Below are 256,027 nucleotides of genomic sequence, written 5' to 3'. Positions count from 1 at the left end.
AAAGTTGATTAAGTAAAATTTTCTGGAGGTCAGTATGTGCCTGGATCACAAAAAATAGAAGTACAATCTTCTTTGGGGTTATCTGGTACTTCATGGTGAATCTTTCTGCTCTCACTGTTTCATGAGGTCGGTGAAGGATTTTCAGGCTGAAGTCTTCTACACTGCACCCTCACATGCTTTCCTGAAAATGGGCTACTGTTCATATTGTTCTGTTTACAAACATTAATTTTTTAGGAAAAGTAAATTAAAAAAAAAATGCAGAATACTGGGCTTCTTTAATATTTTATTAATATGTTCACCTTGCTTTAGTTTTACAGTACAGAGTAAAATAGAGATTAAAGCATTAGCTGTTTTAATGTAAAGCTGACAGGTTAATTTTTGACATTTTCTTTCTTTTGTATTCTACAGCACACTGCATAAACAAAACAACCATATTCATGGTCAGTGGCAGCTGGTGGGGGGAGCCCTCTTCCTTGGCTTACTTCCAACTTACGAGTACTGCAACAGCACTTGGGTGCCCCAGTCATGGGCCACATCATCACCCTGCTGGGCTTTCAGTAAAAAATATGGAATAAATGGTTTATGTTGACTCAGTAGGGCTTGAATCTAAGAATAACATAGGTGGAGGGCCTTGCTTGGCTGATCTCCGTTGGCTTGTGTATAATCAATCACAGGACGGAGAGAGCAAGGCCTCAGCCCCCCCCGCCCCCCTTTCTGGGGCAACTCAGGAGCCTGACACAGGTACGCCGAGTCGCCTGGTGGAGCAGCCTCTCTCCCCATATACTGCACGAGTCTGAAGAGACTAACCTCTGAGCCCATGCTGCCTGGTGTGGGCACCTCCTGCCGAGACAGTCAGATTTAGCACCGGTGTCAGTGAGGGTGGAGACATCAGCCCCTGGAGTGGAAAGCAGCATCCAGCCCCAAGGTGATGAGCCGTGCCTCCGTGGGATCTTTCTGACTTTCTGCATTGTGCCACCCATTGTGGCTGTGGTGGCCTTCCAAGGAGAGGGCTGGAAGCGGTGAGGGTGGCCAGCCAGGGGGGGATTGCAGGGCACTGGGCAAAAATGCAGGCTGGGTGACAAGGACCCAGGGACTGGTGACCAGAGAAGACGTGGCTGCCAAGAGAAAGGCATCTTCTGGTTTGTTTTACTGCCATTCCCATGCTGTTGAAGCAGGGGAGCAGCCTGAGGGACTGCGCAGAGGGCTGCCACTCTCTCCTGGAGTCACAAGCTCTCTGCCACAGTGCCCCACGGGGACATCCCTCCTAATGAAATCACCAGCCGGTCTCTGCTGCCTGGCTTCTGTATTAACAGAGTTTAAATTAGGCCATCACTCTGAAGAGCCAGCCTCTCTTTGCTAGTGACAGATGAGGAGATGCAAGTATAATCAAAGGAGTAAATTAATCCCATCTGATTCATCTAATCTTGGTTTAAATGAAATGCTCCAAGGAGGCAATGGGGACTTGCTCTTCAGCATGTGCTGGAGCTCAGGCTCTGGCTACAGAAGCGTTTCTGCGCCAGCCTTGGAGCAAGGCTGACCGAGGTTATCAGCAGGATCTAGGATGCAGACTGGCAGAGTAGCTGGGCCACGGGCCAAACAGGGTCACCACCTTGCAGGGACAGTATGTCCAATATGTTCCTGGGCTGGAGAGGGGTAAAGGATTGGGGAACAAGTGGTAAAAATCCCACTACAAAATGGGCAAGTTTTTATATTGACTTACTGGTTTTGTGGTGATGAGGCTCAGAACTAGTGCTGTGAGGGACCAGAGAAAGGGAAAACGGTTTGCATGTTTGATAGGATCTCCCATGATCTACCCCAATATATAGAGAGAAGGAGGCCAACTGAGCAAAGTGGCCTCTCTCACCTGCCATGGAGAGGGAACAATAACCCTTCTGGTTCCTCTCCTCCACTCCGTTAAATCAACCTAATACCTAGTTTTTGGCATTTACCTCAAATCATTATTTCATATTTAAACCTATATAAATGGAAATGAATATGTTCAACAGTTTCTTCTGGAAGGTACAGAAAACACTGTGTTTATGTAAGCAGTCATTCTTCAGCGTGCATTATGTACCTGCCTGGGTATCAGTGAAAAATCATTTGCAGAATGGGTGTATGCGTATTGTCTGTTGTTTAGAATGCCTATTTTTGTGAAAATGATGCTAGTCCAAATAATTAGGTGTAATGGAGAGGAAGTACATAGAAGCTACACAGTGCTACGAAAAGGCTGAATTTGCTCTGGAAGAAGACTTAAGATTTCATTACTTACTAAGAGCAAGGTAACCTGAAAAGGAAAGGGACTACTTTGACAAATCACTTTTATTTTGCTTCCTTCAATAGTTCACGGCCAAAAGACAAATTGGGTTTTCGATGCACTGTGTCAGATAATTCTTCTGACTCAGCCACCCTCCCCCAACCTTAACTTGACTGAAGTGGCAATTTGATTGTACATGTATACATCCTGCTATCTTTGTAAACGTGTGCCTCAAGGTTTACTACAGCACCATGGTCTATATTTTCCCTATGAAACGTAAAGGTCCCAAACAGTTCTGGGTGTACAGGAGGAGAGGTGGGATCAGGCAGGTGCCATTGCCTTTGCAACCAGCAGCAATCAGGCCATTGCCAGTGTCCCCTCATGATTCGATCTCGTGCCCTTAACTGGAGGAGGTGGGGAAGAAACCTGAGTAAGGTCTAATGAGTCTGGATGATTTTCTGAACAGTGGGGCATTTAGTCCAATACAGAAATGCACAATGCTGGCCAGGAGCTAAAGCCAGTCAGCCAGCTTGGAAGATAAATTCCCATTGTGAGGGACAGGATGACCCACAAATGGGGAGGAGCCCGAGGAAACGGTGAGGGTCCATGTTTCCTGAAATCTTCAAATAAGGTCATCGGGTTTTCTTAAAGATCTTTCTTGTAACATTAACCATCTGTTATGATATGATATGATATGATATAGCTTCAGTGTCACTGTGCTGTTTTGGGTCAAAAAGGAGTATGACTGAAACTTCCACAGTTTCTCAAAGTTAACTTTGAAGGTATAAATAAATAAATCCCAAAATACAGAGGAGACCATCACGACTGAGATAAAGAGGACTGAAGTAGTGAAAGTCCAGAACTGTTTCTCCAAAACACCAATGGAGCACAGAAGGAGTAGGAAGGTGGCAGAGCCCAGCTTCAGCCAACACAAAGGCAGCAAGGAAAAAACTGACTTTGCAGGGAAGGATTTGGAGAAGAAAACCCTGAGCAAAATATTGACTTCCAAACTTCCATCAAAATACGCCTTGAAATAGTAAATCCAGTGACTGAATTCCCATTACATTCAAAAGACTCTGAAACAAGCCTGTGAGACAAAAACCATTAGTAAGGTAAGAAGGAAATGTTTTCCTCCATAGAAAGTCAAATGTACTTTTTATTCCATAGAGACATGCATGTATTCAGGGCCAGCGCTATATGTGACCTCTGTCAGAAAGACATTCTTTCTCCATTCTGATCCATTTGCAAACTGAGTCAGTGAAGTACCAATTAACCTCAGGTCATTAATTTTAAATACACTAACAATTTTCTTTCTTTTTCTTTGCTTTCTCTTTTCTTAAACTTGTGTAATGGCCTGTGGGGAGGAAAAAAAAAAAAAGTTGCTTGGGTCCTTGGCTTTCAATAAATCTTTTCTTAATGCACCAATATCAGGGCTCAGATTACCACTATCCTTGGCCTTTGAGCTGCTGAAGACATTTCTATGCTTTTAGTTTTAGTCTCCATCCTCTACTTCCCCACCTGAGATGTTTTACTGAGGAGGGGGGGAATTAGTCTCAACTCTTATCATCGTTGAGAATGTGGGTCTGTGTTGGTTTTTTGGGAGAGGAAGAAAGAGCAAGAGTTCAGAATCTATAAAAACAAATTCCTGCTTTTGTTTCTTTAGTTTCATTATTTTATTTTTATTTTAATCATTTTAAAGATGTTTTCCGTATTTTTAGGTCTTATATTTCGTTTTTACTTTCAGAGGGTTTTTTAATTTTAATTGAAGGTTTAAAAGAATAGGATATTTGTTGGGTTTTATAATGTGCCAAGGGATCCTTTGCTATGAGCTTCTTAGGCACTTGGTAGTGTCTCTTGATCTACATATACCATTTGTTGTACACTATTTAGCTCCTCTTAGGGTTTTAATTTAATGGGGGCTACATTGAGAACAATCAGCTCAGTGGCCATCTCTGAGTTAAATCCTCCAGGAATTAATAGTGCTGAGTGGAACAGGGATCCCTCGTCAGCGCCTCCTTGTTTGGGCTCTAACCAGATTTTCTGGCATAGTGGGGAATGCCTGGAAGATTTGCCCATGGCTAAGTTTGCTCTAGGGGGGCTTCATGAGGTTGACCTAACTGTTCTACCTATTTTAAGCCATACTTCACAGTACTTTTAGTAGTGCTATATGGACTGCTGAGTATTATGGGAAACAACACAATTCCTTGATTAGTCAGGAGCTCTGGTTATTACCTTTAGGAGACCCATCCAGTGGCTTGCTAGCCGCTCAGCTCAGTTGCGTACCTGACTTATTCCATGAGGAGTTTCACTATGCAGCTCCTGAGGACAGTCAAACGTAGACTCTAATGACCTAAGAGCTGCCCTGGAATGGATTCTTCTGCTTGTGAAAGAAGAATAATAATGTGATGCCAGCTGATTTTACTCATTTTCTTATCAGCTATTTAAAAAACCCAAGTGTTTAAATCTTAAAAATTAACCACACCAAAAATCAGAAGAAAACTAAAAACCCAAAGCCCCCCCCCCCCCCCGAGATAAAATCCACAGTTTAATTCTGAAATTTCACCTGCATGCAATTTAGTAGAATAGATCATCAAGGAAATTACATCTCATTTCACCGACCAATGTTATGGGAGTCAAAACATGTTATATCTAGACAGGTGGGGGTTAAAGTGATTAAATATTTGAACAGAGAGAAAAAAAATGAAGCAATGGCGCTTTCTCTCAAACCAAACAGGGCCAGTGACTTGTTGAAATATGACAGTGAAACTCTGCAGAAGAGGTGTCTGGACATAAATTGACCATATGTATCTCATCTGCCCCTCAGGTTACATTCAACATGAACAGACACAGTATTTTCTGGCAAGAATATTGCAGCTCAGCGAATTGCAATACCTGCTTCATTGCAGTTCCTGGCTCCTAACAGTCCCCTGCTTCGGGCTCGCGGTTCAGACCGCAAGCTGCACGGCGGCATCTGGCTGCAGGGTGCACACTGAGGTCTCCTGTACTGCCAGGGGACAGAGGGAGGCAGGTCTGAAGCAGAAGTCAAGTTACCATGCCAGCAATCTAGCAAGTTGCCAGTCTTGTTTCTCCTTACAAAGTGACTACACCAAGCCTGAGTTGGAGGTCCCGAGTTTCTTGAAGGTGCTGGACTTTTAGCACGGACAAGATTTCTAATGTATACATGTCTCACTGGCAACCCTGTGTAAACCAAAATGACTCCCTGTGAGTTAAACTATATGTTAACCTTCAATGACTCTTCCATGACTGAAAGAGGGCTGGCTCAGGCCTGTCATCCTTGCACACATGTTTTCTGAAACCATCAGTAAAACTTCTGGATGACAAGAATGTGGAGTTGTTCCTAAATTGATTTATATTAGTTCAAAGAACATATGGAATGGAACTGCTGTTTGATTTAGGAGCTTGTAATGTTGTTTCTCAGAAACATGTCTTTCTTAGAACCTGTAATGTCTTTCTACCTGGCACGGGAAGGATTTCTACTTGCAATATTTCATGGAATTACAGTTTGTATAATTCCAAACTTACATTAGGAGCTGTAGCATGTTGTCTCTGTCAAAAAGTGTTAAAATAGTTCTGAATAAAATTAGTCTGTTTCAATAAAATGAGTCCATTTCAATACTTTGAAATAAACTATATTTAAAAATATTATGCGTATTTCTGTACTTCCTGTTTATAATCCAACCCCCTAACTTTTATGGCAGAGTTTTTGCATTTTTATTAATATTAATTAATATTATTTAGTTTCCAGTTGCTTGGTAACTGTTGACAGGCTTATGCTTGCCATATCCATAAAGAATGCAGGAGAACATATAACATAAGCATGAGTCAGTTGTACTGCTGTCTACTCAATATGTGCTATCCAGAGCAATTCTTCAGGCTGCTCTAGAGTTTACGTCTCTGTTTTGCTTTATCCTATGCCCTTTTCTGGAATCTACTTGCACGCTCCTGCTCCTCTCCTCTTTCTCCCTCGCTCTCCACTGCTTTCTTCACCAGGAAAAAAACCTCCTGAAATTGCCTATTGCACTCAGGTCCTATGTGCATAATGACTAATTCTTAACTCTGATCTTTATTGCAGTATGTCAAAAGCTCCACTTGCTCTGTGACTGCCAACGAGCACCTTTGGCTTTTCCTGAGACATTTGCTACGCACTGCAATGAATCATCTGCAATATGGTGGCATTTGAGAGCCTGAGACAACACAAAATTGATCCGATCTAATAATAGAGTAATTATTCATAAGAGATACCGTATATTTGATCTGGATGGGAGGTCAGCTGGGTAAGCAGCTGGGTGGCCGGGACGGAAACATTTAGGAGGACTTTACTCTTACACTCAAATTCTTTTTATGGGCAAAAGGGAGAACAGAACTTTATATGTAAAAACAAGAATTTGCTGTTGGTTTAATGAAAAGTTTTTAGAGTATAATGATAAGAGAGTTTATTCATCTAGTTACAATACTATATATTCATATTCCATATATTTAATTCAAACTAATACTGGAAATCCTGGATAACAGAGTTAAAAATGTTATAAAAGAAAATCTCCTTCCTAGTATATTTGTTATGCTCACCCTTGCAATGCTCCTCCGTGTGCCAGGCCAACAGTTTCAGTGTATGTGCCTGTGGAGGGGTTATGAGGAGCTGCCCGCGCCCTGCAGCACTCACTGGGGAAGAGAAGGGTGTTTGGTCTCCCTCCTCTTTGCCAGGCGAAATGTAGTGGTAAGCTTTCTTACTCCACTCTCTTGGGATCCGCTTGGGTTTATTTTGTTTGTTTTTTGTAGCACAATTTGTTTCTGTGCTCTGTTCACTGGTTCCCAGTTACTCAGTTTTTCTATTCTCTTTGTTACCACTAGAACTGGTTTTACCAGAGCAATGCAAGTTTGCACTCCTGTAGGGACTGCTGACTTGATCAGCATGATTTGTTTTAAAATCTGTGATCTCCAGTATCATCTTGCATCTGCCCTCTTCCACACCAATTTCATTCCAGGCAGTTCATAGGCACTTCGATCCACACGGCATAGCTACTCCTTAAACTATGAACTACAACTCAACCAAAACAAGCTCAGGCAACAGATACCAGATGTTAGACAGTTGCTGTCACAGTTGAACAGCTGAAATGAGTTCCGTCTGAGGCAACACCTCAGGTTATGCAATTTCAGGCCAATATAAAGCCTGTAAGTAGTAATGGCAAAAATCACATTTACTGGCCTATATTATCCGGACTCTGTTGTTCAGTCTTAGCGTAGTACCTTGGCTTTGTTGGAAGCTTTGTTGAAAGGCTTAGACAGATCCAACTATGACCTTCAGGCAGACCACAATAAACAGGCTGACTAGGTTTTATAGACGTCAAGGTTTTTTTTAGTTGTGCATGATATATATCCATGTACCAGTACTTAAAGGGTAGCTACAAAGAAGATGGAGACTCCCTTTTTACAAGGAGTCACATGGTGAGGACAAGGGGTAACGGGTACAAGTTACTCCCAGGGAGATTCCGATTGGACACAAGAGGTAAATTTTTCACAATGACAACAGTCAACCATTGGAATAATCTCCCCAGGGAAGTGGTTGACTCCGCTATGCTGAACACGTTTAAGACTCAGCTGGACATGGTGCTGGGCCATCTCATCTAGATTGTGCTAGAAAGGTTGGACCAGATGATCCTCGAGGTCCCTTCCAACCTGGTATTCTATTCTATAAAAATTACTGAAGGATAATTAGTAGTCAGATGGGTAAGAATGGCATGCTCTGGAGTCTCTGTGCAACCATCTCCATACTCACACATCAGACATGGCAAGCAGTCCCTTTTAGCAGAGAAAACAAATCAGTTCCAAGCACATGAATTCCAGATACTTGTGATTTTGCCTTTTACCTTCAAAATCTACCATACAAAATGGTGTTGCATATTGACTAGCTTTTACCAACATTTAGATGAAAGACATGCTCCATACATGTTTACTATCTCCAATGCTTTCTGAGAGAAATAGCAATGCTTTTGTATTTAGGACACTCTTCTCACAGTACCATCAAGTTTTAATAAAGAATGGGCTCTGAACGTTCAAGTGACTAGGGCTGGGTGAAGAAAGGGGTCTTGAAATATCCTAGTTTTTACATCTTGGTTGATTCCTCAGCATTGTTGGGAATTCGGACAAGGAGAAAATCTGTTGATGAGAAAATTTGTTGCCAGTGCCACTGGAAATTTGGACACTGCCATGGTAAGGTCATTAGGTTTCCATTTCGCTTCTAGCAGCAGGGGCCATTAAGGTTTGGAGTAGGTTGGTATGAAGCAATTTTCTAGAAGTGATCTTCATTATAGTGTGACCTCTGCACCTGGATGGTATTTGCCTGTTTCACGTGCAGATTTTTTTCCTCTTTCAGGCACAGGTTGACAGTATCCATCCTCTTGTAATTTAATTCCAAGTCAGTCTGAAATTTGAGAGTAAATTTGTATGTGTACAGTACAGATTGCATAAGTCTATGGGCTACCGTTGCATTTCTTTCAAAGATGATTATTTATGTGTGTAAGCTGAATGCCCACTATCTAAACGGGCCCAATCCAGTGAATACATAATATGATTAATTCTTTGTGTCTGTTGTGTTTTAGATAATCATTGCTGAGTGGTTGATCCAAAATACACTGAGTCGATGGAGAGATCCACATCAGGTCTTAAATCCTTAAATCCTCAAAGTCTTTGCCTTTGACCGTAGGAGCCAGGTTCTGCTCACTGTTTCACTAAGGGGGGTAACACGGAGAGTTCATACAATAGAAGAGCAATAGGCCCAGATCAAGCTCTTGTGAACACTGCTGTCTTACAACTGATTCCTATTTCCCTCTCTGCCATCCCAGTCGCTGCTGTGAAGCAGAGAGATTGGTTCATTTTCTGCGCGTAAAGGGATGCTTACCCTTTTGGTTCCATTTCCCTGAGAAGCTGTTTGGCTGTTCTGTGTATGTTCACGGAGAATAAACAAGTTGGGAGCAGACAGACCGTAGGATGTTTTATGTTTCTGCTAGTGATGCGACTCTTGTTGGTGTTCAGCCTGGAACCTCCCGTGGAACCCTGGAGAGAGAAAACAACCCTGGGAGCTCAGGCGTGGCAAAGGCATCAAAAAAACCCCAAAGCAGTGGATTTGTAGGAATATAAAGCCCCCCAAACCTTCCTTATATTAAAGTCAACATAGCTTCATACTGCTTATTTCTCAAATAAAAATATAGTTCCTTGTAAGACAAAAATTCAAAAGTATAAAATACTTCCACATTTTTTTTTATGCTTTGTGCAAAAGTACGCTCTGAGTACATACATTTGTATAAAATTTGAATATTTCATATCATACTGTTCCCCTCATTATGTTATTATAGGAGCAAATTTTCCCCCGTTTCCATTTTGTGAAAAAAAGCGTTTGATGTAAAAAGGAGTAGCTCCAATGTCCACTAGCAGAGAAGCAGCCCTTGTGAAATTCTGCACTTAACTGTAAAACACTGAAGTATATGCTTCAAATCTTTTGACTTTGTGCTGAAAGAAATGAGACCATTCAAGCAATTAACTTTAGGTGTTTGTTTAGGTACTTTCCTGAATCAGGGTATAGTTTAAGCAAGAAAATGTTATCTAATGATTGATCTTCAGAACGCTTCACTGCAAAATATGTTGACAGTATAAAGCACTACTATATTAAACACAGGTAAACCAGTGAACTAGCGTGAGTCAGGAGGCAAAACTGAGCAAGGGCAGAGGCAGTGGCCCAGATCTTAGGCACTGCTGGGCAGAGCGCCTTGCCTAGTCCTGTATTGTGGTTTTATCTGTATAATGCCATGTAGTGCATACAGGGTGCCTCAGAGCCCCACAAGCAGGAGTGAAATGTCCTGGAAGAGGGCTGGACTCAGATGGTAAACCCTGGGGCCAGCCTGTGCTGTCCTCCTCTTCTTATTGCTGTGGACCTCTCCTGGTGTTATGCACCTAATCCCAGTTTTCCCATTCATGAAGGACAAGTGCAAGAATGCATTGCATGTATTAAAGGACTCAAATATAAATATGCATTGTATACAGGAGCATACAGTCATTTATCAGAGACCACCCCTGCAGAACAGATAGCAGCTGCCCGGTCAGGTGAGAGCAAGTCCCCGTTCAACCTGCTTCAAACCAAGGACTCGAACTTGCACGAGCTGCTGCTGGCGCCTGGCTGTCAGGCAGGGTTCCTAATGCAGTAGTAGGAGGTAGAATACAGGGAAAGACCTGGCTGAAGTCATCGTGGGTAAATATTGGGTGTAGATAGATCCTATGAAGCCACAAACAGAGCAAGTAGCATCAGAGTCATCTAATAGTAGCTTCCATTAAAGTGCTTACCATGGGAAATGGACTCACAAGCTGCATTTTGATAACAATTTTCTAAGGTCATTTCCCAGATATAGAAATGTAACCTTTTTCAATTTAGCTGGGAGTTAGAGAGCTAATTTCTGCAAAACATGGCCATTTTTCACCTTACCCTGCATATCCAGTGCGTCCTTCCCCTTATGTTGCTTGTTGTCATTCACAGTCTGCCATTCATGGACGCTGTTAAAACCTTTTCATTTCACATGTGGAAGTTGAAGCTGTCTTAAAACTTTCCTCATCTATTCTATCAGTCAACAAGAAGAACAAGGCCCTGGGGCCTTGGGGTGTAATTATGGGTGAGATTAGCCCAGCAAATGAAACACCTGTGTGTGCCTTCTGTAAACATGTGCTGCTTTTCTGTGGCAACTTGGATCATAATTTCGATAATGAACCTCCTGTCGTCTAACTGAAGTTTGGTTTGCTGCGTGGTGCATCACATCTCTTTATTTTCAAGGAGATTTTGGAATGCTGATTTGTAGGTGTCTCTAATACCAGGTTGAACATTTTTCACTCAGTTTTGCTCAAATAGCAGCTGTCAAATTACAGACCAAACAAAGATACTTTAACTACATTTAACATAAAACATGTTAAAATAAAAAAACATGTTAAAATAAAAAAACATAAAAAATGACATCACTCTGAACAATCTAAATAATAGTAAAAAACATCTAGTTCTGAAGTACAAACTATAGGCTCAGCACAAAAGTAAAGTGAACTTGTCTAAAACAGTCAGACACAGTTAGCCCATAACCCATGTTCAGGAATTAGTGAAGGTGAATGAATAAGGACCAGGTCCAAAGCTTGAATAAGTCAACAGGAGTTTTTTCCTTTGGCTTTGACGGGCTTTGAGTCTGGAGTTCTTGGTTTGCTTCCGTCTCTGCTAAAATCATCATCAGAAACCCTACTGACGTCAGCGACACAGAAACTGGTGGCAGAGGTCCTGTTTCAAAATTAAACACAAAAATCTTGTCATTTCAATTGGAATAAAATATCCAGAGCTAGATGGACAATGAGGATGTAAGATCACGACCACAACCTTTAACTTTTAAAGGTCCTTCTGCCCCATGTAGTTCACAGCCCTGAAGTGTGGGGGAATTTTGCTGTTCTAGCTACAGGGTTACTGTGCACATAACTGCTTGAAGAAACTTAAGCTCTTAAAGTCATTTACTGCCAAAAATGTAGGATGCAATAATGACACATCTTCAAGACCAGGTGGCTTTTCAGATTCTGCACTTTGAACTTAGGTGCTTAAAGTGGAGCTCAAGGAACTGTACCATGTTTTATAATTGATGCTTTCTTTTCTTACTCATAAAAATAATATTAATATATTCTTTACATATTTCATATTTTATTATGCTTGAAGAAATGCTAATGTATTGTCATTTAAAGAATTACAGGATGTGTTTACTTAGAACACTACATTGCTCACAGTTTTGCAGATACTGAGATTCATATTGTAAATAGAAATTCTTCTGTCATTGTATCAAAACTATCAAATTTTAAACCTACTGCAATAAATATAATTGACAATTTTTATGAGTCGTAACATTCATAGTTGCTATAAATGTTAATGAAAAAATGGAATGAAGAAACTGCATGAGTGATGAAAGTCATAAATTATACCAGACTTAATTTGTGTATTCACTATAAACTCAGGCTTTTATGGATCCGCAGGTTTTGTCTGCTCTGTTCTGGCACGCTTTTTCAAGTGTTTGTTAGCAATATTGCAGCACTGCGGCTCCAAACACTACTACTGTCATTGTGGGACCATTCTCTGTTGACATAAATTATTTTGGGTCAGGCCTGAAGCCGTTAGCAACTGATTAACAAAACTAGAAATCTAAGGGCTCATGCTATGGGAGCTGAGGCTTTCCTTAGGATTAAAGCTGCACAGAAATTTGGTTTGCGTTTGCAGATTTGTGTGTCTTTGAAGACTGTCTCGTGCTATGATTATGAAACATGAACCAGTGAGGGCTGGAAGAAACATCTTAACAATGCAGCCAAATTTTTAATTAAATGACTGTCAAAAGCTCCTTGAGAGCACTGGCAGACTCGCATCTTTCTTGTCATGGAGCTGAGAAGGACAGAGAAAAAGAATGGGTCTTCTGGGAGTACTAACCAAAGGTGCGTCTGCTGTTTTCTGGGACACTTCCAGAGAAACACTGCAGTTGCTGCCCATGTCCAGGAGCTGTTAAAAGGAAAAATGTCTCCAGATCAAGAAAAAGTGTCACGGTGCCTGAAGTGCAATGGAAATATAGGCCTTGTATTCCTAATGTGGAATGAAGGGTATTTATGCAGACACATATGGTACAATTCACACATACCTTGTTTCTGAGAGGAGTGGGTGCCACATCCTCACATGGAGGAAGAGAAGTTTCCCTATGCGAATGTGAAGTAACATTCACAGATTTAGTTTTTCTTTGAAAATTACTTAACATTAACTACCGAAACTCTGATATTGTCTTATCTCTGTAAATGCACAATTATTTTTGTCTTTTTTTGCTAATTTTTGGCCTCGATATGGCAAGGATTCCCAAAGTTTTGATTAAATAAATGTGAAAAAGTAATCTTTTAAATGGGTTTGAATAATGCTTCCTTTTGATGGTCTTGCATCTTCAGAGAAGAATGGAAGTCCTGATTAAGTTTTTCTGTTGCTCAACATCTTAAATATTTTCGTCAGATTTCTTTTTAGTGATCCCCTTTCCAACATAAGCATTTCCACACTCTCTGTCTTTCTCAGGAGGGGGAATTCTTGTTCTCTCAATTCCAGTGAGAAAGCTCAGGTCTTTAGTGTATTTCTTGCAAAAGGCAAAGCCAGGCTCAACTTTAGGACAGCCAGCCTGCTCAGGCCAGGTCTGCCTTCAGAAGAGATCCCAAATGGGCAGCACCACATGGTGAAAGGGCTGAAGTGCCCACAAAGGGCGGTCACTCAGACACGACTGTGCCAAACAGTGCCTAGTACCCACGGTTACTTTCCTGTACACCCTTTTAGAGGCTTCTCCTTTCTCTGCTGGTGTTATGCATGCTTTGAATCACTTTGTAAGCACCATGTGCCTTCCTTTAAGACTAATGACACCTACATTTAGTGGCTAATGTGGGCATTTTAAGTATCTCTTGAATACTTTGGCTTCTTCAGAGTTCTTGGCAATGTACTAATCCCTCTGAGGAATATACGAAAGAGGAGGAGTAGACCCAGTAGAAATATGTTTCTGATATTGATAGAAAATCATCTTCCCTCTCAAAAGTATTCCCTGAAACCTCTCATTACCCCACAGACCAACAGATTCTTCCATCATTCTGCGTCCAGCAGATTTGCATCATTTCTTTGGTGTTCATACTTGCTGTTCTTTTCTCTGCGAAATCTATTTTAGCTCTTCCAATTTCCCTTTAAAATATTGCTTGTTAATATTTGTGTCTCTTTTTAGTAGAATTTGTATGCCTACTTGTTGACAGAGAAGTACAAGACCTCTGAGAGTCTGAGCTGTCAGAACATTAACGGATGTGCCACATTTTCCCAATGGAAGGCTCTATAGCAACATTGGTTGCCTTTCCCAAAACATGTTTATAGCTTTGTCCCAGAGTTTGTTGTCCTGAGGCAGCAAAAAATGAATCTAATTCTATGGTCTGTGTTTTGAAGAAAGCCTTATTTAAAAAAATCATAGTTACGCCCTTGACTCTAAAATGGAATTTCTGGTTGTATTAGGTTGTATTTGGTTGTATTTTGTGAACATCCTTCAAACACTCGCATTCAGTCCACAAACCTCATCTCTTATATCCCCAAAAAGCAACTACTAGCTTTTTCTATAATGGTACTTGGAGGTATTCTCCTAACTGGTTTCAGTGTGGTTTGCATGGTTTCTTACAGAGCCTGTTACCTACCTAATAACTCTTTTCTTTCAAGAAAAACCCAACCAACATCTTCTGCTTCTTTCTCTTTCTCCAACCAATACCAAAGCCATTTTACAAGGGCGATCTTTTTTGGCATGCACCAAGGAGTCCACCAGTGGATTAGAAGCACCAGCTCAAGGAAAGTGTGGAGCACTTCTCTTTACTAATTTGCCAGTCAAATGAAAATTTCATGTCAGACTTGTAACTTCAGAGGAAGGTCTAATATTTGCAATTTTAATTGCAGATGTTGTTCTTTCAACTTACAGGACTGCATGCTGAAAAGTAAGGCTGGTAAGGGACAGTCTGGGTTGAAAGTGAATCGCTCCTAGCTCAAAAATGGAATAATTTCTGGTTCAAATTCATTTGTATGTTTTATTGGTATAAACTGATGAGAGCAAAAGTGACTAGACATTATAGTTAACTGTTAAGTCATACCATGAGCTAAAGAATATCCAGGGTGTTGCATGTTAAAGTAAGCTTATTAGTAGCATTAAAAGCTACCAATTATACACTACTCTCACAAAACTGCCCTTGAGCTATTAGATTAAAAAGCCTAATAGGTATGTATTTAGCTACTCTAAGTGAAAATATCCAAAGAGGGGAAGTGCCTTTTCCAAGAGTTTTGAATGCTTTTGAAACCTCAGGGCTACCTTATGATTAAATATTGGGGAAAAATACTTTTAGAAAACTTCTAGGTAAATCAATGTGGTATGAAAGCTGGCAAGGACTGCTGGCTCTCAGGCGCTGTGTTAGCTTGTGGCTCCCCACCTTACCCACTGGATTCACTCCAGTTTTGCACAGTGTTTCTATAGGTTACTGCTGTGTTTCTCTGACAGTAAAGCGTCTCAGCAGTGAGCACGAACCTAGTGTGAAAACTAGCGCATGTAGATATGTCCAAGAGAATACTTATCACACCTTGCAGCCTACAACTGGGCTGCCAATGCAGTTTGTAACCATATTAACCTGTATCAAAACACATCATCAGCAGTGGTTTTTTTCATGAAATCTGTTTATCCTTTCAACAGAGTTCTCCAGGAAACTGTGTGCCTTGTCTGTTCTGTAAGCTGTGTCCTCGCTGCAGACTTCAGCCAGCGTAGCTATGTGAGTCAGGACAGGATATGTGCAAAGTGAGACCCACATAGCTCTCCTGGACAATACCTCTGCTAACAGCAGTTATATATGTCATAGGCTGCACGGAGAGTCTGCGTCCTTTACTGCTCCCCAGTCCTCTGTAACGTCAAATCTGAATTGTCTGTCTTTGCTTTGAGCCCAAGAAGTTCACCATGGCTTATACCCTGCCCACAATGCCAGCTGTCCTCCCCATATTGACCAATTTCCAAATGACCATCTTTGTGCATTCTCCTGTTCTGTGCCTCGTGTCTGGAGAAAAATGACTTACCAATAACACCCTCCTACTGACCCCACTGCTCTTCTGCAAATCACTCCTTAAAAGTCTTTCCTTTGCTTTGACATTTTTAAGACCTAAGGAACGATGAAGTTCCTTATGTGCCAAGACTAGCATCTGTCACAGTGTCCAGCACTATCTCGTGACACCTTGTGGTGGGTTGACCCTGGCTGGATGTCAGGTGCCCACCAAAGCTGCTCTATCACTCCCCCTCCTCAGCTGGACAGGGGAGAAAAAAAAAAAATGAAAAGCTTGTGGGTCGAGATAAGGACAGGGAGATCACTCACCAATTACCAGCACGGGCAAAACAGGCTCAGCTTGGGGAAACTAGTTTAATTTATTACCAATCAAATGTAGTAGGGTAATGAGAAATGAAACCAAATCTTAAAAACACCTTCCCCCCACCCCTCCCTTCTTCCCAGGCTCAACTTCACTCCTGATTTTCTCTACCTCCTCCCCACCAGCAGCACAGGGGGACAGGGAATGGGGGTTGTGGTCAATTCATCATACATTGTCTCTGCCACTCCTCCCTCCTCAGGGGAGGACTCCTCACACTCTTCCCCTGCTCCAGCGTGGAGTCCCTCCCACAGGAGTCAGTCCTCCATGAACTGCTCTATCGTGAGTCCTTTCTATGGGCTGCAGTTCTTCACAAACTGCTCCAGCGTGGGTCCCTTCCACGGGGTGCAGTCCTTCAGGAACAGACTGCTCCAGTGTGGGTCCCCTGCAGGGTCACAAGTCCTGCCAGCAAACCTGCTCCAGCGTGGGCTCCTCTCTCTCCATGGGTCCACAGGTCCTGCCCAGGAGCCTGCTCCAGCACAGCCTTCCCACACGGTCACAGCCTCCTTCGGGCATCCACCTGCTCTGGTGTGGGGTGCAGGTGGCTATCTGCTCCACTGTGGGGACAGCCTGCCTCACCATGGTCTTCACCATAGGCTGCAGGAGAACCTCTGCTCTGGCGCCTGGAGCACCTCCTCCCCCTCCTTCTTCTCTGGCCTTGGTGCCTGCAGAGTTGTTCCTCTCACATATTCTCACTCCTACCTCTGGCTGCAATTGCTGTTGCGCAGGTTTTTTTCCCTCCTTCTTAAACGTGTTACCCCAGAGGTGCTACCACCATTGGTGACGGACTCAGCCTTGGCCAGCAGTGGGTCCATCTTGGAGCCGGCTGGCACTGGCTCTGTTGGACAGAGGGGAAGCTTCTAGCAGCTTCCAACAGCAGCCACCCCTGTAGCCCCCTCGCTACCAAAACCTTGCCACACAAACCCAATACACACCTACACAACAGCATAACACAGAAACGATAACAACAGCTTTTATAAAATAATGGACCAGCAGTTAAAATAAAAGCATCTATAATTGTCATCTTTAAGATGTTCCCAGTTTAAGTGATGAAACCGATGAGAGGAAGGCAGATCTAATGGAAAATTACAAAGTGCATTAGTTGGCCTCGAGGTAGAGGGAACAGTGAAAGATTTCTTCTAACAAATTAGAACCACCTGAGATATCTTTTCCCCCTACATTTTAAAATAAATTATTCCTTCCAAGCCTTTCAAAGTATGGTGAGAAAATGAAATTAGTAAATATTGCTTTTTACATCAAATTTCAATCTTTCAACCTATTTTTATAAGAAAAATATTTGCCTGAGTAAGCAGTTCTGGAAGATTGCTGCATGATGTATCTTTCCTTATTGTTATATAGGTTTTCTGCTCTGCAGATATCAGATAGATGAAGTAAAATAGTCTCTCATTTCACCGAATAGCTTGTGACAGTAAGATGATGAAAAAAAAAAAAAAAGTCACAGAATTGAGATCCCTATAAAAAAGCTCCATATTTTTAACACAGTCCCTCAAGATTTCCCAGAGGAGTCTTTGGACAATTTCAGAGGTCTTTCCTCTGCCTGTTTATTAAGTCTTTTCTCTATCAACATGAGGGAAAATTTTGCGTGAACCATAAGGACTGCCCACGGCCAAAGCCCACAGAAGCCTACAACAGGTCAAACACTAAAAGTCCTGCTACGTGTGTCTTCAGTTTAATGTCACTGCTGAAGTCAGGAAGAACTTAGTCCCTCCTTGGACTAAGTAAAAGCTTCAGGACATGAACAAGGCCAGTTTCTTTCATTTGCTTCTCAGCAGGGAAAGTTAGTACATTTTACAGTACAACCACTGGATTTTGAAAAATAATAATTAGGGCCTCACTTCAGTGAAACACTTGGGAAAGTGTTTAGCTGCACTTTAAACAGGAAAAAAATAATTGAATGTTTAATGGCCACTACATTGTTTATCTGAACAAAACTATTTTATTTTAATTTCTTTTAAATGAGCACCTTCTTTCTATGGCCATATCAGTTTTCAAACGTGTGACTTAAGGCATATTGAACGAAGAACTGAATGGGGTGGGTGTTCAAAGGAGGAATTCAGGTTATTGGAGTCTTTTTCATCAGCTACCTTTTCTTTAGGTAAATAAAATATGTGTTATTTAGCTTAAAGATTGTGTCATTTTTCCTTACAGCGAGAGTCTTGCTGCACCAAGGGAAAAGCCTTCACAGGGTTTAAACAGCTCGGGAAGCTGGAAGGTGTCCACTTGTGCTGTTTGTTGCTAGAGCCATCAATCTCGATCAGAGCTGGCAAACAAACCAGGCCTTTGTACCACTGTCTGAAATAATATTCTTCACTGATTGAGTAACAGAGCCATTTGGGAAAATTCCTCAGAGACAAAATCAACAGCTTTTTCTCCTCGCCCCATTAATTAAAATTGCCACATTCTGCCTGTCAATATGTTCTTTGAAGGCAGTGGAAAAATGGAGAGCTGATTTTTGTCTAAGGACATATTAGATCCAAAAGCAATGTAGTTCTGCACTTGCAGAGTGTTTCAGTCCTAAGGGTCTGTCCACTTGGCTGACTGCGGAGTCAGAAAACCGAAACATTTTTCCTACACCTTGTCATCGAGTTTATCTATAAATGATCCAAAGACAGTAAACTTTCTCTATTCCCGGTAACTTTTGTGAAGCGTATCAAATTTGCAAAGCTTCAGGGAAAACCATAACTTGTCCTTAAAATGCCCTTCTGTTTTCATTTATCCTGTTGGTTACGGAATAGTTATTAAGGCTGTTTGTCCCGGCGTGGTGTGCTTCTCACATAGGCACCAGAAGATATGTTATCCTCTGGCATAAGCTATAAGAAAACAGGAAAGAAATGGGCCATTGAATATGAAGCTGAAGTAAAAAGGAATTTTATCCCCTTTGGCTGGGGTCCTTCACACTTGGTCCCTTTGTCCCACCCCACTCTGGTGCCCCTGCTCCCGCACCCCTTTTTCTTAAAGGTAAACCTGTGGTCCTGATTATAGCTGAGGCTGAAAATGGCCCTACTATCTGCAAGCAGATCACAGGTCAGAAGGAAACAGCAGGGACGCTGCCGCAGAAGCAGCCAGACCAGGGACCACACTGCTCATGTGAGCCTCGCGGTGTCTGGTGTTTTAGCTGCAGTCACCACTCTGAGAATGAAATGGCAAAGCAAGAGTTTCAGCATGCCAGTTAGAGAACTCCCATTATTGTTATTTTTACTAACACTAATATTTGGTGCTGAACCTAGTGGATTTTTGAACGCAAGGGTGTTGCAAGGAGAGGGGATAATTCTACTTCGTAAGACACCTGTGTTTGCATCACTCTTAAGCCCTCTCAGTGTCTGGCCAAATGAAACCTCCAAAAGTGTATGTTTCTCTTTGCTTAGCCATCCACTTTCATTCTGAAGGATTACTTGTTCATTTATCTTAAAGGCAGGGGAAAAATTGTCAAGATTTTCTTAAGAGTAATTGAGCTCTTGACGTAATGTTAAATAGCCTCAGAAGAAGACTTATGAGGAGTGGCTGAGGGAACTGGGGTTGTTTAGCCTGGAGAAAAGAAGGCTGAGGGGAGACCTTATTGCTCTCTACAACTACCTGAAAGAAGGTTGTAGAGAGGTGGGCGTTGGTCTCTTAGAATCGTTAAGGTTGGAAAAGACCCTTAAGATCATTGAGTCCAACTGTTAACCTATCACTGCCAAGTCCACCACTAAACCATGTCCTCAAGCACCACGTGTACCTGTCTTTTAAATACCTCCAGGGATGGAGACTCAACCACTTCCCTGGGCAGCCTGTTCCAGTGCCTGACTACCCTTTCGGTGAAGAAGTTTTTCCTAATATCCAACCTAAACCTCCCCTGGAGCAGCTTGAGGCCGTTTCCTCTCGTCCTGTCGCTTGTTACTAGGGAGAAGAGACCAACCTCCACCTCGCTACTGACCCCCAGCTCTTCTAGGTTAAAGATTGGACCTGATGACCTTAAAGGTCTTTCCCAACCCAAACGATTCTATGATTCTATGATTCTAAGATTTTTTACTGGTGCAAAGGTGTTGCTTCTCTTTGCTAAAAAGAAAATCAGACAATTATAAAAGCAGATTTAAACTTGTTCTGCTGAAGACAGGGTAGTGTATACTCTGTGGCAGCATCCACATGTGGGTGTTCTTGCCGTGTCTGAAGCAGAAACCTGCACTGACAATTTGACTATCTCATCCATCTGGTTTTCTACTCACACTGCGGCATCAAACGCCCTCTGTGTTGCTGGATCCAAAAACCCTGTCAGGTTTATGAGGAGTTATTTGTCCAAGGTGTATCCAAGAGATCTCTGGAGACTTCAAGTAAACCACTGGGATCCTGTGGGGACATTACACCTCATAGATGTCTCTTATCTGCTGTCAGACAACAGATGGTATGTGTTTCTCATATTAAATAAAGCTGCAAATAACTGCAACAGCAGGACGAGATTTGAAGTATTAAGTATTGTTTAGTTAATCCAGAAAGCCCATTACTTTTATTACTTACTCCTTGAAACCTTAGATTTAAGCACCTTTGCTCAGGTGGCACTACAGGCTTCTAAACCTCACTAACTCCCCAGCGGAGACCTTCTTGTTCCAGACAGCTTCCCAGCCCACGGGGTAAAAGACCAAATGGTTTCTTCCTCTTCTGTCAGCCTCATCTCTGAAGCAGGAGATATTGGGGCCGAGGGAGAAGGTGCCCGCCTCTATCTCCCTGCGCATCTCAGCAGCAGCTGCCAAATCTCTGTAGACTGCAGGTGAGCTGGAGCCAAGGGCTGGAGGCCACTGCTGGCTGGTTTATGTGCCTGTGTGGCACAGTGCGGCTCTACCACAGGAATCAGGGCTCTGAGTCTGAGCAAAGATAACTTACTTTGCTTTTCCTGTCCCTTCCTATCTGTCCCACTGATTTTTAGAGGGTCCCACTTTTGCCACAGGGACTAGCTGGCACTATACACCCGTGTATGGGTCAGTGAGGATGGGAACAACCACTATCATTCAAAGACAAGTGGTCTTGTTTGTGAATCACAACCTTAACTCTTGTTTGAGCTGATGTGAGTCATCTGTGTGACCAGAAAGCAGTTTTGATGAGTTGACAGGATGTGTTTCCAGCTCTGCACCCAGCTCTGACCTAGCTCCTGCCAGTTGTCTGCGCTGTACTGCTTTAGGCGGTGTACATCAGTCCAGCCACCTTCCAGCTGATGGTGCTCCCTGCTCTAATGTACGTTCTAATGAGTCAGGAATCTGCTCGCTCTGCTTCATTTTAATGAAGCTTTGAGTTCCTGTGAGACATGACTATCCAAGCTGCTATCCAAGCCTCTTTTTTCCCCTAACTGTACTTAACATGTTGAGTACAGCTGTAGAGCTTGGACCCTAATCTAACCACCTCCAGCATGTAGAATATGCACTTACTGTGTCCTTGGTCGGCTCATTGGGAACAGGAGTCCAGGAGAGGAAATTAATCTCCAAAGGCCCAGGTGGGTACCCACAAAGGGAAGGCAGCTTGGAAGTAACACTCCTCTTCATGTGTTTGAAGTGGATTTATTTTCTATGAGCAATTTATCCCAGATTGTTTTACAACACGTCTGCATCCTGTTCTGCCGACTCAACGCTTTGAGGCCGTGCCCATGAAATAAAAGACTTTAATTTTTATGTGTGTTTTTATTTCCTCACAAAAACTGCAATACAAATTTTTTCTCCCCTGGTTTCATTTGTATCACCAATGCTCTTCCCTGATGGCAACCAGAAGCCTTACGTAAAGCAGCAAAGCCCTCCAGGGTTCAGCAACCAAACAGAAGTGCTGGTGCCTATTCCCAGCTTCTTGGGAACAGCACAAAAATTGCTCACGGACGTGTTTGCCCCACATGTAGCAAAAAAAGTATTCAAGCGGTGAGCTGCTGTGAGCATTGCCAGCTTGCTGCTTGGGAAGCAGGGCTTGGGGGACCGTGGTTCTGCCCCATTTTGCCCAGTTTAAGAGCTCCTGGGCTTCTGATGGAAATCCTGATTCTCAACTAATTGCAGCCACAGTTCCTCTCTCTTCATAGCATGGCTGGTGAATTACTCTGCAGTTCTCTTCTTTACCTTACCCTAGCTCTCTCTTTAGGTATCTTTCTCTAAAGCAAAATTCTTGCTGGAATTTGATGGGTGTTGTTTCTACTCCATTTGCAAAACCTTTGGCCAAAATTATGTTGTATTATATTATATATTATTATAACATATGATAATGTATCAATATACAATATACTGATATATAACAATGTAATATTATAATATAATAATATATCAATATATAACATATTAATACCTACCTATTATAGCAATAGAATAGAATAGAATAGAATAGAATAGAATAGAATAGAATAGAATAGAACAGAATAATATTATAGATTATGGCTTCCTTGAGACACCCTTCAGAGCAGATGTACCCAACCCAGACTTTGTTGAGGACTTGACCTATGAAAACCATAACTCCTTTAAAGTAAATCCAAGTCTGGGAATCCTAATTGCATCCAAAGTAGCTAATAACTTCTGGGAAAAAAAAGCCCTCCTGTTCTTTCTTTTATAAGACCTACACAAATATCTTTTCTTTATTTACACAAGGCAATCATACAATAATTTTGATTTGTTTTTTATTTTCATGGTAAGTGCATTTTCACGGTGGATATTGTGTGTTTTGTAACCAGAGATAAAATACTGTTTATTGGCTTCCTTTATAAGATTTCTGAATAAAAGTAGTCGCTACTGTTTATTTTCATGAAATGACGAGATTTTTTTTTCCCATTGCAATTATAGAGATTTGAAGCATATAACCAAGATAATTATTGTATTAGCCTTCTGGCATTGGATTAACAGTGTTCCAGTTTAGGAAATTGACTGAAAATATGTTGACAGAATATGATTTTCTCTTACCATTTAAAATGTAATTTTATAGCAAAGTATAGTGACTTTTGCTTCTAAAATTATGTAATTTTTTCTATTTTATTGGTACATGTGGCAAAATGACTCAAGGAAAAGCACAAGTATACATAGCTTCAGTTTCCTTGAACCTCCTTTGATGGAAAATTCATAGAATACTCTTTTATCCGTACTATAACTTAAAACATTGACAGTCATCGTGGGGTCTGAAGGGTACTGTCCCTAAATCAGAGATAGCAAAAGTACTTGCAGCTTAGCCTAAGACCTGAAATTGATAGTGGTTTGATTTAATTCTGACCAGAAAAAGGATATATTTCTGTATCAGCTATGGGGGCAGTAACATCTGGCAGAAGGAGGGGTAAGCAACATGAGAATAATAATAATTGTTAGAGCCCTTCCAGCAATATCTCCTTGGTTTCAGTGCTTGGAGGCTGAACTAATTTTGGTCCTATCAGTCTGCTCTGAATCTTCAGTGAATTTATAATATAGCTGTTACAGGGAGACATGTTTCAGTTAACCTCAGAGTGGGCTTTGGATCTGCCTAGAATTTAATACCAAAACTCCTGAAAATGGAGACAGTAGCAAACTGCAGGCAGACAATTAATGAAGTAGATAATTAAGAGGGTCAGTCTATTAGACTGTCTCAGCCTTTCTCAGCTGATTATTTCAATCATCAGCTGCACTGATGTAAAATTCCAGTGCATCAGCATTATAGAAACCAATAGTTTTTCATTTGTGAGTCCTATTTTGCAGAGATTGGCAGTCATAGTTGTTTGGAACCATAGAGGTGAAAACAACCAAAAGATTTGTAATTAGAACAATTGCTGAATTTTCCATGTCATAATGAAATTCTGGAGACTGAGGCCCTTTGCAATAAGCTGGAGAATGGTTATGTTAGAAATCAATCTAGACAGTTTCCAGACTTCATGTTATTGGAAAATGGAGAATGAGTGGTTTTCTGGGGTCTTCAACTGGACCAAAAAAAAAAAAAAAGGGTTTTGAGAAATGACAGGAAGGTCATGTTTGATTTTCAGGGAGAAAAATGTGTCTCCAAGTCCTTCCTGCTATATTTCTAACTTCCAGATGATCATGTAACAGGTGTTCCCTTCCTCTTTGCTATATGGCTCTGCAGTGTTGAGAGACTATGAAACCCCCTTTCTCTGTGCAACCTGTATGATTAGGGTATAAAATACCTTCAAAAGCTGAGTTTGAGGATTAGAGTATTAAACACCAAACACCCCAACAGAACTAGAGGTTTCAATTTACCCTGCGCTTTTCTCCACGCTCATCTTCTGCCAGCTCATCTTGTCTTTCACAGGTGATATCCTTCTCTTGCTGCCATTTCCCTCAGTTTTACTGGTGTGAATTGTGTTTTTCTCTTCCAGAGCATAACTGAAGAGGGGTGTTCACCGGTTCAACCTTCAGGATAAAGGCAATTAAACCCAAGAAGTGGATCCATATTGCATTTTCTGTGGAAGCCAAGCCAGTGGAGGGTCTTCCTTTTCCCCCTCCTTTCCCACATTGCAGTTTACCATCTCCTCACTGTGCTGTCCTCAACCAAATCTATCAAATGGCTGAGACAGATGAAGGAAAAAATCTGAATGCTTTTGGAGTGTGCAATTTATCTATTTATTTATTTATTTATTTTTAGAGAAAAGAATCAAAATGCTACAATTCAACCTGGGCACATAGGAATGGCTGTTGAGTTGGGAGAGGCAAGAGTGGAAACACTTAAGGTATTTCCATAAATTACCATTAGTCTGGTTAGTAACAAATGCTGTTCTTCCTAGATAAGGAGTCTGACCTAAGAAGAGGGTGGAATAGATTAACACACATCAGAATTAAATAGCCAATATACCTGGAGCCCTAAGACAAAAATACGACGTTGTTTAACTCATTAAAGATTATACTCCCCTGGCTGAGGCACTGTGAAAAAAAATGACAGAGGAATTAATTAGGAAGTGAGAGACCTTAGGAAAAAAAAAATGTTTCCTTGAAGAAGAAGTGGAATTTGTTAATGAAGTGTTAAACTCTGCTGGCACTTTCATAAAACAAATCATGTCAGTTAGTTAGAAAAACACCGAGCTGCAGGGTGGGTTGGAGAGCGGCTGTGAGCAAGACTCTCCTTTCTGCTGCAGGGGCTGAGAGCTCCTTGAAGCCAAGGTGCAAGAGAATTAAGAATAGCCTAAACCAAACCAAACCAAAACAAAACAAAAGAAAACAAAATCTAAGATAGTTATTTTTGTGGAAAAGAGCTTCATTACATCAAAATATAATTTTAGTCAGCCCAAACCACTTCATTCATTCAGAGTGTACTTGGCTGCATAGCAGCTTAACTTGCCTCCTGGTTACGTTACCTGCTCCAAACAAGACAGGTCCCTGACATCCATTACCATTTAGGTGCATGTAGAGAATAACATACATGGGATCTCAATAAAATTTGTCCAAGTATTAAGAGACACACACGTCTACATGTAAATATACATGTATTTGTAAGACAACATATCCAATTTTTTGACTTGCATTGCTCCTGCACTTTGCAGACTGAATTCCCAGTGCTCCTTCCTCAAAGTATGAAGTGCTCTATGCTCAGGCATCAGCCCCTCACTCACCTGCCCTGTGTAATGTCAGCGTTGCTGTGTCGTGTGGTGAGTGAAAACAGTCTCTGGGGGCAGGCTCCTGAGCTCTTCATGGAGCAGGCTCTCCTCTTGGCTTTGACTTGCTGCGCCCAGGTAACAGCACTCCTAGCCATTGTGTAGGATCTCTTGGCAATGAAAACACTTAAATAAGAAATATTCACAATAGAGACTGTGATTGCCTCAATCATAGCTTAGATAGAACCTGAAGGATAGCTATGAGCAGTGAATGATGCTGTGTTCCTCGTATTTGGGAGGAGTACAGCAAATTTCATAATTTTCTATTCTTACTGGCCATCAGTAGAAAGACCAGAAACCAAGCAGTTAAGTTGAGAGGCAACATGAATAACTCTGCTAAAGAAGTTTGGATGCATAGAAATTTTTCCCACATTCTTTAGACATATTTCTAACTCTAAATAAAAACAGATCAACACAAGCTTTGTCAACACCATTTTCATGCAGCCAAATTGTCTCTGGACAGCAGCGATGCTAGTGGGATTTGAAAGTTCTCAAGCCTGGCTTTTTGAATAGGATACAGGCTCCATTTGGAGCCCACATGTTTTTAAAGGTAAATAAATTCAAAAGTCTTAACTCCTGTATGTCCAGTTGCAGTCGGATTGTCAGAAAAATTGTGACCTTCCAGATCCCTCTATATTTGACTAGCTCAGTGAGATTTTCTCAGCTTTAGGCAGATTGCTTATGACTTCTGCATGGGCTGTGCAGCACATAGTGTTGGTGCTCCATTTATGAGTCCCTGCTAAGCCTAAGAAAGAAAGTAACCTCATAACATACAGTATGCTGCCCCATGGCACACAGTTTGTAGCTAGAAAGGCTGGAAAAGTTGTTTGTAATAGAAAGTTTCTTTCTCATTTTGCAGTGCTGTAATTAGAGGAGCAAACACCATCTCCAGAGAGAAGTTGTGCTCATGTCACTCTCTCAGATCTGCAGTGCTAACCAGTGATAGAGAAAACTCCTCGTAGTTCATATGAACTTGACTTATGGCCCCAGCTTTTTCTTTTTGGTATAGTCACTCTAATTTGTAATGTTTGGTCTGTGAGGGAACTGTTTTGCCTTTCCCTTTTTGCCCCATGGCCATATAAGACCAGAACCATCATCAGGGAAGAAATAACAACCAAATCCCCCTACCCAACCCTCCTCTGAGGGCTGTGAGAACCTGAAACCAGAACCAAGTCAACAGGAAGACATAGTTCCTCCACTATCAATGCCTTCTTTCAATGTCAGAAAAAAAGTAAAGCTAATAAGAACATGTTACTGACAAGGAGCTCAAGAAGTGGGGTGACCCTACTTGTGTGTGTTCTCAGGAAATCCTGACACTTTGAAACCACGTTTTGACTGAGTCAGTTGTAGCAGAGAATTAGGAAGACAATGACAGTTTTCTGAAAGACAGAGATGAAGAAATGAAATATTATGCTGTACTAAAAGGTGTCCAAAGTCTGATTCTGTTATGAATTTTGCATTTTGGGTTCTGTGCAAAAATGCACCTAGAACACCTATATTCTACCACCATAGTGCACCATGGCTCCTCTTTAATCCAACTTTCTTCTTAGTACCAGTTGTAACATTGTATTTTGCTTATTGTAGTTTCCATCTTGGAAATTAGGGTTTAATATTTCAGCTGCTTCTAATTTGACTGCACTGAAACTTGGCTTTACTATTTACTCAGATACATTTCCCAAGGAATCCAATGAGCTGTGTTTTTTGAAGTGCAATAAAAATAGCAAACCTCTGTTGATTTCAGATGTATTTTCCAAGGTGTTATATCCAACACAGCCTGGTTCTGAGAAAATAGAAATGTGCAGAAAAATTGCTCTTGGTCCATGTCTATTCTGGATCACTCACAGCTAACACGCCAACAGTGGAGGTGTACTCCAAACCCAAAGAAATAGCTAGAGATTAGCTAGGACTTTTGCTGCTATTGCTCTTGCCAGTGAGAACAAAACAGCACTTTTAATGAGAAGTAGAATGTCCCCAGTTAAATCAGCCTGAGAAAGGCAAAAGGATGCAGTCTTTCCAGCACGAAGCAGTGGGAATTTTTCAAGGCTTTCATGACAGGGAAGAGTTTGGGCTTTGAGGAGAAATAAAACAGATATTTGGGGGCAGTGGGCAACGGCTGTAGTCACAATAGAGGTATGGATCTGTTATGAATCCATCCTGCTATGGCAGATTATTTGGGGGGATTATTTTAAGCTTAGACTTGCAGAAGTATTCATTGCTTTGTTCCTACACTGTGAAGGATCAGAGTCTTGCTTTGGTGATTATTACTCTGACATCATGTTGATAACTTCTTTCATGCTGTGCAACATGGTATTGTGAAAATGTGAGATATTTTTCAGGATGAATAAGAGTACAGATATTTGACCTACCAGAGCCAGTGGGACTATTTCTAAGCTTGACCCCATCCTCAAATGAATTTGGGAAATTCATGATACCAAAATACCTCTGAGGAGCCAGGCTTTCTCTGTTGCTATAACATGTAAAAGACTTCATGCCCATTCTACATGTCTCTGCACAGTCTGAACACAAACCACCCCTTACTTATGGTCTTGAAATCCATATGAGCAAAAATGTTTGGTGGGTTTTTTTTGTTTTCGCATTACAAAATTCATTCACGCTCAAGAGCCATCTGTGAAAGTCAGTAATGTCTCATAGTAGAGAAGAACCTCAGAGCAATATCTGAAAACAGTAGAGAAATGTACAAAATTTTGTGTGAAGCAGAGTGGTTTTAAATTTGGAAATGGAGCAATCATCTTTGGTTGTTGCTTTTAAACTGCATCTACACATGCAATTATTCTGTATTTCAAATCAGAGCTATTAGGAATATGACGGAAAAATACCAGTAGGGATGAAGTCTATTTTGATGGGCAATATTATGAACGCTTTTCTACCGGGAGAAATAAAAAGCAACCCTCCAAAAGTCGCGTAAGTGTTTGAGGCTTGGAAGGGAGTTCCCCTATTGAAAATGGGATATTGTTAACAAGCAATTATTTGTTATCACATATTATTCTATGATGGAGTCACTACATCACTGGACAAGGGAAGAGCAACAGATGTCATCTATCTGGACCGCCTTTGACATGGTCCCCCACCACATCCTTCTCTCTAAATTGGAGAGATATAGATTTGATGGATGGACTGTTTGGTGGATAAGAATTGGTTGGATGATCACATCCAGAGGGTAGTGGTCAATGGCTCAATGTCTAGACAGAGATGGGTGACAAGTGGTGTCCCTCAGGGGTCCCTACTGAGACCAGTACTGCTTAATATCTTCATCAGTGAAATAGACAGTGGGATTCAGTGCACCCTCAGCAAGTTTGCAGATGACACCAAGCTGGGTGGTGCAGTTGACATGCCTGAGGGACGGGATGCCATCCAGAGGGACCTGGACAAGTTCAAAAAATGGGCCCATGTGAATGTCATGAGGTTCAACAAGGCCAAGTGCAAGGTCCTGCACCTGGGTTGGAGCAACCCCTGGTATCAATACAGGCTGGGAGATGAAGGGATTGAGAGCAGCCCTGTGGAGAAGGATGTGGGGGTACTGGTGAATGAAAAGCTGGACATGACCCAGCAACATGCGCTCGCAGCCCAGAAAGCCAACCATATCCTGGGCTGCATCAAAAAAAGTGTGGCCAGCAGATCAAGGGAGGTGATTCTGCCCCTCTACTCTGGTGAGACTCCACCTGGGTCCATCTCTGGAGCCCTCAGCACAGGAAAGACATGGACCTGTTGGAGCGGGTCCAGAGGAGGGCTACAAAAATGATCAGAGAGATGGAACACACCTCTCCTGTGAGGAAAGGCTGAAAGAGAGGGGGTTGTTCAGCCTGGAGAAGAGAAGGCTCCGGGGAGACCTTACTGAGTCCTTTCAGTACTTAAAGGAGGCATATAAGAAAGATGAGGATAGTCTTTTTAGCAGGGCCTGTTGCAATAGGACAAGGGGTAATGGTTTTAAAGTAAAAGAGGGTAGATTTAGACTAGCTATAAGGAAGACATTTTTTATGATGAGGGTGGTGAAACACTGGAACAGCTTCCCCAGAGAGGTGGTAGATGGCCCACCCCTGGAAACATTCAAGGTTAGGTTGGACGGGGCTCTGAGCAACCTGATCTAGTTGAAGATGTCCCTGCTTATTGCAGGAGGGGTTGGACTAGATGACCTTTAAAGGTCCCCTCCAACCCAAACTCTCCTATGATTCTATCATGATCAAAGACAACAGTTAGGTCCATCTCTATCAGCTCTGAGTTTGTCTAATGTCCTTAAAATACCTCCCAAGACAGATACTCAGGACCCTCTAGGACCATCTGTCCCCCAAACGAGGAAAGACTTTCTAATTCTAAGACAGATAATGTGTAACTGCTAATTGAAGCCCATTAGTCTTGTCATTTGTCCAAAGAATATGAAAAAAAGGTTTTTCCCCTTTTTCTTTGCAGATACTGTTTAGGTGCAGAAGGCTTCATTAAATGACAGCAAGACATACTGGATGCCAAAAAATCATTGACCTGAGAGGTCCATTTGCTATCCCAAGGAACCTGATGGGTAGCAGTGCTCCAGCCTCTCCTGAGCAGCTTTATAATTCACTGAGCAGAATAGCAAACACAACTGTATTCAGGAGGTGCCACTGAAAGATTTTGTCCCTTGGCTGAATGAGAATATTCTTAGTCCACCACCGTGTCCCACGCTTTTCTAATTGCCTAATGTTATTTATGTATATTGCTCACTGGTGATGTTTCATCTAATGCAAAACATTTTTTAATAATATAAATTGTTCTGAGTCAGGATGTATTTTTCTCTTCCAACGTCTTCCTGTGCTAGCTGACTTCTGCAACTCAGCTGCATTGCTTCAGAAGCAGCTCTCTCTTGGCAGACTGACAAAACACCTCTGCCAAAATTATTTTCTGCTGAAGAGCTGGTATTTTTGAATGTTACAGAACCAATCTGGGAAAGGGCTTTCATGCTTTGTCTTTCTGAGGACTGCTGACATTCACAGACAATGTAGGGATGCTTTGCCTATGTCTATTTTGCCCTTGTGCCAACAGAGGTGTGTTCATCAGGTCATTGTGACACGAAGCAGATTTTAACTTTCTTGTTGACTTTGTCACTGGTAGCACCCACAGTGATTTTCAGTGTTGCCTTGTGGCCCAGAAAGAGGCAGTTTTATAGCAGAAGCTGAGAAAATGAACATCAAAAGGTTGCTAGCAAAGCATGCAAATAATACTGCATGTATTGCATGCATTTGATATGCTCATTGTTTTGGTGGTTTTTTTTTTAATATATGTAGATGGGCCTAATTCATGGAGAAGGGTTCAGCGCTCTCAGCTACATGAGGCATCTAAAAAATACGTGCAATTTAGTCAGGACTTTCTGCACACCAGCCCTGCCACAGCCTAGTAGCTGCCTTTTAGCAAACTAGTTGCTGGAGTGCTACATAAAGGACAGGAGCTGAATCCCCTCCCTGCGCAGCACAGCTTGAAATTGCATCACTTGCACCCCAATTGGATGACTGGGACTACAGGTGTAGAGTCTAGGTAGGTATTTTGTATTATATCTGTATGTTTAAATATATGCGTGTGTGTAGTCTCGGCATCACAGCACGCTAGAGGGTTCCCTAACCCATGGCTCTTTCAGAAACAACTGTTGAATATTTTTCCTTCTAATACTTCAGAATGTTTTAAATATTTTGAAAAATTCACTGACTAGAGGGAAGAAATTAATTAGCTCACGGCTGAGCACTGTTATGAAGAAAGAGATTTTGGTACCAAATTCCCATCAGAGAGTGGAAAGCTGGGCAGTCACTCAGGAACAGGTGGTTTGGGGGGAGGAAGGGACAGCTTTTCCCAACTGACTTTTGTGGGAACTTTGGTCAGGACTTAGAGACAGTTCTAGATGTGTCTAGAATAAAATGATCTGACAGGTTGGGAGTTTTTACCAATGAAAACATGCTTGGAGGAAAAAGTCTAAATTTTCAGTGTAGGAGCCTAAATCTGTTGGTGGTAGTTTCAATGGACTCAGTGAGGCTAGCACTTTGTTTGCAATCATTTATCTCAGGACCACACCGTAAGTCTGTGGCAGGGACATGACCCAAAAGTAGGTCTGCTGAGTCCATGCAGTCCAGTGTCTTAACCACAGGTTTTTACTTGATTTTAATAGATATTTCTGTGACCTTTAATGCTATTTTGTGCTACTAGCTCATACCTGAGTTTGTCAGAGACTTTAAGAAACTTCTTGATGGGGTGAGGGTTATTCAACTGTGCAAGAGCTAGTTGTTTGGTGTTCATTTATATCTGATTACCTTAAGAGAAGAAGACATTTCAATGCTTTTAAAATGAGTCTGACTTTTCTTTAATTGCAAAAATAGAAGCCAAAATTTTCTGAATGTTCAATTCTACACCAAAGAAATTGCATGTAAAACACTCCTGTGCAACACATAAAATAAACCAAGAAAGGGCAATTGACTGGCACCCAGCTCAGTGCAGACCCCACCAGGTATCACCTGATCCGAGGGCTAGAGCAGACCAGGTTTTCCAGGGTATATCTGAAACCCCTCTCCAGGGCTCAGTCCTCCTGTATCTGCTGTGATAGGAAATGTCAGAGCAAGGTTTAACTTCTGTGTTGTTTTCTCCAACGTTGCTCTCTAAGCAATCTCCCCAGTTCTTTGGGGGAATGACCTGAAGAGACAACAGCAGCCCCCACACATTTGCAGCCCCTGTGGGGGACATGAGTGTTGCAGGGACAGTACCAAGCATCCCCTCTCTGATCCACTTGTAGCCATTGAAGTTGATAAAAATGGGAGCTGTAAAGGGTGAAATCCTGGTTCCACAGAACTCAAGCAGCTGATGCTTTTCATTTCAGTAAGGTCGAGATTCACAAGGTTTTCTATGTGGTGAATTATTTACAGCAAGGTTCAGCTTATGTACAGCACACAATGCAACAGAACAATTGGTTTACAATCAGAAACATACATCTCCTGGTGTAGAAAATCATCAGGGTATTTTTATGGCATAAAAACACACTACACAGTACATGCTAAAGTAGACAATGAATTTCCTGGTTTATATAAAAACAAAGGGATAATTCAATTAGAACTGTATTTTCATTCATATCGGTCATAAACAATGAATTTGTGGCTTATAGGCTGTCCCTCAGATTTGCCAGCATGGGAAGTCTTGCTACATTTTCAAGCCTTTTCAATTTTGTGAACCATGCATTTCAAGCATAATCCAATAAAAACTGATTGCATAAAAATTTCCTGTCACGAACATACAGTAATATTTTATCTAGAGATGAATTAAAAAAAAAAAAAAGGAAAACTTCTTATATACACAGGGAATCATTTAAAATATGTCCAGATTTTACTGTATATGTTTGATTTCTGAAGTTCTATTGCTAATTGACAAAGATTGTATATGTTAACCATAAAATATATTTATCATGTTTCTTTGTCCTGAATGCATTCATTTCTGTTGCTGAAGTGCATTATTGGTAACTGGTGCACCATTCTGCACTCAAGAGTGTTAGTACCTGTGTAATGCAATACAAATGGCTGAAAAGCAGACACCTTTGTCCACGATATCCTGATCTGCAAGAAAAATTGTTACCAAGTTAATCCTACATGGACTATAGCTAGGAAGGAGAAACATGCTCTGGTCCTTTTTTTGGCATTTTCCCAAATTTGACAAGTCATGATGAACTGTTCATCGTGTATGTGGCAGTACTTGTGCAGGTGATAGCACATGTAGAGTGACCTGTTATCCTTCCGCATCCTTACTAACTGACTTCCTGAGGAGTCTCTCATCAAGGAGAAATTTTACAGCAGAGAAATAAAATGAAAAATCCTTGTGCTCCCTGCTTTCAAAAATGAAGGGTGCAGTACAGATTGTATCTACTTTGGGTTGGACATACTCGTACTATAATTCTTGTGAAGGCTCTGAATCACTGCCAGTTCAAAGCTACAGCCTCTGCCAGAGGGGCACCTCCCTTCGGTTGCTGGAGAGACAACTGTGAGCATGAGGGCTAAGTCCTTGGGAGTTAAATATTTGCTATATACTCAAAGACAATAAAAAAGCTCGTAAAATAAAAAAAGCCTGTAGTACAATACAATTCAATAAGCAAAACCTTTTCTTCAGCTAATTCCTGTTCATTTGTTGTGGGCCTGAACTCAGTGCATCTGCCCACACAATCTGCATCAAGCAGAATACAAGCTCTGATCATTTGTAGAGCAACACTCATTGTAGGCAGCTGTTCTATATAACTTTCATCCCTGTGGAAGCCAATACTGGTGATGATGTCTCTAAACCAGAGATATGGCCTCTTTCTTCATGGAAGTTATTTCACAGATTGTTTAAATTGTGCAGAACTCCCTCCCAGGTCCTTCTCAGAAGGGATGTTAATCGTGATGATATTTATCCATAAAGGGTTTATTCATTAAAAATGTGCACGTGCACATACACACACACACACACACTGGGAGAAGTTCATCCCCTGCAGCGGTTATTGGGAAGAGCCGTACATCTCCTTGCACATCGCCTCCCAGAAGCACCTATCCATACAACATACTGGTGATCAGCCTTGTGCTGCCATCTGCATTGAGATATGTTGTCCTTGCTTGTTCAAAACTAAAGAACTATTAGTGTATATGTAGCATAATACTGATGAATTGGGATCTTTCATGTTAAATATAAAGGTGAGACTATTTTACCAAGTGTTTTCAATGTTTGCTAGATATTTAGACAACCTTTAAAATCAGAGGGAGAAATCCTGCCCTTAGCCACACTGCTGAAGTCAGTGAGAATTACTGCTGTGTTACACAGGGTACAGTTAAATAAGATGTTTTCCATACCAAGGAGCTGTTTGGTCTCAGGTCAGTCTTCTCCACAATAGGGGGTCTTATGCTGGTGATATAAATGAGGTTACCTGTTGGAGAGCAGACATACAGCTGGGAAAGAGATTATTTCTGCTCACCTCCTGATCAGCCCCTTTCCTCAGCTCAGCGTTGTTTTAGCAAGCTGAGAAACGCAGCGTAGCCAATGTCTCTTGGCCCAGTCATTCCCATCATGAACCCATCTGGTGCAGGAGTGGGCAGATGGGTGACCCTGGTTACCTGTGCTCTATATGGGGTCCCCAGAAAGCATTACAGTAGTTAAGAGAGGCTACATATCTTCTCTGCCCCACAGTCTCTCCCACTCATGACTTATGCTTTGTGCATTTTGGGTGGACTAAGGGTCACTCTCTACCTGAACACAGTTCTTGTAAAAATTCATTGTATATATATTAATATATATAATTTATATATATATATATGTATGTATACTACCTAGAATTTCCAGATGTTTTCTTTTTTGTGCCTTTTATCTAACATTCAACTTCTCAAGAGCTTTTAGATGTTGCTTTTTTTTAAATGTCAGGATTACATTCTGTCAAAAAGAGAAATGTAATGTTATTCTGCTTCTAAAGATACTTGATCTGTGTGCTCAGACTTTTATTCCTAATTTAGTTTTAAATCTGCACCTACCATTTCCATAATTCCAGTGTTGTTTCTTTTTCAAAACAACGTGGGGCAAGCACCTGAATTCTATGAACTGGTTTGGAATAACATGGACACTTTCCAGTCTGACTTGTGGTGAGTACATCCTGGATCAACAGCAAGTCAACATAAGGTGCAAACTGTAAAGGAGAAACGTTCCTCCTGAGAACGTGCAGGATGCACAGATTGGGGAGTAAACACTTCTTGTGCTGGTGATACTGAGGTGGAGAGAAATGCGGAGCAGATAAGGAAAGGAGCTGTATCCCCTTAACCATATTTATGCAAACTAACAAACATCACCAGCACTTGGGAATGGAGGAGTCGCATCTAGTCACACTGCTGCACCTCAGACATTACACGAAGTAACCTGCTGTGGTCACTTCTCGAAGTTGCATTTGCTTGCAGTGAGAGAAAAGGAATCAGATTCTTAAAATCAGTGTAGACATCTGATGTCCTTTAAAAATTGACTGAAGATACTCGTTGTTTTTTTGTTTTTTTTTTTTTTCTTTTAAAGATAGGTTTATGATATCCTGAAATTGGATGACGAAGAAAATCTCAGATGGCATATAATGAGAGTTAAGTACCTTCCTGCCCCAGAAGAGCACAGTGCCCATCCCTGCTGCTGTGAAATAATACAAAATAAGTCTTGACAGCAGTTTGACAGGCCATCTAAATGGTCCCTCTGCCAAGGCAGGTGAACGAGGCCTAAATCCTCCCTAACACTGTCTGTGACAATTTGTGTTTCATGAAACTCACATACAACACCCTGCTTAGTCACCTTACTGTGACGCTTTCTTTTCCTGCAGCAGTGTCACATGCTTAGTAATGATAACCTTCTCACCACTTAATTTTACTGGTTAAAACAGCTGTCTTTCATTAGTCTGAGAGGAACATCCTGATCTATACTTGAGATGCTGAGAAATATTTTCTCAATGATATTCTAAGTACTCAATAAAGGGGTGCTTAGATATAGATCTGTGATTCATCTGGAAGTACCTGCAAAATTCGGTGCTGCACAGAAACATCTGCAGGTCCTGAAAAGGATACTTTGAAATTAAACCTTACAGGTACCTTAATTACTACAGCTGCCACAGAACTACAGGTGTCAAAGCAGAATAACTCTGGCACCATCCTAAATCTCAGGGCTGGCCAGGGACTTAAAGTTCACTAGATAGTTGACTAAGGAGCTGATCACGTTCTTCCTCCTGAGGTGGTATTTCAAGCTGGAGGTCTGACTTTCCCTCACTGCTGGCTGATGATGTTTGCTGTGTAGGACTCGCTTTCATTTTGCCAAGTCCCTCTGAAGCAGGTGTTCCTGGAGCAAGTACAATGATACATTGCAATGACCCAGCTGGCCCAGGAACTAAAAATTCCCAGTTTGGCACTAACATTAGCTGCAAAGTCTCCTTTTTTGTTTTGTTTTTTTTTCCCACGTGGCTAGCACTGGGTCCAGATTGCACCCGGTTTGGCTCAGGTCTTCTATGCTGCCAGAGGGCAAAGAGGGCATGCTTACACTCTGCAGAGTCTCATTGACTTGGGATCACCTACTGTTTCAATGCAAATATAACTTGTAGGTTTCAAGTGTTCCTGTTTTTGAGCAGTAATCAAATAACTGTGCATATTTAGCTTCATGAAGACACATCTGACTTTTAAAATTCCAAGCACTGGAAATGCAGATACCTTCACATTGTGTGTTTAGGATTTGCATCTTTGAAAAATTGCTCAGATTTTGTTTATTAAGATTGGCAAAGGACAGAGGAGAATTTGGGAAAAGAGGACAGAAATTCACCACATTTGCATGGTTGGTTTTATCCCAAAACAAAGTTATGTTGCTACGTTATAAACACATGTGCACTTTGTAATGGCAATACTGGCAGACTTTTAATTAAGGTAGCATTGTTGCTAAGAATTTTAATACAGACAAAATTGTCTGTTCTACCTTTGTTGCTGTTTTATTTCAGCTAAATCATATTTATTAAGTAAAGCAAATAAAAAAGAAGTCTTACTTTCAGCATCCCATGCCACAGTAAGTCTTTTAATTTGTGCTGCGTTTCTGTACCTAGTAAAGAATAACAACCAGCATCGTCCTGACAGATTTAGTTGCTCAAACAAAGCAACCACAGAAACCCTTCTGCCAGAGCAAAGGTTCACTAAACTGGGTTTTCATTTGTTGGGTGTGGTGTTTGAGAGCAAACAGATACTGCAGAGGTGATTAATGTAAGGTTGGTTTCCTCTTAAAATACACCTTGAATCCACTGATTCACGTGTCAGCTCCTTTCCTACTTTTTGATACACTGGTACATTAATTATGCATTTCTGCTGTTCCTGTGAAATGTTTTAGAGGCAAAACACTCTACTGCCAAGACATCGTAATTATTGAGGTCGTATCAGCATTCCCAATATTACTGTCACTAGTGTATGCTACTATTTTTAAAGCAGAGAAGTGAAATTTACCTTATGTGTGCAATGACAACATTTCAAACCATCTTGAGATGAAGAAAACTAGAATTTTCCATCGGAAAATATTTTGATTAGAAATTACTCAGTAAGTACCTCTAAAACACAGCCTTTCCTGCAAAGCCCAAGGGTGATGGCAACCCTAAACTCAGTATGTACATTAGACCAAATTTTTAGTGGCTGCAAATTGTCATCACTCCACTGAAACCAAAGCCGCCATAAAGACTGACATAACGCCACAGTGTTTCCACCACCTGAAGCTCAAACCGAGATCCTAAACCCCAGGTTCCAAATCTGGCTTTTCAGAACATTCTACTGAACAGAGGAAGAAAATATCATTACTGAAGAAAGAAAACAACCACTAGAATGGCAAAGCATTTCCATTTTGTACATCCACATGAACATAATAGACTGTGAAACAACTTTCACTTACATGTTGTAAACATGTACATTATTAAAACCAACATGTTCATTATTAAACTCTCCATATTATGCACACTTCTTTTACAATCAGTTCATTTGTGTCTTTAGAAACTAGGAATGCCTTCTGGAGCACTCCCAGGAAGTGCAGTGTGCCCCAAAGCTATTCAGAAATACAGCATTCATAGCAGAGCGACTTTATTGTCTTTAATGACTAAATCCGCCACTTCCCATTGTTCACTGGTAAAAGAAGAAATAGCAATACACGAAATATTGTTGTCTGAAAAAATAACCGCCTTCATATTCTTTGAAGTCTGAAAAATAGGTATGTGGCTTGAACAAATACACACAACTGTATTTTCTTGTAAATGTTCCACTGGATTAACCATGCGATGATCCGCACTGTTGGCAGACAGTTAGTTCTTGTTCCCCCGCTCCTTTCTCTTCTACGATCGCAGCGCCGGCAGCTCACTCCTCACATTGGGGAGGAAGCTTCAGTGGTGCACAGTGGCTGTGTGTGTGTGCTGGTGGCACAAAAGGAGCAAACTCCTTCCCTCCAAGGCATTGCCTCATGTATGGATAGTGGGAATTTGGTCCCCTCTCGTAGCACTGGATTCATGCCTATCCCTCACAAACTCATTCCTGGAAGGGACTTTTCCAATGAGACAGTAACTTGTGTAGGTAGACATGTACAGCGGCCTTCCATTTAAAATTTACAAATGAAGGGTAAAGCTTAGGGTCTATCTGTGTCAGTGAAGGAATAACTGAGCCTGGCTGAACAGAATATTTAAAAATGGTTTTAAATCTCTAAGGATGAAATTGTCTCCTGTTTTCAAGCTCTACGCCAAACTGTATTGCGTAAGTCATTCCTGAACATTGAAGAGAGTTGTTCACCGCTCATCTAAGTCAACAGGGATTTGTCTGCTATTTTCAATAGAATCTGAAATAGATTATCAAGGTTTATGGTAGGACTAGTTTATGATCTCCTTCTATGGGACTCTCTAAAGTGTGTTTTACCTTCTGACATACAGACTGTTCTGCGGTCCTTCCTCAACACACCTGCAGGGTTAGGGCCTCTGTCTGTAACCTCCGAAGTTCCCTCAAAAGAACTGACATTTAGCTCAAGTGCCTTATTTCAGTTTTTGTATTCTCCTTTACTATCTGTCAAGATCTGGATTTAAGACTATTCTAAGCCATGATATTTTAAGTACCTTATGCAATGCTAAGGAGAAAAATCATTATGGATGGAACCGCAGCAAGCAAATGAAGGAAAGGAAGAAATTTTACAGCAGCAGCAGAAGTCCCACATGAATGCAACTGCAGTATAAAGGATGCCATTCTGCCTCTCCCCATTCACCTAGGGCAGTATTTTTACAACTCCCAGGTCAGGGCTGGTATTTAGACACTGGAGATGAGCAAGTGTCACCACTGGCACTTGCAGCTGCCTCCTCCTCTGACCACGTCTTCCTGCTTGGGCTGGGGTTGAAGCGTCAGATGCAAGTGGAATAGCAGGGAAAACAAAGGGGGACTGATAACTTTCCAGCTTCCCTCAAAGTTAAAGACTGTGATGAATATCTTGAAGTTGTTAGCATTTGAAATATCCCATGCACTTCTTAGCCAAAGGTAAAGGAGTGGGAATCTGTAGGACAGTTTTTCACAGAGATGCAAGAAGGAATGACATTATATTCATTAGACATTTTATGCGTAAAACTCCATGGGAGTCACAGCCCTGCAAAACTTCCTTGGCACTGGCCTGGCTGCTTGCAGATTCTTTACAATTAGCTTCATGTGGGAGATTAATCTATTTTATTTCTTTTGTGATTTGGAGAACTTTTGCAGTGACAGTACTGTAACTTCTAACTGCAAATCAGCTTCTCCCTGACCTGATTTCTGCCTCAGTAATCACATAAAGACTCTAATGATGCTTTGAATGTGTGATAAAAGGTGCTTATTACTCACGAAACTGTACATTCATCATGTTTTTCTGATGACAGACTCACATATGAAATCACCGCCTTCAACAATTAGGAACTCAGAACAGCAACCAGATTCTAAAAATAGATGCTTCCTGTGCTAAGACGTTAGTTTCTCATTTCTTACCTGGGATCCTTTACTGCCGTGATTTTAATTTTATAACAGAGACAAGCATTCATCTAGCATTCATCTCAGAATGGCTTTCAAAGAAAATTATAATTTCAAAACAAATTTCACAGTTTATTCAGAGTGAAAGAATTGTGCCTTAATGATGAGTTTCTGGGCAGAGCAACAGGGTGACAACTTTTCCTATAAATAAATATTCTTGAACTACCAGTATTGTTAAACAAAAACTATTATAAGATGCCTTTAGGACTTGTTTGAGGCAGCCTAAAGAACTGATCTGTTTCTCTGAGGGTGTTTGAGATCTTGGTATGCAATGGCTATTCCAATCTTCATTTGTTTTTTGCACCTGTTAATGGGATGGCAATATTTTGGGGTATCCTTTGGGGATGGTAATGTTTTGGGGCATCCTTTGGAGATCATCAAGATTTGAATATTTTGGAGTGATTCTTTTTCTGTTCATCCATTTGATTTGTCTTAAAATGTGCAAAATCTTTTAAGAAGTCATCAAGCTCATTAAAAGGGGAAAAGTAAAGGATTTCAAGCCAGTCACATCTTGTGAAAGTTGATGGTTCAAAATCTAGTGTTAGAAAAGTACTGAAAGCAAAAAGTGCTGAAAGTTTCCAATTGCAATGTACTGGTTCTTTCTTTCCTATTCGCTATGGGCTACGTGGCACTGTTACTACTGTGGGATGGTAACTTCATACAGCCGGTATCAGGAGATGTGGAGATGACATACCCTGGTGGGCAGGTCCATGTTCACTCCCTGCTGCAATGCACAGGAAGAAATGCTGTTCCCAGCTCTGCATCAGACTCCCTCTACGCCATCACAGTCAGAGGCTGATGGGGTTTGAATATGATGTGTCCTTTCACCTGGTCTTGTTCTCTCCTGCAGTGGCTTGGATTTCCACATTCCCACCTTTGTCCCCACTTCGTTCACAATCAGAATGTGAAATGATGTGTTTGCCATGGCTGGTGCTGAGCTAGGCAGATGTCTCTCCAGATTTTAATGCAACGAGCTCCGAGTCCTCTGCATATCTTCCATTTAACTGTTCGTTGTTGGAATCATGATGGTACAGGTAAACGGGGACCTCTGTGATAGACGTTGCAGTGTAGGAGGTAGATCGTGTGGAACAGTGCTCTCGGCGCCTTTGGCCCCACTGGGTTTTGTACTGTGTCCATTGCCTCTTCAAAGCTCCTTGTACCTGTTAAAGAAAAACATGGTTAGAATGAGGCATAATCTAAACCCCTATAATTGTAGACATTTTTAAATATGCTGTGGGAAGAGGGAAGGGAAGGGAAGGGAAGGGAAGGGAAGGGAAGGGAAGGGAAGGGAAGGGAAGGGAAGGGAAGGGAAGGGAAGGGAAGGGAAGGGAAGGGAAGGGAAGGGAAGGGGAGGGGAGGGGAGGGGAGGGGAGGGGAGGGGAGGGGAGGGGAGGGGAGGGGAGGGGAGGGGAGGGGAGGGGAGGGGAGGGGAGGAGAGGAGAGGAGAGGAGAGGAGAGGAGAGGAGAGGAGAGGAGAGGAGAGGAGAGGAGAGGAGAGGAGAGGAGAGGAGAGGAGAGGAGAGGAGAGGAGAGGAGAGGAGAGGAGAGGAGAGGAGAGGAGAGGAGAGGAGAGGAGAGGAGAGGAGAGGAGAGGAGAGGAGAGGAGAGGAGAGGAGAAAAGAAAAGAAAAGAAAAGAAAAGAAAAGAAAAGAAAAGAAAAGAAAAGAAAAGAAAAGAAAAGAAAAGAAAAGAAAAGAAAAGAAAAGAAAAGAAAAGAAAAGAAAAGAAAAGAAAAGAAAAGAAAAGAAAAGAAAAGAAAAGAAAAGAAAAGAAAAGAAAAGAAAAGAAAAGAGAAAAAGCTCCAGGTCTAATTCCATCAGGTTCAGTCTGCCTCTCTCCTACACTCTGCTCCCAGCTCCAGAAGCAGAAGCTGTTGCTCAGCTCTCGGCCTTAACTCCCTCCCTGCCTACCCTACGGCAGCAATTAGAGTTTCTGCAGTTGTTGCTGCTTATGAGGAGCAGGTATGGGTTAGCTGTTCCCATAAGAGGTAAATGTGGAACAGATTGTTGCATGGGAACACAGTAGGATGCTGTGGTAGAAGAGGGAAGAGGAAGGAGGGATGGGGATTAAAACCCATCTGATGCTACAGCTGGATCTTTGCCCCTGGAATGGCTAATACATTGTGATCCCTGAAGAAACTTAACCTTGAGTAAAACTGGCCATGAATGGCAAAGTGTAAGTACATTTCAAGAGCTTGTCAGGGCTAATTTTGTAGAGAGAAAGAGTTAGAGGATTAGTACAGCTAAACAGAGATTTTGTTCCAGTAATTTAAGAAGAGGTTCTGTGCTGGCAAAAAACCAGCATTGGTCATAGCCCTCTGCGTAGCAGAGAATTTCAACATTTGGACATTCGTCTTCTAGGAATAAAATATTTTATTCAACATTTACATTAGGAGTGATGTTATATATGGAGCTAGGGTATGACTTAAACTATTGAGTCCTGCCAGGGAATAAGAAACCCTTCTCCAGCTGCACATTCAGGCATGCTGGCACTCACTAGCTCCTTCCCAAAGCAGGGAATGGGCAAACCCTGGCTCTGTTCCTCCAGCTCAGCTATTCCAGCGAGCAAAATGTGAGAACAGGAGCAGTTTGCTGTAATAATCTGCTGTAAATGACCATCCCTCCAGAGGAAGGCAGGCCCAGGTAAGGCACTGTGATGACAGGAGCGTCCTGGAGTTTCCGTGCTCCTGCTGAGGTGGACATTGTATGTCAGTCACTTTCACTCAGAGAGTAGTCTGAAGTCACCCTTTAGGCTCTGTGTAGAACAATATCTTGATTCATATAGATGAATCTGAATGACTTTAATATTTCCCAAGTCTCCACAATTCTAATCACTCTATTAATATGTAGATAGTAAAATGTCATCTACTCACCACCCACAGCTGCCTGCAAGAAAGCTGTTTCATGTCACATAAGGACAAGACTTCATAAGGAATTGTTATGAATCTGAGATGCTTACTGAGTGTACAGCACAACTATGCAGCATGCCAAGAGTGGCTATTTCAATTGCTTTGTTTTTTTATTTTTAATCCAAGACGCAAGCCAAGGTATGAGGACTGATGCTATAAATCCTTACTCATGCAAGTAGTTGCACTGACTTTGGTATGACTACTTTCTTGAGTAAACAAACGTTTGCTGGACTAGCCCTTTAAAACTAACTGAAAACTATATCCATGCCCAGTTTCCAACACTAGCTATTTTTTTGCTATTGTTTAGCTTAAGACAAAGTACTTAAGAGTTCTTTTAATCTGGAGAAATGTATTCCTATTAACCTTCTCCTAACACATAAAGAAAAGAAAATAAATAGCTGAGTGTAGGTTAATTAGATATCCATCACAGAAAAGGCATATGGTTACAATGGAACTTTAATTACAGGGGCTGTAAGCAAAGCTTACTATGCCAATATTGAGATTTAAAGTGAAATGGCTGCATACAGGGATGTTGCATATCACACCATTGCCAAAGTTAATTAGTGAGAAAGAATTACTGCATGCAACAGTAATGCAGTTGTAGCACATGATACAGAAATATTACATATGAGGTAAACCCTGTAAAGATTTTAGTCACTTTAAAATTGCCTTTTGATGTTATAGTATGAATACTGTAGCTTAGTCGTCCTAGAAGCTATGGGGAGGAACTGGAAGAAGAAATCTTCAGAAGGATTAAGTCAGTGACTTTCCCCAATATCACACTGGGGCAGTGGCTCCTGTAACCTACAGCTGGAGACACAATGAGGATAATGCAGAAATCTTGGATGTGCACAGCAGCTCTACCCGCCCACAGCCATCTCTCCACCACCACCACCACAGTCATTAGTGCCTGTAGCCACTGGGTACCCCTGGCCATCACCTCTTCCCCTAAGTATTGACTGTGTTTGCATTTCACAGCAGTTCATCCACTCAGATTAATCTCAGCGTCTTTAGTGAAGGTGGCAAGAACACGCTCTTACAGCCTTCCGTTTCCTCTCCTAGCCCCCCTTCCCCTGCCCCCTGCATACTCCTCAAGGCTTTGATCTCTCTTGCATGGGGTGAAGAGCTGCTGTGAAGGTGATGAGCTCCTGCTGAGCTCTCAAACTGCTCTCAGTTGAACTGGAGTCTGACAGCCAACCACAGGTCTGGAGATGATAACATGGTTAACTGAAGAGGGAAGAACAATGTCACTGAGTCTTACAAAGCCTGCCGTGAGGAGCTCATAGTTTTCTTCTCAGAAGGGAGTGACACTTAAATTGTATGTCTGGTTGGGGAGAGAACAGGTACATCCTTTCCAGTTCAGCCCATGATGAGAAGTGCCATTAGTCCAGTTTAAAAGTCTCCACGGAGCAGTGAGAGCATGAGGTCAAAGCAGCCGTGTTTTTATTCTCCACTGAACTGCTGGCCTGTGCAAGAATCTGGCCACAAACGGATAATGGATAGTACAAGCTGCTGTACTTGAGTAAAACAATGTGTTAATCTAGATTTCTGCCATCATTCCAAGGATCTCAGATGATCATAATTTAGTGCCAACTAAAACTGTTCATGCATGGATTTTAAATGTGTAAGCAGCATTACTGAAAATCACATGCACAGCCATAACATATTAACGACCAAGGAGGCTCCTGGAGTCTCCCAGGAGACTGGGAGAGGCAGGGCGATGCCTGCCATGCTTTCCGCTGTGATAGCAGATGGAAGAAAGTAAAGTCTAAAGAAATGAAGAGCCTGAGTTTATTTACTCTGCTCTTCAGAACTTAAAAGGTTTTTCTGTTCTCTATTAGCCATTCATGCCTCTTTGGCACACAAGATATATGGCTGTTTTTTTTCCAAACAGACTTTCCATTTTGTTGGCCAGCCTTGCAGTCTAGAAGCAATCTCAGGCCTGGAAATATGGTCTGGTGAGCAGACTATTGCAGAGACCTTGTATCATCTGTACAACACTGTTGTCGTTGGACAGAGAAACTACAGTGCTGCTGGACACTGAGATTTTATATGAAAATGCACAGGAAGGTCTCTCATTTTAAAAGTCCAAACCAAATCCATTGTTTATGTGTTCTTCCACATGAATGCAGGCATCAGTACAGCTTCTTATTACTATTTTTACATTTCTTTCTATAGATGGGCTTATGGTACTAAAGTGAGGTTGGTGAGATAGTAGGTGATGAATGCAATGTAAAACACTGTCAGGGGGTACTGAGTTTAGCATTGTTTGTCCTGGCTAAACTTCATGTATTTCAGCCTTGAAGTTAAATATTCCAGTAGGAAAAAGTAAATCCCAGAGTATCCAGGCTCCTGTGGTACTAAAATTAATCTCCTTGCTCCACACTGAATTTTCTCATGAGAAATAATTTTGAGCTCTATGGGAGCAGATGTATACAGCGGCTTGGAAACAATCTCCTACCATGTCTGAAGACCAGACTGTGGCTTTGGTCTGTCATACTGCACACAGCAAGACTGTTCCGCTTAGTTCTCCTGGGCAGTCAAACTCAGACCAGCACTCCCTTTGGAAGGACCTAATGCCATATTGGCATTAGTCTGTTGCTGTTCTTCTATAGGTGTTGTGCCTTATATATCTACACCTTGTGTAACTGCACGAATCAATAGACTTGGAGGAAAGGGGTCATAATCCTTTCATCCTCTCTTCTGGCGCAGCCCAGCACAGCTACTCCAGTACATAAACTTGGTTGATGTTTATTGGTATTGTGCTGATGCAAGTAGCACCGAACTGTCTTGAGTCTATATTAGAGAGGTGTCATCTTTGGCTCTCTGCCCACTTAATGGGAAATTCTAAAAAAACCTTCTGTTATTGTCCACTAAATAAAATTTCCTATAAGAAAATAATGAGAGGGTTTCTTAACATCCCTGCCATTGACCATGTTAGACAGTCTGCAAGTCTGCAGCAGATACAACAATTTTAAAAATGGGTGTAAAGGTGAAAAGTACCCAAACATCAACAAAAATCACACTCAACATGTCTGGGAAACGTGAATCCCAACAGCTGTTTGTTCTTACTGCCTGACACTGATGAATGTTTCTGATCAGCCACTCCATCAAGGAGTCATTAATCCTACACGCAGTCTGCAGCTGCTCTGAGGTAGTTAAGCCATCCATGTGATCACTTATGGGAGCAATAGACTACAAACCTGCAAGCCACATTTCAATATCAGATTCATTTTTATCTCGTTTTGGGCATCATCCTTTCCAAATATGTCCCCTTAGTGATGGGTCGCTGACAATTCAAGTATCAAAAGTGGATATCACTTTCACAAGGAAGAAGTTGTTTTGCTGTGGGCTGCCAGATGTGTCAAAAAGGCTGTCAGAGGCAACCAGGGGTTTGGTGACTATTGCTGTTATTCAGGATTTGTATCCAGACCATGCATCTTCAGTCACATAAGGAATGTCTGGCTGCTACTGCAGCTTCCTAACAGCAGCTCAGTCAGTGCAGCAGTCCACAAAGTGCGTGTCTCTGAGGCTGGACATCTGAATATCATGTATGAATATGGTGTATTTTCTTAATCCAAATATATTTATTCTGAATTCTAAATTAATGTAATACAATACTTAATGAACAAAAGAGAGCTGCATATTTATTTTAGACTAATTTTCACTCCTGGAATGTGGCTTTTGGTTTTCTGCCTAGCGCACTCTAGGTTAGTACATATGACAGGTAAATTCATTCGTACCCTGCCATCTAATTTTGAATTAAATGATACACGTGGTCTGCCATGATGTTGGCAAGCAGATGCTCCAGATCTATTCATCATTGGGTAACTTGAAAATTGTATTCCTGGAGTTGTAAAGGTGGATATGCTTCTCTGACATTGTGGCATTGCCAAAAGTACTTTGGAATTAGAGCTATCTGATGAAGCATACCTAAGAAGCAAACAGCCTTTAAGATACTTTATATTTTCAGTGCATTTTCTTGCTGCCTTGCCTCATTTTTAGCATTGCTACAGCCTTTCTAGGCACAAATCCATATGTTCTCATTAGGGTTGGAGAATTACAGAGTAATTGACCTTTTATTCTAAAGCTATAAAACTTAAAGCAAATTTGTTTTGCAAAATCTAATCTGAAAAAAATGGAAGATGACGTTGGGGAGAATGAATAAGGAAGAAGGCAATGTTCAAGACCAGGCTTTTGGGGTAACACATTGTTTGGAGGTGATGACACACTGGAGCACCGCCTGTCCAGGCATTCCTACAGGGAAAGGATATTTCAAAAATTGCCTGGCTGGTCTCTGCTTTCTCCATGCCAGGTCCTCCCTACCAGGGAGAATCAGAAGTCTTTCCTTGTTTCCAGGGCATGGAGACCGGACTGTGCGAGAAAGTGATGACAGTAAGGGAAAAGGAGAAAGGTGGTAGTAGCCTGCAGATCCTGCAGGGGACAGAAATGTGATATGAAAAAAATAGTTGTACGTCTCTCCAGCTTTTTTTAATTAGACCCATGAAACCATCAACTCCTGTAGCATGATTTTTACAGCTATCATTAAATGTTAGGTTCTGCTGTTATTAACTGCTTGCATTTTGCCATTCTCTTTCATTCTCCTGAGAAGCCATGCTACAGGATTACAGTGGGAAGCCTCTAATCTTTTCTACTGTTGCATTTCTCTGTACATTTACGCAGCAAGCCAGCCAGAAGCAAATGTCTAGTGATGTCGACGAGTGGTGGCAGAATTTAATACTCTCTGCCATCCCAAAAGTTAGCAAACCAGCCAGTAGCACCTTATTAATAGATAACTTGCTTCAAGTCGCTATCAAAACATCAGCATGGTCACATCATTACTGGGAATTTGCTGCTTTCTAATAATATACAGGGATAAACAGGAGCACAAATATCTTTTTAGGCTGGCATACTGAGTGGTAGCATCACAAAGCTTGCTCTGTACCTAATTCATCTGCTCTGGATTCAAAATTAACTCTTTAAAGGACTTTCTATCTTTCCTAAGGTATGCAGTGTTTTATTTTGCTACAGTTGAATGCTTTGATGTATTGGAAAAGCATTTTTCTGCTAACCATCTTTGGAAAATGGTTTACTGTAGGAATTTAAATGGTTCTTGACATATTTTAACCAGCTATTTTTTTGTAAAAAAAAAAAAAAATGTAGTGAAGTGGACATAAAACCAGCTGTAGGTATATAAAATATTGATCCAGCTGTAAGAGAACGGGAGACATCTTTGCCTCAAGGGCTTTTGTTGCTCAATTACTATGTGAGAAACACTGACCTTAAAAAGGCCAGTGCTAATCCTCAAAGGAGTGAAAGTAACCGCACTCCTCCAGGCTCCTCTGCTCTGACAGTGCTACGGGGACGGCATCTGCCACGGCTCTGGGGCTGAACGCAGCACACGGCTCTCCAGGACAGACCCCTGAGGATCCCCACTGCTTCTTATGGGGCATCGTGCTCCTTCCAGGCAATCCATCCCACTATTCTGGGGCAGGAAGAGAAGTACAGCATTTTTCTCCTTTACTTAGACCTCTGTCTCAAAATTGCAGATGGTAGGGGGAGGGTCTAATGCCTGTACCTCATTTGGTGCCATCTGCTTCGCAATGGTAACACTCCTGATTCATCTCTTCAGAGATATTCAAGTCACGCTCTGCACAGAGCTTTCAAAAACACACACTGCTGCTTGTATATAAAGAGTAAAAAGTGACTTTGTGTGGTTTCAAAGATTGTAGGGTGACATGCTTAATTTCTGCATTAATGAACAACAAAGTGACTATTTTTCAAGTTCTGTTCATTTGCTGTATTTCACGTGCTTACCTCGCCATTGAAGAAACAGAATATAGTTGCCACAAGTAAGCCCTAAGAGAAAGGAAAAGAAAAGAGTTTAGAGGTCAGAATATATATATTTTTTTTGCATTGTTTGGAAATTTAGACTTGAGGGATACAAGATAAAAACATTAGTCCACTTCCTCTGCATCGCAGACATTTCACCTAACCTTCTCCTCATTCATAGTTATGTTATTACACTGATTTTTGTCTTTTCAACATATTTTACCATTTTCTTCTATATTACTAGCATTTATAGATTATCTATTTTGGCTATGAAGTTATTTTTGTACCAGAAGCCTAGAGAAGGAAAATTAAATGGTATGTAAGGTAGATATCTTGCTTATGGGGGAGGACCACACTGGTACTGACTTTGCTGCAGAGATGGCAGAGGAATTGTGTCCTACAGGCTGCCACTCATTTGTCAGAGTGCAGTTACCCAGTTGAAAGTGTCAGCCAAGGAGAATCCAGCTGCCCCAGGAAGGCTTTCAATCGAACTGTATATCAGGATAAGTGAGCTTTTATGTGGGGCATCATGATGGATGGTGAGGATGTGAAAAGAGGTATAAATGGTCAGAAAAAGAAAAAAAAGCACAACAGGTGAGTTAGAAAGTAGTGGGCAGAGAAAAAAGAATAATAGATACTGCAGATCATAGCGTTCTAAATGGCTTAAAATTAATTTAATTGCCACAGTTGTCCAGATAATATTTCACTACTGCTACAAGATTAAACAGGGCCAAGCCAGGGACATGAGGTGAGAAAGTGTGAAATTAATAGGAGAGAAAATTCTCGCACACGGAGCCTGTCATTCAGAGTCATGTAGTTACACTGGTCCATGTTCTAAACTGCACTTGCTCTTATTAAAATAGCATTACATAGCATCAGTGGGAGCCAAATGCCTTCATTTTAAATTACTTAAAGCAGTTATTATAAACTAAACATATGGCAGTTTGTGAAATTGAGGGGAAAACTGCAATACTATAGCTTGTGTTCCCAAGGGCTACTTTGAAAAGCTTTACAGCTGTATCTTTTTTATAAGCCCTCATTTAACTGATTACCAGTTAAATTGTAGCTAATGCTTTTAAAAATGTCTTGGACTCTCAAGTGTATATTTTGGACCACAAACGCAGGGTAAACAACAACTGTTTCAACAAAATGCTTATATTTTAGAGATGTACAGGCTGGTTTGAAGAGGTGCTGACCACCTGAATTTTGGCAATTATTTTACTCCAATAAATTTTCTCTAATGCAGAATTTGTAATTTGACATGCCTTCAAATATGAACACAGAAAAGCATGTGCAAGGAGGAAGAAGGGCAGACATAGTGAGAAAAAGAAAGTTGCTTTTCATATTGTGGAAAAACTATGAGTATTCTCAAAAAACTCAAATCCCAGTATAAAATATGCAATGCACGATGGTTTGTCCATAAGGTCTGGTTTCAGAAACACCACAAAGTCAACCAAAATCTTACACCTCTAAAGCAGGACTTTGTCAGACCACAGATTCCTAAACAAAAAATTATGCAAGGGGAGCAAATGCATCACTTCCCGGTGCCCTATATGGATTTTTTGCTGCGCTGTGTGCGCTACATTAATTTGCACAGTCTTGCAAGACATCTGTTGTTGAACTGCATGGGACATGGTCTCAGTAGGGGTCTCACTATTTTGCTAAAGTGTGTTTATATTAACAGTAGTCAGCCAAGATGGGAAATGAGATGGATCTTAATCTCCTCTGGGAGTAGAGATGCTCAATGGACATCCCATGTGAGGCACAGCGGATACAAAAGACACCAGGAGGAGAGAAAGAACTGGAGACATTTTTCTAAGTCTGTTCTTCAGAGAGAGCTTTTAGAGGGAATTTGGGAACTGCAGTTCACCTAAAGGCAGAAATTGAACCTGAACTATTGAAGTAAAGCCATTTTCCATTTCAGTTCCTGTACGGTATTTGAATTCCTCTGTTACATCTTGCAGTTGCTCTACTTTTCTTCTGTTGGAGAGTGTAGTTCCCTTAACTAGTGTTTTCTCCAGACAACTTCTGCCAGAAAAGCTAAAGAGGAAGCTGTGGTGATGCCTCATATCCCTTCCGTTGCATTTCTGGTCTGGAGCGAGCTGAGAGCAGATCTGAGACCATGGATGTTGTACATCTCCTGGATGAAGAAATTATTTTGTGGGATGTGGGATATTATGTGGGATGTGTTTATCCCACATACATCTCACTGCTCTTCTTCTACCAGCAATGGTCCTCTGGGCTCTGCCACCTATTTCTCCTATTTCTAGCTCTATTTCTATTATTTCTATTTCTATTCTTATTTCTTCCAATTTATATGTCAAGTTTTGCCCATAATTCAGAGTACTATCATTATCTCCAGCTGTAAAGCTACAGAGATAACTATAGCACATACCACCTTTGTCTCTTCAGAGCCAGGAGGGCTTGGGATGATGGCAATTTTACAGTGGATCTATTAAAACATGTGGCAGACTGGATGTAGGCTAATTATTTCATGTAAGGCCCACAGGTTAATTCTCATATCTCTTTGACACGTCTTACATATTCTCTCAAACTGCTGCTGGTTTTTGCTCAGGGTGCAATTCTTGTTGAAGATGAGACCTCTAGGTCAATTATGTCTCTCTGCCACTGTGTGGAGTTGTTAAACTGACCTGTGATACATTGTCTGCTGACAGCAGGATAATGTTGGCTGTAGTATTGAAGGTACAGATGAAGAATACATTTAGAGATCAAGGCCTTTAATGACTGCTTCTGAAATTCTTTATTTCCAGAACCGTGTGAAGACCAGATGAATGTGGCTTTCAGCTGAATCATGCCTTAGGGATTGTCCACAGTCAGCAGCTCTCAGACCTTCATGTACCTTATTTATGCCATGGTGAGTTTTTCCCTGTGTTTAAGTGCCTATACTAGTCCAAGGACATTCTTTGCTTGACAGGTATTAAATTTCTATCTCACTCTCCTAGAGGACACGAGTGTCTACAAGAGAAGTTCCAGTAATTTGCTCAGGTTAAAAAAGAAACAAACAAAAAATACCTATGCAGATACTGAAAATTTACATGGGTTTCCACTACCGCCGTTATTTTTCTTCTAGCTTATGTCTCCATAAAACAAATAGAGCATATATAGATATGCTTATTTCTGTTATTCATGAGCATGTCCGTGGCCTTAGTCTCTGCCCTAATTACACACTGTCTTGCTGTTTAGGCTTTAGCAGGGTAATATATTCATTATTGATTGTAGATGATAATGGCACATGTAATTGTGCAGATCGCCATAATATAAAAAAATCAGTTTCTAATTCTCTGTGTGGGCTTTGGTCCATGTCCATTCACTTCTCACTTCTGCATCTGAATGGACAGAAAAAAAAAAAAAAGCATGGCCAAGATCCTTCATTGAAGTGCTTCCCATTCCCATCTCTCTCATTTCAGCAAAGATACAGAGCTTTGAGAAAAACAATACTGTGTTCCTCATCATCTTCATTCACAGCACATTCATACAGCATCTCTGAGGTAAATGACTGCATTGTAAAGTGTTCATCTATGTTAGTTTTAAAAAAAATAAGCAAAGCAAAGAATGTGTCTGTGCAGTTTCTGCTGCTACTGAGCTGGGGAGATTGTCACGAGAGGGCTGAAGTCGGCAGCCCACCTGCTGCAAAATGATGGAGACATCCCATCAGCCAAAGCTCACACTTTGCTGCTTCTCCCGCTCTCTTCTGGAGGTTTCATTACTGTCATTTTGTACATGAATTTTTCATACAAAAATGGCACTTTATAAGATCCAGATTTAAAAAAAAAACATTTTCCCTAACTTTTATAGGCTCAAAATATTAGCAAGTTTTGAAATTACTAATAATGCAAAGAAAAAAGGACCAAGAAATAAAAAAAACCCACTTGTTGTCAAAAGAATTCCTATGACCTTAACTTTGCATAGCAGGAAAAAATGTTTCCGGTTTGACGTCACAAAGGATATTTATTTCTCTTTAAATGGAGAAACAGATGGAATGAATACCTTTTAAAATGCACTGAAGTATCTTAGTACTTTTAAGAGGCTACTTTTAAATGGGTTAATTTTGTTCTGTGTAAAGCTGCATAGAGAGTTGAATTTACAACTCAGAGGCAGGGTGGATATATATGTGACCCAAAACCATGCCTAAAAAATACAAAATACCCTTTACACAAATGAGGCCCCTATGAGCTGGATCCTCCTGCCTGGCAGGGTGAGGGCTGCAGTCCTGAGGGTGCTGCTTGGAAGCTGCTGCGCGACACAGAAGTAATCTTACTTGCAGAGACAGAAAACTCTGATTATTCTCCATTTGATCAAAAAAACCTTTTTATTTGTCAATAAAAAAACCAAGGCCCTTATGATGAATAGCATTTTCATTTCTCATTAGAAACAGACTTGCACATTTAGGGCCGCAGTCAGCAAGGTATCGAGAAGAACAGTAACTTTAAGTGCTTGCATATTGCTGTTGATTCGGGGGCTATTTCTCCACTGCACTAAGCTGACCTCCATGGCTAAATCTTCTCTGGCATAGCAACAGTGCTGTGTTAGGTAACGTGACAACTTCTACAAACCCAGCTACAAGATGATGGAGAGAGAATTCGGTGAGAGGGGACAGTTGGTGGAAGGAACTTGCAAGCAGGAGTGTGCTAATCACAGGGCTTGTTTGAGGGCATCTGGTCGTGGGGGTCTATATGTGGGACTAACTGATGTATCATGGGGTTATTGAATTTTTCTACTCTTTCTTTTTTCTTGTGAGGCCTCTGCTATGGACCAATGCCAGAGATCAGAAGCTGGGATAATGGGATGTGCTCGCTGGTAGCAGACCCTCTGACAGGAGCTCAGCACCCTGATCTCTTTTCAGCCTGGGACCCCTCAAAAGATGCTCAGTGGCTCCCGGGGTGGGGGAAGTGGCAGGGGCAGCCCCGGGGCCCACAGAGGTGCAGGTGGCCCTGGCGGGTTGTGAGGCATGAGCCACGTCCCTCCCATCCTCTCTTGCTGCAGGGACCCGAGTGCAGTCACAGGCAGGAAACAGGGCTGCTGCTGCTTCACAGGAGGCACCCTCTTTGCCCAGGTGTACTATTTCATCTTTGCTGGGCAGCACGATGGGACTTTTCAGGCTTTTAAGTGACAGGTGTGTTTTCATGCGAGAGGTGTGCAAGGAGCCAGTGCATCCTGTACTGTAATGTTTTACACCCTGAGAAGACTGCATCTTTCATGTGCTTTCAGCATCATCTAACAGGCTTTTGAAAGTCAGGTTGTCTAGGAAAATCTGTAACTCACTGACTCTTCTGGAGTGCAAATGTTTGCTTTGTGGTGCCCACTTTAGGAGCTCTGTTTAATAAGCTAACTGAATGTTCAGCAATGCATCTACATCATCCATACTGTGCATAAGTTATGCCACTTAAGGGTTGAAATATCTTTCTTTTGCCTGGTGCAACCTTTATTTCAGCACAGTCTGGAGGCTGAAGAGCTGATATTGGTGATGGTGAGAGGAGATACTAGTATTTACTTTTACAGGATCCATGGGAGGCTGGCTGACTGTGCTGGAAAAGTATATGCATTCATATTTGCAGCACAAAAGCCAGTCTTAATGGTTTGGTTTTTTTTTAATCATTTATACATCTGCTCTACAGATCTGTTAAGAAGAATCTGGTCTATGTGATGAAATAGACACAAGCTGATACAGGGGAGGTAGACATATATTGTTTGTGAATTGCTCATATAGTCATATTTGAAAACCCACTTCTGTTTAAAATGGTGAGCATTGATAATATCACTGCAAAAAGAGCAGGACAATTCAAAACCAGGCTGGCATCTGTAATTCAAAAGTGACTTTAGCAGAGGAAACCTAGCACGTAACATCTCGATGTGTTGCTTTTCAACTGGGAAAAACATTCTCTGAAAGAAATACCATTACACAGTTTCTTGTGGGAACAAATTCTTTCTCATTCATCATCTTCAATCCTCTGATTTTTACAATAGACTGCAGTGCTTGTTTGCACCATTTCTGTGTACGTGGACGATGTAACTAATATATCAAACCACCGTGCTCACTTAAAGCAGTGATGTGCTGTTGAAAAACTGTCTCTCTTTCTGTTCTAGAAAAGGCATAAAAAATTAATCGTTTAACCAGTGCAGAAATGGAGAATGTATTATGTTTTCCACCAAAAAAAAAAATCATAATTGCACCCATGATGCCTGCTTGTATATGACTGACATGCCACAGGATGCAAAAACTAATAGACTGCTGCTAGTTTATGGAGAGGCAGGCTGCGTTGCCGTTTGTGAGAGCACAATAGCTAGCGGGGAAATATAGCTGTTAGCAAAGCTAATACAATATCTGCTAATTACATAATCAGTCCTAGAAGAAAATGAGCACCAGAGGAGTGATTATATAGCTGGCTATCTTAAATATGCATACAAGAAATGTTTCGGAAAGGATTAAGAAAATTTATTTTAGAATACAATTAAAAATCTGCTCGAAGTAGAAAAGGGAGCGTCACAGTAGCAGGACAACCGCACAGCCCTCCTGAAAGGCCAAATTTTACATGCTGGCGGGAAGCACACTGAGATTATACTGCAGAGGTGTCAAGAGCTCTTCTGTGAGGTCTGCAAATTGGCTGCCCTGGCTCGGGGACAGCCCTGGGTGGGCTCTCACCTCTTGGCATGCCTGGTGGCCTCTCTGGGCACAGCGGCAGTGGGGCATGGGCAGCCCCCACCATGTGCCCACACCAGTGTCCCCAGCACTGTCCCCACTGCTGAAACAGAGCAAAATGTATTGGCGGGGGCAATTGGGGTCAACAAGCCACAAAGAGACACCCATTCCCGGTGACTGGGACAAGGGCAGAAGGAACCCATTGGAGATGAAACTTTGCCTCCTTGGATCCCTCCCTCACCTAATCCCATCCATCAGTACAACAGTTTCATGATACTTTGGTTTTGTTTCTGGTTCCATTTTAACCTTGGTTTGGTGACTTTCTATTGTATAATGATCATAATTAGGATCATTAATTAAGATAATTAACATTCTTTTTGTAATTCTCTGACAACCTCACAGGATTTGAAAGATGTTTTAAGAGTAAAATGATTATTGTAACACTCTGTCTTATCCTAGCTTGCTAAAACTGTAAGCAACTTGTCACCAGAAAACTTATTTGGAGATATTCCTTTATAGCCCTTGAGACCGAAGAAGTGACAATACAGGTAACAACAGAAGAAACAGACTCTCATTCCTTTAAAGCAGAACTGTAATATAAGATGGCATACACTGCAAAAATAGACCTATAACTTCAGTTATTCTATGCATGCAGTATGATGCACATCCACAGTTTCGAAGGGATAAGAGAGAGAAGCAGAAAATGTAAGATGACAGGATGCATAGATTTTGGTAGCATTATTTATCACTTCATCTAAGGAAAAAGCATCACTGATTTTTTTAAAGCTGTTTTCTTACTACAACATTCAAATAATTTCTGCATTTAGCTTCCGTATGAAAGGAAACAAGAAGTGGGTCACTGTACTCACCCATGTTGACTACTATTCACAAATGCATTAGAAATCTGCCTTTCCTAGTCAATATAGGACTGGATATATTACAGTCAGTAAACCAGATATAACCACGCATTTAAAGTCATTTCTAAAAGAAAACAAGCCAGGCTTACTGAATGGTCTTGTATTTTCAAAGCAGTTATGGAATCAAAATGTCAGTCATATTTTAATTTAAACTGCCTAATAATGGAATTTTAACTCCTAAATGAAGCTTCATTGTCTCAGTCTTTTCTTCTGTGTGTCGGCATTCTGTCTGTACAAGAGTTTGCATACGCAGCTAATTTTAATATTAACCTCACAGCACCCGTTTCAGTTGAACGGAAATTGTGTTGGAACATAAAAGCCCGGTGTGATCTCAGTTTTCTCTCCTCAGTTTAGAAATAGTGCCATTTGATCATTTTTGCTACGTTTTTCATGGTTTCCCCTATCTTGTGGTTGTCCTTTATGCAGCGGTGCTATTTGTGCAAAGGCAGATAATCCAATAATGTGAAAGTGGTTGGAAAAGAACTGCAAAACCACGGTCGTGCTCAATTTTAGGGCAAAACAACTGGCAACAGCATCTTTGTCTAAATTAACTTAACATCAAGCACCTCACTTAAGCTGAAGTTGTTACTATATAACATACCTGGTAATGCATTAATATATGCATGATGTAATCGTATATTTCTCCAGCAAGTCGGTTTTCTGGTCTCCAGGGAATAATAACAAACTGAATTCCTAGTAAGGGCACCAGGATTAAAGTGGCTCTGACAGCTTTCATATACATGTTGGACTCCGCACGGTGGGTATCTCTTAGCTTTGTCACCAAAACTCGGACAATGTTAAGCAAAAAGAAAAAATTGACCTGCAAAAGCAAAGCCATAAGTGAAAGCATTCAAATTAAACAGACATTCAAAATAAAAATACAGAGCACATAAATGGCAGTAAACCCTAACTTTCTAGCTTAATTGTAGCTCATAATGGGCAGCTCCTTGGGAGTCAGGCCTTGGAAAGTACCTTGAATGTCTTCAGAAAAGAGATGTAAAGCTGCTCTACATGCTCCCCTTAGGAAGCCTGCATGGATATTTCAGGCAGGCAGGGATCAGTTCTAGGAAGCACTGGCTGTTTTGACACTGATGTGGGCAAATTTAGGATTTCCAGGGAACAATTAATCTCATTTTAATGTCTAAACTTTAAATGGGATGGACAAATTGTCCCCTAGGAGTAACCATGTCTCTCTTCTGAGTCTAAAGGTCACACTGAAGATGTCTGCAGCCGGGTGAGACAAACCCCAGCGTGTCCCTGGGCGTATGGGACCTATGGGGGCACACAATTTCTGAGGAATGTGCTCCAACTTACATGGGCCAATACTTCAGGCTTCTGTATGAGCAGGGGGGCAAGGCTGCTCTTGCGAAAAACCTAGGCTACCCCTTGCCTCCACCAGACTGCATGGAGCCCCGTGGTACACTACCCACAGGTAAAAGTTAACACTTACTGGCTCAGGGCAGAAATGACAGACACTTCAGAAAGTTTTGCCCCTGACCCTTATGGTCAGTGATGCCAAGTACCTCAGTGTCTCATCTCCTCAGTAATTTCTGGAAATCTGATTCTAGCTGTGGGTGCTCAGCATACGGAAACCTGCTCTTGACCCTGGCTTCACAAAGAGCTCCTTGCGGGATGTGCTGAGAGCCTGCGGAGGAAAAGGCAGGGCAGACCCAGGCTGATAATGAGCCCAGTGGGCACCCTGTGGACATCCTGGGTATCACAGACCTTCTCTCTCTCCAGTATAACCAGATCGCTGTTTTCCATTCTGTTACAGTAATATCAGGCACCTATGCTTCAGAACTTCAATAGACTTTTTTTCAGATTATTTTTTTAAAATAAGTATGTAAGCTGCATAACTTACATAGATATTTTAATAGCCCAAATCCCATAGATATATGAGAAATTTCAGCTGAATCTTTCACAACAATAGATCATGAATCAGTAAGCTTTGGTAAAGCATTTCATCACTTCTTAAATACTGCGAGACCTTTCAACTGTTTTACATTTGTGCTCTACTGGAAAAAAAGGAATAATAAATGACTTCTGAGGTCCCATTCAGCGTTAAATCTAAACCTTATTCTCCACCCTACTCTGACTTCACTCACTCTGCGTAACCTTCACTTTTACAATTTCTGGAAGTAACTGTGAAAAGTGGAAAAAAGACTTTACAAAGGTAAAAAACCTCAGCTCTTCTGAGTCAGTCTGTCACTATGGGATTTTTGTAGCAAATCGTGCAGTACATTCTGTAGACATTGACATCTTCGCAAAAAAAATAATGGAAATGGCATAAGCACAAGCCAGAAATTATAATGCCTTCTTTTGAAAACAGTTAAAGATTGCTCTTTTTCCATAAAAAACAGTCCCTCCTTTTTTCTTTGTAGCTAAGATGTACAGACTTGGAGCATGGCGATAAAAAGAAAGGTTGAATGGCCTCTCCTAGAAGCTAGTTGGCATTACAACAGCAGAAGCAATCAAGATTGAACCAGTAAACCCACAATGGATGTGATTCTATGGGAACAGCAGACTGTATATATAGCGGGGAGGAATGGGCTTCTTCACATTGCTGACGTGCAAGACTGCTTCTCAAGAAAGGGTAGAAAGTTTTTCAGTTTTTTCAGCTATTAGACACAAAGTTGTTTCTTTATTGAAAGGTGTTCCCAGTATTCACTGCCCTACTGTTTGATCTCCAAGGTAATTACTGCAGGTATGTCTATGCAGATGTTTGCAAGCAAAAGGTAGCTCAAAAGCTGAAAGTGCATCTTGGGTGACACACTGAGGTGAGCTTGGGGCTTTGGGTCGAATAAAACCCTTTCTGCACCTTTCAGGAAGGTCAGGGTTACTGTGCCAAACAGCACCACTGGCATACAAGATGCTATATATACATATACATACCTTGCCAAGCTGCACTTTGAATCTTGTCTTTCTACCCAGACAGCCCAGCCCAGTCTGTTCCCTGGGCTAGTTTAGCTCCCTACCTTTGGACCATACCAGTTCAGTGACCAGTAAAACTCGTACTGAGCAACCAGCCTGCACTCAGCTCACGCCAGCTAAGGCATAGCTAAATGCCTCATTGATGTCACATAAATGCAGTACATTGGTCACAAATAAGTCACGCTGGGAGAGAGTGACCACCCTGATTTTCAAAAGCAGTTAGTGATTCTGTTTGCCTCAAAATCTGATGCTTTACTGGGAGGTCCCTTTACAGGACTTGTTTTTGAAAAGTATTGAGACACTGTAACACTGAGTAGAGAAAACCCTAGCTACTTCTGAGTTTTGAATAAAATACTTAAAGTACAGAAAGTTTTATTCTGTACAGGTTAGCAGCATTTCTAAAATAATTATTAAACTACTGATAGCAAATAATAGTCTTACCAATAAAGCTGCCATTACAGGTCCATGAACAATATAGAGCAAGTGCGTGTCAACACTCATCCAGCAGCTGGAGGGGAAATACACCATTAAAATTTATTATTAACTCAAAATGTGTTACACAGTTAAATAATGCTAAGTTCCTTCAAAAACAGACATGCTACTCACTTGTCATTGAAGTATCTGGCTCTTGCAACAGCATGAATAGATGCTGGCACTAAAGGGAACCCTGAAATCATTAAAGTTATAGATCAGTCTTGGTATTTCTTTAGCTTGAATTTCATGTGTCACACACACTAATAAGCCTCTTGTCCACAAAACATACATATGTGAAATCACGGCTTTCAGGAAAGAACTGCAATCCTGTTGCACGCAGGGCCCTAGCATTACCTCGATGGCGAGACGCAAAAGGGAATAATGCTCAAGGAAGGCCAAAAGGAGAAGCAAATCACTAGATTTCATAAACAGTTTTAGAAGAGACAGAGAATCCTTAGCCAAATTCTGGGCAAGTGTCACCTCAGAGCACAGGCCAGCCAATGCTGGAGTGAGAATAAAGTCAAAGAAGTATGTAAGTAGGACACTCTGGTGTCTCCAGGTATCTTTAAGCAACAGCTACTTACTCTACTATCAAAAAAAGGTCTTACTGCAGTTTACCTTGGGAGGACATGCAGCTGTGGGAGAACAAACTGGATTGCGTTCTCCTTTATATATTGTTAGAAAATGATTACTTGGCCTCTGGCTGCAGAATACCTTTTCTGGGTGATGATGCACGGTAAAACAACAAAAAGCTCAGAAAAGAAAGAAAGGAGCTTCCAACCTCAGGGTGAGCTTATGGGATTGACAGTTTGAGAAAATTCTTTTTATTTGGAAATGGAGTAAGTCTGGGCCAGTTTTGTTGACAGACAGACTGAAGTGCAATTTTTAAGGGACCTTTCTGTAATAGAAAAAATCTTCAACTGAAAGCTCTGGCCTGGAGTATCACGAGTAGAGCGCTCCATATGATGCCAAGGGACCTTGTTTCTTCTGCTAAATGCATTAGCCTAGAATATTTGGCTCAACAAACTCACAAGCAAATCTTAAGAACGCAACGGAAAGTTTTCATTAGTCAGTTACAGGGTAAGAAGCTCATGACAGTCTATGGCTCAGATTTCCAGCTGCAGGCTGGATGGGCTCTTCTAGGGCTAGGTGTTGCTCTTTTCTTGCAAAGGGCCAAAAGGCAGAGAGTTAATGAGAACTGGAGCACCAAGGTCTGTTGGGTCTTGGTGGCACAACATGTGTCATTCCAGGGGTCCCATCAACACGTGGTAAGCAGTGAGTAACCTAAAAAAGGTCTTACCCCAGCCATCCCAGGAAAAGGTATGACATATCCCTTTAGGTCATGCCAGGTCCTTTATGGCACAAACTGGCAATTATGCTTAATTGTATTTCCAGTTGAATTTGAAAGGCACTCTGTTGCAGCACTGTCCAAATAAATGATTCGCTTTTCACTTTAACGTGGATGAAGCTGCCTGAAGCAGCCAGATAGAGTGGACTGTAGCTGGATGCACACATTTGATACTGTTTTCTTGCCCTGCATAAGCATGATTTCCTGACCCAGTGAAACAATAACAAATGAGAAATGATATCCCCAGCAGCAGTTCCCAGAGAAGGGGTCACCTGAAGGCACCAGCCTTGAAATACATCTGTCCATGTCAGATTCCATTCAATCATCTCAAACCTTTTGTAGAAGTGTTTTATATTTGCTCAGATTTTTATTTTTCTTATAAAGCTATTTTACAAATGTCATTAGTGATTTTTCCAAATAAAATAATCTAGATCTTCTTGCAGAGGAATTAGTTATAACAATCAATAATGAGTAACTTCATCTTTTTACCCTGTACATTTACCTTGATCTTTTGAATTGTAATTCAGAGCACAACCTGCTCTGGTTGCTCTGCATTGCCCTTTGGAGAAATGTATCTCTCTCCATTGATTAACATAGCTGGATGTTTAAAGTTAGACTGTGTGACTACTGCTTCTGGAATCAGTGGAATTACACTGATTTATGCAAATTTAAGGGGTGGCCAGATAGTTCTAATTAGATCATTTTGCTATTAATGATTTCTACCTTAGTTAGGAGGTGCTAATGATTACTTTTTTTTGTGGAAGTATTCATCTAGTTTCATTAAAAATGCTGCAGACTTCATAGTCAAGAGTTGTGTCCATTTTTATTAACCTTTTCTGCCTCAAGATATCATCATCCTATTATCACAGCCACCACCCTATTTATCTCTTGGGCAGTGCTGCAGATACTGATGAGTATCTTATCAGATAACTTCACTGAATTACCCACCATGACTGCTAGTGCTGTTCTCAGCAATATTACAGCTAGCTCATAAGCTTTCACTGCAGGCTAGGTGTCCCAGTTGCAATAAACTGCATTGCCTAAATTGAATATCAGCTGAAAAAAATACGTTTATGACAATTTTCCTCTTGCATAATTGGATATGGAATGACACTATTTTGGGAAGCCTTATGCTGCAAGACATGAAAATGGAAAAAGCTTTATCTGAAAGGAAACATTTAAAATGACTCTTCACATAGGGCTGCCATTTCAAAAGCAGAGTCCTATCAGACTTTGTATATTCAAATATTCTGAACTATGAAAACTTTGTGATAGCCCAGTTGCTTGCTCCACAAGGGCTCAGCTATTTGGATTGACAAAGTCCAGAAGCCTTGACTCAATTTAGGGTTCTTCAGGAAGGTTGTCTTCATTTAAGAGCTGAGGATCCACATACTTTTAATTCCAAGAGCATGACAGGTCCCTCTCTTCTCAGAAAAGATGCCATTCTCATAAGAAAAAAAAGGATGCATGATGGCATTCTCATTAAAACAAACAAACAAAAAACGAAGATGAGTTCTTACGTACCTGGAAACTGTTATCTGGCACTACAATCCATATAAACTAGAAAATCATGCTAATTTGCTAGGTATCTAAAGTAGGTATCCAGAGAGCACTAAGTCTTACACCATAAGAAGAAAGTAAGTTACCAGGTTCTTAAATGAAACTCCAAATAGGGGAAGAACAACTTTCCAATTTGCTGTTACTGCCTTTTTAGGACCTGATATTGGATGCCTAACTACTAGTTGAAGCAGAGTTTTAAAGTTCTTCAGAACATTTAGAACTGGGCCGTTTTTCTCTGGTCTAATTCATTCCTAATTTTTCTATGTTTAAGCAGTAGGGCTATTTTTTATTTTGCTGCTGTAAATGAAATCATGTTGAACAAGTATAACATCTCCAAAGAGGATGGAAAATACAGAGTAAATTCTATCTGCTTCAGACTGGGATTGCAAGAGATGAATACAAGTGAACATCCCTAAGTACAGCAGGACGATGGATAAAGGTCCGTCATTTGCTGCTTAGCTGCACCAGTGGTTTCAAGATATGGGGACTGGCTTGCCAGAAACTGGAACGAGGCCAGAGATTCATGGTTCCCAAAGTGGGCAAAAGCTCTTGATAATGATTTCCAGTCAACACTGATGTGGACTGGATTTACAATAGTCATTTAAATGTGAAAGAGACCGCACTGCACTGTAATGCATTGGTTGTATTTATATGGCCTTTTATTGGACCAGACAGTCCAAAGGATAAAAACTTGCTGTTGCTACTAATTAAAAGGCAAGGGATCCCTTAGTAAAAACAGAAGGGATCTGCATATTTGGAGATGAAGGACCAGACCTAGTCATGGTTCCTTGGGCAATATACATGCAACTACATACAGTTTGCATCCATAGTGTAAGGGTTTGTAACCTCTCTCACAGAATATCATTGAGATTTGCTTATTGACACCTGTGTGTTTCTCTGAAATACTTCAGAGATCACTGTTGTTGGACAAAATCAGCCCTGACAGCAGAGCCATTATCTACTCCTGTGGAGGTAAAATTGAATCTTGTCCTTTAAAACAACAGCTGCCAAAATATATCTGATACTGGATTCACTTCCAGAGAAATTCTGGTTCCTCTTTCTGCATGCTGTGTTTTTTCACTTTGGGAGACATAGATACTGATTTTTCCTCTTCTTCATTCCAGAAAAAATATACTTTTATAGGTACTGTCACAGATTAGTATTTTTGCATATAAAGTGACAAAAATAGACAACTTTTGTTCAGAAAAGAGATGTGTTTGGAGAGAAATCTATTTCTCTTCCAAAGCTTTGCTTAACAAAACTTAAGCATTTCTTTCAGCAAATCCCAAAATGCAGTAAATAATGGATACAGATACTGACTCCTGCTGATTTTTGTTAGTCTCTAGGCCCATCCAAATAAAGGCACTTATATTTAGGACCCAAGAACTCAATCTTAAGCTATGATCTGGTGGTATAAATACAACAATTCAGTTGTCGTGATAAGTGCTAGAAGAATTCAAACATCTGAAAGAATTGACCATCTTGCTACAAATTATAACATACATACCCCAGCCCAAGAGGTAATACCAGTGCAAGCGCTGCTCTTCAGCAAACACTGCTACCACAATCAACGTGTGAAGATAAATGCCTTCACAGAGCATCCAGAAGTAGTTGCAGCCCAACATGTACTGATGAAAGAACTGCAGCACCTTGCAGCTTACCTGTTAGACAAATGAGATAATGTCACACACCTGACCAGCATTTTGCATTTAAGCAGGCAAAGACAAACGTTACTGCTAGGCTATAAGAGAGCAAAGTGGAACAACAATCCCCAGCTTTTGCTGGGTTTGTTCAGCACCTGTCAGTCACAGGGATTTTAAACTTTCATAAACGAGATGAAGGGAACAAACAGACCCTCACAAAACAGAAAAAATGTATGATAACAGCACTCCAAAAACTACCACATAACAAAAAATCCCCTTCAAAATCTGATGTTTTTTTTAGAACTGAAACAAGCAACTTGCTTTAGATGTACAAGAAAGGCTGTGAAGAAGACAGTAACTTTAAGCTCCAGTTTGGGTGATTTCTTTTACTTTTGATCAAACTTTTATAACGTTTGTTCAGCTCTCTCATCTGAGCCAGAGTCACTCACTGTTTAAACTGCACCCAGTTCTGAACTCACTCCTTCCAAAAAGGCAAGTGCTGTTGTCAGTGGAGACTTTTCTTGGTAGGGTACCAGGAATACTGGCTCCGCCTCTTTGCAAGAAGACAGCTTTGCTTTATTTAGTCCAAATAACAAAGTGACACATGGAGCTAAACGGAGCCAGTGAAGCTGGGAAGTGGCTCCTGCCTGTGGTTCCGATGAGGTTGCATAGACCTTGACAAGAGACTGTGGCTTTGAGATGCTGGGAAGTGGTGGGCAGACGGTGGAGGGAAGTGTGTCCTGTCCACTACCAGAGAGCCAGCTGCTGCAGGACAATGCTGTTCCTCTTCTGAGAGGATCTCATGTCCGCCCGCCTCCTTGGAGAGGGCAGTGAGGTCCTCCACATGGGCTTCCATGCCACCAGCACCCAGGAGAAGGAGTGGGAGGGTGTTGCTGTGCTGGCAGAGACCCACTGCTCCTGGGGGAGCACCACGTGCTCCTTGGAAATCTGAGGTCACAGCAGCGATGGCAAAGTGACAGTTCTCATCTGCAGCCACAGGAAAATACTCCTTCCCCTTAACTTCTGCAGAAGTTTTCCAAGCTGACAACATGGGCTGTGAGATGTCTTTAGGATTTACTTGTCTCTTTAAAGAGACATTTGGGCAGTTCAGCAGGTAGAGGACTGCACGTTCTGCGTCCGTCTGGGGGGACTCAGACTGCCCCTGTGGACCAGAAAAGCTTGTTAGCCATCCAGCGCACCACCTTCTGCTGCTGAGAAACATTCCCAAAGCAATTGCCTGAACACATGCATTTAGTTTTATTTCAATATTTACAGTGCAGCTTGGTGCTCATGAAGATACAGGATTATTGATAGGTTAGGATACAGGATTCCGACAGGATTAACTTGAAGGACTGGGTTTTATTTTTGGTGATTCATTTTTTCTGCTCACTGCACAGGGCAGAGCAGACAGTCACATCTTTTTTTCCACACTGCGTCTGAACAGTTCTTACAAAGTATGTCAAAAAAGGATTGTACCGTGGTTTGAAAAAAGTTTAAAAAAAAAAAAGGAAGAAGTTATTTTCTCCTTTTTTTGTTGGCAAATGTGTTCATTAAGGTTCTTAAATCATCCTGGGACTGTTTTTCACAGGTCTGGGTCAATATGTTTCTTGCCTTTTTCCCTCGCCTGTTCTCAATGCAGCCTCCCAGCTGGCAGCTGGCCTTTCTCTGTTCTCCCCTTATCGATCCCCACAAGGGCTGCCTTGACTGACAGGCACTTCTCAAAGGCTGCACACACATTCAGGTGGCACCCTGACATCAGCCAGCTACCCGGGACCCTAAAAAGTCAGCAAACTTTCTCAGCCATTACAGCAGTTTTCCAGACAGGTTTGATGAAATCCGCTGTGTCCCAGGCTTGGGCTGGGCCAGCCCCATGCTCCGCTGTGGGGATCTCCTTGGAGGAGCTGCAGGTCAGGGGGCTGACCCAACAGCTCGAGGCATCGTTTCCCTGATGGCTCTGGTGGGAGTGACTTGGGGTGCCTGCACATTGCATGCAGGCTGGTCTTGCTCCTGCCAGTGCCAAAGTCACCCCAGGTTTCCATCCAGCCACCTGGGCCCTGGGAATGGTCTCGCGCTGCAGCTCAGCAGCTGGAGGGGAGCAGAGCATGGCCAGTGAGTTCTGCAACAAAATCCATGGTACATTCTCAAACCTGTCACTTTAACTTAATGCTTTCACCATTTCATATCACCAAACTGAAACGGAGACGACTACAGAGTATCCTTGCTTCTCTTTGCCAGTTGTTTGCACTGCTAACCGACCCTCTGAGCAGAGACTGACGGAACATACCTTCAATTTGAACCAAGTGAGTCTTTGCTGGAATGTTTATCTGTAGCTCAAACAAATGCACACATAGAAAGCACACTGCCTGAGAACTACATACCTAAACTTCATTTACTTGATTTCCTCAACATTTCTTTCTTCCCTGTACCCTCCATGTGAACTAGCACTTGTGGCTTTAAAAAGAAAATCATATACCTATCTTTTAGAGTAATGGCCATGCAGACAGCTCATGACTCTTTTGAGGAATTTAATCACTTCCTATGCAGTAAGTTAAAGAAGTAAGAATACCATTGGAAAAGCATGAAGGATGGGTCTGATTACTACTTAGATCCATATCACATTAATTTGAGAATGAATCTGAAAAAGTTAGCATAAAGAGTTTAAGCACAACAATGCATTGAGATGAATTATGTTAAATTCATATTAAACTACAGCAAAAATCAGTCTTTGCTTTGGATGAGCTAGAAAATGCAGCACGTTTCATCTGTGGCTAAGTGACACAGTGGAAATATTTTCCTACAACAAAAAGAGTGTTTTTCTTATGTCAGAGCAGGTAAAAGAGAAGAACTTGTTACTGATGAGAACCAGATTCATGCATAGCACAAATAAAACATGAAAAATGTAACCAACATCTCGGTGTACATTAGTGTTAGCCGGGAGCATTGCAGAACTAGTAAGTTTTATGAAATGTTTATTCTTACAGAAACAAGTAAAATAAAACTGCAAGATGATACAGAGGCAAATCTTCCACCACTTCCATGCTTGATAACTGACTGATGGTTAACTTTGCGATAAAAAACATGTCTAGGGGTTTTGTCTTCTGCTGAAGTCAAATATGTTTTGTTGCAAGTTCTTTGAGGCAGAGGCTCTGTCCTTGTTGTGTCTTGTACAATATGCAGCACAGTCAAATCCAGGACTCAAAGGATTATCACAGCACCTTCACACTATAAAGGAGAGTAAAATGTCATGAGCTGTCAGTCTATGGGTGTGTGGGCGACTGAATCTAGTGGGTTTTAATTCATGAGCAGGGCAGGCTGGTCCTTTCTAGTGCAGGTCAGGAACTGTTGCTCAGGCTGGTGTGCCTGTCTCCTAAACAAAGCAATAAACTAATGCTCCTCTTGTCGAGAGCCTGGAGACAGGCAGCATTGCACTGCAGAGGTTGGTGGCTATGTAGCAAGGGAAACTGTGATACAATTACCAGGAAAGCCCCCAAAGCCAGGTAACCACCTAAGAAAGCAGCTCCTTTGTGGCTCCAGGAGCATGGCCAAGAATGAACCCTTTTTTGGCAGACTACAGCCTGGCAAGGAACTTGATCTGCGAGCAAGGAGGCTGCCTCCTGCTACTTGTTCTCGCTGCACCAATGAACACAGAAGCTGAGGAAAGTTCTTTACAGATCTGCAGGAGAGCACCCAAGAAAAAAATCTCTTTTATTTTTAATTTTCCTTCCTCATGAAAGCAACCTGCAATGGCCTTAAATTCTGGCTAACTGCTCAGGGGCAAAAAGGTTCAAGAGGAATACAGTTAGTCATATTCTCCTCTCTTGCAAACCTTGCTAAGAGTCATGCAACTCTTGTGAACACCTGTGATATGTAATGAAAGCACTTCAAAAGGATGCTGGAACCATTTCACAGAGAATAAATAGAATAATTTATTCTCCTTTTACAAGAAGGAGCTAGAACTGGTGTCTACAATGTTTTGCAGGATATAGTGGCGTATTATAAGTACTGTTAATGTTCCAGTCCTGTCAAAGGAGTCCCAAAGGTCCATCTGCCTACGCAGGACCCTGCAATTGCACAGTAATGTAATTGGCATGCCACTCTCCTCGGCTAATCCAGCAGCCCCTCATCACATGTACCTGTCATTTCTCTGTTAACATTCTCCTTGATTATCAGTTAATAGCTTACAGACAGAAAGCTGCAGCATTAATTACCATCACTACCCATTAGGGCAAACCAAACCAAAGCACTCAGACTACATAAAACCCAGAATACTATCTTCAACAATAATAACAAAATGTAATGTGAAATAAACTGCTAATTGTTTTTGAGCAGGTCTTCCTAGTAATTCAGTCAAAGGACTGACTCAGTTTTGTCATAGGAAAGTTGTACAGATTTCTGCGTGTCCTCGTTCCCATGATGCTTTCCTGGGTGAAGGGACTCAGGTTGGCAAGTTCAAAGGTCTGTGTTTTATACCCATGCTTGACAACTCCAGAGAGCCTGCCCTATGGAAAGCGAGGGTGGGACAGCCCCTCAGTGTGCATAATGAAACCTCTCTTTTCAAATGCTCGCTATCCATTGAAATGCCCCCGACTGACATTTCAAATAAATTGTTAAGAACAGGCCAACCAAAGTTATTGATTTTAAACCAAGCCAGCTATATGGGCCATAGCTACAGCTGTGCACTTCTTTGTTTAAAGGGAAATAACCATATTTGACCTTATTAGTCTGGTTCCTCTTCACCTCTGTGAACCTCCCCAGTGCATGGCAGCAAAGGACCCTCCTCGAGGAGAGTTTGTACTGCTTGCCACAGAGGCCAGACGTGATTTATTCAAATTCAGTTTGAAGGCAATACAATATATTCTCAGACATTCTTAACTTAGCATTTTAAAGGAGTAGCTTGAAGTTTGATTACTGATCTGCCTTACATGTTTGTTTGTTTGGGTTTTTTTCTGGCTATTAGAACACTGTTCTATGAAAATATTCTTCAATTCCAAGTATCCATATGTTACACAAATAAGCAATAAAAGGACTTTCCAAAGCAAGACAGTGCTAAGTATTGCAGCTGTAAATCACTGGCTATCAGAACGTCATACCATTATACAATATATCTACTATGAGTCATCCATTAGAGTGTGTTCCAGTCAGAAACCTGGCACACAGGGGCTCAGGCTAAGATTAATGTTTTAATATACTTTTAAACCATTTACAGAACAAAATGTACACAGTTGCTCAGAGGGCTCCTAGGTTTTGTGTTACAAGAAAGCAAAATATGAAATTAAACAACAGGGGATATTTTTAACAGCATCTGTGTCCATATCTATGCTATAGTGAAGCAGTCAGCCCAGAATTAGGCATTCTAGACAGGAATTAATACAGCTACATCCACACATCCTTGAGTCCCGTCTGCCGTAGCGATTGCTCTCTTGGGGCTGCAGCTTTGAACTCTGCAGGGCGCCGTGCCGGGCTGAGCTCCCGCACGGTTCCCGTGGTGCACCCAGCACTGCCAGCGCGCGGCGGCCACCGGCTCCTTGCCAGCAGGGTGCACCTTGGAAAGCATCACGCAGGGTATGAAGCAGAGCAAAATGCAGCCTCATCACCCCCAACCAGCTTGGTTTCTGAGCTGGGGTTGCCGGAGGGAGGCAACTTTTCAGGAAGGCATTGTAAGGATGAGATTGGCTGATGGAGGAGGGGAGAGAGGCTGTCAGAGAGGGGCCCTGAGGAGGAGAAAACAGGGGCAGTCAGGGTAGCCTAAAAGAATAGTACAGGAACTACTCAACTTGCCATTCATTTGGGCTGGAAACAGAGTCAGAGTGCTCACAAGGTCTGCTGCCATCTTCTCCCAGCTGTGGGAGATAATCCCCAATGAAATGGGGTAAGAGCTTCAGTTATTCCAGGTACCCCTCCTCCACCAATTCGATGTCCTTTCATTTATTACTCTTCTGTTTCAGGCTACTTCTGTTTGGTCTTAAATATCTTCAAGACGAGCAGGATGGTTGGGTCATGGCTGAAAATGGGCAATAACACAGGTCTGCAACAGCAGTCACTGAAGGGCAATGAAATAGCATGGATGGCATTCATCTCGCCTAACCTGGATGTCTGACTTCACGGTATAGATGTGTAGACTGAAGTAGTCCCTGGAGAGGAATGAGCACTCTGCATTTAATTCACCTGACCTGTTTTAGCCAGGTGTGAGTGAGGAGAATGGTCTCCTGGACTGACACAGCTGCCTGCACTGGTAGCACTGCCATTTAATCAGACAGATCCCAGTGAGGAAAATAGCTGTGGCAGCACAGTATCAGGGAAAATTTTGCGTTTTGGAAATGTTATGGTACTGTCCTTCTGAGAGTAATTCCTTTTGGAAATGTCCATCTTCTGAGGGATTTTGAAAAATCTACTTTCTGACCAATTCACACTCAAATTTCCCACATTTTAGGTAGATCCTTTTAAAGACACATGCTAAGGAAAACTTGGAGAGGAACCTCAAGTTTAATTTGAATTAACTTGAATTAGTAGTTGCTTCTACAACAGCAAAGTTTCTAAACATAATTGCTTTATATTCCCAGAGAAATATCAAAACTTAAGCTGCTTAAGTGCGCTCCTCTTGTGGGAGGCCTTGTGTGGAAAGTGCAGGAACAGTTCATTAGGGGATGCCATGTCTGTACAGCGTAGCACAGAATCCACCAAAAAGGCAACTGTTAGCATTTGCACTTGTTGATCTGACATTTAAGATGAAGTCGCTACTTGACATTTTTCCATGCTTGCGTTTTTAGGGGCTAATGACATATCATCTATTCACCTTTCAGTCTCTCAGATGCACAGGAGACTGCAATTGATAGAAATTTATGGTCACCCAGGTCCCACCCTACATTTTTAGGTCATCTTCACTTTCTCGTTACAAACCTCTCCCATGTCTTGAGGAAAACCAAAGGGAAAAATAATAAAAAGCCTCAGTAAAGCATGGAGAATTGAATTAGTGTCAGAACTCAGTCAAGCACAACTCCACACCAGCCTTTCAGGGACTGCTACAGTTCAGTTCTGAGGGTAAAATAAGTATACCTTTCCTGAGCAGCAGTTTTGAAGGTATGTCATGAATTTTAGCAAATCTGGAGCAGATTCACTCATTTTGCACATACAGGCAGTGTGTGCTTTAGTATGACAAGCTCATATAAAAACCCCAGTGGCTGCAAATGGCCACTGTGTCCAGACAGGAGAATTGCAGTCGATGACAGCAAGACCCGGGATGCTGAGAGTTTGCTGATTTTGAAAACAGCTGTCCTGGGAGTGCTCACTTTTTGCTGCCACAACAGCAGAGCTTCAAGGTCCAGAGGCGCTGCAGGTACATAATGATTAGCCAGAATGACAGGTCAAATCAGACTTTTCACAGAGACATTTAAATCTGCAGTTTGGCTTCTGTGCCAGATATTTGGCCTCCATCCTTACTGTGGCTGAGAGTGCAGGTCTTCTTCACCTGAGCAGAAAAGATGCAGCCTGAAAACCTGGGAACAAGCCCCAGGACCTGATGCCTTCTGCTTCGGGACAACAATGCATTTTGCAGTACAAAGTCCTTTCTGGAGTCACAGTTCTGGAAGAAATGGCACTCCGCCTCCCATACAAGAGGCTGCGTGAAGGGATCACACTGCTGAAATACCATCCACAGGATTTGATAGAACCTGGGTTATTTTGACATGAAATACCTTGGGACTGGGCTACATGGAAGCTATGATCCCTCCCTTCATGATGCTGCAACAGTTTTGAGAAACCTGAGCCTACTAATTGATACTGCTTTGAAAGAAGAGCAAGCAACGGAAATGTAGACAGAATAATTCCTGAGGAAAGTAAGATGAGGAAATCTGTCCCAAAATAAATACTTATTATTAGACTCTTAAACCTCTGTTTTCCCCTCCTGATGGCAGCTGTTAATTTGATGGTGCCTTTCCATTGAGAAAGCAACCGTAATAATGTTGTTGAGAAAGTTCAGATCTTTCTCAGAGACGGTGACTGACTGACTTCTTCGCAGCCCAGATTCAGTTGTTCCACATAAACCACAAATACTGTTCACAGAAGTGTCATTTATGAATGCTGTGAATGTCCTTTAATCATCCATACTTCATATTCTGGGCATGGCACACCGCATCAGATCAGTGAATCTGACACCACCAGGATTACATGGTGCTTTGTTTCCTCCATTACTCTGAGAGTTTTGAGAATATAAACAAGAATATAAAGACCTTGGGAAAAATGATGGGAATTACTGCTGTGTTTCATGCCATTTAGACCCTGACAGATCTGTCTTAAAATGAATGCAGATATTATTCCAGCCTGAAAATTTGTGAGGATTCTTTGAATATTGGCTGGTTCTGAATTCACAACGTCCCTTCGTCTGCATTAATCTCGAACCTCGTGGGAGGGGGAAGACTTGATCTTTCCTAGGATGGAAGAAGAGATTCTGATTTACATCTGAATTACTGCAGTGTTATGCCAGTGCAACCCAGTGATTTCAATGAGGGTAAAACTGGTGCAGCACAGTCCTGGCACTGCCCTTGAGCTTACTGCTGGCAGAAACTTCATTTGCAAATGATTCACCAGCATAAAACAAATCCATCCTCTTGAAGGTGAACACATTCTCCTGAACCAAAGTCACAGTCATTCTCTGCCTCCAGGGAAGGTCACACTGCCCTTTGCTCACAGGCACAAGACACTGTCAGTGATCCTGCGCTGGCTGTGCCTAGGTGCCGGACCTGGAGAGCAGGAGATCCCATCCCTGTGCATCCTGCACAGTATTGCTCCATTTTCCTTGTCCCTGAGGCTTAGCAATGCTGGACAGGACTGGTGAGGGGGAGTCTAGACAGCAAATGCTGTTAGGAAGCAAAGAATTATACCCTGAGAAGTGCAATTTGCTGATATGAGAGAAATGCAATGGCAGCAGGAGGGACTGTCCTCTCCATGTGTCAGTCCTGTTTTGTGGATGAGGGCAGAGGCAGACAGAGCAGGAATTTCCTTTCTCTGTCACCTCCTGAAGTGACCCCCGCTGTAGACACATGCACATCAGGCACTGTGCTTGCCTGCACCTCTCAGGCTCAGCCATTGCACCTATGAACCTCAGAAATGTGATATGGTGCTTTGTAGCCCAATTCAGAAATGCTCCTTAGCCGGGACAGCTTCTCCCTAAACCTCAGCATTAGAGCCAAGCCTTCCTGTTCTCCCTCTCTTTCTATTGATTTTCCAATTACCAGCAGCACCCTTTTTGTGTAAAAAAAGAACAGTTAAATGGATCTTAGAAAGATGTTAGTGCCTACACTGGTTCCTGTTTCAAAAGACAATTTGTGGTTCTCCTGTCCTGGTATAGCATTTGCTATGTCAGGAAAGAACTTGTGCCACTCAAATACCTGCTGTCTGTTTTACTGGTGAAAGCTAATGACAAGACAGGTATCTGTCACAGGGGAAATAGGAGGGATGGGAGATGTGAACTTGTCTTCATGAACCTGCTCAGGGAAAGGAAAACAAATGGGATTTGAGTAATTTTTGGTAGATGACAAAAATTATTCTGGGGCACCTACAAGGCTAAAGCACAGCCTCAGTCCTTTGCTTGTAAATGACAAATTAAGGGGTTTGGTTCACTCTCCCACAACAGGCACTTTTGCTCCCTGTTTTACTTTGGAGCTGAATAAAAAATGCCAGACTTTCGCACTGAATATGGTGTGGTAAGACACAAAACTGGTGGAAAGCCTTTGACTTCAATGGCATGGGTGTAACTGGAGACTGACTTTGGCCCTCTTTGACTTACACAAAAGCAAGTAATATATTTTATTTTCTCCAGGCCAACCTTGCTGAGCCAGTTTGTCCTAGTGAAGTCAATACATAAATATAATCTGCGAATGCACAAAATTTGCACAATTTGTAAATTCACAAATACACACTGGGCCCAAGCCTTATTCCTATATCTGAGGCAGCAGAAGGGCAATGTTTTAAAAAGACGTTAAAAAGTCATTAGATGAAGGGCTCCTAGGCAAGATGATGACAGCTTTCACAAAACCACTGACTGTATCATAGTGCAGAAGATACATGAGAAGACCCAGGAAACATAGCCACTAGGCATTGGCCAGTAATTCTCTGCTAGAAGTCTGGTCTTTGGTTACTTATGATACTCTAGAATATCTTTGAGTAATCTCTTTGGGGCTAAACTGGCTGTGGAAGTCCCTGTAAGTAAACTAGTGGAAACAGGATGGAGGAACAGATGTACTAAGATGAAAGACTTTGGAGATGCTTTGAGAGTGACAAGAAAGCTCTGGAAATAGTGATGTTAATAAAGAATCAAATTAATTTAACAAGAACGGAGCCTCCTAAAGCTCTACCCCGAGCATAATACATGAAACAACTCAAGAGGATCAAAGCGCCCTTCTCCTTTGTGGAACTCCACCTTCGCTGCTTCCAGGGGAGGCTGCACTGCGGGAACTGCTGGGACTACTGAGGCAAACACAAGTCACACGGGGCAGCATTTTTGCCATTTGCCTTCACTGGTATCAGCTATGGGCCCCTCATTTGAGAACAATACGTTTAACCCCCTCCAGGCTCTGCCAGGCTACATCAGAAGGAAGTGAAAGCAACAAGAGACGTGGAAGGTAACGCTTACATGGTAAAAAGACCTAAAATTAACACTGTCCCTGAAATGCTGTGCATCTCCTTTGTTTTCTTGGCTCTCATTCCCTGTCAATTCCTTTGAGAACAGGTGAAGTCAACAGCATCGTAACCCCATAAATCACAGTAACTACCCTTTATACACTCTTCATCTTCCCACACTGCTCAACTTTTTATTTCCACTGTTTTACAGTGATAGGGAGGAAAACCTAATACACTTGGACAGTCATGGTTTTCGCTTTAGTCAATGGTGAGATTATTTATAGTGTTCTAGTGTCCATGAGGATACTAATTTTTTTAATATTACTACTACTATGGCCTTGCTTTAAAGACTGTAATGCTAGTGGACACCAGCTTCTGCGCTTTCTTTCTCACTAATAATGCTCTTTCTCACTAATAACTTTCTCTTGGTCTCACTAATAATGCTCAGTGGGAAGCAGCTTAGAGGTTTCTCCTGAAGGCTTGCTTCCTACTAGGAGATGGGCTTCAGGCAGTACAGATAAACCTAGTGTGCTTTGTCATCCCACCTCACGCCCACAGTGATAGCAACTTTTCAATGATAGTGAAATACTTGTGCTGCTGGTCCTGTCAGAGGCAGAGAGTGCATGCTGTACCATCAGCTAGAGTGGTAAACTAGCTCAGGATCTTTAAAGTATATCTACATCTACACAAGGAGGCAAGAACAGGCTTCAGTGTATCATACCCCATGTCCAAGGCACTTTTCACCTCGGCAAGAGCTGAATTAAAGATACTGCTAGTAGAAAGGACTGTGCCAGGCTCAGCACAGCCCACACCCAATCTCTCCTTGCTAAGAAAATGAGATCACGGTGCTTGTCATAAAACATGCATTGCTTTGGGTTCTCCCTTACCAGCTCTGCTGCTGTACCCATGCAAGAGGGGGCACAGAGTATTTATACATTAAGGCTTAAATAAGCTGTGTGGCAGGGAACTGGGACTTGACAGTGAGACTGGAGCATGCCTGAATGGATGCTTGGTCCTTACTCTGAGATATAGCATGGTCAAGCATGAGAGCCCACACAGGGCTCCCAGGAGCTCCCAGTAGAGCACTGGCCCTTGCTGTGGACTCTATAAAACTGCAACTGACATTGAAACTTTCATACCATACAATGCCAGAAGCAAAGGAGAGAGAAAAGTGAAGAGACTACAGAAGAGCCTGGAGAGAGAAAGAAGAGAACAGGTATTATCTCTACTAGAACAGGAAAGTGATAAAAATGCAAGAAGAGCTCTTAAAGCTTTTCTGGATGAGTTTCCAATTACTGAGTCATTACTGATTTGTGACCAAACTTAGTCCCATCTACAAACATATGTATATGGGTGCCTATGGAGCTGATCAATTATTCAGTTTCTCATTAGCAGAGCTATCCCTCCAGTCATTACTTATATCTTCCTTTACCCCCTTCAGAATTGAGTATTAAAATTACTAATCTTGTGGAATACAAAAAATGAAAAATACAGATCTGATGTGCAAGACTAGATTAAAAGATTAGTCAGGAAGAGTTTTATTTATATTTCCATGGTTTTTAATGGAGAACATAATGTGCTGTTCACAGATCACCCTTCTTCCGTGTCAGTCTCATTTAAGAAGGTGATAGAACATACCCCTTCCTATAAAATCTGTTCCAGTAATAGCATAATTAATGCATTTGCTACTTTAGATACAACATGCAAAAAATTAGCTCAAGTAACATTTTTCAATATATGTAAATAAGTGTTCATACATGTGTCCTGTTTTTTTCTGTTCAAGTGTCTTTGAACCTTTTTCATTGCTTCTTTCCTTCTTGTATGGCTACCTGAGCTCACATCGTCCTCTTCCATCATTTCAGATCCAGAGAAATACGAAAGGAAGAGAGAGAGAGAGAGACAAAATTATATAACCAGAAAGCAGGAAAAAACGAGGTAAAAAAGCAAATTAAGATATATTGAAAAAGTGGCTTGACTTACCATTTTACATGAGCAGAATGATCATCAAAGGGTTTAACCCTGTGCAGCAAACTATATGCGAGTAAGGATGCAGTATGACCTCTCCTCATGTACACGATGCTTTGGATTGTCTCATGTCTTTTGTGTCTGGATACAGGGAGAATGTGGGTGTCTTGGTGTTAAGGATGAATTTCCTCTCTTGCTCCTCCTGTCTCTTCTCTTTGTTATTTAACATAACCTTCTTCCTTCTTTCAAAATTGTATGGATTTGTGGATATCCTCATAAATATGTATTCACTGTAAGTATTTTCCCATGGCATTGCATATTTAAAATCTGTTGTGAAATTTTATGCAGGACAAAAAAAGCGGGCACTATTGGGGTGGAAACACATATATTATTTTGCAGAACAAATACCACCAACTTCATCTCTGTATATGGCCATTACAGATGGGATATCTGTGACTATCTGAAATTCCTTCTACACACTTCAGTATTTCTGTATATATTGGAGGTAAGAGCCACCCACACACGAGCCTGTCAAGTTCAGCAGATGCACAGGTGGAAAGTGGATAAATGCAGCAAACTACAGAAAGTCAGAAGAAGTCATCTTAAAATGGACTTAATAAAACAGAGGATGCAATGGGGATAGAAAAAACCAAGCTATAAAGCCTTCATTTGCTCAGTTAATCAGCATTACAATGAAAATATTATGGGAATCTACTCGGTAGAATAAGTAAATTTTTAACAGAAATTCTTTAAACCTTCATATACTCATATGGAGACTATATGTAATTTCATCATGTGTTAAAAACTCACCGCTGGCAGTTCATTTTCTTTTACCAGTCATGTATTTACAAATTTATTATGTCACAAAAACAACAGAATGCACTATCTACTAATGTCAGGAGACTTTGAACATATTAGCGGGTCACCTCACCTCCTTTTTTTCTGTTTTTTTTTTTTTTCCTAAAGAAAGAAAATCTAGAAAGTGATGCAAGATCAAGCAGTGAGTGTACCCTCATGCCGTACTTGACTGCAGAACAAAAATGGGATGCCCCAGGTGTTCTGGCCCCAAGTTTTGTACCTCACCTCTAGATAGCAGTTCAGACATGCAAATTTGGTTTGGAAGAAGAAAGTGCAAAACAAGGGCTTTGTTCATCAAAGCGCATGCTTAGCTAACTAGCTGTGGCCAGGTTTGCTAACACAGCTATATTTGGTAACAGCAGTGGAAGGACACCAGCTTGGGCAATTTCTGTGACTGTATTCAACACTAAGGGTTCTCTTCATAGTCTGGCCCAAAACCTGAAAGCTGACTGCATACATGAACCTCCACACAGCTCTGGGGCTCCACGGCCTCCAAAAGTAACCACTTATGTCATTTCTATACTGTCTGTTGCCATAGCAATGGAGGTTGGGGGTTTCATCAGGTGATGCTCAGCGTGCCGCTACCTGTCCTGTGGCTATGTGGCTCTACTGAAGCCTCTGACAGCTTTGTCATTGACTTCACTGGGGTCAAGATTTCACTCCAAATAATGATCCAGCCCAAAGGCACTAGATGCAGCTTTTTAATGAAATCTTAGAGCACAAGAGTCCTCGCCGTGGCCTCAACTTTTAGTTTAAAGCACTTCACTTCAGATAATTTACTTCTGCTGTCAGGAAGTATCACTCTTAACCCTGAGGTAATGACCTTGCTTCAATTCAGGTGCCTGATATCATGTGCTAGCTTTTTATCTTCAAATATCAAGAGTATTTTCATTGCATTTCTCGCACAGCCTACGTAGGTATGATGCCATGCAGTAAGGAGAAACAAAATGTGTGATTTTTTTAATTATTCTTCTGCTCTTCTATTTTTTAATCTCCAGATGGTCCCTGGAACTGGTGATGTTTTCTTTAGTCTATATATTTCCGGCTTTAATTAGATTCCTTAACCAGTAAGCTTTAATTAGCTTACTTAACCAGGACACATTTGAGAGACACACACATGATCAAATAATATCAGGTGCTAATGTTTAATTGCTTTCACAAAATTAGAAGCGGATAAATGGTTGAACCATAATTGAATGATCTTATTAGAAGACAAGCAGATCAGTGTTGTGACATAACTTGAGAGATTCCCAGGCTTGCATTAATTTCACATCAGCTGGGGCTGCTGTAATGATGGCAAGCACAATGCGATTGCTCTGTTAGAGAGCAAGATTAGAACTGGGTGACTGAGATCTGCCATACATACTTATCAGCTGAGGGACCAGCACAATTTGTATCACTATCTAAGAGCAGTGAAGCAAGCTATTGCCTTGATTTACCACCTCCCGAAAAAAAAAATGCAGCAAACAGATCTTTTGTGGGGATTTTGAAAAAAGCCATACCTCTCGCCAACCCTGCCCCTCTCCAGACTGTGTGTCTGTGAGAAAGGACAGGAGGCCACCAAGAGCACCTGTCCCTTTCGGGGGCTTTGTTGGGAAATGTCAGGCAGTTAGCGCTGAGAACAGTGGGGATCTGACACAAGAGCAGTGGGGATCTGACACACATTTATACAGATGGGCTGACTGAAGCAAGTCTGAGGCTTCTCCCTCTTGTACCAAATTCAAAGATTTTTATTGCTTGGTGAAAGATCTGAGCAAGGTTGAGTGAAATTCTCCGAATTTGCACCTTCCATGCATGTTTTACCAGGCAGCTGACATGAACTGGTGAATGGGAATGTCTGGTTTTGGCGTGGCCATAGTAATTTTACTTGGGTGTTAAGAGGGAAAGGAGTCATGCAGTACTTACAGGATCCCTTTTTACAAGGCCCGGGTTAGGCACAACAGCGATGAGGTGGGCAATTGTAAACACAGAGTTCAGCACGTAAGAAAAAAACAAATTCTTATGCAGTGTTATCCTTTGACAGCTGAGGCTCCTGAAAAATATGTAGCACACATCGTAAATTAGTATTTTTCTTCTGATGTCACTTTAACAAGCTCTTTTTGGCAACAGTCTCTCAAGAATGCCTTTTGGCAAGGCATAGTTGGAAAATACATGCCTTGCACTGCAGCCATAACCTCTGACAAATTTTTGGTTTTGTTTTTACACCTGTTTAGTACCACATGCTTTTTAGCCCATGTGGTAAAGTGCCATCCAGCTACATTCTCAGCCCTTGATGCCTTTCTTTATTTCACGGTAATTGAGATATTAAGTGGTGAAGCAGAACCCTGAGAATTTAGATGCACATGATACTAGTAATGAACATTAGGAAAAGTGCTTTATAAGTAACTGTTCCTTGGAGACTCAATTTCTCAAATATTCAGATGAAAATTATTTGCTACTTTCGGAATTAGTGGTGAGACAGGATGGGAACTTTGGGCAGGAATCCCCTTAAATTACGGGGGGATTTGGGTTGGTATCCTGCATGCTTCTAACTCCAGCTGAGATCCCAAACCAGAAGAGGTTGTTTTCCTGCTCAGAAGGAGCAGCAACCTTTTCTGAATGGCTGATTTTGGGGAGGGTAGGATTTCTGTTATTGTGGGTAGCAGAATTTCACAGGAGAAGTTCACAGGATTCTTGTGCAACCAAATCATGACTGCAGTTTCAGGCCTGAACCATCTCCCCTTTCTAATTCATGTCCAAATCCTCATGGCACCTCCTCGGCTACCCCTGACGCAGAGAACAACACCCCCGCAGTGCTCTGTGCTCCGGAGCACAGCCCAGAGATGGCAGGAGGTGATTGCAGAAAGGCAATCATGGAGTTGTTAGATAATGCTGTGATGTCTGTATTCAGTGATCACTGAGAGCAAGCAGGCAAAACCAGTAGGTAAAAAAGAGCTAAGAGCAAGCATCGCTGCCTCACTGAGGCAAGCCTCCCCCTCAGCACTAGCAGTCTTTTGCAGTCTGGAACGGAGCACAGGCTATGACTTTCTGATGCTCTGTGTGTGGAGGCTGATGCAGAATGCACTTTCTTTAAAAACAGAGAGTTAAACTAACCAACTGAACTCTTTTCTGCGTATTTTGCTTGTTTGTTTATTTATTTTCCTTTTTTAGCTCCTTCGTCACCTATCACTTATTCTTAGTTCTTCTTACACCTATTTTCTAAGTTATTGGATGGAATTCTTCCTTCAGCTTGAGGTCATCTTTCTGGTTATAGTCATCATTATCCTGCAATGCTCATTACTTTTGTTGACCTCCTTATTTACCAAGACACCTTCTTTGGTTCAGGATGTCCATAAGATGCAGGTCCCGGGAGCTAGGGATGAGAGTATCTCTTTACAGTTGCCCTGATTTTATATTCTTCCTCTGGCATCGGCTATTGGCCATTGTTGAGCACCAGATATGGGGCTAGGCACACTTTCAGTTTGATCCACTGTAGGACAGGATATTGGGCAAAACAGACCATTCTTTGGAGCTATTTTTCCTACACTGTGTTCTTGTGCTTACTCCATCTGTATTTGCCCCCACCACAAACCCAGTCTAATGTTCCTTTTCTGCTCCTAAGCTCTGGTGGTATTGATCCAGTCCTGATTCTTCCTTTCTCCCCACTCTCCTTCACTATACTTTGCCTGTGCTACTGACCCCACTTTTCTTGGGACACTATCATGTGCCCATCTCCCTCTGTCTTTCTCTTGCAGTCCTGGGAACAGGACTGGTGTGATGCCAATCCTGTTCCCAAGAAATAAAAATTTCCCTTTTACTTAGAGCAGTCTCTTCAGCTCCTGGCCACAGAGATGCAGACCCTTGTCTCTCCAGCTGCCTCTCTACATGGCTACCGGTACAGAGAGACAGTCTTTTGTGATAATCTGCCATGCACATCCACTCCCATTCCTGTCCTTCCTCACTGCTCTGCTTGACTTTTGTCAGTCTTACTCCTCTATTAAATTGGACTGTCCTTCACTGCATGTTGCCTTCATCTGCTGTCCAAGCGCCTTTCCCTGCCTGCCTTCCTCTCTTAGTTTTACTCCTGCATTGCTCTCCTACTTTACTCTCAGTATTCCCCACCTTTTTTTCCTTGACTCCAGCGTTCATGTTAAAGACCCATCTGGATCATTAAGCATATACTTCCATACTCTCACTTTTTAATTTGACCTTCAATGTTTGCCATCAAAATGGCATCAGCATCTGCCTGACTCAGTCCACACCAAAAGGCGAACATTCTAGCAAAACCAAACCCCTTTTTAATTCATCCTCTCTGCTGGTTTTGACAACCATCTGTAACCTTCTCCTTCTCTGACATCTCTTAGCTCTCTTCCTGGCCCTCTTCCTGATGTCCTAATCATTCCTTCATGGTGTTTCTGAAGACTCCTTGTCACTCCTCACCCATCTTTCTGTATGCTCCCTACTCTGCTTCATTAATCAGTATGGAAGAAGGCATCACTAAGCTAATTATCAGGGCCTAAAACTTGTGAGCTTTTTGTGTCACTATGCCTCTATCAATTGTGTCTCAGAGTTTCAGAGTCTCCTGGGTTTCGTGTGGTTCCCCTGTGTTTCACATTTATCCTATGTCTCCTACATTTCCTTTGACAGAGATAGGTCCTCCTATCTACTCACAGAGTCACCCTTACTTTTGAGTTCCTATTTCCATTTCTCTATTGCATCTAGGATATTTTGACTTCCAAGGAGGTTTTAGCATTATTTTCCTCACAGATCTGTGCTGTGAATCTGTCATTTCTTCTCATTCATGAATATCAAGAATACTGATTTTCACTCCCAGCCAGTTGTTTTCCATCTCCTGCCCTCTTGTTTAGTTTTCAAATTATTTTCATGCTTTCTACCATGCTCTCCCTTACCCCTGGGGAAAACTCCCAACAAACTTCCACAAATTATCCTTCCACCCACTATCCTTCTTAAACTCCCTTTAAAAGCCTTGGCAACAATTAGACTACAGGTGCATTCACAACACACCATCTATTATTCTGGCAAATCTAGACTTATTCTACTCCCCATCTGTCTTTATAGAAATGTCTTTGTTTTAATAATTCAATTGGAAGTGACTTGGAGCTAGAAGTCCCTTTTTTCTTTTGTGTTTTATCATATAAGATAATGGGGTCTCAGTTTGCAATTATAAAAATATTGCAATAATGTGATGATGCATGTAACTGTTAGACACTCTATGAATACTCGGTCTCCTGTTATGAGTTAGTATTGCTTAGTGATGCTTGTTACTACTGATTCAGTATTCCCTTCCGAAAGTACTGCAACATCTCTGATGCCAGATCATTATGAATCTTGATACCCAAAACTGAAAGGAAAATAAATATCTGCCAGGAAATATGTGGGAAACAGCAACCTCTGCAAGCTGTTCATTGCTGCCTTTAGAGTCAAAGGCTATTATATGGCCCTGACACCATCTCTTGCTATCTGATTCACTATCTGATTGACGGCTTGCCTTCTATTGAAGGTCAAATAATCTATCGCTGTCATGGCCAGATGATAGAAAACAACTGAAGGTAACATGAACCCTGCTCCCATATAGCTTTATTCTCATTTTCTTATGGTCGTGGTTTCGTTTGCTCTTCGTCCTCCCATTTTGCAGCGCTTTGTTTTAATTCCTTTCTTTACTTCTTCCTGTAACCTTTGTGTCATGTATTAGTCATGGAAGGGGAAGAAGAAGTGGAGGAGGAAAGAGAGGAGGAGGTGTGTTACTGTCTGGAAGGCTGCTGCAAAGATGAGTCTTTCAGCACGGCCTGGGACCGGTCAGGATCGTGCATTGTCCGTGACTCAGAGCTAGGAGTGAGTCAGACGGCCTGATTCTGCCTCGCTCGCTGCAAGGAATCACCTTCTTTGTCCATTTTGGGAAGCCAATTTAATCAGATCCTGTCTTTACTGTCCCAAAGAACTCTGAAGCCTGGGTATAGAATTCCAAATCAGATTAAATTGTGCTCTTCCCAGTTTTCTCAAAGCATTACTGTGGCTGTGGTTTTGTGCTCTTTATCTTTACATAGATGGGAAGGGAATTCATCAGTTTATTTGGCAGAGTTACTAGATATCTCTGTATCTGATTACTGCACGTTATCACAGCCACTCATCAAACCACCTCTCTGGAACTTAGTAGAATTCACAACCTGTATTTTGGATCAACCTATTTTGAGCTTGTAATCGTACAGACTCTTACAGTCTATGCAAAGTCCAACCGTTTCATTTTCCTTTGTTTCCTAGACTCACTCTTGGTGGTGGTGATGTTGGGGGCTTGTTCTTTTACTACCCTTCCTGTCTGACAGTTGAGGCACAGACATCTAACTGTATAGCCCTAAGATTTATGCCACCTTCTTCTGGCCTCTCAATTTACTCAGCATACCCTTTTCCAGCCTACATGGACACCCTCATCCATGGTGTACCTTTCCAGGGACCAGCAGCAGATGAAGTACCCAGGGAGCTTTGCATAATGTTACTAAGAAAATTACTGTTAGAAGGCACACAACCTGAACATATCCATAGATACGTAGATCAAAAAATATAGATATAGATCAAAAATATAGATCAAGATTGGGACCAGAAGTAGGCTAAGGTGCCTCATGTAAGATTTAGATTAAATAATACAGGGACTCTGAGGCTAGAACTGACTTAAGCACTGGCACAAGGTATCTGGGGTTTTGTGGAGCACCTTTCACTGCAGATTTTTAGAGCAAGACAACCACCCCTTGTGCATTAGAGGTGGGGGCTCACCAAGGGCTTCTTTTTATCCCCAAATGTATGCAATTACTATGCATGTGTAAGCTGGAATTTTGTGTTTGCTATGTACTGATGAATTCTACAAATCTTCATATGTGTATTTGTGGCTGAAAAAACACATCTCAGAAATTCAGATAACGAAGTTGATGATATCTCACAATCCAGCATGTAAAGTTTATCACTTTGTATTGAAGCTTTTCACTTACGCTACAGAACATTAAATCTACCAATTCCCAGACACTTAACAAATGCCAGTTAGTTTAGACACACAAAAGCTCTGTACTAAAAGAATCATAGTAAATGTTTAAAACTTAATGGTCATGATTGATAGAAAATGCACTGGCTGTACTTCATTACAATTCCTTGGCCTTAAAGGTGACAAAAAGGAATAGCTGAATGTTTACAGAAATACCCTTTGTTTTAAGTTAAGGCTGCAAGATAAAGGAATAGAAAAAATGACCAATTATTCCCTTTTCAGACTTGGAAATTTCAGTGTGAAAAACTGCTTTGGAAAAGAAATGTTCTACAAAGAATGAATCCTACTCTTTTTGAAAATAAGGCATATATACATTCATGATTTGGCATAAGTGGGAAGGTATTAATTTAGAACCTGCTCATAATTCACAGTTACTATTTTGGTCATGAAGATCTGAAAAAAATGCACTTGATATATTTGTTAAATTTGAGTTGGGAGATTTGAGGGCTTATTTTTGGCTTTCATTTTTCTAGAAACATCAACCAAATAAAAACAAATGATAAATTCTGATCTGTATACAAAAGTCATGCTCTTTACCTGTCTGCTGAAAAGATAATTAATCTCCAGAAATGTTCTGCACTTGGAAAACTTCTGTTCTCTGTTCTACAGTTGGAAAACTTTACCTGGCCTTTTAGATTACCTTGCAGTTTTCTCCAGATATCATCTACCGATGGTGAGCATTTCCCTATCTCTGGTCATGAACTAATGGTCTGGCTATCTGATCAAAAATAACTGATGCACCTTTGCTGAAATCAATATGATAGCATCCCATTTGGGTCACCATACTGGATGTATCATTCTGTTTCATCAAATTATCTGTGAATGGACATTACAACTCTGATTTCTGAGTGTGCTATCAGTCCGTGAAGTTTGCAGTTTATAGAAATGTTACGAAAGTGAAATACCTTAAAAAGATTGCTTAAGAGCTAGAAGAATATAGCTTATGCAAGTCGTCATAGCTCTGGATGTACAATAGCTCAGGATCTTGTCCAGTGTTTATTCTTGAATATTTTCCCCTTTGATGTCTTCTACTGCTTACCATTTCCCTGAGCTGAAAACTGAAGGCTGTTCCCAGACAGCCCTTCACTACTGATTGCAACCGAAGCTGTGACTACATGTCTGACGGCAAATCTGAGCTCCCTCTGCTCCTTTGCTGCAGACACATTATAATAAATAGTGTGCAGACAGGTTCACTAAAGGACAAGATTTAAATACTCTAGTTAAGTTGCCATACAGTAGCTGCAATGCTTTCAGTGAATATCAGTTTAGTCTCCTTTAAAGTTCTGATACAGCACATCACTGTTTTGCCTTTTAATGATGATGACAGGCTACACGCTAGTGTCAGATTCATGCTTCGGGCTGAGTCCTGTAAGCACCTACTCAAGTCAATAGCTCAGTCCTTCGGCATTGGATGAAGGCATTCCTGTTCTTCAGGAGCTGGGGGCTCCAAGCTACTGCCCTGTGCAGTCCCTGCACCTGCCAGGGGCTGGATGTGCCCTTCAAGGCACAACAGGCAACTGGTAAATGAAGGGCCTTACCACGTCCCCAGTTACACCATTTCCCTATGGGCTGCACTTTTACACCAGTCTTGATAAATATAACAGCATGATCTTGGCTACACACCACTGGGAGATGTCCCATTGGTGAGCGGACCCTGTGCTCAGACTTTTTCACCAGGACTATATAAAAAGGCACTCAGAATAGCTGTTCCTCACTGCCATGTCCCTTTCCAAGCTTTTCTTTGGTTACCACTCGAGATGCCCCAGGGAAAGAAGAGAAAGTGTCTGTAAGAAACACTTACTTGAAATAGAAGAAAATTGCCAAGGAAATCAACAGGGATGTTATAGACAAAGCATGGCCAACGATCGCCATATAATAAAGTATGAACGCCATCTGCAATTTAACAAAAAGAAAAGGCAAACATGAACAGTTTGTAGGCACTCAGCTTTTTATCTCATTGAGGAAGAATCTACAAAATCAGCCTCCTATTTTGTATTTCTTTTCTTTCAAAGTTTCTTTTTCAATATACTTTTAATATCAGCAATCTATTAAGTAGCATGACTCATGGTCTAAAGATGAGATAAGTGTTTCTTACATGAGTTGATCTGTTTCTGCTGCACTGAAGTAACTGGCGAAATGCCTGCTCACACTATGTGTCGCTAACTTTCCCGAGGTCTGGGAGAGCACAGCAGACATAACACATTCAGATTTTCAAAAGTCCATGACAAGTTTCCACACAAAAAAAATTATTAAAGAAAACAGGTTGCTGCAGGATCGGTAGAAAGCTTTTATGGTTTGAAAGCAGCTTAAACAACAGGGAGCAAAAGCTTAATGGTCATTTTTGGAGATGAGTCAGTGGTTAGGTGCCCTTGGGACTGGTATTGGGGCTGGTTTTTGTTCAACATACTCATCAGTGACCTGATGCAGAGGAATATCTAAGTTTTCAGCTGATACTTAGGTCTTCCAGATAACAGTGAGGGACTCCAGAAGGGCCTCACATAACTGAGGGGACTAGAAGATGCCATATGAGCTTTAATACAGAAAAAAGTGGGTTGATACACCTAGGGACAAACGATCTAAACCCTGCCTACACAATGTTGAACTCGGAACTGGAAACCAAACTCAGGAAGGAGATCTTGAAGTCACCCTGGCCAGCTCTCTGAATCATTGGCTTACTGTGTAATGACAGCCAAAAAGTCAACAAAATGTTGGATATCATCAGGAAAGGCACTGAGGGTAGAACATCATTACGCCTCTGTTTAGAATTTACATCGCACATCTTAAATGCATGTGTGTTTCTAGTCACCACACCTTATGGACACGGCAGAGCTAGGAAAGGTACAAAGAAGGCAACTGAAGTAACTGAGGTAGAGTAGCTGTGTTAAGACAAGTGGATACAAATGCTGAGATTCTCCCCTTTGGAGTAAGAGGGGGCTTATGATTAAGGCCTACAGAGTCATGAAAGCAACAGATGAGATGAAAATTATCCTCAACTCCTACCACACTAGAACAGCACACCCTGAGACAAATTCTGGTTCACATTGGTGTGAACCTTGCTATTGGGAAACTAGACGGTCCTACAGTGCTGTGAAGTCAGTATGCATGAACAGATAATCAGGCTTTTGCTTTGACTAATATCAGTGAAATCTAAGATAGGCCTATCCATATTTCATATGCCAACAGTGCATATTTCATATGCCAATCACAGGACAGCACCTGGGCTGCAGAATGCTGTGATATTTAAATGTCATTCTTTGGTCTCAGCCAAGCTCTTAAGCATCACCCAGCTGTCAGAAGGCTGCAGGAGGCTAAATGGCATGCCAGGCTTCACCATTGCCTTCTTTTCTGAAAGAACTAATATAGTATCAGCCTGTCCTGAAAAAAAGACTAGATAGTAGGCCTTAGTTCCCCTGCTGGGTTTATTTCTTTTCAGCTCCACTTCACTCATTTTTCTTTTGTTAGGCATGAGCATTTTTCCTTTTTGCAACAATTAGATTAATTGCTTTCTGTAGCCCTACGTTTTGCCACTCACTTTTTTTGGTGAAAACAAATTTGAAAACAAGTATGAATAAAATTCAGAAAACAAAGCCATTCCTCTTAGCAAAGGTGTACATCTTCTTATCTAGTTTGTTCTTCAGTCATTTTACAACTTTGGAATCAGCTCCTGCTTTCATTTAACCTAAGCGGTGGTAGCCTGATTCAGATATAAACCAAAGTCACATTTACACCATCCTGACCATGTAGAGGAGACATGATCTGAGTGTAAATATCCTTCACCAAGTTATTGAAATCTACGCATATTTACTGCAAATACCCTAGGTCTCCTAGTTTCCTTCACAAAGACTAACCACAACAATGCTAGTGAGCGCAAATGCTTGACAACTTGTTCTGAGAGCACCAGCAACCCCAGAGAGAGAAGACCAGACTGCAGAGAAGATGAGACAACTTTCTGAATACAGAGCAGTGGGAGAGGTTTTTACCTGTGTGCAAGTGACATTTCCTCCACTCTATACTAACTGGTTGCTATGGTTTTTCACCATATTAGATTGATATAATTTTTAAGCCTGAATTTCATTTACAGATGGACTGTTGAAAAATACGTGATTTTGCTGCCTATCCTGTATACAACCCTTAGCCTGAAACAGCTAAAAGTAGGAAAGGCTTCCAGATAGCTCCATGCAAGTCTACGTGCACCCCAGATGATGCTTGGTTATTCAAACTATCTACCTTTCAGCAGACAACTGCTAAATCAGTTTAACTGTATATCTGGGACTCGGCAATAGCATTTTTGATTACTCCATGTAAACTTACTATGGTAACTGCTCAAAAAAGCTTTCCAAATATAACAATGAAGACAGATCACAATGGACTGAACCATCAGCTAACAAAGCATATGGTCTACCACCGCATTTTTAAGAACTGGCTGCAGTAATTTTTTTTTTTTTTTAAGTGATCTGTCTGAGAAGTATAGCATGTTGGTATTCCAACAAACAAATACCATCAAACAAATAATGAACTATTTTATTAATTTCTGCACTCCTTGAACTGGCAACCTGTCGTGTCCTTTCTGACATATAGGACTACAAACACACTGACTCACCAGATTTTTAGCTTAGGCAGATTTTGTCATCCTGGGCTTGGAAAACTTCTAAAAGAAACACTTAAATGTTCTTTTTTGTCCCTCTAGGATTCTTCACTTGAGGAAAGAGAATTCCCTAATACGAACACCTCCTACTCAGTTAATTATGTTATCTGTAGGTACATGGAAATAGTCTACAAATGAAGCATACTCCTGTTTTTAAAGACTTGGATTAAAGGTCATAATCTAACTTGGCATTTCTGTAAATTCTTTCTGCATTTTCCATCATTTTTTCTTTCAGAAGAATCTCGATGTACGTATAATTTTCCTTTGTGTTCTAGCTGTACTTTGCTTGAATGATGTTCAAAATTGTTCTTCTGGAAGGCATGGATAATAGGTAACAGAACTACATTTTTTGCCTCCCTACATGGGCCAACATCTGGAAAAATTATATTTTTATGGTGCTTCCATTTAATGCCTCTGTGTGCTCAGATTGTTACTATTATTCTCTCTTTGTCACATAGGTGAGCCCCATTTTACCATGATGGCTCCTCATGCTGCAAAAACTTTTAGAATTCACCTCCTGCCTAGTCCAGTAGACTTTTCCAAGGCCCTTTAGGTTGGATCATTACTAAATATAACCACATACTTCTTTTTGGCTGCATAAAAAAAAAGATCCTCCAACACAAACTCCAAATCAAATCACTTTTGATTCTTTTCCTTCCACAATTCCAGATAGTTACAAATTATTCTGTCACAAATCTGTAATCAGATTTTCCTGGAGCTTCACTCACATTTGAGAAATATGTTTATTTTCATGAACTTCCCTAACTTACTTTTTTTTTAAGCTTTTCCCCGATTTCTCTCTCCTTGTTTCTTTTGGTGCTTTTATATTTAGTTCTCCTCTTTCAGCTTTGCAATTTGATTTTGGAAATATTAATGCAAATACTTAATTAATGATTGTAAATAGTCTCAATGACTTTAGTCAAACTGTTAAAGTTAAATGTGCTCAGGCTTGTAGGATTTTCTGGATTAATGGTAACTTCATAAATATTTCTTTTCAAAGGGAGTGAGTACAGGGTGATATTCTTTGCTTAAGAAAAATAATTTTAACTTACATTAATATTTCTAGCCCTGCAGAGAAGACAGCAACATCTTGGAAGATACTTGTCACAGAAAGCAAAACTGGAATTCTAAAGGATCATTTTATAACTGTTGGACAATCAGGGAAAATCATAGGAATTAAAAAATGCATTTGAAAAAACCTGCAAAATTTGTCACATGAATTGCTACTAGATTATCCACCCTGTAGCAAACCTATATTTAGGTTTGAGCACCCATCAAATAATGTTAATAAGCTAAAATCACGAGGACAATGCTATTAGATTCTTGTGCCACAAATAGAGCTGAAAGATGAGAACTATTCTGATCTCTTATATGTGTCTTACTGCTAGCCCAGCCCAAAACCATTCCCAAACAATCACTGCCTTTTTAACTGTAGCATACCTTCAATTTTTCAGAGGTGAAAGAGTTGCAAAGGGTATAGTTGGACCAAGTTCGGTTGCTCTCAGGATGGCGGAACCAGTTTCCAGTTTCATCACAGTATTTTGAAGCCCTCTCTGATGATAAATGACAATAGTTATTTTAGTAAATGCATATTACACATTTAAAAATCCATAAAAAAGAATTCCTGTATTTGGAAATAAAATGCCTGTGTAACAAAATCCAAAGGTTTTACAACTTGTGCACTTAATACACATTTGTCTGTTTTGTTTTTTTTCCTCAGAGATTTATCTGATGGTATACTTGTTGTTTACCTGTCTCCTTTTGTCGTGAATGAATGCAGTAGAGTATATATTCAGACGCAATTATTTATGCGATAATAATTCATTTAAAGGGGCTGTTGAAAGATGTTTATGGAAGAGAAAGTATCGTTAGGCCCTAGCGCTGAACCTGATGGAAGTGTGCACAGGGAGGCAAACACAGTGGCGTCTGCAGATCGTTAATTCTCGTCCCAGCCTGCAATACTGATGTTGGAAAATGGATGTGCCCACTGGCTAGCATGCAAATCTTATTTTTTGTTTTCAAACCTGACACTCGCTAGGACATTCTGGCATCCATATAACAACATGAGTGGATGGAATCTTGCAGCAGGGTTTCAGGTATCAAGGGAAACAATAGTTAAAAATACTGTGTAAAGAAAGGGCAGCAAGCAGTGTATAAACTAGAGCCTGGGTGCTGGAGATGGTGACAATCCCAACGTCAGCCATGTGCTTATGCAGAAAGGTGGAAGAGCCCTGCCCAGCCTCTGTGCCAGCTAAAGCCTGCTAGGGCTTTGCGGGAGCACTGCTCCTTTTCCTCTGAGGCTGCAAAGCATGCAGACACTGGGAGAGGCAGCCTCGCAAACGGTTTGGCACAGGTCCCAAGTGTCCAGTTTAATTTAAAATGGCTGCAGAGTTCTCTGTTTAAATAATCCGATGTGTGTTTGGCCTCTCCACATGTGTCTCTGGTGCCGGTTCCTGCGCCACAGATGGCTCTGGCATCCTTCCCGAAAACCCTGCCGTACGGATGGCTCTCCAGGTTCATGCTCCTTTGCACGTGTCCTTTTACTGTGGCAGGGGGACGGTCGGGGCTTCAGCACCGTACAGCTCTGAGGGATGCCTGGAGCTGCAGATGTGTGCTGTGCCTGTGTCCTCCCAGCCACGCTCACATTTCTGCCTGGGAAACCCTGGACGCTGACAGTCACTCCTAATCACCTGTCAAGTTTTGGACTAGTTCCTTTGGCCTTCCCTCAAGCATTAGCCACATGGGAGTCACTGGAAAGTTTGCCCAAGTAACGAAGGCAGGATAAGATCAGAAACTTAAATTATTTGATGTTTTCTTAGTTACACAGCTGTTTATTTATGAAAAACACAGTTTTTCAAGTCTGACTTTTAAAATAGTCTAAAAAGTCTCTCTTGACTTCCCTTTGCCTATTCTAGCTTTATAATTTTATTGGCCTTATACATAGATTATTAGCATTTCCAGTCAATACACTTTTACAGAACCAATTACCATTTCAACACACACATTTTCATTTTTTGTGTTCAACATTTGCAGTTATTTTTCTTAATCGGCTCTGATTACTAATGAGTTTATTAATTTGGAGTATTCATATTCCCTCTATACACCTGAAGGAAAGCAATCAATCATACTGGCAAGGTAAGGATTGTATAGACTGGGCTATCTTCCTCTGACTAGAAATACACTTTATATAGTGCCAAAAAAAAAAGACAATCCTCCAGAACACAGCATACTTTCAAAGATACTGTGAGATTCAAATCATTGTTTTGTGGGACTTGTTGAAAATCAATACGTGCATCAACACCACCAAGAAGAACAGTACATGTTATCTCAGCCGTCCATCGCTGCAGCTTGGAGATAATCTCAGACTGCCTGTTCCCGTTGTACTCATTGCCAGATATTATCTAAAGCTGGAAAAAGTTTTCAGTCATAGATAAAAGATTAATGGTTATGCTACCACGGAACAGAGTGTACAAACATTGTACCTACTATCCCATGCACTCTGCAGACTACATGGCTTTTGTTAATATGCTACAGAGTATACTGGTAATATCATCTATCATCTCTGTACTTTAGTGCCTAGGTAGGCACTCTGCCGAAGTTTAATGTGGCCTCTGTAAGTTAGAGACAAACCTGTTACCTCATACTTTTCCTTGAAGCCAGACAAACACAACTGATACTAGTCTGGAAGCGGCCACGGCCCACAGATTTCTTGCTGTGATATTTTCAGAATATGGGACTGGGGGATAAGCCTCCCTACTGTCCATCCCAGTGACTCAAAGAGGTCAAATACCTCTTCTAAATCTACGATTTTATACAGAAATAAAGCTGTGAGTCTGTAACCCAACCACTGTTCTGCTGCAAGTTATTCTACAGTGGCCCTGTAGCAGGTGTGGGATTATGAACATGCGTATGTGTTGTTTTTTATGCTAACCAGAAGAATCTAGTAAGCTCTGAAGAAACACACAAATGTGTAACAATGCGTAAGGCAGTAGTAGCAAGGCAAAATGGAAGTGTGTGCTTTAAGATTATTCAAATACTGTGTAAACACTAATTTTTTAGGCTCTGTCTGTACCCTATCAGCTTGGGTAGGCCACCACTTGGGCATCACTTTATTCAAAGTGGAGGAACAGTGACATTGCGTGGGATTCGTCTCACCTGACTTGAGCAACCTCAAAGATATGCAACTGATAGTCAGGCTTTATGTAGTTAGCTTAGAATGACAGACACTTCAAGAGTTGTCTGGGAAAATTGGCTAACAGAAATCTTGACCATGAGGGCAGTTTCATGGGAGTAGTGAAGTGTCTAAAAAGATTAACCAGTAGTAATATTTTTGCATGTGGTATCACTTGTGCTACCAATAGTGCTTTTATGTATTATATTTTCATAAAAACAACTCAGTCATTTATATGTAACAAATATCTTAACCCAACAGCTCTGTAACAAACATGATAGCTCTATCAATCAGGTTTTTTACAATTAGACCAACTCTATAGCTAGCAGATGTTAAAAGAGTCAACAGCATTTTTTTATTTATTGTTGAGTTATAAGCTGGAAGTAGAAAGAAGTTTTCCTCTGTTGCAGTGCCTGCTCAGCACATACCAGACATTGGATTCTTTGCCATTGTTTGGATAGACCTGCGTAGTACTTAGTTTTGCAGATGAGGGAAGAGCTGATGTAGCACATCTGATTTATTTACATCCTCAGGAAAACATTCTAGAAGAAAATTTTTCAAAAACAAAAAGAGCATCTGATATAATATCAATGGAGACCCTAGAAAACTTCAATTCCAGTGTCCTAATAAGTGAAGAGTTATCACTATCATCAGAATGCCTCAATCAGCAGAACTGGAATCTGTATAATAAAGTCATATTGTACTGTGGGGATAAGAACTGATTTTTAAAATACAGCTGTCAAGCTTGCTGAGAAGCAGGACAGAAATATACAGAAGGGTAGGAGGAAAAGAAGCAGCTGGACAAAGAGTTCAGGTTTGTTTTATTTATCACTGTCTAAATGACATCATTTCAAGACAGGAAAATAGGACCAGCAGAAATACGGAGCTGGCTTTTTTAGGCAGAGTCAGGAAATTTGCATTTGTGGCAGCAAGAGAAGGGCTCTCCCAGGCCCAGCCCTCCCTACACTACTCAGGGTGCTCCAGCAGGTCCCTGGGGCTCCTGCCTACTGAGGGTGCTGCTCCTTGGCTGCTGTAAGTGCAGGTGCGTCACCCTGCTGAGGCACAGTGCTGGGTGGGAAGGAGCACATGATGGACTGGGTATGCAGAAGGGGAGACCACGGTTGGGAAGGTGCTTGAATTAGGGGATGCCTGAGCAAGTGGTCTCCCCGCCTGCCAGCAGCCAGGGTGGTTGAAGGAGCCACAGCTGCTGCTCCGACCCAGAAGGTCTCTCTCCCTCTCTGGTTTGTGAAAGGCCATGATTTCTCATCTGCAATGACTGCTCTTGTCAGCTTGGCCACCTACTTAGCTGAATGCTTTGTGCATTTTGCCAACTGTGAGTAGGGTACACCCGTGTCCCTCAAATCCCATCCCTTGTGGTCATAGGCATTACAGTTGGTAAATCCAAAAGGGTCTGCAAGAGCTATTCAATCTGTTCCCCCTTCTCCTGCATGGAGCATTTATCCTTATTTCTCTAAAGATGTTTTGTAAGAAAGACAAAGCAATTCAGAGACCGCAGTATGGCATAAGAAGAGAGCTCCAGAGAATATAAATACCGCAGTGCTTCTGCCCCCTCCGCTGCCATGATCCGCACTCCAGAGCAGGGGGACCTCACTCCCTCCAGTCCATGTCAGAGCTGGAAGGCAAGGCTGTACTTCCATGTTCCTCAGTTGTGAGAGGTAACAACACATTAATCATCGACTGAGGGAATTGCTTATGGATACACATCAATCTGTTTCCAAATTGCACTTCTAGAAACTTTGCTCTTGGAGCCACATGAAGAGTTATGAGTAACTGGATTACAAAATGGAACCAAAGACAGAAACCCAACGAAGTGGAGAACTGAGTGGAGTTTTGCTAAATGCAGTTGGGCCAGGCTTGCTCCCTGACGGGGTGACTACTGCTCTTAACCACTGCTCTGTGCCAAAGCGGAAAGGGAGTGAAAGTGAAATGAAAAGGTATGGTTGCCACAGTGCAACTTGCACAGTGCTGTGTGACTGCGCCAAATTAATCCTGACCAAACACACTGTGCAGGGAGAGTGAGGTGGGTAATATAACACTCCCCTGCCACAAACGCAACAGCCTGTGCATGGCACAGGGCAATGCTCTGCTCCTCCTGCTGCCCGCAGTAAATCTGCCTTGCTAGAAGGCCATTACATCCACAATATATTTCCCTTTTTTTTATTAGCAAGAATATTACCAGCATGAATTACATACTACATTCCTATCAAATTCAATTCCTAGCAATTTCAGCATGAACTGGAACCATTTCAAAGGGATTACACCAAAAATTAACCTGGATAAAATATGAATATAAAATACAATTCAAGAGAAACTGTGCATGTTGCCTGAATAGAGGAGTATAAAACTTAGCCCTCCTCAGAGCTTCACAGTCAGGAGTGGATGAGACAATGAATTTCCTGCTGTCACTGGAGTTAAAGCAGTAGGTCGCGGTATGTTTTCCAGACAAATTGATTTGTTTTTATGCATTATCACATTGTGCATGATGGTCATTGTGAGAAAGAGATTGCTACAAGAGGCAGGAGTTGTTTATTGAAAAGGACAAAGTTGTGACAGCTTGTAGAAAGGGGTTTCTGTTTGTCTGTTAGCTTTAAGATCCTCATTTCCTTTCACAGGGTAGAGCTTCCTCAGGTGAGGAAAGAAGTGTGGGAAGCCCTAGCTAACTGAACAGACTAGATTACCACAGTGGTCTCAGAACACAGATTGCTATCTGCGTAAGTTCAGTGGAATAAGTGGGACTACATCAGGTAGTTAGTTGTGAAGCCGTCAGACACAAAATGAATGGAGCACTGGCTGTGTTCTCCATCATTTTGCTTCTGAGCCCTTTTCTCCAGAATATGATTTCACTTTATTTACTTTCTAATATACTCTAGCAATTTCTTCTTGGCATTGATGCTGAATGTTGTTGGGGGTTCAGATATAGAGAGCTGGTATACAGCACCCACAGGTGCAGATGGGAGGATCTGATCCTATGTTGCCAGATAATGTTTCACTTTTCCAGTTAAGAATGACCTAAGTATCAAAGCACAAAAACAAAGCTGAATGACATCATATTCCAGGACTCAAAGCTGTCCATGGCCTCAAACTGAAGTAACTTAGCCATCAGTGAGATGATACACAGTGGTTCTTCAGATCTCAATGCAGCCCAAAGCAGCACATGCTCATTTCAAAAGTCCGTGGGGTTACTTGCATGCCTAAAATACATGCTGAGGTGGTTTGACATCATGGAGACTTTATGGGAAGGAAATCCGACAGGCACTGCAGTTATCATCTTATGAAATCATTGGGTTTTAGGATTAATTTTCTGTTTCTCAGCAGAAAATGTAGCTGTATTTTGTTTAACAGGCATAAATTACCAAAGGAAATAATTATTTGTGACACAAAACCTGACAGATTTCTCAGGACAGCTGAACCTGTGCTTTTGGCCTAAGTGTCAGCCACTTCCATTAGCAGTTGAAAGACTTTTAGTCACCCCCACAATTTCTTGTCTCCCTCCTACTTTATTAAGTCCCAGTGTGACAATCAGCCACCTGTAAAGCAAAGGCTGGCTACCTGCTGGTTTGATGCCGCAGCTGTAATACGTGCTGGGGAACTCAACAGCTGCTCTAGGAAAGCAGCTCTGGCTCAACCAGGAGATGCTGAGCTGCTGCCAAGCCAGAGAAAGTACTGACTGACCAGGGTGCAGGCAAAGAGGCTGACAGAGGTGCTGACAAGGAGAAAAGAGATATGCCAGGGGAAAATACTGAGTCCAGAAGACCACAGGTATTGTTCCTAAACAGGACAGCAGAGAGAACAGCAGGGAACTAATTACTGGAGGAGGCTTTTCCTCCTGTGGCTGTGTACAGAGAACAGGAATACTAAAAAATTCCCAAATCTGCAAGTTTTAAAGCGTGGCAGAAAGAGTAATGGCAGTACGCACACACTGTGGGCCAGACTCTACAGCACACATCTGTACATTAGGTGTGATTTGCAATCAGTTGTATGAGCCACAGACCTTGGCGCTAATAAGCATTAATATGTGGAGTGAGGTGCTTCTCCATGGATGGCTTCAAGTGTTACTTTGAAGAGTGCTGTTGTAGCAGAGCAATTAGTTTAGAACAAGTCACTAGAGACAAGTGGACAAGTGGAAAAGCTGGGAATAGGTGGCTTGGGAGCATGCAGGAGAGTGGCTCTGTAATCACCCCCATGCACTGAGGGATGAGGACCCTGAGTCATGGGGAGAATTCTGTGATCCCAGGGCTGCCCAACACCCATTTTTGCAGGTATTAGTTGAACAGTGCCTGGAGCACACATGGAAGATACAGACCCCATCCAAGAGGCACCTCTAACATGCATGTAGGAAAAGGCTTGTGCAACTTCAGGATCCAGAGCCTCAAGCTCTCTCCTGAACGTGGGCACTTCTGTCTGGGAACTGAAACAAATTTCGCCAGTTCTTTTAAAATGCTCTTCTGGCATCTTTTGTGCAAATAGCCTCATGGTTGAAGCACTTGTCCACAGAGAGGGAGACCTAGGTCAAAGGCACCCCTCCAGTTGAGGGTCTCAGCCCCTCAGCCTGTTTCCCCCCAGGTACTTCACTGATTAGCCATGAGCATGGCCCTGCTGCAAGACTCCTCCTTGAAAACTATGATACTGTACAGAAAAGAGGTCAAGACTAACTTTGTCAGAAAGAAAAAAAAAGGTCACAAAAGACAAGACTTTGTGATTCGGTGCCCGTTGTGTCTCACAGGGATGTAAACTGCTGTGAAGATTTGTGGGGTAGGTCTCAGGCTATTTCCACAAGAGGTGGACAGTCACACTGCCATGTGAGCTCACTTTCCAGGCACGCAAATCCTTCAATCTGTCCTGTCCAATGCCTGCTTCCTCTGGAAAGGGAGAGGTTCCTCCATCCAAGTTAGGATGCAGGTTTGAATCCCCTCAGACTGGAAGTTTCCCACTTGCTGGGTGAGTTCTCTAATTGTGGATAGCTTGATTTATAAAGAAAGGAAATATTGATCAATCTGGCTGCTACTGCAAATGGGATTCAACGAAATGCATACTGGATCTGATCCAGCCTGGAAACTCCTCTGTTTCTAAATAGGCAGCAAGCTCAACAAAACCAATGGTTTTAGCTAATGGTACTGGGTAATTAATTCACAGCTGTATTGAGCCTGCCTGAGATGGAGTTAATTTTCCCCATAGCAGCCCTCATAGTGCTGTGCTTTGTATTGGTGTTGGTAACACACCAGTGTTTTGGCTACTGCTGAGCAGTGCTGCACAGCATCAAGGTTGTCTCTCCAACATTCCCCCCTCACCAGTAGGCTGGGGGTGGGCAAGGTCTTGGGAGGGGACATAGCCAGGACAGCTGACCCAAACTGACCAAAGGGGTATTCCATACCATATGACACCTACTCAGCAATAAAAGCTAAAAGAAAGGTGGTGGGGGGTGGGGGGCGGGGCATTCGTTATTACAATGTTTGTCTTCTGGAGCAACCACTATGCATACTGAAGCCCTGCTTCCTGGGAAGTGGCTGGACATCGCTTGCTGACGGGAAGTAGAGAATAATTTTGTTTTCCTTTGCTTCCACGTGTGGCCTTTGCTTTTGCTTTATTAAACTGCTTTTATCTTGATGCACGAATTTTTTTCCATCTTATTTTCTCCCCCCCCTGTCCTGCTGAGGAGGGGAGTGATAGAATGGCTTGGTGGGTATCTGGTGTCCAGCCAAGGTTAACCCACCAAAACAGCTATGTGATAGTCTGTTTCCTTACTTACCAGTTGGGCACATACATTTTGGTTTAACCTTGTTGGAAATGTTTAGATTTATATACCCTCCCCTCACAAATGTTTAGTTTCATAGTTTTTAACTGCAGTTGAGACACTGTGTCTGTGCTGGATTTAGCACACTGTGGCATCAAGCACCGCCTATGAGAAACACATCCTGAGCGTGGAACACACAACTGTGTCTTTCTTCAAACAATACTCTTTGTGGAGTTTAAAACACATACGTTTCCTCATATCTATTTAGCAATATTTATGTCCTTGATTTTTTCCTTTCATTTGTCCTTTTAAATGTTCTTGAATTACTCCTCCTAGTCTGCATGGCTGCTAGTATTTGTATGAAGAATTCAATAAACAACTGAAACTTGGAGACTGAAAGAACATTATTTATGCTCATCTTCTTCCATAAAAATGATATTTTCCAATAAAAACTGAACAAAGAACATGCTGATACATATTTCATGCACATAAGCATTTTTTCTTCATTATAAAAACTTAGAATGAGGCACTAAAAATGTTTTGACATTATAACTAAGTAATTAATATTTTCATAAACTACGTTCCATAAATCCATGGGTTACATTTACATAAAGATAAAAACATACAAAATATTTTACAAATGAAAATACATAAATTAAGCAACCCAAGAGCTTGATATATTTTCATTTCAGCAAAACTGTCTGAGATTTCACAATGCTGCAAAAATGCCACTGGAAACATGCTTCCACTCAATGGCATGAATGTTTGAAAGACTTCCTTTGAAAGATAAGATGATAAAAAGAAATACTGTACCAGTTGGATCAAAGTCTGGAAAATAATCCGGACAATTCTGAGCAGTGACTCTTCCAGCAGGCGTGTCATCCCAGCACAACCAGCCGTCCCAGGTTCGGTTGCAGAACAGACCTGGACGTTTAAGAGGAATGCAGTAGTTAATTCACACACAGTCAGTCCTGAACCTGCTCTGTTCCAGCCTCCCAAGGAATATTGCTGTCTGCAGACAATTGTGGTTTCTGTTTGCAATAAAACCCCTTGTTATTGCTACACTTTGAGTGGCATTCAGGTGCTGCAAGGTACTTGGTTTTGCTGATCTGATGTTACTGATGTTAATTTTACTGGAAAGTAATGTTTTTTAAGCCTGTTGAACTGAACTTTCAATGTAGGGTCTGATCCTACAAAATCCTCTTCGTGATCCTCCTTCCATCCTTGGCCGTAAATGTGTACTCTAGTGGTAAGGGGGGGCCTCAGTTATCCAAAGACTTTTCATTTCACCTTCTGCTGTTCAGCAGGTCTGAAAATCGAGTCTTTGAAATGTAAAGGTAGGAAGGGCTTGCAGGGACGTCCCAGCTAAAGGCAACGTTTGCAGACACTGGTCCCTGTAAGGCTGTTGCATTGCTCAACACTAGAGATCAGTCAGATAACTACAGATCCAGTGAAGCGAGGTGCAAGACTGGTCTCTAACAGGCAAACTCTGCCTGTTGGTGTTGTCTGGGCAGGCATGATGTGATCCTCTCCTCATCACAGCCCTTCTCGGAAGGTAGCACTGTTGAGGCTGTCACCCCTACAAGGACTGTTCCCAGCCCCAGAAACGATGGCCATACTAGGGAGGCAGAATACAGCTATTTTTCCATTGTCAAGTTAAATGTGTTAATGCTACTTGTTCACTTAATTAACCAACCATCATATCAGCAGTTTGTTATCTTTCCTTCAGGCATTCTTGTGTTCTTCTCTAGCTTTGAGATGTATCTGAAAGACTTTTAGGAATCATTTTATAATATCAAAGAGAAAGAAGAGTAGAAAATGTTTGCAACTTGAGCTTGTATCTGAAAGACACTGCAGAATGGGGTCAGTAGGAATTTCTAGCTTTAAAACCTTTGCCTTGCCTAATAAAGAAAAAAAAAATCACTGATGTTGATCATGAATGGAGTACATCATTGTGGAATGTGTCTTTCAAGGTAAGTAACAGGATATATACGCACGCATACATCCATAAATATATATACACACACATATAGAGATATACACATGCATACATATATGTTTTTTAAGTGCTGCAGGAAATAAAACAGTGTAAGCAATAAAACAGAAAAGGAAGAGTTGAACACCATATTGTTGTATCACTGGCTAAAAATATTACATTTTTGGATGGACAGGGAGTGTGGGAGTGCTGCACTGTCCTGGAGGGAAGGTCAAGTGTTCCCATGTGCCTAAGCTCCTCATTTTGTTACTTCTTTGGGATTTAAGGTAATCACTTCTACCCTGAAATGGGCAAGATAAGTGTGGTCCATTACTTCAGCTCTGCTGACACGTGGCCACTTGTAATGCTGCCACAGCTCACCTGTATTACACCATCTCTCTGGCTTCTGAGTGTGAGATACTACGCAATTCTCTGCAGTCCATTGCTGTCACCTTTGAGCCCCAGGATTATGAAGGATTTAAACTACCTTTGCACCAGTCTACAAATAGGCTACACCAGGGACTGCAGAGACACCAGGGAAAAATTAGACACATCTCGGCTGGCTCTGTAAAGTTGTACTAGACACTGGGCTTTCCTGGGATCTTCAGTGCTAGACTCCACTACTGTTTGGGCTGAAAATGTACACCCAGTATACCCCTTCAGCTTATGTGTCGGGCTTTTCCTCTCAGGAGACACCTCTACGGTTGTCCTTTGCATTAAGAGAATTTCCCATCTCATCCCATCCTCCCTTTCAAATTTGCAGCCAAGAGACTTAGACCCTTGTCTACTTCCAACCCTTTATGAAACATAAATGTTGGAGGGCTGGTGAGGATCCTGTAATTCAGCTGAAAATGCAACTTTAGTAGTGTTGGCATCACTCCTTCATCGCCCATTATCTTCATTCTGGGTTATAAATTAATTAAGGGCATGTTGTTATGACTATGACAGTCCCCAATGGCATCACTTAAATCTAGCTGCCAGTTGAAGGAATGCAGAAACTGCTGTGCTGTGTCCGATGGCTGCAGGTCTGCCACTGCTGTCCTCCTGGGACAATGCTGCCCTTGAAGACACTACCAGCAATTTATACGTCATGAGACATACGAGTTCCCAGCGCATGCTGGGAAAATGCTTCAACCCTTTCCAACTACTCACACAAGCAAGGTGCAAAAAAAAGGTGAATCCAATGGAAGTATCAATGGATGCAAAAATTAAAGATTTATAGAGCTGGAGACTAAAAGACTAATCTGAGCAGTCAGTAAGTTGTTTCCCCCTCAAGCCCAGCAATTAAAGGCTTGTTTATGCCTGAAACACGATGCTTTCCCTGTTTAAATACTTGTGGGTTTTCCCCATTACTGGCCTGAATGAAAACCTCTTTGAAGCAATGGGAATCTCTATATTCATTCCATAACATTTCTGCATCAAAACCCAAGTATCTTAACATCTAATTATTCTTTGAGTCTTGCAAAGCCCAGTAAAATCTTTGTGGTAAAGAGCTGCAAAAATGACTTTGGTCTTGTACTACAAAAAATCCCACATTATCTCCACCCCATCTAATAGATAGGTTGGGGTTTTTAATAATAATTTTTTAATATATTTTCTTTTTAAACTGTGTCCTCAGTATCTCTGTTCTTTACTTGTATAAATCCCCACAATGCCTCCAAATTTCTTGTCTAGCCTCCTCATAATTTCTTCCATATTTTCTATGAGAAAAAGTGACCAGAACACTCAGTGCCAACCAGAAATGCTGCTTCATTTATACTGTGTCATTGTAGCACCACTATTATTTGTAATTTCCCTTTTTATTAATCTTAATATATGCCTCGTATTCAGTAAACATGTGTGCTCAGTGCTTTATAAACCTCTTTTTGCTAGTATTACTGCTGAATATAGAATACCTGGAACATCTGTGTTGGTACAGAGCATGACAGCTATCAGTCAATGCACGAATGACAGAAAAACAAAACAGTAAGCGAAGCAAACAGAACGACATTTATATTTAAGAGATCACCGTTCACAATCAGGCCTTTGTGTGAGCTTGCTGAAAGGTCCCGGAGAATGCCATTCCCTAAGCAAGAACAAGAGATATTCAAGCAGCAAAGCACTGAGCCAGAAATGTAGATGACGGAGGTACCGTCTGCATGGGGAGGAAGGAAGAGCTGTTTATTCCCTGGGCTCGTTCCAGGCTTTTTTCTTTCTTTGCACTTAAGAGGATGCTAAGTAAGTGTGAATTTGACTACTGCTTATGGGAAGGAAACTGCACCCTGAGGAAGACTATGGGTTAGTATACAGAAGAAAATGTTTCTTTATAGCTATATAAGCAAGTGTGGCAATATACAAACAGGTTTTTTTTTTAATCTTTTTTACCTTTTTTCTTATACGGAGGAGCTCTGTTCATCCTCTCATAGCATTTGAACTGCGAATCTATTATCTTCTGTCGTATGACTGAATTTTCAGTTACTACAGGCTCTAATGTAGGATCAGTATAATTTACAGTAGAAGAAAGACTTGGAACCATTCTCTGTACAGAAAGGAAAAACTGTTAGTACAAGTGAATAAACCAGAAGGATAAAATAAAAAAAAAAGTGAGAATCAGAAATCTCTGTTATGCTTTCTTCAAAGGCCTGTTATTTGCACATATGTTTAGCATTATGATGGGCCTTATACTGCTTGCAAAGTAAATGCTGAATTTTTACTACTTTACCTCACTATAAACTCAGGATTTTAACCAAGCCCTTTTTCTTGGCAAAAGAGAGGACCATTAAATACTTGATAAAGTCTTCAAAATCTTGTCATTTAGTTTAGTGATCTGCAACAAAATTTTGTATCTTCCCAAAGTTACACCCATGTATTTCTGCTCACTTGTGCCGATTTCTCTCCAGACTGCCCAGACAAAATACCTCAGTGCCACAGCCTCAAAACTGACTATTTCATGGTTTATGCCACTTGCTTTGAGTTCCTTCAATTGTTAAGGTCATAGAAACACAGGACAGAGAGTTTAAACCTCACTACTGCCTGAAGGGCGAAGGGAAGGATCATTGCATCTGGAAGGCAAAAATCTCAGGTAGAGAGGGTCAGCTATCGTTTTTTCCATCCATTCATGCATCCATCTGTCTGTTGCACAGCCCACGTCTGTGAGCCAGGGTGGAAATGAGAGTGTGGAGCTTTAGTTAATTCTGTTCTGCCTTAATCCTGTATCAGGACACTCCTCTGCATGAAGGTGATAGGAAAGGATTAGTTCCTCTGCTTCCCCAAGAAAAAGCAATGCTGCTGTGGCACTTTATTTGTATGACCCTCTACTTTTTTTCCCATACTAAACCATACTAAAGCCATCACAAACACATGCAGAGTCACTTACAGGCTGCTTCAAAACTTAGGACCCTCACAAACACACAGACTTGACGTTTTTAGCACCAAATACTAGTACGCAGATGTTTAAGCAACCATTTGTAGTTGTTCAAACTGAAAACATGACAGGTTTGAAAGTTCAAATATCAGCTTACTTCTTAAATTATTGCTTCCCATTTTTTTTTTTTATTGCACATCACAGGCAATTGTATCTCATTAATACACTACTTTCTTTTCCATTTGCACAGCTAAAACACCTTGGTAAAATACACAGCAAAACCACAGTATCCTTGACTTAGTTGAAAAAAAAAGACATTACATTATCCTGATACTTCTGTGCCAAACCATGTCAGTTTAAACTTTTTATACTCATATACCCAATTATTTTTTACTAATTTAATCTAATCTCTTTTGATACTAACATTTTCATTTTGAACTGTATATAGATACCGTGTGAAGACTGGAGGACAGTGAAGGCAGTTTATCTCATTGCACTTAAATAGGTACTTGAAATAAAATGGGAGGAACAAGAAGGAAGCTATTTTCTGGCAGATACAATTTTATATAAATTTTATGGGTATGTATACACACACATATATAGATAAACTTGGACAGTGAAGCCATTTGGAACATTTCATCTGGCCATCCAAGTGAAAAATTAAGCATCTAGAAAGCCAGAACAGGAAATACAGAAGCAAACCCAAACATATCACAAATCCCTCGCTTTTGAGAAGATTAAAGGGAGTAGCTGGAGTCTATGAAGATCATTTTGAAACCAAACAAGCAATGTCCTCAATCCAGCAAGAAACACAGCAAAGTGCAGATAAGGTTCCTTAGATGCCCTCAGGTCTGTCTTAGCCCTTCGTGTCCATGTATCGCCACAGGCTTTGGTACTGCACTGAAGTGACTCGTAGATACTCCATGCTTATTTTTTCCTTTCTTATTTTGAATAATACCTCAGTTCCAAGCTGTTTGCATTCAAGAGAGGAATAACAGTATCGTCAAAGAAAGCTAGGGGGGCTTCCATGGCATCGCCTCTTTTCTCGACGATCCCTCTGTTACTCTGGGCCAGTCTAGGAACATACTCATGGTCTGAAAGCATAACCATCTGATTATGCTTGGAAAACATCACCAATTTTCCTTCCCACAAAACAATGCTTTTATTTTATTTTTGTTTTCTTCTAGGAAGGAGATGATCTGTTCTTCAGATCTGTTTGACCAAACAAGACCAAAATCATTTCACACTGACAGAGACCAGAAAGACTGGTGTTGCTGGCCATAAATACTGTTACTGTTTCGTTTGCTTTATCTGTACAGAATAAAGCACAACACAGACATGAAACATTTGGCAAATGCCAGGTACACAGATAGAAACTATAGAATCTGTTCAGTGCTTCGGAACATCCTTCTCCTATTCTAACTTTTTTTGTATCCTCTTTTACACACCATTTTTAAAAGGACAGACCATTCCCGGAAGATTGCGCAGTACAGAAACATGTAAGCTGAAATCAAAAGTACGATATGCCATCAGAAAAGGAATGGTCTATTTACATCTTTTAACTGGTGAAGACATAACAGTTTGTAAGTAGGGATGATGATTTTGAGGGGTAAGATACAATTCAGAGACTGAAGACACCTTACTCTTAAAGGTCAGTTTCATAACTCCCTGTGTGTAAGGGACTAATCCAATTCCTGAAGAAGTCAGCTCTTGCTGGGTACAGGTTAATGAGAATATTTTAATATTTGGAGGCAAAGAGTACTTGTGGTGGTGGATAGGATAAATGTCTTGGATTGTGCATAAAATTATTTGAAGTGCTCAACCATGTAACCAGGAGGACTGCCCATTCTACCGCATCTGAGCAAGGCAATCATGGCCCAGCTGAAATTACCAGCAAAATTTCTATTGCCCACATTTGGGCCAGGAATTCACTCAGAGAGATTAAAAATATGGATGAGACTGTGTCACTAAAGCTCAATGGAAATTACTTCATCAGTGGAAAACACTTAATGGCCTGCAGTAAATCTAAAGCAAGTTTGGATAAAGACTGGAATAATATTAGATTACAGATGTCTCTCAAATGATCTGATTTTTTTTTTTCTTATTACCAAACACAAAGACTCAGATTTTCAAAGTTAGTTGCACACAAATCTTTCCAGGTACTTTTGATGTAATTGAATAGCTTGTGTATGAAATCAAATTAAGGGGTTATACATAGGTGCGTTACTGGTATTGTTCATCTGTGATATGTCCTCTAAAGGTACTCTTTCCTTTGATTGCTGTTACTCATTTCTGTTTGCCTAGATTTGAAAAGCTCACCGTGGAAGTTTGAACAATATTTTCTTCTACCTTAAAATCAGATGACCAGTTCAGCAGACTAATGAAAAATAAATTTGACGGCTTGCTGGAGGTTGAGCAGTCACACCTCTGTTTGCAATGCTCGTGTTTTCTACCATGCATAGGAGAATCACACGTCCACCACCACTCTGGGACTCAGAGCCTAAAGCCTGTCCTCCCCGAAGTCAGTTCAGTCGGCTGATGATCCAGCCTTATATTCCTGGGGCTCAGTCAGACAAAAATTTTGGTACAGTTGTGATGTCAGATGTTATTATTTGTTTTAGTCTTCTTGCGCTCCTTACCATAGGGGTCAGGAAAGGACAAATGGAGCAGAAAGAAATCCCTAGGTCATTATTCTGTGATCAGAAGTAGCAGAAGCTTGGGCATGGCTACACGGGGGGGAAAGCTTAGTGTGTATCATGTTAATGGGAGAGGTTGGGAATGTCCTATGAGTCTCTCTGTGTGTCTGTGTGTGCTCTCATGGAACTAATGATTAGGAATCACCTCTGCTGCTACATTTTAATGATTGTATCTAGGTATTTTAGGAATTAAGTTTTAAAACACATGTTTTCACCATAAAAAAGCCAAGATTAAATAATTTCCACCTGGTTACTACCTACGGTATTGAACAAATTTTGAATGTTCAGAGTCCATTACTGCACATTAAAAACCCTTCCCATCCATCCATCAGTTACTTCAGATGGAAATATAAAGGACAATATTGGTTGGTACAATAAAGGAATGCCTCATTCATTTATAAATATTCTTTATTAAAGAGAAATAAATAATTCACAACTTAATAATCAGGATGTGTTCATAGCCTGAAAATGACTGGTATGATTTCTTCAGAAGAAAACTGTTTAAGTGATGTCCCATGCAGCAGTTTAGCAGCCGTACATATGATGTCACTCCTAAAAGTCCAAGTAAATGACGTCATACATACGACCACCAAGCCACCACGTGACAAGTGACTGTTATAAGAAAATGAATTATCATTACAAAGAGAAAAAACAGGCTGCTGGGAATGCTGAAGTTCACTTTATACCTAGAATTAATAAAGGAATCTAGAGAAAGCAATTTGGCTTCATTATTAAGCTATATCGAAATGAACAAATAGTGCCCTGGTTTCTGTAAGACAGACACCTGCTATTAACCTGTGCAAGACTGTGCCCATTTCTGCAACAGAGAATCCAGATAAAGCAAGCATAAAATTCCTTCTTTTTTTTCCCATAAAATATTGGAAATGATGAACAAGCATCCCCAAATATTTTTCTTCCACCATCAAGGAGCTTGAAGCATACTAACTGTTGACTATGCACGACATTTAGGAAAAGAAGGCATTTGTAGCTTTCTTTGCTTTTGTTTTTTCCCTCCTTCCACTAAATTCAGTAATTTTGCAACATTTCTTGTTGAGCTCAGTCAAAATACATTTCAAATTCTGGATGCTCTAACTGTTTGTTATATCGATTTCAATAGCTCAAACATTCGTTTGGTACATTTCTTTTAAAACTGCTATGTGTAGTCACCACTTTGTGGGTCACTAAACTCCTGTCCTTCAATACATCACATCTCTGAGCGAGAGCTCAGCATGATTCAGACCGCTTGCACAGCCCCTCTCATACCTCAATTACATTTGAACTACTTTTCACAGCTGCTAGCATTAGGACAGAGAAGAAAATGACTGTGATGCCTTAGGAAGGTCATTAGTACATGATACTCAGTAAACATAACAATAATTTCTTATCCATCACAAATGTGCTAGGAAACAGCAGAAAATTTCTTTGGGGAAATACCTTGATGTGACATGTTTTACTTAACCACTGAATGTTAAAATGTTCCCATACTCAATTGCTGTTGAAGCAGGATGGAAATTATCTCACAGTGAGATCCCATATGACTTACATCGCAGATTTTGGCAGCTGTTTAAACAAGCACAAGATTATCAGCCACAGCAGATGAAGACAAGGCACTTGTAATGAAAAGCAACTCACGAATCATACACTTCTTTTCCATTGCTGCAGGATTTGCAAGGAAGCTTTACTCCCAGGGTAGCCTGATGCAAACAGTGGGCTTGAAGGCTGCAGAATACCTCATGGATTTTTGCTTGCAGTCTGATTATCATCTTGCAGGAGGCCTCTTTAGGGCAATCAGCTGCATAGTAACATCCTTATTTTTTTAAAAAGCAAAGATGGACACAAAAAGTCCTGATCACCCCTGAAACTGGGGTGAATAGAACAGAATACGGCATTCCTCTCCCTCTTGGGAAACCATGAACAGCTTGAGTCTCAAATTCTCACACTAATTCTCAGCACCTTAAATCATCAGCATCTTGCTTTCCTGAGTTTTCCTTGTGTGAGAAGAGCTCCAGAACTTGCAAGTCCACTTCCTTACAGCTTGAAGCAACCCACAGTTACAAAGGGAAATGCACACTTCAGGACAACAGCTTTCAAAGGCATGGTCTCAGGTGACGAGACCCAGGGGGATCTCATCATCCAAGGCTGGGGAAGCCGCTGGGCTCCCAGTGGTGCCAGACAGCAAGCAAGGCTCTGAAGAACCATGCCAAAGAAGGCTGTGACAGATCTTCAGCAGTTCTTCTGGCCGACCGAGAGGTGGGACCTGCTCTGGACCAGATGCTGGAAGAGCTTCTGTCTAAGCAGGAAAAGGCTTGTGCTTATGGCGCCGGCACAGACATGAGTTTAGAGACTCGTGGTGAGGGCGGCTGAGCTGGGCAGGTGGCAGGAGCCCGGGGGAGCACGTGGCCACACCACCTCACCGGTGCGTATTGCACTCCCAGCTGTGAGGATCAAATGGGTACGCCATGAGCAGTGCCCTCATCATGGTGGCAAACGTTTTACTAACTGGCTTCTGGAGACTTGAACCTGCCACAACTGTGTTCCAAAACATGCCAGTTTGTGCAGTTAATGAATGAAAATTACATTTAGGCTTTCACAGAATTAAATTTCCATGTTTTGTGAATGGGAATTATTCACAAGCCTTTCAGGAGCTGACACAACGTAACAGGCTGTGTATAGGTTAGTGACTGAGGCTTGGTAACAATTGCACAGATATGGACTTAATGAACTTGTACTCAAAATGAATTTTTTTTAAAATACAATCTTGATCTAATGGTCCTAATTGAATAATAGTGTGTTCAGCTGCAACATCCATTTTGTCTTTCCTGAGCACTTTGTGGTTGGCTCAGGACAACAAAATTGGAATATGTGAGAAAAACTACTCCATCAATCTTCATTTACAGGATAAAATCAAACGACTATCTGTAGGCACTAGATGACAATTCTTACCTGACAAAATCAGGTAGAAAACAGAACTCTCTTTTCTCAATGTCCTGCAAAATTGATCAGTCACACAGGAAAGAGACCCAAGCTTGTTTCCTCATTCTCTGCAGTTTGATGCCCCTGGACACACCGTGCCGATGTTCCATCTTTCTTGCAGAGAGAAATGTGCACTGAGGAGATTAACTAATTGCTCCAGCGTACAGGGGCTCACATACTTGAGGAAACAAATCTCAGTCACATCCTGTGGCTCTCAGTAATTACCAAAAATGAGACAGTATCAGGAATAAAGTGAACTAAGAAATAACGAACAGTTAACATTTCTAATGGAATTCACTTTGAATTGTAGAGGACTATCTGGTGATGCTGCAAGCATTGCCATTATTCTACATCCAAAAGCAAGGGAAGCCATCAAAGAGGAAGACAATAAGGAGTTAGTTTTATTTCTAAAATAGGTCTTGAAGAAACTGGTGCTTTAGGTTTTGTTTGGCAAAGGGGAGTTATTATGGACCTGTACACAGAAGAGTAAAGTGCTATTTATTCTATGCAAAAAATTACATATGTAAGAGAGATGGTTTCTATCAGAAGGTACCAAAACCACTTGGTGAGAGGCCTAAAGGCTGGAGACTGGGGGTGGAGGGGGCACGGGGTGTGTGTCTATGGATATCTTGTAACTAGGGTCTAGGACAGAACATTCAAGGAGAGATATGGGATGAATCTGGCACCTACAGTGGGAGCCTGGAAGAGAAAGCAAGGACCTCAATAGGTTGTGTTGCTTTGCATCAGCTTGCAGTCCTCAGCTGGGAGTGCAGGGGACAGACGACAGGATGACAGTAAACCATCAAAGCCATCAAAGAAGAAAGATCTGGAGGATGGTTTGTGGTGTGGGTAGAGAACAGGAGTGGGAAATCACCCCTGTGTCACAAATCGCTTTGATTACTGTATCTTCCCCAACCTCAGACAGTGGCTGACATGTAAGTCCCAGGGACTCAGCTCTGGGAACCGAGGCATGATTAAAAGAACCAACAGAATGGGAACAGTCTTTTTGGAAGAGAAAGAAAGACACACTTCCTTGCTACAGACCACAAATAAAATGTAAAAAATGAATGTTTTCAACCAGCTACAGGTGGGGAAATTTTTGGAAAGATGACTGATGCCAAATATTTTTCATATGTGATCTAACAGCAGTGTTCTGGCAAGTGACATCAGGGAAACAGAGCTTGTTCATGGTCTACTTCTATAACCATGGCTTCTCCCTCACTGGCGGATAAATTAACGTGGGAGGTGTCTAAGTAAATCGCAGTATGGCCACTGCAGTGGGGAAGGAAGGAATACAGACATTGAAACAGTGAAAATGTAAGGAAATTTGTGCTTAAGTTATGCATTGAGATCAAAAGTTGGAGAGCCCTCTGGTGCAAAGATATCTAAAAGGAAGGGGATGCAGATCTCACTGGCCCTGGAGTACTGCAGGAATGAGCACAGAACTAATGTTGCTACCATGGGTAGGAGATTTAAAAGATTTGTGGATAACAGGGCAAGGATCACCTCAGTCTTTCACGGGCCGACCTAGAAACTTATGCTGTAGGTCAGAGCACCTCAAACACTCAGAAATGCTGTTGACCATTTTAGCTATCAGAATATTTACAGTCCTGTCATTTGACTGGGGAAGAAAAATGATCTGGAACTGCTCCTTCAGTCAGCGTTGGCTTATTATAGGGAGAATTGCTGTTCTTTGCAAAGGCCCCTGTTAGGCTATGCAGATCAGCTGGGATTCAAGCCCAGAAGGAAGCTGGTCCCTGTCAGGCCGATTGGTTAGAGAGATCTCTGATCATGGGTGATGTCCCAGCCAGTGTATTGCTACATGCATCCCTTGCAGGGCTATGTGTAACAGCCACAAAAGGTCACAAATATCAGAATACTCCAATACACCTCAAGGCAGAAGACTTTTGCCAAGCACAGGGATGATTCCTCAAATTATTAACTAATTCTGGACTAATTACTTTTGAGACCAAGTTAGCAGAAATGTGTTAGCTCTGCCCTCCTCTGTTATTCCTCCTGCTCTCCAGCTCTTCTTTGGTTGAGGGTCCTAATCTTGAACTATGAATTCAGTATTTTACCAAAGTGAGGTGTTCTTTGCTGTTTTCCTGCATTCTCCATGATCTGATTTCATTGTTTTCTTTTTCTCTCCTTCTATCCATCATTCTCTTACTGTTCTCTACTTTCTTTCCCTCCTTTTTATGCATATTAATTTAAGTGGCAAACAGCACTGTGGGCAAGTTATGCTAGGCGGGAAGAAGAGGAGGGACATAACCCAACAGACAAACCAGGGAAAGCAGTCTCTACTGTTTCCCAGTGTGTCTTCTAGCCCTGTTTCTACAACTTATATCCAGAAAGGATGGGAGCTAATGGGGAGATGCACACAAATATTCCACATTCAGGTGTTGGAAGAGAAGCTGAGAAGCAGAGAAGCATGAGTAGCTAACCAAAAAAACACAATTAAGAAGTATAAGAATGAAAGTTTTCTTCAGGAACACAGAGATAAATGGTTGAGGAATAAGGTGGCATCTGGCATGCAAGTTACTCATACCGCACCACAGTAGAGAGGTGCTTGTTCCCAGTAGCATCATTCAGACAAATTCTGACCATTCTGTAACTGAGGCTCTGGGCAGTATTCTCATTTCTGACTACCTGTAATGTCTTCAATTTTATGATAACTGCTAATAATTTGAGGTTTCACAAGTAGAGATCAGAGAATGCATTCAATTTACGAGAGGTATTTAGTCAGGTAGAAATAAATTTGCTACATATTTAGAATAGCAGTTACTCAGACATGTTGCATACATTGAAATAATGGTAATATTGATATTAAACAGTTGAAAATAGCATTTGAACTGAATGACTAAAATTTGTACTGTTATTTTCCATTTCAGTTGCTTTCCTAATAGCAGAGTAACCATACACAGTGAAAATCCACAATTACTTAAGTCAGTCTAAGTCTCACACAACAATGTTAAGCAAGTTTTCAAACACATAAGTTTCCATCATTGATATGTTGTAGCCTGTAAAACACAGAAATGAAAAATCATATGCATTACCTTCTTCAGACTTGCAGTTTTCTCTCACCAAGAAACAATGGTTTCAAGTTCAAAATTTTGTGAGATATCTTATTTAGAAACTTTATTAACCTTATTTCAAAATTTATCAGTAAGGGAACACATTTCTTCACCTGTGCAGTATAACAAATATAACTCAGTACTCCTTATTTTTCTGAACATCACCACAAGTTTAAATTTGGCAGGTGTCATGAGCAGTTCATATTTCTTGTACTTACAATTAGAAGGATGATCAGTAAGAAGAAACTGTGGGTTACTTTTTTCATTGTGGAGTCTTCCTGGAGAGACACGTTGTAGCTGACCCTTCTGGGAATTAAACAACAAAAAAACAGTATTAGACTTTATTTGTTAAGATAAATTCCTTGTCTTGGTGTATGAGCATCTTTTTAGACTTAAAGTGGACTCTGTGTGTGTGTGTGTGTGTGCGTGTGTGTGTGTGTGCATACCCCCTAGCCTTGTGTGTGCTCATGTTTGACTTCACTGGAGGCCCGCATGCTTTGAATTTGGTCTCCTCCGTGGATCTCTGGTGGTGAGTTCAGCTGACATGGGGTACAGCTCCATGTTAGTATGTCACCCGCAGCAGATCTGGGTTAAGCTCTGTGTCTTTGCTAGCTGAGGCTATCTTGGTTGTCCCGATTCAGCTGCTTCTAACCTACACATATGGATGCAGACCTATGAAGAATGTGGATATTTCAAAAATCACCTAAAAGCCCCAGAAAGATCTGGTTTGCAGGTAAGTGTAATGGCAGCTCAAAAGGCATATTTATGGGGCTAGAGAAAGCCAGAGGTTGGGTAACGCCTAGCTAGGTGAACAAGCAAGTGTGGCAGGAAAAGAGAGAGAAACTGGGAACAACACTGTGGGACTACACGCTCCCTAAAGCAGCTCGCTCGGCTGGGCTGTGGACAGACACACGGCAGTGTAACCCTCAGGCTGTCAAGAATGACTGCTTCAGCCGCACAAAGTACTGGAGAGGCAGAGCATGGACACAACTCCACAGGCTTGGAGGGAACTGGATCAGCAGCTTTTTGGTTTTCTTTTTTTTCCTAAATCAACACCCATCTGGCCTTTCTGGGAAAAATATCCAGGGGTCACCATGTATCATCATATTGCTTCACACTTGTGGGAGTTCAAGCAAGCAAAGCTCTTTGCATTAACACATCATTTTTAGTTTTATAAAAATAGAACTTCTGCGTTAGAGTGAGAAACATGGCTTTTGTCAAGACACAGTACCTTCTGCTGTCTCATGGATCGCTAGGGGCATGGGCTGAGTAACATGCCTATAGATCACCTTCAGCCACAGTAAGACAGTGAGCACTCACACACCTTTATTGTTCAGACAGCTTAAAAACAAAGAGTGAGGTGTTTTCTACCTGGACAAACAATCTTGTGAGCACCCTACATATCTGAAACCCAGAAATTTAATGTGAAAAAGGCACACAGACTTGGATGCTTAGTCTACTTGACATGTAGTGAGCAACACAATCACTTGTGTAACATTTATTTCTGCAACAGCACTGTACCAGCTTTTCTCATCTTGAAATGGTATGGAAGGTCACCCCATTTTCAGAGGGAAGGAAAACACGAAATCAGTTGTAACTGTCCTCATCTAAAGCAGAAATATGTACTCTCAAAATGTAATAACGGTGTGGCACTTCCACTTCAATGTAGCACATGTGGAGGTAATCTCCTACCAGATCCCAATGGGAGCGTTGCAGTCATGTGTCACTGAGATTACATAAAATACAAAGTGATGGAAAAGAGGGTTCAGAGGATTTGCCTCTAATAAGAAGTAGCCTTATTACTGTCTGAGCCTTGCCAGAACCATTCTGGTGTGCCAGAGGTAATGGGACAGGCAAATGACACAGAAATAATATGCAATTACGCTGTCTGCCACATCTTTGTGTTTGATCAGCAATCGTAGACAACTCAATGGAAGCAAAAATTGGACACCTAGATCAGAAGAAAGTGCCTGGAATTGTCTGCGTCTTCTCCAGGCTATCCACTGCAGCGTGTATTGGGTCAAAACAGCCAAAAAGATTCATGTGCCTATAAACAAGGGGTCTTGGTCAGCTGTGCAATGAGCAGACATACAAGCATGAACATGGTGTTCATACTGTTACACACTGTACTGTAAAGCGTTCTGTAGTGTGGTGTAAAGCCAGTCTGGTAGGTGCCTCTATTTTTGCTAGCCTCATTACTTCTGCCGCATCTATAGAGATACGGTAAAAAGCAGGCAAAGGAAGGACTTTGCCTTATAAACTGTCGACAGTTTTAAAATACACATCACTTTCCACAAATGGCACAGACATCAACACAATATTGTGACCTAGAACACACAAGCAAAATCAATAGCAACTGAAGTTACCTGCGATACATCTACTTTTCCTGTACTTTGTGCTGGGAGCACTTGCAGCACTATGTTGGGTTGTAGCTGTAGCTGCAGGTAAATCTTATCCTCGTGAGATTTTGTGAACATTTGTTATTATGTACTGAATGAGCTATTTAAAATGTTTCTTGCTCCTGTCTGTCTTAATTAAAAAAAAAGCCATCTGTAAAATATTTAACACATTATTTTCCCCTCTGTTAACTGTGATGATTGTGCCATATGATACTACATACGAGTAAATGAGTAAGAATTATTTCCCACGTGAAATCTTACATAGTCTTGATATCTTCTAGCCAGCTCTAACCACAGGAAGGGCTGACATGCTACATAAAATCCAGTACCTCTTTTTTATTCCTCCTTCACAGGAGCCTTTTCCAGTGACAACAATTTCAACAATTGTTGAATGACAATATTTTAACAATCCTCGTATAAAGCCCCTGTCTAAGAAGTGGCTTTTCTCTACTTTGACCATAAGAATGGCCAATAGTGCTACAGCACACTTGGGTTACCATCAGTATTAGATCAAGGATCATCACTGCACTGAAATGAAAAGGTACATGCAGGTAAAAAGTGTTGGTGAATGGGCAGGGCAGAAACAACGGGGAGGCAGAAGGATTCACAGAAAGAGGAACCCTGAGAGATGGACCCTGTCAGCCTCTGGGCAGAGGAACAGACCACCATTTCCATGGCTCTGCCCCCATCTCCAGCAATCCAGGTTCAGGTGTGACCTGACAGGCAAGCTGGGATGTGCAAAGCAGCACACTCAAGTGCCCTGGAGTTTGCGTCTCTTGTGCTAGAGCTATCATTTTTTTTACACCAACTGGCACTACCACCCATGGACAGCCTGCTCGCAGCTGATAGCCCAGAGCAGCCTCATGGAGAGTGTAGGTGCTGTCCTGATTCCTGTCTCTATACTATTTATCCTTTTTCCATAAGTCCAGCAGTGTCCTTTCTCGATGTTAAGATTATATAATGTGCTTCACACAGTTAAGTTTTAGAACATCCTTCTTTAGTGATTAATCATAAGCACATTGCTAAAGCCCACTACTTTTCCATGATTGTATTAATTCTTCACCCTCTCTTGCTTATAATAGTTACATATGAAATCCCTGTCTATTTTTTAAACTAGAATATTGTTCTTCCTTTCTTCATAAATGTAGCATAACTCATTATGTGCTAAGATACTCCTCCTGCTTCAGCTATTATAGTAATACCATTGACACCTTGGGATTAGTCCTGAAGCTCATCTGAGGATGAGCACAGCATCCTACTCAGTAATAACATCTCTTTTGGCTCTGCCCTGATTTCTACAGCTGCAGTACTAAGCTGAACAGGCTTCAATTACAATTACCATCAGGTGACCCAGAAGGTGGGACACTCCTCCCTGCACAGCCATTTGCACAAAGCCAATAAGGGGGGGTCAAATTTATTCAGAAAGGACGGTGTAAGGGGACAGATTCAAAAGAGGGCAGTAGAGCAACATTTCTTTGCTGAGGTCTGAAGAAGTGATAAAAAAGGCCTTTTTGGAGGAAGAACTGGAAAAAACTTGTCATTTAATTATTCTGCTCTGCTAATTCTGCAATGCCATCTTTCACAATAGTGCTGTGTGCTGGTTTTGGCTGGGATAGAGTTAATTTTCTTCATAGTAGCTAGTATGGGGCTATCTTTTGGATTTGTGCTGAAAACAGTATTGATAACACAGGGATGTTTTCATTACTACCAAGCAGTGCTTACACAGAGTCAAGGCCTTTTCTGCTTCTCACCTCACCCAACCAGCGAGGAGGCTGGGGGTGCACAAGAAGCTGGGAGGGGGCAGAGCTAGGACAGCTGACCCAGACTGGCCAAAGGGCTATTCTGTACCGTATGACATCATGCTCAGTATATAAGCTGGGGGAAGAAGAAGGAAGGGGGGGATGTTCAGAGTGATGGCGTTTTGTCTTCCCAAGTAATTGTTACATGTGATGGAGCCCCACTTTCCTGGAGATGGCTGAACACCTGCCTGCCGATGGGAAGCAGTGAATGAATTCCTTGTTTTGCTTTGCTTGCGTGCACAGCTTTTGCTTTACCTATTAAACTGTCTTTATCTCAACCCATGAGTTTTCTCACTTTTACCCTTCTGATTCTTTCCCTCATCCCACCGGGGGGGAGTGAGCAAGCAGCTCTGTGGTGTTTAGCTGCCTGCCGGGTTAAACTATGACATGCTGACACATCTTTGGAGGAAGAAATGGTTTTAACAGCCCAAAACAGGACTTGTGGAGGTTGTGGCTAAGTACAGAAGTGTGACACAAAAATACCTTTCTCAGTCATTGTCTTACTCCAAGAAACTTTGAAAATTCACTTGCTATCTCCTCATTTGGCTGCAAATTCCTTAGAGAGCTTTCTTTCCACCCCATGCAGCTTTCTCAGGGTGAAAAGCCATGTACCCATCTCCAACCCCAAGGTCTCTAGGATTTTTTAACTAGCAGAGAGGCTTGCAGACCCTTCTAGGGAGCACCTTGCCACTCAGCACAGAAGGGCACCAACCCACTCTGCCTGCGTTAACACTGGAGGGGGAAACACAGGGCAGAGGCACCGGGGCAAGACATGGGCAAGACAGCTGCTGAACATTTAGGGAATCTGGATCCAAGGAGTAGGCTGAAGATCTGCTTGCATTGCCAAATGCACAGATAGTCTGGGGGAAAGTATTAAAATTGTCTCCTCGTTCACAGCTGGACATTTTACCCCGGGTTCCTAATTTAGGCTACTGCTTTGGGCCAGGAGTGAGCTGTATGCCACACTTCTTTAATCCCAGGTCCTGCACAGACTAGCATTTCCCAAGCATATGCTCTAGCCATTAGCCTGGAATGGCCTGCAAACGGTTTAACTGGCACCAGGATCTTCTGGCAACCACACTTCCAAGGGAAATAGTGAGCTCTGCTCAGTTCTTCCTAATATGCCAGAAAGCTGGTCACCGTCAGTCCCAGGTGAAGAGATGTGCCTCCCTACAGCCTCTAGTCAAGTATCCAGGAAGATGAGGCAAGGCAGAAGACACATCCAGCGTCTTGCATTCCTGTATTCCCTATTGGTTACCTTTACACAGCTCCTTGATCTTTTGTCTAACCCTCCTGAAGTTTTCATATGAAAATCTCCTGAGAAATATAGGTTCCAAATTCTCAAATTCAGCTGTCAGGCACCTAAAGGCATTGCTACATGAAAATTGCAGGCATCTAGGTCACTTGCTGGATCTTATCTCATTCCTTTTGGTAGTCTTGGAGATAATTTCACTATCAGGGAGCCAAATGCTCAGTTGTTTGATGACTACTCAGTTGTTACTCAAGCAGATCACCATTAATTTCCATTAGCTTGCCTGGTGGAGACAGTGAACTGCATCTTGTAGAGCTGAGTGTGTGCTGTGTTAACAAATTGAAACTATTAGCCATGGCAAAGAGGCAATTTCAGAGCTACACAGATCAAATGACTGAATAAATCTACTTTATCCATTCATTTGGATTATATGGGAGCTGCAATGTTTGATGCTTCATTTTCCCATTGAAAACGAGTCAACAAGAAGGGGCTATTTTACCTTAGGCTTCCCTTTAACCAAACCCTTTCCAATAAACTGGACAAAAATAGTAAGAAACAGAAAGTAGCTACAGACTTGTCTGTGTTTACTTTTAAGGTAATCACAAAGTTTTGAAAAGCCCCCACACTACAATCTGAGTGGCCAATGTGATCATACACACTACAGAGAAAACTGAAGATGATTGTTGTTAGACTGGGTAATATAACAGAGATAAGTATACTTTGAAAGAACAGAAAATACAAGAAATATGCTTTAAATGAGAATTGTTTACCTGGGACTCCAATAATATGCAAGCCAAATTATCCAGAAGGTTTTCAGAAAAGGCTGAAACTTCTTATGAAATACAAGACAGTAACGCATTAAAGGAGTTAGAGGAGCTGATTCCTTCCACCTGCCAGGGGCACCTGGGGTGAAGGGCCCTTGGGAGGTTTTCGCTACCTAGGAGGGGAGCTGAGAAAGCTAGCTGAGCACCGGCACCTGACTCCTAGGTGCCTGCAGTTAAATGAATCCCATTTGTATTATACGTAGATCTGGGTATGGTATTTCTGTATCCTCTAATGGCTATTATTAGGAGGTGATTCCTACCACGTATTAGTAGCCAAGAAAATTACTGCTGTTTCAGTATTTAGGAATCCATTCCTAATCCCCTTCCTGGCTGTTGGCCAAGGGGTTTTATGAGGTTTAAAAGCAAGTAAAAGCAAAGAAAATTTCAGCAAGGTACTAACAAAGTATTTCAGGGGATTTGTTGGTAGCCAAAGCTTGAAATACCTACAAAGACTGGATTGCATAATTTCTTTCAAAAGCTTTAGTTTTTACGCTTTTCAAATGTACTCTAGGAAGGTGTAAAACATGAAGTATTTTAGCCCAAAGTGTTAACAGGAGTATTTGAAGGGAGGCGTTCCATGCACTTCTGGAGTTTAGCCTCTACAGGACTCCCTGTACCTTGTTGCACTTCTCTGACATTGGTAAAATCATTGTTTTACGCAGGAATAGTTGTCTGACAATATATATGATCCTATTTTGTAATCTTAGGAATGTGCATCTGGTTTAAGCTGGACATGAAATTATCCCAGGAGGGACCATCTTTGTTTAAAAAAAAAAAGAAAAAGGTGAAGAAAAGAATATTGTAGAATTCATCTTTAAATAGAAATGATAATAATTTACTGCTGCAATAAATAACATACCTATTGCTTTTTGGTGTACTGTGCCCCAGCCACATATTTCCAGCCCTCCCTTGTGCTCATGCTGTGAAGACATGGCCCAGACAGCTACCCCAGCAGAAACTGAGCCCTGGAGTGCATGAGTGACAAGGTTTTCTGCCTCTGCAACTCTCTGAACTTAACTGCAGGCTCTGGTGACACAAGCAGTGGTAAATGGAAGGGGGTAAAAATACTTAGTTCGGAGGAGATGGCGAGTAACAACAGCACATCTGCCCTGATATTGATCAGTTTAAGCTGTTGTGGAATTGAAATTAGGAGAAAATCAACTTTGGTGCTTTTGCGGTGAAAGAAGCAACACCACATGCAATTACACTTGTACTCGAGCCATAATGCAATACATAGAGTGGATTACACTGTGTCTCTGGAAAATGAGTTCATCCTCTTCAATCACTATTCAAAGGATACACTCTTAAAATAATCTCACTGTAACAAAACAGCCGTCATTCACATAAGAATTGTCAGGCTCTCAGCACCCTTCGAAGTATCATAGAATGTTTTGGGTTAGAAGGGACCTGCCATGGGCAGGGGCATCTTTCACTAAAGCAGGTTGCTCTAAGCCCCATCCAACCTGACCTTGACCACTTCCAATGATGGGGCATCCAAAACTTCTGGGCAACCTGTTCCAGGGTCTCACCTCCCTCATCATAAAAAATTTGTTCCTTATATTCAATCTAAATCTACCCTCTTTCAGTTTAAAACCGTTGCTCCTTGTCCTGTCACTACAGGCCCTGGTAAAGAAGCCTTTCTCCATCTTTCTTATAAGCCCTCCTTAAGTGTTCAAAGGCCACAAAAAGGTGTCCCCGGAGCCCTCTCTTCTCCAGGGTGAACAACTCCAACTCTCCCAGCTTTTCTTCATAGCTGTCCTGGTTTCAGCTGGGATAGAGTTAGTTTTCTTCTTAGTAGCTGGTAGAGCGCTGAATTTTGGATTTAGGATGAGAATAATGTTGATAACGCACTGATGTTTTGGTTCTTGCTGAGCAGAGTTTACACTAGTCAAGGACTTTTCAGCTTCTTGTGCTCTGCCAGGTGCACAAGAAGCTGGGAGGGGGCAGAGCTAGGACAGCTGACCCAGCCTGGCCAAAGGGCTATTCTGTACCATATGACATCATGCTCAGTATATAAGCTGGGGGAAGAAGAAGGAAGTGGGGGGACATTGGGCATGATGGTGTTTGTCCTCCCAAATAACCATTATGCGTGATGGAGCCCTGCTTTCCTGGGGATGGCTGAACACCTGCCTGCTGATGGGAAGTAGTGAATGAATTCCTTGCTTTGCTTTGCTTGTGCACGCGGCTTTTGCTTTACCCATTAAACTGTCTTTATCTCAACCCCTGAGTTTTCTCACTTTTACTCTTCCAATTCTCTCCCCCATGCCACCGGGGGGGAGTGAGCAAGTGGCTGGGTGGTGCTTAGTTGCTGGCTGGGGTTAAACCACGACAATAGCAGAGGGGTTTCAGCCCTTTGATCATCTTTGTGGTCCTCCTCTGGACCCCATCTAACAGGACAATGTCTGTCTTGTACTGTGGACCCCAGAGCAGTACTCCATGTGGGGTCTCACAAGAGCAGAGTAGAGGGGGAGAATCACCTCCCTCAACTGCTGGTCACGCTTGTTTTGATGCAGCCCACGATATGACTGGCATATCATATTGTTCATATCACATGCCGAAGGCTTTATTTTTATTTGTTTTTACAATCATCAGATTTGTAATGCTAATGTTAAATACAAAACTTAGATTTCTGAAGTATCACTCAAGATTTTACTAGCTCTGCTTTCAGCAATGGGTAACAAGATAAAACCAGCAATATTAAAAAAAAAACTTACTAAATGCCAGTAAATGTTACCATGTTAAAGTCAAATATTTTCAAGCTATAGAACAAAGGAGCAGAAAGCTGTGTAACAAAGCAGAAGAGTAAAATCTATAGCACAGCATTGCTGTTATTCTAAGAATGCTTGAAAAATGGGATTAAATGAAGCAGCTTTGGCTAGTGGTCTACCATGTGATAGATGAAAGAACCACACTGCAGGAATGTGAGGTTCATCACTGAACATTCCTCACAGCAGAACACTTCCTTGCCATTTCACTACACTGTGAAGCTGTGGTTTAGCATCTCACATAGTAGCACAGTGTAATTTTAGCCTTTTAGGTACAGCTGTGAAAGGTCTTCGAAAGTGCTTGCAATTTTTGGAGGGCTTTGCAGTCGTGCCTGTAAAATGAGCAAGTATGCAATTATCTAATCTTGGTGACACTGCAGCTTGAACACATCCAGACGCTTGGGATGAATACTACCCTGCTGTAGAGCAAAGACTTCAAAGGAGTTGCATACATTTATGTCAGATTATAATCTTTTACATAGCCTGCAAAAATTAAAGCAGGTATTTGGAATGAATCTGTATCTATAATTCTCTTTTTTTCAGAGAAAAAAGTTTTTGCAGTCCTCATCACCTGCAAAATAATCTTTGTGGCGAACATTAATAACGTTAGTATAATTTACAATGAGAATTGTGAGGGGTAGAGCTAAATAAACATTGCTAAATAAACTGAAATATATTACACAGCTTCAGTCAAAACTCTGTGCATTAAGGAAAAAGCCACCTCCATGGTTGCCTTATGACTTTAACTGGACAGGCATCCTGACTGTACTGTACATACAGCCTAGGTCTTATGTACAGTACATGACAGTCAATGCATTTAAAAATAGTCTAGCAAGTATTTGAGTTCAGTAGAACAAGAATATAATAACAAGGGAGATCTGCATGAACTTTGGAAGCACACATGAAGAGTTAGGGAAAAGCAAGAAAAACTCCAGGATACAGGTTGAATGTAAGGGCATTTCTTTTTCCAATTCCCAGATTCTTTCTGTATCATATTGGGAGAATCTTCATCTAATTGGATGAATGCAACCTCATACGCGACATTCTTCCCTCTTGGATCAATACTTTTTTGGATCAATACCTTTTTGTTGCCATATATTCAGATTTTTGTTAACATTTTTATTTCGGCTGCAGCATAAACTGGAAAGAAATAGTTATTTAATATTTATTTGTGCCCAGTTCCCTCTCAGTTTTCCATTTGATCCTTCCCCAGGCAAACTCCCACTGGTCCTTTTTTTGTAACCATACATTCCTATATATTATTTGAAGCAAGTGAATATTTTATGGGGTGGGCAAAAAAACAAGAAAAATATTATACTTTCTTATTATGTCACTGTTTTTCTATAAATCATATAAAGTGTGAAAAATCCTGTGAGTGGATTGTTATAAAGCAAATGCACATGACACGCATTTCAAGCATTTTGTTCCCATTTGGCAGCAGAATAGCCAGCCTACAGCTGGATGTAGGTTTCATTTCTGCCCTGACAAAAATGAGTCTGTGTTGAAACGCTAATACTTTTTTCTTGAGTCTGGTTCTAATTTTATAGCAGCTCTGCTAATAATGAATAGAAATCCTGATTATGACTTGAAGTCAGAATATCTCACTGTTGATCTGGAACGGTTGTATCTAACAGGGTATTTTAAATGCCCTAATAGAGAGAGAGACAAGCTTTGGGGCATGCAGGCCCTCTTGTGACAGTCTCTGAAGAAGGCTTTGTGTGGCTGAGGTCTTGGCTAACTTTTACAGATACACCAGCTGGTCCACTTAAAGAGTTAATACCTCTGCTGGTAAATCTTGCTTTACCTATGCTCTTAAACTATTATATCTACTGCAACAGTGATATTTTTGTTACCACACCTACACTACAATAAATAGAAAGGTGACCCGAAGCTGTCATCGCATTTTAGACTACTTTTACAACTGATGTAATGACGAACGAAGATATGATGTAATGAATGATGCAGATATAAGGAAACATGGGTAAATCAGTAAAAAGAAGATTATCTCCATCAGTTATTACAGATTAATTAAATATCACAGCTGTAGTGCTTAGATACTGTGTTGTTCCTGTCAGGAATTACAGTACCATTACTGTAAAGGGTTAGATTGAACAAAACAGCCTAAATTTCCAGTTTCAATTAGGGCAAAATCCACACATTGCTCACTGTGGCATTACACATTCATGACAGAAGTTCAACAGGGCAATTTACATATGGTAAATTGCTATGAACTGACATTTTACCAAGGGGTAGCTATTAGCCACTTAAATTAAAATTCTGTGGAAGACCTGCAGACTAGCATACATGAAGAAATTTACTTTCAGTGATAACTAGGCAGGTGAGGTTCATAGTGGACACACACATGCTTAGGTTAGAATAAAGAGGGGAATGGGTGTTTGGATTAGCAAGGAATACAGATGAGGGAATGGGAATCACCTGAACAGTGAGACAAGCCATTACTGGTGTAACTCACTCACATATTTGTAGAAAATTTTATTAAAAGCCTTGGTTCTTTGTCCCAAACATCCTTCCAGGTTTGCAGTCTGGAGTCCAGGGTTCGTCCAGGTGTCCCAGAGGGACAGCTGGGTCCAGGTGAGACACAAGGTTTTTGCAAGAAAACAAGCCCAGGAGATGGCTAAATCAGATGGTGGCTGAAACATGTGCACATGCCTTGTGAATTGAAAGGTTTGTCATTACTTGCTACCAACATTAGCTCTGACCTTTCAGGGAAATCAGCTGCCAGCCCCCATGCCATGCAAACAGCAGCTCTGGTGACCTTTTCCTCCACTTATAAATATTAATAAGCAGAAGAATTATTATAACCATTTGTGGGGTTCAGAGTCTCAGCAAAGACCTCGCACAGATCCTAAATGCATGTGACTATCAATGGCCAACCGCCCATCACAGAAGTTTTATTGGCACCCAAGTGTTCAGATCCATGGAAGAAGGCTTTATTTTCTGGCAGATCAGAGGTGGATATAATGTTTCAAAAAAAAAAAGAAAAACCATGAAGCAGGATGAACCCAGTACAACAAAGAAGCAAGACCTTTCACCACAGCCTTGCCAGCTAGGAAGAGCAGAGCACAGGGTTTGGATGGGGAGGTCTTTGACTGTGTCTTTTTGCTAAGAGGAGCTACTATGAATAAGTTCTTGAGGAGTTAGTGAAGCTCTGCTTGTATTAAGCTGCATTTACTGAAGATCTCTTCCTATCCTACAACCTGAGGACAACAATGAGAATTTGGGCTGTCTCTCACAGATTACAGACTGACACTTTGCTCTTGCTGCCCACTATGCTGGGGGTAATCTCAGTACTGGATCCTCCAAAGTGCCAAGGTTCTCACTGCCTTCAGCAGAAGCTGCAACACAGACACAAAGCAGCAGAACTGCCCTTCTGTGAGCCCTGGGTTTTACTTCTTCCATTACACGTGAAGTGGAGCTCTGAGACAGCCCTGGGAAGCTAACCTATACACCTTGAAAAGGAAAATGGCATAGCTTGGGAATTATTTGTTGTCACCCACGTTGGCTCCTCTGAACCTGTTAAATGCAATACAGATCTTTTTATTGGCCTCTTGGCATTGTCACTGTCCCACTTGCTATTATTGTGATTATTTCAAATTCATTTATCTGATTTTGCTCTCCTTTCATGCGCTATTTTGTACACGAGATTCTAGTCAGACAAATAATGCGTAGCCTTATTTTGTGCTGGACCGGGCACTGGTGAGGAGCAGGGCCTGCTCTGAAGCATCTTGTTAGCCAGGGCCAGTGAAACACGCTTGTGAGTAAAGCATCATGTGGTCTGGCTCCCACCTGCTCCATTGTTAGGACTGAAAGCCTCTGGGGCCATTGCAATTCTCAAGCAAGTCTGTCAAAGCCCATTTATGATCACTTATAACATAATGTATTTCTCAAGGCTGCCAAAACTAACTCTGAATACTTCCTTATGCCAAGGTTTGCTTTTGGTAAGATCTTGATATACACTGGCTAAAGCCTGTCTTTAGCAGGGTTTTATTTCGCTGGGGCTGCTGAACTGAGTTTCTGGCTCTGTTACCCAAGGAATTCAGAACCAACCCCAAAATGACAGCTGAAGTCACTAATGAGGACAAGCCTCCAAGTTTTGAGTCAGCTGAAAATACAGAGCCAGTTTTGCTTTTCTGAGCACAGCCCAGACCCATGCAGGTGCTATGAGGCTGTTCTTCAGTTTAGCCTATAGAGCTAAAACTTGGACATTTATGTAACAGCTAGGCTTAGGGTTGCCCTAGATCTTCCTACCAAATCCAGCTGCAGAGACATAGTATAATCTGGACCACAAATGACAAAGTTAAACAGGAAAAGAAATGCCTCCAGTATAGCAGCCTATTTGTAAAGCTTTTCAAAATAAAAACCTGGAAGTAGTCTGTAATTCTCAGCAAGATTTTTCCTGTTACACCATATGTTGCCAACTTTAGTATTTATTTCACTGGCAATGAGTAAAAAGACCTGAAATTCTAGTCTCTCTGTGCTGTTAATAACTTCAAATATCCATTCATGATCAAAAGCTTCATGTGGAAAAATAATAGATGGTCTCTTCCATAAATTACGTTGCCAGACAAAGTGCCTTCATATGGAAAGTACTTTATATAGCAGATAGAGGACAAAAGGGAAGCCTATTTGGTTGAGCACTGAGATTCAGAAAAGATTTCTAATGGCTTTGGAAAGAAGTCAGCATAGTCTATTCAACAGCAGCTAGCGCTGACCTTGCTTGACATCCTGACTGTCTCGCTGAATCCAAGCGTGTGTGCATGCGTCTGTGTGTGTGTGTGTGTGTGTGTGTGTATGTGTGTAAGCTTCTGCAGAGCTGTATAAAATCTCAAGATGTAGGGAATTTATCACAGCCTAGCTCTTATGGGATCTGTAGAGGTTGTGTCTTGAGGCTTTTTGCCCTTCTTCTGGTGTTGATTTGGCCTTCTGGTCTGCAAAGAGTTCAGGCTTTTATTTGCTTATAAGCAACTTGTAGCTTTTGCCTAAAGCTTGCCAAGTATTCATCCTGATGAACCACTTGACCTTTCTATGAAGTATGTTTTTCAGGCACCACCAAATTGAAAAGCACCTACAGAATATTTTTCTCAAACAATCTAAATATTTCTAATTATGGCTGCATTTTGAATCCTCTGCACTGTACTTAGCTGCCTTCACCAAGGCAGTGAGAAGCCCAGCTCCGGTTTCTTGGAGTAAGATCTAGTTTTGCATATCATATAGTTCACACATTGCACATACAGAAGCAAAAATGCAATGTAAAAGCCATGTATTTTATTTGTGGCCCGCAAACAGCATCTGGATGTTTTTTTCTTTATTAAGAGAAAAGTATCCTTCATATTTTAATTGTTGGGTTTTTTTATTAACTCATTTGACATCAGTACATGCAAGATAATACCACTTTCGAAGCCTCATTCATTGATCCCATTTGAGCAGGTTTTTCACAGAACTACAAGGAAAAGAAAAAGCAATGCTTTAGCAAAGGAAGACATCACCGAAAAGTGATAAATGAGCTCACGAGCAGGATTGGCACTGGAAAATAAAGTTGTATGTTTGCATAGCTCTGTAGGCTGGATCTTACAGTGAATGGGTAGTCTTGTTTGGGGTGGAAGGAATGGAGGGGTCTACAAAAGCAACCTTTTTGTAGAATGAGTCCTGCCAAATAAGCTGGTATTTGAGCTGTGGAAAAACATTTTGACTATTCCTATTTAAGAGTACAGCTCACAGCAAATACGCGAGTAGCAGAACTTGCTTTTCCATGGCTGTATGTCCTAAAACCTCTTCTTCCAGACCTTGTAGTCATAGTTTCCTTCCCTATATTTAGCACTTTCCCACTATCCTTTATCTCCTTTTCCAGCTGCATTTTTTTCCAGAAGATACTATTCCCACCTTCTTTAAAAATATTCATAATGCAGTCCCATACTGACAGCACAGAGCTCCACAGCATATGAGAATGGAAAATCTGGTACAACACTAATTTAGCTTACTGTCAGTGAATATTGTGCTAATTGCTTTCCATATTGATTCGGTAGAACACTCATGTGGAATTTATCTCAAAAGTTTACAGCATATCTAGCTGGCTGAATTATGTCTGCAAAATCCCAGCCCTTTGCTATAGAATTAGGCTAGGCTTATTGAGCTCTGGTTATACATTTCTACTCCAGGGATCACATCATGCCTAAATCATTCAACTTTACTCCCCCTCTTAATGTATGGAGTCAATATTCCAGGTTCAGTTGCAATCAATGAAGAATCCCACAAACCTTTTGAAAATGGTTAAAAAGAAACAGCAAAAACACCAATAGCAAAAAAAAAAAAAAAATCCCAAGCAAATGAACAATTCCCAAAACCTTACTTTGGAAAGTGAGTTCTGAAAGAACCACTAGAAAAAAGATTAAATGCATTCACATTGTACACTTCTAACAACTGCTATGCAAGGAACGACTAAGTCCACGCATCCTTCTTACACAGTCTAGTTTAGGTACAACTCCTTCAGAAATGCCCCTCTCAGCAGGCTGCATTCAAATACCTGCTGTATTGCCATCATCAACATGCAATTACACATTGCAATATAGACAGAACAGCTGCTGGACATGGGAATGGTACATGTTGCTGAATACCTTTATGTATTTTTTAATTTACCACAACTGGTATAAAATAGCAACCTTTCACTTTTGGTGATTCCTGGCCAGTCCTGAATGCCTGATGCCACTTTTACTCCACTTTCACTCCACTTTTACTCCAATGTCATCATAATACGGGCAGTGCTGAAAGACAGTTGGGCAAATTTACGGATTTGCTGTTTTGGAGCGTTTTAACCATGACAACCATTACTTCATCGATCTGCTGTGACCATGCTGATAGTAATGGGAGAGTATCCGAAAAATGATGCTGCTCCTATGATGCAACAACAGTTGCTCCTTGAATTTTTAAGTAGAACTCTTGCCCAGCCATTCATCTATATTGAGTAATTCTACTAGATTAGCTTGCTTATTTGACATTTGAGTTAAAATAATTGTCCAAAAGCAAATAATGAACTAATTTTCTGACTAGCATAATACGGTTTAATACCATTTCCTTCTTGTGTGATCTGATCTATGTCCAGTAAAACCATCTTTTAGTGCAGCACTGCCAATGCCACTCTAGCTAATGGACAGATCTCGAATCTTGCTCTTTTCTCAGTGTACTTTGCCCAGCGGAAAACAGATGTTGGCTTAAAAGTTTTGACACCTATGACTGGATCGTTAACTTGGTTTTTGATCATTAGCAGCACAAATCTGGCTTTATTTTAATGAATTCTGCCAAGAAAAGTAGAAGATACATGGGAAAAAAATCTGTACATGAAATGAACTACAAACATTACCTTTGACATTAAAGGCAGCACAAGACACCTTAAGACAACACACTTCTTCCATTAATATTGTTCATTGTAATAGTACAGATTTTAGGGGGTTGGTATTTGGCAAAAATTACAAGGAAAAGGACAGATTGCCCACAAACCCAGCTAATGACAGCTATAAAAATCAAGTGCCTATGGCATATATAGATTAGGTCATTACCTTCCATTCAGGGCAATAAGCACAGTATCATTGCATAAGAGAAGGCCATCACAGTGAAAAGATTTGACAGAGCCCTTTTATTTATTTCACGTCACAGCAAAAAAAAGACTCAATGAGTACTAGAAAAACTCTGCTGGAGGTATTTGAGTTTGTTTTCCACCAATATAACTTCCAGGTAGTGAGAATGCACATTGTTCTCCCTTGTGCTGTACTCAGGCCTTGTTTGCAGGAAACACTCTCCCTTTGTCTCATTGGATTTTACCTGAGCAAAGTTACTTTCCCTTCAAGCTACACTCCCTCCTTGACCACAAAACAGAGCAGAAATACTGCTGAAAATGTCTGCAGGACATTTTTTCAATACCACAAGGGAGAGTCTACACTCACACTCTATGCTTTGAACATGATTCAATACATCTCCTTGACATGCACTACACTCAATCCCTGTTTAGCACAGCATCTAAGTGCAAGCCTAGCTTTAAATACCATTTTTCAATGCTATTTAACTGATTTGCTGAAATGAGGCTCTGGTGTCCAACAGCTGAACTCATTCAGATGATCAGTGAGCTTATTTGTTGGAGGTTGTGCTGTTGACCATGGAAGCAGCAGTACGGGTGTGTTTGACGGACTCTGTTTAACAGGATGCACTGCAGAATGAGACCCCTTCCAGCTAGGAACTTTGGTGATTTCACTGGGCAAATGCCAAGAAGACTTCAGGCAGATAGCAATACCTTGAGTCTTACATTTGATCAGTAATGGTGTAACTTTTTGCAGAAGGAGCAGAGATGACAGTCCAGTTTCCTTCAGTTTTATCAAGTCCCAGCAAAACTGCCCAGTCTATTTCTACCTTGGTGAAGTAAGGTGAAATTTGTATGCCATGAGACCATATGCACAATTTTTGAGGAACTATCTTAGGTGACTGAATGTGTAACTAGAATAAAAATGCACTGTTTAAAAAAAAATCTCCAAAAGTTCACTTATGATCTGGTGGGGCCTAGTGCATGGTCTGCAACCCAGAATTACCGTGTACTAGAGCTCATGGTTATATACCAAAATAGGTCTGGGCAGAAGATGAAAAAATTTCACATTTCTGTCATATACCTGAGAAGCCCTTCAGTTGGTTCCTCATCCAGAATGAGGTTCTGTCCTGCCAGGTACTGAGGAACCAGACAAGGTGCCCAAGAGACAGGCAGTCTTGCACAAGCTAGATTTTAGGATATCTTTTGTTAATCAATGTTAATCAATGTTAATCAATGTAATATTTTGCTTCCCAGCTGAAGCAGCTTCTAGCTGATGGAGAAGGAGGGGAGGAATGAGATGAATTTTTTTCAGGAACCAAATGCTCATTGTTCTTTACTAGTAACTACATAACAAGGTAACTATCAGGTTTTACTGGATTTTCAAGTCAATGGGTATGTATAGAACATGCAACTACCAAAGAATAAAATTATCAATGAAATATATAATTGCACGTATAAATATGACACAAATAGCTACTGCAGTGGCTCAAACTTGCAATCTGTCTTCAGGCAATATTTCTTCAGAGACCAGTGAGCCACATCTGCTCCCTTTTCTAATATAAATCGGGATTAGCTCTATTAAATGCAATGAACCTTTTCCACAGTTCCTTTGGTAGAAATGAGGGGTGAAATTTGAGCACTCTGGAAAACTGCAGGGTATGTCCCTATTGGACTTTTCATTGAATCAGATAAAAAGCATGTGTCGCTTCATCTAGAACAAGCTCTGTAAGCTTCACAACAAATCAAAATATCCCCAAGTTGAGGTAAAAAACAGAATTTCCTGTGTTTCACTTTATGCTTATTGTCTTACTGGGCACCACTGAGAAGAGCCTGGCTCCATCTTCTTTACTCTGTCCATCAGGTATTTACACACACTGAAAAAATCCCCTCAGGCCTTCTCTTCTCCAGGCTGAACTGTTCCAGCTTTCTCACCCTCTCCTCAAATGAGAGATGCTCCAGTCTTTTAATCATCTTCACGGCCCTCCACTGGACTTGCTCCAGCACATCCATGTCAATGGAGTTGTAGGGTTTTGGTTTTTTTTCCCTCTACAAACATCTGATGGGGTGAGGTTGAACTACACATCCGTAAAGACACCTCTATCACCTTTGTACTCGACACTGCTTGGCAGTGCATTCTGTCTGACAAACTGCAAAAGTCAAGAGAGGATTTTCACACATAAATGAGAATCCTTGGCAAGAGCTGCTTTTGCTTAATCAGAAAGATTGGGTTAAAGCCAAATAACAATACACCAGACTTCCACAGGGAAATTGAGGTGCATAAGTCATGGAAGATGATGATAGGAAGACAGATGCTTGGAGCTCTTGACACTAGGTCCCAGTCACTGCCAGGGCTTCTGGTAAGGGATACTGAACCAACTCCTTATGCTGACGACTCAGCTAAAAAGATGCAACACAGATTGGTACCAGACACCCCCAATGTTCCTGTCTTCAGGAGGAATATACAGCATTAACCTGGTTTACTATGGTCATATTTCAGGAGATGTAGGCGGAGTATACAGGGCTGCTGTTTCCTGTGTTAGCTTACTGAAGCGACTAACCAGGCCCCAGTCCACCAGGCCCCACATTATGAGTGCTATCCCTTTCTATCTATGCAGCCATAGACCTTCTGGGGGCGGCAGCAGCAGATCAGTAGCTGAAGGCCATCTACACCCTGAACAGTTAGACAGGCTCCATCACATGAAGGTGCTGTGGTTTCCCATGACATCTGATGTGCCCTACCCGAGGTAATGGATGTGTACATTGCATGCTGTTCACCGCTATTACTGAATGGGACACTTCCCTGCTTAAATTCTTTGCTCTCCAAGGGATCAAAGGTGGGTTGACAGTGGTCACTTGTCTGTGTACCAGGGTGGTAGACCTTCAGTACTATTCTGCAGGACATTTAATTAAAGAGGAAGACACTTAGTTCAGCTGAGATCATTACACTCTGAACTTCCAGGCATTGCAATACAACTTGGCCCTAGGAGATGACAAAAATGACTGTGTGAAATCTTTTAGATATATGTCCATCATGAAAATATCCAGTTCTTACAGATTTAAATAAATGCTAAGCACAAAAATGTGAAACAAGATTTGGAGACAGTTAAAGGCTTCCATTAAAGACTAGCTTTTAAATTTTTGTCTTGTAACTGTACTGTAACTTACTTATTCCTGCATAACCAAGGCTTATTTTTTCAGTCAGGTAGTTATGATTGCATATAATATTAGTCTAGATGTGATCAAGCAGTCCTGCATTATACCCTTGAGTAAAGCCAGAGTGAACAAGACATTTCGTGAATAGACTAGTTTAAATGTCTGTGTTGATCCAACCAAACACTTACTGAATGCTTCAGTTAAATGTTACTAGTTTTATTTGGACTTTATATCCATTTAGCATAATTCCTCTCAAATTAATGACATTAAAGGTATGAGACTGGTGCTCAGATTGTGTATGAACTGGTGTTACCTTGTGGCATATTTGCTATGTTTGCACACTGCTGTACTGGTCAGCTCTAATTCCTGTAGTCCTGCACCGCCTACGGTTACGAGACCTGACTTTTGCAGTATTTCCAGATAAATAATTGATTCTAAAGGTATCATTTTCCAATCAGCAATCTCATTGTATTTTGATATCTTAGTAACATAATAGACTATTAAACACAGTAAATTAGTAACAGGTTAGTAGTAGATGCTAATCTCTATTAGCCTTACCTATTTTAAGATGCATATTTGATCAGTCTTTTCCTTTCTGTTGTGAATATAGTTACTTAAAGGGTCTGGTTTTGTATCTTTCTACAAGGTGCATCTTATTTTAATTTCTTTCTATAGCTATTGATCAGAAAGCCATCAAATTCTCTGCTCTGGTGAGATAGTTAAGGAGTTAGCAGCAGATACACAAAAGTGACTAAAAAACCATTTGCCTATTAAAGGACCTTGAAATTTTTCTAGGGAACTTTTGGTTGGATGTGTTGAAAATCTATGATGTATATTTAGTGCTCTAATTTTAAGTCTCATTACACTGCATTTGCACTTCAGCTTTTATTTTCAAAGTGAAGACAATGAAGTGATGATATTATTTTGGAGCTGCGCTGGATGCTGGATACTCAGCAATGCAGAGCTCCTTCTTAGCAGAACTCCCCAGTGCTACATGTTTATTAAACGGTGAGTCCCTTTTCAAACAGTTGCGGTGACAGCTCTTTGGAAAAAATGCTTATTCGGTAGGACTCATTTTTTGGAAGAGCAGGACTGTGATCTTTCAGGCAGCAAGTCTGTATCTTTCTGTTTGAACAGGAGTTATCAACAGTTGCAAGGTAAGTGGTACTGTCAGTACTGCATACAATAGGGTCTCACTGGGAGGTCTTGTGCCAGGATAGACGTCAGTGGTTCAAGCAGACGTTTATAGCTAAATAAATATCTCATATGACATTTTAATTATATAAGTAACAGTTTGGGGTGAGATTGTTTGGCAACTTCATTTTTAACATCAGGTTCTTCAAGCTGATCTCAGTACGGGATTTTGAACATTGCACGGCAGCATTCATAATAGATGTACAATACCGCTGGCTGCTGAACTTCTGACTCTAAATTTGTGAAGGTGGAATAAAGACTGAAACATGTAAAATACCTGAAATACAGACAATTTTCTATATTGTTCTATTTATTTCCATATGAATCAACGTATGCACATAATTAAACTGATTTCTAGCTGAAAAATATTTTGAAGTAGATAGATTGATTTCTGAGTGCTGTTTCAGGAGTTAATTCCAGGTCGCAATCATTAATAATATTACATACTGCTGATTAAATAGGAAGAAACATCTGGCCCATAAATTGTAAATGAAATGTAACAACAGTTTAATTATTATCAATTTTGAAGTTGTAAGAAATATTTTCTGATTTAACTTTGGCCTTACTTTGGGCCAATGGTGCCATTCTAACAAAGTCAACATTTGGTATTGATTTCGCTGAAAAGAAGTTTGGAGCACAGAGAGAGAAAGAATGCTGCTGCAAAGAGATGGGCAAGCTTCTGCAGTGAGCAAAGCTGACAAAAAGACAAACGCTTTTACTCATCACGGACTGATTTCTTACTAAAACATCCTCCCTGATAATTGCAATTCCGAGCTGGGGCACACAACTCTGTCCACACAAACAACCATGCCTTTCTTGAATCAAATTTAATAATGAGGGCTTGGGAGAAAGCTAACTACCCTGTTTAATTAAAAGTCTTATAGACTTCAACAAAACCTCCGTACAGACTTGTTACCACCTCACTCTGCCAGAAGTCTGTTTTCCCCCTCCAAATTCCTTCCAGAAGTTGCACAAGCTGAAGTTTCAACAAAGCCCAACAGAGCCTCCAAACCCAAAACAGAGTTTAGTTCCCGCAGATTGCTAAAATCATGGGATTAGCTGTCTCCACGGATGCAAGTTTTGCATACAGTCAGCTGAGTCTATGTGAAACCTTGTAAATCTTGAAATTTTGTTTCAGAAGCTAAATTTGTGTATTGGCAGCTTGCCCAAGTTTGCTGTCAGACATGGAAAATAACTTTTTTTTATTCTGAAGAGACAGGATGAAAAACCCTGCGGATTGTGACAGTGTAATATCAAAAAGAACAGTTATGATTTCTAATACCACCACAGAAGATAAGCTGTTTCTTTTTGCTTTCCTGGATACAAATTAAGGACTTATTTTCACTTTACTATCTATTGCTTGAACAGGACGTTGCACCTTACTTCAAGATAAGTTAGTAAAAAATAACGAAAAAACTTCCCAACCAGCCTTAAGACTGAAAAAAAAATTCTAAACCGAGAATGAGGTAGTACTGTGAAAATTAATGCAATTCTCTATTGATACAGTTCCATCAGATAATAACACTAAACACACTCTATAAGTACCGGTAGCTAAAGTAAATTCATCTGAGCTTATATAACTGCTTTCTAAATTTGTCTGTACAGACTGTTATTTCTGCCTTCAGGCTTGTTTTTTAATGAAACTATGCAAAATTCTTACTTTCCCTTGAAAATAAAAGGATTATTTTCATATTTGAAGTAATCCCAACAACAACTGCATTTTTAAAAAAACAGCCTGGCAAAGATGGTCAGACAGAGACATATATCTTGCTTATGTACAGCAGCCTGCCTGGAGATTCTGGTCACTAAAATCATTTGAGGAATGAGGTCATTGGAATTACCATCATTATAACACTATTTAGGGACTTCCAGAGAGAAACATTTGCTTTGGGATGCATGAAAATATGTCAGGCAGCTTGTGTAATTATTATAAGACACATTCTTGCAGAAAATACATGGGACTCAAGTACATGATACATTCTTTGAAGTTACGAATGCTGACAGGAGAATGCCTTCTTCACCTGTGGTGACAGATATTTCACAACAAAGAATATACCATTCACTCTTTCACCATGTGTCAAGCTACACATACTTTTTTTTTTTGCAAGTTTTTAAAATAGGCTACTCCAGTAGTATGCCATAGTGGTATCACAAACAGGTACATCCAAGGAGGGTAAACAGTAAGAACAGAAGTCATAACGGGATCTGTGAACTTCCTTTTCAATTTCATGTTACTCTGCAATGTTTTCCCACCTTTCTTGTTGTCTGTAAGTGTCATGTAAAATCTGTATATCCTACCATCCTTGATGCAGTTAGAGACACAAAAGGTATGAAGAAGGGATTAGAGTCTAGCTGGGTGTAGTCTTTTCTGTACTCAGGACAGAGCTATGTGGGATAACTTTATGCCTCTTCAAGCGCAGCAAATGTCCTTGACTAGCACTGCCATAGAATTGCCAGTCAAACATTGAATTCCCATATGGTTTATGTCAAAATGAGGGGAAATGGTTCACATCTACCATGTCTCTGACATCTACAGATTTAGAAATTAAAGTCAAGACAAGTGTAATCCCTTTTTAAGTGTGCAGGGAACTGAAGCAAGGTAAAACTTTGAAAGCTGAAGACCTGAACTGCAGCTTTCTGTAGTCTGTGGAGAGGTGTTAATACATTTTTCATATAAAACCAAGAACAGTATCTATCTATCTCCTTCATTACTCAGAGACACAAGGAAAGAAGAGAGGAATTTGCAGGGTTGGGACTGAGGATACAAATTATCTGTTACCTTCATATACCAACAGCCCTAATGTTTTCACAATTCTCTCTACACGAGGAAAGCAACTTCAGGATAGGAGTGATATTGGGGCATGGTGCTAGCTAGAGGTTTTGATTGAGGAAGGAACGATGATGGGAAAAGTAGTATTTTTCTGATCCATTTTTTGTACATTTACAAAGACATCTGTTCAGAATGGGAAAAATAGAGGACAGGATACAAAGAGCTGTGAATTTTAACAACAAACCTAAAACTAAGACCAAAGTATGTTGAAATTATCATTAAATAATCAGCTTTTACTTAACTACACATCTGTTACAAATAGCATTGCTATGTTTTATGCAATGTAAGAAATTCTTGTAAAATCTGGTTTCTATTCATCCTTGGAAAAATATTCCAGTATACTCTTTAGAAGTCATTTATTTCACTAACATATATACTAGGAAGACAGCTGAGAGAAAAACGTTAAATAGGCAAATAAGCATAAACCAAGTGAGAGACACAGAAGGCTCACTTTGTTTTCTCCAAGTAGAACAAAACTGATTTTTTTAACAGTCAAATGTGATTTTTTTTTTGTAGTGCAGCTGACATACAAATTTTTATTTAGCTAATTTAGCCAAATTAACTAAAGCAGTTTAAATTTCATAGAAAAACAATCCTTAGTCTACCCCTTGAAAGTATACCCAGAAGGAGAAAACTGCGAACAATATGTTCTTGAAGAGCCAGAATTAATGAAGCTTTTTTTTCTTAAGGACTTCATGTGCTAAGATTGATCTCGAAGTGTGAACACAGATATTTTGGATGCAGAGACATTTATTATGCCCTATACAGACAGTCTGTCATCTAACAAAGAACTCACCCTGGCAGTTTTCTTCTCAGTCAAGAGACTCACAGGACACCCATACTGGGTTTCCATCATCTACATATCTGCCTATCTGTAAGGAAATCTATTGACCCTTGAGACATGTCCAGTTTGGGAAAAAAAACAGGCAAACGGATTCAAAAGTTATCAATAGAGGACAGGAGGTCCATACATGTACACCCAGGCAGTACGATCAGAGGAGCCTTAGTTCCCAAGAAATAAACTATTGCTTTCTCTATTAATTATTCTCATTTTGTATACAGATTCCTTTTTACTTTTTAGATCAATTTTTCAATTGACTGATAAAAATACAGCCAAAAGTGGTTATACTTCTATCTGCAAACTATAACATGTTCACAATGGTACACAGACAGCTAACCATGCTTTTAGACAGCACTTTGTATGTAATGTGGAACCAACAGATGTATTGAGGTACATTCACAAATGTGCTTGGAAGTAACAAGGACACTAGTAAGAGGCTAACTAAAACTTCTTCCTGTTGTGCTACTCAGATGATGCGGCTGGGTTTTAGTTAGGTGACTGGTGAATCTCCTGGTCTCATTCGATTTAATCTTCTCACACTATGCAAAACCTTATTTTTGTTTGGTGAGGCTGGAAAAGGCAGAGGGAAAGGCTGTGAAAAGAGACTGGTTTGGGGCTAATCTGAGAGGAAAGGATCCAGTTTACATTCTGCATACAGAAGTTGTGGTACAAGTTGCAGGGCAAGGCATGGACATTAGCAAGACTCCTGCCCTTTTGGACACAAGATGAACAAAACCAGCACAAGTTTTTCTATATGTCTCTGATCCACATTTAACTGTTTTCCTGGAGGATGGCAACCACTGCTTCCTCTGAAACGTCTACTGCTGGTAAAAGCTGCAGACGAGCCACCAGACTAGCAGAAACGCGGATCTGAGCTAGTGTAGCAAATTCTGAATTGCTAATCTTGACTACAAATTGTTTTGTCTCCTTTGGGTAGACTATATGAGAATGACTCAATGCAGTCATTCCTACTGCTGGCAAGAGAAATAACAGTCCAGATCATTTACTTCACTTTACACACGGAGGAGAATGGTATGCACATCATGAGGGGCCTCAAAGACAAAATGATAATCCATTTCTTTTGGGGACCAGCTAACTAACTTCCCCTTTTCCTCATCTAGAAAATTTGCCTCCTGATCTGGTTTCTTCCTGCATCATGAGATGGAGAAGACTAGGGCCAGCATCTCAGGACTGCGCGTCTGTGTATGTATAAGCTCATGTCTATATGGAAGCAGCTGATCAGTGCTTCTTCCCGTACCGAGTAGTCCCAGAAAAGAGCTGTAGAAGGGGAGCAAAGGAGCACTGCCCACGCCATGGAAATGAATGCAAACAGTGAGGCCACTGTGGGCTGCCCACGACGTGGAGTGGCACCATTGCAGCTGTGGTGGGACGGAGAGCCTCTCGCACACAGGGGAGCCAGAGCAAGAAAGAGAGGATTTCCTTCTGGCAGCAGATCAAAGACAGCTGAAGAGAGTTCCTCAAAGCACTCATTTCTTATTAAGTTGTTAAACAAATTTACACTCTTTCTCACTAACATTTCTTTCTAATTCATCTGTCAGAGCCCTCAAGATCAGTTTGTTTATAAATGTGGTTATACAGTTATAAATTGGATAACTATATTTTCTGTACATCCAGGCTAAAGTGAATCACCAGCACAGAAATCTTGCTTCAGTGGCTTTATGAAATACACTGACGTGCTTTATTCAATTTCCTGCCAGTATATCTGTCCAACCAAATTGCGCTGTTCAGAAGCTATCACAGTTCAATGCCAAAGCCTTTTTAAACAAATCAATGCTACAACCTTTAATAAAGTACCAGTCCTGCAGTCCCAGACAGAATCTTTGCCTTGGAGACACAGGATATGAACAATCTGAAATATAATGGGACAGATCCTCATCCTTTATCGTAGGTAAATGGGAGTTAATCCCATACATGGCGGTACTACCACTGCACGTAGAGATCCACTTTTTCATCTCAAGAGAAAATCAGCTAGGCTAACACATACAATCTACAGAGTGCTTGGTCCCTTAATTAAGCCCTAACTATATCTAAGACTATGCAGGTTCAGATTGATGAAAGTATGATGAGCAGTCATCAAAAATCTTCCCTGGCATTTAATTATAAACTCTGAAATGAATCTCTACATGCAGACTGCTATTTCACAACCTAATTTCTGCATTCCTCCTGAAATGTTAAGCGTGTTGTAATCCATTCATTATACACTGGAGGATTTTCCTGGCCACGAAAAGGAAATGGCTTAAATAACGTTTTTTCCAGAATATAAATGTAAACTGTGCTAGTTCATCATCTTGGTTACAGTATCATAGCTACGGTATGTATCCTATCCTAAATCCTTTTCATGCCAAATGCCTGGGAATTCACCTACTCATAAAATAATGGTGACTTTATGCTAGCCATCCCTTATTGCTATGTTGCACAGGAGACAGAGGAGTAATTGGCACAGGAAGCCAGTCCACTGGTTTCGTAGCAAGCAAAATCTTGGCAAATGGAATAGCCTAGCAATGTATAACAGCAATGAAATGCAAATTAGTGTCAAACATTGGCTGTCACAGCAGGCTCCATTATCTCAGCAGGAGGAAAACCTCTGTGGCAGCAATTGATTTTGGCAGAAATATGAGGTCTAATACTACTAAGATTTTACATCACTTGCTCTTCTAAATGTATTTTCACTTGCTTTAATTTTTAATGCTACCTCTGAAATCCCACACCTCTACCTTTTGTAATGCTGGTAGCACTGGTACATCGTTGCTCAGACACAAGCAGAAAAGACACATCCAAAACATTTCCTTCTTAAAGGAACTGAACACAGAACTTGGAGACTTGGCTTTAACATTTCAGTGGACCAGCAGCAGTGTCCTGACCAAGATGAGGGAAAAAGAATGCGTGCATGCAGGGTTGCAACAAATTCCTTCTCAAGAGCAAATGAAAGAGGCTGGCAGGTACGGTTAGTCTGAATCACTATTACATCCCAAAGGTTCTCCTACTGTGAGACAACTGTGATGGTGTCCTTATCCAGAGGTAAGTATGCAGGTTCAATCTAATTCTTAATGAAGATGATTAATCAACATAATAAACCTAATCCTCAGTCTGAATGGTGACACTGTGACTCATGCTAAAGAGCCTTTTACTTCCCAAGCAGACACATTTATTTCAATCCCACTATTCAAGGGATAAAGATCAGCTCAGCATGAGCAAAAGTAGTGGGATCTGGCCAACATTCCTTTTGTTATGGTACTTCAGACACATCCAGAATAATCAGATATTAGAAGGAGCACAATTCCCTTCAACAAAACCCCCTCCCAGAACTGGCCTGACATCACTAGTGATACAAATTACAGTAGTAAGTAAATAAAGAAAGCTGCTGCTTTATACTTTACCAAAAGTGCAGGTGGGAAAACGTCCATTTTTCTCTGAGGAAAAGTAGAATATAATAAGAAGAAATGATATATAATTATATATAATAAGAAATGATGCTTCTTTTTTTGTAGTTGTTATTTTCTCATACATAACACTTCTGAGCAATTTAACATTTAGAGCACAAAGCAAGTATGCTCAAATGATTATGCTAATAAGTTTGTGCCTGATCTCTTATGAATATTATATTTATAAGAGCATGTTCGATCCCCTTTGGCCTCTTCCCTTCCCTTCTCTCTGCAAACATGCTCTCAAAGGATGCCTGAAAGTAAAAGATGGACCCAGGAATATTAAATGTCCCTCTCTGAATGAGACTTAAAAAATCTGGTCCTTTCATGTTAATGTTCTTTTAAAAAGAGAATGTTAGAAACACTGCCACTTCCAGGTGAGAGTCAGCTCCCACAGAGATGGCTATATCTGAGCTACACATCCATCTTTCCTTTCATACTCTGTCAAGACAAACAGGCACCTGTAGGACATGATTCATTCACATTCTGTTTTAAATGTTTATTTTACGGTGATACAAATTAGTATTAGGTGAAACTGCAAAAGAGCATCTACTGGGGAAAACCAGGAACAAGCACTGCAAGCATTGTCCTTGCTTGATACTTCAGGGTGCTTTAGTACATTCCAAACCAATATTTGCAATCAAATAATCCCGACAACATCAAACTAGAGCTTGTCCAAGTCACAGACACAGTCCAAGAGAATAGCCAAAAAACCTGTGTCAGCTCTATGGTCAGATACAGTCATGGGAGGTTGCATACAATTCCCCTATTAGGGCAACAAAGACCAGTTTAGCATATCACTCCATTGGTGTTTAATTCCTACTACCTGCTATCCAAAATTGCTAATTCCCTTGACTGCGATACCATTAGTTGAATCAGAAAGAGGAAATCCTTAAGATAGGCAACTGGGGAAGGCAAGGCATCCGACTACTGAATTTTTCTTTTTCTTAATCTGAATCACTTATCATTCTTGTGAATTTGAATGCCGCAGCTGATAGCTATGTTGAGTATGAGCTCCAGACCGAGCAGCCTGGCTACAGCCCATTGTTCTCCACTGCACAGCAGCATAGCCTGAGCACCTTTCATGCTGGACAGAAGGATCATGTGTCATAGAAATGTTAAGATCACTTGACTGGACAATGATTGGGAATATCTGGGTTTGGAAGCACTGGAAGGAACAACTCCCAAGAGAAAGGTTATGGGAATAGCATGTGCTGATGGCACGTATACTGGCAGGTCACCAAGATGCCAGCTCATGTGCATCTTCTCAGGGCACACAGCACCAAGGCAACAAAGGACAGACTGAAAGAAGGGACATCCTAAAACAAAGGCAGCCTACAAGCAGACTAAAGCAAAGACTCGTTGCATTTAGAGATGATGGTGGGAAGACAGTGAAGAGTAGGAGCCGTAAGAGACTCATGGAAGCAGACAAAAAGCAGTGTACAAATCCTGATGATTCACAAAGGTGGGACAGGACAGACATGAAAAATCACAATCACCGTCCGCTTCTAAAAGGTACAAAGAGGCCAACCCAATATTGGCGAGGGTTTCCAAGCTAAGAAGGGAGGAAGATTCAACAGCTTCCATCCCTTGTCCTCCAAGCAACTGCAAGAAAGCCTGGACAGACCACCTGGGTACAACGTGATGTCTGCGTGTTGAACAGATGACTCATGCACAGACATCTTATGGCTTCTGAATGTGTGGTACAAGAGTGTGACTGAGTAAAACTGATTTTGTTTGAAAATAAAACCACCTTTCCCTCACTGGAGGTCTCACATTGAGCTTTGCTATGCTACAGTGCTCCATCATTACTTCCTACAGTCATGTGAATCAATCTCTCTCAATTGGTTCAATTAATATTCATAACTCATACAAACAGTGAGCATTTCAGCAATGAGGACTAGCTATGACTGGCTAAGACCTATGTGTTTAGCACATGCTCAATAAACTGTAGGTGACTTTTCCATTCTGCCCTGTCTGACTCAGATTAGACCCTTACAATCTCACACATCCCGGTCTTAGCAAAGACATGCAGTCTTTCTACCCTTTTCTGTTCGTTTGCAAATGGTCCATCCTGAAGCTGATAAACTTTTCCATATAAGAAAATTATTGAAATGTGTATGTTCCTGCAGGTTTTTTATTTCAACAAATTGGCATTGTGCACCAAAATAATGAGGCAGAAAGAACATTTTGATACAAACCCAAGCAACATTAGAAATAACAGAATGGCTCATTATCACATATCTCTGATTCAGACTAGAAATACATTTACATTCTCATGTATACACAGTTATTTAGGATACACAAAATAAATTATAGCAATTTACTATAATGCAGTTTTATGAGATTAAATCCCTCAGATGAGCTACCTCTAGAAAACACATGAATGAAATGATTGCATTGCGTCACCAGACTCTATTGTCAAAGGGTCGAGCAATAATTTGTTTGTTGGTTACAGTAAAAATGCCCATTTCATTTTTTAAAAAGACTCTGCACCACAGAAGCTGGATTTCTATCAAAGATTTCCAATACCCTTTTGAGCTATTTTGAACTGAGCTTTTATTCATTCCTTTCACCTGGCCTATTATGTTCCTAGTGGAAACAATTTCCATTACAATTACATTTTTAGGAGTGTTGCAGGAAGGAAGCTCTAATAAACAAACAGCAGTCCAAATTTCTCAGTATTAGTTCACAAGGCCCATTATTTCAATATTTTACAGATAATTCAAATAGATACAAAGAAATGCATGACTTGGCAACGTACTTATTTATTCTTTGCCATTTAATGGTGATAAAGTCATTGCATTGCAATTATATATTGTATGCTTTGTGACAGAGTTTATCTTTCTGTTTCACAGATATGTCTATTTTCAGCTACAATGCGTTAGCGGACACAGTGGGATATGCAACACTGAAAACTAGGGCACAGTGGCAATGATGGCATTAAGTTTCTCAAGAAGGCCAAAATATGCAAAGGGGTGAAAATAACAGTATCAAAGACAAGTTCAAAGGCATCTCTGCATTCCTCTGGGATAAATACAGTTGGATATTGCATTGGTACAGGGAACAATTTGCAAATCTCCATTTATAAGGAACTTCTGGGGCCATTTGGCTGGATTTGGGGTCTCTCCAGTCATTCCTAGGGTGGAAATGGCAGCTGAAGGAGTTCAGCAGGGGGCCCATGGCACTAGCTTCCCACAGCATGCAGAAGCTGCTACTTTGACGTGAGGCCGAGGTGTGTACCATAACACCAGCAAGAAAATTTAGTCCCACCTGTCTAGGCATGGCTCACATTTTAGTTCATTGATCTGATTAAACACTATGGAAAATGCACCAAAACTTACTTACTACATTAATTGTTCAGGTGTGGAAGCTGAGGTCCAACAAAAGAGCAACATTATGTACTAAACTGGCATTGAGTCCAAGACAGAACTGGCAAGACTGACTCCAGGACTGGCGTTTGGGTCTCATACACTTACGTCCTTCTCATGAAACTCTTTATTGGAAAGGTTTGCTAGAAATTTTTGAGGGAACAGTTTATTACAGAGAGCTCCACTTCTGGAAATATGGGCTTTGGATGCGATTCTTTTTCTGGAATGTGGCACTTGAATACTAGAAACATGCTGGTGTCTGGACTTTCAAGGACTGAAAAGCAAAGTTTGAGAGACAGCATTCTCTTTAAAAGAAAAAAAACATCCTTTCTTATGAAACTTCCTTGCCATTGTGCCCTTCTTGAACAAGTGGTGCCTTGTCAGAATGGATCCTTTGAAAAGCATAACAATAATGCTGAACTTAAACAGAGCGGCTGAAAACACCTGAACAAATAAATTGGCATTGCCTCCTGTTGATTCCCACCTTCACCTCAGTCAGTCAACTGAGATCTCACTTGATGAAACATAAAAAATAAGCAAACTATTTCTGTTTATATTTCATGAAATTTGGAAACCAAAACATCAAAGAAAAAATTCTAAGACATAAATCGCCTTTTAATACTGCTATTCTTACTTGAGATTCAAGTGGCTCCTCTCTGTGTTCCACAATAAACTGTGGCCAACAAACTCACGCTTCAGTCAGCCTGCATGAGAAGGCAGCCTTTTCTGGTTGCTCTGTTTTTATTAAAATAGTGGTTTCAAGCTCTATTTGCTGCAGGTGAAGAAGATGTAAGACAGCAGAACAACATATCACAGTGGCTGGGCAAACAGTTGTACATAAAGATATTGGCAGCCTTCAGATTTGCTTTCATCTCATGGTTGACAGGCGTGAGTGCATGGTGTTGAGTATAGCACATTCTTTCAAGTACACTTGTGAGACGTATCTGTGAATATCTGAATGGTTTGTGAACAGCTCTCTTCACTCTGTCAGATCAGATCAAGAGCAGAGGTAAAGATCCTGCTGCTAACTTGTGGAAAAAGAATACCAGAATAAAACGGTGGTATCTAGCTGTTGTTTCCCACATATTTGTATTATTTTGTGGCACACTGCTTATCTCTATAGTTATGTACCTATAAGTCACAGATAGGACTCTATGGATACATAAATATACAGATAAGCAGTGTGCCACAAACTACCACAAATGCATGGCAAACCTCATATTCCGGGTTTATATTTATAACTGATGGTTGTCCTCACTGTCAAACATGTATGAACAGAGGTTTGGGTTGCTCTAACTTCAGTACAATTGCAAGGATGCCATCTTTACCTAGATATTACTCGTAATTCCAGTGGGAGAGCTGCCTGTTATCTGAAGGCATCTGTGTATGAACACACTGCAGTCAGTGCAAGGCTTGAAAGAGCAGGATTTTGCAAGACAGAGCTGGTGTGAGCCCCTGCTAGCAGAGGAGCATTCAAGACCGTGACTCTGGAGCTATCAATAGTGTTAGTTCCTCTCTTACCACAGAGCTAGCCTCCAATACTTGGCATTTCACCCTAATAAACATAACTCATCTCGGTATTCTTCAGTGAAATCTGGTTCTGCGTTCCCAGTTCTCCCCACAGATGCATGGAAAGCCATACATGAGACAGGATGACACAAAGTCCTTTAGGGGATCAGCTGTAAATCTCTCAAGACAGACTGCCCAAAACCTGGCTTACAGTTAATGCCTCTCTTGCCCATTTGATTTGTGTCATCTGGAGAATATTTGTGGGACATTTGCTCTATATAGGTAATTGACTTAATTTCAAAGAATTACCTAATTCTTTCAGTCAGAACCTGCCTTTCTCCTTTGCTGAACTGGGACGGTAAGGGTTATGACAAGAGAGATGAGACAGTTATTTGATCATAGAGATAGGAAAAGTTTCTTGAATAGCCAGATGGAAGACAGCTTTATCAGAACTTCTACGCAGTTACTTCAAGCCCTGTCTTAAAGTCAGCGGTGCATAGTATACATGGATATTAGAACTATGCACCCACCCTATCTCTAGGGACTAGCGCTTCTCTTTTATCCTGGTAGAATTTAATTAGGTGAAACATTAGATTAGAATCCTCTAGCATATAAACTCAGCAATACAGTTTCATCTGTAATTGGCTCCATCTCAGGAGAATTACAGGAGCCCAATGAGATAAAGCAATTCTTTTCTTGCTTGCTAATAAGTGTGCATAAAGCTGAACTGCCATACCAAGAATTAGTAAGCCACTTCTAACCTTCTTTCATCTTAGTCTTTATGTTTCTTTCCAAGTCCAAGCTCTGCTTTTCAGAAATTTCCTTTATGTCAGGAAGTTGCGAAGAGCGAAAGGCAAACACCGCTAAGTGACAGCTGTACTCCGGAGAACAGCAACATCCATTCTGGAGTCAGCCACTGCATTTCATGAATCAGTCAAGTGTTCTCCTGGGAGCCACTGGGTCAGTCTAGCTTTGGGTATATTTATTTTGAAGTAAAAAAGAGAACATATGTTATGATACTAAATAGCAGCACTTGCTAGTTGAACAGACTCTAATAGAAAGCTCTTGTATTTTATGTGCACTTGCACATGGGACTGAGCTGTGGTATGAAGCCTGTGGTCTCTGCTCAGGATGCTACAAGACCAGGCTGCCTTGAACTTATATCAGCAAGAGTGCTTGGCTTAGACCAAGAACACCTGGCATCAAGTCGCTGTTCTGTTACTAGGAAAAATGAGAAATCAGAAATAAAAGTCAGTTCATTTTAATTATGGTTTGACTGAACAATAATAAGTCCCAAGAAATATACTTATAAAAATACTGCATAATGCATTTCTTGTTGATAATGCCAATGAGAATTTCATTCATTAACACTGTCTCTATTCTGAGTCCTTGAAATCACAGACTAACTGGTGCCTGAACTGAGAGCCTGGAAGGTAGAACCTCCAGTCCTATCAGTTCTGTAGGAATATGCTCAGCTTCTCCTTTTCAGAGAACAAATGCTATAATGAAGTACTATTCTAGCTTTCACATTCTGATTATTTGCAAGTAGTTATTCATAATGCCACTTTGTATTCTGACAAAAAAGATTGTATGACAAGGGCCAAATCCTAATGTCTTTACTCAGTAGTGAAGCAAATCTCAGCAGGAGTTCAGTGAAATCTGTAAAGGCTGAACAGAATTTAGCCAAGGGCATTTTTAGGCCTCAAATCTGCAAGTACTTTTCTATCTATTTAATATTATGAACATGAATAGTCGTGGAGATTGCAAAAGTTAGTTGGTATGGGTTTTCGGTTGTGTTTTTTTTTACTTTTTTCCTTGCTTATAAATTTAACCTGCCTATTTTAACTGAAAAAGCCTTGAGCTGCTAAGAGGAGAGAAAAATAGAATGCTGCTGAGTATGATTATGAGAATTCAGAACAAGGCAGAAGCAGCACAGAGGCTTTCTTTGATGATTTTTCTAACACAATACGTGGACTATGTTCCTTTTTTACAGAAAGTATTCAGGAAGGTGACTTTTTCTTGGTTACAGAAGAACTCAAATACTTTCAAAAGTCTGCACAGGAGAAAAAAATATTCTGCATATTATTCCTAAAGCACAGCTCAGATCCTACACATATTTTTGAAAGTTCATCTGAGTGGTTAAACATAGCCTATATTCAGAAATTAATTTTATTCTTACTAACATTACAGTATTTGAACTGTGTTTTCTGACTCATCTTAACAATTCCTCATGTGTTTCCCAGACAAAGATCAAGTTAGCAGAACCAATTTATATTTCTCTGAAAGAGACAATACTAGTGATTGCAGGGATAGTGAAGTAGAACAGTCCCTCAGTAGGCGTTTATCACAACCTGGACTTTCATTTTTTTTCTTTGTGAAAGAACTGGTTGGCTTTAATTTGACCAAAAGTCATGGCAAGTGGTCTTTCTTTTTCATTTACTACATTTAATGTATTTCCTAATACAAGTATTGACTATTTCTGAACTATGGTTAATAATACTGTTTAGTTTAAATCTTTGTCACTATGATATGGTCATTTTTAATTACTGCTGGTGAACTTAATTTAAAAGAAGCGTGTTTTCATTTCTCTTTTCACAATATTTTCAATACAGAATTATCTTCATCCTCGACATATCATCAGCAAAATTTTCTGTTGGTGCAAACTCCTGCAGTTTCTCACTAATCCATGACATCTGAGAACTTGAAACCATCAATTAATTCAAATTATCATTTAACCTAATTACATCTTTTATAAGAACAGATACACAACGCAGATTGCTGCACCATCGTACTGATTACTAACTTCCTAGCTTTTTTATAACTGTATGTAGATTTATAACTATAATGAAATACTATAACGATGCTACTTTGCTAATTAAATATGGCATTTGTAATACAGTACTCTGATTAAATCATTAGTGATAAGGGACCCTCTCCAACTGGTTGGAAGCACTAAAAAAAATTAATTAAAAATTAGTAAATTAATCTTTATTGAACAAAGCCATTCAAATATGCAGCTAATCTCCTGCCAGCTTTTTGGAGGCAATTTCAATAATCAAATCCATAAGCAAAATCTAAAAACGGAAAACATGATAAATAAGGGGTCCCAAAGAAGTACAAGATTTTGCACATTGATGTCCAGAATACCCCTAAGAATATTAATGTAGTATTTTTGTGTTGTTTTGACAGGGAATAATTAGTCTGTTGTTGGACTAATCATGTGAGGCTGATGAGTACTAGCAAGCCCATGGAATGTAAAAAAGAAAGAAAAAGCCTAAGCATTTCCAGAAAAACTGATGCTATATTTTTGTGCATAAACCCCATGATCACACACACACACGTCAACTGTGTGTTGCACGTACCCTCGGCTACTAATCATTTAATTAGGAAAATACTGGACTTGTGCATGATGTGTCCACATGTAGACCCATCTTCTTTGAAAAACAGAGGAGTTGTTTAATTCCTAGAGGTACAGCCCAGAGGGATAAAACCAGCTACTGAAATATTTGTATCCCATTATGTGGGACGGTCATTTTGTATGAACGCTTCTCCAGTCAAACAGCTCTTTGCCTCACTCTTTGCCTGCTAACCTACGGCCAGCAGGACTGCCTGCATCCCTCATCCTTGCCAGGCTTTCCCAGGGGCTGTGGGGTGGTTCCTCCCTGGGGAAGAGCTGGGTAGCGGGACATGCCCATCAGGATAAAGCAGATCAGTGAAGGGAAGGAGGCATTCAAATATTTAGCTGTCTGTAAGTCTCACTTTGCTTCCCCAATGCCCTTATTTTACACTCAGAGGGATGCACAATAAAAATATGAACTAGAAATCCCTAGAGAACCTCTGAATATTTGAAAATAAAGCAAAATGAAAGAGAGTCCGTCTAATCCCCAAAGACAGACTCTGCACTCCAGCATCACTTTCGGATTTCACCAACCCAATGTACTCATAGACCTGAAAAATAATCAAAGGGCATAAATTAAATTAATTGCTTTATTTCTGGAAATAGCTTAGCATTCTATTAAATTGCCAATTTGTTATCTATCCAAATGATAAAGACATTTGGCTCACAACTACTTCTGCTTCAGGGAGGAAAGCAATGGGAGCAGGAGTAGGATATGAGTACAACCAGGCTATTATTCACTACTGTAATGGCATGGGGTCTCAAAATTAGGATCCCAGCCCCACCATGATAACTAGGATGCAAACAGCTACAGCACCTTGTTCAAGAGAGTGCCAAATCACACACAGGACTCAGTAAGACGCAAGTGGAAAAAATGAAGGAAGAAAAGAATGTGATAAAACCACCACAGCTTACAGCACATGAGACGCTTGCAAGCACACAACTTACTTAACAGCAATACTCAGTTCTGGTTGTTTGCATTGTTTAGTATTATACACCATGGACTCATTTCACAGCTGCTTGAAACAAACAATGTTATCCACAGTGCCTTTGTATTTACTATGGTGCCTCAAGAGGCTTGAAGAATGTAGAGGCTATATGGAATTAAATTAAACGTTTAGTTAAAACTTTTAGCAGTCTGGATATGTATTGAGTTGCTTCAAGCTACAAAACTGGCAAAAAGTTGCTTATTTTGCTGCACTTCCCCCAATTTGTAATCAAAAGGTACACCGAAAGGGAAATGTGGCAGATCTCACTTTGAGAAAGCAATCAAAGCCTTCACAAAGGATTTCATACCAAGGCACACTATCAAAATAAGGTTGGTTAGTTAGTTGCTATACCTCTATTAGACATAGAAAGAGTAGCTCTCTCCAAAACCTCAGAGCAAGGCAGAATGGTTTACAGGCAGAGAAAGCCCTCCTTGGTGGGTTTTGTGGGGCACGAAGCCTGTGTGAAGCCAGTTAAAGGGCCTTGCTGACCTCTGGAAGACCAGCACCTGAGTGTGTGTGTGTGTGTACTTGCCCTGCCAGACAGAGCCTTCTCATGCTCATGAATTCAAGTTATCATCTCATAAGAAATTAGAATTCATGTCTTGTCCCAAAACTACTGCCAACGCAAAGTCTGAGTCACCTGTTCCAGGGAACAATCTCATAAGAAGTAATCACTAACAGCATTACAAACATTTCCTTGTGGCAGACCTGCAATCCTTTTCTTTGAGGTTGGTTTCCGAAAAAGTCCAAGATAATGTTACTTAGCCTACTCCCTAGAAGAGCATTGGAGCAGATAGGGGAATGAGGTAAAAGAACTAACATGAGATTTGCTTAATACATTATCCTCCTTTTTATACTTTTGGGAACTTTGTGAGAACCTGTGGAGAGGGATAATATTAGCAAAATACAAGAGTAAGCTGAATTTTCAACAGCTATTGATCTGTGCCTCTGGGTTCAGCATTAAGGTTTCTATTTTGAAAACATCCTCCTTCTTAAGGCCTTTTTCCCAGCACCTAAACACCCCTGCAAAAAGGAAGAGAAAGTGTCTCAGCAGCAGGTTAAGATGAGGTTTCAAGGGAAAAGGGATGGATGAGAGCCCTCAGAATAGGTACAAATAGGTGAAATAGTAGCAATGTATCTGGCTGCTCATGCTCAAAATGCTTAAATCCTTTCCCCAGAACTAGCCCTTCTAACTTAGCCCACTGAAGTCAATGGTATTTTACATTGATTTGTCTCAGTTCACACTTGTAATCTCTAGCACAGCAGGGAAATACATCTTCATCTTCACAGGTCAAACCAACCCCTCAGCTACAAGACTATCTTTCCCTATACACTGATATAACCTCCATCCTCTCCCTAAGCCCACCACAGCCTGAATTCAGTCCTGTTGCAACAGGCACATTTAAAGAACTGAATCACTGGGATATATTGCAGCTCGGTATATTTAGATCAATATCTTGTAAGTCTGGTACCCTGTTATTTTTGAATGTTGTAAAAATACATTACTCTACCACTTAGTATGTAATTTTAGTATTAAATATGACAGCAATAATTCTAGGAATGAAAGAGGTATTTACTATAAACAAATCCAAAGAATAATAAGACATAGCATCCACCGGAATCCCTTTTTCCATCAGTTATGCACATATTACTGATACAGTATAATCAGAGCTGGAAGTGGCAGAAGTGATGCCTCTGGCAAGTCAGAGTCCTAGAGCAGAATGCAGCTACTGCAAAGCAGACGTACCCATCCACACGTCCAGCTACAGGGAGAGCCCAGGGTCTCCCTGAGCCAGGGGCAGGAGGAATAGTGGCCTCAACAGTGGGAGGTAAGCCCTACTTGAGCTGCCGAGCTGCCAGAGAAAGGAGCTGAGGCAGGTGAGCAGACTTCGCGGCACCAGCAAGGCTGCACCAGAGACTGACAGGTTCTGCAGGGACAAGAGCCCCAGCCCCACATTGCACAGGAGGAGGTATGGCCAGAGGCTGAGAACAGGGACTTCTAGCACAATTGGAGCTGAAAGTCTGTGACTTCTGGCAGCAAGGATGCTCCCTCTCTCACGGCAGATGTTTACTGCAAAACTGTTGAAGCCAATAGGAAAACTTTGTTAAAGGGGAGAAGTTGGATGGAAGGGGAAGGCAACATGCCTGTAACATGAACTGGAAGAGGCAAGTGTTAGAGATATTAAAAACCTAAGGGGAAGAGAACTAGGGATGAAGTCCAAGGGAAAGGGTTGTGGGAAGTAACATAGCCAAATAGTACAAACAGGACATACTGGAGACTAACATCAAAAAAATCTGACCACTGTGGCCTAACTAAAGGACTCAGGCTTTATGGTGGTGGCGAACAGCAGGGTAAAATGTTCATGCTAAGCAGTGAGAGTGGAAGGAGGCTCCTAGAGGAATACTGATCCCTCATGTTGCTTTTTAGCATGCACTGAATGGAGAGTGGGCCAAGAGCCTGCTGCTGCTCCAAGAGCCCTGAAGCAGCCGATGAGGCCTGAGCACAGCAGAGATGATCCTGTAGGTGTTTGCCATGACACTGCTCCCACCCTTGACTGCCTGTTCAAACGGAGGAATGACTGAGCTCCTGCGCTATACAGACTGTGCACAACATTGGGATGGCCCTCCATGGCCACCATGCAACCAACTGGACAGCTTGGTGGGTACTCCTGCCCATGCAACAGCTCACCTTCACCCCCTCCTCTGCCGGGGGAAGATGAGAAGTGCCCTCCCATGAAACCCCAGCCTCACTGCCATGACTATTCAGTGCCAGGCAAGATCCCTGGAGGCATGGGAATGGGTGAGGAAGCCTCAGGAGCAGGACTGCACCATTTCTGCCCACACTCAGCCACAGACTAAAGGCAGGTGACCCTAGTACTTTCCGACAGGATGTGCCTGGGGGGCGAGGAAAGGACATTACCACAACAAAGTGCTGTTTGTGCCCCTCCATCTGCTCAGCACTCTGAAACAGGAGATGCTCTTGGAAACTGCTCATTTCTCTGGGTGTTTCTGGGACAGGATGGGGGTCTGCAGTTTTACCGCATGGGGTGTCATATCATCAGCCCTTAACCTGCTGTGCTAGGAGAGGGAAGGAGCCACAAGACAGGATCTTTGTCTGGAAAAGTGGGGGAGTTATATTCCCACAAGATACTGCAGGTGCCAGGGCTGAGCTGAGCAGCCATCAAGAACAGGCAGTTTCTAATATAGTTACATTAAGATTTCTCTCACAGCTCACAGCCCTAGGGGAATTTTATGGTTCTAAATGCATATTTTTATGTTGTAAAAAAGCACAGCAACCCTGTTAAGCAGACAAATTATAAACAGCTTTTTCACCACAGCTCTGAGCCCAAACCCCAGACTCCACTAAGAAGCCTTGTGCACTGCCTGTCCTTCAAACCAAAAGATGTGCATAAAACAGTAATTCTGTAACCTGTAACCTGGTTTGGACTCTGGTTCATGGGATTGTTGAAGGTGGCTGTGGTGGGAGTAGGCCAAAGAGGTACCCCTAGATGAACCCTGTAGCAGTACTGAGACAGAGCCAGGAAGAGAAGGCACGCTGGAGTGGCACTGGAGAGCGTGCTCTCCTCCAGACTGCTCTGCATGGTGGTCCTGGTGCCCAGGCACACAGATGAGTAGGAGGCTTTGTGCTATGGGCCCATCCAAAGGTATCTTCAATCTCTCCATAGCAGGCATGTCTGCTCTTTCAGCCCAAAAGTATGGTGCAAAGCTGCACCTTCAAGAATGCAGCCTTCATTTTCTTGACTGTAATGTTGCACTGCTCACCAGTCCTATTTTATCTCGTGGTGCTCAGGAGCAACCTCCCGATATTGCCATAGAGTTATGCTGTTTCTGGAGACACTTCTGGCTCTCTCACTGCACAAGTTTATGAGATGTACCATTTCCCTGAGGACCCGGGTTACACTGTATTAGTGTTCTGAGACACTGGAGAGGTCACAGATGTCACCAGTGCAAGAAAGAGAAGTAGTAAAAGAGGGATAATTTTAAAAGGCTGTAAAAGAAATAAGAGGTTCAGCATGTGGTTCAGCATAGAAGGTAAAGGGTGAGGATTTCAAACCAGAAGGATGGATGGAGGAAGCTGGAGCAGCAGGGTCTCAAAGGACTGAGGGCTTGATGTCAAGGGCTAACAGGAAGGCATACGTACTCTTTATCCTGTTATGGAGGACAAAAAGTGTGTCAGGATGTCTTGGGAGCTGATGACAGTTAAAAATCTTTTGTGGACACATGCACATTAGGTATGCCCTTGGGGACCTTGTGGGTGTACCAGCTCATGAGCTCAGGCCCTAATGTTCCCTCAAGCACTGGAGCAGAGCTCCAGTGTGCAGGATGCATTGTTCATGCCCACCAAAACTGCATCTCAGAACCAAACCAGAGAGGACAACAGGGCACAAGCAGTGAGGGGAAGGAGTTGCTTTAAAACTGCCTGACTGTTCAAATGAAATCACCAGTGTACGTGCAGCCCCACCGATCTTGCTTCTGAGTGGAGCAGAAGAAACCATGCATCATCAATCCCCCCACCCTTATTAATCAGAACAAGAAACTATGAAGGCTGTGAAAAGACAGACTGTCCTAAAGTCCTAGAGCTTAGCCCTTTTGCATGTATGGTCATTTCCCAATATCCAGTGAAGTCGACGAAAGCCTGCACTTAGTGGCAGCAGGCCCCAGGTTTCGTGCTCAGTAAGAATACTCCTTTTGAGGATGGCATCTACCCATGCATAACTGATTCAAAGCAGCTGTGCCACAGATGGAATACTAGTTTGGGGAAGTAGACGTGTCTTCACAGTGTGACAACAGCCATGAGTAGAGAAAAAGCCCCTTGTCTACCAAACCCTGATTGATGTAAAATCAGATCTATAAAGTCCTTTGCATGTTCCAGCAGCCAAACCACCCTCGCAGACAAAAGAGGAGCTCAACTCTGCTTCTTAATCTTGCTAATTCACAGTTCACTGGCTACAAAGAAACCCACGTGCAAGCATCCCTCACTCTAGGATTACGTCTTTTCTAAATCAGCATAATTTATAGTAAAGGATGGATCAGGATTATGGATTCTGGTATCACAAAGCCAGTTTTTGCATACTTTGACTAACAGTCCCTTTCAAGAAAACCTTATTCAGGAGAAGATATAAATGCATATGTAAATCTAAGCATGCATTGAAGTCTCATTGCAATCAATCAGCAAAGCCAGAGACAATTTAAGGGAAACGGATTTAGGCCTGCATTTTCATGCTTTCCTAAATTGAAACCAACAGGAGCCGAATTTAATAGGACCATTGACCATGAATTGGGCCATTACTCTGTATTTCTGAACTCAGCATTGTCTGCTGTGTACTTCACGTTCTTATCTCATCAATTTACTCTGGAGATCTTTCCTTGAACATGCAGCATGAGGGCTTGTAAGTACCAATTAATAGATAAATAGAGGAAATGACAGATGGCTTAATTTAGAAATCGGAAATATTTAACATCCACATACAGCAGCACTCAGGTTCTGTTCAGCTGTCACTCTCCATCACTGCTTTCTGCACGCATGCTAAGTCTCATAGTTACATATACCTGCTTGTCTTAACTAGGAGACATGTATATTGTTCATATTTGTTTAACCTAAGCCAACTTTTAAAGTTGTGGCAACTTGGAATGCTAATCATGAATCAGAATCCTGTACTGTCTCTCACAGAGTCCTGAATCTCTGTCAGAGCTTTGCAGTTCAAGGCAGGATTTCTCCATGTTAGGTAGCAACTGAAGATCAACTGTATTAAGAAGTGCCAGCAAGCACAGATTCAAGACAGTCCTTTCATACTGATCCTTAATCTCTTCCTCAGAAGAATATTGGCAACCATTTTGTTTCCACAGTTTCATGTCACCATGTCACCATGTTATTTGCTAGATAGAAGTACTTTGTGCACAAAGCAATGGTTAGCCTGTGAAGATGCTAACTGAAGCTTTGGGAATGCAGGCATGCTCGGGCAGAGAACAGCTCTTCTCAAAATGCCTCTCTCTAGTCCTTATGAACAGTTTACAACATGACATTTGTGGAAAATAGCTAAATGACCCCAGATAAAAGATTTTTTCTCAAAAACTAGCATATGAGCATTAATAAAATGTCAGAATTTGATGCTGAAAGTGTAGCAGGTTTCTGCTGAAATTAAAACCAACTCACTTAAGCTCTAGTTTGCTTTCAAATATGAATCATGGCATTGGATGGGCATTTCACCTTTCTTTTCCGTATGTTAAGTCTCAAAATAAACATTTGCATTTTCAAATTGTGATAAAACAAAAAAAAAAAAAGCTCTAGGCACACGATTAAAATATAGCTCTCAATCCAGGTTTTTCATATCCCCGTATTATGGAGAGGTAAGATCTGGGTTTCAGTTTGTAGAGCAAATCAGTTATACAGTAGTATCTAGTCCTCCACCTTCCAAGAAAATAACCCACCCATTTTCAGATTTATTCCTTTTATTAGCCTACTAAAGGCAGTATTTTGGTCTTCTATACACTACTTCACCTTAGATGTTTCCTCAAGATTTGATGGAGAGTTGGTAACTGAGACAGACAGGGAACTAGGAACAGTGTTCAGTGAATGCCACATGCTATAGGATATTTTTTTTATTTCTGTTTTCATATTGCTTTCTTTTTATTTCTGTTACTAAATGGTAAAGTTGTACACAGAGGCCTGACTGAGGGACTTGTATTTGCAAATACATATTTATATGCAAAGGAATATATATTAGAAAGGCAATAAACAGATTTCAGGTCACTTTAGCTTGGATATGCCTAGAAACAAATATTTCCTTTTATTAGTGCTAAAGGTAACTGATGAAGAAAACTTCCTTTTAACTAGATCCCTGATACCAGTTTTCTTAAAAGTTTGATATACTCAGTGCCCACAGGGCTGTGATAAATGCTAAATTTAGAAATAGCTAAAACATTTCAGAAGGATGAATGAATGGTTGTTGACAAAGCACTTGCACAGATTTGCATGATTCTGTCATATCTGAGAGCACTCAAACCGCAAGAAGAGCTATGAAGTCCATTAAAAACTTCAAACTGACTTAATCTGAAGCAAATATTGATACTAAACGACATTAGTGAGAGTCCACATGGGAGAAGGGACAAAGGTGAAGGAGATGGATTTAATATCCTCTACTTGTTATCACCTTGCAAATCAGAAGGGTGACTAAATTCTCAAGGAAAAAGCTGTCATTTTCATCACCTGGAGAACGAGGAGGAGCACAGATTATTACCCCACTGCCTGCTCCTAGCTCTTTTTAGCCAAATGACCTCCTCAGACTGCTTCGTTGACATGTTATGCTTGCAAGACTTGCACCTCCACAGGCGCCAGTTCACCTGCAGTCCTGGGGTGGGAAGGGAGGAATGTTCACATGGGATAGGGTCAGCTGAGGCACACATGGCTGCTTGATAGCTCCGGCAATGGGCAGTCAGTCATACAATCAAAGAAAACAACCAATTTGCCCCATACACTTGCTTTTTATGTATTCAGTGATACCTTCCTATTAAAATTGTATAATGCTTGAAAATTTTCCTGCTTCTCAGGAAGAAGATGGCCATGTTGGAATTGACATATTACTGGAGACACCGAGACCTTGTCGTTGTTTTCCACGCAATCCAAAGGACTTCCAAAACATATTTCCTGTTTTCAGTATAAGAGCATGGAAAAAATTAAAGAGAATTTTAAACTTTTCATTTTAGCCTGGTAAGCTGATACCAGAATGTTGTTCAACAGTGTGACATTTGGGTAAACAGAGGAATGTTGGTGAGTGGACTGGTCAAAGACACTGCTAAAATAAAATATTATGAATCTTTTACCTCTCTGAAACTGAGCACTGATTCAGAATTTCTTCTTTAATAATGACCAGAAAGCACAGTGATTGACTTCTCCTGTGATAGATACCAAGTTTTGTTGACCAAAGGACATAGATGGAGAAAAAAAAAAGTCAATTTTATCTGAAAATAAGTTTATTAAAATTGCACAAAATTCATCAGACAAACCCCAAAATCACCAGAAATATGATTTTTAGTTCACTGAAACTACTCGCAAAACTGAGGGAACTATGTTGTCTAGTTTGGGCTGGAAAAAAAAAGGAGTAAATGCACGATTTTGACCTTTTGTTTTAAAATAGTATTTTTTCTTCACCATTTGCCTAACGACAATGACAGTAAGGCACGTTCGCACCCCCCGCAGACCCTTTTCCCCCACAAAAAAAAAGAGAAAGAAAAGCTTTCATCATTCTGCAATGATGTGTTAGTGCTGTTGTAATGGTTTCTTCTTTATTCTCAGGTCAACATCAAACATTTTGTAAGCCTTATTTTCTAAGGATCGTGAATTACAGAATCTGATTTGTTGTGAGCAAACATGCACATTACACAGGTTTTAGTACACTGACAAAAGGAAACAATTTGAAAATGACTGGCCTGTATTTCAGGAGATAGGGGAAGGATACTAGATATTACTGTCTATTGCAGTGTCTGCAAACTGGACCCCAGATTCCATCTCTCTTTAACAGGGAATACAGAGAGACTGGATGAAGATCTACCTTTGAATCCTGTGTCTGGTGCCCTTTTCAGCTGGCCTGGGGATATAGCTCTCATTTCCTAACAATTTCATCACTGCTGATAGTCTGTCTCAGAAGAAAGGCTGAAAAGAATGGTTTGCTAAGAGAGACGTGGGCACAACTCAGCTTCCGTTACCTCTGTCTGGCCTGTTACAACAGAAGCTCTTCCCACGTTTCCAGTCTTTACTTTTACCAAAAGCCCTATCCTTCAGAAGCATGGCTTGTGCTTCAGCACATGCCATGGCATTTTCTGAAATCTCATATTTCGATACCTCTGCTAGAAAGACAACATAAGGAAGAATCAGACTAGACTAGCATTTCACCAGGAAACCTGCAGCCAGCCAGAGGAGCTAACAGACTAGGTATGGCACAACAGGAATGCAAGCTTATCCAGAGCTGTTAATTTCCACTGCTGTTTCTGGTGCTCATACTGATGAATGACTCATTTCAGCCATTCTTGATGCCTTCCATGGAGCACTGACTGGGAATGAGAAGTGCCATCTTCTGGCAGGCACCCCTGGGGAAGCAGAAGTGAAAATCCTAGGGTCTTCCCATGCGAAGAATTAAAACTTAGATCAGGGTTTTTAAAAATTATTTCTGATTTGGAGTGACTCAGTCTTTGGACAACAAACGTAGGCAGCTGACTAGTATCAGTCATGTATGTAGACCTCAGAAACACCTATTTCATTGAAAATGGAAGTCCTGACTAAAGCACTGTCCTAAAACCAGCCTTAAGTAATTTTGAAAAATTCTCCCCGCTACTGAGTCACAGGCACTCTATTTTTTTCCTCTTTAATTTGTTGTGGAGATTGAAAGAACCCTTCTTAGTACTGCCATGACAGTGCATTCAAATTGGTTGTCAACAATGCCACTTTCATTCTGAAGCAAATTTGCATGCTATTTGTAGTTGCTCTACACATAGCAATTTTAAAACTCTAATCCGTGCTTCTCTATTCCCAGGAAAAAAGCACATATTTCTCAGATAAAAACAAAACAAGCAAAACAAAAACTCCTGGAATATATTTGCTTTTGAAATGTAAATCTCTAAGATGGGTAGTAAATTCAAGTGTTCAAGGATATTTCCAGCTAAGTATTTTTTAATTACACAAATACTGTTCTTCGCAATTTCCATAAAGAGAAAGGTCATATTTCACAAAGGATAATCAAGAAATTTGTTGTGGACTGGCCAATCCAAATTAGCTGTTGTCCATACACCCACACAAATTTATAGAATGAGAGCGATTTAAACCTTAGGCATTTGGCAATTCTCAATTAAGTCTATCAAGAGAATACATTTCCATGAATATTTTGATCCCAATGAAGTAAAATTGTCTTAACAGAGAAGTGCTTCATCAAAAATGTTTAAGAGAGTCCTACAAGGACATTTCATCCAACTGTTTCTTAGGATCACATGAACAATAATCTTTTTTAAACCAAACCAGAACAGTTTTATTATAGGTTTTTAAATCTTTAAACGAAATTATTAGGGAACAAAAAAATCTTGAGGAATAAATGAACAGCTTTACTTTGTAACAGAAGATTAGCTTTGAAAAACAGCAGAAGAGACACTGAAGAAAAACACTGTTCCACAGTAGAACAGAAATTGTTCAAGCTACCATCACAGTTTCAGTTCTGTTTGCTGTGCTTTTAACTCAAATTAAATGAATTTAGAGTAACCTGCAATAGTAAATAATTGATACTTCATTCTATAGCTGATTGACTGTTAGAGAAGACACAGCTATGTTGGAAACATGTCTTATTAATATAGTATTTTGATGTCTGCAACACTTTAAAAGATACAGAACTATCATTTTCCCTTTTTCTGGGAGTGGGATTTGTGCTTTTTTAAGAAACGGAGAAAAACTATTTTATTTAGAATGATGGAGCACAGTATTTTTATGCCACCTGTAACATTTAGAAAAGGATGGAAAAGTTTGTGTTTCTAGCAGTGAGAACTGCCATTAAAACATAAAAAAATGTCTACAGTGATTGACAGATTTCAGAAGGAGTGTTTACTTTAATCACTGTCACAATAATTCTTGAAATCAAAAGTACAGATAGGGAATGAGATTAAACAGAAACGCCATAAGAGGGACAAATTGTAAGAAAACATTTTTTCCCAGGAATATTACTAAATTAGTATATTCTAGTGAGATAGTTTAATATTCCCAGGAACTGATCTTTTTAAGTGATACAGAAGCTTTGAAATGTCATGTCATGGCTGATTTAACTGATTTACAGATCTAAAGTCTTATGCTAGGAAAACAGTCTGATTTATCCAGATCAACTAGGTATTATCAGATATAAGAAGAATTGTGAAAGAACTCAAACTATATTTTTTCAAGCAAGAGAGATGTATTATGGTTAGCAGTGTATTTTCAGCACACACTGAAGTAATTAAACAACATCTTCTGTTTTTAATTCACATTTTAGTTGTGTTTTGTTCTCTCTTTTACTATGAAACTACGAGACTTGATATACTAAGGAAGTTACCACAATCATATTTTGTTCTTACCTTGTAGACTGATTCCTTAACCCCTAATCCATTATTAACCATTATTATTTGTACTATTACAACATCCAGGAGAACTTGTCACAGATCAGTAACCCCTTGTGTTTAGAAAAGTAAAAACATGCAAAGGAAAGTATGTCCATGCAAATAAACTTAAGTATGCGACAAGAGAAACATTTCAACACAGAGGGACCATGAAATAAAAGGAGGAAGATCTCCAGTGTAATAGCCAGTGGTCTCAACAGCCTGACCGCTGCTGAGGTCAATAAAAAAATCACAGAAAAAGTGGATTTGTAGGGGAACAGCAAAGTGGTTATTCACCAGGGGCTACTCCCAAGGAGGAGAGGCAGTCCAGGAGACAGAATGAAGGTTTTTTCCCCAACACTTAAGGAGTGGTTGGTACATTACTGAAATACACCAGGACTATTTAGAAGCAGTAAGAGAGGCTGACTAACTGATAATGCCTGAGAGATGAGACTGTCATGAGACTGTCAGCACAGTGCAGGCTATGAGAGTCCCAAATGTGAATGAAAAGAGACTGTGAGCCTGAGGAGGCTGAACTCCCAGAGGGATACAGGGGTAGGGCTGATGCCCCTGAAGATGATGGAAGATCCATTCATAAAAAAAGGAAATGAGATGACACTGCAGAAATTAAACTCAGCCTAACTTCAATATCCAAAATGATACTGGAGTGTGATAGTGGACACACAATTTATAGCTACCTAGCAAATAATACACTGATAAGAAACGATCCATGTGAGTATGTCAAGAAGAAAGTGTATCAAGCCAGTCTAATTTCATGCCAGGTTATCTAGTAGTTCAGACTGCTGTTGGTGTGACATAGGTTGACCTGAATATGACTTTTCTAACACAGTCCCCCACAATATTCTCACAGGCAAAGCTGGGAAACATGGTCTAGACAACAGCACTGTAAGATGGATGCAGACTTAGTTGAAAAATAAGATTCGAGGATTTGGTACAAAGTTTCCTGTCAACAAAGTGAGACATACCAATGTTGCAGGGCCCTCTCCAGAGCCTGGTATTATCTCACTTTTTTCATTACAAATTCTCTCCTCACCAGTGTGTGAGGTTATACGTGGAGTATGATGTCCCCTTTTGAGCACAGGTTTTTAATAACAATGGACACAAATTAATGTTCAGAGGAGAGCAACATAAAACCTGAGTTTTAGAAAGCTGTCTCATGAGACATGGTGAAAGAATCAGATGTCTAGATCTAGGAAAGGAAAGATTCAGCAGCATTTAAAAATACATAAAAGAGGTTAGTTTTCTGTTGTCCACCAGTGATAGGATGAGAGGCAATCTGCTTAGCATTCCACAGGGAAGATCTTGTTGCATATCACAAAAAGCACTCCAGCTGTACTTTTAGAAAGCACTCAAATAGGTACCCTGGTGCCTTTACGGAAAATCATTTACTATTCTGCAGCAATAGGAAGAGGGGTGCATTTGCGCAGGACAGAAGAGATGACAGCTTAGTATCTGAGAAGTAAATTGGTGACAGACTACATAAGAGGTATTGCTTTGTGGCTGAATAGGAAAGTTCATCACAGATGCCATGAAGGAAGAATCTTCATGACCTAGGCAAAACCTAAAAGTGAGGTCACACTGGAAATAGACATTAGACCACAAGAAATGCCCTATGGGGGTCACACTGATGGTTCACCTAGCTCAGCTCTGTGGTCTGTTCTTCATTTCTTTCTCCTTCCCATCCAGTGTCCACAGTTATTGGAGGAAGGAAGTTTAGAGCAGATCTCCTCATCCCTGTTTGTCTATTCCCTGTAGTTTCTGTTTATCAACCTGCTGGCCATGAATTTGTCTAATCCCTTTTTGAAAACCTGCCAATACTGTCTGCTCTTCACAGCCTCCTGTGGCAACAGTGAACTTCTACTAGTTCACTACGTGCTTTTATCTGTTTTAAACTACTGCTCCTTATTTCCAGTTTTCTGGGACTTGGTGAATAAGAGTTTGGCATGCATTCATCTTATTAACCACCTTCATGACTTTGTAAGCCATGAACATATCCCCACAGCTTTGTCCTCTCCAAACTGAAGACTTCCAACCACTTATGCTTCTCTACAAAAGGTGGCTACTTCAGCCATTTACGTCTTACACTGTCTTCTGCTGGGTAATGGATTTGCATGACAGTCAGGATAGAAACACAGTCTGCCATTTCAGGTTTCACATTTACCATGTAATTCTGTACTTCAGGTAAAACCTGATAGGCAAAAATGGTGCCAAAGCCACACCCATAATGCCAATGTTCTGCTGGTTCTGTTTAAGCGTGCTATTGCCTTGTATCTGCATGTCAGAGAAGACTTCATATAATCCATTTCAACACTGTCACCATCGTGGCTGAGCGCTGAAAGTCATCTGCTTTTGGCCTTTTGTTTACAATACCTGTTGAGCCATCTTCCTAAAGAACAAATTGCCACCTGTGTCCCTTCACTAAGACATGATAGGAGAAGGCATTGCAGTATTACAACCAGATGCAGAATTACACCTGGACAACGGGAGTGAAGCTAAGAGGGCAACACAACAGCCCTCCCCCATCAGCATTTTCTGTTCAGACAGGAAAAGGAGCCAAATGAAACGGCTGAGTAACTCTTCCCCGGCATTCCCTGAACATTTAATGTGGTTCTGTTCACTTCTGTTTTCATTGCAGTTTTACATTCAGCTTCATACACTACATATTTTCACTACTTTGGTAGGCAGCTCTGGCATTACATGAAAGGTGCCTTTATATGGTAAGTGACTGGCTCAGTACACAAGGGGCTGAGACACCAGCATACACTTAACTTAAAACCTGGGGGAGACTTCTTGCTTAATGAGAAGCAGATCCCAAAAAACTGATATGAGACAAAAGCACTAGGAGAAGAATAAGCAACTGAATTAGAAAACACCTCACAAAATTACTGAAATATTTACGCTGCTATACAAAGGGTATGATAGTGAAAAGAGGTATCCTTAAAATAATGTATTGGGATAATGCTGACCACCCCTGTGAAGAAATGAACCTAGAAGTTTAAAGTATCGGCTCTAAAAGTTTACTAAGAAAAAGGTAAATAGTAAGAGGATGTGTATGAATCACTATGGTTATGGAGCATCCCATGAAAGCATGGGTCTATAGGGACAAGTGGCTCAGATGACTGACAGGGCTCTGGCTTTCCTGCTTAGCAGCATGGCCAGCTCCATCTCACATGCTGGGGGAGCAGACTGCACTGCTGTGCAAGTCCCTGTCAGGAGCAGGCGTCTAGCCTACCAGTGGTGGTATACGTTTTCTTTCTATCCCATATGGTGATGACAACTGTAGCAGAGCAGCTTTGTAATGGCTGAATGCACAGCCATGACATCATCTTTTGTTTATCTTTGTTGTCCTTTGATGAATGACAGATGAATACAACAGACTGTGAGACTGTCCCTTAGCAGCAGTAGCAGCTTATAAATGACATAAAAAGTCTACCAGAATATCAAGTTTCCACCTCTCAAAATCATTAAATTGAATGCAATTAACTAACTCCATTGTACTTAGGATAATCTAGTACATACACGTGTGGCAGGTTTACTCCTAATTTACACGACTGCCTCTTTACAGTATCTGAAATAAATTTGTTTTAAAATTTCCAATGACACAAGCGTGTCATGATATTCAGTGGTTTTGTGCCAGTTCCTAAGGGCTGAAAGCGTTTGAATCCTGTCCTCATGGTGAATTACCTACAACTGTGAAGATGAGTGAGCAAGCAAAGGACTCAAATGGACTGACAAGGATTAAACCATCAAGTCGTACACAGTTCTAAAATAAATGGGAAATAATTTTATGTCTTCAGAGGTGACAGGCAGTTATTAAGTTCTTTAGTTCTGTGGATGCTTTAGAAGCCCAGAGGTTATGCAGAGTATCTAGACTAAAATAAACCAGGTGAATAATGCAATATTTGCAACTAGCTAGCATATAAACGCAGACTTTATTTAATGTTAAAAAATTCTCAATCAGGCATTAAGCAATGTCTAACACCACAAGAATACAGAGAGAATCAATGACATGTTTTTCATTCTGCTAGAAAGAAAAATATTGTTCTTCTTGGCATAAGGTACTCAATTGTGATTTTTTTAAAAAGTGAGGGGCAGGCAGGTGGAAGGAAGTTCAATTATGATGCTGCACAGCAGCTGCAAAGTTTTAAACAGTAGCACAGCTCTAAGCTTAAAAATCATTAATTGCAGCAACATTAAATTGCCAGTTGTGTCCCCAAAAACAGAAGCTGTAACAATTATTAGTAATTATTTCATCCAGAAGCATTTAGGAAGGATGAAATACAGAAAGACAATCTGCTGTCCTGCTGTCCTAATGTTCTGTGTGCATTATTTTTACTGACAATGTTTTATGGAATTTCATAATGATAAAATGTTTGGCTTTGCAAGCACACAAAACTATTACAAAACAATTTTTGTTTTAGCTTTAGACTTAGCACTTCACATCTTTCATTAATCTTCACATAATTGTATTTTAGCCACTATGCATATCCCTTGAGTTATGTGTATCTATAACCTATAATACTGATGCAAAGACACACAGTTGTAAAACCAAATGCCAAATAATAAGTAAACATGATACATTTACAAAGATAGCTGAACATTTGTCAGATTTCGTGGTTTCCAGAGTCCTGTCTGGCAGAGGCTTTTATTCTGTGGGAGTTGGTCTAAATGCTCTCCTTATCTAATCATCTCTTACCCAGTAAGAGTTGTTGTATACAAAAAGTCTCGTCATCTGTTTCATCAATGACAACTGGCCATTTAGAAATATATCTGTCATTTGCTGAGACCTGTAAATGCATTTCCATGCTCAAGTTCATAAAGATGCACAGGAAAAAAACACTGAAGCAGTAGGAAAAGTAAGCCATCAGTAGGGTCTTCATCCAGAGTTCATCCAGGTCAGCTAGAAAACTTCCTTTGATTTTGACTCTGGCGTTGTTTACAAGCACACACTCTCCATCTCCACTGCTACTCATATTGGGGAGAAAGAACTGGACAATAAGGGAAGAGTCAGAAAAGGATTTAGATACCCAAATCAGCATCCAGTTGGAATTTAGGTATTTATATTTTTTTTGGCACAACTGCAGACCTAAAAAAATGCATTTCCTAGAAGTACCTAAACTTCATGTTCTTACATGCTTTACAAGTTCCCACACACCTAGAACTGTTGGCCCATGCCTGCCCTTGACTATCTAACTCTTGACATGCTCAAGCAACTTGGTGCCTATCTCAAGCCTAAACCAAATAGACATTCAAAAATTATCAATTCCTCTGTCAGAATCCACTGCGACTGTATCTGTATTTGTAATTAAAATAGCATCAGGGTATGGTGCAAGCACTGGTTTGCAACCATCCTTCCTCTTATCTGTCTGAAGGTATCCTGGTATGATTTTGACCCATCTCAACTAACACTGTCACTGAGACTGTCTTGGTGCAGACCACAGGGGACAGTTTGGGCCCAAAGCCATTTTCAGTAGGCAGTTCAGGAATAACTATGCAGTTTTATGGGGAAGAGAAATAGGAAAAGCACATTTAATTTCCTCCTTTTTTTCCTGGGGAAACATAAACACATACTTTCTTAGTTTGTGGACTGTTCTGGGCTGGCATGCTCCATATTCTTCCTACGGGAATATGCTGCTGTGTGCAAGATTTAGTAGTGAGGTCACCTGGTTGGCTATTCCATAGTCTTAGATAATTCCTACAGTTTATATGGACTGCCCAAAAGAGTAAAACAGAAAATGTGCACAAACTAAAATCCAGGACTCAGGTTTTTTGCCCCCAAGTTGGATGCACGAAGACTCACCTTTGATGCTTCTGTTCTTCTCTGCGCGGTAGTCCAGCCTCAATATCAGACCAGGAGTGCACCTTTATCACTGTCACCACAGAGCTTACCAAATGGGGGATATGACACTATATTGCAATACTGCAGCAACAAGCCTTTACAAGAGGCCAGCAAAAAGCCTGGATCCTTTACAATGCAGTAATCACGCATAAATAGAGGAATTTTCAACATTTTAAAGAGTGTTAGCCCTGATCAATTCTTGGATGGGGGAGGGGAAAAAAGAGTGAGGAGACATCTGTGTATAAAGAAAGCATCCCAACTGCAGATCCCCACTGGGAAGCAGCGGCTGCCTGCGCATTCTGTTTGCTGACTGAACCTAGCCCTAAGGTAGAGCAGCAAGAAGGCTGACTGTTCATCCCATAATGTTGGTTTAAACATGACTTTTCATTATCAAGGTCTTCCACGCTGTCTCTACTATCCAAGTTAGAACTTCATGACCTGGATGAGAGGACAGTTAGATGGGAAAAAAAACTGCTTGGGTGGTCAGGCTCAGAAGTTAGCAGTTGATGGGTCATATGCTACCTGGATGCCTGTAACAAGTAGACTACCACATGGCTCTGTACAGGGACCTGTCCTGTTCAACGTCTTTATCGATGACCTGGAGGAGGTGATGGAGTACACTTCCATCAAACTTGCAGATGATACCGAGTTGGGAGGAACAGACTCTGGGGCAGGTCTGTCATTCAGAGCGTCCTAGACAGGCTGGAGGAACAGGCTGACAGGAGCATTATGAAATTGGACAATAATCTATGCAAAGTCCCGCACCTGGGGGTCTTAGCAGACAGCAAGGTAAACATCAGTCAGCAGCGTGCTCTGGCAGCCAAGATGGCCAACAGTATCCTAGGCTGTAGTAAGCACAGACACAAGATGCAGGGAAGTGATTATCACTCTTTACTTGGCACTTGTTAGATCACATCTGGAATACTGCATACAGTTTTAGGTTCCCAACAAAAAAGGGTGTTAATGAACTGAAGCGAGTTCAGCAGAAACCCACCAAGATGGTAGGAGGACAAGAGACAGTGAACATAAATTGAAACAAGAGAGTTTCTGACAGGATATAAGAAATACTTTTTCACCATGAGGACAGTCAAACACTAGAGCAGGTTGCCCAGAGAGGTTATACAGTCTCCATCCTTGCAGATTTTCAAGACTCAACTGAATAAAACCCTGAGCAACCTGGTTTGATCTCCTAGTTGACACTACTTTAAGATGCTGGACTGGAGATCTCCTGATTGCTTTAAAGGTAAAGTTTTACAATATAATTCTGTAGGCTTTACTGAAATAATTCAGTATTCTTCTGGTTTCTTTTGGGTCATGCAGTTTGAATTAGAATCATCTTATTGTTCCAAGACTCTGCTGAATTGTTCATTTTCACAAAGACTGGAAGTGCTAATTAAGTTGATGTGTTATGAATTGTCAGTTTGGATATCTCAGCCATCACAGTCATGTTGAAATAAATGATATGCATTATTAAAGGGTGAATATCATCACACCCATGTTATAACTAAGGAAGTCTCCAAAGAGAAGACTTAATTTTCTCATTTTCCTGAAGAAAATGAGCTGTATTCCCATATCACAAAACATGAATTTTAAACCACTAACCCAATTTATCAAACTTAAATGCTTAAAGGGTGGTTTGAAAGAACTTAAGAATGTGTTCTTAGAAATGTTGGCATATTTTTAAGGTAGTAAAACCTGCTAATATTAGCAGATGTATTTATGTAGACAATTTATGTCACCTGAAAATCAGCATCTGGGGAATAAAAAGATAAGTCTTTTCTCAATGCAAATCTGACAGACGTCATGACATTTAGGCAATAAAAATATTTTTTAAGTAAGTCTTTTGTTACTGAATTCAAGGTGAAAACATCCATTGTTGGCCACGTGAACAGAACTGTGCCCAAGGTTATCACTTTCTTAACTGTGATGTTACTTCTATTATTTACCTATGAGAAAAGAAGCAGGTCCAACAATACAAAAGAGCTTCTCCACAACTTTGCAGTGAGGCAGCTCATTCAACCAGTATTACAACCACACAAGTGTCCAATAAAAACATCAAATGCAAAATTGTCAACAGGAGAGTCTGCACTGGACTTGTCTGTGGTGAAAAAAGAACTGTCCTCATGGCTTGTTCAGCTGCAGATTGCAGGGTGCGAGCTCGGGATCTCGTCTGCAGAGTGCTCTGAGAGTTGTGTGTTGCAAGCAGAAACAAGACCTTACAAATAAAAGATTAAAGAAAAAAAATCACTCTGTTTGAACACAGCAAGAAAGCAGTTAACTGTCGGGTCTAAATGAGGGAGCCAGGCTGTCCTACACAATACGTTTAAAACAGCAAGCAGACATTGAACATGGAAACCCCTTAAACAGAGGGCAGTAAAGAGATGTGTTTGACATTTGTTCTTTAAAAGGGAGAGACAGGGAAGAAAAGATAATGTCAGCTAAGGTAGCAGCAGATGAGACCAAATAATTGCAGATGGTTGAATGCAGAAGCTGCAGGATGTACTTTACCATCAAGTGGGTACTTGATAGGAGCTATTTATGTGTGAAGTGTTGCCTGAGAGAAGCCATAGGAAAAATAGTGCCTGAGCGCTAGAGATGCAGCTGGAAATCATGATGGAATTCAGGCAAGATCTGAGGAGAGGATGAAGGGAAGAAGATGGTTTGGCAAAGAAGAGTACCAGAAGAGCATGGCTGAACACCATCATGAGGAAGAAGAGACAGGCATCGAGGAAGGAATAAAAAATAATAAAAACTTCCAGAATAGGGTTGTTGCTCCAGAAGACAAAGATAAGAAAAAGGAAGAAAGGGAAGATGGATGACAAGGGGGAGAACGAGCTAGTGTGCCAAGAAGAGCAGACAAGAATACTGGGAGACTAGAAAAATAGTTGGGAAAAGGACAATACATTGAAGACTCTGCAGAAGAATTGAAAAAATAAAGGGAAAGATGAACAGAGATCCACACCAACAGCACAAAAAGGCAGTTTAGGGACTCACTGGACAAATCTGCATTAGTGTTTCAGTTTAGAGCAGTAAACCAGTTTGGAAACAAATCCACTGAATATTTACACTTAGTGCATGTCAGTTTTATTGGCAGAGCTGCTTGGTTTTCTCCTTTAGGAGAAAACTGTACCAGAAGTTGTGCTCTAAGTGTAAATGAAAGGCATGCCTGCCCCTGAAGAGGATCTAAAAGTCCAATCCAAACAGTGGGCTGCACTGTCACAAAGTTCTCCCTCACATGCATGAACATCAAAAATCATCAAGTGTTTCTGCCACAACGTGAGGTCCTTCAGGTGCTATAAAATGAACTAAATGCTGTATATCTGCTGCCACATTTATCATCACCTGTCAGCCCCTGACTCTTTGAATCTCTAGTACTCCTTCCTCCTCCATCTTCTCTAGTCCTAGCTGGAAATCCTTATTTAACTTCCCTACATCTGTTGCTGTCCATCCACCCTTTCTGATGCCTTCATGGACAATCTTGATTTTTTTTTCTTTTTCTATTGGTTTTTATCTCTTTTGCAATGGTGAGGTGCAAAAATCCAGAAGATCCAGCAAGGTGCAAATTACCCTGTGCCATGAAAGGGCTGAAAGTTTCTCCAGTAGCAGGCTAAGCACTGGCAGTCTCTGAAGGCTGCATCATGACTGATGCATGAAGAGGACTGATGAGCTGAACAACCTTAAATTTGAAAGGATGAAGATTGTTCTTGAAGAGCAAGGGCAAAACCCACTCTTTGGGGGCAGCACAGCAGGAGTGTCCCTGTTCTGGAGAGTTTGAGTAGGTCTCCTGGTGAGAACTGTCATCAATTCTGTTGCCCAATTGGACTTCTGTGCTCTGGGATACAGGACAACATAGCTGTGAGCACGCTCCCCAGTGCCACTCTGGGATCCAGTCCACGGATCCCACAGAAGATCACTACAAAAGCACAAACAGGAGTACCTCTCTGGCTTGCTTCTAGTGCTTTTGCCTCAGCAAATCTCTGTGTCAGTGCTTCAGAGTCCAATTAAGGTTAGTATACTGTTTTTCTGTGCAGGTCATTGTAGTGGAATGGGAATTACATGAGGTTTCTGGCACTTGGGTCATGACCGAGAAGAGGTGATGTATGTTACAAAGGCTGTTTTGCCTTTAAAAATAGCCTGTGGTTATGAGCTGTGGGTGAACTCCTCTATGTGACAGCTAGCTAAGTGAAAAGCTCCCCTCCAAGTCCCAGCCTGTACAAGTGCCTAGCTGTGTGCCAGTTACACAGTTCTTGTAGTACAGTAGAAAGTTACACAGTTCTTGTAGTACAGTAGAACGGCTGCATACTTGAAACAGGAGTAGACAGGAAATGCAAAAATTACCATTCCAAAGCCTGTTCAGCCCCAGTGCCCATCAGGTATTTTGTTTTCTCGTTTACAGCCGAACTTACGGCATAACATTATGGTTAGGCTGCAAACGTACTCCACAGCAAACAGGGATTCTGCAAGAGTCTGATCAGAATTCAGCAGCATTGCATTTTGTCCTGATGCCTATGTAATTGCTAGAGGAAGATATTTTATTTACACAGCTGTGATGTGTTTTATAAACAGGTTGGTTCTGATTTTCTGAAAGTTTGTGGAGAATTATTGCAAAAAATAAAAGAAAAGCAGATACAAGTTCACATGTGTTTGACTTCTTGTCCTGTTTACAGATAGATAGGACCACGAACTGTTGCTCTTGTCTAGTTTCTCTGGAAAGGGAACAAAGCTTTTTAAGGACAAGCAGCCCGACAGGTTCCTACCTGAGCATGGCTGCACCAACCACTGCTTCATAGTCCCAAAGTAACAAGACCAGTCCCAAAGCAGTATGACTGGTCCTCACTACCACATAATCTAGCTCCTCTGTTAAACATCATCTAATACTTTTTTTAAAAAATAAGCAAAGTTCATTTGCAAAGCAGAGGCAGCTTCTCCGTCACTTTTATAATGGCATTGGTATGACAGATACTGCTGTCATCACTTCTGTTGTCCACACAGCTCCCAAGTGGAAAGACAGGATTTTACTCTCAAGTAGCATTTGTTTTCCTTAGATAACCACATGCTTTATCAGAAATGCTTTCTCTTCATCATGCCTTATCAATAACATTACATTAGACTTACAACAGCTTATGCACAAACAATGATCTGATCTAACAAAATCCCCAGTCATGTTAGTTAGCATATTGCATCAGTGGAAAGTTTTAACTCGATCTGTTAGCTGAAGGTCTTTTGGACTGCTGAGTCACACATGATTAATTCTAACAATATTTTAATTTCCTTCATGATTAGGTAACTAATGATTTGCAATGAGATTGGGTGTTCTAAACTGAATCAGAATTACTATTTTTTTCTTTGATGAATTAATTATAATTGATTTATGAAGTGGCACTCTCTAGGGGCCTGACTTTGCAGTGCTTACTGATGAGGCTAAACTCCCATTGAAACAATGAGCAATTTTCCTCAATAAGCATTGAAGGATCTGCCCTTAAGCCTTAGAAGGTATAACTAGCACTAGCTTTTGAGCCACTCTTAGGACTACAACTACAAACACTCCAGAGCTATAATCCTAAAAATACATTTTGCTAAGAACTACAGCAGAATTTCTGAGTAATGTGTACATGGAGTTATCCCAAGAGTTTTATGTCTTTCCATGAATACAACATTTTACTAGCAAAATAGACGCAGGAAACTTGAGTTGGAAGTATGTGGGCAATATACTCCTAAAGTCTTCTCCACCAAAACAACTGTGGATACCCTATGCAGATGCCATTCAGTTAGCTCTATAATACCCACTCCTCTTAGTCTTTTTCTTCTGATTTCTCAATGAGCTCTCACAATTAAGATTAAGAAGCTGACTGCCTTTGATGGTCTAGGAAGGGATTCAAAGTCACACCGATGCAGTGTTTTGGTGTTTTCTTAATTGATTGCTTCTCATTATTAAATAAAGCTGTTTGTATTTTCTAGAGCAAATGGATAAATGTTATTTTTTCCAACAATATCATTAAAAAACTCCAGTTTTGTGCTTGTAATGAAATATTTTGTGACTTTTTCTTTTTTCTGTTTTTTTAATCAAGGTGGTGGCCTTTCAAAATCCTCTTTTGTATAGAGTTATTTATCAGGTAGCAAGTGTCTGAGAAATGACAACGTTTTAGAACCATTTTGCTGAGAGAACTCCATATTGCTTTTTAAGGCAATTTGCCAAATATTTTTGATGACAAAGCCTCTAAACAAAAGTGGCCACACTTTTAACACTCCAATTTGAGAACAACTTTAAAAGGCAGTTTATCAGATATTAGTAGATCTCCATTTTTGAACCAGCTGTTGTATTACATCTGCACATGAATTATAGCACCTGTCATCTTCTGATGTCATTGGGTTGCTATGTAAGGATTTGAATGGACTTCTCCATTGGCATCGGTGCGTGTTGAATCATCCATGCAGCCTCAGTCCTGTGAAAGCTGAGGCTCAGTAGACTAAGAATGACCCCTAATGCCTGAACACAACTTTGGTTTGAGTTTCAAAGATTTAAGAGATTTCAGCTTTTATAGTATTTTGCAGCGAGAGAAACAGGGTTTGCACTGATATTTCATAAAGGTATCTGAAGGAGATTTAGGAAAAGATGGACTATCTGCTAATCCTCTGCAAAAAGCCATTACTTCAATAGTGACCTTTAAAACAAAAATAGGAAACAGAGGTATCTCCCTATTAAGCTGAAGTGGGAAAGCACCTGAAGCTGGAAAAGGCTAAGAAGTTCCTGAACCGTAAATATTTTGTGTAAGATTAAGCATCTTCTAGAAGCTTCTATGAAGAATGAACATTATTCCTGGTGTTCATTATGTAGCCAAGTATTTCTCCATCATTTTCAGAAAAATACAGTTATGAATGTTCATTTCTACAGAAACACTCATATATCGCATAGTATATATCATATATATCTCATATATATAGTATGTATATCATATATCACACATGGCCATGCAACCACTGCTAAGTTAATAATTTTATGATGACCTTACAGTCTCAAACCCAGTAGCACATTTTAAAGATATATTCTTATATTCTGTGATACAAATAATCTGATATCACATAAAAAACATAACCTGGGAAACCCTCTGGAATATATCAGGAAACTGCAAAGATGAGTCCACATGGGAGTGGATGAATCCACACAGGACTCAATAAAAGTCTTTGTCAAAAGAGTTTTTTGACTCCTTTTTTTGGAGCAGCATAACCTCAGTCCACTCTCTGAAGGTATGTAAGAATCCTTTATTGTATCCCTCTTGATGGTGCTGATTGCTACGTTGCAGCAAGTAATGCATACACAAAAACATCCGTTCTTTACTTGTGGAAGAAAGGGATTTATTTGTATGCTCTTTTCTCTAACAGATTAGGGACTATCTCCAAATAAAACACATTATCAAGGAGCAAAGGCTGGCTAAAGTAACCACTTCAAGCCAGATTTTACTAGTTTTCCATGTTAAATTAGTAGCATCATCTTTTGCCTGAAGCCAGTGGCACTTGCACAAAGGGGCGCTGCTCAGTGAGTAGTCAGGGGTCTAGGAAAACCACAAGTAAATTCTGTAAGCTCAACCTGGGGTGCTTAACAGTAACCACAGCTCCCCAGCCTCTGACCAGATCACCAAGGAGTACAGGCAGAGAGAGAACCACAGCACTAAGGATACCTGACTTCACCTTTTCTATGCATGCTGAGATCTCCCAACACTTACTCTGAATGAATTAGAACTCCAGTGGTGAGTTTGCCATCTCACTCAGCTGAACTTTATTTATCACTCCGTTCCTGACAGCGACAGGACTTTGCTGGCTGGTTTCTCCACGCTAACCTAAGCTCGTGCAGTCCACTGTAACCAGTACATGCTACTTGCCCAGAGCTGCTTGTCTTGCAAGAGTGATGATACTGTCCTGGCTGTGACACAGGACTGAGCTGAGACCTCAGGAACCAGATACAAAATCTACTATAGCAGACTGTAACAACTCATACACTCTGTAACCTGGACCACAAATTCAGCAGATGATGACACATATTCCCATCAAAAAAAACCCTTGTCCTAAGTATCTATGGCACACTGATGAATCCCAGACAAGCCTTTACTGATGGGAGTGGCTGTTTTCTTGGCCAACACATCAGGCATTGAATCAGGGATGGTCAAGGCTGAGAACATGAACACAAGTTTAAAAATTAATCCTGAGTAGTAAATGGTGTAAAAATTACCGCCTGGCACAGGGTGAGCTCTGCAAACACCCTTGCCGGAAAGGCATTTAAGAAACTCTGAAGATGGTCCTACTTAGATGCCATATAGATTGACGAAGCTTGTTCCACACCTACAGTTTCTCCCTAAAAAACATTATTGTGCTTTCTGTCACAAGATGAAAGCAGGCCTCCATTATCTGCATGTCTCCTTTGCTTGGGTTTCATGTGATTTAGATATTATTCTTAGTACTGACATTTAACATCTACGGTGTGAGTTGTGTTTTAATATTCCAAATATTCAGGAAATAGGTATCAGGCTCTCTAATTCAAATGTTAATTTGGTGTTCTGAAGAGCATCAGGATGAATTCTGATCAGCACTTCTGCACTAGCTTCTGAGATGAGTTTTAATACTGTATGTGAAGATGAAAAAGCTGATCAAATGTAGAAATTACCAGCTGATTTAGGAGGTCAGTATTACAATGGGTAAATTGTCTAAGATGAGATTTCCATTTTCAACCTTGCATTGGCCTGCAAAATCAGGTCTCAGTCCAAGCATGAATAATGTGTATTCTCCTAGAAGACTCTGGTCTGTTTGTTGAGTGAAGCTGGCCCAACAGTAGGATTTCTGATTTGTGAAAAAATTTTGAGGGGAAGCAGGGAGGGTTATTTGGTTTTACTCTGAATCAGACCAAAAATATTTTTTTTTAATTTCCCATGAACTGGAAACTGAGAGAGTATTTCATTCCGACAATCCCAGCACGTGAGACTTCCTGCAGGAAATAACCTCACAGCACCCAGCAGCTGCTCGGTGAAATCGACATTCCTGGTACTTTCACGCTTGCTAATCGCCCACCTCGGTTTCCCCAGCAGCTGCAGGGGCTCTGTCGTGCTTTAACCCCAGCCAGCAACTAAGCACCACCCAGCCGCTCACTCACTCCCCCCCGGTGGGATGGGGGAGAGAATTGGAAGAGTAAAAATGAGAAAACTCATGGGTTGAGATGAAGACAGTTTAATAGGTAAAGCAAAAGCCGCACGCGCAAGCAAAGCAAAGCAAGGAATTCATTCACTACTCCCCATCAGCAGGCAGGTGTTCAGCCATCTCCAAGCAAGCAGGGCTCTATCACACGTAAGAGTTACTTGGGAAGACAAACGCCATCACGCCCAATGTCCCCCCCTTCCTTCTTCTTCCCCCAGCTTATATACTGAGCATGATGTCATATGGTACAGAATAGCCCTTTGGCCAGTCTGGGTCAGCTGTCCTGGCTGTGCCCCCTCCCAGCTTCTTGTGCACCTGGCAGAGCACGGGAAGCTGTAAAGTCCTTGACTAGTGTAAACTCTGCTCAGCAAGAACCAAAACATCAGTGTGTTATCAACATTACTCTCATCCTAAATCCAAAATACAGCACTATTATCAGCCACTAAGAAGAAAATTAACTCTATCCCAGCTGAAACCAGGACAGGCTCCCCAGCCCTGTGCCCTGCACAGCCAGCCTGGCTCGCCATCCCCCAGCAGCTACACCCCAGCTCCCCATCGCACAGCAGCTGGCCCTAAATCCCCCGTTCCCACAGGTGTGCCCAGGGCTTTCAGGCTCCAGACTGTGGAGACTGGGCCTGTCAAGCCTTTTGGCTCTAGAGGAGAAAGACAGGGAGCCCTGGGGCATGTGGCTTTTTTAGGGCCTCAGCTCTTGGGAGCCCTGGTGCACCACTGCTGGGTCAGGCGACTCAGTGCATCTGACTGAAAGTTTATTTAACATAAATGTTTGCAGAGAAACATTTTTGATTCAGCAAAAAAGCATTAGTTTTCAGGTCTCTGGCATGCAGAGGTCATTCCCACTGAGAATACAAAATAAGAGAAACCGTAGTGGTAGGTAGGCCTCTTGCACAATCTCTCTTTTTTTTACCCTCTCTGTCTCATCATGGTCTCATTTTCCCTAAAAGCAGATATCCATATGGACACAGAGAAGAGAAACGGATCCTCTTCATTATTGTTGCCTTAACAGTGAAATAGATTTCCACTAAAGGCAATGGATTTTCTGTGCAGGATTACAGGGTACGATTTATTCCAGCATGAAAAAATCAGCCTATTCATTCTGCCTTTCATAAGTTACGATAAAAATCCTACCAGTGCAGTCCTTGATTTAGAATTGTAAAATGCTGTATTTCATGGAGTGTTTTTAAGACTTTGAGTTTGGATTAATATTAGCAAGATGCACTTAAAAAGATGGATTTACATACACTCATTGTAAAACAATACTGAAGTTGTTCTTTTCAAAAGTACAGCCTATGGAAATAGAAAATTATGAATGAAATTCCTGAATGAGCACAACGCAAAATGTAGCACATTCAAGACACCGAGATTACATTTATACTAGTAATTTAAATATGACCAAACTAAGGCATGCAATAACCAGCATACATACTAAAACCCATCTTCTCTTCTGAAACAGGGTGTCCACATCCCAACTGCCTAGTGTGCACATCCCTGGCCCATGACAGTTCCGAAGCAGCACCCAGCCATCCTTGGGAGAGCTCGAAGTTGGCTGTGGCCAAGAGTGCACCAGAGGCTGTTCCAACAGTTTTGAAGTGTGACGATGCTGCAAGTGCTCAGGAGCGTAGTCTGAGATGTATCCACACTTAAAAAGCCTTAAAAGCTCTGAGTTACTTAATTGTCAGAACTGTATAAATACGAATCACGTATGCAATCTTTCTATTGCATCAGGAAGCCAGTGAAGTGTGGTATGTATTATCTGGGTGACTTACTAATGAGGATGAGCCAAATGAAAGCCTTGTTTAACTATAGCATGTTGACTAGGAGCCTTAATTTCAGACTTTCAAGATTTTTCTGCCCTCTAAGGGCAATTACCCACAAAATACTAGATGCACATTAGAATGACAGCAGGTCATGAATTTGTCTTCAAGTTTTTCCAAGGGAAAATCATTATTTCACCAAAGTGTTTGATTTTCTATTCGGAAACATCATGATTCCATTAGGAAAATCTAAATACCTTTTTTTGTGGGGACACATGGGGGGAAAAGAAGTGTCATATTATTTCTGCTGCTGAACTAAAATGACACATTTCTTGTCTGATTCCTTTGACAATTTTCTGTAGCTGCCTGAGCTGCTGTAGCCTCATGTGAGCTGAGTTCACATTCCTCCTGTCCGCATTTCCCTCTATGAGCTAATACCATTCAATACAGCATTGAAAATTTTTATTTGGGAATATCAAAATGCTTTGCATCTGCCTACTGTTGACATTTCTTATTTGGGATCCTTTTGACGTTTTTGTTCCCTATAAGCTTCTGGCTATATTATAAATTAACAAAATTTTCAACTATAGAAATTGATTGTTGAACAACTTTCTGACCCCATTTTTCTCATTTGTCTGATGAAACCAAAAAAAAGGAAATTAAGACTTCTCAAAATTATAGATTCTATTATGACACTGTACCTTGTTTAAAATTATGATTTCTATTACACCTATGGCACTTCAGAAAAGTCAAAGATACAGTTCATGTTTTTGGCACAGGTTATTTTTCTCTTTTGATAACATCAATACAAATATTAAATTATATCGCCTGTAACCAGCACAAAGCTTCTGCAAAATTTTCCCCTATAATGCACAGATCATAAGGAGGACAGACATGAGGGCATCAGAATGGACAAACGTGATACAATTTTACTCACAGAACTTCCAAGAGTCTATTGAGTACATGGTCACAAGTCTCCTTTCAGCACAAGAAATAACTGACAGGCTTGATGTAATGAATTGATTTGTGTAAAGTGATAAAGCAAGTCAAGAAGACAATCTAAATTATGTTACTCTTAATCCCAATCAGATATGCTGGCATTCAGTATATATTCACTTATGTCCATGTAAGCACACAGAGGTTAAAGACAAATTAACCAACTCTGCACATTTAGCTAGTCATTAACGACAACTTCTAGGCTTTTATTGGACCCTATGACCTATGCAATTCATCAAAGTCTTTTTTTTTCTATGTAGTTTTACAAGGACACAAGTACAAACCCGCACAGAAGCCTTTTTATCTATTCTGTCCATGATCCATATAAAAAAGGTGGAAATAAAAATCTTTCGCTGTGGTAAATTCAACAAGTTGTATTTTTTATAACTAAGATGTGTTCGTTTCACTGATACCACTATGTACAACGCAAACCTTTTGCCATGCCTGCAGACTCTTTTAGTATTCTTGTCAGAGCAACCTATATAATTACATAATAAAAGCCATGACTATGATGAGGGACAGAAGCTTTACAGTAGTAACACTCATTAGAGAAATTTGAGCCACCAGGCCTCCTTTTAGTCCAATAATTTTACACTCAGTACAAAATGTCAAATATTTTGTAACCTGTTCCCTAGAAAATCTTCTTAAAATAAGGCTACCTGAGTTAGACATGCTGCATCTATTAATTTTGCCTTCTTGTTTTTTATCTTCTCCTTATACATTTTTCTTTTCATCGATTCCTCCCTACAATGGAATTTTAGGAAACTATTGACACAGTTCGTTAGTACCATTTCAAAATAATTAGTCTGTAGTAAGTCACCCAGTCCAACCTGAATGTAAATGCTACCACAGAGAAATCTCTATCATAATCAAATTTAATCTGCACACTTTGGTGAGAGGGAAAATAGTGCTTATTATCAAACTGAAAATGAAGAATTCAGTCAAACTAACAGCAAGTTTAACTATAATCCTAAATATGATGATTGCTTCTTTAGACAGTTGTATACAGAACTGCTTAGCCTAGACGATTGCTCCTCTGGAAGTCATCGATATTGAGCAAAAAAACCCCATAGTAATTTTTCTATATAGACATTACACTAATAGCCAATATTATGTCCCAACATTAAACACGTCTACATAGTCCTGATCTGAAATCCTCAACTACTTAGCTCTTAATTATTCTACCACATAATATTTATCCATTAGGAAGTTAATAAATTGTTTTAAGACTGAGTTTTGATATGCAATCAAAAGGAAGTTATGGATAATACGAAACGTTTTCATTCTAATTTCACTGATTGTAAGCTGGGATATGGTCAAGTTCCCGCTTTCCAGCTTCCATTAATAACAAAATCATATTTTTCAAGGCTGATGATGTCACTTATATGTGGTACAGAAATGTGATTAATGAAGTAACTTTGTAGTAACATTTCCAGAACACAGTTTACTCAAAATCCAGATGTTACAACAGACACCATAACATTATTCTCTAAGTTGGTGGGTTTTTTTTGTGGTAAGAATTATCATCAAAGTCACGTCCTTGCCAGTGTGAGGGAACACGTTACAAAACAGGTTACAAAAAAACACGGAAATATTCTAAGTATATTTTTGTTATTTTGATTAAAACTGATCCTAAGAGGTCAGTGTGAATTTGATTTGTAATTAGACTGCAGTAACCAACAAATATTGCGGGTTTTGTCATGATTTATACCAGAAAAGTATGCAGTATAGATGCAATATAATGCTTTACAATGGGGCTAACAAGTAAGAAAATAAAGGGAAAAGAGTCTAAGAGAGAGATTGGAGTCAAGAAAATACAAGCTACACAGGGAGATTAGAAGGAATCCGTGGAATGAAGAGGAACTATTCATATAGGCATATACATGAATATAACACATAGGCAGGCGTGACAGAGTGGAAAGAGGTACTGTGATACACAGGCAGACACTCAAATTAGGAACCATTTGGTCATATGGAAGGCAACCTATTCACATACATCCCTTCACTTCTGAATAGTAAAGCATTTTCTAAATAAAAAGAAAGCCAGTTGTGTTACAGTTGCACCAGAGTCCCTAGTCAAGATGATTTGGTGCAAGACCTGAACTGGGAAACTCATCCTGGTTTGCTCTCTTGGCCAGCAAAGGATCACCGAGGTTTAAGACTTTACAGCCACATCACTTTGAGGACACCTTTATAACAAGAGACAGAACAGTTTCCTCTGGCAGATAAGAAAATTTAGCCCCTTGTACATAAGCAGGGAGCTCCAAACTTACACGGACAGAGGATTTCAGAAAGGCTGACTTCAAGAGGCTAATTATCATTCCTACAAGTTTTACTGAAATGAAATTCAAATAGTACTTTTTGTACAGCTGCGTATCATTTGAACACAACTGTGAAGTAATCTAGTAATGCCCATGTTGTTTCTAATTGAAGTTTTGATGTGAACAGCTTGTTATTAATTAAGACTCAGTTACAACCCAACACCCAAAACAGATGCCAGAAATACACCAGAACTTCCCTTTTGGTGACACACCAGACTGTTTCTTGCTGCTGCAGTGACTGATCAAGAACTACATGCAGTAATACGGTGGTAAAGGAGCAAATGTCTTGATGCAACTCGAAACTGAAGCAGAGCAGGGGACCCACTTCCCCCAGCACACCCACAACAGCAACTGCTCAAAGCGTTGAACAAGGCCTTTCTTCTAGCACACAAATTAAACAAGCACTTTTGATTTCAGGCTATTAAGCCCTAAGAATTTTTTTTTTTCCCCGCTAATAAATTTTAACAAAAAGAGAACCTGCACAGATCTTCCCTTCCCGTTTGTGAGCTGAAATATGAACTTCTTTCCTTTTCAGGACTTCACAGACCTCATCTTTCTTCATTTCTAAAATGTGAGATCCACATTCCTACCCTGGTTGCAATCTCAAAAAACAGTTCTGTTCCTCCTCAGAATCCTGTTTTACCCCACATCAGTTGCTCACACGGAAAGAACTAATACCAGGAAACTAATGTATTTTTACTTGACTTTAATTTGACTTAGCAGCTGGAAACCAGGACAGCTTGTTCCATGAGAACACCACCCAGTAGTCCATCATGGACACCAGTTAGGAAAGTATTGGTACAACTTTAAATAACTTCCGCCAGCCAGACATGCTTTGCAGGAACTTTTGCCATCTCCAGAGCTCCAATCAGGCTCCACAAGCCATTGAATTTCAGTTGTAACAGCTCCCTCTCACTCAGCTGTCAGCATGAAAGAGTTCCCACATCAGAGGGGGAGCCATCCCCTGCGGAAGCAGTCGGAGGTACTGCAGGCCATCCGCCAGCGGTGATGCAAGGAGGTGCAGGAAACAAGAAAATGTAACAGGAGTCATGCACTTAGCTACTTTCTAGAGAGAATAAAAAGACTCTGTTCACAATTGTTCGCAATAAAAAGCACATCTAATATTTTCAGTGTGCAGTTGTTTTTGCTGGTGTCGTGGGATTTATAGCAGCATTTCTCAACCTATGTTAAACAAAGGAAAAAAATAGCTGTAGGTCATCTTGAAAAAATACTTTTCACTTCTCCTGTGAAAAACAGACGAAATTTTGCATGTTCCTGCATTTTCCCCAGTTCCTTTCCTTTGCATGTGTGTGACTCTGGTATGGTTTTTTAAAAAAAAAAAAAACAAAACATTGTTTCACACATCACCTCTATAGTCTTATAGCCAACAAGTGGCCCGAGTTTGAGAAGCAGTGGGCTATAGGCCTCAATTAATTTAGCAAACACAAGAACAGTTATAAGCCCACGTAATGACTTTTGGAATGTCCTATAGCAATATACAACATGTAAACTCCTCCCAAGCACTCAAGCTAGCTACACTGTTCAAGCGATGTATTTGTAGATGACCCCCGGTGCCAAGTTGAGAAGTACAAAAAGCGAAGTATCATAAAACAGTTGGGTAGGAAGGATTGTTTCTGTTTCTTTGGTGTTTCTAATATTCTATTTATTTCAAAATGAAAACTTCTCACATTAGTCATAGTTTGAAAGTGGCAAGTTCTTCAGTTCCAAGCCCTAAAAATGTTGACATTTACTATCCATGTTTTTTCTACCATTCATTTTTATTACAGTGTAAGTTTAAAACTACTTGCTGACTGCTACAAATGAGCACAACAGAAAAGTCATTCCAGTTGATTACTACTTTGAAATGATTCATTTTCCTTCTAATACAGGTCAGTGCCAGCCAACACTCCTTTCCATACCCTGGAGAAAAATCTGCATCAGGCCCAGCACTACCTTCAGTGAGATTTGTCTTTCCATCATACTAGCAGACTCGGTTCCCTTGGTTGGCTGGAGGACCTTCAGTATCATGAGAGTGCAAAGCACTCTGTACAGCTCAGCTGCAGCCGTTTACTCGTAAGAGCAAAGAGTGTTGTGTTTTGCAGACCTCTGAGCAGTACATCGGATGAAAACAAAATGTGCTGTCTCCTTATACCTGTTTATTTTTATACTAGCAACATAGTAAAGTTCACCAGTGAACTCTGTGTGATTTAGGTCCCATGCAACTAAACTGAAACCAGAGATTAGGGGAGGATTTGTGTTATGAACTGTTTCTTCCCCGTGGCAGACATGCATGGGCTAATTCTGGTGACAGTAAGACCTGGAGAAATTTCAGGAAACAACCTAAAGACTATATAAAGCTGAATACACAAAGCTAACCATATAACTCGATTTCAGCAGAAAACGCAGTCATATTTCAAGCTCATATTATTGCACAGTAAAGCTAAAGAGCACGTTAACTTCTCTTTAGTGATCCTGATTTTATTTTCAACTGCTTTTCCCCATTTGAAATTTGCAATTCAATGCAATCAATTTCACTTTGGTTAAACACTTTAATGTGCTCTAATAAAAACAGGCAATTGATATTCTAATTCTGTTGTATTGAAACTAGCACTGTATTATGAACACACATGACAAAATATAGCAAGCACTATGGCAGTTACGTAGAGGAAGTTTCTTCCTCAGTTGTTTGTATGAGATACAATACCAGTCTGTATGGCACTTTTAATTTCAAAGGATTACAAATTACACCTTTAAATACCAAATCACCTTAATTTCTATCTACTGTTTTTGAGATGCATCAGAGTAGTCTTTTAACACTTCACAGCAGTACCACATTATAATTTAAGGGCCACTCCTGCAAATTTTTTTTGCACATGCTTCAACAAACTTTTTGCAAGGTTTTTTTGTGTATTCCCTTGCTGGGAATTATTTTTAGACAGCATAGTTACCACCAATAATCTCATAAAGAAATAAACAGAAAAACTAAGTAGTGTCCTTAATTACCATTGACTAATGATAAGAATCTCTTTTTCGACTGCTGTCTGTGTTTAGCCATCAAAGATCCCTGCAGTACTGATTCAGTATTGATTCTGGATAAAGACTACCATGTAATGAACCACCCACTATGCTCTTGTATTCTTTGCTGGTTTTCCACAGTGATTTCAACAATCCTGAAGCCAATAAACCCTTGAAATCAGATGAAATCACCATCTGACACATCTGGTGTCAAATCAGCTCTGCACGTGACCTTCTCAGATTTGATCTGAGACATAACTTTAATGGCACAGGCAATTCTGCTCGTAAAAAGGAGAAAGGTTGAACAAACACGGGACACTGCAGTGCCCAAAGGAAAACTGGAAGAGTAGACACATATCACTTCATGCATTTGGATGAGTCCCTTCATCTGTGTGTTTCAAGCCTTCTCCTCTGAGCATCTAGAGCTTAACTCCCACTCTAATATTCCAAACAAATTTTCTGATGCATACCTCAGAAACAATGAAAGCTCATGCAAACTTCAAATAGGAATAGATTTAGAGTTGGTTTTGTTGGTTTGTTTTTTTCAGGCAGATCATCGTATTCAAAGCAAAGGTATTTTGCATTACATTATCAAATGGGAGCAGGATCGCCCTCAAAAGGATTAACGGATTTGCATTGATGAAATATTGCAACACACAAGACACATTATTACTGGTCTTACAGTTGATACTTCTCTCCCTTACATGTGCTACCTACTAGCACTGATTTAATCAATTTTTCTTCTGAATTAAGGTCAGATCAGTTATCTCACAGAAAGCCAAGCTTATTTGTGAATCAGTTACTTGCTATGTGTTTTTATGCTATTATTTTTTCAGTCTTTCTTGATAAATGAGAAGCTATTAAATTTGGACAAATATTTTTACAAATCAGTTGGTAGACAGGCAAAAATAACAATATTGAAAGATTTCCATAGAAATGAGCTCATTACCTCTCTCTGTTTGTGGTTAAATAGTTTTAAGTGGGTTTTGCATATGTGTTGCCAATCTGGTAGGCAGAGATAGTTGCAGAAAATGTAATTAATAGATAAACATGGTATGAAGTATGGGAGGTTGCATTCTGAACTGCTCAGCTGTTTTGTTAACTTAGACCTTGTGTAATTCCTGATCGATACATCAATAATGAAATCAATCATTTCTTTTCCGAATTATCCACTCTGGGTATGGTAGGGAGTTATTAAGGACTTGCCTGATCTGCTGTAACTGTTTTGGTCTTAGTGGTGAGTCCAGCTGAAGGACAACTAGATCCTGAGGGCGTGCCCAAATATCAAGTCAGGAATGTAAGCAGGAACCACATAAAGCATGCCTAAAACAAAGGTCATGAGATACCTAATTTGGTCTAGCCAGTAATAATTATTAAACACCCAGACTGCTTCATATTATGAAAACAAATGTGCCCTAGCTCAAGTAAACATTTGCCTCTTCAAACGATGCATTGCTTTGCAACTGTACCATCAATAGCTCTCCTTTGTGAGCCAAGACCACAACATTTTCTGAAACAAGATAAAGCAAACGAAAGGTGCTTTAAATTACTAGGTTCAAAAGCAAAATATAGGATCAAACATTCATCATAAAGCAAACGCCACTACACTCATGAAGTTTGCTTTCTTTTACAAGGTTTGTATTTTAAGGGATATAAAGCACAAGACAAATCTGGGGGACATTTACAAACAAGCAAAATAGAACCAAAACCAGTAAGCTACTGTGTATCCAAACACCAATCCAACAATGCAACCACAAACCCATCTATGGGATCACCAAATACAGATGTGTTTCTGAAGAAATATTACCATCAAGCAGAAAGGATAAAAGGAAAACCCGTTAAGTGAGAAAAAAAATATTGAATTGCAGCCATAAAAGTCACTACTGCCTACACAGTTCTCTTTTTCTGTTAGTTTATCCAGTGCAGCTATTTATTGCAACCCTTTTCAAGACTCACTCTCCAGAATTTAGCTGTCTAGAGAGACTTCTTGCTGTGACATGGCTTAAAGACCCATATCTATTCACCCCATCTTCCCTTAACTTCGTCGACTTACAATTCTTTTGGATCCTTTTAAAAATTACTTTTCTTGCTTCAAACTTTCCATGCACTTGCTCCAGTCTATCTTCTGGATCTCTTCTGTTTTTTCTCTTTTAATACTAGGATTTCTTTTGAACTCATGTTTGCTAGTATCTAGTGACTAGATCTTTGCCATGTCTTCTTTATTCATACTGGCCGATACTGTGTCAAAAGCCTACTTAGTACATCCTACTGTCTCTCTTCCTCCTCTCTTGTCGCTTGGCTTTACTCACATTTGTGTTTCAAAGTCGATCTATAAAAACATTTTCCATACTGATTACAGTTCCTAATTTCACTCAGTGCCTGCTATAATTTCTTAATCAACTCTGTAACTATATAATTCTGCACCTCTACTCTGCTCTGGTGAGACCCTACCTGCAGCACTGCCTCCAGCTCTGGAGCCCTCAGCACAGGAAAGACATGGACCTGTTAGAGCAGGTCCAGAGGAGGGCCACAAAAATGATCAGAGGGATGGAACACCTCTCCTATGAGGAAAGGCTGAAAGAGCTGGGGTTGTTCAGCCTGAAGAAGAGAAGGCTCCGGGGAGACCTTATTGCAGCCTTCCAGTACCTGAAGGGAGCTTATAAGAAAGATGTGGACAAACTTTTTAGCAGGGCCTGTTGCAATAGGACAAGGAGTAATGGTTTTAAAGTAAAAGAGGGTAGATTTAGACTAGATATAAGGAAGACAGTTTTACAATGAGGGTGGTGAAACACTGGAACAGGTTGCCCAGAGAGGTGGTAGATGCCCCATCCCTGGAAATATTCAAGGTGAGGTTGGATGGGGCTCTGAGCAACCTGATCTAGTTGAAGATGTCCCTGCTCATTGCAAGGGGGGTTGGACCAGATGACCTTTAAAGGTGTTTTCCAACCCAAACTGTTCTATGATTCTATGACTAAACTTTGTCATATTTTCTGAAACATCTGTCACAAAAGAAGCAGTCCAAATAACCTTGTAGTATTACTGAATAGGTCGCTATTAGCTACTGCCTGTCATCCTAACTAGCTCTGTTTCTATCCCCATTGACTACATCTTCCTAGTGGCCTAGCTGGTAAATATTCTGGGACGGGGCAGTGTTTTGATTTGGTGTTTGAAAAGCCCTGAAGAGTAGTCTCAAATTACTCTGAGACTGACAACAGTATAATTGAAAGATACTGTAATAATACATAGGGATAAAGGTTTCCTATAGAATTTAACATATTTAATAATGCACTGAGGTGCTTCAAAAACTGTTCCTTTCTTCAAACTGGACCTCAGTTTGCCTAAATATGTGGGGTGTCAGTCCTACAGACCACTTATTAGCACAGCAATAAAGGGTACCTTTTATTGGAAAGAAAAGAAACTTCCCTACATGGCCCTCCTCAGGCACCTGCTTGGCAGTGTTTGGTTCTGCACACCTCTCAGCTAAATCTAAGAGTAAGCTCCAACACACAGACTCGAAACATCCCTGGGGGTTCCTGTGTCAGCACAGTTCTCGGTGCTTGCACATTAACCTGTGACAGATGCCCTGACTAGGCTGCCGATTTGTTAAGCAATTGCCACGGAGCCTCAGTTATGATTACAGGCAGTCCTTGTTACCAGACACCTACTGCTTTAACATCAACAATGAAGATGAATCATTAAAGCAACTTCAGAGCATCACAGAGCAAGTGCTGAGACAAAGATGTCTGTCTGCTGTGACGGTGTACTCTGTGACATCTAAGACAGCACTGCCCCAGGGTGTTCTTTCCGTTATTATCTCTCTCTCCCAATGTCTCTCTCAAATATTCAAACTCCACCCCTGCTGTAAGCTCAAAGGGAGAAGGAATTTTGCCCTTTCACTTTCCTCCAGCATCCTGCTTATTTTAGAAGACTTTAATCAGTCTATCCTAGCCTGAGACTTTGTTTATTGGCATCTTTTCTCTGACCCTAGTAACACAGCTCCTCTGAGCTTTTTCCAAAGAGCAACAGCAGTTTTATACATCAGCATGATTCATATATCGCCACTCACACTCTGAAGGATGGGTATAAAGCCATCATATGAATTTCAGTCTGTTACAACCTGAGAAAGTCATGGCTGGCAGCAGATAAACTGAGATGGTCTTCCTGCAGACTCAGGAAGATGACTTTGCAGTTCACACCCGGCTAGAAGATTATCCTTGTAATCCTCAGACACATTCATTTAACGTGGTACTGCTTTTCGACACTTCCACCAGGAAAAGTTTCCCCATACTCTTGCTGTAAAAGGGATTTCCCTAGCCCTGGAAATATTCTTTCACTTTAAATATTTACCAGCAATAATCCACCATCTTTTTTTATTTTTGTCTTTTGGGGGAGTTTCATCTCTGTAAAGACAGATTGTCTCAGGCAGAGTAGACAAGGAAAAAAGAAGTTATAGAGGTGGACTCTCTGATCGGTCTATATGTGAGAGGTGTAACACTGAGCAAGCATGTACGGAGAATATTAAAAGAGCCACATGCCCCTTAAAACAACATCCTTGACACATTTTGGCATGAAATATACATTCAGAATAAATTTTCACTTAAATAACAGAAGGAATGAAAATAGGTCAGTATCTCAACCTCATTTTTTTAAACTTTACTTCTCAGAGTGACCTGACAGTCTGATGCAACTTAACTAGATAATTGACTTGTTACAGTACTAGGACTTGGAGATATGATTTGATCCATTGCAGATAAGCAAAGGACAGTATGGCCTCTTTATCCTCATGTCAATTCACAAACTTCAGAGCAATCAATTGGAGAAAAATGCTTCAAAAAATCATGGTCTATGTTCCATTTGATGCAGGTCTGTCAATCCTATTCTGCGCAAAGAGGGCTTTAGAACTAGTGAGACTTGCTCAGCTACCAAGTATGTTTATTTCTGATCCTGTACTACTAGACAGTGGCTGTGATTTTTTGGGTTGTTTCCAGCCACGATGAACTGGAGCAGAGTTCTGCCACTTTTCTCCTCCAAGGAAGGTGAACCTGCAGGCAGACCAGGAGGTGGCTGTTCAATTTGAAGAACAGATGTCCAGAAACACTTTCTTAAGCAGAGCAGAGACTTCCCTGGCTGCTCAGTATCCTGGTCCACTACACATTCCCAAACTCTTTAAGCATATTTGTTTTCCACCAGCAGTCAGTCTGTGAATTATCTATGTGGTTTCAGACAGGGTACTGGTTTAACTGAATGGACAGATGGTACCTGATACTGAGGTTCTGTGCGAAACAGTAAAAGCTGGAAGTATGTGCCTGTTCAAACTACATCCAATGACATCATTCATATGGAGAATTATGTGCAAACACATAAGCAGAGAAGGGTTTGTAATAATACCCACTTCCGCAGCTATCGTCAGAATTATTTCTTAGGAGGAAAAAAATGAACACATTTCAAAAATGAACAAGATATAACAGAGGTAAATTAAATGCAGACAGTAGGATGTCACAATCTCTATCGTCAATTGCTCAATGTAAACATAATGTCCTAATCGTCACATTCCAAACATGAGTCCTTAAGTTAGACCAGGGTCCTTAAGTTAGGAACGACAGAAGTGGTTTCAGTAGGTGCTGTGAAGCTGTAGCTTGTTGTAAACTCCCTCAGAAACTCGCTCTGAACCAATGAGGGAAAACGCATTCTCCCTCCCTCTCTTCAATTTAGATTCCCAAATACAGATATTTTTTAAGCTTGAGGATTCCAAACTTGAGAGTTTTGATTCAAAGTCCTCGCAACAACAGAACTTCTGCATGTGCCGACTCTGTGATAATCAAATTAAATTCTGCAGAAAAATGCTTTTAAGGAAAAAATATGAAGAGATATTAGCACTGTGTTAAAAGGATGCCACCTACTGGGCATCTCATCAACCTCCGGTAAAAGACCTGGAGAGGTAAGTAGGTCTGAGAAAACTGAAAAAGCCTGCTTTGCAGGAAAGCTTCCTAAAAGTGGGAAAAAAAAAAAAATTAATAGCTCTCTGTGCTCCTTAAGCTCATGGTTTCCCAAAAGCCTGTGGTTTTCTTTCTTTTCTGCCAGCTTTCTCAAGCATCCTTTTTTCTCTTGTAGTAGTAGCAGCAGCAATAGCCATATTTCATGAACATTTATTCTTTGTAGTTTCCTCTTAACTCTTCCCCTTCTGATGCCTATATTCCTGCTGAGAAGGTTGTGTCTTAACAATCTGTTCACCATTTTTTTCCATTGCCCTCCCTCAGGCTAACAAGCACTGTCCAGGCTTCCCATTGAAAACAATTAAAAGATGCAATACATGCGCACACATGCAGAGATACACACAAGCAAACCTGATGGAATCAATACCATCTTTTAGGAGAAAATCACACTGTGCTTTAGGCTCTCCTTGGTATGTTGTCAAAAAAAAAAGTTAAAAATGAGGTTTCATCTTTGAGTTTATATATCCTGGTTTTGTGAGATTATCCCAGCCCTGTTACTTAATTGTTCTGCCACTACATTCTGCTTCAACTATTGGGTTTCCTTTTTGTTTAAAATATTGGTTTTAGGAGGAAACTGTCGGGCACAGTTATATTTTGTTATATCTAATGTCCCTTGCAACTGTGGAGTGCAAAACATCAGAAAAAACCTGCAGAATTGGTATGAGTTTATAAAGTCTCCAAGATTAAACAAAAACCTTCAGAAAAGCGTGTAGTTCTTGTGCAGTTTGTTAGTCAGAGGACTAACGAAACAGAGGGCCACGTTCCCATTTACCATTGGGACCAATTATACTATTCCAGCAGATTTAAAAGCCTTTGAAACAAACATGGACTACATTTATACCTACCGTCTCTAGACTCCTTTTCACTACCACATTAATGCAAAGGGACCTTAATTCTATGCATTAGGTCCTATTCTCATTTTCACTATGGTCACTCTTCACTACATCGACAGTACAAAAAGGACTTCATGTGAATCAACTGTTTTCAAGTAAGAATTAAGGCTTTAATATAAGTGTGATGTACAGCGGGTCACAAGGTAGGTTTACATAGTTTTAAAACCAGCATCACTATGACTAAGGGTATCCTCTTTTTTGTAATTGGAAGCATTTGGTGAAGTAACTGATGTGGTAACAGCACAGATATGCTGTTTATCCATCAGTGTATTTTCTTCCTCTCACTCACATCAGGATGAGCCAACGCACATTGTTCTGCTCCCCACTCCATGGGAACTCTGCTGGTTTTTACCATCCCACTTCTACTACCACAGCACAATGATTTGTGCTCAACCAGCACCTGGGTGTCAGCAAGTCAAGCCCACTCGTTAAATCCATGCTCACAGAGCTTTCATGCCTGTGACTTTCAAAAGAAACAATTCCATTACAAAAATCTCAGAGCATGCCTGCACAGTGCAGGGACAAGCAGTCACATTTGTGCCAGGCTTGAGAGTGGGCAAATGTGTGCCTGTCTGAGGCACTGAGGCAGCCTGAGGCAGCGAGCGGAGGGCGAGGATGCAATCTTTTGTGTTCAGGGCTACATCGGCCTGGCAACATTGCTCCTGGCCCCCACCGGCACCAGAATGACCCAGCATGGCTCAGAGCAGCATCGCTGCAACAGGCACATCCTTGTCCCACGTCTGCTGGCCAGAAAAACCTGAAAAAGGGTTGCTAGCATCTCGCTTCGCGGGATTACAGTTTCTGGGGCCACCACACAGCCTCAGTGCTGGGAGAACCTGAGATCAGCCCAGTGTCCTCATTAGACACCAAGGAGATTAATTTTGTGTCATGCATTTGTATTGTATTTTACCATTCTATTTCCAGGCTTAAAAGGACAGATTTTTTTACTACTAAGGGGCAGTTCTGTCATACATAATCGTATTGCTCTGGGATTCAGCAGAATTTGAGGAAGTCAGTGTACCAAACAGGATTTCACCAGTATGATATTCCTCTCTTTATGTTATGCACACATTACAACAGGTATGAAAACCTACGAGTAACGCTAGAGGTGTCTATGGTAAATAAGTATCTTTCTTTGCTATTTTGCAGTATCCCATATTCTAACTACTTTGAATAGCACATCACATCTTGTATTAGCTCCTGTCACAGAAAAACTCACTCCTGACATGCTTCAGTCTCAGTGACAGGATGGCAGTGCTTCCAGTTATGGGAGCTAACTCATGCCCTAGCACTACTTCACTTCTCTTGCAGTGTGTGCAACCTACTCTTAAAAAAAATACCTTAAAAGGAAGCAGAGGATGAAGAACAGAGGTTTACCTCTTTTATCAGGCTAATGCTAATGAACCACAGAGAAAATGAGAGTTCTTCATGGACTAGCATTAAACGTGAAAGCTGACAGACTGGCTGTCATACTGCCACCTTCTTGAAGATTGATGAGCTTTAACTATTCAGCAGCATTAAGACCACCTTAATATTAGCTCTCAGTAGTATCCTAAGTATATCAGCTTTAGCTTTCTGAAATTTTAATTTGCAGCCTAAGGCTCTTAAATTTCTGCATTGTTTTCACTTTCCACTTTTGATTTTACTAATGGATGAATTTTTTAGCAAAAACTCTGTGTTCAATGATGTTAAAAGATCTTTTAAACAAAAACATATGGTACTTTCCTGTGTTTGTAAATCACTGGTGCCCTTATCTCATATACAGTCTCTTGGAATTACATTAATAAAACTAAACTCATGTAATAAAGTCAGATGATTAAAGACTCTCCAGATTATAAAGGTAACTCTGAAGTTAGAAGCCATTTGGCTTACCTTTATTTAGCCTTCTTGGGGATAGGTACTACAATTTTTAATTACTTGTCCTCACACTTCTTTTTCCATTGGAATCCTTCTTCACTGGGTTTCTAAGGATGAACAGTGCCCACTGAATGAAAAGTGATTCAATACTTTATCACTGGTATTTAGTGGATTTCATTTATTGTACATCCATCAAACCTTGCACGGTAGACAGATTTATTAATTTCTTTACATGGCTTTTTCCTTGGTGCTCATTACTGTGGCGTAAATGCTTCACTGACACCTAACTCACCTTCAAACTACTGCTGTTTGGTGAGGGAGAGTATTATCGTGATTCCACAGATGAGGAGCCAATGTGTTTCCTTTTGATGGCTTGGCATTTTTTTTCTTAAACAAAGGCTTCTAAAACTCACTACCTGCTCTCAGTAACTCAGCATATCATACGTATCAAGGATAAAGAAGCAAAATCTAAGACATGGAAGGAAAAATGTTTAAAGGACAGCTGACAGTGTATTGTTGTGTTTTCATAAATGTTGCCATATACATCACTAGTGCACTGCCCACAGCTCATGCAGCACATTCAGTAGAGGTATTTCCCCATGGAACGTTTCATTTTATTTCAAGGTAAACTGTGTCCATATTTTCTAAAATTCTGGGACCATTCTTGGACCATACAATAGAATCTCTTCCTCCTTCGAGTTCTTACAGAGATGACATAATTTCTGCTATTTAAAAGGCAAGTTGCTACCCCTATTCTGAGTTTCAGTTCCTTTGGGGCTATTAGTGCTTTCAGCCTTTTTTTCTTTCTCCCATTTTTTGATATGCTTGGACCACAGTAACTCCCTGAGACATAGAAAAAACTAGGCTGCAATGGATCTCTGGAGATAACCTAGTAACTCCCCTGCTCAAAGCAGGGCTAACTTCAAAGTTAGATCCAGTTATTCAGTCATATCTAGGTTAGTTTTGAGTTTCTCCAGGGATGGAAATTCCACAGCCTCTCTGGGCAATCTGCTCCAGTCCTCAACTGTTCTCATTCATCTGCTCTCTAATGATTTGCATCTGACTGTGATTTAGAAATGTCCCCAGTATCATGTGATTAACACTACCATTTTTTCGTGGCTTTCACTCTGGTAAGAGGGTGAGATTTTCTGCTATTTCAAGACCTCTTCTTCAATATATCTTGCGCAGACGATTTATCAGCAAGCATTTTTGAAATGCTGCCTTCTGGATAAAGTGTTGGAAGGCATTAATTAGCTGCCCTCCTTGTCCTATCTGACTTTCCAGTACCAAATTGTGCATCTAACATAATGAATATGCTTGTTAGAGAGAGCTTGGAAGTGATGTCATTTAGCATGAGTGGGTTGTTTTGTTCCTGTATCACTGCATGATTGTTCTTATGTTGATTTGTTCCTGATTCATTGCCTTAAAGATCTTTAATATCTATGAATACATGGAATACCCTATCATTTTTCTTCTCTACTGCCATTATCAAGTGCATCCTTTTCCCATGGCTTCTTCACGTTTCTAATTAATGTCCTTATTGCCAAGGGGCTCAAAGTGGAAATAATAGTTATCACAGTGCAGTATGCACTTCTGGTACTGCCTTTGAGCTAGATTTTGCAGCAAACAGTTGATATCCTCTGTCTCCAAAAACACATGGAAACACAGTATTACACAGGCCTGCCAGGCTACATCCTTTTCCAGTTTTCACTGCTCTTAATGTATTTATGAAATTTAATGAATAGCTAAACTTTACATCCAAAATTAATTCTGCAGGAGTGTCTATTATAGAGATATCTGGACACTTACTTGTATCCTTGGACTTTCATCTACATAGAATAAATGTTCTCGTATACTACTAGCCTTGTTTTGTGTCACAGGTTCAATTTTTTATGTAGTCAGTCCCAAAAATCGTACCCCAATACTGATGCTAGTTTTTATGGCTATATCTTCTTAATTTATTTTAAAAGTTCCATGTCTCGCCACTATAAATCTCCTTTTTTTAACAGCAACATTGCTGCTGGCTGCTTTCCCCAGAGACATTCTTCAGCTGCACACACTGAAGGCTTTGATCTCCTCAGTTTGCTTTGCAGTATTTAACATACGTCTTCTCAAACACCTGCTTTTCATTTTTCATTGCATGATACTTCCACACTCACCAGCAATTTGCTGGGTTTGTGCCTCTGCAGCATGCTTCTCTTCTAATCTGAACTCTGGTCGATGCTTCTCTCTGGGACTGTGCCTACGAGTGACTGCTGACCTCCCACATTTTATTATTTACATGCCATCACCATTACTGAGGTGTCCTCTCTTCTGCTCTGTATCTCTTATGCTCTAGCCATTCTAGTGGTATTTTAGGATGTTCAAGTGCCCTCCATTAACATACATACTTTTATTTCTTTTCTACCTCATCCTATTAGAAGTTTCCAGAAGCCCAATCTCCTCTACAAAAACAGTCTTTATTATCAGTTACAGCTGGCTGATTCACTCACACCAAAGGACTCAGCAGGTCCTCAACTTTCCTAAGATTTCTTCCCTGAACAGAGAACTCCTCTCTCTGAAACCATATATTTCAAATCACTCCAACTGTCCATCCACATTTCTTCTGTTCACTTCAAAAGTTTTCCCTTACAGACATCTATAAATGTTCTCATCTGTCTGTACAAAAGAACATGAGAAACAGAGAATCCTTCTCCTTCTTTGCCTGCAGTCCAGCAAAAAACTGATTCCATCAACTAAATCTGTGCATTAAATGAAGCCTTCTGGAAGTTCAGGAGGTGTACGCTTCTTGCCTTTCTCTGTATAAGGAACATAAAATTTTCTCCAGATTCTGTCTGTGTCTACACAACACCCTCTGAAGCTTGGCACAATAAACCCATGAAGAACAAATACCATTGTCTTAAGATCAGTACACCAGTGTTTTAACTATGCATGGTGAAAATGACTCATGAAAGGGACTAGAACCTTTAAAGTCCACTGCAAAAGTCTATGTCAGTGGGGCTGAACTGGTCACAGCCGTGGCAGACTGATATCCCGTACGCTTAAGTCCTGAAAGAAAACAAAACATCACCAGAAATCTTCTCAGATACCTGCTGACAGCAGACGACTGGTGAGACTCCAGAAGGTCATGTACGACTGGCACATTGTCAAGGGTATTGCCTCTCTCACCTTGAGCTGCTCCATTACGAACTTTCTTCTGTTCCACTCCTGCCTCCTCCTAGACACTAGCTGCTGCTTCTCACCTATTTCCACTCTCCGTTCTTTCAGTACCATTCACAATTCCCAGTCAGACCTAGCTCCTTCCAAGCTTTCTGCCACTGCAGTACCAGCCTCCTTCCCTGGCCTTCAGTTTCTCCCCTTCTTAACTATGTTGCTTTCCTGGCTTCATGACTCCAGTATATTTAGTCGGGAAGAGAGGGGAGGGAATTCTGTCTCTTCCAATGCATCTTCCTCCTATTGCCCTCGTGTCCTGCCAGCTCCCACCCCTACTAGCACCTAAATGCCTCCTGGGAATGTCAGTGGTTTTCAGATATCAGTTTGTCCCTCAGCATCTAACTTGTCAAACAAGCTTGTCCTTCTCAAATGCTTCCTGTCTTTAACTTCACTGGCCCTCAGTACTAACTCCTAATCCCAGTTTCAGTATCCCTCTTCTGTGTCTGAAACCATTCCCATTTTCCCACACTCCACATTATTTATATCTCTTCCTGTTCCTCCTTTGTGCTTTCGTCTTGTTCTATTTGCTCTCAGTTAGGTAGCATAAACAGGCTTACACTACCTCAAAATTGTGATTGCAGACTAAAGTTCTAGGAAGATCAGAGCTGTACATGTGTGGGTGTGTTCTTACACAAACGGTTGAAGGTTCAGTTCTGACTCAGAAACCATCTACTGCCAAGTCCATTTTCCACCATATGGTAGCACAAGAACTTCTCAGAGAAAAAGAGTGACCAGAACTTGCGGACATACGCAAAACAATATATCCTGCACTAGAGGAGATTCTGAGAGATGATGAAGATTATCTGGCTAAGATTCTCCAAATAAATTCAACAGATTGAAGATTGAGACAGTTAACTTTTTTTTATAAGTGTGCACTATGAATAGGGCTGTATTCAGTCCCAATATCTTCTCCAGGCTGTTGCATCCTTGTCCGTCCAAACCATGCCCACTGCAGAGTACAAGATGCTTATTATATTATGGTGCATGTGTTTGAATTAAAATAGTATTTTACTATAAATAAAATACTTCTATACATTCTTGAAATTCTGTGCACCTGCATAAGTATTTTTATGACAGTAAAAATCTAGATTTCATAAAAAAATTCCTGCAATTCATTAATGTTTCCTTTTTCACTGAAAAAATGGAACATTTTCAACAGTAAAATTAGTTCTGAAATACATTGTATAAAATTATACACTGAAGTAACTGGCATAACTAACTACCTTTAAATGTTATGCCCATGTGACTTCTCCATGTGGAATTACATACGAGTTGAAAACCACAATTCATCACTTCAAGAAACTTCTTATCAAACATATTCTTCAATGTGGTTTGTGGCATGGCTGTAACATATTTGATGACCCACATTATAGTAAATAATTACTGACCATATGTTCCAAGTTATTTACATAAGTACAAAAATTATAGGCTTTGATACTAATAAAACATTGTCCCAATATTTTGTGAGGGTATGAAGATACCTTCTGTTAATTGTCAAGGTTCCACAGGACCCTTTCTGTGTACTGTGCATACCTACCTCCTTCTGGCTTAACCGTACTAATTTCTCATGCTCTATAGGCCATTAAGCCCCACTTCTTTTCCTCTTATTAAAGCGGAGGTTGCTACATTTTTCACCATGTACTAGTTTAAATACAAAGATCTGTGTCATTTCTGTCACTGCGCAGACAACACAAACAGCTACTGCAACAACAAAATGCTGGAGTGGGCTTAGATTTTTAGTTCACATGTAGGTCTCAGACGTGAATTATTTTGGACGGTAGGTGAAAGAAGAAGTGATAGAGTTATATGGTGACTACCTACAGGTTTTTCCAGTGATGACCTCTGATTACATTAGGCATTTCATGGGATGAACGGATTTCCTTCAAAACACTGCAGGTCTGATTGCCAATAAAGTCAGCCGGTGTTTAAACACTTATAAATCCAAACATACATGTTTTCTTTTCAGTGCTGAAATTACTCCAGTCTTTAGGAAGCATATACTATCAAATACCGTGAGACAATAAAAATGAAAAATACAATAAAAAACAGCAGAGTTGAAAATACCGGGTCTGCTTTATCTGTGAGAACATATGGTAACAATGATTATTATTTATTACTTGATCCTGCTTCAACCCGAAATGTACTTGGCAACATTTGAACACAGAGGAAAATATTGTATTGTAACGCAAACAGCTCAAGGGCTTAAAGGAATCAAGCCCTTGAGCAGCCTGTAGTAGGGGAAGTGGCCCTCAGAAAATTAAAGGAAGTCTCCTCGCACCCAATTTGTTCCCCATCACTGAGTCTTTCTCAAGACTAGGGCTTAAAGGATTTGCCAGACTCCAAGCACTACAAGTCTGCAGGGTCAGGAGCACATGATCAGCTGTCTATGGGTTACTCTTTCAGTTTGTCAACAGATGTTCTTAAACAGCCTGAAGCAAAGCCAAAGACTTACCAGAGATGCTCTGAATTGGTCAGACTAAACTACCCGTTGAATCAGCCTCACACTAATCCTGTTTGCCATTTTCCTTTGTAAGAAATAGAGTTCCTGGAAGAGTTGCAGTATAAAACGTTGAGATTCAATAATCCACTCAAACACCTGTATAACCGACTAAACCGGTACCAGCGATCTGTCTGATCAATACATTGCATATGCAAAATTAAATATTGGAGTGTAAATGAAATTTCCCCTGCTACAATATATGTAAATAGAAGACAGTGCTGTCTATTAGTTAATTAGGCATTTTGTAACATAACTTTCCAGAAGGTCACCTCTACCACTAAATGCACAGGTGCACATATCATTCAAAGCATCTCTTTCTTCTGAGTGCTGCCTTTTCCGCACAACACTTCCTTCTCTAAATTTTTTGTTATTTGAGGTAATTTCTGCATCCCATATCCTTCAGTCTTCATGGTGTTTCCACCCCAGCAGCAACAGCACAGCTGAGGATAACAGCAGCAATCCTACCCTTTCACCTTCCATATTGTTTGGAGAGTAGGGATTTGGAGACAAAAGAAAATGAGGATCCCATTAGGAGCTGGACTGACTGGTGAGAACAGAAGAAGTTCTTTTCAGGAGAGATCCAACTTTCAGTCACATGAGGAAACTCAGCAGTCTTAGACACCTTTCTCTACCAAAGCCAAGAAAAAAATTAAGAAGTTTCTCCAAGCAATCAAAGGTGTAAGCATTAAAAGGCATAAGCATCCTCTCTCTCCTGTCCTTCATTATTTAAGGCTGGAGGAGACTGCACACAGCATATTTAAGAGTATGAAATGCTCACACCCACAGAGTGTTTCAGGCTGCTAGTATAGTTTGTAGAGGGACTATCATGACAATCTAAAGATCATCAAGTATCTTTTATTGTTCATTGTTCTCCAATGGATGAGAGATGACAGCCCATAACATATACAGAGTCATAACTTTATGGGACAGCATTCATTCCTCTTCTTGTGAGGAATCATACTTGTCCATCCAAAGATGCCTGCCATCTGCTTGTTAGCTGACATACAGCAAATTACACCATCATGTTTCAATGACGAAAAGGGAGCGCAATGTAAGAGAAGGACCTAGTGATAAAGCAGCTGCACAGCTACAGGTAACTGAGACTACAGAATACAGGCTACAGACTAAGGCTACAGGTAACTAAGACTACGTGAATGGAAACAAACGTCAAGAAAGAAAGCTGGAGCAAATCACATGGTGATAGCTCTGCACGAAAGAATGTGGCTTGGGAAACAGAAAGTGAGACACAAACAGGTTCTGTACTGAAGGCAGCGTGGAGCATCACCAGTTTTGTGCAGCATCATAACAGGGATAAGTTTAAAAAGAAAAATCACTTGTGGAGGTCAGGTTACTTCTTCACAGATCACTTAAATCAAGACAGCTGGATTTGCTACAGATAACTGTTCTGGCACACACAACCTGCAGGGAAGATCCAGATACAAACAATATCAACGAAATACAACTGCAGAGCTACCTGTTATTTTTCTAAGCAGTTAACACTCATTACTGATATCAGCTGGAGGGAAATCAAAACTAAACGAAATGGAGTCATCCATCTGCATACATCACAGCTGAAATGCTACAGTCACATGAGCTTTCTCGTGTTAGAGCACGCCTCAGTGCTGCCTGAGAGAAACAGAAGTGGCTAATTCACTCCATGAATTTATTCAGTCTTTGATTACCTTTCTCACTCTTCCATCAAGCTCTAACCAGTGCCACAGATTACAACAATTTTTGTTATGTGAGCACTGAAAACTAAGTAAATATTTCACCATAAAAAACCACACACAGAAAATTCAGTTGACCTTTGAGGAGACACTGTGCCAAATGTGGAGTTTCATTCCAGTCACTAATAAAAAAGTAAAACAGAAGTTTAGTTTCTTTTCCTTTTATGAGTATATCTCAGCACAATCTTAACCATGCAGCCTTGACGTCTTTGTAACAGCAACTCTGCTTTCAGAAGCATTTCACATTTTTAAAGGAGATATTTTTAATTGTCAGCTTACTTCTGAGAAGACAACTCTGAAGACAAGAGACAATTCGTCTTCACTCAAGCAACCTCCAAATATGTCTGTGAACTCACTTGGCATTGCCTGCAGAAGTGCCTAGTTTCTAGGACAAAACAACAGAATAAAAATCTGCTTTTCTAATTGTGGAGGGGTAGTTCAGCACTTTGTAGCACATCCAGGAAGAGAAAGGCATTTCAAACACCTGCTTTTGAATAATAGGAATTCTCTATACTGTGCTTTACTCCATGCTAATGAGGACATCACAAACTAGAGTTAACATGTCAAAGCTGCCAACAAGTATACATCGTATCTTTCTACTCCTTTAAAGTGCATACTGCTATAGCTGCTATATATATAGTGAAACCATAGATTCAAAAATACTGCAAAATTTATCGAACGTATTGTTCATCTAACTCTTGGTAATAGTTAATAATATTCATCAAAAGCCAGAGACAAAGTGATATGGTTCTTATACACACTGCTGGATGTGACCAAGCAGGAAATTATTTGCTAAACAGTGTCACATGAAACTGCGACACTGAAATGTGACACCTGAAACTGAAATGCATGCTTATTTCCAAAAACACTACTAGAAGTGTGGTGTAAACAGCCAATTCTGCCAATTTTGTGCCAGGTCTTTTATTAAGTATACCTGAAGTAAATGATTGATAGAAAAGCCAAGCTCCAGAAGCGATCAATACATTGATCACTTATGTCAATACATAAAACAGATGCCATTCCATGTCACCTTTACTGGGATTACTGTGAAAAAAACAGGTGTACTGCAGTCATGTTGAGGTGCAGTAGATAAGACACACTTGCACGAACTGCATTTTTCAGTTTGTTTTGTGTACAATATATAGAGGTAAGAACACTGGTACTGCACCATCTCCTCCTGGACCCAGGAGAGCTTCCCCCTGCAGGTTCCCTGGGTCTCTGGTACACAGGTTAAGCTGACCCTTGCAGTAACCCACCTTTCAGGACTACAGCACTTCAGCATGCAACTTGCTAAAAGCATTACTAGTTCACCTGTCTACCCTATGATCCTAATTCAGAAGGCATTTTAGGAACCATGGAAAAATCCATGGCATCATCTACTCTCATTCCCAAGGCTATTTTCTATCAACTATGTTCAATGACTGCGCTTTCTCCTTATGGCTGAGTACCAAAATTTCTTTTCCTTGGTTTAATGGTATGTCTTTGCATACATCCATACAAGCCAGCACAGGCAGTCAAATGGAGCTCTCTACCAGAAGGTAACGACCACCCCCAGGTCCTCCCCACCCTGGGGACCCATATGCTTAACCAAGGGTCACCTCAAAAGCATGAAGCCAACTGAAGGGCTCACAGGCTCACTGGTGAGGCAAAACCATGTCCTTGGTTTTGTTCAGATCACCCGAAGTAAGACTTCTCCAACATCTGTGGTTACCATCTTGATTAAAAAGGTGTCCAGCTGAAACATGGCCATAGATACAACCTTTAGCATGAGGCATGGATTTTCCAGTTGTAACTTTTGGGTGAATACCAAGCCCAGCATTGTTAGCAGTGCTGCTTATTGGCTGAGATGTGGCCAATACCTCTGCCATCGTCATCTTGTATTAGCTAGTTCTCCATATGAGCAATTCAGTGTGTCTCTCCATTTCATAGGCAAAATCAATTCAAATTTTATCCAATATGAAGGACAGTTTTAAAAACAGTCTTGCATACAGATTCTCCATTCTTTCCACCTGCCAAATCCCACCATCAACAGCTATGCATGGAAGCATAACTGTAACAAAAACAACAAAAAGCTTCACCACAAAATATCTAGGGTGTATGTGTTATTGACCTTCAAGCAAAATCCTTTTTTAATATTAACAGTGCTATTTAGCCATGTGATCTGTTGCAGTTGCTTCTCTTGCTTCAGAAGAACGAGAATTACCTTTTAGGAAATTTACATCTAGGCTTTCTCTGCATCAGAACCACTCATTACAGCATCTGTGTTGTAGCACGTTCTCATACAAAACACCACCTCTGTAACGCAGTACCACGCAAAGATCCCAGGGCTCATCCTGAAGCAGTCACTTCGGGCTCATCCCGAAGCAGCTCTGTCACGTAGGAACGGCAGCAATCCAGAGACCAGCGCTTTGCTTCTCAGGACTGGGCCACAGGGCATGTCTTGCTCCTGGCACTGGTGTTGCACTTATGTACCAGAGGCTTCTAGCAGCCAGTCCCACTCCTTCCTAAGCAGGGAAGTGACTAAAAGCAATGTCAAATGGGACGTAGGTGTAAGACCAAAAAGCAGCACAGAACAAACAACATGTAATTATGTGCTGTTCTTTGGCAGGCTACTGCTAGTAAACATTGAGGTTAATTTTGAAGTAAACAAGATCAGAGGGAAATAACATACAACCCGAAGGCACTGGTCGATCATTTCTGGGTACCTTTATCAAAGAATCAATTAACATTCAATCCCGTTAAAAGGTGCTGGTGTACCTTTGTGAAGTATAGAGTACTCATGTTTCAGACTTAGATCATCCCTTGGCCTCCTACATGGCCTTCGGCAAGATGTCTCAGTCTCTCTTGTCTATTTAGATTGCAAATTTTTCAAGAGAGTGCATTTTACTCTGTGCTTGTAGGTGTAGGCAAGGACCTGACTGGATGCTACTCTTAACAAATAGCGATTGAAAAGTGCTCAGCACGTAACAGGATTGCCCATGGAAGGTGCAGGTATGATCTGTGCTAGCATTAATATGAGTTTCAATATTGACTTCAATGGCAACAGTTAGGACCCAAACATCAATCATCAGAAATAAAACAAAACTGAGCTTACCAGCTTAATAATATGTAGAACTAATGGGCATTTTCAAAATTGAATTTCATGGTACTTGCTAGCACAACTTTCAGTCAAGGGTAGCTCAATTATTTAGTTGCTCATTTTCCCAAAAACTGTATTTGCATGCATATTTTTTTAAATAAATATAGAAGAGTCTTTTTTCTATATGATGATTTTCAGGAACTCTAAGTCATGATATGCTCTTTCTTCTTCCATTTTCTCATATACAAAATTAGTGGAAATTATTGGCAGTTATGTTGGTCATGCCAATATTAGTACATAACAGGACTTGCAAGTGCCCATTTAGCTTCTTACAGGTCCGTAGATACAGATTTAAAATTAACATATAATACTAACTGGCTAGCTTTTAAGCATTGTTCCATTCTACTTTGATCTGGAAGAGAGTTGGAAGAAAAACAGTTCAGCAAACACTCTGCAGAACGTTGTTTTCATCTTTAATGAAAATTTTCAACTTTTTCGAATGTTTTTCAAAACCATTCTTCTGTAGACATGAAGAAAAAGCATTTTGCTAACCTGGATTCAGTCAGTTTATGAAGCTAATCCTTGTGAATATATTACTCATTAATATTTCAACATGGTTTTTAGGAAAGATGCTTCTGTTCCTTCATCTCCCATTAAAGCTTATGAGCTGCAGAGAACTAAACTGTAGCATAGCTCAATTCTTTGCTTACATTTTTATAGTAAGTCAAATATTTAGCAGTTTATTCGTGAACTTCTTTTTCATAAGCAACAGAATCTGATAATATTCCCCCCCTACTGTCTGAATACCTCTGTTAAAATATGGTACATACGCAAACTGAAATCTAACTTGTTTATGGTCCATTCTGATGAAACTGCCCATAAAAATCAGAGTACAAGACAAATCTGAACTGCCTGCTCCTCTTGAAAGCACAATACAGTTTATTATATAGAGAGAGTTTTTTTAAATATTAAGAACTGTGTGGCTCTTACCCATGATTCTAAAGCAGTGCGCTATGGAGAGTTGTTAGAAGTGCCATCACTAGCCAAATTTAAACATTGCCACTTGAGTTTCTAACCAAAGCTGGCTGGCACTCACTATAAATGATAATGAACACCTACGGTGAAGCCCACTCTTTGAAAGAGTCAATTGGGATTTTGCCATTGCTCTTAACAGGGCCAACATTTACTCAAGATTTATAAAATTAGCATACTTTACTACATGCTGGTAGGTACCGAAACACAATGTTTTAGTTCATTCAGAATAATTTCATGTCAGCCAGCATATGACAGCTATAGTAAGCACCAGAGAGGTAACTTAGCAAAGGTTACCTACTGGGAAAGGTTAACAAATGTCTGAAGAAACTAAGAGGAAATATTAGCCCTCCTGTATTTAATTTACCTACCTGACAATTATGCTAAGGATTCTGAGTGGTGAATTAAATTCCCTTTTTAGCTTGACACCACCTGCAGTCTGAGCTGTTGGTAGCAGAGAAATGTTACCCTGGTCAGCCCTGATACATTCAGCCCTAGAGCAGTGTAGGGACCTTTCCACCGACCAAACACAAGGGTTCCCCACCCGAGTACCACCCTACGGACACTGGAGCGGAAAAGAAGCAGAAGCAAGAGCTTCATTTCATTCAGCGCCTACAAAAAGACAAAGGCATTTTAATGCAATGGGTTGATTAATTCATTCTAAACTCCCTCTAGCCAGGCTACTTAACTCTATTGCAACAGAGAAAGTGCACAGTCCTGGGAAGAACACCACATGCTGTATCACCCTTTAGAAGTTCAAGTGGTAGCTAGTGTATGTAAAAGCATGGCAGGAAGGCATCTGTTAGATGTCAACAATATTGACTTCAAGATGTCTTGGGATACGCATCTTTCTATTTACTCTTTTTACGAATGATTTTTTTTGTTCATCATTTCAGTTACAACCGACATTCTGTAACTAAAATAAACCAGAAGTTTCTCTCTTTTCTTTACAAATTGTCAACTACCTTAACCTTGTCAAAAAGCCCGCAAGAATGAAATCAATATAGCAATTTAAAGCCAAAATTGGCAGGCATTTATATTGTACTTGGACACATCCAGTAAACAGTCTCATACATCTACCTACCGTCATCAATGGCAATATTCTGAAACCCACTGACGTTTTCACATTTGCGGTGTCAAATGACAAAAAAAGTACAAATATCGGTCCAGCAGATGAAAAACAACGGGGAAATAATACCTGACCGGAACGAGAAGCACTGGCTAGTGACTCGGGTGTCATTTAAATGTCCTGTACTTCAGGACGGAGAACGGCTCCTCTCTGCGATCTACACCGTACCGCCAGCGCCCCGCTCGCCAGCGCGACAGCCGCAGCGCACACGCGGGGCTCCCCGCTGCCGTCACCCCGCTGCCGTCACCCCGCTGCCGTCACCCGCCGAGCCCCGCGCCGGGCCGGCCGCTCCCGCCGGGCCCCGCGGAGGCCGCGCCCCTCCCGCGCCCCGACCGACGCGGGGCAGCCGCACCCCGCGCCCCGTCCTCCGGGCGGGCACCGCGGCCGCCGCTGCCGCGGGTCAGAGCTCCTACAACCCCCTCCCCTCTTTTTTTCCCGTTTTCCCCCCGTCGTTGCAAAGCCAGCCCGCATCTGCCCCGCGCAGCCACCTCCCCGCCGCTCGCCCCGCGGCGCTCCCTCCCGGGGACGGCGGGTGGAAGGGCAGGCGGCGGAGTTGCCGGGACTTACGGTGGCAGCGCTCCCGGCGCTGGCGCGGCACCTCTCCCGGCCTCCCGTCACCTCGGGCCACCTCGGCGGCGGCTCGGCGCCCGCACCGGCGCAGCCCGGACGGCCCGTCACTCCTCGGAGGGGCGCATGGCGCCGTCCGCTCCCTGACACCCGCCCCGTGGGTCCCCGCGTCCCGGAGGGGGCGGCCGAGCCGCGCACTTCAGCCGGAGCACGGACAGGCGCTGGCCAGGGCCGAGCCCCTCCGGCGGGGCCGTGCCTCGGGAAGCATCTGCCTCCTCTCGCCCGTCTCGTCCGCGACGCTCCCACCCCTCCTCGCTCCCCCCCGGGCGCCGGCGGGGCTTCGCGCCGACGTCGGTGCGGGGCGGACGGAGAGCGCCCGGCGGCGGCGGCGGCAGCGCCTCCCCCGCTCCCGCCTCCCCGCGGCTCCCGGCCGCCTGCTGCCGGCGGGGCGGCCGCGCCGGAGCGGGGGCGGCGAGGCGAGGAACCCCCCCCCACGCCGCACCGCCTGGGGAGGGGGCCGCGCTGCGCTGAGGCGAGGCGACGCCCGCCCCGCGGGCCAGAGGCGCGTCCCCCCGCTCGGCCCCGCAGCGAGGGCGGCGGAGCGGCTGCCCGCGGCCGAAAGCCCTTTCTCCCGGCTGCCCTTCCCGTGCGGGGCCGGGGGTCTCCGGACCGCCGCCGGCCGGGCCCTGCCCGCCGTGAGGGTGCGTCGCCTCAGGGCGCCCCGCTCCCCTCAGCGCCGGCTCCCCGCAGGACCGCGGGCCCTGCGCGCCCCCGGGCCCGGCCGGAGCCGCCCCCCACCCCCCCGGAGAAGTTCCTCTGACCCGAGCCAGCGCTTCGGTCCCACTGCGGGCACCTTTTGGACGAGGAAAGCCGGGGGAATGGGGGGCGCGGAGGGCGAGACCCCGCCGCTCCGGCACCTGGGCGGGAGGGGCGCGGCCCCGGCCGCGGGGGCGGCAGCGGAGCCGGGGCTGCCGGGGGGCCCTGCCCGCCCCGGGGATGCAGCCCCGCGTCCTCCCGTCTGCCCCGTCTCCTCCGCTGCTCTGCCAACTTGCGTGAACCGTTTACCTACCGTCCACCGAGCCGGGGAGGACCAACAAGGGGTGGCCGCAGCATTCACCGGACGGCTAAGTCATCTAAATTCCCGTTTCTGCTCCAGAAGTTATGTAAGCGCTTTAAACAAAAGGGGAGGCCGAGAAGACCCTGTTCTGAGACCCTCCGGTCCCCTCAGAACAGCAGCCCCCTGCTACGCGGGCATCCAGAGGCAACTGAGCCAACACCCCCCACGTTGCAGGAGAGCATCGAGTGATTGTGCATGAAGTATTGCAGGGGAGGACTTCTCTGCTGTGACTGCTCCAGGCTGCCCAATATTTAAATATCCAGAGAGCCACAGTAAGGCTGTGAGAGTGAGCGAATGCACGGTGATTCACCTCTGCACTCCTGCCAAGCGTGGCAGTGCAGACAGCAGGTAGTAAGGTGTCTTCCCAGCAGATGGAGTCGGGAGGCAAACGAGCTGGCTGACGAGGTACCACCACCCGGCTAAGAATAGCTTGCTTCTTTCGTCTCTCTGCGCGAAGGACGTTTCTGCCATCAAATAAAAGGAACTTTGATACCGGCTTTTAAGTCGTCTGGCTTACTTCTGAATGGAAAGTTAGCTCCTATTGAAGTGGTTCTCGAGTGTTTTTCTTCCACCCACCGCTTTCTCTTACAGACTACAGTCAAATTTTACAGCTTGCCCTTCTCATAGAAACCTGCATGCAAACCCAGCCGACTGCCTTTCTGCCGGCTTCCACATCGCTCGGGCCATGCTGAGGAGGGAGGGAGGGAGAGGAGCAATGGAGCTTAGAGCAGAGAAGGAGGCGCTGGGCTGGGCACACATCAATTTCCAAGAAAAAGGAACCTCTTGCCACTTTTTCCAGCAGCTGTTTAAAAGGGTGCCTCTAGATAGTACCATCAAAGAAATTTGTCCTCCTTAGGATATATTGAGGTGAGGGGGTAGGGGGCAGGGGGAAATTTATGATAACTTATGAGACACTCAAGGAATACTGATGTAAATCGTCATCCCTTTAAGATTTAAACTTTCACTGTAGGTTTCACCCTTTACTCTTGTGGAGACAGCAAGGAGAATCAGTGGGAGCTGCTTTTATGAGTTCTTAGAATGCCACAATTACTTCACTGTCCGCAGCTTTCTCTGGCAGGATCAGCAAAGTTCAGGGAGGTTTTCACGAGCTGCACTAGGTCTGGAGCCACGGAGCAGCACCCCTACGGACCAGCCACAGTCATGTCCCTCTCATGCTCTAGCTTCCCTTAGGTGGGCTCGGATGAGTCATGGTTAGAAGTGCTTGAGGTGTTTGTGGAAGAGGAACTGTTGAGAAGCAAAGCCCTAAGCTGAAGCCTAGGGAGTAGGAGAATCCCCCTTCCTGGCATTGCAGCGCTAAGTTCGAAGAGGAAAAACAGAAAGCTTTTTTCATATCTGATAGCCTGGAATGTTTTCTTTTCCAGAGGTTTTAGAGGTGGGGTGAGTGGGTGGGTCACCAAATAAGTCCAGATTGCTTTAAAAGATACAGAAAGCAGGTGAACTACGTGAAGACAGGTGATGGTCTGTTTACCAGTGGTTTCTTCCATAGTCCACCCATTTAGGGGTTTTGTGTGTTGTCTGGCTAATGCTGTTCATTCTGTGATTGGAAAGCGTCACATTCTCAATGACTGTTTTTATACTTATTTCAAAACACATTTTGTGTTGCTCTGTTTTTTTACTGAGTAGTGTTCATCTGCTGAAGTATAAATCTGTCATCCCATAATCTGGAAATAGCTTTTCTAAGGTTTGGGTGTTTTTTTTATAAACTCCCATTTTCTTAACCGTTACCTTGCACACAGAAGCAACACTTTCTGATTTGTTCTGCTATGAGTAATTCCATTGTGCCCCATGGGACTGCAAGCATGAGTAGTTACTATTTGGCATGCGTGTAAAATACTGATCAGGCCCATAAATAACCACTGGAAAATTATTATTAACTGTACCTTGGTGGTTTTATTTCTGTTTGTGCTCAGGAGTCATTACAACACTGACTTCTGCACAAAAGAGGTGGCTGACCTACTGGTTTATGTTGTGAGATTATAGTGCTGCTTTGTACATGAAAAGTTAAGAAAGTCAAAACCTGATTCCAAGATTTCAGTGATTTCATTCTGTTATGAAGGAAAACATTTTTCCATATAGTATGGAAAGTTGTGCATTTCTGTAGTTTGTCTCATTTACACCATCTTTTTTTTCCAAAATATTTTTTGTCTACCTTTAATGGTACTAGAAGTAAGGATGCCACTTGTGAAAAAGGCACTGTCCTAATTTCATTTCTCAGGTGCAGAATTTGAAATAAAAAAACAAGTTCCCAGCTGGACCTATAAACTTTTCATGAACTGGGCAGCAGTATTTCCACAATCTTTTGCAGATGCCTGCATTGCAAGCTGTTTGGACGTGAACTATTTCCTGTCATAGTTTGTATGTCTTTCATGCATGGTGCACCCCATAGGGACTACCTGGAGCACAGTGTAAGGATTTGTTCGCATTTAGTTTGTTTGAAGCATAGGAAGAGTGAGCATTGAGCTGTCTCCAGAAGACTGTATAGGCGTGCTGTACCCTTTGATAAACAGGTTATAAATAATGCATTTGAGTAACGGCTACATTCTTAATTTGGACAACAAAATGGAAGGAGTAAAAGACAACATCTAAACAAAAATGGTAATAAATTTGGCCTAATCCAGTTCAGGGTGAAAAGAATGGGAATTTGCCATTAGCTTCAGCACAAGTTAGATCAGCTCTATTAAGACTTCCATGGGAATATTTAATTCTTTTGCATACAACTTCGTAATCATGACTTTGCACTCCTAGAAATGACTTGATTGAAAACTCTGAGAATAGTTACAGCACTATCAGCAGCAACGCAGGCTTCCTAACCCTGCCTGCTCGTAAACATGTCAGCTCTGCGAGAATGAAATTCATGGAGTGCGTATAGCTGCTGTTCAGACCATGCATCCCTAACTGGATAACTTCTTTTAATTTTCAGAAAAAGCGGTCACTCTGGAACTAGGGATTTGAAGAATGACAAGTAAACAGCCTTATGAAGCTACTGCCAGTTGAAGAAGTCCATTCCAAACATGAAAGGCAACATCAAGAGAAGTATAGAAAAGCTTAAGTGGCTGGAAGGCATATAAACAACTTAGGCTAGGATTATTGGGGGAACAGAACAGTGCTGAGCCATGAGACAAATGTAAATTAGGAAAATTGTTACAAGAAGGTGTGTGAGTACATTTGATCAATGTGGAAGCGTAAAACCAGAAGAGCAGAACAGAGATATTCAAAATGAGGCACAATGTGTGAGTTATTCAGGAATCTCAGGCTCTGATGTACTGCACCACTTGGATCCTTAGTTCTAGCGGGTTAACGTGGCGTAAAAAGAGCTACTGCTTAACACAATGCAAGACATCTTTAAAGATACATTTCCCATATTTTCCTTCTCTCAGCAAATTCAGAGACAATAACAATAATTGGTCTTACCCGTATTTGAAATTCTGTAATAGGTGAAGCAACTTCCCACAAGGCACAATACTGAAAATTTCTCATATGACTTGCAGTGTCATGTTGACCCAAGTGTCCTCTCTTGAAATATGAGAACCACTGTGCTTGAGTAAGGATTAATTCTGATTAAGCTACAACGTAAATGTTATTTCTGCTGCCATTGTAGCCTCTGTGAAACTGCCTCCAACTTGAAGCTCTAATTCTCCCAAGTAAGTGGAGAAGGATGGAGAAAGAAGGTTTCAGGAACAGCATTTTTGGAGATGTGATAGAATTAATACACGTTAGAGAGACCCAAAGAGAAAGTTTAAATAACGGATGAGAGAGAAGTGGAAAAGAATGCATGTGTGGACAATTCCTCTAATGATTTGGACACACAAGAGCATTTATTTTTAGAAATATTCTGAGAGAAGAAATGGCATGATTGGGAAACAACCTGGTGGAAGTGTCAGGAGGACACCAGACCTGGGTCACAAACAACTCGATGGGAATTTTGTGTGTTTTATTTCTAGTCCCAGAAGCCATCAAGTCATTCAAGAAGCAACTGATTTTTTTAAGACAGCCCTTTTCAAAATTAATGGATTGTGTTTAATTTTATGTTAGCTTTGTTTTTTGAAACCTGAAAATCAAGACTTATGTGTTTATCCAATATCAAACATCTCATTAGAATGATGTACAAATTGTCTTAATGTTACAATAGATTTATTTCAATCAGTTGCTTAATGTACAATAATTTCAATCAGTTTCTTAATGTACAATAAAACATGGGTAATTACATTTGCCTCCTTCCTTAAATTTCTAGTTTTAATTTATGTTATTTAATCTAACCAAGTATTGATTCTTCAGTTCGTGTCTCAGGACATTCTTAGAGGATCTCCAAAACATTTTGGAGTGAGAGAAAAAAGAGACATATGCTTCTAAAAGAGAAAGATTTTTTTAAAGAAAAACCCCTTCAATCAGTAATTAGGAAACACAAAAGCAAAAAATAAGAAGTGAAAAATACAGAAACATTAACTGTATTCATGTTTGCAAAGAACAAGAAAAAATTAATAGATTCCCTGATATAGAAATTTCAGTTATTAGTATTTATACTGTATTCAATTTTCTATATAGAAGAGACTATTTTAATTTAGGAGTTAGCGATATATGCTTTCATTAGTAGAGCACTCAGTAATTATACATATTGGTAGCAGAAACACAGAGGGCTTTGCTTGCTGTGTGCAGAAGAAGAAAAGGGAAAGCAACCCGGATAAGGAAAACCTAGGCAATGGGAACGTTTCCAAAGAGCGAGCACCTGATTCACTCGGCATCAGCAGGTATTTTCCAGCTTCCCTCAGAAGCTGATACCCTGGGCATCGCTAACCCAGTGCGTAGCTGTACGTGATTCTAGAGAGAACCTCAGCCATGCATCAAAAAGAAGAGCTTTTCAGAACTAAATGAACGAACAGCTGCTAGACATGTCTTCCCTGGTGTATGTACTGTGTATAAATCATAAAATTTTGTAGATTATACAAATCTTCTCTGAAAACTATTCCAAGAGCCCTATGAAATTTCTACAAACCACCAGCAGGCACATTTCATAAATCAAACATACTTGCAAGGTCCCATCCACATAACCTTTACATTAATTGATTCACTAATGTATCTTTAATATGAGAAATTTCACATTATTTGGAGTTACAGGCAATGCAAGAATCTATCTATTAATCCTCAAGACTCATCTATGTACTTTTATACAGATAAAATTTCATATCGTTGTAAGAATGGCCCAGGGCCTGTGTATCACTCAGGCTTTACTTATCCCCTCAAAATATGTTTTAAGTAAAGCTAAAACAGTGCTGTAAGCTCATATTGGTTCTGTGAACAAAGGTGAATTTTACCTCAAATCTTTATTCTGCTAGACAGAAGTTTTTATCATGTCTCTAAGTCTGACCAGCACATTATTTTAAAAAGTCACGTTGCCTGGAAAATGTAACTGTAGTGGGCACATAACTGACTAAACCCCAGCTCTTGACACTAAGTGTAGTCTTAATCATTCTCATTATCATCATTAGTTTGTCACTCAGTTTGACATGTCTAAAATAAAGTTCTGTCCCTTCAAACAAGTGGTATGTAAGGATCTCCTTATGTTGGGTGTGAAAGTTCTCCCGCAGCAGCAGGAGGAGTGACTGACACAGTTACTTAGGTACAGAAATGTTTGCAGGATGGAGGTGTTAATCATAATCTTTAGGGGGAGACACTACTGTCTCTGATCAACAAAATGACTACCAGAGCCTTAGGACTATATATGCATGCATATACTTGAGCAATATGAAGGGGGATGCCTTATACATAGTTTGCCATAATATCATATAGTATAGGAAAGCTGGGAAATGTTTCAGCTGCCTTTATGGTTGATTGTCAGTATCACAAAGACACATTAGAGAAGAAATCTAATGGATTTTTTCTTAGCTCTTTAAGTAAAGATTAAATTGGCAGAATTAATTTCAAATTGGAGACAGTGCAGCCGGTTGAAGAAGCAAAAGTTCAGATGGTTTTGAGCAGATATGTCTGTATTCCCTTGTAGTCTTTGCTTCTTCTTGACTCTGCAGTCTGTAAGGAATCTGTGGAATAAGGACTAATTTTCAGCATTTCATCCAGCATCATAATTATAACCCATGTTAGTCTAGAGAGTTTGATTAGCATGAGAAGATCAGCTACCGCTTTTATAGCTAACCTTTCTGTAGGGAATGTGGAGCATAATTATGAGAAGATCTGTAAATATACAGCACATATTAAAGACAGTAGGGTGAGAATGTTTGCACCTCAAAGGACTTAAATTCAGGTTCTGATAACAGAACAAGTAGGAGATTGCGTGCATTGTGGACAAACGCTAGCCTGGAAAAGGGAACTAGCAGGAAAGCACTACAGAGACAAGATGTATGCTTATCACATTGATTCACATAACGAACTTTCACCTTCTCATTTTCAGTGTTATTCTCCTCTCATTTCTCTTCACACATGCACAGAAGCACAAGTACACGTTTCTTCCAGCAATGTTATTGATTATCTTTGACACTGGTTTTCCTGTAACAGCTGCCCATTTAAATCTCGCCAGCCAAACTTTTAACAGACACTAAATGTAATCACTGAGGGTCAGATGCTCAGAGAGAGCTGCAAATCACAGAACACAAGTCTTGAGGGAAATGTCTGAGTGTAAAAATGTTGCTCACCTTCATCTGAACCTAATGATTCACTTTGTATGGCAGTCCTAGCTGTGCCTCTCAGATCTACCTTAATTGCATCTCCTTTTCTCCTGATACATAAATGAAATCACATGCAGAGCTCCTAGATTGGTTCTGTATTTCTGAAAAAGCACTGTAAGGCTGGTCCTTCTTCAGCCAATTAAAACAGATCTAGAGACACAGTGCAGAGAGGTGTCTGGCTCTAGAGCTTCCAGACATTAAAGTGTAACAAGATCTCCCAGAGGAACCTCATTTTCTCTGGCACTTTTTCTATTCCCATTCTAGATATATTTTATGGCTTTGAGGCACAACCCTCTCCTTAGTTCTCCTCATCATCATGAAGTCTTTGCAGGTAGTCATGTATAAAATACTCCTCTGTGTTCTGTTTTGGAACACACTGTTATTCCACATGAAAAAAAAAAAAAAAAGTTGGAAAGGGAGGAGATGCAGGAGCTGTCACCTTTGTAAGACCAACACAGTCATTTTAGCTATTGCTATGTATTGAGAAGCAAGAGTATTGGAAGTTTTCAATCAGAGGCCTGCCAATGCATTTCAGTCTTGGCCCACAACATATTTTCTATTTGAGTTCTGGACCTTGGCTTTAGAAGAAATTTGGAAAAAGATTCAAGGGTTTTTTTCATATACCAGTAAGCAAAAAATCTGAAATTTATACGTAAATAACAAATGTCTCAGCCAATAAATTGCAATTGGGAAATAAATCTTCTGCCATAACTTCCTGTGTGATGTGTTTTTAATGCATTTTTAAGAACTGAAATATCTTTTAAACTGTTACTTTTTGCTGCCATGTACTAAAAATAAAAATATGGCATGGTTTTCAGTACTGTTATGTGCTTCACCTCATAGGCGTTTAACAAAGTTCACCTTTTCAAATTCATCACTTCACTTGCAGTTTTAGAAAGGAATGTGAAAATCATTCAAATTCAGGCAGCAAGTATACCAGGGACTCTCACCTCTCTCCACTCTACTCGGGCGTATGCATGTACCCAACTACATCTTTATTCTAGCAATATTATTGATCCATTTGTTGTCCAGTTAAATCTCACCAACTGAACTGTGAACACAAGCTAAATGTGATCAGTGATAGCTGGACACTCAAAGGAGGCTGCAAATCACAAAAGAAAATTTGAGAGACGTGCTTAAAATTTCTGGTCTGAGTTTGAGCACATGGTGTGAATTTAATAGTCATAATTTCCATACGCTCTTTCTAAAGAGGGTGAATTCCAAGGACAACATTTGGGATATGGTGGGACCAGTTTGAATGCATGTCAGTCCAATACAAATCCTGATCATTTGTGCAGGTCAACATCGTCTGTCTGAATGTAACATCACTGAATTCACTTTGCTTGTATCTGGTTGCAGGCTCAGAGATTATTTTTCCTAGTGACTTACTCATCCAGATTTCAGTATTGGATGATGATTTATGAATTCTATAGAGGCATGGAAACTGGCTCACTGCATGCCTCTACAAGATCTGGTCCTTAGAAGCTGAGTTGGAAACTGATGGTCAGTAACTTTTAATACCCAAATAAAGTGTTTAACACTAATATTGTTTCCATATTTATTAAACCATAATGAAAACTGAAGCATTTGTGATTTTCATTCTTCCTAACAGTGTTGCTATTTACAGTGGCCTGCAAGAGTATCAGATGGTATGTGGTATGAAATATGTTTCAGATGACACAACCCTTATTAAAGGTCTAGCAAATGAATTTAGAGGTGTTTCCAATCCCTTCCAAGGAAAGTCAGACAGGATATAATTCCCTTCATCCCAAAATAACTTCAGTCACACATCGCCAGTATCATATATGTCATTTAATAACAATATGCACATGACATCCAGTGGGCTGAACTTGTTGCTGTAAGTTCATTTTACTTTCCAGTACAGCCTATAAATTGTTCATGAGATATTCTTTCAGCTGTTGAAGATTCAAGAAAGCTTTTTCTTGTAGGGTGAAGGACTCTGCTCTTTTTGCTGCTGTTGCTTTACATTTTGATTTTTTTCAGGACAAGCTTGAGAATGCAGAAATGTTTAGGAGAGGGGACTACAGATTTTGGTTGATTTATCTTTTTCTTTTTTGTAGCTATTATGAAGCTCCTAGAGATCTTTGTGCCCAGAGGAAGGCCATTATATCAAGATGAATTTTCTTACCGTAAGACTGTGTTTAGTTCAGACAATAAAGAAATCCAAATATTGGAGTTTTGTATAATGGGACCATGTCTATGGTCTGTTGGAAAGGAATTTTTCCTCTGAGTTCACAACATTCAGGGCAGGAGATCATCTTTTGATTCTGCAACCATTACAAGAAAGGTGTTCTTCAAATACAATGTGCCCCGGAAGGATGGAGCCATCAGCCTGATGCCATGAAAAACATCTAACTGGGATACCTTAGTAAAAGATGACAGTGAAACTTTCACTTACATCATGGGTAGATAAGCTCTGAAAAACAGGGCACTTATTTAGTTGACTAAAAATAGATTTGAGTACCCTACTGAGGATGTTTGCTCAAGAACAAATCTTTTTCAGTTCCTTTATATCTCTAGAGAAGAATAAAGGGAGGAATACAGAAATGCTGAGCAGAAGTTTGCTCTACTTTTGAGTACTGGTATTGCTATTTCTAGGAAACAGATGACAAATAAAGTTGGTTGACGTTTTTAATATGAAACTGAATATATCTTACCAACCTGTTGGTGAGCATTCAGACTAACTGCATACGTGCTTTACTAGTTAACTAGTTAGCTAGTTAGCTAGTTAGCTATGTAACTGAAAGAAGAGTTGTAGCAAACAAATATTGAAGTTGCTAATTTCATAATTTGTGAGGAATATGAATAGTAGATGAGGAACTGGACAAAATAATGCATTGCGAAGGAAGACTGGGGAGGAGAGAAATATTGTTCTCCTCACCCTGCCCCACACTCTGTGTTGGTGGAATTTAGTTATTTTGTAGGTATTGTAGCCTAGTACAAAGTCCACTAGGACTTGTTTTCTTTTCAAGATTTTGGAAATTATTGAATATTTTAGGTGTATGTGTTTGTGAAAAAAAGTCAAACCAACCAATCAAGCAAAAAACCCAACCCCAAAATACAAGAAAAGCACAGTTCCCAGTGCCTCAGCCAGCCAACTTTAACAGTATTCAAAGATTTCTGAGACATTTTACAATACAATATTGCTTTAGAAGTGTATATTCCAAAATGAATGAACATTTTTGAACCTTGATATAAAGCTAGTGCAGGATGAAAATTCATTTAGTTGAATTATGTGATGCTTCTTTTTTTTTCTTAAAATAATAGAACTGGAGATTGTATCAGTGATGATTCTTGTAACTTACTACCAGATCTTAAACTAAGGTTATACAGTCAGTCTCTCCAGTTCTGATTCCCCTGAAGCGCATGCCCAGTCTAACACTGGGAACAGAATATATTTATCAGTCATCATTTTGTTGCTTCATAACTTTGGGATGATTTTTTTTCATAATTTCTAATATTTCATTTTTCATATTTTTTTCATAATTTCTAAGAGACATAATGAAGTGTGATGCTGCCTGGAATTTGACTTTTTGGGCCCGTCATGCAGGGAAGTCCATCTGAAATAGCTGTTGTGCTGAATACTCACTTCTTGCTTTAGACACGATGATTTTCTCCTAGGCTCATTTAGACCATGCAAAAGGCAAGACAGTTGTCTCCATTTTCAAAGCACAATAAATTACCTGGGACAAAGGCATTGTCTGCACACACTGAAAGTGTCACTAAGACACTAGCTTGGAGGAGTGATTGCGTGGTAAATTTTGCCTTAGCTTCCTGTCTGCTAGTCTCTCTTTGTAGTCATCCTGTTGGCACTGAAGTGACGGGGCACGTCATTTCTATTCTCTTACTACCATCTATGCTTCAGAATAAAGAGCAGCTTCAGAATAAAGAATCCATTTAGGGTTTTTTTCTTGCTTTTCATAGTAGGATGTCTAGCTATGGATTGTTATTCTTTGCTTATTTATAGCCTTCTTCCCCTTCTGTTGAGTTTTACTTTCTTCCTCCTTTTCTCCGCTTTGATGGCAGATATTATACTTCTAAATTCCCATTTGAACAGTAGGGTCAAATTCTGAACAATACCCCTGGCATTCTTTTAGCACATTCTTCCTGCAAGCCAAGTTACCTGATAGATTTTTAAAAGCCAGTTTATTCAATTTCATATTGTACTAGTACTCTCCCAAGTAAGAGTGCAATTTTGCTTTTCACATTAATGGCTTCTAAGAAGTTTTTGTAGATAGAACTAATAGTTCACTCTGTATCCAAACCATGCTTTTAGATCCCAACTCCTTTGCTCTTCCTTAAATATTTGTGTTGAAACTTTCCCTGCTAGGTGAGTGCCTATTCACCCGTGCCTTAGGCTGAGTTTTCCAGGGAGTTCTGAAAGAATTTCAGTTAAGGTTTTGTGCCTGGGAAGCGTACATCAATTTGGTGGTGTTCAGCTATCATGACTGTTTCACTGATGTGAACTCCTGTCTTTAAGATTTTGAGACAGGAGTTGAAAGTTAGTATATGGTCTGCACAGATGTCAGAGATATACTTGTGCTTTTGAAAGAATCACATTGGAATAAACTATAAACCTCCATGGAAGAATGGAAACCTCCTTCTGTCATGCCACAGAGAAGATTTTGATAAGTTAGCAATAAATTCATTAAAGATATCGCCTGAAGCAAATGTATTCTACCTGTTCTCACTGCCTACATGCTGACCAAACAGGACTTGTTTACATGTGTGTGCTCCATCCTGGATGTGCATAAACTTTCTCTGCTCCCCCTTTTTCGTGCTGCTTCCTCACCCTTTGTCTATCAATGCTCATGGCCGTAGTGATGCTGAAATTGAGAACAGAAAGTCTGCCTCCAGTGTTCCTTAGTTATTTTCTTACCCAGCAGTTCTGTAAAGTTCCAGATAATGTTGTTTCTAATTTACTGTCTTGATTTTTCAACTGCAGGAGATGACTTTCAGCTGTATCTTAGACTCATGTGTTTCAGCATGTGGCAGGACATGACTTTTCCAGTACCTTGGGATAAAACTCTCCTTCTTGCGTTACAGACACCCAAATGGTCCCACAGGCTTCCAATCCCTACAGCTGTGTTTTGCTGGTCACAAAGGACTTGAGTAGAATAAGTAGGGAAAACTGACTCTTCAGGTAGGGCAGATACTGATGTGCTGGGTGAGACATTAAACAGAAAGGTTGAAAATAAATAAATCTCACTGCCTGTTGTGTCCTCAAGGGTGAGTCCTTTCTTCCAGTCCTTCTTCATAGTTCACTGGCTCAACAAATTGCACCCAGCCCTTTCTGAGCCCAGAGGAAATCTCTTTCTTTGTGTCACTTTGGCACCTTTGTGCAGACTTGCTACAGGCCTTCTGCTTCCAGTCTTCCCTACTCCCTGTCTGCCTCAAGTCCAGAAGGCTGCCCAAGCTCAGCCTGCTCAGTCACTTCTGGGGACTCCTCTGCTCTCCAAGGGGGTTATGCTGGGCTCAGAATAACTGTAAATCCTCCTCACTGGTCCTCCTTGTTACTGCCTCTCTAGCAGGACATAAGATGTAGAGTATTTATACGGCAAATTGGAGTCAATGATTATGACATTATTGCACATGGTCACGTACGCCAATGTTTTGAAATGCCTATAGTTCTCCACACAACTTTAACTCTAGACCACTGGTTGTACTTTTTACAATTAAATTAATTTCTTGCGACTATTTATCTTTTTTTTCCCCTTTCCCTTTACCCCATTTGTTGCCAAATGTGGGAGAACTTCCTTTTTCTGTTTATAAAACCAGTCCCTTTCACTCCACGCTGCCAAAATTCCGCAGCATGTAAAAAAAGATGTTTTCTGCTGTCTCTGGAGAATGACATATTCTCCTTGCTGCTCTCAGGGAGTTTCTAGATAATGCTTAGCAATCTATTTAAACAGCATTTTGCACATTGGCCGCTAATGGTCTGTTCCATGTTTTCATGAAACATCTGGGATCTGAACAGTACAAAGTCTGAGCATTAATTGCAGTGCCGTCTGCAGTTATAGCAGACTGTAGCTGGACGATGAATGCATCAAGAGCTCTAAAAAGAAAATTGCTTGAAAAATCAGGTTCTTTCTAGGTTCTGCTTACTGTATTTGTTATTGCTTGGAAACTCAGTAAATAACTGCTGCATTTTAAAATACCATTTATTCCTTAAAGCATTGACGAGAATGCAGATTTTCCCATCTAGTGCCTGGTGTTCTAGGAATTTGGTTGCTTCCTGATTCAATGATTGAGCAGAGAATAAAAGTGATGCCAGATATGTGTTTTAAAGTTCTCAGGAAGATGTACGAACCTAACCTAGGAACCTGACATCTTGGATGTGCTTCTTCCTCCAAAAAGTTTTATGCTCTTGGAAACAAAGGCAGTATCACTGCTTTGAGCAGAAGGCTCAGGTGTGGAATCTGAGTACATAGGTGCATTTCTCTGCAATTCTTAAAAAGATTCCTGACAGAAATCATCCCAGTTGCCTGTATTTTCCCACTAGCCAGTTAAAGGCTGTTTCACACTGAATAGAATGAATATGGTGGCTCCCTGTTTATCTTCTCATCTGCTTTCGTTCACCATTCTGTTGTTCCTAGTCTGGACATGCAATAAGGGATCGTGGATGACCTCTGGGACCCTAAAAGTCCTTTACTGATTCTACTTTCAGCACCTATTTTGTAGATTTTGGTGAGGTTTTAAAACAGAAGTTTATTTTTTTTCCAATTTGGCACTCATAGATTGGAAACCCATCACCCTTCATTTTTTATTAGATGCCTTTAGCAACTCTTTGTCATTGTATTTGAATTATTTTGTTCTTAATCGTCTTTATTCACTTCTCTTTCCCTAATGTTCTTTGAAGCTGCTTGAGATAGATAGAAGCAGTGTGCTAGCTATGTAAGAAAAGCTCTTGGGAAAGTTAGGAATTAAGAGAGAGAAGCTTATTTGTTCATGGCCCAATCCCTACGTGAAGATGATTTGTGATTCCTGACCCACAACTATTCCATGTCCTGCTATGGGCAAAGTTAGTGTGGAAACCGCCAGGGAGAGCACACCTAAATTGAGGCAAACCCAAGGGATGCTTCAGTCAGCCTGTATTTGCCTCTAGAGGTCTCCCAACTCTTCTTGCATTTGAAAACCCAAATGTACACACTTGGCACCTCCGTCAGCTGTCTTCAGCATGTGCTCTCTCCCTTCCTCTCCCTCCCCTGATGCCCTGGCCCTCAAAATCAGCTCCATAGCATTTGTGTTTTATGGTTCACAAATACAATTCTTTCTTGTCTTTGTGCAACATTATTGTAACCTGTCAGCTGACCATAAAACAGCTTGTACAGGAAGATTTGCCATTACACTTATAGGAGGTATTCTGGGGAAAAATGCTGGATAATGCAGATAGTTTGTGTTGTAATGGTTAAATCTGGTGACTGCAAATGAACATTTAATTAATGTACTCCATAAGCATGTTTCCAAGCAAAGCATATGCAAAACTGAGTGAATTTGAACTGTCTCCATGGCACTTGTCTGCACAAAAATGGAATCCACACAAACATTTGTATAATGGTCTTGCTCCATTCCTTGTAGCATCTCAGTATGTGTCAGCTAGAACAGCATCTCTGCCAGGTTTCTTTCTTCCTCTGTGCTGATGGATCCCTGTCTGTCCCAGCTTTTGAGGATGGGATTCAGGAGTTATTTCACTGGGGTTAGTCAGCCTGCTTCATATTGTTGTTTTATATAGGTGTCATGACTTCAAAGCAGTTTTGTCTAATTTGCATCAGTATAGTGAGAAGATGGATTCACTCACTGAATCACTACGGTATAACACTTTCCTGTTAGCGTGATCCCATGCGGACTGAAGCAGAATAGGGTGGCATACTATACCACCCCTTTCAATGTGAATTTAGACCTATTTTCCCACTCTGGGGGAGGAGAAAGTGGCTGCATTCAGAATGCCAGCAGGAACTCAGCAGGAGCTGCTACCTCTCAGGCACAAGATAGAGGCAATCAGGTACTTCCTGCAGGTCCTGTGGAGCTGCTTGGTTTGGATTGCTCCCTCTTGCACCGGTGGGATACCGTCGGTCCTGCTCCGAGGAAAGGCAGCGGGTCCTGGCCCGCAGCCAGCAACCTGGCAGCAGCTGGTATCTCTCACACACCTTTCCTCTGGGAAAAAAGGGTTTCCACTTACTCTGGAATTTTAAACACCAAATATAACACGTTAAAGTGGCAACTCTTGTTTAAACCAAGCAAAACCTAAGGCATCCAGGCAATATAAAAAATGTGGAAAAATAAACTTAAAGGGCAGTTAGCTAAGGGAGCAACAACGTTCACAGGAAAAGCTTTTTATGAAAACTTGGAGGAAAAGAAGAACATACAATATCTCAAAAGTACAGTAGTGGTGTTGTACCCCAGCTGATGTCTGATGTCTAGAGTCTAGGGCTGAAGAGGGATTTGGTTAACTAATGATTATACAGGGGAGTGGGAAAATGCTGTTTCTAAATATCTATTCCAATTCAATGGAAAATGACCAGAGATTTGGTGGCAACAGGGTTTTTCAAAGGGTATGATGTGCTATGAAGAAAATGAATTCCCAAGTCATTAGCAAAGATATATAATTCATATGATAGGTCTTTAGAATAATATAATTCTTATAGAAATGTATGCATTGAAGGTTTTAAAGAATTAATTTGAAATTTGTTTAAGAGCTAGTTTTGTGGCTAGGATTTTTAAATTTTTCCATCAAAATATTCAGAGACATATGGCCATTTTTAATTTTAGTGAAAATAAATCAAAGGATTTTCTAGCTTACCATTTTGGTTGTTAACTATGTTTTAAAGTACTTTTTTTCTTGGTGAATGGGTTTGGGTGGGGGTATTGATGAGACTGCAAAAATTCATAATATTTTCTGTTTTAACTTACAGCAAATTTCATTAAGAAAAAGATGATTCAAACCTTTCTGCAAACAATGAGAAGAGACTGCTTAGCCCTTTTTAGGAAGCTAACTGTAGCAAGGAATTATCTTGTTTCCATGTTCAAATAGTTTTCAAATATCATACCCAGACAGAAAGCAAGGAAGACCATGGCCGTGGCTTTTTGAAGAACTGTATTCAACCATCAAACAGCAGTTGGATACAGACCAAAAAAGAGCTGTGAGAATGATCAGCAGCCAAACAAGCATGGATTAAGAAGATTTAAGGACATTTGTTCTGTCTAAAAGATACTGAGAGAAGACCTAAGAGATCATCAAAAAGGAAAGGAGATTATGATCACTTACTTGCTGCAGGTAAGAAGTAAGATGTCATGGTCTTAACTTTAAGTAACCAAGATTTAGGGTCGGATATCAGGAAGTATTTTTTGATGGTAAGCAGGCTGAAGCAGAGTAATAGATTACCTGTGGAGGTGCCAAATCTTTCTCACTGGAAGATCTGCAGAATTGGTTATACAGTCCAAAATGCTTTGTACTGCAGGACACTCTGAGCTCCTAGGTCTGGGTGAGCCCTTGCTGTGCCCCGACTGTCTCAGAACAAAATAATCATCATCTCCTTCCTTTTCCCTGCCCTGTTTTCCAGGCAAAGTAAAATGAAGCATGCAGTCCACAAAGGAGAGAAAATGACTTCCAGCAGATCCCTGGTCTAAATGATCTGGGGGGTGTAACTGTGAACTTTCATCATGAATTGCAGCTATTTGACAGCCACCACCATGGATTAGGAAGAGAGATGAACTGGCTGACTTCTCTCCAGATTCCTTTCAGTCTTGTTTTTTGGTGACCTGCTGCAGAAAATAATCAGAGACAGGTTTGACCTGGCAGCCAAACTGGTTGGTCATCTAGTCATGCTCTTTCATAACTAAGGGTGGAAATCCCCACGCCCTAGCACAACATTTGTACCCCATAAAGTAACTGTGTGGAGGTGACAAGTTAATGTCAGTTGTAGGATTAGAGACCTGGTGCCACGGGGACAGCACATCATTCTGACCCACCAGTCCAGAAGGCAAATGTGTGAGGCTGTGACAGCCCTGGGGATGCTGTGGTGGGAACAGAGAGCAGGTAGCTCTGTGAACTTGCACAGGTGCTTGCCTGAGCAAGGAGACACTCAGTAAAAACCGTTTAAGATTCTCCTGTTACAATTCTGCCTCTTGAGTATGAAATTAATTCATTTTGACAGTTCCAGTGGAGATGGGAAGATATGCATTGAGCTGCTTTACCCTTTCTCTCTTTGCCGCCTTTCTTCCCCTTGATAAACTCATGCCTGCCTGCCAGCTTAGAGGGGTCAATATATAAGGTATTTGGATACTTCAGCAATGGCCTCCATCCCCTATGGTCTTGGAAATGTCTCCAAGGACTTTCTCTTCCATTGTCCTCCTTACTTAAAGAGTTCTCTCCAAACCTAGCAAATTCTTGGGAATCTAAAATGAAAAACCTGGGCCACAGCAATAAAATGCTGTCTTTACAACTGGTACCAGTATCTGCTGTTGGAGACCTCTCCAAAACCACTCCATTGGTTAAAAATGAGACACTGAAGAAACACTCAGAAGACTCAGAATCATTTTCTCATTCCCTAGCTATTGTTTTAAAAACAGCTCCCAGACTATTATGCACTGCATGTTAGACAAAAGAAAAAAATAGTCTGCCAGTACAATTTTAAAAAGCTGATGACTTTAAAGACCTTCAACAGAGAGAGAGCTGCCACTGATAAAAACTTGCTGTGACTCAGCTATGCTTTGCGTGAGAGCAAGTCATTTTGCTACTTACTGTTACTTACTTACCCTCTGAGGTCCTCCAAAGGTCTGAGAACTGTTAAGAAGTGAATGCTAAGAGGGGGATCTATTACTGGAAAAAGTGGTTTTCAAGGAAAGATTGATAAAATTTAAAATATAATTAAAGAGGCTCAGGTCCATGTACACAATAAATGGTCCGTTTTTTATCTTATTCTACTGTAAAGCACAGCACTCAAGTCAAGGGTAAAAACAGGTGAAAAGAGTTTATTCACTTGAGGCTATAAAAGATTTACCCGCTTCTGTATACAAAGCAGGAGAGTTCATCTGCTTTTGTGTTCAGTATTACACCAAAGAGTAAAGCAGGAATGGAAGCTGAGTAAAGTGATGAAAAAGCTCCAGAAAAAAAAGGATTTGGTCAAAATCAGTGTGTGTGTGTATATATATATATGTATTTATAGATATATATATATGTAAAGTAAGAAATAAATATACATAAAGACTATTCCATATTAGACAGAATAATGCAGCTGTGTGCAAACTGGACAGAAAGCAGACAGGCCTGGGTGCCTTGGTGGACAGCAAGTTTAACACCAGTTAGTAGTGTGCCCTTGCAAGCAATGAAACCATTTACTGAGCTGCATTAGCAAGAACATAACCAGCAGGTCAAAGAACAGGCTGATTGCTAGGAGGCCTTTCCGAGGCCACATTGGGAGTGCTGTGTCCAGATCTGCCTCTTGTAAGGTGGCGCTGGCAAGAGAGGGAATGACAAATGGGAGAGTCCAGCAGAGGATCACGAAAATGTTCTGGGGGTTGGAGCACATGATTTATGAGGACAAGCTGAGGGAGCTGGTTTTGCTCAGCCTGGAGAAGAGAAGAATATGGAGGGACCTAACATCTGTCTTCAATTACCTAAAGGTGAATTACAGAGAAGATAAAAACAGACTTTTCTCAGCTTGACACAGTAAGAAGACAAGAGCCAACAGTTCACAAGCTGCAATAAGAGAAGTTCTCACTGGCTATAAGGAAGAATTTTTCATGGTGGAAGTGATTAAATGCTGGAACATGTTGCCCAAAGAGGTTGCAAAGTCTCCAACCTTGGAGATCTTCAAAATTCAACTAGTAAAGACCCCACACAGTCAGGTCTAAAGTGGAAATTACACCTCCTGTGAACAGAGGCTTGAGCTAGATGACGTTCCTACCAAATTAAATTATTCCACGATTCTACGATTATGTGGTATTTGTCTAGTCTGTTTTTAAAGATTTCTTATGATGGAGACTCCACTATCTCCCGAGGCAATCTATTGCAGTGCTTCCCAAAAAGATGAAAAAAAATATTCAAAGCAACTGTACGTTTTGACTGGATTAAATCAGCTTCTTGAAGTATTTGCAACCTTTACATTGCACTGCTGTGACAATGCCTAGCAGCCAGAGGGTGAGACTGAATACACTGTATTTCTTATAGCTGAGTTGAAGGAAGTGGAAATACTTAAGCATTTCAAATCATAGCATGGCATAATCTAAAGCAGGGATTGCTAGAGAATGGATATGTATTTCAAACACCTTTGTATTAAAGTTTTCCAATGTTAATGCTGAAAAAAAAGGATGTGGCTGCAGAACATATGAAATTATTTCATGGCTGTAGTTTCCTATCTCTATTTTTGTAAGAGAGGTAAGAATATGTATCAAATATATTATACCTGATTTACTGATATTCTAGGAAGTTAATTACCACAAATCCATTGTTGTATTGCCTGAAGATTGTTAGATCTGGACATTTAGGATGAACCCAAGAAGTACATGCTTCTGAAAAAAAACATAGAATCTGAATCTTAAATATTACAGCTTTGTCCTCATTTTTGTTTTTGCCATTGCATTAAATGGTATCATAATATCTAATTTTGTTATGCTCCCAAGAGTACTAACCAATTTTTCATGAACTCTGACTTTCAGCTAATTTTGAATCCGTTGCCTGCCTTCTTGCTCACTTCATTTTCCTGTTTATTTTAAAACTAATGCTGATCAACCTCTTTCTCTGTAAGAATGTCTTTTATTTATGTCATTATATTCAAAGCATACAATTTGTTCCTTTGCCCTCAGTAACAGGCACATACCGTCAGCTCAGTGGTCTCCAGAGTCTAATATGCAGCACGTATGTTGAAATGCCTTTTTAAACAATACAGAAATGGTGTTGAACAGAAAATAACACTGTACAGAAAGTAAGAGTCTATATGAAGTGTGCATCTTCTTTAAACACCAAGATCTATATTCATCAGCTACATGTACATCACCTCTTCTTCCAAGTCTCATTTCTTCTGTTAGCAACTGTGGCTGAAAGATTTTTATTTGTCTCTAGTCACTGAAACAACATTATTTTTGCAAAGGATCTAGCCTCATCTTTTCAGGCCCCCCAATTGCATGCTTAAATTCAGCAGTATCATTCTACCAAATAAAGTACTTGTATTAAGAATGGCAGAATCAGGTTGTCGGTTCCCAACAGAAATAGATAGTTGGGTTTTTTTGTTCTAACAAACATAGCTCTGACACTCCCAGCATTTTGAGTATTATCCTTGTCTATGGCTCAATCCACTGTTACATCTTGTATGCTATGCAAGATTTTGAGGATAAACTCACTCTCCACAGGTGTATTTTTCACAGTTCCTGTGGGGTAATCTGTGAATTGCTGGCACAGCATTGGTAATATGAGGAATTGGTAAGTCTAAATCCATATCTTACCTTTGCCTGTTGTATAAACTACTAAAATAGTTTTTCTAAGGCTGCTACATATCTAGATTTTACATTTCTTGGAATTGTTTTCATGAACACGCACAGGTTTAACCTAACTTTTAAAAGTGTCCCAAGACTAAATGCAAAAAAAAACTTACATGTTTTGAAGAGGTGAAAATGCAGGTGTATCCTACAAACAATGAAAAATATCCTTTTCAGGCTGGCATTTCTATACTTAGGAAAGAAACTAAATAAACAGATTTTGATTTATGGACAGAATCCTCTCCCCTTAGTTTATATCCAGGACATGAAGTGACTGGAAAACCGCTCTGTGTTTGCCTCAGAGACTTTCAGGGAATTGGATCATAATCTAGTACACTTCACAAAAGGTAGATAAGGTGCTTAATGAGAACAGAACTCTGTCACACATCTTCCCTCAGGTGTCCTAAGTTCTGTTCAAGGTATTTGTATCACTGCAGCTCTGTAAGGGCTGCAGAGGCTCCTGTGTGGCTTTTCTGAGGGCTGGTCCCCCTTTGTAGCAGAATCGTGTTCTAGAGCTGCTCTTGGAAATGCTGGCACCTGCATGGAGAGGCAGAGAACAGCACGCAGGTGATGTGTAGAGGTAACATTTTGCAGGTTTTATATTTCAACCCCCAACAAAACCAAGCTGAGGATAAAACTGGGGATTACATTGATTATTTTGGGTTTTATTCAAGTTAATTCAACATGACTGGATCTCATTTCTCATAAGAGTTGCATGAGTCAGACCTGTCAGTTTGAAATATATGTAAGTATGTAAGACATTTTTCCAGACAATTGGATCTGACAACGATTGTCCAAGTCAAAACATCATGGATAGGACACCTGTCACCTGGTTTTAAATGCTTGCTCCTAACAAACATCCTAGAAAATTAGTGTAGTTTTTCTTACAACTTATGAAGGGAAATACGTATATTTTAAAGCTATGATCTGACCCATTTTAGACCTACTTTCCAATGAAATAACTTGCTCACAAGAGCCCCCTGACAAGCTCTTGATTAATGATAAACAGGGCCCACTCGGATTAACTGAGATGTAGGTAGTCAGTGTTCTTCACATAAATTTTGCTGAACTGTGGAGCCCCTTTGGCAGCAGGCTCATTTAGGTTTATGGTCTTTTTTTCAGAGCTGATTTAAGACTTTGAGCTGTTGCTCAGTGTTCCTCACTTTGCTGTATGTGTTCTCTCTCTTTCCTGCTTCATGCACTGATTCACCTCTTAGCGTCTCCAGCCTGAACAGCAGACTAAAAGGCTTAACTAGAAGATTTTGATTGATTTCAGCTTCGGGTGACTTCAGTAAGGAAGCAACAGTACTTGAGCCGTGGCAGGATCCTGAAGGCATCTGTAGAATTGCACAACATGGCCCGGAGTCACGCTTTTACAGACTCTGGCTTTTCACTGAAATGTTTAGATGTATCAATAGGGATGTAACTGCTCTGGCAGAAAAAGTCCCCTTCTCCTAACAAAAAGAATTCTCTTTAGTGCACGACAGGAATTTGTACCTCACATTAAGCGGCAGAATACCTATCTGGTGGTGGTGTGCTGCATAGAAATCCCATTACTCCTTACTGTCACCAGTAGCACAGGGCACACAGTCTGACCCACTGATAATTGTGATACTAAAGGAGACATTCAGAGCACATAGCTTTGTGGTCAGAGATCTTTTCACGGCCCTGGCTCTATCTAGGTACTTTCAGTCACCTTCTGTTAATTTCTCATCATTTAATTTCACACGTGTCACCCCTCCTTTCCCACAAGTACTTCTGAGATTTTCTCCATGCTACTGTCCTCTGATGAGCCCTCTGCCATTACAGTTTCCATTCCGTCCTTCAAAATGCTGCCATCAAACCCCATTTATCACTTATTTTTTATGTTCAGGACATGCTACTATCTCAGATTAACAGAAAAAAATAGCATGATCAAGAAAACATTAAGAAAAAAACCCCTATACAAATCTGTAAATGACACTGTATTTTCTTTTGCTTTGGAAATTTTACCTCCAGCTGGTGCTCTTTCTTCATTATCTCTATTACAGAGTGACCTGATAGGCCAGGACCCGTCTTTGCTGTGTCAGTAAATCATCTTGTACAACTGAACCTTGATCCCAGAAAGTGTTTAAGAGTTTGGCCCTCAGTCAACTTTGGGATTTATCACGTCTTAGATATTCAGTCAGTAATAAAGTGCTTTGCAAGATCAGCAATGTATAAATAACAACTAATGGCATCCAGCTCGCAGCCTCTGTCCTTGCCTTAGCAACCAAAAATTACGTTGAAGGCTAAGTATTGTATATGGGATAAAGATATGGAAACTGTTGATGCATGAGCCAGTCGGGTGGACAGCAAAGGATGCTTCTAGCTTGTTAGAGGTCTTTTGTGCTGATGGTGAGCTGCGGTTACAATCAGAGGAAGTGAATTGTAACAGGAAAGAGTGCGAGATGCCCTAGCATATTATGTATAACTTCTCTGCCTGGTTCTCTGAGAGAACAAGGCTTCAGTGATTGTCCTCCACTTTGTTAGCCTCTTTATCCACCTTAGATAGCATTTAAAGTAATTAGTTAATTTCAACCAAAATTGACCGTGGATAGGATATTCCAAAACGTTAAATTCTAAAAACTATGATGAAGATCAGTGACTGGGTAGACAGGCACGATCCAAATGGGTCATACCACTGAAGAAAAGGATGTTTTAGTTCTGCCCAATATAACCCCAAGGAGGAGCAGCGGACCATTTAGCAGCTCTAGCTTTGAACTAGTCCTAACTATGCTGCCACTTACTCAGCTTAACAGGCATGGAGCATGTGAAGGAGCTGGAGGCACCCTGGGAGACAGGACACAGGAAAGATTTAGTGGTATCGTGTGTGGGTGGAGATGCACAGGAGACGCAGGACATGGAAGCAGTAGGAGCTGGGATCTGTTGCTACCACTGCCTGTAGACAACTGGTGTTGTATTTTTGATTGTTCAGCCCTGGAACATTTAAGGAGAAATACTTTAAAGGAGAAATCCTTTAAAGGAGAAATACAGTAAACAATGTTGTCTTTAATTTTATTGTTGTTACTACTGTTTTTATTGTGGTATCTCTAAGCAACCTTCTCTGTAGTTTTTCAAATACAATTGAGAATGAGATTTGGAAGTCAATCAGCTAGTGGCACTGAATTCTGCCCATATGGATCTTCATGTGGAATCAAATCCTATTCAGCTATATGGGTTAAGCAGATCTGTAGATTTTTATGGTATTAAGTATTCAAAGTTTTGTAATAAATCTGTCATGAGATGCTCTGTTCTGGGCAGTCTGAAATGTATACAGTAGGATACACTTTCAAAGGACTGGAAACTTTTCCCATCCACCCATATTTTTAAATACATAGAGCAGATCTGAAAGGGATTTGTTAATTTGCAGCATAGTTTTTGCAATGTGAGTTTATCTAATCTGTCACAGGTTTATATAACCCACACTTTTGTGCAGCAAAAATGCTACATGCAGTAATTCAGTTTTGCAATTGTTTTCAGAATCCATTAAAACAAAAAAAAAAAAAAGAGAGAAAACCCCCACTTTTTTCCACCAAGCTGAATTTAGAGTTGTGGTTGAGAATTTTGCTTTCATACAACTCAGTGAAACTAGATCCTATAATTTCTTTTCAACAAGTAGCTTGTGAACTAGATGGGAATCCCAATTTGTTTTTACTTCAGGCTAAAGCTGACTTCACAGACTTGAGATCAGTGAGGTCATATAATCTTGCTCAATGGGTTTATTCTCTTGGGATATAATAACTATTGTTATCATGTACTTTTATGGGAAGTACCATAATAGAATTATGCAGAAGTGACTTTGTCTGTGAGATGTACAGTTTGGGAGTTCAGCTCTGGATAAATATTATATATAAATTACTACATCCTGTGGTCCCACCCATCTTACTATATAAAAGATACAAATTAGGTTTGCCATTCTGATTTTTTTCTGTAAACCATATCTACTCCATCTCCACAAATGCTAGTTACCCTTCTCTCTCAAGCTGTCTTAATTTGATTAACATCATTCCTTCACCTCAAAAAAATTTGTGCTTTGCTCAAAGCATGTTGCTTCTGTTGTAGAAGGCATTTCTTTGAATGCAGAAAAACATTCCTCCTTTTTCTAACTGTATCATCTGGTCTAATACAAAATACGGCTTACAGATGTTGCCTTACAAAGGTTGTCTATTCAAGCATTTTAATAACTATCATCAATTTTTGTTTCAATTTTCACTACATGTTTATAAACTTCAAAATGACTGGACAATCAGCAATGCTTTTTTTAGCCCCTGTCCTTTTATAAGTAATGCATTTTTGTAAACACAGTAATATGAGAAACAAACCCTTACAGACTGCTCCCCTCAGTCCCATTTGTCTCTCTAATCATAGACGCTGAGGATCTAGCTTATACTACACACTGCTGATGCATACCTGTTTACATATTCAATGTATTAATTATAATGTGCTTTTCCAAGTATGCAAACTAGTCCGCAGCTTCCAGTATGGATTTCCACTCTCAGCACAGGCCAGGAAGCAACTGGCCACTTTGAGAAGGAGCACCAGAATAATGATTCTTTAGCTTTTAGAACAACTTTGCAGGGTACCCTCTTTCCATTTAATTAACTTTGACGTTTCTGACAACACTACCTTGGCAGTTGTAAAATCTCAGATTTAAATGCTACTTGAATATTAATGTCACTCTTCAAATACAGCTTTCTAACTCCATTTAGAAAAAGCACAAAATATTTATGTGTTTGTACAATTTAGCTTCAGTACATTTCACTTTGTTGGGAAATCCAATGCTATGATGGCGTCATACTGCTCATGTTATGGTGTGATCAGTTTGATGAAGGAAAAAAGCAGGTGAGCCATCAAAAAGGCATGTCTTTGAAATGCCTTGTTTGTCACATTACATTAATTTTAAATCAAATATTTTCAGCTTCCATTTGCCACGTGCAGTTCTAGTGTGTCACTTCTCTCATGTCTCTCTTCTGTAGGCACCCCCATGCCAGCTGATCCTATTAACTAGATGCAGATTTGAGGGCATTCACCGAAGGACCACATGCAGATTCTGTTCCTGCAGATCTGGTCACATTTTATCAATAGGTTGAAATGGATGAAAAACTGTGCTGCAAGGCACCACAAAATTTACTTACATTCTTCCGCTTCTCAGTGTTCAACTATTTCCTTTTGGCTTTCAGGATCAGATCAGGAAAGAGCTGTAAATCTGAACAGCCCCATCAACTGCAATGGAAAAAAGATTGATTTCTCAAGCTTCTGTTTAAATCATAAAGAGCAACACAACTTTTCAGAGCTACCGCCCTCTGCTTATTCCCTTGACATACTTTAATCAATAAAGGGACAAATCTTACTCCCTAATGCAAACAGTAACATTGATCATAAAGGAACTAATCTCAAATTATAGAAATTAAAAAGAATATCAACCCTGAACTAGTGTAAACAGTGATTTGCTTCGTTTTACTTGACAGGTTTTGTTGCTACCATGTCTTCAAATAGCAGTTACTGTGTTAGATAGCAATACTATCTGAAAGTGGACTGACTGGTAGTCCTCTGCTGTCGTACAGTTGTATCGAGACCATGTTTTCCTTCCTGCCTGTTCTTTTTGCAGTTTTCTAAGCTACTTGTTTAATGACAAGCAAATGCTTGAACATTTATTGCAGAAGAGGAAGTATTTTATTTCAGGGAACAAGGGATTTTATTATTTTATTTTGTTGATTCATGAGTTTATGTATGCATTAACTAAGAACAAATACTTTATTACCTGTTTGTTCCTTATGTGTCGGTTTATTCCTTTTTAATTGATTTTATATCTCAGGGGTATTTGCTTTGTTTTAATATAAAAGATACAGTGGAGCAATTTTCACATTATATCAAGTTACTCTGGTCTATCTTTGGAAAAATCAATAAAACAAGGTGAAAATAAAGGCTCACTGGCTGATATACGCAGAAGAATGTCACTCCGCAATGCATTCTTTTTAAACCAACTACTTAAAAGTTCAGTGTGGTTTGGTTCATATTTGATCTCTCCACAGCTCCAAAATCCTGCTTGGTGGCCACTGCCATTGTCACAGGGAAATTCCATGCAAACCAGCAGACCACCATATTACTGGAGCAGAATGCCACGGTGTCTCTTGCTCAGCTTTTGACTGCACTTCCATGGAAGGAGTCTTCAGATGCTGCAAGCTGACACTAATACCTAAGAAGTGGGAGCCTTTCTAAGCTCTGGAAGCTCGGAGTCTCCTCCAGCACGTTTCTGTCCGAGGGGAGGCAGGTTGGGCCTGGGGGGCTGCAGGGTGGATTGATGGTGTCTGCCTGCACTATCAATCCACCTGCAATGCTGCAGGAGCAATGCTTGCTCATTTTAAAAGTCCGAGACATACTTGGGGTGGGTTTAATATGGATGAATTTGCTGCTTGTCTTTCCATGGGACAATGAGTAATTTAATTTGCTTTTTCTTTTCCTCTAGTTGTTAAAATGAAATCCATATTTTATGGTAAGGCTGTAGGATACATTCAAAATTGGTATTTTTCATCACAGCTCATCTAGATGCACATTGCTCCTAATAAAACATTAACATTTTACCTGCCACAGTGTTTGCAGTCTTCAAAAAGACAGACTCATTGTCTCTTGGCCTCTCTTCAGTGTAGCACAGCCTGACCCTAAATTGATACTATGTATAGCGTTGTTATTATTACCTAACATGATTATTGCTGCTCAGACTTGAGACTGATCAGATTATAGACCAGCTGTATCAAGGACCATATATCACAGGCTAATGTAAGGTCTCTGCCTCCAAAGATTCTGCAGTGATTAGACATTTTAACTGAAGTTTTTGTTTTACCTTTCAAAGAACATTATGATTCAAACTTTATTAATGAACCACAGATATTTTAACTCTTGCTTTGATGTCTTACAAAGTATTCTCCTTTCTGGTTTCTTGACCTCATTTCTGGCCTTGACACAATTACTTTCCTCCTCATGAGTTCCTGTTGAAGGTGAATTATTTCTTCGTGTGTCTGTCTTGTCCCACAGGCTCTTCTATTCATCAGGTATTCACAGCGGTTTTGTGTTTCTTCTCCTTGATCCAACAACTAGGCTTCCTGTAATTTCTCAAATTTTGCTTTAAGTTGATTATCAATCAAGAATGCAAGGAGTATAGGCTATGATTAGACACATGGAGATCAGACCCACAGAAATATAAGTGTGCTTAGACTATACTTGTATAATCAAGATACTCTGCAAAACATCAAGTAGATCTTAGAGCAGCAGTGGCAATTTCTGTGAGAAACATTATATGTGCTATTAAAAATGCTACAAAGAAGGGTCTGATAGAACACAGCAGCTGCTCCATTCATACTGCAATTTTAAAAGAGATTGTTACCATTGAGGAAACGGAGCAAGAAACAGAAATTAGGTATAGCAAGATATCAGCTAGGTCTTTGTATGTTGAATTAGATTCAACACCATTGATTCTGAATGCATTTGTACCTGCTTTTAACAGGTTCCAGCATAATTCTTTAGTATCTGTAAGAGAAGTTTTTTACTCAGAGTTCAGGTGGGATGGATTTTGTTCACATTTTCCTCTACACTTTCAAAAACATTCTAAATCATTGCCTGAATTCCATAGTGAAAGACAGGGTGCCCATATATTTCACTTCTTGAGCATTTTATTCTCAAACTACAGACCATCTTTCAAAAAGGACAGGCATCCAGTTGCACGTGCACAATTATATAGATTTATTATGTGCATATATATCCTGTAAGTGTAGAAAAACTGGGGTATCTGGGTACATAACTGATGTTAAGATATCTCAGGCTATATACAAAAATGTAGTATTACTGCTATATTATTCAGATATTTATGAGAGTGTATGCATTAGGTGGAGAAATCAAAGGTAGCTTCAGAAGTTACATATCCAGAATCTTCCACAGAAAACTATGAATTTTAAAAAATGTCAACTTAAAAAAATGCTGATGACAGGCTACCTAGTGTCAGTACTACTATGTGTCAGTACTACTACAAGTATCAGTGCTACTATGATTTGCAAAGTTAGAAGAAGTTGAGTGACGTGGAAAATAAACATAAAGTCACTGAAATTATCGGGGAAAGGCACCTTACAGAAAGATTTGCTGTGTAGCTCCTCCAAACTGCAAGACAATGTCTCTGTCAGACTCAGAAGTGTCTCCCTTGTCATTGCAACCTTGCAAATAACTCCTGTAGGAGAGAATGGAAATTTCTGCTGTCAGAAATTCAGCCTCTAGTTCTGACTAATGAGAGAATGAATTAATTCGAATTGCCATAGGGAAAGAAGCTGTTAAAATGTGAGAGGCCTGAACTTCTTAGCTTATGTGAAAGCAAAATAGTGTATTTTATACCCATAACTGCCTCAACAATATCACGATGGTAACTACCTAAGTGTGAAGGAAAGGCACGGAAAGTAGGAAAAAAGAGAGGAGTGGAAGGTTATGCTTTCCTGTGCTGGCTGAATTTGTTATGACAGATAGCCATCTGCATTCGAAGAAATGATCTAGAGATTCATGGGGGATTGGGACAGGAAAGTAATGAAAATATTAAGAAATTCTGGAAATATATGGTCTTTGAACTATATATTTCTGAATGGTGTCTTTGTTTCCTACATGTCTCAAGTTTCTATGCTACAATAACTCTGTATCCTAATTAAGAGAAGGAAGAATGGTTATGTCTTTGAATCAAATAGGATGTATGTGCAATGCAGAATAGGATGCTGTGATTTATATTGGTGTCCTCTGCTGTAGTTATTTTAGCGCAATGCAGCCTTGGTTCCGCTTAGTGTGCTCTGTGATAGACTGGGCTGGAAGGAGCTTTTTAGTATCTTTACTCTTTCATATAATGAGTGAGTATATCATGCATGAACTTTTGTTGCAAGTTGAAGATTTTGGTATCTCAGCAGGTGTTCCAGTCTCATACTTCCACAGCAGAGGAAAAAAATGCAAGTTAACTGCAGGTTCCCGTTGTAATTGGAGTGTGTCTGGAAAAGTTACAGTTTGTCCCTAAGGCAATCCTAAAGAATTTTGTTTATGATGAGAAGTATTCAAATGCTGATTGTCATTTTTGTGTTCTAGTTTGTCATGCTCTTGTGTGCTCCTCTGTGTCAGTTGCTGATTATGCTGTCATTAAAGTAAGTCGTGAGGTCTGAGCCTTTGTTTCAGTGAGTTGTGTATATACATATACACATTACAGTCAATACGGAAATTCAATAAAAAAGAGATTACAGATAAGCATGTCTGCCTGCTTCTGCTTGCAGGCTGTAAATAGCTGATCAGTGACTTATTTCTCTGGGTGAGCATCTAGTGAGTCAGATACTTTTCTTACAGTTAATAAGTTCATACAATATTTTTTGTTAGATTAACCTCACTCCCCAAACGGAGTTAGAGAATTGTTCCATTTTGATAGGGCCTCATACCTCTGCTTACCATTTCCAGGCATACTATAGAAAACTTTATTGCAAGGGCTTAATTCAGCTTGAGCAGTTCAGCAAATCCCACTTTGTGCTTTGTAATCCATTTCATCTCTATCTGAATTAAAGAAAATCCTGAGCAAGACCATCATCTGTGCACAAGGTTACTAGCAAGGACAAACTTAAGACTTTTGGTGCCAACGTCAGCATCTGAAAACTGTATGCCTTCTTTTGAGCTGTAAGCTCTTTTCCAAGTGTCACTTGTATTCTTCTCACTGTAGGATCTGTTGGCAGGGAACCCAGTTTGGGTTTTCCAATCCTTGTGTTTTGATGTATGATATTATACAACCATATCTATAGGTTATCTATAATGTATAAAGGCATTAGTAGACATCTAGGAGCATATAAGTGTGTTTTGATTTCAGATGATTTAACAACCCACTTCATATTGTTATTAGCAGAATTTACCTACTATCAATCAGTTTCATTGTGTTTTAGAGATCCTTAACCTTCAAACGCTGCATTTTTCATTGGTCATATTCTTACTGCTCATTGCTTGCTTCATTTACAGTCAGGAGCTTCATATCCAGTGTCTAGAATGTGATTGAAAATATGGAAGATAAATCTGAATAAGAAAACCTATATGCTTTATGACTTTCAACAAAGAAGCGAAACTCAGGCTTGTATTAATTGGTTGACCTTTTGCTGTACCCACTTATAAGGCAAGAAGTTATATTCCTGAGTAAAGATTTGATTAGCAATGATCAAGTTGAGACTGAGCTCACTGGAAGTGCATAAAACATTTTTTATCTGGACATGTTTCATCTTCATCTCAGATGTTTATGGCTGAAGAAATATTTTTCCTTTTGAGCTTTTATTAGGTTTGGCAACCAAAGGCACTTTACAGATTTACCATAAAAATTGCTCCCATTTATCAAAGAAGCCCACAATCATCTCTTATTGATTCTGATAAGGGTGTTAGAAGTCACTGACCAAGTGATAGCCAGGTTCTAGGAAACTACTGGGAAAGGTAAAAGCATGACATCTTTTTTCCTCCATACAGGAAGCCATGGACCAAAGCATGAAAAGTCCCTGCTCCATTTAAATGTATGCAAAGAAAATCATCATCTTTTTTTTTTTTTTATCAGGTCATTTGATGAGTTGCTAGCTGTAAAACTGGCAGAAAATTAAACAGAATACTATGAGAAGCACTGTAGTTGAAAGAGTCCAGTCAATTTCTTGTATCCTACACTATGGGAACTGATTCAGATCACTACAAGCTTTGCACACTTAATTTGGGACTTAAAAAACACTGAAGTCTGCTGGCAATAGCTTATGGTAGCTGGCTTTTTATACTGTTACTGACAGAGATTCTTTGCTTAGCTGTAACAAGCAGAGCCTTTTCAGCAGCATATATGTAAATATATAGAATCCATTTCCTGGTGTGAACAGGATACAGGATCAGTTTTCATATATTCATGCCTAAATTCTGCACAAATAGGCTAGTTTGTAAACTAGCTATGCTTTTGTGCACTTAACACTGGTGATTCTGAGTGAAAAATGCACATTGCAAATACAAAGCTGGTTAAGTGTCGGCAACAACCCATTAACATTAGCACCAATGTAGCTTGTGGGTCTACAGCTGAGCTGGCCCATGACAGCAATAAATGGACAGTTTCATTAACCAAAACGTGAAGTTCATTCAAATCAAGTCTATGGTGCTTTCTATACTTTTATCAGGCTTTCTGAGGGCTAATCTGCTTTTTTTCATTAGAAGTCACCCTCATTGATCAGTTCTAGCTGGCAGGTTTTGATAATGTCATAGTTTCTGTCATATACAGCTATTTGCATCTTGCTGATCTCTCTTCAGGTCACAAGCACACTGAACACTCTCTGCAGGGTTAATGAAAACAAAACCATATTTGGATTTCAGAGTTTTGACAAAAATTTACATGGAAAAAAGCCCACTTTCTGACCAGCTTTAATCACAAATTTTTGAATATGTGTCAGAGTTTTTAGGAATATATAAAAGTTATTGAGATGCTACCAGTACTACTTTTTGTATCTGTTTATCTGTAACTTGGGAATGTCTTTCTACTCTATGGACAAATCTATAGCTTTCTGGGGTGGGGGGGAAGCAACAAACAACAAAAACCAACAGGATAATGAATAGATAACTGTTCTACATTACCGGAAATAGCTTTTCTGTGTACACAATTCTTATCAACCTTCAAAACTTGTCCATCCCCCAGACAAAGGTTTTACTACAAGAAATCTTCCAGAAAGAAGACTCCAAATGGCAGTAAGATGTTGGAGTTCAAATATCTCATGGGAGGAAAGGACTGCATGTTCACTTATGAGTCCTCTTAGGTGCTTATTTCTTCTTGCAATACCAAGTTAGGACCTTGTTTCATGGATCACCATGCTCAAAGTTCCCTTTATCCTCATTCTTATCCATTCTTTTTGATAAATACAAACTCATTTCTTGCTGTTTTAACCTTCACAGCCCCCTTTATGAGGTTTTCTTTCCACAATGCCTTCCTTTGTCACAGTAGGAAAAGTGTGACTTCTGTGGCTGTGGCTGTTTAGACCATGTTAAAGGAGCAGCAGCATCTTTGCCAAGCTGCCCACAGTCACTACACCCCAAAAGAGCTGTTCCAGAAGCAGACTTTTCCTTCAATTACTTCAAATGCCTGGAGGCTAATATAATATAACAGGCTAATAAAATACAGCAATACAAAGAGCTTCTCTGGAGCTCTGAGTGGTAGAAGATGTGTATAGTCATATCAGTCAGAAATCATGGGATAAGAATAAAGAAGTGTTCTGTGAAAACAGTCTGTTAAACAATCTGATGCACTGGCTTTCCTGAAAACCATAACAAATCTAAAATATGTCCTCAATAAAAGGAAAGACGAATCTGGACTTCCCAGGGAGCAGTGTACAATATGTATTTCTTTTGTTCCCATGATGGGAACTGGGAAAGAATATTCTATTTTAAAATAATAAATTCCCTAAATAAATAAAATAAATAAAGTAATAGCAAAAGGGGAAAAAAAAGAAATGGATTTTCCCATAATGAAAGAAAATTGAAACTGAGATCCACACACAGTTATAAATGGGAAAAAGTTAATAATGAATGGGCACTGTTCAGAATTCTTTACTGAACTTATAAATCCAGCCTAAAATACAGTGAAGCTAAGAACCTTTGGGACCCTTTTGATTGGCCCTATTTAAATTAGGAAAAGACAAGTAAATATGTGTTATGTATATATGTATAGAAATTTAGATATTCAGTTGTATAGCACAGGTTTTTCACAGGAGCTTATTCTGCAATGGGATTTGTGAAAACAGTCACAGTTTTGTGAGTACGGATTTGAGCGTTTGCTTGTAATGGAACTGAAACAAAAAGAAGTTGTTCTTTTTAATGTTAATCTTTCTAGGTACCTTTGGACACATTTTGAAGTGGAAAAAATCCTCATAGATTGTCTTTCTTTTCCTTCTTGCTAAAAAAAAGTCTGAAAACTTTTTATTAGTCCTAGTTGAAAAATATTCAAACAAATTAATATTCCCCTATTCATTAATATTCGCTGTTGGGTATTAAAAGTCATTGATATTCCTCCAATAACAATTTTATGAATAAAATATTCAAATTAGGAGGTTTGGCTGTCTCTTATCCTCAGCTACCATCATGATTTCAGCAAGACTCAGTAGAGATGGAAGCATCAGTTCACACAGAACTTGTGGCAGGATGGGGTCCAGAGGGGAGAGAAGAACTGCGATACAAGTGCATGTAGTTAAGCTCTACAACCAAAGTGGTGACAATACCATGATCACTGCTTCAGATGCTAAGATTGGAGCTTGGAAGGAAAACATCTGATTCAAGGTCTATTTAACTGGTGAACTTCTTCCCTAAAAGCGAATTTCTAGTAGTTAGAACAGTCAACTACCAATGTTTTAAGAACATCGTATAATTATCAGGTAGACTCAAAGGCTCCAGGTGTGCTAGAAGCATTCACTCAGACAAGGAAGTGAGAGCAACGTATATGGGACCTTGTTTTTTATTTCTGTACAATATCATCTCATTGCATGGAGCAGGTTTTCCAAAGCCAAGGGAGATCATAATCAGTATAACTGCTGCCAGGGATTCTTGTATGAGGCAGGTATTGACTGTGCTTTCTTTATGATGAAGTAGTTGTGAAATTAAAGCTTGAATCTTGAAAAGATTTACATATATTGACACCAATATTGGCCCTAGGGAGAAATGCTGTTCCTCAACTGACTTAGGAGATGCCCATTCTCAGAATTGTTGTCATACAGATTTAAGAGCAACGTTCAGTTAGCAAAAAGCCCAGCTAACTTGTACTTCTCATTACTAGAAAGTGACTGAAGATCACTGTCTTCAGGCATCTTTTGTTTATAGAGTGCAATTTTACTAGCAGGATGACCTTTTCAAATGATGGCATTTATCCACCATTTCACTCAGTGTATTTCAGGGCCGTGGTTGTTCTTTGAAGACACATACAGACAAGCATAGGCAGGATTCACTGAAGGATTTAGATGAAATAAATACAGAGTCCTGGGAGAAACACTGTGGTTCCCTGTAAAATACACAGGAAAGGACTGATGCCTTAGGATGGGAGGAGAGCATCCATCCCCAATTGAATGAGCCAAACATAAATATTAAGGATGAGTCTTATACCACTGCTGCCTCTGCTGTACAACAGCCAGCCACTGTATGGATGATGGGGATTCAATTATACTTCAGCCTGAGACAGTTCAGACCCAGCTTTTTCACCCTGCAGGATAGTGTACAGGTCAGCAGGCTGTCCCCTCTGGGGCGCTCCGTCCCTTTCCACTGGATCCCACCTGCAGTGCGGAAAATGTAAGGTCCATTGGGCTAACGTGAGAACATACAAGAGGGAACTTGGCATTGGAGATTAATGATTAGGAAGTGAAGCAAGAGCGCTACATTAAAAAGAAAATGTATAAGGTGGATGCTCATATAATATAAACTGTTCTGAGAGGAAGGATCTCCATTTCCCCCCTCTAGACAAATGAGTTATCTAGCTACTCAGCCACACTATCTTGCAACAAATACATTACTACACGTTCAGAGGAGCCTGATCTGATGGTAGTGTGCGAGGTGCAATCTGGCAATGCCTTTAGATCTGATCCCACAGGGGAGTTAGATGTTGCAACAATAGCTGTGCTTAGGGGTAGGCTGCAAGATGGTCTGACTGGGGACGTTTTGGGTACAGGGAGAGTAGATTTAGGCCCCTTTGTCAGAGAGGTATCCAAGGAGTTAATTTCTTAACTGCATGGTGTCCATTTGGGATGACAATTTATTTTTCAGGTGCCTCAAATTCCCGTTCTACCCTGTTCCAGGCACTGGTGTGGACTCTAAACCCAAGACTTGTGTGGTTTAGGATTTCAGCATCACATCATGCAAGTCGAGACTGACAAGTGCTTGACACTATCACCCAGAAGCTTTTGCTTAATATTTCTGATTGCATTCCCAACTGTGCAGTCATGAGACAGAGCAGGGGATTCAGATGTGCTCTTCAGCCACCAGAGACACACTTGAGTGAATTACTAATCTCCCCAGGCACCTGGAATGCAGATAATGACTTTTGTATGTAGCGCTTGAGCATGCACCTGGGTAAATCGGATCATTCCTCGCTCTGCTGTGGCAGGAGGATTTTAAAGCTACTATTCTGAAACTCCCTTCTTGGTATTGGCATGGCTAGATCCTCCAGAGCACTCACAGCTGTGCTTCCTTTTAACAGCCATTCCTTCAAACAGGGAGAAATGATGAATCCAGCAACACTAGGTTAAGCTGATAAAACACACAGGCATAAATGGCAGTCCAAAACAATTCTTCAAAGCAGCAGCTGACTTATGATTCATGATGTAAAGCCTGGTGGCTTGGCTGCATGAGATTTCTAATTGTGGTTTTGGCCTGCTCTTCCAGCTACAGGCCAGCATTACTGCTTAAGCTGGAACACCCAGCTTTCAGTAAAAGGAGCACTTCAGCAACATCAACATATGCATCAGATAAGAGATATCACGTTCTTCTAGGGCTGGCAGGATCCTGCCCTCCTCTCTCTGTGAGTGACTGCCATTGTCTTTGCCAGGAGCTCCCTCTGCCTCCAGCAGCAGCCCAGTGCTTCGCTGTGATTTGGTCCCAGCTGTGGGAGAGCACACCTGCAGCACACCATACTGTCCTCCAACAGCACCACTGAGCCCTAAATATATTGTACTGTTGTGTTTATAGAGAAGCAAACTCTGGGGATGGCTAAAGCCACCTCCAGCAAGCACACACTACTAGAAAGGGATGTCCTAGAAGTCCCTTTTTCTGTGTGTAACTGTAAGTCTGGGTGAAGGAAGAGCCACCAGAAAAGAGCAGGCCAAAGAGGGGAAAAGTGTATGCTGAGAAAGTACTGTGTGGAAATCTCCCCAAAGTGCTAAGCTTCAGAGGCTGTTGAGTCTGCAGGAACCTATAAGCTCACAACACCAAGAAACAGCTGAATCTGCGCAAGGCCACCAGCACACTTTAGTGTTGATAGTGACTTGTAGAACTCAGCCTGCATCCACAAGGGCAACAGCTGCTGTATGCAGACAAAGTCTACAGGATGATGTACATCCCTCATAGAACAAAGGACCCTCTGAGAGGCTTTCCAAAATCTGACCTCAAAGCCACTGGTGTGGCAGTCCAGCCCTCCACTTCTGAATATACAGCTGGCGCTGGTCTCCCAGCTCTCTCTCCAGCTGGGTAACAACAACGAATGTATGAGTGAATTAGACCCCCTCCATCCCCTCTCAATGAAAAGGGAGTTTTGAACAGGGAGAATGAGTTGTCCAAACTTCCACGTTTGGTCAGAAAATAGAATGGACTGGTCACAGTTCTCATAGCTCCCCTTACAGCTGCACTTACATATGGTAAAATACCATACTTGGTCCCAACATTTCCTCTTTACCTTTCAAACGGATTTGGCATCCTATAACTTTATCACTGCATCAGAAATGAAGGGTCATGCAGCTGAGGTTGTGGACAGTTTCCTTTGCTTTGAAGAGATAAATCTGACAGGTTTATATTTCTTGTGCAAACTTTATGTGTCTTGTTGCTTATATGCTCTTTGGCAGGGTAAGAAGATTTTGTGGGTTACAAGTCATGTGTATGAGCACAAGACAGCTTTCCTTATACCTCAAAGAACTTAATTTCCGCTAAAGTTCAGGCAAGACCCAGGGGTAAAAATGAATGAGACATTATTAATAAGTAACCTTAATAAGCATTTTACATTTACCTTTCAAGTAGCCATTAAAACAGTTCACACAAAAGTAGTTTTTTGGCCTCCCTTAAAATAGCCAGTTTTCCCCTGCTCTATTCCTAGCCTTGGTGCTGTTCCTGTTGTTTGAAAGGGTTTTTGCGAACTTGTGCAAGGAGGGAACATGGTCCATTCTAGTGCCACCTTTGCCTTTTCGAAGGTCCTTGTATTTGTCAAGTATAAACCAACAATTGACAAAGGTGCAAAGACCATCCATCTTCTACTCTGAATAAATCACTTGAAACTAAAGAATGTTTTCTTTGGTTTCCTCTTTTTTTAAAGTTCTTATGCTAGCTTTTCTTTTCAAGTGCATTTTGAAGAGGAGGTCATCTTCAGGGAATTCTGTATGAGCTTATTTTATGTTTGTTTATCAGATGTTTTCTGTAAGAAACTGCTAATTAATTGCTAATTGAATAAAATGAAATAGGCTGCCAGAATTCCCTGAAGCAGCAAGCAGCAGCTGAAGCCAGTGCTTTGGGGAAGAAGCTTTTCCAGGGACTGTTGGTCTAATGAATACATTGACTCAACAGGTCAATTGACTCTTCTCACGTGGGGTTTTGTACCTTCTTCCTCTAACATAGCCTAGACTGTGCTAAGGACACAGGTGCCTCGCTCTGTATTATTAACCTCTGACATTGCTGTTCTAATCCACTTGAGTAGCTTGCTGCTGCAGAAGTCACAATTTTGGAGAAAGATGAGATTTTGATGTGATTTGTTTTGGTGGTATCATTTTGATTATTTGGTCCCATTGACCAAATGGAGCCAGTGGCAGCCAGTCAAATATTTCAATGGCTGATCTTTACCCTGTGGCAAAAGACCTTCCAATGGTACAAAGTTCACCTATTAATAAAAGTGTTTGGGTTTCTTTTTTTTTGAGCTTCTTTCCCTCTTCAGTAGAATAAAATGTCATGAAGCCACTCCTATAAGTCAGGCTCTAGAGGGATGGAAACCTTTCGAACAGCTGTTCCTTCAGTGCAGAAACATCTGTCAAATAACATCATGGGCTCAGCCTTTTTCTTTTTGACTTAATACAAATGAAATCACTGCCATACTAAATTGTCACAGGTTCATCAGCTATGCTGGAAATAAACTCTGCCTCTGACTAAGTGTTATTCTCTGTCTTATGAAGTGTTTTGATTTTTAGGGTAAAAATGGGAGGCCACTACTTTGAGACAATGTTCTGGGGCACTTTATCTGCCTCATCAACATTCAGACTCAAATGCCAAGAGGACCTAGTCATGTCATAAAGCCATGTAGGTATTTTGTGAATAAAGGTGTAATTATACATATGTTCAAATAGTCATTAGATCAGCACCCATTTTTTAAGATGTGGGTTGGTGTAAAGTGCACTATCCTGATTACCTAAAAAATGTTGGCATTGTGTTTTGGATTTGGTTTTTTTTTGTTTGTTTTGCTTTTTTTGGAGCAAATTAGAGCAAATTGGAGCAAAACAGAAAGGAAGACACTGAGGATATACCTTTTGTTATCACTGCTTACGTATTTTGTATGGACTAGGTACTTACTAAAGTTTGCCAGATAGATTTCCCTAAAGAAAAAATAAATAAGCAAATAAAGCTAAGCAAGACCTTCCCCAGGGGAGCACACTGCCAGCTGCGTTTTGTTTGGCTGCAGAATTAAGAGGGGCCTTTCTACCCTCATTCACCCGTCAATCTCGGCATCCAAAGCTCAGCTAGCACAGAAGAACTGCCTAATAAAGAGGGGGCAAGAGCCAGAGCTGGGCAGGGGTGGGTAGAGGGAAGAGATATGGCTCTATAGCGCCAGTAAGTTTGCCTTTCCTAGGGAGAAAACCCAGAGTTTTCTAGGCTCATCATTTCTTCCTGCTAGCAAACTCCTGCGTAACTTGTTCACAAAATCTCTCTCCCTCTCTAGGGCTGGTCCTCGGGGAGGATGATAATGCGTTACTGAGGGTTCATTAGCTCAAGCAGCAGTGAATCAGAAAGTTCCTGCTGGGACCAATATTCATCAATATGATGAAATTTTGGGATTTTCTTTACTTTGCTCCAACAAACAAGCAAAAGCTGACATGCCCACATCCTGTGACTCCTTTATATCAAACAGCTACTGTGTTTATTATTTTTTTAATAGCGAGAAAGCATTTTAAAAAAACATAGAGAAATGTGGAGAAAATGACAATTTTAGAAATTGCATGGTGCATGGTCATTGTGGTTTTTAACCTCAGGACTCCTGCCTCATGTGCTGCCTGGTGTGCAGCTGGTTTGGGAATGAATCAGGATCTGTTTGAATGAATCCTGCTTAATTTGTTCTAGAACATGGACATTGAGCAGAGGATCAGCCAGGGTACTAAAGGAGAGGTGTCAACATATAACAGTGAACATTGGCCCAGAAACTGAGGCCTGTTTCTAATTTCCCCACTGAGGCCTTGTGTGGCCCTGGACAGATCAGGTAAACCAAAGTTTTCACAGGCAGTCTCTGTGTTACCCATTTTCCAGCTGTCTGACTTGGGAGCTCTGGTTTATAAAAGCACTGAAAAATCACAGCTGCAGCTGGAGTCTCTGCAATTTGTATTATTGTGAACATATATATTTCTAAATAACACAAAGCTCTCTGGAAATTCAGACCTTACTTCTTCAAACAGGACATTCAAATTAATAAATATTTATCTTCAATCTCTCTGTGCCTAAATTCTCCCTTTTGATATTGGGAATAATAGCATCTGTCCCTATCCTCCCTGCCAACACACACAGAGAAGGAAAGGAATTATCCTGTTGTGAGAACAGGGCTCAAATTACATCTGTAAAATGTAAAACATATGTTTTACATGCAAAGGAGCTCCTGGCCCTCCCTATCTAAAATGATAAGATTGCAGTTGCTATCCAGGATAGCAATTTGGAGAAGTTGAAGAAAAGTTCAGTTCTTCAGGCTATAGGGGTGATTCTCCTGGCAGGTTCTGGATGTGACCACCTGAGTCTGCTGAAATTAGTGCAAATCTACTGACTTCAGTAGACCTGCATTCAGAGAAGGGAAGTTTCTTTCTAAGGCTTCTGAATTCTTGTTTACTGACATGGGTCAATGGGTTCATCTTGGATACATTCTTTCAAGCAAACGCTTGATTCTGAATGATCTAGTTGGCGTTGGCTGCAATGGTGCAAAGAGAAGGCATTTTAAGCTGCCTCTGGGCAACATTTGGTGTAATGTTTCATTTCATTACCTTGTGTTATGAACCCACTTGCTGGCACAATAGTCATGTAACTAAGGAGAAAAGGAGTCATTCTGCTGTCCTTACCAAAGTTGCGTGGCACTTCACTCTGAGGATCTAATTATTTTCAGAATAAAAAAGGGGACTAAATAAAGCTCTAGAGAAATATTTTGCCTGTTTTAGAAGAGAATAATTGTGTGCCCATTTTGTTTAATGAGTATGCTTTATAAAGATGGGTTTGAAATGCTTTACCGACTACACTGGAGGTCCAAATCACTGGTTACTCAACAGAACAGGCATCTGGGTAACAGCCATGTGATGAGCAACGTGTGTCTCCAGAAAGCTGAAGCTGGTAAAGAGAATTAAGGTTTTACAGAAGTTGCCTGCTTTGTTTTGTGATGGCTCTCTGCTTTAGACCACTTGCAGGTCAGAGAGTATATGATTCATCTTCATTTGTCCCATACTTCTACTTCATAAAATAGCCACTGATTCACTCTGTGAAGTTCAGTTAATACTTAATGGCTTGTCTTACACTCTGTTAATATTCAGTAGTGTTCAAGCAGTGTTGAGGGCAAGGAAGGAAGGGACCACATCACTTCAGTCAGCACGAAGTGGGAATAGAAATTCTTTTGTTGCCAACGACCAAAAGAAGAGAAGAAAGAATTACAAATACACCTGAAAGCAAAAGGGAGAAAAACATGTGCTCTGTTTCATTACAGGCTCCAGTATCAGGAACATAAAAGATACATCTTTCTTCCTCTGAAGCAGAATGGTTGACTCTGCATATTAGGTTTATCTCCACAAAGACTTTGCAAAGCCTTGTAGGCTTTTTGCAAAACCCAAATAATAATGGTGTAGACCTAGGATCATTTTAGCTGTGTGTCATTGTTTAACCTCAGTTGGCAACTAAGCACCACACAGCTGCTCGCTCACCCTCCACCTGCCCCAGTGGGATGGGGGAGAGAATTGGAAAAAAAAAAGTAAAACCCACGGGTTGAGATAAAGACAGTTTAATAGGACAGCAGAGGAAGGAAAAAAAATGTAACAGAATATACAAAACAAGTGATGCACAATGCAAATGCCCAGCCCATCCCCAAGCAGTGATTGCTGCCCCCTGGCCAACTCCCCCCAGCTTCTATACTGAGCATGACGTCATACGGTATGGAACAGCCCTTTGGCCAGTCTGGCTCAGCTGTCCTGGCTGTGCCCCCTCCCAGCTTCTTGTGCACTGGGCAGAGCATGGGAAGCTGAAAAGTCCTTCACTAGTATAAACACTACCTAGCAACAATTAAAGTGTCAGTGTGGAATCACCATTATTCTCATCCTAAATCCAAAACACAGCACTATACCAGCTACTAGGAAGAAAATTAACTCTATCCCAGACGAAACCAGGACATTGTGTTATTAAAGCTTGAATAATTTTGTCTGGCCAAAAGGCTACATTTTTGTCCTAACTCTGTAATAAACAAAAGCTTAGTTTTGTAAGATCAGATTTACTTGGTAACTGAGTTCTATTTTTACCTGAACTACATAATCCAGAAAGGATTCAGACTTACCTTAGGTTTGCCATCCCTCCGATACATATCTGTTTGTGATAAGGGGATCATGATGCTCTGGTACAATGAGTAAGTGGTTTTGACAAATTAGAGACATGCAGGTGTACCTGTATGCTCATATTCACATGCCTCTGATTTTGTACTTGGGTCTTAATTCCCAGCTGCCCGTGTTGTATACATGATTGTGTTCATTTTATGTCTGTTTTGACACAGAAATAAGAGCTTCCTTTGCTAAGGGCCCTTGAGCACATTAAAAAAATACACACTTAAGTCTTGTCGTTGCATGCAGTATGTATGGTGTCACTTGCTCCTTGTTCTCCAGGTCTCCAGTGGGGTCCTGGTGCCCTGCTCCCTCCATTTCATTGTGGTCTTTCTTCCATAAAGCCCCAGTGGCAGTGCTGGAGCATCTTCTCCAGGGATTGCATGTGCTGCAGTGGAAGCACATGCTGGCATAACCTGCTGGTATGAATAACTGCAGGCCTGCAGGACCAGGACTTCATAAGGCAGGAGGAGAGGGGGTGAGTGGGCTGCTGCCTTGTGTCTTCCAGGTGGCGATTTATACCAAGTTCTTTTCTGGTATAAATAGATGCAGAGAAGTAGAAGACTTCAGCTGTAGCAAGTCATTCTCCTATGGCATCTTGTTTCCTCAAGAAATAATTGCAGTGAAACAGGGTTAGAGCCAGTCATCCTCAGGTTTGGTGACTTCGATCTAGGTAGACAGATGCATTTAAAAGGTCACACAATTAAAGAATAAGCAGATTTGCAAAATCTGCAAAGGATGCAGAAATTTCACTCAGCTTTGCTCATGTTGCCCACTGTAAATAATCAGAGTGTTGATGTTAACTTTTGGACCAGATATCATGCTTGGATCTACTGTTCTGGACTGGGACCATCTGTGTTTTTTGTTAGTAAAACACCTGTTTTATGCTGCAGTTTTTTAAAAAGTACAGTCTTCAACACTGTGATGTGGGTCCTTGTTTCATACGCCTACTTGGAACAAACTGTGTTTGGGCTATAGGTTTTATCCTGATGTTTGATGTTATGTTTACAATCAGTTGATGACTATCAAAGCATTTAATGAAAACATATTCTGATTTTCTGCTTTTATAATTTGTGACACTGTTTTCCATATGCTCGAGATGTACTGCGTCTGCTCCCTTTCCTATGTGAGTGGCAGTTTTACAGTGCACAGTGCTGCTAATAAAAGGTTATTGTTGACAGTTCAGTCATAATATAAAGTTCTTACAGCCTTTAAACATGTAAAGATGTTTAATTTGTTTTTAATTAGCGTTTTGGTGCTTAACTTGTAGTAGGATTTTTAAAAATGTATTATCTTGTAAAGCAAGCTGGAATAATGAGCTTTAATTGTGGATGCTCTGGATGCTAGAAGATTCATCAGTACTGCTGTGCAGCTACTGGCTTATTCTTTTAGAAGTGCTGCTAAGAAAGTTGTGTAGGAAAAAAAAAAACAAAACCCAAGCAACAAAGAAATATAAAATAACCCATTAGCAGTAAAATATCTGGTAGAAAAAATCCTGCAGCAGTACCAGGAGCAATGAACAAAGCTGGGTCTAAAACTTAGATTGGCAGGACAGCGTGGGCTACGTGCCCATAATTACACTCAGCCAATCAAACCTGACATCAGGATTTTGTCTTATTAATATATCTAGCCATTAAAGAAAAAAAAGACAAGACCAAAGATCTTGATTTGACCTTTTGTAGTTCTCCACATGATAATGTGGTGCTTTTAAACTGTTCAGGGCTGGCATCCCGATGCTGCTGTTGTGCTGTTCTTCATCCACCCAGCACGTGTGGCACGTGCGAGAGCGGCACAGACCTGCCTGCCCCAGCCCTACACCGCGCTTGCGGGGTCACCTCCGAGGCCAGCCGAGGCTCCGCAGCTGGGACAGCCAGCTGGAGCGAGCTTCCTCCTGGATTTTGTCCTACTTCTGCTGCTTCACCATTCAGGTTGTCATGCCACATTTTCTGGGCATCTGCATACCTTTCTGCTTCAGCCTGCACATATATTTCATGTAAGCCATCTGAAGAGCTGTTACTGGTTATTCGCTTTCTGCCCAGATGGTTGTAAACTGAGAGATGTGGTGGAATCCTGAATCCATCATTTTTCATCCTGGTGGAATCCAGGCCCATCATTTTTCCAGCAAAAAGTTTTTTTCTTTGTCATAAATCACTGCACTTGCATTCCCTATTTAACCTAAAGATACATAAATAGGCACCATAAGTGTCATATTAGATAAGCATATCTTTGAAAAGAGACAGATGTTCTGAGAAGTTCAATAGTTAAAAACAAAGATCTCAGATATCACGGAGTTAAATAATAAAATGGAAAGAAGCAAACTAGGTGTAAATCAGTCAGTGGCTGTTTCATCAGAGAGTGATGATTTTTTCTTATCAAAATGATAGGAATTTTTCCATGGTTACTTTTTTGTGGCCTACACCTGACTGCATGGCATGGGACAAGTTCTTTGTGTAGCCTAGAAATGTGAAAAACCTTGTTTAGAAATGGAAATCAGAACCATTTTTTAAAATGTGTCTAAATAGAACATTTGAAGTTTTGAAATTTGTTTGCTTTTTATCCAAAAATATTTCACTGTATGCTCCTTGGATTCCTGAATAGTTTTAGTTGAAGCTAGAATAATGATTTTATTATTTTTAAAACAAACACAGTATCTGTAGACTTAAGTATGTGACAATTCTAAAGGTATCCACACCTCAACTGAAGAACATTTTGTAATGCCACAAAATTAGAAAATGTTGAAAATTAGAGGAAGAGGAGAAGAGTAATCCAGTGTACTCTTACCTCAACAGTGGGCTTGACAGTAGAAGCATCAGTAACACAAGGACTGCAGAACAAGTATGGTAGTGAAGAGTGGGTGCAGGGTAGAGGAATTGGGCTTTGATGCCCATCTCTTCATTTATGCAATCCTTGTAACAGCATTCCCTCGCACTACATCTTCTGTAAGAAGGGTATGACTTTTTGGGTCACATTGAGATCAGTCTCTCAATGACAATTCTTTATTTCCATTTGAACTTCCGGTACACAATTAATTAAATATCATATTAGTCCTATCAGGTAACATAAATTCGAAATTCTTTGGAAAATGAATTCCAAAATTAGTTTACTTATTTCTAAGCAATAGCCATACATTTTATTTTAAGTATCATTTGTACTTCCTTTCATTACAGTTATTCAAAGACATATATATTTATGCTGTGTTACCTGATGTCTAGGAGCAGAAATGCAGGCCTGAAACAAAAGTGAAATATATTGCTGTGGGTGGCTTTTAAAAGATACTTATTTTTATTCACCATGTGTCACATTGGTTCACAGCCAATATCCAGCAGTGAGTTTTATAACTGCTCTGGGATTAATGGGGTATCGAAGAAGCAATGAACATTTTCACAGTTGTTTAACTTGTTGCTTTATTTCTCCTTTTGCATTAGTGTTATCATCCTGCAGCATCTATTATTAATAATAAGCATAATAAGTGTGCTGGATGCAGCACACATTGCTAATAATAATAGTAGTAATAATAATAATAACATCACGGACTTCTGAAAGAATGAGACAAAGCTGCTCCAGCTAAAACTTCACACATTTTTCGCTCTCTTGAGGCTCTCACAGAACAGTATTGGAGCTAAAGAAAGGCAGCAGTACCTCTCGTACAAACACTTCAGCTCCAGGTCTGTTCCTTGCCCTCTGTCTCCAACTGCAGCCAGCAGCAACCCAGCTGTTGTTACCTGACAGGTTATCCAAAACCTGAGCATCTTTATCCAGTGAAGCTCTTCCAGTGCTGCTTATTCATATTATTCCAGATTTGTTGGTTAAAATAAAAAGAAATGCAAAATCGTGGTAGATGATACACACAAAATTGGTACAACAGCAAATAATGACACAGTACTTATTTGAAGCCTTACTGATAAGAGATGATATCCCTAAGAAGTATGAAAGACTGAATTTTCAGTAGTGCTTCTATGCATTATAAATTACAACGTTTTCCCAAATTGTCCTGCCCTGTTCTTTTTCATAATGCCTTCAATTTCTGCATTGTATTTCTGAGCAGCAACAGTCAAATCAAACATTTCTGTCTTCAGTTGCCCCACCTGCTTTACCCAGCAGGTGAATCTGATTGATAGATAGCATGGTGTTAGTCAGAGTAGCTTCAAAAATATCAGCACACCTTTGGAGTTGCCATCATTTTTTGGGATATGGAGAATAACATTTGAAGATATTTTGAAAGTATATTCAGACTTTGTGAAATTCATAATAGCAAACCATCTGAGGTGATAGAAAGGTATTTTGCTGAAAGATGGTTTGTGCACTATTAAAACATGCATCTCTTTCTCCAGCTAGAAGTAGAGTTAATCAATTCAGGGTATTTTACCCTAGAAAGCCCTTAGTCTATTTTTTATAACACTAAGTGTCTGGACTCCAAAATAGCCTCAGAAGTTTCAAGTCTTCTGTCTTTCACGGTACAATGTAGTCTTGATAAACACAAATCAAATGAAAGACCTTTTTGCCTGCAGTTAGTGGGAATTTTCACAGCCCTCTATCATGTTTAGGAACCATGTGAACAATCTGTAAGTGGCAAGTGTTGGATTTTCCTCTGCTTTTAACACAGAAATCAAATAACAGCCTCTGTGTGTATGTGTGTGTGCTTTCCTGCAGTTCACTAAGCAAAAATAAATTCTAAAAGACTGATACCTAGAAAAAATATGTCTTCATACGTTACCCATAAGACTGTGTCCAAAGCCACTAGAGGATGATCTGTTGAAGGGGATGGCATTATTGCTAAATAGAATCTTCTATTTAAATGATTGAGAGCTGGAAGTCTGCTCCACAGAAATTTCTGTAGAATAGAATTCCAGTGTTCCAAAAATTTCAAAATCCATAAAACTCCTGAATGGCACAGGGACAAAGTGATTCATTTGCTGTCTCTCCCAGTAAAAGAACAGGGGACATCAAAGGCAACCAAACAGAGACAGATTCAAAACACACTTCCAAAAGCTTGGGATGTGGATGGTCTGGCTGCAGAGTGCTGTGATGCTAAAAGTTTACATGGACTCATGACAGACTGGACAAGTCTAGGAAAAAGCAACTCATTAAGGGTTACTGAATACACAGAAATCACACTGGGCTTGTAAGTCCTGAGACCCACGAGTGTGGCTCAGCATATTCAGCATGCTCACATGCTCAAGTATATCTATATTCTCCTTCAGTCACTTGCTCTGGGACACAGTCAGAGAGAGGCTATTGAGCTGTACAGACCTTCAGTCTGATCTGCTGTGGCCTTTCATTCTTGCCTTCCTTCTGTTAATTCCAAATTGTGGTAAAAAAGCTGACATTGCAGAACTTCCAATAAGCTAAAACATGACATGATCTCTCTCTTATGTAGAGAAATCTTACTTTTTATATAAATGTCTCTATATATCATATATAGTTTAGGTTATCTTTTATAGGCAAACAGCATCTATATAGGTGAATGATAATAATTTCTAAAAATGCTGTAGGAATAAAGGTAAAATCAGTATTTAGTATAGTAATGAAGTAAAAAAAAAAAAAACTGATCAAGATGATGAAGTAGAAATGAAAACTTCCAACTGTTATTTCAAGCCCTTTCCTTACAACTAACTTACTTGCACAACACATTTAAATTTTGATAAAACTGCACATTTCATCAGAACCATTTAGTGTTGATGTGCTTTGGATCAGACTAATTATCAGGGTCCACCCTTTGTGAAACTGTGTTTGTGGAGGTGTTAAAACTGCCTAAACTTGGCGCCTACTGTTTGTGTCCAACTTGGAAGTGCTCTTTTTTTCAGGAGAGATGGGGCAAGAG

The 256,027-nt window shown here is 40.7% G+C and overlaps 1 protein-coding gene across 3 annotated transcripts; it reads right to left on the bottom strand.

Moving 5' to 3' along the window:
- Nucleotides 1–32,244: 32,244 nt before the first annotated feature.
- On the bottom strand, nucleotides 32,245–208,447 carry CALCR (calcitonin receptor). Of its 3 annotated transcripts, none has more exons than XM_087774796.1 (13): nucleotides 208,413–208,447; nucleotides 113,950–114,037; nucleotides 104,010–104,163; nucleotides 100,484–100,594; nucleotides 91,188–91,300; nucleotides 86,904–86,995; nucleotides 79,981–80,107; nucleotides 64,503–64,656; nucleotides 60,220–60,280; nucleotides 60,055–60,121; nucleotides 57,284–57,502; nucleotides 49,093–49,134; nucleotides 32,245–41,527 (listed from the first exon to the last, which is right to left on the bottom strand). In XM_087774796.1, exons 2-13 carry the CDS (start codon nucleotides 113,995–113,997, stop codon nucleotides 41,306–41,308), a joined length of 1,410 nt encoding a protein of 469 aa, XP_087630922.1. In that variant the 5' UTR covers nucleotides 113,998–114,037; nucleotides 208,413–208,447; the 3' UTR covers nucleotides 32,245–41,305. The 3 variants fall into 3 exon arrangements, with proteins under 3 accessions (XP_087630922.1, XP_087630915.1, XP_087630932.1); XM_087774789.1 differs by lacking the exon at nucleotides 208,413–208,447 and adding an exon at nucleotides 207,344–207,632; XM_087774806.1 differs by lacking the exon at nucleotides 208,413–208,447 and adding an exon at nucleotides 206,732–206,856.
- Nucleotides 208,448–256,027: the final 47,580 nt, after the last annotated feature.

This window comes from Nipponia nippon, unplaced genomic scaffold, assembly GCF_047370975.1.
Source record: "Nipponia nippon isolate SJK-2023a ecotype South Korea unplaced genomic scaffold, ASM4737097v1 scaffold_1, whole genome shotgun sequence".
NCBI lineage: Eukaryota > Metazoa > Chordata > Aves > Pelecaniformes > Threskiornithidae > Nipponia > Nipponia nippon.
Note: the sequence above shows the minus strand (reverse complement) of the source record. Positions and strands in the feature narration are given on the sequence as shown.

Bases quoted from the DNA above. Each gene is read 5' to 3' on its own strand.
- CALCR (XM_087774796.1), bottom strand. From the start codon at position 113,997: ATGAAAAAAGTAACCCACAGTTTCTTCTTACTGATCATCCTTCTAATT. The intron at 104,164-113,949 runs GTAAGTACAAGA...CTTTCTGTACAG, and splicing joins TACTGATCATCCTTCTAATT to AGAATGGTTCCAAGTCTTTC. The intron at 86,996-91,187 runs GTATGCTACAGT...GTTAAATTGCAG, and splicing joins TCACCTCTGAAAAATTGAAG to ATGGCGTTCATACTTTATTA.